At 36.1% G+C, this 288,358-nt stretch overlaps 1 protein-coding gene, 1 non-coding gene and 2 pseudogenes across 2 annotated transcripts; 2 read left to right on the forward strand and 2 right to left on the reverse strand.

Moving 5' to 3' along the window:
• The first annotated feature begins 12,153 nt into the window (after positions 1-12,153).
• LUZP2 (leucine zipper protein 2) lies at positions 12,154-240,271 on the forward strand. Its single transcript, XM_068555794.1, has 9 exons — positions 12,154-12,228; positions 18,615-18,677; positions 100,839-100,901; positions 121,027-121,089; positions 179,483-179,557; positions 190,590-190,757; positions 220,408-220,500; positions 239,335-239,412; positions 240,173-240,271. Exons 1-9 carry the CDS (start codon positions 12,154-12,156, stop codon positions 240,269-240,271), a joined length of 777 nt encoding a protein of 258 aa, XP_068411895.1.
• LOC137772793 (small nucleolar RNA SNORA70) lies at positions 86,390-86,512 on the reverse strand (annotated as a pseudogene).
• LOC137772725 (small nucleolar RNA SNORA15) lies at positions 164,814-164,927 on the forward strand. The gene has a single exon (XR_011075530.1). It is a non-coding gene; the product is annotated as a small nucleolar RNA SNORA15 (small nucleolar RNA).
• LOC137772052 (SUZ RNA-binding domain-containing pseudogene) lies at positions 209,571-210,024 on the reverse strand (annotated as a pseudogene).
• Positions 240,272-288,358: the final 48,087 nt, after the last annotated feature.

Consider the following 288,358-nt stretch of genomic DNA (forward strand, 5'->3'; position numbering starts at 1 on the left):
CTTTCCAAAACATGAAACTGACCATGTCACTCCCTGCTTAAAACCCTTCAATTACTTCCCCTTGATTCCTTTTTTTTTTTTTTTTTTATAGATAAGTTCATTTGTGTCATATTTTTTTTAACTTTTTATTTTATATTGGTGTATAGCCAATTAACAATGTTGTGATAGTTTCATGCGCACAGCAAAGCAACTCAGCCATGCATATACATGTATCCATTCTCCCCCAAACTCCCCTCCCATCCAGGCTGCCACATAACATTGAGCAGAGTTCCCTGTGCTATACAGTAGGCCCTTGTTGGTTATCCATTTTAAATACAGCAGTGTGTACATGTCGATTCCAAACTCCTTAACTATCCCTTCCCCCCACCCTTCCCCCCTGGTAACCATGAGTTCGTTCTCTAAGTCTGTGAGTCTGTTTCTGTTTTGTAAATAAGTTCGTTTGTATCATTTCTTTTTAGATTCCATATATAAGGCATATCATACGATACCCCTCTTTCTCTGTCTGACTTACTTCACTCAGTATGACAATCTCTAGGTCCGTCCAAGTTGCTGCAAATGGCATTATTTCATTCTTTTTAATGGCTGAGTAATGTTCCATTGTATATATGTACCACATCTTCTTTATCCAGCCCTCTGTTGATGGACATTTAGGTTGCTTCCATGTCTTCCCCTTGTTTTCTGAACAATGCCCACACTCCTAACCATCATTTAAGAGTTTTGCATACTTTTGCTCATGCTCTCCACATCCCCATTTCAGCAGCAAATCTCTCTACCCCCATTTTCTACTCCAAACCTTCTGACATTTATGCACTTATTTTTTAATTCAGTAAGCTCATTTTCATTAGTATTAACACATGCTCTCCCCCTTTCATATAGCTAAATTCTATTTATCTTTCAAAATGCGTATATTTTATATTACTTTTACCAGGAATTCTTCCCTGGATTCATGATTCTAATCTCTAATCACCTGTGTGTACCAATTAATCATTTTTAACCTTTCCCTATCAGGTATAGTTCTATGCTGCACTGACAACTGTTTCCTTGTCTACATTCTTCCCCCACACATGCACACTTGCTATAATATATATAAATACACACACACACAAATATACACACTACTTGTTCATTCATTCCTTAAGTAGGATCTTAGGGTAGTAACTTAATTTTTCTGAGCTCAGTCTTTTATATCGGCAAAATTAGAATTACAATACCTGTCTTATTATCTTGCAAAGTCCATATGAGAAAAATGGAAAAAAAAATGTACATATATATGTATGATCATGAGATAAGTCTTTCCTTCATTGTAATAGATAACAAGTCTGGTCAAATTTCACTGTAATTACTATAGTTATTGACTGATTTTTAGAGGTATTTTCTTTAATAGCAATAGAGATTTTGAAAGGGGTGCCTTTTCAGTGCACTTTATTCACTACAAACCAAGGGCGCAGCAAAGCCCCTCCATTCTGCTCTGGTTCCACCCCCAAGTTTGTCCCTGTCTACATCTCTGATCTGCATTGGTTCAAATCAAATCTCTTGCTGTAAAACTTCAAGGACCTTAGAAAAAAGTATGTAATGTCATGGAAAATATCTATTTTCCAAGAGGTATCTGATAAACTATGTTATACATGCAAAAGATGTGCAGTGTTGTTCTGGAAACTCTGTAGCCTGGATAGTCCTCAATGCAAAATGAAACATTTCTTTAAAAAACTGGTATTTCAATTTTCCCTTTTTAGATGAACTAATAAAAACAAAACATCCTAGTAATTAAGGTTTCAGTTTATCTAGATTTTGCTTAAAATGCAAGGGTCTGTGATTATGGCCAAAATGGCTAGAGCCAAGCGAAGGCATTTGGGGAGGCCCTCATGCCTTTTCTTTCTGTGTTAGACAGGACTATGAAAAGCTAGAAAAGCAGCTGAAGCAAGTCTTTAAGGAGCGAAGCACCATCCTCCGTCAGCTGACAAAAACATCAAGAGAACTTGATGGAATTAAAGTCAACCTTCAGGTGAGATGAAAACTAATTTTCTCAGCAGCAAAGGGTAAGGAGTCACCTGGTTTGTCTCAGTGGGTTAACATGTAAAGACTCCTGCATTTTTTACCAGTTTTGAATATATTTCTGGGCTTGAACATGGGAGTTATTATTTATTATTATATGAGCTTTGAAAAGAAATGTCATTTGAAATGCAGTCTGGGAATCTGTGGTTTGCAAATTCAGGAATGAGAAAACTGTGTGCTTGGCAAAGCCATCAATTTCTCACAGTTTCTAAGATCAGTTTGACCCCTGTGTTTCTTATATTACAAAATGATGAAAAGCAGTTATGGCTAAGAGTTATAAATGAATATAGAAATGATCTCTTGAAGAGAACTTTAAATTCCACAAAGGATAGTTCTGAAAATTCTTTAATAAACCTCATTACTAAAATGGGTAAATGCCTTACAAAGGAAAGTGTCATCTGTGAAAATGTATTAGCACTCAGTGAAATCTAAATCAAAAACCAAAGATAAGATCTATATCTGATAAGAAAAGTTTCTGAAATATCTGAGAATATATTTTAATATTTTCCTTTAACATTGTATTTATTGAATACATACTGTATACTAAAAGCTTTGCATGTATTATAGGATTTAATTCTCATAATATATCAGTGAGGGTAGGCACTATAAATGTGATTTTTCTTGTTACACATGAGGAATCATGCTTGAATGTCACAAAGGAAACCAGAGTTCAAATGCAGGCAGTCTGACTCCAGAGCCAGTCTGTTAGTTATGGCACTGAACCAAGTTTCTGAACCTTGTGTAATCACCATTGTTCTTAGCTTTTTAGTCCCATGATGATGGTTACGGTGTCAGTAACCACTACAGTTTATTGAATGTGGTCTCTTGTGTTTGGTCCTCTTTCTCCAATTTTTAATTAATTTTCACATGATAATTATGCTATGATTATTATTAGCCTCATTTTACAGGTGAGAAAACAGAGTTAGAAAAGGGCTCGGAATCTAAGAGCACAGAGAAAGTTAGGAGGTGGATCTGGTATTTTGAACCCAACACCCAAGCTCTTGTTCCAGAAGTTGTATTGCATCTTGAGAACATGAAAATAGCAGAAAAATTACTCACACTCCAGTAGGATACAGTGACAGGTAGCAAGATGGTAACAGTGCAGGAATAACAGTTCTGTGGTAGAAGTTTGCACAGAGCGTTAGGGACGCACTGACTAGGATGAAAATGGGTGCATATTGATTTCCATATAGGAAGTTGAGGCCAGAACGCCTCCTTTTCATTAAGTAGAAATTCACAAGTTTTATGAGACTTCAAAGAATATTTAAGACACCTGCACCTTCTTAGAGGCATGAAACACCTGGCACGTTGAGAATTTTTCAAGCTTATGGTGAAATAAATGCCCACGAGTGGTCAGTACTTCCAGCCAGGACACTCAGTATCTCTATACTAGCAGCCTAAGTTAAGTCAACCTAAGTGTCCATCGACAGATGAATGGATAAAGAAGATGTGGCACATATATACAATGGAATATTACTCAGCCATAACAAGAAACGAAATTGAGTTATTTGTAGTGAAATGGATGGACCAAGAGACTATCATACAGAGTGAAGTAAGTCAGAAAGAGAAAAACAAATACCGTAAATACCGTATGCTAACACATATATATGGAATCTAAAAAAAAAAGACATCGAATTACAGTCTAGGAAATTACTTGAAATAAATGTACAGTTTTGTGGAGTTCTTTGTGAAAGGGTAATACATCTATCACTAAAAGTAATTACAATCTTTTAAAATGCCTTTTATTTATTTTGTGACAGCCATTGTGCAAGGTGTTTTCTTTTTTAATTTTTATCTTATTAAATCCCCTCAACAAGCTTTTCACAAAATAAGATAATATTTTACTCATTGTACAGTGAGGAAACAAAATTCAAAGAGGCCACAGGAATCTCCCAAAGTCATACATCTAATAAATGTTGATTCCAGGTTTCAAACTCATAGTAAGTAAATAAATATATTGCCCATTGTACACATTTTTTTCATATTTTTTTCCAGTGGGGCTTCATAAAGACATGAGCTTTGAAAGCCTTGTTCATCTCTGTAACCATAGCACCTGGATGGCATCACAATATAGATCCATAAATAAACATTGATTAATTAAGTAGTAGGTATATTAATCTTTGGTATCCTTAAAGTCATCAAAATTATTTTCCAAGACGTATACCCCACTTCTCTGGACATTGCTGGGGAAATAATAATCAAATACTCATGAGTTCTTCTAATTGGATACATTTTTCAGACCCTCATCTGCATACCTACCCTTTTCACATTTTCATTTCTTCATTTCATGTTTTGTTTTGTTTTTAATTTCTTGAGGATGGTGCCATGCCCTTTTAATCTTGGTTTCCTTCAGAATGCCTGGAGTGTAGCAGATGGTAAAATGAATAAGCATATTTTTATTAAACTTTTCACCAAGTGCTTTCACACATCTATTATCCCCTTTGAGTTTTCCAGTAACTGTCTAATGTAGGCTCCTCAAAATTCTCATCCCTGTTTATCAGATAAGGAAGTCAAAGGGCAGATTTTGTGACCTGTCCCAGGTCATATGGCCATGATGCACTTTGAACTGTAAACCCCATGATTGGTGATTTTCTCCCCAACCTGCTTTTTTGTGTTTTATGTCAAGCTACTCTTTTCAAATAAACAGAACACCTTTTATTGGCTGCTTCCTAATAATGATATCAATCAGTCATTTTAGGGAAAAGGGTTCTCTTGTGACGTTCACCCCACCACATCCATATCAGAATGCTTAACTTACTACATGAAAATTATTTCTAGCATTAGGCTGAAAAATTGGTGAAGGCAGACACTATGGCTTTGTGGTTAAATAAACATTAATTAAGCAACATGTTTGCCATTCTTGTTATTGTCAGTTCCTTACCTGTCATAGCTGCTATTTTTACAAACAATATTATTGCCTCTGTTTCAACTTTTAATATCAAAAAGGATAGGTTACCCTGTTAAATACTTTACTAAGTATAAATAAGAAAGTTTTCAGGGAAGGATTAATGGGTCAGATTCTCTAATGAGAAAAGCTCAGTGAGCTTTTCTCTTTTAATTCACAGTCTGTCAATGCTGAATTTGCCAGAGTAAATAAACAGTAATGACTGAGGTGGTATTTTTTTTTTCTTTAATACACTATCTATACAGAACAGTTACAATTTTAAATGGCCCTAGTTTTTCTATGCATTCTAATGCATTACTCATAAATAATAGACAAGACCAAACAGGTGCATGCCATTTGACTGCTTTCATCCTGATGTATTATTACTTAGCTTATTTAGGGAGGCCTTTTATGTCCCCTTGTGTTTGTAGAAACTATGCCAGAACCAGCTTAACATGCCTGCAGAGAACATAGTAAAACTTCAAATGAAGAGCAGAAGATATGTTTTATATTCACTTATAAAGAGACCTAGATATTTGGAGAGTACTTTCTCCTCCACTGAACCTCTAAAGACTGAATCTCAGTTCATTCCCTTTCACTCACTGTGTAGCACTTGCACCACTTGGTGTCATAAATTGTGCATCCTGAGAGCCATGGGGACCATCATGGCCTCGTTTGCACATTCTTATTTCAGGGCCTAAGTGCAGCCACACCTTGTGCCATAAACACAAAAGTAAAGTAAGCTTCAATTTATCACCTGAATAAGACTTCCTTTTCCCACTTTTCTTATCAGAATTTGAAAAACGATGAGAAATCTACCAAAACTGATGTTCAGAAGCTTCTGGAAATAGGTCAGAAACAAAGGTAAGGCTGTGTTTTCCTTTTATTTTCTTAGTTCTTTTTCTCCATAGCCAAACTCCATTCAGAGACTTCACAAGAATAAGTTTATTCTAAATGCATTCATTTCTTTATATTCTTACTTACACTTTAATGTATAAGAATCTTGTTCAAATGTAGATCCTTGTAACATAAGTGTAGGGTGGCGCTTGAGATTCTGCATTTCTAACGCGTTCCCTGGTGATGGGTGATCCCGATACTGATGCTGCTTGTCTGCAGATCTCCATTCAACTGTTAAGGATCTGGAGTACTTTCCTTTATTGTCCCACTAAGATGGGCCCACATAAGTCTGCCCATCAATAGGTCCAATAACAATGACATCACTGGGCCGTTACTTGGTTTTTGTTTTTTTTTTCTTTTTCAGATTCTGTGATCTGAAGTTTATAACTTGTAGAGGATCTTGGCTGTTTTTAATAGTATCAAAACTTGATCGTGGCGATAGTGGTGGGGGGTGGTAAGAAATGGGGTAAACAACGCAGTAGAATTGGAACAGTTTTATTATTGTTGCCGTGTTTATTTTGGAAGGAAGTGAACTATGAGCTAGATTTCTATGCAGTATTAAAAAAAACTATATGACTTGAAATTGCTTCTCAAGAAAAAAAAAAAAAAAGCCAAGGTATTTTAAGGTAGAAACAAGCCAGCATTTGTTATTTGTTACACGTTTACTAGAGGCTCTACTAGATGCTTTATATATTTTTTTCTTGTTTCAACACCACAAGTATAGATTAAATATTATTGTCCCCATTTAGTAAATGGGAAATTGTTGCTCAAAATGCTTAAGTGAATTGATGAGAGTTGTGTTAATTGGAATTTGCTCTGCTGTGTCTTACCCATAGCCATACCCTTTCAAGATAGTTTACTGATCCAAAACAAAAAGCTGTTTAAAAAGTTGACAGATGTTACACTATGTAGTCCCTTCTCACCATCTTCTGTCTTCTCCACTGTCCTTGCCTCTTGACCCAGAAACCTCATGGCATTGAAGCGATGACATGTTAAAAATCAAATCAAGCATCTTATATTGACTCTTGTTATTATTTAAATGGAATCATTATTTATTGAACATGAAATTCTCTCCAAAGTCCAATATTAAAAAGATGTCATATAAAATATGGGTCTGAGCATGTTTCCAAAATTACATGATTTTAAGTTATTTTACTGGTTTGAAATAATCCACTTTTTAAAACACCTGTGCTCAATATCACACAAGTATTTGTGATTCACTGAGTTAGTGGAGAATTATAAACAACATTTTCAATAGAAATAACTAGTCAAAATGCTGCCAAGCCTAAGCTCGTACTGCTCCCTGCACAACAGGCCAGTAATCAAGAGATGAGTTCTTGAGGCAAGAAATAGTGACTTTATTCAGAAAGCCATAAAAACTGAGAAGATCGTGGGCTTCTGCCCCAAAGAACCATCTTGCCTGAGTTAGAATTCAGGCTCCTTTTTTTTTTTTTTTAAAAAAAAAACATCTTTATTGGAGTATAATTGCTTTACAATGGTGTGTTAGTTTCTGCTTTATAACAAAGTGAATCAGCTATACATACACATATATCCCCATATCTCCTCCCTCTTGCGTCTCCCTCCCACCCTCCCTATCCCACCCCTCTAGGTGGTCACAAAGCACCAAGCTGATCTCCCTGTGCTACGCGGCTGCTTCCCACTAGCTAGCTATTTTACATTTGGTAGTATATATAAGTCCATGCCACTCTCTCACTTCGTCCCAGCTTCCCCTTTTATACTAAAACGGCAGCCTCCGGAGGGGATGTGTTAATTTCTTCTTCCCTGCAGTCACTCACAGGTAGACCTGGTCAGGATGTTTCCTGTGAGCTAAACAAAGGTATTTTAGCTTAATGCTCATTACCTGGGATGCAGGGTTCCCAGAGATGGACCATTATGTATAATTTAAGCTTATAGGCAACATCCCTTTAGTGATCAACTTGTAATAGAATACAAAAGGTTCTTCCCTATTACAAAAACAGACCAAGAATCATTGAAAATTATCACTTTTTGTAGAGTCTTCCATGTTGGGAAAAGATAGTAAACAAAAACATAAAAATAGAAATGACTTCTGCATAATGCATGTGCAATACCAGTGAGAGGGTTGCAGTGACTGAAGAAGACAGATTGAGTCAGGAAAGATCAGAAAATAAAGCTGTTGTGCATAGACTGGGACCACTCTTAAAGGTTAGCTCAGAGTGGACTTCAGCATAAGCAACAGAAAACCCATTCATGTAGCTCTGTAAAAGAATGATATAATTAAAGAATTATATTAGGGGAATTATTCTGACAACATTGTTCAAGGCAAGAAGAAAGAGACATAGACCAGGTTGAGGAAAGGTCCCTTAGAGAAGAGGACAGAGAGATCTCATCAGTGAGGACCATGGAGTGAAAGAGCAACGAGATCAGCCTTTCTTTATTGCAGGAGAGACACAGATGAAGAGACAGGCTTATGCATGATGTGAATAAGGAAAAACCTATTCCTTTAGCTTACTGATATTTTCTTAAATTATCTATGGTTGTTTCTACATGACACACAAAATATCCAGGCAAATGAGGAAAAACATGGTTAGAGTTATTAAGAATTTCAGGCCATCATCTATACATTTGGCATGGTATACAGATAGCCAGATGATGGACCAAGTTTTTCAATGAATGTGTTAAATGGAGCATATATTTTGGTATTGTGATTTCAAAGTTTTATCCAAAATTATAAAATTTGTTAAAATGCATAACTTGTATAATGTACACAAAGTCAGCATGGAAAATTCAATAAATCCTAACAATAGGTGATTTCTCAAAAGTATAATACATTTGATATATTAGTTTTTGCTGTTTAGTTAGAAAGAGTTATAAAAATCATGGTTATCTGAATGTGAAGGAGGCTATGTATCTCATTTCCAAAATAAAAGAGATTAATAAACAGTAAAAGAGAAAAAAATTATCTCAGACTATAAAAAGTATTAACTGATGGCAAATTTAGAAGTATTATCAGAGCCTGAAAGACTAAAATGTATTGCTATTGCAGATGCCATTTGGCTATACACCCAGTTCTCAGTAACTCCATGTCCTCTGGGATCCTTGCCACCTGGCCCTTACCTGGCGAAGTGGTCCCTGGAAGTCATGCTGCTTTTATGTGTCTCTGACATCACTGGTTACAGTTAATTACCTCACAGGTGTCTACCAAAACAAAACTGAATCAGTTAGAATTTCCTTCTTGGAACTGTAACCAACAGGCAACTAATAAAGTCCCTCTGTGTAGCTGTACTAGATTGTAAGTAAGTAAACGCAGAGGATATGGCATGGTCGTAAACAACCAGGTAGTGAGAGCAGCATGTCTTTCTGCCAAAGAGGTACAGAGAAAGGAATGTGTATATGTGTGTTTGTGTGTGTAGTGTATGTGTGTGTGTGTGTGCACATGCACGCATACTTTTACATGAGAAGGAGAATATTTCATTGACTCTTGATTGTTACATTTCAGAAATATTTAGACAACTTAGGTAATATTCATAGACGAGTCCTCCAGTTGATGGAGAGACTTTTAAGTCATACTATGTGAGGAGTGAGGGTATGTAACCAAAAAATAGAGACCCTGGGAGATAGGAGAGTACCCTGAAGTTTCTGAAAAGCTGTCTTGAAAATAAAAAGGAATAAAACATTTTACTCTCTACAGTGGATGGTGGGTAGAGATTTTGAGAAGGCAGTTTTGGACTCTGTGTACTAATGGATTTTAGTATATCAAGTTCTCTGTAAAGGAAAAGAATGCCTGAGATAGTGGCAAGGTTTCTATCTGTGATGTTACTACAATACAATCTGGTAACCACATGAAAAGAATACCTTCCTGTAGGGTGAGGTATTTTTATATTTATAATTGGGGATGGAAGATGTGTGAAACAACTGCCTTTGAAAATCCCTTGTAACCATGGAATTCTATGCTAAAATGTACTCAACATCCAAGAAACCCTATCACAGTGTCGCTGGAGCCAACAGTTCCTTAGAATTCAAGCTTCAGTTCAGTGCCAAATAGGGCCCAAGAGTAGCTCTACATAGTTTGTGCAAATCCCATTTGGTGGAGGGGTGGTGGTCGGAGTAGAACTGAGCAAGTTGTGGGACAGGAGTTTGGGGCCACCTAAAGCATGTGAGCAGTGAGAATGTGCAGAAATAAGTCTGAAAAAGGAGATGGAGAGATTCAGAAGTTTCAAAAGTCCCGCTTTGCCATTCTGATAGCTTTCCTCGCCATGAAAATGAGAATTCTCTACCTTCTCCAGCTTTTAACAGCTTTTGCAACTTATTTTTTTCTTACTCCCTATTGCCTATAGATGTCAGTATGTGGGCATTTTTGAATATATATATACATATATAAACACTTATTTTAATTTTTATAAAATATATGAATTTTATCATTTAATTTTAAAATATATGTATCACTTTAAAATAAAAATGAGAATTTCAAAATCCAGAAATAATGAATAAGTATTACAAGATTTTATTGTAACTTTTTTCTAGTTGGAAATATAATAGTTCTATTGCATTTTTATTCAGTACTTGTTGAAGATTTGAGTGTTAGGAATAGAATGTAGATCCTTCTTTCTTTCTCTCTGTCTGTCTCCCTCAGTAGGGGTAGTATAATGACTCTAGAATTTGAGCACATAGACTGCAGAACACAATTATACCACCTCTTTATGTATCAGTTTTCCATTTTATGGAGTGCCTGGTATACTGTAAGCCTACAATATATGTAAATGTTACTATTATTTTGTTTTATATTATGCCACACATGCTCTTTGTGGAAAATATCAGGAGAAATAATGGAAGTCTACATGTGAATCAACTCTGATAAATAAAACCTGTTTGAGGCCGTAATAGAAGCTGAGAATTAAAATCCACTTTAAACAAAAGCATGTTAAAGCTTTACCCAAACAAGCATAAATCATCTAAAAACCAAAGTGACTAATTATTTTATAACTTGTTCCTGTTATACATTGCCTTGATAAACAAAATCCAGATTGATTCCAGCGATCCTATAGACTCTCATGGATATTCGTAAAATTGAAACTGGGACCTAATAGTTTCTAGAGTAAGAAATCTGGAGGCATCATTAAGTCCTTCTGGATGAAAGAGCAGCTTGTGGTTGTGCAGGATGTGGTGGTCAAAGAATGAACACGGGGACCTCAAGTGGTGCCAGTGGTTGTGATAATGGTCTCGTGTATTAAGTGATTATTTTCCAGGCATTTGCTAAGCATTTTGCCTATATTACATCTTCTAAACCTCACTATAAACCTATGAGGTAGTTCTATTATTGTGCCCATTAATAGGTAAAAAAAAAAAAATGAGTCTAAGAACGTGCTTGCCTATCCCATAGTCTCTTTATTGTGGTTACACACCAAGAAAATATTTTTGTTCCAGAAGTTGTCTTTTGGCTCTAGTCTGGGAATTTTAGTTTGTGTGCTGCTAAGACTAGAAAAGGTTTCTGTTTGGTTGTTGCTGTTGCTTTGAAGGAGTTTATTCCTCTAGCTGTTCTTAACACACACCTACACACACACTCACTCATATACTGTTATCTGCTATCTGAACTTTTTGAAGTGATAGCTTAGGTGATAAAATGAAGGCACAGAAATATAATAAAATTTGTCATAATTGAGAAAATCCTAAACCCTTGAGGGGAATTCATATTTATGAAAATATTTATATTTTTAATGTGAGACAGGGTCCATATGTCCTACTGAACTTGAGACACAATATGTATATATGTGCAGACATGTATTTTTTATTATCCCCAATAAATGAGGCAGCTTTCGCATTAAAAATAAGTCTTTTTTCTCTTTGTTTTTACAAAAAGTCTCAGACCTTATACAGGATGTCTAAAACACAATGCTTTAGAATTAGTTAATGTAGAGCATCCAAGGGAATGATAATTTTATCCCATCAGCAAGTCTATGGTAACTTTTTTTTCTAAACAGCATGTTCACACCCTGGCATGCTGTCACTAAAATTAGCTTTCTAACTCTAATTATTATATCAATTTGATTTAACACATTATGCAGCTCACAGATGATTCACACAGTAGCATTCTTATAAGACACAATAGCAAGGCAATTTCCCTTAAATACAGCTTGCTTTTAGTGCTTGCATGGGAGAGAAGACTCTTTATTACCAGAGTCCTGAGATACATCTTGTACGTTTAACTGTGGCTCTATATATTCTAGTTATGTTTCCTAAATGTATATATACAGCAAAACCTCTTTTCGTCATGTAAATAGGAAATAAGAGATTTATATCATGTCTCTCTTTTGCTCTCTATTTTCTACTAAACAAGAGAACAAATGAAGTCTCTCCAGGAGGCCCTGGAAAATCAGCTTAAAGAGACAACTGAGAAAGCAGAAAAACAGCAGGCTACTGTAAGTGTTTCTTTTCTGTGTCCTTTGCTTTGGGGCTGGAAAATTGTTAACTTTTTCCCCTAAAATCATTATGGAACAAATACACCTGTGACAAATATAAATGAAAGTACAATGAAAAAAACGCAATCAACAAGATTACAAAAATACTTAGCAGCAATCATTCCAAAAAAATATTTTCGTTGTATTTGATTTTTAGGGGTCTTCTGATTCCCAACCCTTATTTATGGATGAAAAACTCAGGGCGAGAGTGTTGGTGTCAGGCCCCCTATCAGTGGCTCTTGAATTTTGGGGTGTGACCTTGAACTAAGTTAAGCTATACAGATCCCTAAGCCATACCCTACATCCACTGAATAGACATCTCCCAAGGGTGGAGCCACACCATCTGCCTACTTAATCAACTACACAGGTTATCTGAGACACCCCAAAGTTTAAGAATCAAACTTCTCTCCAGATTTTCTCTCTCAAAATGATGTTCTATTGACCCTCACATTTCAATTCTTATAACTAATATTCACCATGGGCAGGAGAGATGGTGCTCTGGATAGTAATGCTAAAAACTAGATTTCTACCTCATTCCCCACGTGCACTTATGTACCATTTATGGAGATTGAACCTTTGATCTTGTTTGAGGACCTGAATCTATTTCAAAATATAGTATATTAATAGAAAATTTGGGGTATAGTAAGACCAATAGATCAAGAAACAACTACCTTTGGAAAGATAGTTTATTTCTTACAGTTCCCAAGAGGGGGGCATGCCACATGACCAGGGACCACGCAGGGAAGCACCAGGTCAGGCACAAGGCAAAGGAAGGTGGGGAAACTGTGAACAAGAGCCTTTACTGTGGTTTCTGTGGGAAGGAATGGGCTAGGCAGGGTAAGCAGGCCTAGGATTGGCCCATTTGAATGACTTCAGCAGGCTCTGGGGCACAGGGACTATTTGTCTCGTACCCGGCCCTGGGGTGATTAAGGCAGATGGATAGTCGCCTGAAGTGTGAGAACCCAGTACAAGGGGTGGCTGGAGTCCTAGGCTCTGTATTGGTTAGTGTGTATTTGAAAAGCATACCACCAGGAAGAGTGGGTGGGGAAGGAGCAGCGATGAGGAAGGCAGGAAGTCAAGATAGGATGACTCAAGCATATTATTGGGTTGTCCATAACAAGGCTAGTCTGCGTATATATGTAAGGTAGATGTTAAAGCATCAAGTTTACAGAAGCTAGAAACAGGACTAATACAAGGTCTCCATCCAGGTTGATTACCTGGGATCCCAGCCCCTTTAAGAATTGTCATCCTGCCTTTCTTTTGCAAGTCTTCCTTGAATAATCTGGATTAAGGTATAAAGTTTTGCTTCTGAAACTTAGCCCTGTCTGTCATCTGGGGTATCTGCTTCTTAGAGACAGTCTTTGTTATAATGGCTGTTGATTCTCCTGGGTGCAGAATTATTTCTTGTTAATAAATTCACTGTTATCTGTCCAGCCCACCTGTAAGGATTAGCATCTTTGTTCTTCTCTGTTATGCCATGGCAACACTCACTGCTAACCTACAAGGTGTCCTAGTGTCTGGCTCTTTGGACAGCGGGTGTTACATAAAAGAACAGACATATTTTTAGCACTATCATGTTGATTCCTCTCCTCAAAATCTGACCCAGCATAAGGAGCAACCCTAATTGCAATCCCGTTTCTTTCTTGACCTATCACATTTAATCTCAACTTCTTCATAGCCCAGTCACAAATAATGACAGTTAGAACAGAATAGAAGTATTCACACATACTGTTTTCTCAGATTCTCACAATAAAACTGCACACTACTGTTGTTGTTGTTGTTTTTTTTTTCTGAAAATGAATAACTCTTGCTTGTATTTATACAGCTAGCATTTGGAGAAGCCAAGGTATGAACCTGTGCTTATTCCAATATGTTATGCACACTGTGTCTAACATCCCAAAAGAAGAAAGCTCTAACATTTGAAAGAGCTCAACAAAAGTTAGAAGAGTCAAGTATGGCAAAAGTGGGGACAAAGGATGCATAGTTGGGAAGAAGGAGGAGACAGGACTGGCCGAGTCAGCTTTATCCTCACCTCAGAATCCTTGTAGTGCTTTTCTTAAAGTTCAGCATTGAATCTTGAGGGAGGATTTTCCTCTCCCACCCCAATATACTCTACTAAACCAGAAACACCCTATATGTATTCATAACCTAACATGTGCTACAGAATAAGAATATTCTGGGTTTAAATTCCTAGTGGACCATCTACTATCTGTAAATTTGAGTAAGTTCTTTAACTTCTGCAAGTTTCCTTATTTGAAGAATTTGGGGAATAATTAAAAGTAAAATAACATACATAATGTCCCTAAAATTATATCTGGCATATAGTAGATAGTAGAATCTAAACTAAATTTGATCTACTCAATAGAAATAAAAAAATAAAATAATAAAATAAATAAATTATCCAATTGAAAGAAAAATATAGGCAAAAGAATTACTGTTGGCAAAAGTTTCAATGTATTAGAAATAACAATAATTTAAATGGGTTAATTTTAATAATAATTTTTAAAAGACTCAGAATAACTACAATTAAGAAATTAGGACAATATATACAAATGTGCTAATTTTAACAACTGAGAAGACCACATACTTAAAATAAGCAATACAGGAAAATATATACAAAACAACATAAAAGAAGTAAATGATTGACAGCAATATTAATGCTGGCAAATAAAATTTAAAGCACAAATATAATGTAAGAGAAAGCATTATATGCTAGCAAAGAAAAATAAATAAATAAAATGAGGTGGTTATAGTTATAACCATCATAAACATAAATGTACTTAACAAATCAGCTTCCATATCTATCAATCTATAAGTGAAGGGAGAAATATGCAAATACAAAGATCTTAAAAATACAACTGGTATTAATAAATATTAGATAAATAGAGAAATCTCTAAAAAAGTGACTATATTCTTTTTAAGCACATGCAGAACATCTATAGAAATTTTATAGAAATATAATATGTATAATACAAAAAGTTATATATGTTCAAAAATATGACTAGCATATACACTATGTTATTCAATCCTTTTGTTATAAAATTTAAAATACATTTTTATAAATGGTTAAACAATTCTTTATGTTTGGAAAATATATAACACATTTTCTAATAACCCTTCGGTTAATAAGAAATAATAAAAGAAATAAAGAAATACTTAATAATAGTGAAGACACTACATGCCAATATAATAATTGAGGTGAATTGATAGCTTTTTAAATGCATTTTTCCAGAAAAATAAGATTAGCAACATAAATTCAAGAAGTTATTTAAAAAGCAAAGCATCAGTGCAATAAAGAGAGTATTATAAAGACTAGTGAAGACAATAATAAAATAGAAAACAAAAAAAGGTAAATTTAAGTTCTTTGAAAAGACTATGATAAAAGACTTTAAGATATGAGAAAGATTATGAATAGAAAGACAGACTCAAATTTTAAATTGTTGAATTAAAAAAAGAGCTAAGAGTCATAATTGTAATAGGAATTCAAACAAATAAGGTATTATGAGCAACAGTTCCCTAATGCATTTAAAAATGTACATGTAAATTTCTAGATAAATAAATATAAAATACTAAAATTTCTGCAAGAAGAAATTCAGCACTTGAATAGCTGAACACAGTAGGAATTTTATTATGCTAAAAGACCCCTTTTCCCAAGTATTTCAAAGGCAGAAGGTTTTCATGGTGACTTCTACTAATTTTTAAAGATCAGTTAACTTCAAATATAGGCAAATATTTTCTGGAAAATAGAAAAAATTTGAAAACTTTCATCTCATTTTACAAACTTCATCAGTTATGATTCCAAAATCAATTAATGGCTATATGTGTAAACTAATAGCTATTTTTCTACTAATGAATGTACATGTAAAAGGTCTATAAGAACAAATTCAAGACTATATTAACAAAATATATCATCATGATCAATAAATGCAAATACCTGCAGAAATAAATAATACTTATCTTTTGGAGGGAATGTGTTTATGTTTTGAATTGAACGATATTTTCTAAGTCAAAGTCCAGAAAGAGATGACAGAAAGCTTAACAAATATGGGAATAACATATATTTAGTAAAAGCATGATTTTTTTTTAATGTACATCTGGTGGAATCTAGGAAAAGATAGATTTCATACTACTGGGACTCATCACTTCCAAACTTCGGTAAAGACTCAAACTGTTTGTGCTTTTTCTCCCTATTTGAGGATTCTAGGTTAACTAAGGATTAAATAAGTATATATTTTAATTGTTGCAAATCATTCAACAATTATTCTTTCTGCTAGGAAGACTATAGTTGATGTAGTTGAAAGTTGGATAAGAAAGGGAGAATGAAGTAATTGTAATTGCTTACTCTCAAATAGAGGGAAAACATTTGGATTTGATTCGTAAATATTGTGCTATTTTAGATTTAAGAGCAGATACTCTTATGTGCTGCCCTTGATTATATATCTAATTACTAAATTGAACTATCTCCCTAATGGGACAATGAGTGTGACTCACATTTTCAGGTTGCTCCGAGGATCTTCATAATTCAAATGTAAGCTTGAAAATTGTTACGAACAAAATGATGGACATAGTGGTTCTCAGGCTTCTGCTTCTGTTTTACATGTAGTTGGACCATCAAAAATTGTTTGGTTTAGGTTTTGTTACCTTTTGAGGAAATGGTAATACAAGGACACCTACACAAGCCAGAAAAGACAAGGTGTTAATATGTGTTGTAAAGCTTTACAGACGCACAACAAATATAATGTACAGAAAGTGAACAAGACTACTACACATCAAATCCAGGATAGTGGTTACTTCTGGGGGGAGGGGAGGAAGAAAAATTAGGTGGGGCTTTAATAGTACTATAACATTTTCTTTACAAGGTCTGAAGAAAATTGGACATAGCATTTATATATATTTATTCTTAGGGTGGGCCCAGAAGCATTTTACATAGTATTACTCTTGTTTTTTTGTTTATGTTTAAAAGGTTTCAGAACTATTTTTTTAATGTGTATATATATATATGGTAAAAATTAACTTTACTCCTAAATTTGATTTCCACTGACTTAATCTATCTCTAGAGATAATCCACATTACCAGTCTCTTTTGCATCATTCCAGGAATCCTCTAAGACTATGTTATCCAATATATAACCACCAGATACATGAGGCTTTTGAGCATTATAAAATGGCTAGTCCAAATTGAGATATGCTGTACGTGTAAAACACACAGTGGATTCTAAAGATATATTGCAAAAAAAAAAGTCAATTTATCATCATTAATCCATTACATATCAAATGATACTATTTTGAATATATTGAATTAAATAAAATATATCAGTAAAATTAATTTTACCTGTTCCTTTTACTTTTTTAAAAAATGTGACTGGCAGAAAATTGAAAATTGGAGAAATTAAATGTTTCATCCACTGTCATACATTCACATAAATAGTGAACCCTCAGTGACCATAGAGTCTCATATTTTAGCTACTGTGCTATACTGACCTTTTTCAAAGTAGTCAGGCAGATAAAGATGCAATGTTTATACAGATACAGTTTGAATAACTGGCCTAAGGGTACAGATTCTGACAATATCATATTCAGCAGGAAACATCATGGTTTCTCTGGTACAGTATTTATAACGTTCCATGCTTTTGAGGTCAGGAGCATCGCTATGCAATTGCTCTCAAACCTGGCCTTATGTAAAAATTACCTGGAGCATGTTTTAAGAAAAGAGATTCCTAGGCCCAACCCTAGAATTTAGCTTTGTTTAAGAACCACATTTTTAAAAATTGAGGTTTAGACAAGTAAGCGAATCACAGTCATAACATGCATTTCTCAATTTTTAAAAATTTTTTTTAACTTTTTTATTATGGAGAATTTCAAACTTACATAAAAGTGGAAGGAGTAGTGTAATAAATCCCCATGAATCCATCAATTAGCTTCAAGAATTAGCAACACATGGCCAATCTCATCTCAAGCATATTCTCTTGTCCCCTCTTCATTTTTTTTAATACAGTGGGTCCTTGTTGGTTATTTTACATATAGCAGTGTGTACAAGTCAATCCCAAACTCCCTAACCATCTCTGCCCCCCAGATGAACTTATTTACAAAACAGAAACAGACTAAATTTTTTTTTTTAAAAAATAATCTTTTATTACATAAGAAAAAGTTATGTGATATAACTAGTGGATATATTTATGAATTGGGCAATAACAATTTGGTTAATGAAAATTTTAACCCTTTGTTCTTTTTCAGTATTTGTTGACAAAGAGATAATTTTATTATACTTCAAAAATTGTGAAAATAAATTTATAAAAGCTATAGAAATGAATTTGAAATATGTCTACATGATATTCTATTTATTTTCAGATTGCTTTTTTAAAGACTGAAATGGAGAGAAAGAACAAAATGATCCGAGATCTCCAAAATGAGGTAAGACATATTTCAGGAAAATTTCATAGAAGTCAAAGAATATACACAAATAAACATATTGATTTGCCATAAGCTCTGGGGTATGATCACATGCAAATATGTCCTTTAGTTAAGTACTAATGGAGAGGAACTATAAGGTTAAAACTTGAGTATATAATCCCTACTTTAACATATATTTGATAATGTTATTAGTTCATACATCTCCAGGTCATTTTCCCTTCTAATTTTATTTTGCTTGGGCAATGTTAAAAATTTATTTTTATTTTATAAATGTATTTGTCTACCAAATGACATCACAGGCACTGAAGAAGAGAGCTAGTTAGAAATGGACCTTATGTTAGGAAAAGTCAATCTAGAATGAAAAATTTATGTGAGGTAATCTTAGAGTGATGTAGATTTGAAATAAATAAGCTGTAACCACTTTCCTTACAGCCTTTAAAATGTAATGATCCTATAAAATGCTATATGGTTTTTCCTCCTTTTGACTTTTTGTCTACCCTGTTACATAACTACTTTATTTTCTAAAATTTCTCCATCACATTTGTATTTCCACCTTTTTATTTCTTTTTTTTCCTTGAATGAAATTAGTTAATTAGAACTATTAAACCATGATTAATTAATGATACATCTTCTTTTATCAATCCCAGTAAGGTGGATTTTAAATCCCAAATCAACTGCTTTAGCCATTTCTAGTCTCCTTTATTCCCCTTCCTTCCTCCCTCCCTCCCTCTCTCCCTTCCTTCCTCCAATTTTTTGAGACATTTCAAATACAGGTGAACTGCATTATTCCTATATCATTTCCACCTTGATGCCCAGGTTAAAAAATAGACTATACAAATGCCTTGGTATCAAGATTCAGCATTTGTACTCTGATTATGACATTAAAATGGTTTATCAAATATGCAAAAAGATGTTTAGAAAAAAGGAAAACAAGAAAAGTTTTAAGTGTCTTTCTTATGATTCTATTGTATTTTCATTTCTTTCTAATGATTTTTTCTTCTGAGTCTTCTTAAAAAAGTCTAATGAGATGGACTTGATAATGTTTTCCCTGACGCCTAAATCTTGGATTTACTGTTTATGGTGGAAAATGTCAGTAAACTAGAGTTACCGAAATACTGGTTGTACTAGATAATTTCTTGTTCACTGGGGCTCAGAGAGGGCCCGATTACTCAAGTCTAAAACTTTCCATGGATCATTTAAGACAAAGGGAACATTTAAAACAATGTTAAAGCCAGTATTAAAATAGGAAAGAAAGTACATTTGGACGTGTACACACACATCCATGCACACACACACACACGCACACAACAACAACATGAACCCCGTTGTATAAGAATGAAAGGATTATGGGCTAATTTATATCTCTGTGTATGTATTATCAGTTTTTTCATCTTACATAATTTTTTAAAAATCTAGAATTTAAGGAGGAAGCTCTTTTAAAACCAAGCTATAAATTATTCATATCAGGTACCTATGAGGATTAACAAAATATTTTATTTCCTTCCATGGGATCGTTTTTTAAGTTTAATATTAATTTTCTAAGTCTATAAGCTAGAATAATTAAAAAAACAATACAACTCTTCAGAATTAATGGCTGCCAAATGTAAGCTTTGTAATTAAATTTGCTACTATTTACTTTCATCATATTGAAAATCTGCAAGATGATACTTGATAACCAGAAAAGTCTTTGACTTCTCTAACAAAACCTAATGGTGAACATATATTATCAACTGAATACTTTCAATTTGGCTCCTTTTTAATAATTCCTTGAAATTTTAGATTTGTTATTTTGACAAATAATCAGTATGTAGAGGTTGAACAAAATACTTGGCCCATACTCTGCACAGTAGAATTGTATGGACACTGCCTGAAAGATTTTTGTTCAGGAGTAATAAAATAAAAAGGCAAATTGATTAAACAAAATACAGAGAGGTGAGGGAGATCATACAGGTATATGTACGGGAGAAGATCAAAATCTCCTGAATGACTTCTGAATGAGGATATTGGGGGAATCCCAATTTAAGAAGGGACTTTTGAAAAATTATTAAAGAACGATCGGTATTTTTTTCATATGTGAAGGTAAATATCTTAAAAGGCACTTTTATGTTAGCAGCTAGGCATTTAGTTTTTAAGATTTACCTCATCCCTTGGAGGGGGAAAATATTTAGATTTTATTTTTAGGCAAATACTGTGTAGGGTAGAAAGCATTTTGATTTTTCCATCCAGGCAGTCATATCTGGAATGGAATACATGGGACCCCGTGATTCAAAGACTGTGTTCATAACTGGGAAAGAACATCAGAGAATATTTGGAGAATATGGATAGCAAAGTGAGAATGCAAGAGAAAAAGAAATAGGAGATTTTTTTTTTTTTTTAACCAAGAAAGTGAAGAGTGAGACTGAAAAGAGTATAGCTATGAGTTAACCACAGTATTTCAAGCTCCTTTATTTTATCTGTCTCTATGGGTATCTATGTCTTCACATGGACATCACATTTAACCTGTGTCTGGGATTGCTTTTACTCACAGAAGTTTTTTGTTTTTTTTTTTTTTTAATTTATTTTATTATTTTATTTTTGGCTGCGTTAAGTCTTCGTTGTTGCACGCGGGCTTTCTCTAGTTGTGGCGAGCGGGGGCTACTCTTTGTTGCAGTGTGCAGGCTTATTGTGGTGGCTTCTCTTGTTGTGGAGCACGGGCTCTAGGCATGCGGGCTTCAGTAGTTGTGACACGTGGGCTCAGCAGTTGTGGCTCGCAGGCTCTAGAGCGCAGGCTCAGTAGTTGTGGCTCACGGGCTTAGTTGCTCCGTGGCATGTGGGATCTTCCTGGACCAGGGCTCGAACCCGTGTCCCCTGCATTGGCAGGCGGATTCTTAACCATTGCGCCACCAGGGAAGCCCTCACAGAAGCTTTATTGAATTTAGGGGGTCTCCAAATTTCAGGTCTAGGCCTTCTGCTTTTCTGCTTATATTCTCTTTCATGGAACATGCAAGTCAAATCTACTCTGCCATAGTGTGTATTTCTTGGTACCAAATCACCTTATTAGCAATTAATAAATGATGGAATGATGTCAGTAAAGTTTGAAAAATTGTGTTGGTTTATATGTAATTTTCCCCAACATGCTGAGGTTTGAAGCAATCAGGGGAAAGCCTTGTCAAATTTTAGGGAAAATTTTTATCATACAAAGACAAAAGAAAATATGCAAAAAGACCTCCCTCTAGTGCATGTAGTAGTGTTTTAGTGCCTTCAAAACATTTTAAAAAATGTTTCTCACTGCACCAAGATATCTGACTAAACTGTGAATATAGAGGACTCTAAGGCATTCCCCCATATTAAAATAAGAGATTAGTGAAAAATATGTATCAGAAATTAATTCTGATGATAATCTACTTTATTAGAAGTCAATTCCCTTTAGGGTCTACATCTCAAAAGAGAAAACAGTAAATTCTAATTGTAAGACTGGGCAAAGGATTGAGTATGATTTGGGGGATAAATGCTAGAAAATATTAAACTGTGGTTGTATTTTTATTACTATTGTCATTATTTTGTTAATATTATGATCACAAAATTACACAGTAAGTGGTCTTCCTCAATCACAATTTTCTCTTACATCCTGTATTTTTAGTGTACACATTTGCAGAATATGAGATTTCTCACAATGCAAAAATTGCTTTATAGTAGCTATCTCACCATTTTTTTAGTAACTTCCTAATCTGTCTCTAATTCTGATGTCTCTTATGTAATCCGTTTTATGCATTCAATTACTTATTTTGCATTTGGTATTTGGATATTGCATGGTTACAGCAAATGTAAAAAGTTGTACCAGAAGGCAAAACAAAGAAACAAAAACACTTAGCCTTTCTTCTCTGACTTCCATAGCTGCATCATCATGTGATATAGAGTATCTTATTGACTCCAAAGCTTAGAATTCTCTTTGACTTTGCACTTTTAAAACACCCTCTCTCTATTGTCATTTCTAATTTTCTTTAATTTTATCCATTGTTTCCCCTAGGATAAAATAAGTTTCTCTATAATGGTTCCAGATATAAGAAAAGGATGAGTAGGATAATACATAGGTATTGAAATATTAGATAAATTAGTCATTGAGACAAGCATCTCTGATTAGTTTGAAACTCCTTAATGAAATGTGAGAGTTTGATAATGTTCAGGACTTTTCAAAGGAGTACGTAGCTACAAATACTTGAATTAGATTAGTATTAAAACATAGTCTATATTAAATTAGTGAGTAGATAGAAATAACAAAGGGAGGGAAGAAAAGTGAAAGGAAGAGAGAGAGGGAAAAAGAAAGGAAGAAAGGAAGGAAGGGAGGAAGGAAAGAAAGAAGGGAAGGAAGGAAAGAAAGGAAATGAAGGAAGGGAGGGAGGAAGGAAGGAAGTAAAGAAGGAAAGAAGGAAGGAAAGAGGGAAGGAAGGAAGGGAAGGAGGAAGACAGGAAAGTTGGGGAAGTACCCCCACCCCAAATCTCTTCTGTGATGGTTTGTTTTAGTAGAGATTCTTATGATTGATTATTTTCCCGAGACTCATTCAAGATAGTTCGAGGTAAGGAAAAAATAAGAAATCACATTTCTAAAATGGTAATAATAAAGTCAGGAACCATAAAAGTGGACCTTACTCTGCCCAGTGATAGAAATCAGAAATTTGTCAAAACTACTCTCCATAGCAGGTTTTCCCTCTCACTATTTTCATGGCTCCATTTTCCTTTCTTTCTAGTCTCTCAGTTACTTAGCTCATCTATTTTTCGCATGGCTCGTATAGTTTAACCCAACTTTGAAATACTAATCTGCCTTCTCTATCTCCTACTAATAACCAATTTAATCTTCTTTAATGTTTTGTTTTATTGCTGTTGTTATAAGTGCCTGGGGGGAAAGTCTTGCTACAGGTCAAGTCACTGGCCAATCTGTGGGTTTCCAAAGGGTTCCAAATAATCATTGACACATATCCAGGTATATGAAGAATGAAACATGGGTTTTTAGGGGCAATGTGCCAGTTGTGACAAAAAGCAACCTCTGATAAGAAGAAAATGACTTATTAAGCCACGTAGAGGCCTCAACAAAATGTTAGGAGAGGTGCGTACGCATTTTGTAGGCTGAGCTTAGGAACAGCTCCACAAACAAACCCCAGAGCTGTTTGTCTCAAGGCAGGGCTACCTCTGCCAAGATCAGGAAGCTGCCAGCCACCTTTATGTTCCCATCACAGGGAGCTCCGGTATCACATAGCCATATCCCTTGTGCATCAGACCATGGATAACATGTAGCCTGTTTTCCCATGTAAGTAATTGCTGTATCTGCATTTTGCAGGGATCATATCTGATTAGCAAAGTCTAAGTCATGTCTGCCCTAGAGCTGCAATGCACTTTAGAAACAGAGAGGATTTGTTTTATTTCTAATTTGTTTGCTTTCATTTTTCCTTGGGAATACGGGTTTAACACTATGAAAAACTTTCACATCGTGGAAACAATGTTCCAAAATTTGGTGGCTAGTGTATTAACAACTTTTCTTAAAAAAAAAAAAAAAAGGGTTAGAGTGTGGTAACCAGCTTTAGTATATGTTATGTCATCACTGAAGGGTTCTGAGTGGTTGAGAGACATGCTCTAACACTGATAGAGTATCCAATTGTGCATGTGTGTATATTACAATATCTTGTGTGTATACATGGCCTCTTGCCTATCCTTTAACATGTGATTTTAGCTTTGCTTTTGTGTGAACTATTTCCTCAATTAGATGCTGACTCTTCAAAGTTAGAATCCTACCTTTACTAAAGTATTATAATTCAGATTTTTTTACACACAAACAAAACACAGGGCCGGGACTCTGTGTACAGTGAGGGTAAATGAAAACCATATTTAAGTCCGTTCTTAGCACCAGTGACTTCAATAAATTAAATAAACATTGGACACCGTGTCCAAATTTGGAGATTGAAGCTGGTTTCCCTAATTTGCTACTCTCTACAACAGGGATAGTTAGAGACCCAGCAAGATATCAGAGAATCTCTGACCATCCGGAAATTATTAAGATGACAGAAAAAAAGTATAGGTGCATATGTGTATTTTTCAAAGGTGAGGATGCAGATTCTCAGGGAGAGTCCATGACTGAAACAAAAAAAATAATAAAGTCAGTAACCTCTGATCTAGAGAAAACTCTAGTAAATTTTAAAAAGAAAACCCATTTTCGTTCAATTCTTGTGGCTATAAGTCTCTGTAAAATAAATTATTCCATCTTCTTGCCTCAATAAGGACACTCAAGTGAAGATGATGAGATATTTCATAATGTGACAGAGTGCTCCAGGGCCATCATTCTGAAATGGTGCCTGCAGATGAACCTTTATGAGAGTTTGAGTTGAATATGTACTGAGTCCAGGACATGCTTGAGATGTTTTCAAATAATTCCATCACAACTTTCTTACTTTATTCCTGCTGGTTTACCTTTTAAAATGATTATTTCTGAGAAATTTTGGCCAACTGTTTATTTTGGTTAATTGTGTATCCATTATCTAAAGTTTATTATAACCCATTTGTACTAGGTCCTAGGGCTACTGTAATAAAGTAACACAAACTGGGTGGCTTAAAACAATAAAAGTGTACTCTCTCACCATTCTGAAGGACAGAAGTCTAAAATCAAAGAAATGTCACAGGACCATGCTCCCTCTGAAGGTTGTAGAGAATAATTCTGCTTTGCCTCTTCCTACTTTCTAGTGCCTCCTGGCAATCCTTGACATTCTTTGGCTTGTCAAGAATCTCTGCTTTGTCTTCCTATGGCCTTCTCTATGTATCTCTTTGTTTTCTCCTCTTCTTTATGGACACCTCTTATGGGATTTAGGACCCACCCTAATCCAGTATAACCTGATTTTAGCTTAATTACATGTGCAAAAAACACTTTTTATTAATAGGGGCACAACTTAAGGTTCCAGGTAGATGTGAATTTTAGGGTGATACTATTCAAATGACTCTACCATCCATGCCATTTTGTATATTCCAGGTAAACAGCTTAGGCAATTTCTTTTTTTAAGCAGGCAAAGAGAGAGCATTTTATTAAGTATAAGTCTTAGCCAATGTTTCAATGGGGAAAGAGGAAAGATTTTTATTAGATATAAATCTGTCTATGGAAGTACTTTAATAGTGCTTATTTAGATGCATATATAAGGTTTCTTTATATATTAATTTGTAATAAACATATAACTTAATTCCCAAAATTATCTCAACATTTTGCTAGTTCCTAAGGTATATAAATATTATAAATTTCAATTAACACAAAACAATCTCTGATCATGAAGGATGTTAAAGAACAGAATTTAATAGTGTATAACAGGTAACATATTTTGCCAAGTAATATGTTATGATACAATAATAATTACACAAATTGCACAAAATATCTACAATAAAAACAGGTTGAAATAAGCATTTTACAATAACATATTGTAAAGGGGCCGATGAAGGCAATAACCTACTCAGGTGTGGTGGCCACTGAATGTGTCATTGAAGGGGTGGGTTTTGAAAGGAATGAAGTGATTAGAACTTATGGCTATTTATTCATAATCAAGAAAGCAAACATAAAAAAAAGTGAATACTTCAAAAGTTTCCTTGTAGGTGAAAAGATTGTTAGATGTTTATTGCTATGAAGAAAGTAGTTAATTTTGATGATTATAGCTGAATCCAATTTCAGGCCAGTTGACTTGCAAAGAGTAAGTAATGCTGTAAGTATGTGTTATAAAAATGGGTTGGAGCAACCAAACTGATTGACACAGCCAAAGAGTAATAAACAGAAAAATAAATCTGAAAATTACCACTATCAGATACAATTACATCAGTAAACTTTCTAGTTTGCAAGGACATAGAATTTTTACTCAGTGTTTCTGAAGTAAACCAGGACTGCTGTCTTATGGGAAATCATGGTCTACCTAAAATCTCATTTTCTTTACTGTTACAATCAATTAATTCCACCAAGTTCTAATTTCCTGCTTGAGAATGTTGGATAGATGCTGACATTGTACACAATTTTAGGAATAGTTTTCAGTTGAAATTGTGTCTTTAGCCCCTGGCTGCATCTGGATCACTATTTCTGTTCTGTGATAGAGGAATGTCTAGCATTCTCTGTCATGCTTCAGGTAAAGGGGAAAGTTTGATTTCTTAATTTTGCGTCTTCTGTAAACATTATTTTATAAGTTTTAAGCACCTCAGAATATTGTTAATTTAATAAATGAGAAAACAATGTGTGAGAGACGTTTAGCATATGTTTAGACATTTAGCTTGTAATAAATGGAAACTATTATCATCATCATAGTTATTATTGTCATTGGGTTCTGAGGTAAAATTTGTTCATCAATAAGCAATACTATGGACAACTATTTGCTTAGAAAATGGTCTTAAACAAACAAATACACTAAAACTCCATATTTCATTTAAATATAAATACCAAGGTAAGACAGGACTCTATCTCTCTAACTACTGGACAGTCTCATTCCATCTCTCATAGTGTCTCTCTCCACATGGCAGACAAGAAGTCCAAGAACTGTCTGATTAATATTCTACCAGCTTAGAAACAATAGCCAAGTGAGACCATTTTTTCAGATTACATGAGCAGAAGAACCCCAGGAAAGAGCCTATATTGCTTGCATGCCTGAGTCAATCACCATGCGCAGGAGAGTAGAGCATTTTGGCCAAGTCTGAGTCACATTTCCATCCTTTTGTTAGATGGGAGCAACCCAACTCAAAACTTGGATGAATTTCCCACAGGAAAGAAAGTTTCATTGCAAAAGATTGCCTAGATATTGGACCAATAACATAAAATGTATAAAGAAAACCATCAAACACTTCTATTACTCCCTCTTAGCCTCACCCATTTTCTAACCCTCAGATCAGAGCATGTACGTAATACTTTAATCATTTCAAGTCCCAAGTCATGCATGATGTATTTGCATCACCATATCTTTGTTAGTAATGCTCCCTTACATATAATTTCACCCTCATTCCAAACATATTAAGGATCTTTACTTCTCTCATTTTATATTTATTGCTACATTCAAATTCTTAGTAAAAATGACCCTAGGGAAGCTTTAGTCATATAGCATTAGGTAAATGATCTTCTCTGTTTGTAATAGCTTTGTACATTAATTGCCAAAACCTTGAAGCAACCTTCTTTCAGTAGGTTAATAGATAAATAAACTGTGATAATCCAGACAATGGAATATTATCCAACACTAAAAGGAAATATTACTAAAATATTACTAGTGCATATTACTAAATTAAAGAAACCAATTTGAAATGTCTACATGCTTCATGTGTGACTCCAACTATATGACATTCTGGAAAATACAAAACTATGGAGACAATAAAAAAAGCAAGTGGTTTTTGGGGACTTCACTGGCGGTTCAGCAGTTAAGACTCCACACCCCCAATGCAGGGGGCACAAGTTTGATCCCTGGTTGGGGAACTAAGATCCTGCATGTCACAAGGCATGGCCAAAAAGAAAAAAAAAAAAGATAAGTGATTGTCAAAGGATGGAAGAGAGGGAGAGATAAGTAGACAGAACAAAGAAAAATTTTACGCAAATGAAACTACTCTGTGTGCTACTATAATTGTGATACATGTCATTATACATTTGTCCAAACTATTAGAATATACAACACCAAGAGTGAAACTTGTAACAAATGTACCACTCTAGTGGGGGACTTATAATGGGAGAAGCTATGGCTGAGTTGGGGTAGGTAGAATATGGAAATCTCTGTACTTTCCTCTCAACTTTGCTATTTAACTGCTCTAAAAATGAAGTCTATTAAAAATAACACACACACATACAACATGTAGTTCACCCTATTAACAAAATTTTAAGTGTACAGAGTATTATTTACCATATATGTATTTGTTTTTTAAAGATATAAGAACAGAAAAGTTATCTTTACTTTTTAAATTATTTTGTTTATTTATTTATTTATTTTTATTTATTTATTATTGTCTCTTTTCTGGAAAATAGTAAGAACTTGATAAATATTTGTTGAGTGAATAATAAATATTGCTTCAACAGGCTATATTTATGTAAATTGTATGGGATAGGCCACTGCCCATAATTCATAGTAATGAGTCCCCAAACTTATGAGAGTTATTCCTTAAACCAACTTGAAATGACTTTGAAAGTCCTAGAGAATCGGAAAACCTCACATTGTCTAGAAGCTGCTAAAGCTTGCTATCCCAAGTCTTTTTCATATGGAGCTGGAAGGCAGGGTATTGTACTTTTGGTTCCCCACATGCTGCAATGAAAGAATAAAGGCATGGAAGAAGAAAACCACAAAATAAAAAAAAATTAAAAAAAGGAAAAAGAAAGGGAAGAAAGAAGGAAGGGAGAGAGGAAGGAAGCATGAGAAAAGTAACTTGACTTGGGCTGATTATTGAGAGAGTGGAGTTTTTACCAGCATCTGGTGATTTTGTCACCTTGGAGAAGTCACTACTTTTATGTGTGTCATTGGTAAAATAGGGGTTTTACATGAAATGATCCCCTTGATTCCTTAAACTCCAAAGTTTATAAATTCTTAATCTGTAGAAACAGTAACTCATAAGCTGTGAGTTAATATCTAAGTACTAAACTCAGGATAAATTCCAAGAAGATGGTCATTAGTATTTCAAACAAATCCCTAAATAGCTGTAAATTGTGTTTGGATTAACTTAGAGCTTTTTATTCTAGGAGTGTTTAAAAATATTGACCACCAAAGTAAGCAGTTATCTAGTACATGTCATAAATAAATGTAAAATGCATAGTTATCAGACCATCAAGCAAGAATTTTTTTTAAAAATGTTTTCATCATTTGACCTATATTTTTAGTGGTAAAATGTAACTTAAAAGAAAGTTGGTTTAGAAAATCATTATTTGAAGGTTTATTTCTAGTGAGTGTACAAGTTCACAGAATGTTGGAAATATTTTGAGACAATTACTTAGGCAATTATAAACTATTTTTCCCCCTCAGAGGTGTAGAAAAGACCAGTGCTTAGAAGGACAAAAATAGGTGTCACGGTACTAAAAAAGTTAGTGGTACTAACACACACCAGCTTCAAATCATATCTTTGACACTTACTATCTGTGATACTTAGATGTTATCATCATATAAGTAGAAACACTCACATCCACTCCCACAGTTGTTATAATGGTCCAATGAGATAATAGTTATGAGAACAGCTATAATTGTGTCCCTCCTTGTTCTTCCTAATAAATGTTATCTCTTAATATATGGCTTTCACAAATTAAACATTACTCACGGTATATTTTTTAATGAGTTGTTACATGGAAAATACACATAGTAGGCTGAAAAATGGCCCAAAGATAGCAGGTCCCAGTTCCTGGAACCTGTACCTATTTTACCTTATAAGGAAAAAGTGTCTTTGCATATGTGATTAAGGATTTTGAAGATACTGAAATTATCCTGAATTATCCTCGTGGACCCTAAATGCAATCACAGTTGTCCTTATTTGACACACACCGAGAGGAGGAGGCAGTACAAAGACAGAGCAGGGAGATATTTGAATATGCTGGCCTTGAAGATGGGAAAGATGCAGCCACAAGCCAATGGATGCCTACAGCCATGAGTTGACTGGAAGGGACAAGGAACAAGTTCTCTCCCAGGGCCTCTGGAGAGAGCTCAGCCCTGCTGACAGCAGGATTTCAGCCTGGTGACTTCTGACTTTTGGCTCCCAGAACTGATAGACAATGAATTTCTCGTGTTTTAAGTCACCCAATTTCTGGTAATTTCTTACAGTGGCCTCAGAAAACTAAGACGGTAGGGATTGGATGAAGCAAGTTTCCAGGTTATTATTAGCAATAATTTCTTAAGTGTATCATATGATGGCAGATTCTGTTTTCTTCTATTAATTTTGAAACTGAACTGAAGCTCTAGCAAGAATTCCATTCACCCATGTGATCCATTTTATAGGTGATGGTTAAATAGTCATCTGTTTTATCTTAAACCATTATTTATTACACACTTTGGTTCTGGGCACTGTACTCAGCAGGGAGGAAATAAAATCAGTAAGATTTTCCACGCCTTGATTTTTCCAAATTTTAGTCTTTTATGGGAAAGACTTCTCAAAACCCAATAAAATGATGTAATAGTAATAAAACCTGTACAGTCATACCTTGGAGTTACTGCATGTTCTGTTCCAGAACACTGCAATCAAGTAAATTTCACAATAGAGTCACATGAAATTTTTGGTTTCCCACTGTATATAAAAGTTATATCTATTAACTGTGCAATAGACTAACAGCTAAAAAAGAACAATGTACACACCTTAATTTTAAAATGCTGTATTGCTGAAAAGTGCTAAAAACGTCATCTGAGCCTTCAGCGGGGTATAATCTTTTTGCTGGTGGAGGGTCTTGCCTCGATGTTGATGGCTGCTGACTGATCGTGATGATGGGTTTAATAATATTTACTCCAAATTGTATTTGTAAATGCTAAATTAAATAAAGTTAAGTATTCAAGGTGAAATGGAAGGATTTATGAGGAACGAGTATTTCTTAATCACTGAGTATTTGAAACCATCAAGAGGTTGGAGAAAAATAGTGAGATATTGAAGCACACACAAGGCAGGTGCGAAAGAAGAGACAAAGAAGCAGGGCAAGTATTGGCAAAGTGAGGAGGCCTTGGGTACACAGGCTATTCAGAGAAAGCCTAAATTTCTAGTTAGTCCCCCAAAGATAGGAAGGTTTTAGGAAGCACCTCCTGACTTCATACTCTTTCCTTTGTCAACATCTCTTGGTTTTGTTCTCAGAAAGAATTAGCTCAGCAAATATTTATTAAGTGACCCACGTAGGCCAGGCACAGTGATAAAAGGGACTTGAGGCTTGTAGTCTGGAGATGTCAGAAAAAAATCTCTGGATGTTATCTTAATCTTTGAAAATTAGAGCCGAAGTGGTCGTGGAGATTTTCTAGCCCACCATTTTCTAAGCTGTGTGTCTTAGTCTGGATTTTTCCTGAAATGGACCCTGAGACAAAAATCCAAAACTAAGTATTTTAGAAAGAAACAGTCACAGGGGATGGAGAAGTAAGACAAAGAAGGGAAGGTAGACAATTAAAAGTGATGGGAAAAAAAAAAGTGACGGAATGTAATCATCCTAGAGAAAGTTTTGGAGGACATTGTAAAACTTCTCTTGGATATTGGCTGAGGCTAATTCCAGAGATTTCAATTCCATGATATTCATCTCTTGCAACATAAACAAGAAAAGGGTGCCTTGGCAGAAAGCCCCCCAGCAAAGAAATACAGGTAGTAGGATCCAGATGGTGGATTGACTTGCATGGAAAGACCTGGATGAGAAGATACAGATAGGCTGACGTTATGATCTGTAAACATGAGTTACATTGATACTAATTTATAAAGAGTATTTAAAGGTCAAAAATCTTTGAGAAAAATCTGGTTATACTCCAAGACTTTTATTTTTCTATCATTTGTGTTTGTGTAGCTTCAGCATAGGAACATTCAGTGATAAGCTGGAGCTGGCTCTTATCAGTTGATGAGAGCTGATTGTTAAATATTCAGGAATTTTTCGAGTCAGTTATTAAGCTGTTGGTAGCTTGAAATTGGGTATTGTGGAAATATTGACACCACAGGAATTGGCAAATGTCAGAAATCGGCCTTCATCACACCCAGCTGTGTTTATCAGCACATCACCAAAATCACGCAGATTATCTCAAACTATTTAGACCATCAACACTTAAATTACTGCAACATTGTATGGGATCAGTGTACTGTGTGGAATTCACTGACCAAATCCAATTGCTGCTTTTTACAAATGAGGAATATGTTGATAGTGACTTGTTCATTAAAAACAAAATTTCCATTGTACATAAAAAGAGATAAAGACATGTGGATCCAAATTATGTAGTCAGAAGATATTTATAACCCTGTTGACAATGTTCTTATGGTTTTTCTTTTTTTAATCAATTTAAATTACCCTAGTAGTTTTTATTTCTTTAGCTTTGTTTCCTGAAACAAGACTTTGGAATATAGAAGAAGTTGCCCAAGACAAACTTTATTAAAAAGCCTTAGTCCTCTCCTCGGAAGAGTCTCTCTGATAAGATAGGCTCCTTATACAGTCTTCTATGGAATCACATATGAGTTGTTTGAAGACTCAGGGTTGGCTTAATAATAAAACAATAAAAATTAAACAGACATTTCATTGATAATTTTATTAAACATATTGTAGTGTAAACAGACTGACTTACTACCCTTCAAAGAGCATAGACCAAAAAGAGGAGAGAGGTGATATGGATACTTCACACCAAGTCACTCCTTGGTTATAGCCCATTAAGATGTCCAGGTCGTTGACATTGACAGGAGATGATGGAGCCCAGTGGTTACAGGGTTTCCCCTGAAAAATGGAGCTGAGGTCAGAAGGGAAATAAAAACACTGTCATTAAATAGAATCCAAGTTACTCCTTAATTGTTTTGAAGTGTGAGTTTGCAGAAGCTTACACTTTGCATTGTCAACTTTGTAGGTTAGTTGTGAAACAGAACTTCATATACAAGCAATAGAAATAAAAACAATAATGGATCTTTTGAATTCTCTTAGATTTTATAAAGCACTTTCACTTATGTGATCACCACCAGTTGTAAATTAAAAAGTTAACCATGGAAACAGATGATACAGGTACAATTGTCATGTCCTTAAACCCAACTAGTTCAAATAATTTGGGGGGGCGGGTTTAGACAGTATAAATACCAATGATGTTTAGCTCATGCCTTTGTGAAGGTCACTAACATGTTATCTTGTATTTATTTAAGCTTCTGACTAATTTGCAGGGTACTCAGTTCTAAAGGTTGGCAAATTCCAATACTCACATAACCTTTCCTGTAGATATTATCTGATAAAATAAGGCTTAGAAAATTTAATTCTTTCTCTGCCAATCTATGGAATGGAAGAAGCAGGTTTCAAACCCAACTTCTGACTCCAAAAGCCCAATGTCACATTCTCTAGTGTAGATAAGCCTTAGGATGCGAAGCTAAAAAAAATCTAATACATTGATTTAATTAAAGTTCTTATATAGAATTACTCTATAGTGCAGGAATAAACCTGTCTGCAATGTAAAATTTAACTGTGTTTACTATATAAGATGTCCTCTACCACTCAACAGGAATTTGAATATCTACAATCCTTAAACCGTGATATATTTAACAGTCACATGTAACAAATCTTGGGTATCAATTCTAAAATTAAGAAAAAGATTTTCTGTTTAAATTCCATATGTGTGTATTTCAATATAGAGTAATCAATTATATAAAATAACAGCTATAATATAGCCAACTACATATAAGAACATATACTTGTTCAGTTAGCATTCAGTGTCATGTTCTACATTTAAGGAGTCCCTCTATTTGAAAAATATGCTGAGAAAGGTCTACACAAAAAGAAATCGTTTTACATGGGATCCTCCTTCTTATTAAAAAAAAGAAAAGCATCTCCACAATCAAGATTTGGAAAACATACATATAAGTTGAAAAATATAAGGGTGCAGAACCAGATCTGTATAGAAATTTCCATCAATAAAATTAAAGAAACAAAATGAACCCTGACATACTGAGTTATAGAAATGACCACTGAACAAACTGCCAATGGGCTAGAGAACTAAAAGATGACTTTAGTCATGATTTTCTTTATGAAGTTTTCCTAGAGATACTATTTAATTTAGAATTACTCTGGCTTAAATTAGAGATGAGATATTGTTTTAGTGATTTATAGTCATTTCATTTTATTTTGGCAAACAGGTGAAATCAGTCCTTTTGGAAAGAGAAAATACAAATCCTTAATCTATTACCTGGTCATTAGCAAGTTTTCGTATTAAGAAAGGATGGCATGGTTTAGATGGCAGAACAAAAGTTTGATATCCAAGAGAGCTGTGTTTCCATGTGAGCTCTATCACTTATTAAATGTATGATTCTAAAGCTGTTTCAAATCATTTTTTGACAAAATGCAAAATTAAAACAAACAAATAAATCAGTGAATAAATTTTTAAAATGCATGTTGCCTTGGAAAATTTTATAAACCTCAAGCTATTCAAATGTGGAGTCAGAAGGGGATAATCTGAACTTGCAGAATTGCTAAGGAAGCAAACTAGCAACTGGTTGACATGTCACAGGTGATCAGTGAGTTGGTTTTCTTTTCTAACTGTTCACTCTTTCAGCATCCCATTCCTGTTCCCATTTCAGCATCTCACCTGAACCTGCCATCTCACATTCCAAGGACACATTTTCTTCCCTCATCATTTTCCCTTAATTTGTGAATATTTAAGTGTGTGGAAGAAATAGACTGCATAAGAATAGTACAGTCAATTCTTAAGGTAGATAGGGAATGAATAATAGAGGAGGAACATGTGAGAATTAGCATTCTTAAAACGAGGGGTTTAAATAACTTTTTTTTCTTTATTTTCCTCTGTGAGAAGGGATAAAATAGAAATTTTTAAATTTTCCTCATGTGTGTCTTTGTATATGTGTGTGTGTATGTGTGTGTTTGTCACTGTGAAGTAGTTGGATTTGCTCAGGCGACCACTATATAAAAATGAATTATAATAATATAATACAAGAGTATAAATGAGAACTTGACTCACTATTTTAAGTATTAAGTGTTTCTTTTTACGTTCTTTACAGTGGGGAAAATAGCTATTAAATGCTGCAAAAGCACTGTGGAGTCCACACAAATTGTTTTCCCCACTAAAGTACTGAGTGCCAGCATTTAAACTGCATATAACTGCAGAGGGACAGCTAGTTTACACGGGGTTGTGTTCTGGGTCATTGACAGTCCTATTTTTTTGTTAATTTATTTTTGCTTATTATGAAGTTACTGGTATCCATTTGGTTGTAGATTTCAGAATTGGGACCTATATTTGTAACCTCAGGAAGTCAAAGGAGAAAATTAATTAGCACACATACATAGACACACACAACACACAACACAGATAAATTTTATTTATAGATTTATCTAAATTTCTGTGCATTTTTCCTGAGTGGTAGTTAGCATATTAGTAAAGCCATATGAAATTGCCATTTTTGTAGGTTAAAAATAACTTAAAATTTCATATGATTCAACCAAAAAGATAAAATAGACACAGTTGTTTTAAGGATGTACATCAAGATATGAGTCATTCTTTGTGTATGGAATTCCATAAAACCTGGTTAATATAATTTGAAAAATTTTAAGCCATTTCATTTAATTATAAAATTGGTTCTTCTTCGTTTAGTTCAACAAATATTATTCCTTGACTATCATGTGCCTGAATTACAAAACACTGTTTAACAGAATAGCCAATATACTTGCTCTCATGAAGTCCGTACTCCATAGGTTTTGCTTCTTTGATTGAATGCTAATTAAGACACTAATCAACCTTTAATATCTAATAGACCTCTCAACTGTAGCATATCCACAACTCACTTCCTGATTCCTTTTAGGACAGACTTGTCATCTTCACAGTCTTAGCAAACTTAATCCTTTCTGTTATTTAACCAAAAATCATGGAGCCATCTTTGATGTTTCTCTTTTATGTGTACCCCATAGTCTGTCATTCTGGAAATCTTGTTGGGTCTACCTTTACAATATACTCAGTATGCAGCCGTTTATTCTTCCCTTGTATGGCACTCCACTGTGGCCCAAGCCACCATCATGTCCTTCTAGAATTAGGTAAGATCATCCATAGGGAGTGAGTGTAGATAAAAGAGAGAAGGGATCCAAGGGGGTACTTCAAGTTTTTAAGGTCAGGCAATGCAGAGACTTGCCAAGGAAACCAAGAAGGAAGAGCCAGAACCATGGGAAGAAATTCGAGTGAGCAGGAGAACCTGAACAACAACATGAAACCAACCAAACAACAAAGAAAAAGGTGATTCAAGGAAAAGAAAGCTATCATTTGCCATTTCTCCCCAGGACTTATTAATTACTTCACTGGGAAAGTGGGCTACAGTGTTTTATCAGAGTTGCTTACCAGCCTATAATAAACAGTATGGCAGACCTGTCCTTATAACTTCATTTAGTGATAGAAATTTGTAAAATATATTTTCATGTTATTTTATTGGGATGGATTGCAAGATGATGTTTGTTGTAAAAAGATGATGCTGTATTATATAGTGAACATTTATCTCCACATTTCTATGGCTATTTCATTGATGTTGAATATCGCCTTGAAATTCTTATTTATTGAGTCCACAGGTCAGTGGAAAAGCTTACAAAGAATTAAGAAAAAAAAACTGCCTGTCTTAAAAAAGACATCTTCAATTTCTCTTTTGCTCCTGAGTTCATTGTTTACTAGTAACTAAAGACTCCAACAACTCAAGCCACATGAAATATCAATAATAATTTGCCAGTTGCTCTTACACATAATGAGCTGATTCCAGAGACTGAGCTATTATTTCCAGCTCCCCAGATGAGTCAACTAATCTCTCTTTACCCTTTAAAGATAGGGATATGTTTTTTCCATGGCACAGCTTACAGGGCTAATGTAAATATTGGTGAGATAACATCTGCAAAGCAATTTGAATGTCACACAAGGAAAGGTAAAATTAGATTCTTCCTGTGGGTTTGCATGGATTAGGGATGAAGGTAACTTTTTTTCAGGTAGCAAAAGGGAACAAAATGATATATTTTTGCCTAACGAAAAGATTAAGGAATGGGGCATGCATTCTCAGAGAAATATCTAGTGAATAGATGGTGCTTTCACTAGGCATATGCATATCTTAAAGATGCACATGAAATCCTGAATTGCAGTAAACCTAAACATCTGGATTTTGGAAAATAACTTTCATCCTTTTTGTTGTGGTTTGTAGTATACATTACACCATGCTACCTAGGAGTCTTTTCCTTCTTTTCTCTCCACAGTCAGTCCCTCTCCAAATCTTATCTACTCTTTCTCCTCGGCATTTTGCTAATCACCTATTGCCACATTGATGCCGTTTTATTTCAGACTGACTAGTCTTTCATGTTGGCTAATGTTGTCATCTCCCATCTGATCTGGCCTACAGTCTTTTATTTCTTTACTCCATCCTCAGTATGCATGGCATACACAGTCCTCCTTGCCTGGTCTCTGTTTTCTTTATCCCAGTCCTATGCCTGTCACTCCAGAAATAGAGCTTTTGCTCCACACATGCTGAATTACTCAGTGCTGTTTTGCATGTCTGGCTTTTGAATGATTATCATCTGAGACACCTCTTCTTCCTTCTACAGGTGGGACAGCAAAGTATAGTAGACAGGAGCAAAGGTTTGGGCTTGTGTTCAAATCCAGCTTCCCACTACATGACTTTGGCAAAGTTCTGAACTTTTCTATGGCTTTACAGTTTGTCACCTATAAAGTTGAGACAATAATAGCACCCACCGCAGTGGCTGTCATGAGGATTAACTGAGATAATTAGTCTTTGTAAAGCATTTAACACAGTGTTCAGCACCTAGCAAGCAATTGGTAGCACTATTATAATTATATTTTGCCAATCCCAATTTATACATCATGTGAATCAAAGTTTGCTTCTTTTCTGTGAAACTTTTCAAACATCTATATTCCCCTAACTTGAGGAGAATTAATTACTCCCTCTTTTGCCATAATCTTCTACATTGTAGATAATACTAATGATTAAAATTACTTGTTTTTGTATCTGTCTAGTGCATTGGACTGTGAAAACATTTATTTATCCAACCTTGTTTCTAGGTCTAGAGCCTCACACATAAGAGGTAATTCATAAATATGTATTGAAGGGATGAATGGCAAGTGAGATCAAGTGGTTTCTATCATAAAGGCCGAGAGAGGTAAGAGAGGAGTCCTCTTCTTCATTCCTGGAGAATATGTATGTGGTCCTCAAAGGCATCATGGAAAAAATGGACTTCTTTCTGACACATGTGGATATTCTCTTTTCTTTTGTTGTGAAATTAATTTTCTGTGGAGAGCAGCTCTTTTCCTTTCAGTTTATCCCTGGAGAAACTCCTCTCCTTCTTCCAACTTATTTTTTCATCAACCCACAGAGCTAAAATAGTTTCTTCGGTACATTGTCCCATGTAGCTTATGGTAGTTTCAGCTTACGTTTGCTCAAGGGGAAGTATTTAGGGTCTAGTATGTTGGGAATTTCTCAGCATTATTCAGGAATCAGTACGAGAGCAAAATCAATGATTATTTTTTAAGCTGCATTTCCTGAACCATATTGATTTCTTAGCTTGCGATGAGAGTAGGAGACAGAATCTTTGTTATTTAAACAGTGGAAAATGTATTTGATTCTCTACAGTTAAACCCCTCACACAGTTTTTTTAATAAAAGACATATCAATGGGTCTATAACATTATTTCTATAAATTAATTGCAAAATGCTGTTACTGCAAGTTTAAGTAAAAGAATTTCAAATCAATCACTCATCTATTCTTTTTTTCATCTATTTTTAATTCTTACACTCAGTATTGTTTTTACTGTTTCTATAAATATTTTCTCTATTGACTTTGATGCATGCTGAAAGAAATTGCAAAAAATATATCTCAGATTACAACCAGAAGTTTTAATCAAGAGTTTAGCTTTAGGCATTTTGAAGAATAGTGAATTAGACTTCCTAAGACACTAATACTTGCCTTCTGTGAGGAGTTTTAAAAAGCCATCAGTAATCAGTTTTATCTGATTCAATAATGTAACTCTCCAAGCATTGGGAACATATAAATAAGAGTTGAGGGTAGACTGTATCCAGAAGTTTCTTGCTTCTTTCTGATCACCCTTTACCATCTTAAAACAGCAACATTTCTCAAAGTAAAGACAGAAGATTTTGTTTTCATCTGCCAGACCCCTCAGCCTCCACTTAGCTCAGTGAACCATCCTCCTGGAGGGCTGACATAGCTCTTCATCATGAATTTTCAAATGCATAAAGCTTTGTGTATTATTAAAATAACTTGTCAAAATGTCCTTCATAAAAACATGGTAGTGATGCTCAGTTTCCATCCCAGGTAGAACAGTTAGAGCCACAGAGTGAAGTCCAGATGTACTTAAAATTTTAATAGCTAAATGCAGTATAATGGATTAGGTGCCAGGTGGGAATGCAGAGAGAGGTCTCTAACTCAGGGGTGAGGTTGGTTTGTATTGGTACATCTCCCTCCTCTTCTCCTTTTATTTCTAATAAAAGTGTTATGAGTTTTATGAGCCCAGTACTTCCATTTACAAATAAAGTGATTGGACCATGTCAGCTCTAAAATATTTTATCTTCTCAACTCTAACTTTTTTATCCCTCTGTTAGTGACATCAGTGAGGTAAAAATTTAGTTTCCAGCAGTGAATGGTGGGATTAAGTGGAAGTGAGTGCTTTTAAGCTCCTTAGAGCATGATTAAGATTTGAAACAATATAGTCATGGTAAATCAGGACAAGAACTTGTAAAATTTAGTGGCACTTCAAGTATTTTTATTTTTTGTACTGGAAAAATATGTTGATCTCATTTAATAATACTAATAAGTATACACACACACGCACACACACACACACATATGCTGTTAATATATTTCCACAAAATATGACAATATAGCAAAAATCTTGCCCCAATCAAAGATTGATTAAAAAAAATTGATGCTATGAAATCAAATGTCTGGATTCAGAGTTTACTTCATCATTCAGTAATTTGGTAAGCGCTGTGTTAAGTGCTTTACAAACATTAATGATCTCCCTTACTTCTCATGACAACCACAGTAGTAAGTACTCGTACTATTTTAACTTAGCAGGATGACAGGTGACAGTGCAGGCCATGTAACTGATATAGTTTCTGATAAAGAAAAGTTTGCTTTTCTTCCATGGTGGTATATTTAAAACTTTTTTTTTTTTAGTATTTTATAACAATTATATTAATATTTAAGCTAAAACTAAGAAAGAAAGAACTGATTTTTAACATCCTATCATATGCTTTAAGACAAATCCGTGCCCTCAGGGATTACATTTAGAAAGATAAATTCTTACCAAATCACTTGAGGACAATACAGCATGGTGGTTATGTACTATAAAGTCAGACCTCTGGATTCAGATTTGATCATTTGGTAATTTGGTAAGTAATAATACTCTCCTGATGATCATTTTCATTATCTGACTTATATTTTAATTTCACATATTTTGTTATAAGCAATAGATTAATGTTGTCATTAATAATAATAAACTTTATTTAAGATTCATCAAAGTGTAATAACTAAGAAGACAGAAATATCTTTAAAACTTGGATTTCAGATTCTAACTCTGCCACTTATACCTATGTAACTAGGGATATATGTGAAGACATATAATATCCCTAATTTACAAATGAGAAACAGTCTGAGAGAGGTTAAATAGGGCAATAAAAATTATAGATGAATAAGTACAGAGTTGAAATCTGAAATCCAAATTTCAAACGATATTTCTGTCCTCAAAGCCCCCAGACTTTTCAATTAAACTACAAAGATTGGGCATACAACATTTTGAAGAGCAAAGTGGATTCTCCAAAATCTCTGAGGATTTTGTGAGACTTCATCTTGCTGGAGAAAATGAAGTGAGGGATGGATACTTTTTCAAGTCTGCAGCACAGCATCCAGATCTCTGTCCTCAGCAAAAACAATACATGGCAGTTTTGTCCAATTGCAGAGTGAAAGGCAGTTAAAAAAAAAAAAAAAATCCTTGTTCAGGAAATGGAATTAGCAAGTACATCACAATTTCTTATTTTCCTCTTCCAAGTAGAGGCCTGTCATACACTGTGTAATATATTTTATGTATTATGGACACATCTCCCAAGTCATTTTTCCAAATGTTTAGATAATAAGATTTATTAGTATGTTTTTCTGGTCCCTCCTGGCAGATTACATATGCTTACTAAATTAGTGCTTTAGAAAAATGCCAGTCATGGGCCACATTATACTCAAATAAAGATATTAAGGCACTAGGCTAGAAAATTCCCCAAGGTCTTTGAATGGCAGCAACTTAGTTCCTTAAAACAACTTTAGCTCCATTCCTTTAAATAGATTGTCAAAATAGACTTAGCTATCAGTGGAAAAAAATTCAAAAATCTTTGCAGACAGATGACAAGATGGATGATGTGTTTTGCAGGTGGATGATATCAGGTTTTTGTGTCAAGAAGGCAGACAACAAAAGTGACTGCATCTTCAAGAAAATTCAGATAGAACAATTTTCTTTGCCTTTGTGAGAATGATTAAGTTTATTAGCTAAGCTGAAAAATACTGGACACCTTTTCTTTCTTTACCATAGCTAAAAAATGGGATTTTAGAAATTGACGTAGTGCTGGGAGTCGATATATCACATATTCTTCTGGCTTTAATAACCAGTATCCTAGAGGTGGGAGGTGGAAGACAAGAGGAGGCACAATTATTACAGGATTCTTCTCTCAGTTATTTGTATTAAGAAATATTTTTATATTTAAGAGGTAAAACCTGAGCCTTTAAACATTCAATTTCTTTAAAAAAAAAAGTGTGCGAAGTTTGCAGAAATTATGTGGAAAGTTTAGGAAAAGTTCTACTTTATCACTGACTTGTTCATTCAGCAAATATTTACTGTGAGCTGGCTACACATCATGCTATGTGTTCTTCTACTTATCCTTACTTCTTCAACTTAAACATCGCTTTCACAGAAAGCCTTCCTTGGCCCCTGTACTTGGTCTGACAACTGCAATATACTCTCATAAGCCCTTAATACTCAATCATACATTTTAATGTTATTGCTACATAATGTCCATCTTTCCCAGTTGTCTGTAATCTTGCAGAGATCAGGAGCTATATATGTTAATTATCTTAACTCCAGTGCTCATAGCAGGAGCTCAATATTTTTTTGAATATGTTAAAAAGGCATACATGCAAATAATGAAAACGTGAAATAATATTAAATGTAATGCCATTTTGTTAAGAAGTACAATGGGCATACAGGGCAGGCAAAACCTGAGTGTCTGAGAATGTCAAAAATCATTGGGGAGGTAACTCTGAGATAAGATTTGTTTGTTTCTGGGAATAAAAGGTGAGGTAGATGTAACAGCAAGTGAAAGAAAAGAAAGTCTGCTAGCACAGCATGTTTGGGAAACTACAACTGGAGCAGAGAGAGTGAGGTGTAGAGTGCCAGGAAATGATCCCAGATTCCAGGCAAGTGGTAGGAACCAGCTTTTGAAGGGCTCTTGATACCACCTATGGGATTTCCAGTGTTTTATAAATATAAAGACCATATATATATATATATATATATATATATATATATATATACACACACACACACATATATGTATATATATATGTATATATATATTGCCTTGAAAAAGTAAGTGGGGAAATGGTAAGATTCAATTTTTGTGTGAATGAAAACACTCCTGTGGAATAACTACTTCTGACCTCAAATATCCAAACACTATTTGCCTGGAACACAAAGACGGTTAGGTCACTTATATATCTCTGTTGACATCTGTGCCCAGAAACTCTCATGGGAATATGCATTTATAATAATGTCTGATGTTTCAAACTTTTCTGATTTTTTTGTGCTTTATCTAGAGTGCTTTGTCATTTCACCATCTTGAATTACTTTTCACATTTTATATTTTACAGCCCATAAAACAATTATGGTATATAGTGTGATTCTCTCTGTTAATCAAACTCATGTCACCTGCCTGGAAGCTAGATTTTCCCTTCACACAGTCATGGGAGTTTTTTTTTTTTTTTTTTTCTCACAATGACTTATGAGAGAATGGTTACTTTTTAGTAAGCAGCAATATACATCAGAAAGTTAAGTAATACAGTTGCTTAACATTGAGATGCTTCTACAGTAATAATTTTGCCACAAAGTGGCTTTTTCTTCCTCTAAAACAGAGTAACATACAAACAAAATACATTAAGTATAAAAAATGAGAATGACAATTCCACCTTAATTTAGGTGTGAAATTAAAATTATTCATACTTTATTAAGTGGACAGGAAGAGTGCATGAAGGAGTCATGGCAACTGCGAGGAGGAATGAAACGAATTCACTTATTTGGCATTTACTGAGTATTTAATATGCACAAGAAAAATCAAAGTTTGTGCCCTCAAGGAGCTTTCAACCTAGTGAGACAAAGAGGAGAAACCTTTGAAATAAAGTGTGGAAATTGTTATAATAGGTGAACGCAAACAGTGGCAAGAGAACTTGCCTGTGTACTTTCGAGAAAGTTTCACCAGGGAGGTGGCATCAGAGCTACATCCTGGGCAAGAATGTTATAATAAACTATATGTGATATTCCCATATAGGTTATTACAGAATATTGAATAGAGTTCCCTGTGCTATACAGTAGGTCCTTGTTGATTATCTGTTTTATATATAATAGTGTGTATAAGTTAATCCCAAACTCCTAATTTATCCCTCCCCCAACCTTTCCCCTTTGGTGACCATAAATTTGTGTTCTGTGTGTGTGAGTCTGTTTCTGTTTTGTAAATAAGTTCACTTGTACCATTTTTTTAAGTTCTGCATATAAGTGATATCATATATTTGTCTTTCTCTGACTTACTTCACTTAGTATAATAATCTCTAGGTCCATCCATGTTGCTGCAAATGGCATTATTTCATTCTTTTTTATGGCTGGGTAATACTCCATTGTATATATGTACCACATCTTCTTTATCCATTCATCTGTCGATGGACATTTAGGTTGCTTTCAGGTCTTGGCTATTATAAACAGTGCTGCAATGAACATTGGGGTGCATGTATCTTTTCAAATTATGGTTTTCTCTGGTTATATGCCCAGGAGTGGGATTGCTGGATCACATGGTAGCTCTATTTTTCATTTTTTAAGGAACCTCCATACTGTTTTCCATAGTGGCTGTATCAATTTACATTCCCACCAACAGTGCAAGAGGGTTCCCTTTTCTCCACACCTTCTCCAGCATTTATTGTTTGTAGACATTTTGATGATGGCCATTCTGACCTGTGTGGGATGATACCTCATAGTTTTGATTTGCATTTCTCTAATAATTAAGGATGTTAAGTATCATTTCATGTGCTTTTTGGTCTTTCCTTGCAGAGCTTGAAAGGAAAGTGCAGAAAACAGCACGTCTGATGTTATGGATAAGTGGAAATATATGTTAGGTTCAAGAAAGCATAGTGTGTCTTTGAGTGTATGTGTGTTAGCAGAAGAGGACAAGTTTAAGAAGTTTTAGGAAAGGAATAAGAGATGAAAATAAAAAGGTAGTTTAGAGCCAGAAGTAGTGTAAAGCCACCAGATAGTTTAACATAAGGAGGTACAGCATTTAGATTTGTTCTCAGAAGGGTAATTTCATACTTATGTGGGAAGTGAACTAGGCAGAAAGGGAACTAGGGTTAAACTTGACTGAAAATGAAAGTTAGGGAATTGGCAGTGAGATTAGCATAAAACAGGATTTGAAAATCATTTCCAGGGGAGACCTTCAAGATGGCGGAGGAGTAAGATGCAGAAATCACCTTCCTCCCAACAAATACATCAAAAATACATCTACATGTGGAACAAGTCCTATAGAACACCTACTGAACGCTGGCAGAAGACCTCAGACTTCCCAAAAGGCAAGAAACTACCCACGTACCTGGGTAGGGTAAAAGAAAAAACAGAGACAAAAGGATAGGGACAGGACCTGCACCTCTGGGAGGGAGCTGTGAAGGAGGAAAAGCTTCCACACACTAGGAAGCTACTTCACTGGCAGTGGGAGGGGAAGCTTCAGAGCCACAGAGGAGAGCGCAGCAACAGGGGTGCGGAGGGCAAAGCAGAGAGATTCCCGCACAGAGGATCGGTGCCGACCAGCACTCAGCAGCCCAAGAGGCTTATCTGCTTACCTGCCAGGGCGGGTGGGGGCTGGGAGCTGAGGCTCAGGCTTCGGAGGTCAGATCCCAGGGAGAAGACTGGGGTTGGCTGCTTGAACACAGCCTGAAGGGGGCTAGTGTGCCACAGCTAGCCGGGAGGGAGTCTGGGAAAAAGTCTGGAGCTGCTGAAAAGACATGAGACCATTGTTGTGGGGTGCGTGAGGAGAGGGAATTCAGAGCACTGCCTAAACGAGCTCCAGAGTCGGGCGAGAGCCACAGCTATCAGCGCAGACACCAGAGACGGGCATGAAACACTAAGGCTGCTGCTGCAGCCACCAAGAAGCCTGTGTGCAAGCACAGGTCACTATCCACACCTCCCCTCCTGGGAGCCTGTGCAGCCGGCCACTGCCAGGGTCCCGTGATCCAGAGACAGCTTCCCCGGGAGAACACACGGCGCGCCTCAGGCTGCTGCAACGTCACGCCGGCCTCTGCTGATGCAGGCTCACCCTGCATCTGTACCCCTCCCTTCCCCCGGCCTCAATGAACCAGAGGCCCCTAATCAGCTGCTACTTTAACGCCGCCCTGTCTGAGCAAAGAACAGATGCCCTCAGGCACCCTACACGCAGAGATGGGGCCATATCCAAAGCTAAACCCCAGGAGCTGCGTGAACAAAGAAGAAAAGGGAAATCTCTCCCAGCAGCCTCAGGAGCAGCGGATTAAATGTCCACAATCAGCTTGATGTACCTGCATCTGTGGAATACCTGAATAGACAACGAATCTTCCAAAAACTGAGGCAGTGGATGTTGGGAGCAAATGTAGACTTGGGGTTTGCTTTCTGCATCTAAGTTGTTTCTGGTTTTATGTTTATCTTAGTTTATTATTTAGAGCTTATTATCATTGGTAGATTTGTTTATTGATTTAGTTGCTCTCTTCCTTTTTTTAATATATATATTTACCCCTTTTTCTCCTTTTGTGGGCGTGTATGGTATGCTTCTTTGTGTGATTTTGTCTTTATAGCTTTGCTTTTACCATTTGTTTTAGGGTTCTGTCTGTCCATTTTTATTTATTTATATTTTTTACTATAGTTTTTAGTGCTTGTTATCACTGGTGGATTTGTTTTTTGGTTTGCTTACTCTCTTCCTTTCTTTCTTTCTTTCTTTTTATTTTTAATGTTTTTCTATTTTTTATTACTTTTTTATTTTTTTATTTTTAATAATTTTTAAACTTTCTTATTTTAATAACTTTATTTCAATTTATTTATTTATTTTTCTTTCTTCTTTTTTTTTTTCTCCCCGTTCTTCTGAGCCGTGTGGCTGGCTGACAGGGTCTTGGTGCTCTGGCTGGGTGTCAGGCCTGAGCCTCTTGAAGTGGGAGAGCCGAGTTCAGGACATTGGTCCACCAGAGACCTCCCGGCTCACCATAATATCAAACAGCGAAAGCTCTCCCAGAGATCTCCATCTCAACGCTAAGACCCAGCTCCACTCAACGACCAGCAAGCTCCAGTGCTGGACACCCTATGTGAAACAACTAGCAAGACAGGAACACAACACAACCCATTAGCAGAGGCTGCCTAAAATCATAATAAGGTCACAGATACCCCCAAACACACCACTGGACACGGTCCTGCCCACCAGAAAGACAAGATCCAGCCTCATCCACCAGAACACAGACACCAGTCCCCTCCACCAGGAAGCCTACACAACCCACTGAACCAACCTTAGCCACTGGGGGTAGACACCAAAAACAACGGGAACTACAAACCTGCACACTGTGAAAAGGAGGCCCCAAAAACAGTACGTTAAACAAAATGAGAAGATAGAGAAATATGCAGCAGATGAAGGAGCAAGGTGAAAACCCACCAGACCAAACAAATGAAGAGGAAATAGGCAGTCTACCTGAAAAAGAATTCAGAGTAATGACAGTAAAGATATCCAAAATCTTGGAAATAGAATGGAGAAAATACAAGAAACGTTTAACAAGGACCTAGAAGAACTAAAGAGCAAACAAACAATGATGAACAATAAATACATGAATCAAAAATTCTGTAGAAGGAATCAATAACAGAATAACTGAGGCAGAAGAACGGAAAAGTGACCTGGAAGATAAAATAGTGGAAATAACTACAACAGAGCAGAATAAAGAATGAAAAGAATTGAGAACAGTCTCAGTGACCTCTGGGACAACATTAAATGCACCAATATTGGAATTATAGGGGTCCCAGAAGAAGAAGAGAAGTAAAAGGGACTGGGAAAATATTTGAAGAGATTATAGTTGAAAACCTCCCTAATAAGGGAAAGGAAATAATGAATCAAGTTCAGGAAGCACAGAGAGTCCCATACAGGATAAATCCAGGAGAAACATGCAAAGACACATATTAATCAAACTATCAAAAATTAAATACAAGGAAAAAAATATTAAAAGCAGCGAGGGAAAAGCAACAAATAACATACAAGGGAATCCCCATAAGGTTAACAGCTGACCTTTCAGCAGAAACTCTGCAAGCCAGAAGGGAGTGACAGGACATATTTAGAGTGATGAAAGGGAAAAACCTACAACCAAGAGTACTCTAACCAGCAAGGATCTCATTCAGATTTAACGGAGAAATTAAAACCTTTACAGACAAGCAAAAGCTAAGAGAATTCAGCACCACGAAACCAGCTTTACAACAAATGCTAAAGGAACTTATCTAGGCCGGAAACACAAGAGAAGGAAAAGACCTACAAAAACAAACCCAGAACAGTTAAGAAAATGGTAATAAGAACATACATATCGATAATGACCTTAAATGTAAATGGATTAAATGCTCCAACCAAAAGACATAGACTGGCTGAATGGATGCAGAAACAAGACCCGTATATATGCTGTCTACAAGAGACCCTCTTCAGACCTAGGGACCCATACAGACTGAAAGTGAGGGGATGGAAAAAGATATTCCATGCAGATGGAAATCAAAAGAAAGCTGGAGTAGCAATTCTCATATCAGACAACATAGACTTTAAAACAAAGACTATTACAAGAGACAAAGAAGGACACTACATAATGATCAAGGGATCAATCCAAGAAGAAGATAGAACAATTGTAAATATTTATGCACCCAACATAGGAGCACCTCAATACATAAGGCAAATGCTAACAGCCATAAAAGGGGAAATCGACAGTAACACAATCATAGTAGGGGACTTGAACACCCCACTTTCACCAATGGACAGATCATCCAAAATGTAAATAAATAAAGAAGCACAGTTTTAAATGACACATTAAACAAGGTAGACTTAATTGATTTTTTTAGGACATTCCATCCAAAAACAAGAGAATACACTTTTTTCAAGTGCTCTTGGAATATTCTCCAGGATAGATCGTATCTTGGGTCACAAATCAAGCCTTGGTAAATTTAAGAAAATTGAAATCGTATCAAGTATCTTTTCCGTCTGCAATGCTGAAACTAGGTATCAGTTACAGGAAAAATCTGTAAAAAATATAAACACATGGAGGCTAAACAATACACTACTAAATAACCAAGAGATCACTGAAGAAATAAAAGAGGAAATCAAAAAATACCTACAAACAAATGACAATGAAAACTCTACAACCCACCACCTATGGGATGCAGCAAAAGTAGTTCTAAGAGAGAAGTTTATAGTAACACAATCCCACCTCAAGAAACAACATCTCAAATCAACAACCTGACATTACACGTAAAGCAATTAGAGAAAGAAGAACAAAAAAACCTCAAAGTTAGCAGAAGGAAAGAAATCATAAAAATCAGATCAGAAATAAATGAAAAAGAAATGAAGGAAACAATAGCTAAGATCAATAAAACTAAAAGCTGGTTCATTGAGAACATAAAATTGATAAACCACTAGCTAGACTCATCAAGACAAAAAGGGAGAAGACTCAAATCAATTGAATTAGAAATGAAAAAGGAGAAGTAACAACTGACACTGCAGAAATACAAGGGATCATGAGAGATTACTACAAGCAACTATATGCCAATGAAATGCACAACCTGGAAGAAATGGACAAATTCTTAGAAAAGAACAACCTTCTGCTACTGAACCAGGAAGAAATAGAAAATATAAACAGACCAATCACAAGCACTGAAATTGAAACTGAGATTAAAAATCTTCCAACAGACCAAAGCCCAGGACTAGATGGATTCATAGGCGAATTCTATCAAACACTTAGAGAAGATCTAACACCTCTCCTTCTCAATCTCTTTCAAAGTATAGCAGAGGGAGGAACACTCCCAAATTCATTCTATGAAGCCACCATCACCCTGATACCAAAAATCAGACAAAGATGTCACAAACAAAGAAAACTACAGACCAATATCACTGATGAACATAGATGCAAAAATCCTCAACAAAATACTTGAAAACAGAATCCAACAGCACATTAAAAGGATCACACACCATGATCAAGTGGAGTTTATCCCAGGAATGCAAGGATTCTTCAATATAGACAAATCAATCAATGTGATACACCATATTAACAAATTGAAGGATAAAAACCATATGATCATCTGAATAGATGCAGAAAAAGCTTTCAACAAAATTCAACACCCATTTATGATAAAAACCCACCAGAAAGTAGGCATAGAGGGAACTTACGTCAACATAATAAAGGCCACATATGAGAAACCGACAGCTAATATCATTCTCCATGGTGAAAAACTGAAAACATTTCCACTAAGATCAAGAACAAGACAAGGTTGCCGACTCTCACCGCTATTATTCAACATAGTCATGGAAGTTTTAGCCACAGCAGTCAGAGAAGAAAAAGAAATAAAAGGAATCCAAATCGGAAAAGAGGTAACACTGTCACTGTTTGCAGATGACATGATACTATACATAGAGATCCCAAAGATGCTAACAGAAAACTACTAGAGCTAATCAATGAATTTGGTAAAGTAGCAGGATACAAAATTAATGAACAGAAATCTCTTGCATTCCTATACACTAATGATGAAAAATCTGAAAGAGAAATTAAGGAAACACTCCCATTTACCAATGCAACAAAAAGAATAAAATACCTGGGAATAAACCTACTTAAGGAGAAAAAAGACCTGTATGCAGAAAACTATAAGACTGATGAAAGAAATTAAAGATGATACAAACAGATGGAGAGATATACCACGTTCTTGGATTGGAAGAATCAACACTGTGAAAATGACTATACTACCCGAAGTAATCTACAGATTCTATGGAATCCCTATCAAACTACCAATGGCATTTTTCACAGGACTAGGACAAAAAATTTCACAATTTTTATGGAAACACAAAAGACCCCAAATAGCCAAAGCAATCTTGAGAAAGAAAAACAGAGCTGGAGGTTCAGGCCCCCTGACTTCAAAGTATACTACAAAGCTACAGTCATCAAGACAGTATGATACTGGCACAAAAACAGAAATATAGATCAATGAAACAGAATAGAAAGCCCAGAGATAAACCCACACACATATGGTGCCCTTATCTTTGACAAAGTAGGTAGGAATTTACAATGGAGAAAAGACAATTGTTTCAATAAGTGGTGCTGGGAAAACTAGACAGCTACATGTTAAAGAATGAAATTAGAACACTCCCTAACACCATACACAAAAATAAACTCAAAATGGATTAAAGACCTAAATGTAAGGCCAGACACTATCAAACTCTTAGAGGAAAGCATAGGCAGAACATTCTATGACATACATCACAGCAAGATTCTTTTTGACCCACCTCCTATAGAAATGGAAATAAAAACAAAAACAAACAAATGGGGCCTAATGAAACGTCAAAGCTTTTGCACAACAAAGGAAACCATAAACAAGACGAAAAGATAACCCTCAGAATGGGAGAAAATATTTGCAAACGAATTAACTGACAAAGGATTAATCTCCAAAATATACAGGCAGCTCATGCAGCTCAATATCAAAAAAACAAACAACCTAATCCAAAAATGAGCAGAAAATCTTAATACACATTTCGCCAAAGAAGATATGCAGAACGCCAACAAACACATGATGTGATGCTCAACATCACTAATCATTAGAGAAATGCAAATCAAAATTACAATGAGGTATCACCTCACATCAGTCAGAATGGCCATCATCAAAAAATGTACAAACAATAAATGCCAGAGACGATGTGGAGAAAAGGGAACCCTCTTGCACTGTTGGTGGGAATGTAAATTGATACAGCTACTATAGAGAACAGTATGGAGGTTCCTTAGAAAACAAAAATAGAACTACTATACGACCCAGCAATCCCACTAATGGACATATACCCTGAGAAAACCATAATTCAAAAAGAGTTACGCACCACAATGTTCATTGCAGCTCTGTTTACAATAAGCAGGACATGGAAGCAACCTAAGTGTCCATCGACAGATGAATGGATAAAGAAGATGTCTCACATATATACAATGGAATGTTACTCCGCCGTAAATAGAAACGAAATTGAGTTATTTGTAGTGAGGTGGATGGACCTAGAGTCTGTCATACACAGTGAAGTAAGTCAGAAAGAGAAAAACAAATACCATATGCTAACACATATATATGGAATCTAAAAAAAAAAAAAAAAAGGTTCTGAAGAACCTAGGGGCAGTACAGGAATAAAGATGCAGACATAGAGAATGGACTTGAGGACACTGGTCGGGGAAAGGGTAAACTGGGACAAAGTGAGAGAGTGACATGGACATATATATACTACCAAATGTAAAATAGATAGCTAGTGGGAAGCAGCTGCATAGCACAGGGAGATCAGCTCAGTGCTTTGTGACCACCTGGAGAGATGGGATAGGGAGGGTGGGAGGGAGACGCAAGAGGGAGGAGATATGGGGATATATGTATATGTATAGCTGATTCACTTTGTTATAAAGCAGAAACTAACACACCATTGTAAAGCAATTATACTCCAATAAAGATGTTACAAAAAAAAAATGATGGAAACTACAGGTGAGTCACAGAGAAATGTAGCCAACTGTAGTCCTTCCAAAAGTGTTTCACTGCATGGCACATATTAAAAATAATGACATTATATGACAGCAATATCAATAAAGATATTTGGATTCTGGTGATTCAGTATTAATAACAAATATAATATAAATTGTGGAGTCACTCACTGCTGTTCACATCTTGGTTTAACTGTGAATTTTGTTGTGTGTCCATTGACAGATCATTTAATATCTCCCAGGATTTTGGGGGGTTTTGTTTTTCTTGTTTTCCTTTGGATGATTAGTATAAGGCGTGCCCTTTATAGAATTGTTATGAGGATTAAATACAAAAGCATTGTGTGGAGTGCCTCACACAATGTGGAATAGAGCAGACCCTCAATGGATATTATTTCTCTCTTGAAAATGACTTCCTCTACTACAGAAGTCAAATTATAATTTTTTTCTTTCTTTTTTATAATATTTCTATGGTCTCATAATATTTAAAACTGTCCTCCATTTTCCTCCTGTCCTAATCTGAATGGAGCCTAAGAGGCATTTTTTGCTGTTTTTAGCCTTCTCAACTACAAACATGGCACACATTTGTATACCATTCTTACTTAGGTTTCCTTTCTTTTATGTTTTTGTACGTATCCTTTTATGGCACAATCTTATCATAGGAGCGTGTGTGTGTGTATGTGTGTGCATATTAGGTGAAAGGCTTTTTTTTTTTTTGTTAAAGAGCTCCTGACTTATTTATTTATTTATTTACTTTATTTTTTTGGCTGTGTTGGGTCTTCGTTTCTATGCAAGGGCTTTCTCTAGTTGTGGCAAGGGGGGGCCACTCTTCATCGCGGTGTGTGGGCCTCTCAGTGTCGCAGCCTCTCTTGTTGTGGGGCACAGGCTCCAGACGCGCAGGCTCAGTAGTTGTGGCTCATGGGCCTAGTTGCTCCGCGGCATGTGGAATCTTCCCATACCAGGGCTCGAACCCGTGTCCCCTGCATTGGCAGGCAGATTCTCAACCACTGCGCCACCAGGGAAGCCCCTTTTCTGCTTTTTAAAGAGCTTTATTGAGGTATAACTGATCCACAGAGAACTGCACATATGTATTAAATACAATTTGATGAGTTTGAACGTACACATACACTCATGAAACCATCTCCACAGTCAAGGTTATACCACCTTCCAAAATTTCCAAGTGCTCCTTCCCCTTTTTTTATGGTAGGAACATTTAACATGAGGTCCACTCTCTAAAAGTTTTAAGTGCATTGTAAAATATTGTTGATTATAAGATTACGCTGTACAGCAGATTCCTAGAACTAATTCTTCTTGCCTAACTGAAACTTTATATTCACCCATTGAACAACAACTTATTTCTCCCTCGCTTCCCCAAGTGCCTGGTAACTGGTAACTACTGTTCTAGTCTCTGCTTCTATGAGTTTGAGTATTTTGGATTCCTCAAATAAGTGGAATCATCCAGTATTTGTCCTCTGTGACCAGCTTATTTCATTTAGCATAATGCTCTCAGGATTCATCCATGTTGTTGCAAATGGCAGGATTACCTTCTTTTTTAAGTCTAAATAATATTCTATTATGTGTATATAACACTTTTTCTTTATCCATTCATCTATCCATGGAATTTGTGTTGTTTCTACAACTTGGTAATCATGAATAATGCTGGGATGTATTGATATATGGGAATGCAGTTATCTGTTTGAGATCTTTATTTTAATTCTTTTGGATGTATATCCAGAAGTGGAGTTGTTGGATCATATGGTAGCTTTACTTTTAATATTTTGAGCAACATCCATACTATTTTTCATAGCAGCTACGTCAGTTTACATCCCCACCAACAATGTAGAAGAGTTCCAAATTTGCCACATTCTTGCCAACATTTGTTATCCTTTTTTTTATCCTTTTATCTTTTTAATCCTTGTTATCTCATTGTGGCTTTGATTTGCATTTCCCTAATGATTAATGATGTTGAGCAACTTTTCATGTACCCATTGGCCATTTGAATGTCTTGTTTGGAAAAAATGTCTATTAAGGTCCTTTGCCAGTTTTTAAATTGGATAATTTGCTTTCTGATGTTGAGCTGTATGAATTCTTTATGTATTTTGGATATTAAACCGTTGTCAGACATGGTTTGCAATTTCTTTTTTCTATTCCTTACATTGCTTTCTCATTCTGTTGATTATTTTCTTTCTATGTAGAAGCTACAGTAATTAAAACAGTATGGTACTGGCATGAAGACAGAAGTATAGACCAAGGGAATAGAATAGAGAGCCCAGAATTAAAGCCACATACATACAATCAATTGATATTTGACAAGGGACACAAGAATACACAATGGGGAAAAGATAGTATCTTCAACAAATGATGTTGGAAAACTAGATATCCACAGGCAAAAGAATGAAAGTGGATCCATATCCGAACCATACCAATAAATTTGAAATAGATTAAAGACTTAAACATAAGATGTGAAACCATAAAACTCCTTGAATAAATCATAGGGGAAAAGCTTCTTGACATTGGTCTTGAAAATGATTTGTTGGAAATTACATCAAAAGCATAAGTAACTGAAGCAAAATGGACAAGCTGGACTGTGTCAACGTGAAATCATAAAATGGACAAGTGGGACTATGTCAAAGTGAAAGGTTTTTGTTTTTTGTTTTTCTAAATGGCAATCATTTTACTCGAGTATTAGCTTTAAGTATTATTACCAAAGTATCTCTTTACACATTCCCCATGCTTTGTGTTGGTTATTGTTCTCTTAGGATCCTAAGTCCCAGGAAGTGGCTTCTCTTCACTAATGACTGTTATTCAATGGATGACACTTTTTGTCACGAGTCTCAGCATGTCCACCTCTCTGACTCATTATTACCTAGTGATTGATTTAAATCTAGGACAGTACTTCTCCATATTACTTCTTATCCCTTTTGAGGAATAAATCTATAAGCATGATTTAAAACATAAATCCCTATATTTAGGTGAATGGGGTTTCCAGTAGTTTTAATGATTATTGATATATCCTAAAATTATTATTTGCTTGTGTGTTAGCTTTAAAATTTGTATTGTAAAATCCTTTTGTTTCCTCCTGTTTCCTTTAAGTGAAGAAAAGTTAATATTAAATATTCTTTATTGGTTGTATAGATATGGTCACAATCATTTTTTATTCCGCAAACTTTTTTTTTAATACCTTTTCAATACATGTCAGGAACTCTTCTAGAGTTGGTAATACAGTGAAGAACTAGCCAGATAATATTTCTGTTCTCCTGGGGCTTATGTTGGAACAAGACAGTCAAGTAGAGATAAATGCTATGAGGTTAATACAGCCAGGTTACAGGATACAGGATAATCAGTGGGACAAGTTGTCATAGTAGGTTTCTGTAACAAGCAAGAAGATTTTACCTGAATCCTAAACAACGAAGAGGAGGCAGACATATGACAATTTGGGTGGGGCATGAGTGTCAGGAAGAATTGAAAGCAAATTCAAAGGCACTGAGATTGCAAGTCTTGGTGTGTTTTAGGAATACCTTAATAATGGAAGAGTAGTTGACAAAAAGATAATTGAAAGATGAGTTCAGAGAGGTGGGAAAGATTTGCATCATACGGGACCTTAGAGGACATAGAAAACTAAACATTTTGACTTATATTGAGTATAATTTTAAGCAGGCATTTATTATAGCCAGATATGCATTAACAAAATGATGATGCTTATTTGTGAAGTATAGTTTACCGTGGGATAGTAGCAGAAGCAATAGGTCCAATTCAGTGACCTCTGCAGTATTCCAGGTGAGGAGGACAATAACCTAGGCTATGCTAGCAACAGTGAAGTTTAAGAGAATTGACCATATTCTGGAGAAAGAATCTATAGTATGCAGTGAAGGCACAGGGGAGAGGTTTACATACAGATATAAATCAATGATTTTTTCCTAAGTTAGGGGACTGAGCAAATGAATGGTATCATTTACTGTGGTAGGGAAAACTTGGAGGTACTTTTCTTAGAAAAGACATGTAATATTTGAGAAAGAGCCCTGGAAGACAGCTCGGAAGACCTGAGTTACGGTTGTTACTTTTTCTTAATAAATAGTGTACTAAGCAATAAGTCACAAAATCACACTGATCTTAATCATGTAAATTCATTTAGGTGGTTGTAAAGTTTACTTCCAACTCTAAAGTCTTATACTATGATGAAATTAAATAAATTACAAACTCCAGTAGGTTTCCCCTTCAAATGCTCTAAATATATTTATTTTACATAATTATCTGATTCTTAGAAATTTTAGAAAATGCGTTCTATGATATTACAATATGAGTTATGTGCTTTCAAAAATCTCATTTTGTGTTCATGCACAGTACCATGATATTGAACAATAAATCCTTTTCAATTATGAATTATAACATTAGCAAAATAAATTATAGTGTTTTACATTTGCATGCAAAAATGAAAATTTACTCAGCCATAAACAGAAATGAAACTGGGTCATTTGTAAAGATATGGATGGACCTAGAGTCTGTCATACAGAGTGAAGTAAGTCAGAAAGAGAAAAACAAATATCGTATATTAACGCATATATGTGGAATCTAGAAAAATGGTACAGATGAACCTACTTGCAGGGCAGGAATAGAAAGTCAAACATAGAGAAAGGAGGTGTGGACACTGGGGGGAAGGGGTGGGTGGGATGAATTGGGAGATTAGGTTTGACATAAATACACTACCGTGTGTAAAATAGATAGCTAGTGGGAACCTGCTATATAGCACACGGAGCTCAGCTCAGTGCTCTCTGAAGCCCCAGATGGGTAGGATGGGGGGGGGGTCCACGAGGGAGGGGATATATGTATACATATAGCTGATTCACTTCACTGTACAGCAGAAACTAACACAACATTGTAAAGTAATTATACTCCAATAAAAAAAAAAGTCAGTATCTATCATTGGAACAGATATGTACAACTATGATATAGTAGAGAGATTTGTGATTTACAAACACTTTCCCATATGTTGTCTCCAGCTTTTAGAGCAGAATCAATATCTACAACACAACTTGTATGTACACAAGGCATTGTGTAGTGATTTGTGGTTTAAAAAACGTTTTCCCATATGCTATCTTGCATTTACAGCCAAAGCAACACAGTAGACTCACTTCAAAAATGCTAATAATTAGAACCTCTGGTCTTTTTTGTGGTTGTGGATAGTAAACATCTCCCCTTTCCGTATTTGCACAGGGAGTTTTAGGACATGAGTGCATCTTCGTTAAAAAGTTAACCGTGTTACATTTCATTTCACTAAGTTCTGATCATCTTTCGAACCTGTAAAGATTCTCATAGACGTCCCTTCCTCCAATCCTGCATGAATTTGAATCACGGGGAGACTATGGACTCCTACAATTAAGACTCTGGGCAATGGAATCAGAAAAACTGGGTCCAAATTTTGGCTCCAACCCTTTGTGATCTTGGGTATATTTTAGTTCTTTGCCTGTTAGTTTATGTAATAACAGATTCATCATAAGACCTCTCTCCTGCGGATATTAACTGAGATCATCCTGTGCAATTCTTAGCACAAAGCCTGGTACAATGTTAGCACTTACTCATTGTTACTTGTGTTTATTATCATTACCGGTAATGATACTTTGGACTTCATTGATTTCCATTCCCAGAGCATTTGGTGTCAATATTGAAGGCAAGCACTGAAGCTCATGGAGAGAAAATTTTCTCATGGAAACATGGATTCATCCATCATGTCATTTAACATAAAAACGAACTTTCCTAATCAAAAAAAAAAAAAAACACTGGATTGTAATTGACCATTTATTTGCTATAATAACTGTTTGCCTGAGGGTCAAAGCCAAGTTTACCTAACTGCTCTGGCTATAGGATTTGGTGCAGTGAATGACATATAACAGATACAGAAGATACTTAATAAATGGCAATAGCTAATATTAATAGAAAGCTTGTTACATGTCAGATATTGTTATGAGGTTTAAATACTTCAAATGTGTAGAACTCTAAAAATTGAGTACTATATTTACCCTCATTTTAGAAATGAATAAATTGGGATTTTGTGACCTCTTCAAAGTCTTGTTGTAAGAAAGCTGCAAGTCAGACTCAAGGGGTCTATTTCCAGACCCTGACTCTTAGCCATTATGTTGTATTTCCTCTCAAATAGACTGATAGTCAGTCAAAGGGCTGACTATCTAGCACTTACCATGTCATATTGACAATATTTCTTTATATATCATCTCTAGTGGTGGAAACTACTTAGGAGCAAAATAATATCTTATTCAAGTGGCACAATGTTTGGCTCTTGAACTCAAAAAGTAGAACAATTCTGTAAACATTGTAGAGGTTTGGTGCAGAAAAGTGCAGTGAATTCATGTGATCATTACGGAGTCACTTCTGTAAACATTGTTCTTGATAATAATTAGGATCTTGAATGAGACTAATATCTCTGAAGAAGGAAGTTTGGAAAAAGTCAGAAGCTTGCTTTAGTAAAATCAGAACAAGATGTTTTTCAGGGAACTTTGAAAGAAAGGACAGGCACTATAGTACATATCCTTGAAAAAAAAACAACAAAAGAAAATTTGGAAATATATTGTGCATGATCTTAAATATTCCAGAAGCTTGTACAGATTGCAATTGACTATCTCATAAGATTAGACATAAAGAAGAGTTTAGGAATAGGAGTCAAGTACAAACTTGATTACTATGAACACTGTAGCATTCCATTTAATAATATATAAATGCATTTCTGTTGCTTGTACCTATTATCTTTAAAACTAAGGGAATAAACCAGTTGTAGTGAGAAGAGAAAGTCTTTAAAAATGCTGGAAAAGCCAAAGTAAAACAGTTTCTTTTCCCTTTTTTTCTGTTTGCTAAAGAAGTGTTTGTAATGCTTAAATTTCTGCTGTGTAATAGTGTGTGTATTGTGTGTGTGCTGGCATTTAGGATTCTGGGAAGAGACCAAGATAGATGTCCAGTAGAAGGTAGTCTCAATGAGGACCATGGCACTATATTTACTGATACATCTCTAGTGCCTAGAGTATTAGAAGTTACATATTAGATGCAAAATAAATATGTGTAGAATTAATAAATTAATGTATGAGTGAAATATGAATGTATTCATTTCCTAGGAGCTTTGCTTTAATAGAATTGGATGCAATACAGCAGAGCACTTGCTATATGTAATAGAAGAAAAGAGAAATCAAATCTATCTATGGGGTAATGAAAGTCATTATTGAGAAAATGAACCTTGAGTAATGAATAGAACAAAATATGAGAGGAAATTTCACACTAGAAAATTTTGCTGTTATCATTTGACTTGGTGTAGATTTATTAAATGATCATATTATCCTCTGTAATAGCCCTGACCCTCAACCAAAAGTAAAATGAAATAATAAATAACATTATCATGCTATTCACAGGGAAATGTGCCATTAAGGTAATGGAACAGACTTTATAAAACAGCTCTTATTTTTCCAAGTGGGTGTTTTCCCTTTCAAAAAAATTTGCTTTGGAAATGCAAAATAGAATACTATATACCAGAACTTAGTTTTCTATAATATATTGTTAATGATCCATTCTATTTTCATTCAGAAAAAGTGAAACATAACTTGGAAAATATGCAAAAGTGACATATCATGCAAAGTCATTAGTATCCATAGCAACTGAGGGTGAGAAATACTTTGGTTTAAACAAAATTCTATATATAATTAGAAAGTAATGTAGTGAGGTGGATGGACCTAGAGTCTGTCATACAGAGTGTAGTGAGTCAGAAAGAGAAAAACAAATACTATATGCTAACACATATACATGGAATCTAAAAAAAAAGGGGGGGGGGTACTGATGAACCTAGTGGCAGGGCAGGAATAAAGACGTAAACATAGAGAATGGACTTGAGGACTCGGGGGGGCGGGATGGGGGGAAGTGAGAGCAGCATCGACATATATACACTACCGAATGTAAAATAGTTAGCTAGTGGGAAGCAGCAGCATAGCACAGGGACATCAGCTCAGTGCTTTGAGATGACCTAGAGAGGTGGGATAGGGAGGGTGGGAGTTAGGCTCAAGAGGGAGGGGATATGGGGATATATGTATGCATATGGCTGATTCACTTTGTTGTACAACAGAAACTAACACAGTATTGTAAAACAATTATACTCCAGTAAAGATCTATTAAAAAAAAAGTAATGAAGTTAGAATATGTTTGCATTTTATAAAGTGCCTTACTGTAAATTCTAAAAAAGAAGTTTCAAAGATATTGTCAGAGTAGAAAGAAGACACTGTTTAATTGGAAGTATGCCTTACCATATGTTTCTATTAAGTATAAATAAATAAAATACAGTGAATCCATTGTACTTTCGTACTTTGCGTAATGACCATGGTTTAACGGAAAGAACACTCAACTTGGAGGCCAGAGATCTGGATTCCAATTTCATATTTAGTTCTGACAAACTCCTTGGGTGATTTTTGGACTAATAAATTCAGCTCCTTGGGCTTCAGTGACCTTACTGTAAAATGAAGCAGTTGAGCCAGGGGAACCCTGAGTGATATACTGTAGCAATATTCTGTGATCTTCTGGGTACGGCCATTATTAGCAAGAAAGGAACAAATGCAATAGCATATATAAACACAAAACAGGAAAAAAAAATATAAAGGTGTCTTGGAATGATAATAACTGAACACTTTGTTGTAAACTACTCTCTCTCTCCCTTTGGTATCATATTTGCAAATCAGAGAACTGGGGAAAAAATGCATTAATGGTATAACAAGAGAGAGAATTTAATATATTCTGAAAGATATTATTAATCAGCCAATGAAAATTGCTCAAATCAAAACATCACTATTATTAATTTTGCTGAACAAAGTTCGTTTCCAGTAAGTGATATTTAGTTTGTTGAGAAAAATATTCTGCATTTCACTCTTAAGGCTATTCAATCTTAAGAGTTCTACAAAGGTTGAGTCTCATAATCTGGTTTCCTAGTTAGGTATTTCCAAGCAGAGATCCTTTCCTTCTATCACAGAGGTACTCAAACTTGGCTATCAATCAGAATCACTGGGACTCTTTTATGTAAACAAACAAGCATACAAAACAAAACAAAAACTTATTTCTGGGCTCTACTCTGGACCAACTAAATCAGATTTTGTGGATGATGGGACTCAGATACTGATATGTTTAAAAGCTCCCCCCACTTGATTCCATTGTGCAAATAGAAGAACCAGTGAAAGCTCACTGTCCCCCTCATATAGTCATTTAATTCATTCAGAGGAGAAGATTAAATTCAGGCTTAGACTGACCGTGCTCATATTTATCACTAACCCTAATAAGTGTGGAGACAGCTATTGTGCTCTACCTTAACATTTTCCTTGAGTTACTTATTCCATAAGAAAGGAAAGCAAATTATTTGCATTAATCACATGCATTTACAGTTCTTAAAAGTGCCACCACTTTTATAATTAGTGAAGTTTTACATTTTATTAAATGTTGAATTTTTAAAGCTACCATACACTTTCATAATCTACTTCAAACCTTTCAGTTCGCAGAAAATAAAATTAAGGCTTAGAGAGTGAAAATGGCTTGCTCACGGTAACAGAACCAAAAATTTGCAGAGCTAGATCAGGATCCAAGTTTCCAGATGCTCATTTCATTACACATTAAACCCTGTTGCCCCCTGACATTTCATATTCCTACCACAGAAAGGACTGAGAAATGTTGTAACTGTTAGGAAGTTTGTTTGGCATTAGCAGCCTCAGTGTTTTAAAGTCCTTAATACAGAATGTGTTTTTGCATATTTGATACCAAAGTAGTGTGTATTTTATTAACATTTATTAATCTCCTAAGTGAATGTTAACCTATTACAAAGTCTACTACTTTATGTCTGTCAAACACTTTCATGAATTATCAAGAAACTATTCATAAAATTTCACTTTGAAATTCTGAAGAAAGATAAAAAAGAAATCTTAATCAGGTCGTAGTACCCTGCAGATAAGTATGCAGATGTCATGAGGCACTCAGTATTGCAGTAGCTGATAACATGGGCTTTGCAGTCAGAGTTGGTTCAAATTCTGGCTGTTCAACTTTCAAAGTTAGGACTATGGTCCTAACTTTGAAACTACATGCTTCTGCTATTAGAAAACCTTTGCTGAAGCACTTCAACTTTGCTTCTTATAAAAATGAATATGGAGGTTTCAAGCATTCTTGTCAGCACATTGCCATTCACAACAACCTTCTAGATACTTATTTTCTACCTTTTCCTAAAAAGGTGATCATGTATGAGTAATGTGGCCTGAATATTCTGATTAGCATATGAACAATGATGATGTCAACAACAATGGCAGTATCTGATTTGAGCACTGGTGAGGATTAGATGAGAAAATGTATACCAAGGTTTAGTCCATTGTCAAGCATAGAGTAAGCACTCATTAAGTAGTCACTGTTCTTTGCATTATCAATAATTAGCAAGACCTTAAAATTTTTTATACCAAACAGTATGTAAAGGAGAATTAAACAGATTGAAAATGTAGTATTTAAAAACACTGATTTCCCAACTAGTGATGTTAAAAATTATATCAAGCTTGGTAGAGACCAAGGAGGTTGAAGTGGGTTATCCTAAAGTAGGGAGCATAGGGGATTGGAGCCTGAGCCAAGAAAAAGGAGTAAAAACATAGGAGGGGAGGAAGTGCAGGGAGTTGGAGCTTGCATGGAGTGAAGAGGGTTTACCTGTAGACAGGCAATAGCAATAACAGGAGATGTCTTATATACAGGGCATTGCTCAAACAGTTAAATATGTAAGTTAAAGGGAGGCAGGTTTCTTACTATCTGAGAAGGAGGTTATACAGATGGAAAAGGAGAAAACCTGTGAGGTAAGATTATTATTGGAGTATAACCATGTGTAAATGCATATGTATAAAATGTGTGTTTTCAAAGATGTTATATATAATGTATATAAGTAAGTGTATATATCCATATATTCCCCTAGCTCTACCATCAAAAGGGCCTGGGGTCACCTCAGTCCCTCTGTTGGGATCCTCAATAAATGATCACCTCTATGAGCCCATCTAGAACCCAGATCTCAGTTTCAAAATAGTATTTTCCACTATAAAGAACTAAGATTTCTTGGAGAAATAACTAATTTCAGTGCTGGTGTTAGGGGAAGTACAAGATGAACCTAGAAAATCTCATTGTATTAGAAAATAAGAAATTACTCAAATAATAATTGGAGCGTAGAAGAGGACACAGAAGCCAGTGTGAATAGGTCAACTGGCCAAATTTGGGGAAAATCTAGCAACACAATAAAGAGTGATAGTAATGGATTATAAACCATTAAAATAATAGGAAACTGTACTGGTATAGAAACTATACCACCATGAAACCATACTGGTGTAGAAGGATAGAAGGAGAGAAGGAAGGAAAGAAGGGAGGGAGGAAGGAAGGAAGGAGGGAAGGAAGGAAGGGAGGGAGGAAGGAAGGAAGGAGGGAAGGAAGGAAGGAAGGGAGGAAGGAAGGAAGGAGGGAAGGAAGGAAGGAAGGGAGGAAGGAAGGAAGGAGGGAAGGAAGGAAGGAAGGAAGGGAGGAAGGAAGGAAGGAGGGAAGGAAGGAAGGAAGGAAGGGAGGAAGGAAGGAAGGAGGGAAGGAAGGAAGGAAGGGAGGAAGGAAGGAAGGGAGGAAGGAAGGAAGGAAGGAAGGAAGGAAGGAAGGAAGGAAGGAAAAAACCAATAAGAAGTTTGAGAATTAGGATGCTTAACACAGTCCTGAAATACTTCTCCCCAGAATACCTATTGATTACAAAAGGAAAAAGAATAATTTTATAGCAGTGAAGTATGGCAGATACCACCTAAATCAAAACTAACATCACCAGTAAAAGGGCATGTCAAATTTATGTGCCATTTGATAGGCTGCAATGAGAAAAATACCATTATCTCTGTGATATTTCTCCCAAAATTCCATAGCTTTAATCTTATCAAGAGGAAATATCGAACAAGCACAAGATAAGGGACATTCTACAAAATAACTAGTTTGTAATCTTCAAAAATATAGAGGTCATGAAATCGACAAAAAAGGCTTAGGATGATTGAAGGACACTAAAGTAACCTGACAACCAAATGCGAAATGTACTTCTGGACTGGAAGTTTTTATGATAAAGGACGTTATTGGGACAAATAGAAGAAGTTGAATGGAATCTAAGGTTAGATGGTAGCAATGTATCAGTGCTGATTTTTTTTTTTTGATGCTTATGTTATATGAGGATATCTTTGTTAGTAGATAATGCACACAAAAATATCTGTGAGCATTATGTTGGCAACCGACTCTCAAATTGTTCAAGAAAAATCAACTTTTCTTTAACTCTACTTGGATTTGTGTTACTTTCAGAGTCTAAAAATATAAAAGTAATAATAGTAAAAATAATGACAGCATCAGCATTAACAAAAACACCAACTATTGTCAGCCTTTCAACTGATCAAGAATGGTGGGTAGAATTTAAATCCTTCAATGTCCATTCCATCTAGTTTGCCTCTGTGTCCTACCCTTCTCTCCCTGTCCCCTGCCATTTCTGACATACAGTAGAGCTCTTTTAATGTACCGTATTTATGTTTCTGTGCTTTTCTTTACGGGCATAAATACACAAAATTCTAGTTAATTGACTTATTAAACTATATTAAATAAGAGATTTTTGTCTGAATACACAGGAAAGGAGGTTTGTAGGTTTTGGACAAGAGGTGTTACTCAGGACGCATAGAGTGTTGGCTAAGGCTTCTGAACAGGAAGCATAGAACACACACCTTCAAATTGGTATTTACGGCTTGTCTGAGACCTGAGAAGCTGTTGAAAGGAGGCCATTATTAACCAAAGACATGTGGAATAGGGACAAAAGTAGGAATGTTATGAGATAATGATCTGGGCTGTGGATAAAATGTATCAGGATGACAGCTGCTTTACATTTTTAGAATGACTTGTGGGAAAATAATGGCTCAAACAGGGGAATCCAGGTACCTGGAAAAACACAGTTGTTTATTTTGCCGCAAGTAGATTCAGGCCTTGAGGACAGAGAGATACCATTTTGAACTCCAGATTTGCCGAATTGTTTCAATTATCATCACCTTGGTGTCTTTATCTGTAAAATGGATATAACTTGTGGGTTGTTTTGAAGCTAAATGACTTGGAGATTGAAATGATCTGCTTGGAATTTTGACTCCTCTGTGCTCAATGTGTGGCAATTCCTCGCACTGCTCCGCATCTTAGTACTGTGCTTTCTCCTTATCAGGGTACTTGATCTTCGTAACACCCCTGTGAGCAGTAATCTCATCTCTTCCAGATGAAGGAAGTAGACTGTAGATACAGTTGCAAGATAATTATGTAAAAGGGCGATAAAGATAATAACAGGTAATATATATTGAGCGTGTATGTATCAGGCACTACTGTAGTCACCTTGTATACCACAACCGTATTTATTATATGTTATTATTTTTGTCATTTAACATGTGATCTAAGGCTTAGAAGAAAATTTAAGTAATTTTCCCAAGATCACATTGCTAATATGTAGTAGAGCAAGATAAACTACATCTATCTGATGCCCAGAATTCAAGGGATTACTATACTCCACTGCCTTATTGTGAGAAATGGGTATATGTTGCCACTACTATTTATAGCAATAATCCTAATTTGCAATATTTAATATTTTATGAAATGTTCATATATATTCTAAGTTATTGTATTCTTGCAACCTTGTGAGGGAGAGGTGGCTCAGTTTATCCTATTTTTTTGTTTTTTAGAGATGAATTGAGACTCAGATAAATTGAATCACTCACTTGTCCAAGATTGTAGATTAGCGGAGACACAGTTCAGGTCTTCTGACTCTGACCATCCGACTCTTTCCCATGCACTCTTTTCTCTGCATATTAATGTCTTTATTACTAAGACCTCATTGTGTAGTTTGTGGGAGTAGTAGAAAAGCATTTGGCTGTTGTCCCTCGGAAACAAGATAAGAGCATTTCAATTCACTTTTGTGGCTGATAATTTTGATTTTGTATGACCATTCAGTTTTTTCCAAAGTAGTTTTCTCCCCAGGTTATTAAGTTAAGCAGCGTAAATGTATGTTTATTTTCCACTTTGCATTCATAAAGCATCATGAGATATTCAGTACATCAGGGATTTTTAAAAAATATTTAGGACCACTAACACTTAATGAATGAGGAAAGATTTGGACTCTCTCCTGGAAAAAAATATATACATTCAAAAAGGTTAACTACAGTTTTAGGAATTTTGTAGCTTGCATCAAGCCCATACTCGGACTCCGCATTAAGAACCACTTCCCTTTCACATTCCTACCACCACTGCTGCTACTTAACTGTTAGCATTTATGTTCCAGGCATTGTTCTAAATCTTTACACTTTATATCTAATTTTATCCTAATAACAGCTATATGGTATAGTTACAATTATCTTTAAAATCTTATATATGGGGAAATCAAATTGTAGCTTGCATTCTCATGAGTATTTATTTTCCAAAATTATCATATTAGAATTCCACCTGTAATTGTCTTTCATTTTTTGTGTACCTATTCTTCTAAATAGTTTATTAAAAGGCTGACTCAAACTCTGCTACAAATGATCCTTTAGGAACTCTATTTTGTGCATTTCTATATCCTTGGGGGAAAAAAATCTCCTTTATCACAAACCTGGTTTTTGATCACTAAGTTGGTTTCATTTATGGCGTACTGTTTTCTGAAATAAGGCCCATGTGAATGGATTAAACATTTTTGCTCTATTTTTTATCTTTTTGTTAAGAAACGATCTATTTTTAGGGAAGCTAAACCTTCTAGGCTGCGGAGACTGAGATACTATGAGAAATGGTGCTAAACGTAATCAAGTCAATTTATAGATTCATTAATATACCAAATTGCATGTGCTGCTGAATTTAGTACTATACTAAAATCCTCAGGCTTTTATTTTTATGGAATCCTTTGTCACGGCTAAATGATCATTGTAAATGTCCTGAAGACATCCCGATGACGTATCTGCTCATAGGCATCCTACTGTTAAAACACAATTTCTGGGACTTCCCTGTTAGTGCAGTGGTTAAGAATCCGCCTACTCTAATGCAGGGGACACGAGTTCGAGCCCTGGTCCGGGAAGATCCCACATGCCTCGGAGCAACTAAGCCCAAGCACCACAACTACTGAGCCTGCGCTCTAGAGCCCTCGAGCCACAACTACTGAGCCCATGTGCCACAACTACTGAAGCCCATGCACCTAGAGCCCATGCTCCGCAACAAGAGAAGCCACCACAATGAGAAACCCGCGCACCGCAACGAAGAATAGCCCCCTTCTCGCCGCAACTAGAGAAAGCCCGCGCGCAGGAACAAAGACCCAACTCAGCCAATAATAAATAAATTAATTATTTTTTTTAAAAACACACAATTTCTTCAAAGACTATGAACTCCTGTAAAACTAAGAAAGCATTGAAGACATTGTACATTCTAACTTTTGTATGACAGTCAAATTATGGCCATCTCAGTTTGTTGTGTGATCTTTCATGGTCCAGAGGAGGGAATCAAAATGATAGTGAGTTAGGTAAAATATAATGGGAATGAGGCTTAATCTTATTCTTGATACTGATGACACAGCCTAGTAATGTAATTAGAACATTTCTGGACATGACCCTTGCCATATATCTCTGTATTGATTGTTGGCTCAAAGATCATGGTGTCTAGCCCCTGCCATATTTTGCCACAGAGAGAGAAGAAAAGTGGTTTACTGTTCCTCTTTAATAATGTTGATAATAATTTAATGAAGATGACAAATATTTCTTAATTTCATGTAACAGCACCTTGAATATGTGTGGGGAAAAAAAGGAGTGATTTTTTTCTCTGATTGTATTTAAATAACAATCTTTTTAAGAAGGAAAATCTTAAGGGCCCCAGATCTGTACACTGTTGGCTTAATAAATAGTTGTTGTTGTTTTTTTTAATTCCATGGATACCCCTCATTCTTATCCTTCTCAACTTTTCCTTCTTATAATGTCTATACCTCCCACACTTGGGCTTAAATCAAAATAAGACTTATCCCAGTCCAGGATAAATGTCAGCATGCTCTGTAAGAGGAACCCACTATAAATGGGCATAGCCTCGTATAGGAAAGGTTTGAAAGAGACCCAATGTTTCTCTTATTCCGATCTTTGTTCAAATTATAAAGTTTCGTAAACATTGGGAAAAAATCATAATATACAAGAGTAGGAAATGATTTTAACAGTTATCTAAATCCACAATCCTCTTTTGCAGATGGTAAAGTCCTAGGTGGGTTGCTTAAATTAGTAGTAGTTTTTAGTCCTGTCTGACAATAGAATTACTCATGAAGCTTTTAAAAATTATCTACATTAGGCCTCTCTCTTAAATATTCTATTTCTGGGCTCTACTCCTGGAAAATCTACTCAGAATATTTGGAGATGAGGTTAACAATTGTATTTTATTTTTAAAAGACCAACAAGTGATTCGTATGTGCAGTCAAGGTTAAGACCATAGCATTAAGTAATTTTGCCAAGTCAACAAATGTATTAAATAAATGACAACAGAGAAAGCATATCTTTAAAGTCCTGATTTTTGGGTCAAGTCTCATCCCACATCTTTTTAATAAACTGAGTTAACGGCATCATTCTATCTACCGAGACCCATATATTTGCTAACCTAAATGTTAGTGCAACAGCAACCAAAAGTCTCAATGCTTCTGCAGCTTGAGAACAAATACAGTTATACCAGTTATTTATTGCAAAATTTGTCATTGGGTTTAATATGCCATTGTGTGTCCTTAATTCCTATGAGAACAATGCAGCATGCAGTAAGGTAATGACTTTGAGTTGGGAAGGGTCTTTGTATGGGGCAGATATGAGGGGTAAGAATTCAAAGGGAAGTGAAGCAGTAGCAGGAGGAATTCTGCTTCTGACCATGTGACAAATTATATATTCAGTAAAATTCTTCTTCTCAGTACATTTGAATTTTTCAAAAGTTAAAACGTGTATTATTGTAGATGCTTTTCAAACTCTCAAGAGAGAAAAATCAATTCCCAAGTGCAGATAAACAATTGAAACAAAATTATTAAATGAACCTGAAGTCAAGAGTATCCTAGGGCCAAATGCTACATACAAAATTAACTGGCACATAGATGTTCTAGGCCTTGAGCCCAGCAGCTAAACTTAAGCTGTTGAATAAAGCTGGGATACTCAAAGGGGCTATACCCACAGTCAACGCGTAGGCTGAGGGTAAGTAAAAGGGACATCTAAGGAAAACTTTCTGCCTCTGCAGTGTCTCTGGGTTACAAAAATGTAATGACAATGATGATAATAACAATAATATCTCCCCTGAGACTTTGAAGCCTATAAAGTAAATACTAGCATAGTATAAGTAAATCCAAACACATTATCACAATGAATGCAAATAGACTAAAACATCTAGAATAATGTCAATTATATTTAAAAGTACTAATATATGCTGTAAGTACTCAAAATATTTAAAGTAAAAAGATAGAAAAAAATGTAAATATACCAGAAAAGCACCAACTAAAATAAGGTCGAGGCAAGTAAATTAATACCAGACAAAATTATATTTAAGACAGAGATCATTATTAACAGAGAGAATCCTTATTTAATGTGAAAATATACATTCCAAGGATGATGTAATAATTCCAGATATATATGAATCTAATAAAACCGTTATAAATTATAAAGCAGAATGGCTATTAGAGTTTAAGATACTACTCATGAATTAAGTATCTGATAGGTCAATCAGAGAAAAGAGTCAATAAAGATGTATGCTATTTTAAAAACACAGTCAACAAGATTAATTCAATAAGCAAATGTTGACTTCTTTACCCAACAGTTAGAGAATACACACTATTTTCAACTATAAATTAAAACTGGTAACCTGCCAACTATAGTCTCTACCCTTATGCTACAAATCAATAACAAAAATACATATTTTTGTTGATAAATAAATACCTTTAAAACACTCATTGGTCAGAGAAGAAACAATGGTGACATTTTAAAAAATATTTAAACTGAAGTATAACGAAAATACAATATTAATATGGGTATAATTTAGCTATAATAATAGTCTAAGAGAAAGGTACATTTAAATTTTTATATTAATTTACCTTCCCACCAGCAGTACATGAGGGTTCCCTTTTCTCCACATCCTCACTTGTTATTTCTTGTCTTTTTGATGATAGCCATTCTGACAGATGTGAGGTGATGCATCATTTTGGTTTTGATTTTCATTTCCCTGGTGATTAGTGAAGTTGAGCATCTTTTCCTGTGCCTGTTAGCCATCGGTATGTCTTCCTTTGAAAAATGCCTGTTTAGGTCCTCGGCTTATTTTGTAATTGGGTTGTTTGGCTTTTTTATTTTTTGATACTGAGTTATATGAGTTCTGTATATATTTTGAATACTAAACCCTTATTGGACATAACAGCATTATTTACAATAGGCAAGATGTGGAAACGACCTAAGTTTCCATCAGCAGACGAATTGGTAAAGATGTGGTATGTATATACAATGGAATATTAGCCATAAAAAAGAATGAAAATTTGCCATCTGCAACAACATGGGCTGGTCCTGGAGGATGTTATGCCTAGTAAAATAAGTCAGACACAGAAAGGCAAATACTACGTGTTTCCACTTATAGGTGGAACCTAAAAATAAAACTAATGAACAAATATAACAAAATAGAAACAGACTCACAGATACAGAGTATAAAATGGGGTGGAAGAGGGGCAAAATAGGCGACGGGCAAGAGTTAAGAGTTACAAACTACTAGTTATAAAATAAATAAGTTACAGTGATGTAATGTACAGCACAGGGAATATAGTCAATATTTTATAGTAACTTTGTATGGAGTATATTTAATAAAAATATCAAATTACTATGTTGTATACCTGAAACTAATATAGTATTGTAAGCCCACTATACTTCAATTAAAAATTTTTAAATACAGTTTTATATTAAAAAGATCAGATAAAATCGTAATGAGCCAAGCATCCAACTTGAAAAGTTCGAAAAGCAAAAAATAAATTAAACCAAAGCAAGTGAATAAAAGACAAAAAGAAGACACTAGTGGAAAATAAACATTGATAAATTTAAAAATCTAATAAAATAGCTTCTAAAGCTTTGGTCAAGAAGAGGACTATAATAAATGACCTTATAATGTAACTACAAATGCCAAACGGTATTAAAAATATAAAACAAGAGAGTGCTCTGAAAAAAATTGTATATTGACAGTATATTTTAACACGAACACAAACATGTGCAGATGTATGTAATTATCAAAACGAACTCAAAAAATACAGGGAATTGACATAACCACTAAAGAAGCTGAGTTGTTAGATTTCTTCCCAAAGCAAAAAGAAGCACACACACAAAAAAAAGGCCCATTTGGTTTAGGAAATAAGTTTTAACAAAACTTATTAGAACAAATTTCCTTAATCTTGTACAATTATTCAGAAGATAGATAACGAGTGAATTCTTCCCAACAATTTTAGCATAATATTAGTATGACAAACATGACAGTGTTTGAAAAGAAAATTACGGCCAGACAGCTTAATTATAATCAAACATTTCTCTATACTGAGTCAAAATCTTGTTTCCCGTGCATTTTACTATTGAGACTGCACAGCAGAAGGAGGTGAAATCTTGGTCTTTCTAAACCAAATTTTCTTGGTAGAATCCTGCCATTGTACCCTTACGGATGTCAATTCTTAAAAATGTTATCTTTCTTTCTGTGCCTTATGGCACAGAACCTTGTCGAATCGTTGTAATGTAAAACAATGTTAATATATGTAGAGCACTTAGTATGGTACCTGGCAAAGTGTTAATATAAGCACTTGATAAATGTGAACTATGATTATTTTACTGTCTGGCGCTGCATTCAGGGGTGAACTCATGTAAAGTCCATGAAATAGTTCTCTTATAGTTTAAAGTCATTTAGCATGTTCCCAGCCACCGCCTCCTCATTCTCACCCCTTCAATATAAATCTTGTATTTTAAAGCTAAAACCCTTAATACCTTTATCAGATCTTCATATAACCTTGTTTAGACCCAGCAATCTTAACGCTTGTCTTCATTGGGGCATATCCTAGTTCAAGTATTTTGAATCCAAGATTCATGCATGGGATTCAGGTAGTCTGTCCAGAAGTATGCATACACTTTTTTTTTTTTTTTTTTTCCCAGAGAGAGGATCCGTAGTTTTCATCACATCTAGGAGGTTGTCTCTGGCATACAATATCTAGAATCGTGCCTTGAATGAAGCACAACCTTCCACATACCCTATATCTAAATTGTCTTCAGTAAATCCTCTGGGGACCCGTTTTTAAGTGACAGTTGTTGAGTATACTTTTAGGAGCCTATGCTTAGAGAAGCATCCTTTCCCTGTCTTTCTGAAACTGAATTTTGTCATCCAAGACTTGTTCCCTCCCCAGAATGGAAAATATAATTTTCCATTGTATCTTACTTTTTTCCTGAAAAATTATAACCACTATATTGAGAGATGCTCTCTTTAAAGATAAAATTATTCTTTTCAGACAGCACAATGGTTTCCAGGGCAGCTCAAGTAACTTACTAGGACAAAGTTGTTCTCATTTCTCACTGGGGGAGAAAGTTTCTAAGAAGTTGTTACCATCACATCTAGAGAAATTGGAATTTAAGATAATGTCTCATTGCTCTGTATTTCTACCTGTCTTGACTGTCTCACCAGGAGCATTTGGAAAAACCAAACAGCTGTTGCGAAATGCAAAGAACGTTAATGATCCGTATAAAGTGAGAAAATATTGCTACACCCTTTCCTTTTGAATGATAATAAGGCTGTGAACAATATAATCCTTAGGGATGTTCCGATGCAAAGTAGGATGAGGTGTAGTTTGAGTGTTGCTGAGCTTGCACTATTTGAGGGGAGGAGACAAACAGCAACAGCAGCAAGAAATATAAAAAAGAAGCAAAATCTTCTAAGATGGCCTCACGTCCATGTCTGCACGTCCATATTCAGGGCTTTACTCTGTGGCTCGTCTCACATCCATTTTGAAATGCAATGTTCCTGGGAGATATAGCACATTTATCACTCATCAGTCATAATACTGAACTCAATCACATGTATGTGGCTTGTTATACTCTACTGAGATATATTGTATCTACCTCCACTCTCAGCCCACTAATTAGCCAGGAACCCAGTGAGTACAAATGAGCTCCACGTGTGGTGGTCCTGTTGCACGTAGACACCTGTTTGGGCTCCCTATCCTCCCACATCTACCATGGCTTACTTTAACTCTTACTGTTATCACACTGCTTCCTCACTTCCAGCTAATAATCTTCATAAGTACATAGTGCAGAGTTGATCAAAATCTATTCTAAGAGATTATAATTGATTATAATTATATAATTATAATTCAAATGAAACAAAGTTCATAGAGGCCTAAATTAATATTGGAAGAGGAGGAAACGGAGTTAAACAGAAAGAATTACTCTTTGTTCCAGATCACTTTCTATGTGTATGCACGTTTACTATAGAGGTTGCCACATCTGACCATACATGTTAGACATTTTTGAAAGTGAATAAAAGGCAGGTTTTAAGTGGAAACACTGGGAGAAAAGGTCACTTGAGATTAAATAATGTGATTTTTTAAAGGTATTAATTATATTCCATAATAAATGATTTTAAAGAAAGTAATTTTAGTATGGATTTTAATGGTTTCCCACGTTCTAAGATTTGTGCAGTCGCAGGAAGACACTTGTTAAGTGTACCATGTTTGCGCTGGATCTAAATGAAACTTGGAGGACTTCGCACAGTGGGCCCATTGGAAGCATGTCTTCTGACTTAGCATGGTAGCACATCATTATTCATTAAAACTCTGATTTGGCATTCGTCTCACACTGAAAAGAACTACCCCATTCCTTGTGGCTAGATATCATATACACAAATTTTGTCAAAATGGATCGTAGATGTGTATATGAGCTAAAACTAAAAAAAAATTAGTAGAAAACCTGTGAGTAGATATCTGTGACCATGGTTTAGCTAATAGTTTCTTAGATATAGTACAAAGAATAAGTAAAAAAAGAAAAATAGATAAATTGGACTTCATCAAAATTGAAAATGTTTTTCCTCAGAAAACACAAGAAGACAAGAGTAAGAAGACAAGCTGCAGAATGAGATAAACTGTTTTAAATCATATCAAATAAAGGACTTGTATCCAGAATATATAAATAAATCTTCTTCAATAATAAAAATACAGCTAACTCTATTTGAAATGGGCAAAGAATAGGCATTTCCTCAAAGAAACTAAGCAAATTACAAATAAGGACATTAAAAATTTGCATTAAGGAAGTATAAATAAAAACCACATTGAAGGGACTTCCCTGGTGGCGCAGTGGTTAAGAATCCACCAGCCAACGCAGGGGACACGGGTTCAAGCCCTGGTCTGGGAAGATCCCACATGCTGCAGGGCAACTAAGCCCGTGCGTCACAACTACTGAAGCCTGCGCGCCTAGATCCCGTGGTCCAGAACAAGAGAAGCCACTGCAGTGAGAAGCCCGCACACCGCAACGAGGAGTAGCCCCCGCTCACCGCAACTAGAGAAAGCCTGCGTGCAGCAAGGAAGACCCAATGCATCCATAAGTAAATAAAACAAATTTTTAAAAAACCACACACATTGAGGAGGAGAATAATATTGTGGAATAAGTTTTCTATCATCTTCTTCCAGAAGAATGTGAATTTAAACAATCACCCATGGATGAAAGATTCTTTGTGAAAGTCCAGGAGTCCAGCAGAGAAATTCTGGCACACAATTGGAGCAAACATGTCTGAGATTGGACACATTGAAGAGGGTAAAAGGAACAAGAACAAGTTGAGTTTGACCAATAGCTTTGCCACATACCACTTTTGTGACCTAAAAACTATGGGTTAGGTGCTCTAAGATAATCTCACTGAAAGTCGCTGTTTGATGCTCAGCAGAATTTCAAGAACTTAGAAAGTTCTTACTAAATGTTAACTACTGTTTTTGTTTTTGTTAATACTTAACATTGTTCTCATTTCCAAAGTAGAATAATTTAATCTACCTTAAAATATTTGTTGAGAAGTTTTGATAATAGTGTACATATAAACACTTGGCCTGGTCAGTTCGCCCATGGCAAATATTGAGTAAATAATTTTTAAAGATTATAATCTAAAGGTCCAAACATTTTGCTGCTTCTTTCCTAGTACCCTTGAATGTCCCTGGCTTGCCCATCCAGCACAGGCTGTGGGGCACAGCAAGTGTAGCATAGTTCGACACTCAGGCTCTGGGATTATCCAAAGCCAACCCCGCCCTTCGCTGCCACCAGCACTCTCTTATTTCCCCCTCATTCACACTAAATGTCTTTACCATACATTTCTAGTAATTCCTCTTGCCCTGTGGAATGACATATTTTTTCGATTTATTTTTGGCAATGGGCTAAACCGTTGTTATCCATTTTCTCATCTAATCCTTATCAGTGCTCAAATCAGATACTGATTTATTTTTAATTGTCCCTTTTATTATTCTTCACAAATTGTCATGAACCTTCCTGAGTTCTTTTTTCTCCCCTAATGTCCTCATAAGGCTATAACTAAAGAGCTCCTCTCAATTCCTGGCTCACAAGAAGAACTGAAATAATCCCATGAGGGTAATTCTCTGTATAACCCCCCTATCAGGGAAGGGAATTAGACATATTTCTTGCTGAACCCTGCAGTGACTATTCCGTTGGCCATGACAACCAGCCTGGAACAAGATGTTCTAAGGGGAAACTGTTCAAAAGTTTCTTTTAGAAGCAAAGTGACATCTGCCAGATTTAATGATCCATTTAGTAACATACGTACAACTGCATTTTTCTGTAACGAATCCATTGGCAAGAGGAGATGTAGTAGATGAGGTTTATCAGACACTACTGTGTGCAAAGCACTGTGCTACATGCAGCGAGGAATAGAGCAAAAGGAATCTAGTATCCCACTTACAGCTGTGCAGTTGGGAAGCTAGGTGCATGTGTCAACATGATGTGTAAGGTGAAAAAAGGGAGAAGTTGTTTGGGGGTCTTTGGAAATCTCGCAAGGCTTCATAGGAATGGTGCTATTTTTGCTAAGCTTGGGGGACTTCCTAGGATTTCAATCAGTGCAGAAGTGTAGAATGTGAGGAAATGGCAGAAATACAACCACAATGCCTGAGAAATACTCAGATTAATTAGAAAATGAGATTCTCCAAACTCCCAGGAGTTTGGGGAGAGATGAGCCTGGAGCTAGACTGAGGTCATGCTGAGGTGGTCAGTTGCTGCTAATGGTATTAATTCCAGTCTTAAAACCTGTTTCGCAGGAAAGCAGCACACCAACAGAAGCTGAGTAACATCTCGTGGCTTCAAAAATTCTTTTGAAGAGTTAGTAGGCAACTCAGTTAAGAGACAGAGTATAAACTATGGACCATACTTTTTCTTCTTTTCCTTTAAGAGGATAAATTAATAAAATAATACATTTCCACCAAAGAAAGGAGGAAGGATTCCTTTTTTAGCCAATAGAAACCACTTGCATTCTCCTCTTATGATAAAACAAGGCTCCAGTCCAGACAGGGGGAGAACTTAGATTTGAAGTTCCCAGGAATGTCTGAGGTATAATTTTCATGATTGTCTGGGTTACTGGCTGTTCTTAGGTTTTGCTATATTCTTCCTTTTGGCAACATTTCAAAGAAGCACTGGGTTTTACATATATATATATATATATATATATATATATATATATATATATATATATATATATATATAATATAGATAATATATTATATAGATAATATATTATCTATATAACATATATAAAAGTCTTAAGGGGATTTCTGTTAGATAATATATTTTATTGAAAACAAAGCTTCATGTGATTGGAGTCTTTATCCTGATCATTTTCTTGGTAAGAAATCCAATAGCTGTTGTACTCCATTCGTGTCACAGATTACAATCTAAATGTAAAGGAAACAGTAAGGAGATAAATGGCCATGGGATGAATGTCTATTTATTCAGTTAACCATCTCTTCTGGAAAACATTTTTGTTACCTCTAGGTTTTATATTGTTATAAAATATTGGATAATGAACAACTTTTTGCCTTTTGCTTCTTTTTCCCCTATACTATTTTTAGGCTTATTCTTTAAAAAATGGTAATACTGAGTTACAGTGTAATAAGAATCATAAGACAGTTAAATATATTGTCAAATTATTTTGCAAAAGGGTTATACAAATTTATTATCTCTTTAGTAGTTTTTAAAACTACCTTTGCATTATACTTTCACTTTCTCTAAGTGTTTCATATTCTCTTCAGTTTTTATAAAACAAATTTGATGCATAAAAATGCTATCTTGGGATATGAATTACGTTGATTCTTAGTGAGGTTGTCAACCACCACAGTCTCCTCTGTGGAAATGGTTGGTTAATGACCTTAAACCACTAATACAGTGTTCCCTTTTATCGGGCTATAATTAGTCTCTTGAAATTTAGTCATCTCTCTCATCAGTCTGCTACCGTCAACCAGTTGTCATGGATACTTTGTTCCAGGAAGCACCCATTCTGTAAGTTGTGCTGTCAACCTGAATTTATGCCCTCTGGATACTTCACTCTTGAATTTAATTGCCAGAAAGGCCTGAGTTCCACTAGAAGTATCATGACCTCTACACTGCCCCTGAAGACTCACCAGACTCTCTTTAAATCAGATTCTGGGCTGTCCTTCAGTAAAGAGAAATATTTCTCAAATTTATTTCGTCATAGAATTGTTTGTGATATTATCACAGTTATTATTCCATAGGGCCAGTATTCTATAGAACCCACATTAAGAATTGTTTAATAGCGTCTGGAAAAACTAATTCAGAACTTTATGAAGTCAATGTAAGCGTTTGTTTGAGAATGACTGACCCACATTTTGGGTGAACTTTTTTTTTTTTTTTTTTTTAATGGAGAGGTATCTTTATTTATTTATTTTTGGCTGTGTTGGGTCTTCGTTTCTGTGCGAGGGCTTTCTCTAGTTGCGGCAAGCGGGGGCCACTCTTCATCACGGTTCGTGGGCCTCTCACTATCGTGGCCTCTCTTGTTGCGGAGCACAGGCACCAGACGCGCAGGCTCAGTAGTTGTGGCTCACAGGCCTAGTTGCTCCGCAGCATGTGGGATACTCCCAGACCAGGGCTTGAACCCGTGTCCCCTGTATTAGCAGGCAGATTCTCAACCACTGTGCCACCAGGGAAGCCCTGGGTGAACTTTATGTGTAATGTGTAATTACTTTAGGAAGTAATTTTCCCAAACTGTAATGATACACAGGTACTTGTACAATTATCTCTTCATTCCTTATCCTGCCTTACTAAGGAAGTGATGGAAACCTGGACTTCCATTAGTTACATCTGATTCTGGTCTTCTACGGTTTCCTCCTCTTCCTGCTTCTCTTCCTCTTCCACTTCCTCCCCCCTTCCCGTCCCCTCTTCCCTCTCTTCTACCTTCTTCCTCCTTGTTATAATGAATATCAAAGATGTTCTGATTCCCTTTCATGTGTCCAGACACTATTTTCCCCCACATCACTCTGAACTGGGCTATTGATTTCTTATCTCTGAGTATTATTGTTTGCAGACTTTTCTCAGTCTTTACTTAAAATTCACCTTATATACCAGTGCTAGTCTAATTCAGTAGCATTCTGAAGGAGGTTTGTTCCCTCTAACATGCCTTGCACAATGTTTGGTACTAATTATGGGTACTTATTTCCATCTGGAATGATTTCACACTGTATTTGCTTGCTCTACTTGCTTCAGTCTCAGCTGTACTCCCTAATCTAAGCACTTTGTTCCCTGCCCTGGCTGCAGCAGCTCAGTAGTGCACCTATTAAACTATTTTAGGATATTAAAACATTTTGGAGGATTAAAAGGCATATTTAAAATGTTAATTACATATCAATTCTTCAACACTCCTCTCTTCCTGCTCTGATCCCCCATTTTATACTCATGAAAATGGAGAGTAATTTCAGCATTAGGAAGCAGTAGAAGAACATACGGATTTTTTTAATTAACCAGCAAACTCTGTATTTGAGAAGAATCTTACACCTTGTTTTAGTTTATGCTTCAGTCTCAATGATATATGAATATATGGCATAAGCAAAATTGCATTTTTTATATTTACAAAGCACTTGTACCTTTATTATTTCCTTTTATTCTCACACTAACATAGTGACGAGGCAGACATAATTGTAGATGGAGAAACAGAGGTTCAGAAATGTCACAGTACAGATATGTCCACGGTGACAGCTTATAAACGGGAGACCCAGGACTAAAACACATGCATTGTGAATTCCATTCCATGTTCTTTTTTCCTCTCCAACACTCCATCAAATAAAAAGTGAAAAATTTTGGTTTCGACTCTAAGGCAAACCATATTAGAAGACTATTTTCCCTTGTTCTAGTCTAATCAGCCAAGCACAGGTGCACACCACATGAGCAGATGGAAATGCAATTAAGACAGATGTGATGACAGTTTATCCACAGCCTCTAATGCTTTAAAACCCCAGTGCTGGTCTAAAAGCACGGAGCACAGCAGGCATACTACAAGAAGAATCAAATGTGGGCACAAGATTTGTACAAGCTATAGGTCTTTCCAAATTTTGAAAGTGCAGTGGCATTTAGTGATTTTGAAATTCTACATCTATTCATAACTTCCTTAAGTAGTGAATATCTTTTACATTGTTGAATATAATTTTAAAAAAATAAAGGTAAATGCAGGCTCATTGATTATTTATCCACTATAAGCCCAGCATGAGATAAGTCAGAATGGTAGAGTGACAAAAGCTTTGGTCTTCAGAGTGCGAACTGTTATATCTGTATTATGTGAAGAGCCTAGATTAGTGCTTGGGGCAGGCATTCAGTATTACTTTATTCCTTCTTCCCTCAGGAAAACCATTAGACCTTAGATATTATTTTCAACATTAAAAATTGCTACTTAGGACTTCTGGTTGGGATAAAGTACAGGCACTGAGGAAAGAGGTGTCAAGGTGAACATCTTCATGGGTCCAATGTGGCAAAGCTGAAGCCAACTGGTGGTTATGCCCTCAACCTTCTTATTACTTGGGAGACAGCTGTAAGAAGGTGCAGAATAGCAAGAACCTACAGCCAGATAAAGATCTCCATCCACTTCTGTGTGGCATTGTGCAAATCTCTTGACCTCTCTGAATGTCAGTTTAGTTTACTTGTCTGTTGAATAGTAATCCTGCATTTTGCTAGCTACCTCACATCATTAAGAACCTTGTATAAAATAATAACTGTGAAGGTCTGACTGTTTTTAGTGAGTCTATATAATTTCCTACCATAATATTTGAGCTCTAACACCTGCCAGGAATTAATAAGCATAGGAAGACCAACCTGCAGATACTGCAGAAGGACAGTAATAGGAGGTCATAAGAGAGAGCTAGAAAGAATTTAAATCTGTCTATTTCTACTAACAAGGACCTACTGTATAGCACAGGGAACTCTACTCAATAATCTGTAATGGCCTATATGGAAAAAGAATATGAAAAACAGTGGATATATGAATATGTATAACAGATTCACTTTGCTGTACATCTGAAACTAACACAATATTGTAAATCAACTATACACCAATAAAATTTTTTTTTAAATCTATCTATTTCTTCCTCTCACTCTGCAGTGGTTTTAAAGTTTGGTGTGCATAAGACTCTCCTGGGAGTAATGCTAAAATGTAGGTTCCTGGGCCACATTATCAGAGATTCTGATTCACCCAGTTTAGGCAGGAACCAGGATTGATTTATTATTAAATACCCTATGTGGTTCTGAAGGTGACTTGAGGACCCTAATGTGAGAAATATTGACTAAACCCTTCACCTATCATGCTTTCTCACCAGATGGATAATAAGTGGCTTAGGAGAAAAATTCATAATTAATTGATTTTTGCAGACTCATAGAGCATGAGGCAGTAGGTGGACTAATGTTTTCAGCTGAAAAAAGTGCTTCTCATGTGTTCTGCTAATTAACTTTAGTGCTAAAGATTTATTATTTACCAGTTTTCACTTCCTATTTTAAGAGTTAAGATCCAGGTTCTAAATTAAGGTGAGAGAAGGGTGATCAAATGTGGCAAAGATTGATAGTTCTTCCCCAAAGCTGTCCTCTCTGTTCTAAGAAGATACTCTACTTTAATCTGAGCAAATTGACACCCAGAATAAACATTTCCCAACCTCCTTTTCAACTGTCTGGGCCATGTACCAGCCCCATGTTCTGGCCACTGTTCTATAAACAAAGGAGATATATGATAGCTTCCAGGTTGTATCCATTAAAGGAAATGAGTTTACTCTTCTCTTTTTTCCCCCTCCTTTGATGGTAAAATGTAAATATAGAGGTGAAGACGTCATGGACCAAACAGTCAAGGGCACCATCAGAGAAGTGGCAACACATCAAGTGAGAGGAGTCTAGCCCTTAACACCGTCAAGGGATAGAATCACATGGCTTTGACTTATGCATCAGAAAGGCAGAGAAAAGAAACTTCTGTCTTGTTTAAGATTGTGCTATTATGAGTCTCTATCACACAGAGCGAAACCCAGTTTGTTCTAACTAATAAATGCATCAAATAAGCACGCAGGATTAGGACAATGCAGTATCATAGTGTGAAATGCACAGTCTTAGTTATCTAACTTGCAAAATGAATATTCTAGCACCTCCTAAGGCTATTAGAAGAACCACAAGATAAAAATATGCGTGCAAATTGCATGATAAAATGCCTGTGACTTTCTAAATGAACAGTCTTATATTGATTTTTATTACTAATGAGTAATTTATAAATCATTATTTATGACTATAAGTCATCGACTCTATGATAAAGATACTATACTGTGGTTAGTAGAGTAACTGAGATAGAAAAAAACTACCTTCAGCTCTAAGCTTAAGTGAGACTTGAGTGAACTCCAGGCCAAAAGACCTTGAGTGGAAAACACTAGCCCAGTCTACATTTGATGTCAGACCCCTGATGAGTTTGCTGGAAAACATAACTGCAAGTCAAGCAGGGGCAATGTTGAGGTCCAAGGCCCTTACAAAATACAAAGGGAATGTCTGCCAAAGTGGACACTAGAAAGGTTATTTGGATGGCTGATTTACTATTCATGGAGAGTATACAGTGCAAGGTTTATGTTAAAGGCTTTTTGAATCATATTCCCATCATCATGAAAAATAACCCCATCACAGTACTGCAGCCAGAAAGATTTATGTGTGTGCTTCTACCATATTTGAGCAGGCTGCTTAGTAACAATGCTAGAGTAGCATTTGAAGGTAGCCAAGTGTCACTCAGATAATCTGTATTATTTAAAATCATTCAAGGTGGGGTGGTGAAGGTGAAAGAATGGGAGTAGTCAACTTAAAATATTTCTACATGATATGAATGAGAGGGATTTAGCTGTGAGCACAAAACCAGAAATGGAATGCCCACTAGATTGTGTCTGTATAAATTGGGGGTAAGTTATTACATTTGCTTTCAGCAGTGCTTCTCAAACTTGAGTGAGTGGCAGAGTCACCTGACGTGCTTATTAAAATGCAGATAGCCAAACCCCACTCTCAGAGTTTCTGATTCTGTGAGTTTGGGTCAATTTGGGCCCAGTAAGTATCCAGGTGCTGCTGCTGCAGGTGAAAACATATTTTGAGACACGCTGGCTTATAGGAAGTCCCTAGTAAAGTCTGGTAGGTAAGCAAACTGTGTTGATATCTTTCAAGGTCGTAGGCTTCCCCTCATTCTCTACCCACATAGGGGTTAGATTGTAAAATCCTAGATGGTGAAGACTGCATCTCGTTTGTTATCGTAACTCAGGCTTTGCCTAGCACTGGACATTTCTTAGCTGCTTTGAGTTTTGTTTTTTTTTTTTTTTAAGAGGAAGACTCCCTGCCTTCTTTCTTCTCCTTTACCGTGGCAACCCTCCAGGCAGCAGTACGTTCTTTCAAAGGTGTCTGCGTTGTGGAAAGTGCTCTGTATAGCATGACAGTAATTGCTTCACAGGAGAGAATCCCTCACGCTATGTACATAGCTGCATTTTGGGGTCGGAGGCAAGGATAAGGCTTTTATGAGCCTGGACCATGGAGACAGGGGATCTGCTGGAGGTCAAAACCTGGGTTTGAATCTTGGCTTTGTTTTTTATTTGTCCTGTGACTTAAGAGATTCACTTATTCTATGTGTCCTTACTTCACTGTTACATGGGTTTTATTATTTGGAATATTCGTAACTTACCTTATGAATGACACATCAATACTTAATGAGTTAATGCATTTAAAGTTCAACTATATTAATTTTCATTCAGCTGAAAGATTTTTGGTTCTAGTTTAAGGGAAACAAAAGTTATTCTTGGTAAAGATATTTAGCAATAATGGAAAGAATGACTGGGTACTTGCAAAAAAAATAGAGGTGGAACAGATGTCTTATCAAGATAGGTTTGTACAATGGAACAGAGATGAAGCTAGATCTGACTGTCTCTCTGTGTCTATAAGGTGGGCAGGATGAGTGAGTAATGTGTAGGGGGGCTGTTGGTATGTGTATAACGACCAGAGAAGATAAATACAATCGACTGTAAAATTTTACTTGCTTAAAATTGTACATTTGTAAAAATATCTCAATTTGAAAAACTATTAATATTTTCTTTAGTGTGCTTATTCATTATTTTTAATAAACAACAAAAATGGTATTTATAGTTTAATTTGTGATCTCTGTTATACTGTCCATTATTTCAATAGATCTTAAGTTCTTAACTATTAATCTGCTACTTTAGGAACTTTCAAAGAGCTCTCTATGGTATAAGACCACTTTATGAATATTAATGTAGTTTTATTATAAAGTTTAAAAAATATTTGTATTAATAACCATCCAGTTATACAATCATGCTGATATTCCTCAAGGAATATATATTTTATATGGAAGATCCAATATACTTGGTTTAAGTGGTGAATATACCGATTATTTGTCTATTGCTTTGTTGATTGTGAGGTCAGATATTGTTTTGTTTTTAATAAAGTTCAACAGATTTGTTTCCTCATTTTCATAGATTTTATATTTTATAGTAGTTTCAGTTTCACAGCAAAATTGAGCGGAAAGTACAGATACCCATATATACCCTATATCTCCATACACCTGAGGCCTCCTCCACTATCAACATCCCACACAAGAGTGGCACATTTGTTGTAATCAATGAACCCACGTTGAAACATCATTGTCGCCCAAAGTTCAGAGCTTACATTAGGGTTTACTCATGGTGTTGTACATTCTATGGGTCTTGACAAATGTATAATTACATAATCCATCCCTGCAGTCTCATAGAGAATAATTTCACTCCCCTAAAAAGTTTCTGTGTTCTCCCTATTCATCCCTGCCTCCCTGAAACCCTTAGCAAATAAAAATCTTTTCACTGTCTCCATAATTTTACCTTTTCAGAATGTCATATTGTTGGAATATTATAAAATGTATACTTTTCAGATTGACATGTAATGTTCATTTAAGTTTACTCCATGTCTTTTCATGGTTTGACAGCTCATTTCTTTTTAGTGCTGAATAATATTCCATTGTCTGGATATACCACAGTTAATTTATCCTTTCATCTACTGAAAAATATCTCGGTTGCTTCCAAGTTTTGGAAATTATGAATAAAGCTGCTATAAACATCCTTGCGAAGGTTTTATGTGAACCTAAGTTTTTAACTCCTTTGGGTAAACATTGAGAAACACAATTGCTGGATCATATGTTAGAGAATATATATAGTTTTATAAGAAACTGCCAACTGTCTTCCAAAGTCATTGTATCATTTTATATTCTAACAACAGTGAATGAGAGTTCCTGCTGTTCCAAATCCTTGGCAGCATTCGGTGTACTCAGTGTTTTGAATTTTTGCCATTCTAATAGATATGCGGTGGAATTTCACTGCTGTTTTAATTTGCAATTCCCTAATGATATATGATGTAGAACATTGATACATATATTAATGCCTTTTTTTACCTACCATACATGGGTTACAGGAGCACTTATTTAATATTTAAAGAATAAATAGATGAATGATTAAATGAATAAAATCAAAACCAAGGTTCTGACTTTAATGGTGAAATTTCTGACACCACTAGAGGCCAAAACTGAGACGGAGAGAAGTAAATTTGACATGAAATCCTTCAGCAGCATCATGTGAGCAGCTGCCTTGTCCACAGCATTCAGAGTGCACTCTGAACATAGACGTTTCCTCCAAGAGCAAAATACTCATTCACCTGCACTCTATAAATAGTTTTGATAATCATAAGTAGGGGAGCTTTTGTATGAGCTGTCCCTCTGTGAACACCCTTAACATGTTTGATCTAAGCCACAAGATCATGAGTTCAAAGCATACTTTCTTTTAGTATTATAAATATTAGAGAACCTGAAGAGCAGGTAGAGCCAACTGGACAACTACTAGGCAAGTACTGATGAGCAGAAATAAAGAAAATTAAAACATAAATAAACAAATAAATACTCCATCACAAAATGTATCTGCATACCAAATTCCAAAATACTTAAAAATCCTAGTGCTAAGAACGACAGTAAATAAAATTAACAAATAGAATTCAGTGTAGATAATTCTATAGAAGAATCTGACAAAAATTTTATTTCATTTTATTTTTACATGAAGAGGATTTATTGGTGGCTGTGAGTAAGAAGGGGGCAGTGTCAAAGCCCTTACTAGTGCAGAGCTTGCTATTTGTCCAAGGGGTCACAACTGGGGATATGTGTGACTCGAGGTCCTTCCTGGAAGAGCCACTTTTCAGACACCATCTCTTCAAATGCATTCACATTAAACTGGTAAAGCCCTGCTTCTTGATGATGTGGAATTTATGGCAGCCAGGGGACCTGAAGTTAGCCCTGCACAGAGCCTCAGTCACATCGTTCTTGTTATGCACGTTGGTGTGGATGGACACGATGTCTTAGTCAATGTGAATCCCAGCCACTGTGCCCTGGTGGTTTCCAAAGGCATCCTGCATACCTGTCTAAAGCCTAGATTGGGAACAGCATGAGGTCACATATGGATGTCCACTGGAAAGAGCTATTTCCATTGTCCCTTAGGGCAACCTGTATAAGCAACAGGCTACATACACTACTATTTGTAGCCTTTGCACCCAGGCCTCTATGGGGAAAAAAAGTACAATTGCCTTAATCGGCTGCACAGATAAAAATGCTAAAATAAGTGTTTCAGGTAAATCTAAAAGATAAATGCAAGAATACGAAAAATATCAATTCTTTGTAAAATGTTAAAAGAGAAAATAAAGGAGGGGGTGGATATAAAATTTAAAAGTTATTAACCTTGAAAAAAATGTGCTTATAAACATAGGAATAATTTAAAATAAAAATAAAACTATTTTAGAAACAAATACTATTGTCTGGACAAGCTTGAAAAGAGAAATAGTAACTCAGAGCATAATTTGAGGAATTAGAATTTCACACAAATAAAAAGGTATGTTTGTGTGTGTGTGTGTGTCTGTGTATAAGTGACATGGATAAAAGATTGAGAGTCTGTAATATGTCTCTAACAGGAGTTCTTGAAAAAGAGACTGGAGAGAATGATGCAGATGCAATATTTAATTCTGTATATGTATCTTATCATGAAGCCAATTATATGTGTTGAGTAACTTATGTACATAGTGACAAAATGGGAAGAGTCAAGAATGCTCCAAGATTTTTAGCAGGAAAAATCAGAAAGTTGGTACCATCCTTAACTGAGAGAGAGAAGACTATAGTTGAAGAAGCCTTGGGGAAAAGATGATACTAATTTTGGATAACTCAAATTTGAGATGACTACATATGATAGATGAGTTAGCCGTTGGATTTGAGAAGAGATTGTATTTAAAACCATGATCATGGATGAAATCAATGAGGTAGTGAAGATAAAGAAAGAAAATGTCCTAGTACTCAGCCATGAGTTACTCCAGATTTGAGATGTGTGAGAAGTGTTGGAGATTGACAAAAGACCATTGAGGATCTTAAAAAGAAAGATAGAACACAAAACAAAGAATAAGGTATTCCATAAGACAAGTTGAAAAAAGAATATCTCAAGGAGGGGGAATGTGTCAAATCCTTTTTTTTTAAAATTATTTTCTATTGGAGTATAGTAGCTTTACAATGTTGTGTTAGCTTCTACTGCACAGCAAAATGAATCAGCCATACCTATACATATAACCCCTCCCTTTTGGATTTTCCTCCCATTTAGGACACCACAGTGCATTAAGTAGAGTTCCCTGTGCTATACAGTATGTTCCCATCAGTCGTCTATTTTATACATAGTATCAATAGCGTATATGTGTCAATCCCAATCTCCCATTTTCTCCCACCCCACCCCTTTCCCCCTTGGTATCCATGCATTTATTCTCTATGTCTGTGTCTCAGAAATTTCTGCTTGTACCATTTTTCTAGATTCCACATATATACGTTAATATATGATACTTGTTTTACTCTTTGTGACTTACCTCACTCTGTATGACACTCTCTAGATCCTGATAATAAAACAAAAAAGACAAAAACCAGGAATTGCCCCATGAATTTAGCAGCAGTGAGATCAAACATTTTTAAAAAGTGCAAATATTGCTTATGGATATATATACATATTGAATTGTATACCAAATTCAGGCTAAAATATATGAAAAAAAACTTGGTCTCTTTTTCACTTTAATAAGACACATCCCTTATTAGTGGAGTCAGATTTATGGTAATACTAAAACAAAATATTATTCTATCAATGCCCCTATCACTTCAATGTGTAAAACCATCAACAGGACTAATTTATGTCAGCTTGGAGCATAAAAGCAAATGGTAATCCTATTCTTCTTCCTGCCACACCTCACAGGAATTTTCCAGTGATCCTGGGAGGAAAACAGAAACCCCAAGTATTAAATAAATTATCTTCCTTTGAAATTTTAACAGTTAAACTTTATTGTCTGGCTTGAACTATAACATCAGATCTTTGCTAGTACTAACTTTAAAAGGAATTGCTCACAACAGTCAATATTTGGCAAGCTTCAATTAAATCATAAATAATAAACTGGGTCCAAATTTATTCTTGTAAGTAAGATTTGATGACCTTTAGTCATTACAAATGCAATGGTGACTGATTAACAAAGATGGAACAAAACAATTTTTAAAGTTAATGACATTAGCTTTAAATGTCATAGTGTTGATATGTCTTATGCAGTTGTACCACTTGTATTTGAAGGTGGAAATAATGTTCCAGCACTATTTCTTTTAAATCCCGGGGCTGAGGAAATAGTAAAGTAAATTTTGGTAAAACTCCAAAAAAAGAGTTTTACTCAATTGCTGTAAGTCTCTCAGGTGGATTCCTAGGATGAACTGGCTTTTTTGGGCTGGGAATTCCCAGAATTGCAAAGAGAAGGTGGCAGGTGTTCAAGTCTTAACTGGGCAAATCAGGAAGAGAATATTCTCAGGAGTAATTGCAAGTGAATTAGCTGATCTTTCCTAATGATTTCACAACAAATTTACTTTGCCTTGTTACTGCTCTAGGGGCAAAGTTAGTTTATAAACCATAATTTATTTTATTGCCTGGAGGGGTTTTATTGGCTGGTGAAAGTGCATGTGTCTGGAATTAAAAACTCAAAGACTAATTCCATGTTTATGTACATTTTGGTTATTGCCCATGCATTATTCAGTAGAAATCCAGGACTTGTCTTTATTGTTTTTTGCTTGTTTGTTTGTTTTTCCACAAGCAGAGAATTAGTAAAAACTATACATCATGATGAAGATCATGGGTTCTGGCAGAGGTTAAACCTGGACAAATCCCAGCTCTACCACTTAGTAGCTGCTTGACCATAGGCAGGTTAAATAACATAATTAAGCCTCAGGTTGGTCATTTCTAACATGGAAATGATTAAGAATGTTTGTTTTTGTAGGGCTGCTGCAAAGATTCAATGAAATAATATATGTAAAGCACTTTGTACAATACCTGGCACAAAATAAGCATTTAACAAATGCTGGTTTAAATACACACACTCAACACTCAGTGATTTTTTCCAGTTTTATTGAGTAATAATTGTAACATTGTCTAAGTTTAAGGTGTGCAGCATGTTGACTTGATACATTTATATATTGCAGTATAATTACTACCTCAGCATTAGCTAACACCCCCATCACCTCACATAATTACCATTTCTTTTTTTTTGTGGTGGGAACATTTAAGATCTACTCTCTTAGCAACTTTCAATTATATAATACAGTATCATTAACCATAGACCACAATATTGTGCATTAAATCCCCAGAACTTATTCATCTTCTAACTAGAAGTTTGTATCTTTTGACCAATATCTCTCCACTTTCCCAACTGTCCAGTTCCTGGTATCACTATTCTACTCTCTTTTCCTGCAAGTTCAGCTTTTTTGGATTCCACATATGCGATATTATGCAGTATTTGTCTTACTCTATATGACTTATCTTACTTAGCATAATGCCTTCAAGGTCCATCTATGTTGTTGCAAAAGGCAGGATTTCCTTCTTTCTCATGAATGAATAATATTCCAAAATGTATGTGTGTATATATGGGTTGGCCAGAAAGTTCATTTGGGTTTTTCTGTAAGGTCTAATGGAAAAAACCCAAATGAACCTTTTGGCCAACCCAACATCTAGATCTATACTCAATATGATATCTTCTTTATCCATTCATCCATTGACAGACACTTAGATTGTTTCCATATCTTGGCTATTGTAAATAATGCTGCAGTAAACCTGGGAGTATCTTCTCTATGTCCTGTTTTCATTTCCTTTGGATATATACCAGAAATGGGATTGCTAGATCATAGGGTAATTCTATTTAAACTCCATACTGTTTTCCATAGTGGCTGCACTAATTTCCATTCCCAGCTTTAGTGCACTAGTATTCCCTTTTCTCCACATCCTCAAAAACGCGTGCTACCTCTTATCTTTTTGATAACGGCCATTCTAACAAGTGTGAAATGATATCTCATTGTGGTTTGTGGTTTTGTTTTGCATTTCCCTGATAATTAGTGATGTTGAGCACCTTTTCATGTACCTGTTGGTCATTTATATGTTTCTTTGGAAAAATGTCTATTCAGTTCCTCACTCTTTTTTTTAAATTCTTTTTTTTAAATTTTTATTGGAATGTAGTTGCTTTACAATATTGTGTTAGTTTATACTGTACAGCAAAGTGAATCAGCTATACATAAACATATATCCCCTCTTTTTGGGATTTCCTTCTCATTTAGGTCACCACAGAGCAATGAATAGAGTTCCCTGTGCAATACCATAGGTTCTTATTAGTTATCTATTTTATACGTACCATCAATAGTGGGTATATGTCAATCCCAATCTCCCAATTCATTCTACCCCCTCCTTTCCCCCTTGGTATCCATATGTTTGTTTTCTACGTCTGTGTCTCTATTTCTGCTTTGTAAATAAGATCATATACAAATTTTTTCAGATTTCCACATACATGCATTAATATACAATATTTGTTTTTCTCTTTCTGACTTACTTCACTTTGTATAACACTCTCTGGATCCATCCATGTCTCTACAAATGACCCAATTTCATTCCTTTTATGGCTGAGTAATATTCCATTGTATATATGTACCACATCTTCTTTATCCATTCCTCTATCGATGGACATTTAGGTTGCTTCCATGTCCTGTAAATAGAACTGCAATGAACATTTTGGTACATGACTCTTTTTGAATTATGGTTTTCTCAGGGTATATGCCCAGTAGTGGGATTGCTGGGTCGTATGGTAGTTCTATTTTTAGTTTTTAAGGAACCTCCATACTGTTCTCCATAGTGGCTGTATCAATTTACATTCCCACCAACAGTGCAAGAGGGTTCCCTTTTCTACACACCCTCTCTGATGTTTATTGTTTGTAGATTTTTTGATGATGGCCATTCTGACCGGTGTGAGGTGATATCTCATTGTAGTTTTGATTTGCATTTCTCTAATGATTAATGATGTTGGTCATTCTTTCATGTGTTTGTTGGCCATCTGTATATCTTCTTTGGAGAAATGTCTATTTAGGTCTTCTGCCCATTTTTGGATTAGGTTGTTTGTTTTTTTGATATTGAGCTGCATGAGCTGCTTGTAAATTTTGGAGATTAATCCTTTGTCAGTTGCTTCATTTGCAAATATTTTCTCCCATTCTGAGGGTTGTCTTTTCCTCTTGTTTATGGTTTCCTTTGCTGTGCAAAAGCTTTTAAGTTTCATTAGGTCCCATTTGTTTATTTTTGTTTTTATTTCCATTTCTCTAGGAGGTGGGTCAAAAAGGATCTTGCTGTGATTTATGTCATAGAGCGTTCTGCCTATGTTTTCCTCTAAGAGTTTGATAGCGTCTGGCCTTACATTTAGGTCTTTAATCCATTTTGAGTTTATTTTTGTGTATGGTGTTAGGGAGTGTTCTAATTTCATTCTTTTACTTGTAGCTGTCCAGTTTTCCCAGCACCACTTATTGAAGAGACTGTCTTTTCTCCATTGTATGTTCTTGCTTCCTTTGTCATAGATTAGTTAACCATATCAGAACTCACTCATTTTTAATCAGATTTTTTCTTTTGTTACTGAGTTGTATGAGTTTTTAATTCTCTGTACAAAATATTGCCTAAAACTTAACTGCTAAGTAAACCTATATGGGGACAATCTTTAGATGTTACTGAATTTGAAATCCCAAATTCTTCCTACTTTATTTTTCTAAAAAGTAAATCTGATCATGTGACTTTCATGCTAAACATTCAGTGCCATGGCTTCAATGGCATACAGGGCCCTGTTTGACTAACCCCAAGGCACCTCTCCCATCTTATCTCTCAACTCTTTTGAGCATCCTGTGGTCTAGCACACATACTTTTCTCTCCCTCTTGCCATTTCTTATTATTTGGCTGCTCCTTTACACTTTTAAAGACAGTTCCATATCATTCCCTGAGTAGGTGCCTCTCCAGAGACTTTGAATGCCACTGTCAGACTCCTTCATGGATTGTGAACTCCTTGAAGAGAGGGATTGTTTTAGCTCCATTACTAGTATATGAAAGGTTTGTATAACTGTTGACAAGAATATTAATTCTGGGCTTCCCTGGTGGTGCAGTGGTTAAGAATCTGCCTGCCAATGCAGGGGACACGGGTTTAAGCCCTGGTCCGGGAAGATCCCACATGCCGCAGAGCAACTAAGCCAGTGTGCCACAACTACTGAGCCTGCGCTCTAGAGCCCGTGAGCCACAAGTACTGAGCCTGCATGCCACAGCTACTGAAGCCCATGCCTAGAGCCTGTGCTCTGCAGCAGGAGAAGCCACCACAATGAGAAGCCTGCGCACCACAGCAAAGAGTAGCCCCCGCTCGCCACAACTAGAGAAATCCCGCGTGCAGCAATGAAGACCCAATGCAGCCAAAAATAAATAAATAAATAAATTTATTAAAAACAAAGAATATTTATGCTTTCTTTCATGAAGTTATTTCTGGAATGAATGACATCTCATATATTTAGCAAAATTTTTTAACCCATTAGAATGAGAACTCTCTGATAAGGGAAGGGGGTTTCAATGGCAGCAGAAGCAGGTTCTATTTCCAAGAGAATTGTCTATTTTAAAGGAAGACCAAATCAGACATAAAGAGAAATACTACTGAGAGCAGTGACTTCCACAATAAACTTTTATCTGTACGAGAAATTAGAGGGCTCAAGAGCTAGAATCTTATCTGTCATCTTCTAAAATAATAGTACATATAAAAATTGAGATGCCAAAACTCTGAACCTTCTTGGAATGCTGTCATAATCATCAAAAAGAGTATTCTCTATTTTTGCAAGACAAACTGAATTTTATTGAAATAATAAGAGCTAATATTTATTGAGCACTTACCATGTGACAGTCATGTTATAAATGTTTTGTTTATATCGTCTCACTTAATACAACAACCCCATTGGTCATGATAGTTACCTCATTTTATGAGTGGAAAAACAGAGGCACCAGAGGTTACGAGGTGCATCAGAAATCACAGAGCTTATGAAAAAGTGGGATTTAAATACAGGTGTTCTGTCCTAAGAGCCCAGCCACTGTGCCATATTATATCCATACTATTTGAAAAGTGATCTTCTAGGTATGGGATATTCTCTGTGCTGACTGGCACAGAGAATATCTAATTACTATACTTGGTAAATTGGAATGTATTATAACTATATTTTAACTGACATCAGAAAAAATCATCATCTCACGTCCCTCATGTCCCCTCTCAGTAGTCCTGAAGCTGCAAGAAATCTGAGATATTCTTCATTATTTCACACATGTTGACACTGAGTGTCTAGGGGTTAAATGACTTACACTAGATATTAGAGCTAGTTTTGTGCTAAGAATAAAACTCTCATGAATCACTCTTAAATTTTCTAATGAATTAGAGCCAAGTTCAGTATCTCAACCTGTTCCTGAGATGACCTCAATGACGAAATCTTTGAGCACTTGTAAAACTTTTGTTACACCTGCAACAAATTGAGAATTCAAGTTGGCAAGGCCAACACTCATCTGGGGTATCTGCCATCACTTGGATAATTGCATGGCTGTAGGGTGGTTTTAAGTGTTTATAGGATGATCCTATCACTCATGTCTACTCAATTCTAAATCTTTCTGTAAAAATGTAAATCTTAATTAAAGTAGCAATGAGTCCACATATAGATTTTAAATCATAACATTATATTTAAACAAAGGAATGATTTTAAAAACGTAGTGTAAATATTTGGTTTTCAACGAAGTATCTTTCTTGCTGCCTACATTATATTTTACTATAATCTAAAAGAGAACATCTAAGGAGTTTTTTTGACCAAAGATCTAAAGCTCTGTATTTTTATTTTAATATATATAGGTGGCTGATTCCCTCTGGCCTTTTTCTGCATTATCAATTTGAAACCATTTTATAGACAATTTTATCTTTATCCATTTTGAAATTCTACTTTTTTCTTCTGTGTGGCTTAGAATAAATAAAAAGACCTTATACAAATTTCTTATTTTCCTTAGTTCCTATGCAGCTGAGTGTTTCCCCTTTATTGATCTCTTCACCCCTTATTTTAAAACAGAAATAATCTTTAAATTTTAAGGAGTCATCAATCGTTAAAGTGGATTGTGACTTAACAACTTCTTGGGGTAGAGGGAACCATAAATACTAAATGAAAAGTGCATAATGTTGTAGATCATGTCCTGATTTCAGAAACATTAAAAAGAGAAAAAAATTGTGCATCCCAAGAATTGATGAAATACGCATTCATTGTTTAGATCTCGGTCCAGTAACCCATCCATTTCCTGAGATGTTCTCAGAAAGAGACTGTTAGGGAATTTATAAAATATTATAACATCTGCCAATATTTTAGAAGCAAAGTATTTAAGTCACATCTTACCCCTAAACTCTATTGCTTTTCTTTATATGGGTTATAAGTTTTCCAGTTGCAACCATATTTGAAAGGACATGTCCATTTTTCAGGCATTTTAAAAACACATTTAAATTGAAACAAATGTGGCTCTCAAGCATTCATATATAGTGGTTTATGCACAGTTTTAGGAAGTTTTAAAATAGGAGATGCTTCCTGCAGTGAGACGCAGAAATCTCTGGTTTTAGTTTGAATACCACTGCAGGTGCTTTTACTTTTGGTTTATACTTAATTGCACTTTGGAGACATTAACACATGCTTTCAGCTGCCTGGCAGCAGTCATATATTTTATTTAAATCCAGAAAATAATGTGACGAACACATTTACATAATTTATTATATTTGACAATCCTAAGTGTCCCCAGATTTTGACTTTTACCATGAAAATTCATTGAGACCTCATCAACCCACCTTGTAATTAAGTACACTGATTTACAGCTTCTCATTCAACTGTCACAGTAACTCTATTCCTGTCTTATAATTATGGATACCTCCTCCTACTTGGTTCTTGCCTATTTTCTGAACCTTATTCCCTAAGTTTTCTCTTTATCCTACATGAAATCTTCACAATAAATTCATACTTTGCTTGATTTAGCCATTATTGGTTTCTATTATTTGCAAGCAAAAATCCTGATTAATACCTAATTTCATTTGAAAGAACAATGTAAAATGGAAACTCATAGTAATTTTGGAATTTTTACATTTACGTAGTGCTAGGTAATAGAGATTTATATCTCTTTCTGTTTTGTAACCCAGAATGTCTGTTGGGTTTGAGCTACGATGTAAGCTATACTGAAAATGTGATGTTTTAAGTTCCCAGGCAAAAATCAAAACTAGATTAGCAGATCTAACTATTAAAAATATTTTGTTACTATCAGATTTGAGTTTGAGATTTATCATATAGATAAGGGGAGATATTAAATGGCATTTTAGGTAGATTCCCAAGAAGCTGGGTTCCTAAGAAGGCTGTAGGGACATTTGTTTTAAGCCACCCCAAATTTGTACAGAATCCAGTTGGGAGACATTCCTTTAGTGGGTAGTAAGCAGAGTCTGCCTTTCATTTAGAGAAGCCAAAATAGGTGGATATGTTCTCTGCCCACATCCTGATAAGCATGAGCATCAGCTATAAGCTTGGATGTTTGTTTTTTTTGTTGGAGGGAGTGGCTACTCTGAATCTTAGGGCAGTGACAGAATTAACGATTATGTGCGATAGGTGGAAAAAAAGATTTAAGTACGGTGTCAAGAGAACAGAGCAACTGGTGCTAGAAGCATGTAGCTGAAAAACCCAGGAGTATACATACTAGCTTCAGGCAAGTGTAAAACAGAGGAGAGGGGCCAAGAACATCAGCAGAATTAGTATTTCTCCATACTCGTGTGTTCTTTTTCTGTTATATTCAGTCTCAGGTGAGTTCTGACATAGTGATGACCCTCAGCACATTTTCCTCAATAATTCTTGAAAATGAAAGTTTTATATTTGAGTCTTACCAGCAACTTTTATGTTACTTTACCAAATCTGGATCAAGCCTTTGATTGGCTGAGCTTGAGTTTCATCCTTTCCCTTGATAGAGTGGGTAAAGTTAGTGTCACACAAGCCACGTGGAATTAGCATGGAAAAATATTTCTCACAAGAAAAAGCAAGGTACAGTTATTAGAAGAAGGGATAGTAGAAGCATGACAGGCAAGAAAAACAGACATCTAAACATTTTATAATTCTTTTAATCTACTTTTTCTTATTTCCCCTCAAGCGAGGCATAATCATTATTGGATCCTAGCATTTTGGGCATAATTACATGTGTACGTTGTTATTTTAGACCTTGTAAAAGCACCATTAAGTTTGAGAGGGATGAGATCCATTGTTTAGAGGGTAGATAAAATGATACAAGTCTGATTACAAAACTGTAAAGACTATGTTCTTAATGCCTAAATGATAACAAGTCAATTCTTTCTGGGATTAAAGAAGAATATGATCACTAACATTGAGTGGAAAGGTTAAATCAGTGAATTGTCTGAGAATCAGCATTCCCTCTCCAATGTTCTGTGCCATCCATGTTTCTGAAGAACATGCCAGTTAAGAACTATCTCAATACGGGCCTTGACAAGTCTTCCTTGTATCCCACAATTGGCCCCATTATGCGTGATTATAATTAATTATCCTCATTTCTGGATTTATTTCAAAATAGTGAAATAGTCTAATTCTTAAGCTCTGGAAATGACATTTATCTTAATGGAAACATATTGTTTACACAGTTGCCCAGAATTATCAACTGCCACAGCAGACTGTGGACACACAACATAATCACTGCTCATTTTTGTTGTGGCCACAGGATATCCATGTAGGACAATCTTCCTTGTGCTAATCCAGTTGCATTGTCCAAATCTATCACACATATTTGAAGAGAAATATTCACTGCTTTATCTGTCACTTCAGCATTGAACAGAATGAACAAAAGGAAAAGAAAAAAAGAAAAATAAATTAAAGGAAGGAAGGAAGAAAGAAGGAAAAAGAAAAAAGGGAATAAAAAACTTTAAATGAAGATGCAATTTTTAAGTAGTATAGATTACATACACTAATTCTGAGATATGTTATTAACTTTATTATCATTTCTAATAAATTTATTCATGTATGGATGGTTTGTGTTAACACATAAGGCCTCATATTAGATGTACTTCACTAAACTTGTCTCAATTTTATTTATTTATTTTAATTCTATTTTTTAGCTATTTTCACTTTCTATTTTGAGATAACTGTTCCCAGTTTTATTGAGAAATAATTGACATACATCGCTGTATAATTTAAGGAGTACATCATGATGGTTTGATTTACATATATTGTGAAATGATGACCATGGTAGGTTTAGCCCATCCATCTTCTCATACAGATACAGTAAAAAGCAAAGAAAGAAAGAAGGAAAAGTATTTTCTTTGTGATCAGAGCTCTTAGGATTTTCTCTCTTAACAATTTTTCTATATGTCATACATCAGTGTTAGCTATAGTTATCATGTTGGACATTACGTCCCTAGAACATATTTACCTTATAACTGGAAATTTGTACCTCTTGACCACCTTCCTCCAATTACCCCTCCTTGTACCTTTCACCTTGGTAATCATAAGTCTGTGAGTTTGGTTCTTTTTATTTAGTTTCTCTATCTGACTTATCTTCCTTCAAATTTCATCCATGTTGTCACTAATGGTAGTATTTCCTCATTTTAATGGCTGTTTTACATACATATATATCACAACGTCTCTGTTCATTCATCCATCAGTGGACACTTAGGTTGTTTCCATGTCTTGGCTACTGTAAATATCGCTGCTATGAACGCGGGGTGGGACGGGGGTGGTGTACAGATATCTTTTCAAGTTAATGTTTTCTTTTTCTTTGGTTATATTCCAAGAAGTGGAATTGCTGGATCATATGGTAGTTCTATTTTTAATTTTTTGAGGATCCTCCATACTGTTTTCATAGTGGCTGTAGCAATTTACAATCCCACCAGCAGTGCACAGAGATTCCCTTTTCTCTGCATTCACGCCAGCATTTATCTCTTGTCTTTTTGATGATGGCCATTCTAACAGGCATGAAGTGATATTTTATTGTTTCAATCTGCTTTTCCCTAATGACTAGTGATGTTGAGGATTTTTTCATGTACCTGTTGACCTTTTCTATATCTTCTTTGGAGAAATGTCTATTCAGGTCCTTTGTCCATTTTTTAATTAGGTTTTTTTTTTTTTTTTTTTTTTTGCTATTGAGTTGTATGAGTTCTTTACATGTTTTAGATATTAACCCCTTATCATCAGATATATGGTTTGCAACTTTTTTTTTTTTTTACCATTTCGTACATTTTCTTTTTACTTGTTGATGGTTTCTTTGGCTATGCAGAAGTTATTTAGTTTGATGCAGTCCCACTTGCTATTTTTTTGCTTGTGCTTTAACTGTCAGATCCAGAAAGACATTACAAACATTGGAGTAGCAAATTAATACAGAATGTTCTCATGTACCTTTACCCCAAACCTCTAATGTAACAGCATACAGTGATACTACAATTATTGAGCCAGAAAATTAACATTAATACAATACTAGTAAACAAACTATAGACCTTATTTGAATTTCACCCGTCTTTCCACTAAAAAACTATAGCCATAAAAATGATGAAAATCAAAGTGAATAACAGATCTCTAGAGATAGTAAAGATATATCCCTTATGTACAAAAACAATAAATCAAAAAAGAAAAATAGACAATTTTAATAGAAAAAAAATTAAGATTACACATGTCAAAAATATCATAAATAGACATGTACAGAAGGAAAACTAGGGTATGTTTTTTAACCTACAAACTGAGCAACACTGCAGAGTTAGAACATCAGTGTGTATCTCTTTATTATAGTTTATGAGCTTTTAAATACAGGACCACTGTATATTAAATACTCTTTAAAAACCTTAATCTTGTGTTTTGTTGTATAATGAGTACAAATATTTGCAAAAAAACCATTACTAAGTGAGTCAAGATAACTCCTCATTTGTGTAAAACATTTCAAGGTATTAAAATTCTAAGTAAGTTTTTTACAATTTCAACTCTTAGCTAAAGAGGAAAAGTTAGACAAAGGATTCTTTCAAACTGAGGCAGCTGTACCCACTGTCTGCATGACAGGAAAATAAAATAGGAAATGGTGTTCATAATCAGGTGAGAATTGTGTGTGAAGAAGTCTTTTTTTTGTACATTTTATTTATTTATTTTTAATGTATCTTTATTGAAGTATAACTGCTTCACAATACTATGCTAGCCTCTGTCACACAACAAAATGAATCAGCCATATGCATACATACATCCTCATAACCCCTCCCTCTTGAGCCTCCCTCCCACCCTCCCTATCCCACCCCTATAAGTCGTTGCAAAGCACCAAGCTGATCTCCCTGTGCTAGGCTGCTGCTTCCCATTAGCTAACTATTTTACATGTATAAAATGTATATATGTCGATGCCACTCTCACTTCACCCCACCTTCTCCCTCCCCTCTGTGTCCTCAAGTCCATTCTCTATGTCTATGTCTTTACTCCTGTCCTGCCGCTAGGTTCATCAGTAACAGTGCAGTAAGTCAGAAGGAGATAAACAAATACCGTATGCTAACGCATGTATATGGAACCTAAAAAAAAAAAAAAGGTACTGATGAAGAAGTCTTAAATTTGATGTATTCATTCATTCAGTTATTCATTCACGCTGCATAAATTTAGTTCAATTTGCTTACGATGCTCATCAAATTGACTCTCTTTAGAGCCATTATGTATGAGATGTACTTTCCATTACATTGTTTGCTCCTGTAGAGACAGTACAAAGTCTAAATCCTGTGGGTTTTACAAAGTTTTCTGCTCTCCTTTAGCCTGCCTGCCTAAAAGAAGAGTAGGTGCTCAGTTATGGGACAAAGAAAAGCCTGAGTGTAATGAGGGAGATATAACTGACTCACTGTAAGGGTTTAGATTCAGATGGCTAACACTTTGCTTCCATTTCTAAAGTAACATTCTTTCTGTGAAAGAATGTTTCTACGTCAAGTCCAGCAGATAGAGTACACTTTTCAGGCCTGGAAGAAGAAATGGTTTCTGAGCATCAAGAAGCACTTTGAGTGCATGCACAGGTGTCAGGAATATGAGTGGACTCTAAAACCATAATGTTTAAAGGAAATTCAGACCCTAGAGTGTCTGTGACTATATTAGACTAGATTCCAAGGAGACCAGCATCCAGATGATGATAGAAATAAATGTTTGCTGTTTAGAGGGGTGCTTTAAGAAACTAGTATCAATTACAAATTTGAAACTAAAATTATTTTATAAGACAACATACGTAAATGTAATAAAACAGAGTTAAATGTAAGACCAAAGAAAGTTCCATATTTTCTAATAAATGTGTTAATGCTAATACGTCAGATTTTTTATTAAATAAAAGAAACATTCTTTTACACTACAGATTCTACTCAATTTATTGCAAATCCACTACATCTCATATCATGAAGGACTTATCTGTGAACAAAACATAGAGAAATGCTGCTGACATATTTAAGGAAATTTTTAATATTTTATAACTTCTTAGCAATAAAACTATGTTTCTTTCTTCAGAATAAAAGCTTGAAACACAAACTCTTGTCAGGAAACAAGCTGTGTGGAATACATGCAGAAGAGGTAAGTTTTCCCTTCTTATAGTTTCAACTGAATAGAAACAATATTAGTGCCAAATTTTTTTTTTAAACCCAGACATCTGGTGACTTTTTTCCCCTAAAACATAAATGCAAACATTGGAATAAGAAAATAAAAACACATTTTAAACTTCTAGGTATTTTGGGATGTTTTAACAGTTCATCTCCAAAACGAAAAAGAAAAATTTTAAGCCAGTTAAGTGTTACTTTCCTAAATGATATTCTGGATTCCTTCCTTAACTGGATTATCAGGATTTCCTCACTAGCAAACACCTGGAAGTCCATGAAATTTTCACTTTTGGTACCTTCTATGTGATATCTACACAGTTTTGCAGTGACAATTGAGTGTCAAAATGAGGATCTAGGACTGACCATAAAACTTAAGAAACAAATAGAGTCATTGGTTCTATTTGCTGGACAAGAATATCATCTCAAACATTTCTTAGGGGGAAAAAAAGTCATTCTGTTTAGTCCAGGTTTAATTAAAATCAATTTTTTGTCCTCTTGATCTTCCAAATCAATCTGTACTTTATTTAATGTTGTAGAAATATAGCTCATAGTCAGCAATTCTTAGTAATAGTAAAGACGTAGTAGAAATAGTGCCATAGTTAAGTGATTCTTTATACCTCAAGGAGAGGAGACAGCAGTCAGTGTATTAGCTGGAGCCTCAAAGAAGCATACACAAAGAAAAGATTAGTCCTGCAAATTTTTTTTGGTGGAAAAGCCTGTGAATGATAAGGAACAGGCATGTTAGCCTTCATACCTCAATGAAGACCTGATGCCTGTGAAGGAAGGGGAAAGGAAAGAGCTGTAGGTAGAACAAGAACAGTGTCTTACACAAGTTTACCCCTTTTCCCATAGCAGACTAGAAGCAAGGTACAGTGCTGGTGAACTACTTCTACCATCTCCTAAATGTGGAGCTGCCTCTCATTCAAAAAGCCTTTTCCTGTTATTATCACCTTCTAGCAGGAGGAACAGGGAAGATTACCCGGTGACTCACAGGCATTGCTCTTTAGGAGTTTATCTAGGAAGTAATGGCACCTATGTCATTGTATCCTATTTGCCAGAACTAGGTCACATGCCTAGCTAAGTTGTAGGGAGGCAGGAAAAGGCCATTTAGGTTGGTGGCCATGTGCTCATCCAGACTTTGTTTGTTTGTTTGTTTCTGTTAAAGAAGGTGACGAAACTTGCTTGGTGGACATATAAAAGTCATTATTACGAGTGCTGGAGTTAGAGTCAACATGCAATATCATAATCCATTTATAATGTCTTTACAATAATATTATACATGAAATGAATAGAACTTTTTAATACATGGAAACTAAATGTTGATGCCCCATAAATGAATAATCAAACTGAATGGCATATAGATATGAGCCTGTGCAGTTTTTTTTTTCATTGTATTTTTCTATTTGGATATAAATAAACTCTTTCTATTGTTGATATTTTCTAGGTTTCTAGAAATATTGCGTATATAGCATGCAGTTTCTGAATGTTACTTGTAAGAGCGTAAAGCAAGTGGATATGAGTTTTGAATAAGGACCATCTGGATTGAAGCTGTATTCTGAGATGGTTGACATGTTCCCAGGTCCCCACAGCACCCATGTACAGGAAAAAGAGGTGGCTCCTAGGAGAAGGTGTCTGTGGTGTTTACAAACAAACAGAAGAATGAAAAAACAAACAACAGCCACAACCTGGGTCTACCTATATTTTTTAGCCCCTTAATTCAAGAAAGATTCATATTTCTTTCTCATCTCAATTCCTCAGAGGACATATTATTTCTGCACTCTTATTTATGAATTCCTAGAGGTTTCATAGATCAGTAATGTATAAGGTTAAAATAAATTGAAATATGTTCATTATAATTTATTCATTTGCTCTATCTCCTTATTTATTTATTTCAACTTCTTGATTTAGTAGGCCAATGCAGTTGACTCCTGACAGGAATATCTGTGAAAAACAGTATTTCTAATGTTTGAACCTCTCAGGGGTGTATCATTTACAACACTTTCAAGAATCTACTCTAATTGATGATAATTCCAGCATTAGATGATGATTTAGTAATTATAACACCATCATAACACAGTCCCCCACTTTGCAAAATCCACTACCTTGCATGGTTGGAAACATTTTGAATGTAGTAAGAAACTGAATCACAGTTGCAGTTTATTCACTGGGAAGACTCATAAACATTCCATCTAGGCTTGGAAAAGTACAATATTTTAAACATATGAGAGGGCTTTATTTATCAAAGAGGAGTTTTGTACCAGTACAGTTTACTAGGATATAATAATCCCATGAGGATCCTGTAGTTTATTAGGTACTATGGCCAGCTACTTTTATTTATTTATTTATTTTTTAACATCTTTATTGTAGTATAATTGCTTTACAATGGTGTGTTAGTTTCTGCTTTATAACAAAGTGAATCAGTTATACATATACATATGTCCCCATACCTCTTCCCTCTTGCAACTCCCTCCCTCCCACCCTCCCTATCTAACCCCTCTAGGTGGTCACAAAGCACCAACCTGATTTCCCTATGCTATGCAGTTGCTTCCCACTAGCTATCTATTTTACATTTGGTAGTGTATATATGTCCATGCCACTATCTCACTTTGTCCCAGCTTACCCTTCCCCCTCCCCGTTACCTCAAGTCCATTCTCTAGCAGGTCTGTGTCTTTATTCCCGTCTTACCCCTAGGTTCTTCATGACCTTTTTTTTTTTTTTAGATTCCATATATACGTGTTAGCATATGGTATTTGTTTTTCTCTTTCTGACTTACTTCACTCTGTATGACAGACTCTAGGTCCGTCCACCTCACTACAAATGACTCAATTTCGTTTCTTTTTATGGCTGAGTAATATTCCGTTGTATATATGTGCCAAATCTTCTTTATCCATTCATCTGTTGATGGACACTTAGGTTGCTTCCATGTCCTGGCTATTGTAAATAGAGCTGCAATGAACATTTTGGTACATGACTCTTTTTGAATTATGGTTTTCTCAGGGTATATGCCCAGTAGTGGGATTGCTGGGTCGTATGGTAGTTCTATTTTTAGTTTTTAAGGAACCTCCATACTGTTCTCCATAGTGGCTGTATCAATTTACATTCCCACCAACAGTGCAAGAGGGTTCCCTTTTCTCCACACCCTCTCTGGCATTTATTGTTTGTAGATTTTTTGATGACGGCCATTCTGACTGGTGTGAGATGATATCTCATTGTAGTTTTGATTTGCATTTCTCTAATGATTAATGATGTTGAGCATTCTTTCATGTGTTTGTTGGCAATCTGTATATCTTCTTTGGAGAAATATCTATTTAGGTCTTCTGCCCGTTTTTGGATTGGGTTGTTTGTTTTTTTGATATTGAGCTGCATGAGCTGCTTGTAAATTTTGGAGATTAATCCTTTGTCAGATGTTTCATTTGCAAATATTTTCTCCCATTCTGAGGGTTGTCCTTTCATCTTGTTTATGGTTTCCTTTGCTGTGCAAAAACTTTTAAGTTTCATTAGGTCCCATTTGTTTATTTTTGTTTTTATTTCCATTTCTCTAGGAGGTGGGTCAAAAAGGATCTTGCTGTGATTTATGTCATAGAGTGTTCGGCCTATGTTTTCCTCTAAGAGTTTGATAGCGTCTGGCCTTACATTTAGGTCTTTAATCCATTTTGAGTTTATTTTTGTGTATGGTGTTAGGGAGTGTTCTAATTTCATTCTTTTACTTGTAGCTGTCCAGTTTTCCCAGCACCACTAATTGAAGAGGCTGTCTTTTCTCCACTGTATATTCTTGCCTCCTTTATCAAAGATGAGGTGACCATATGTGCATGGGTTTATCTCTGGGCTTTCTATCCTGTTCCATTGATCTCTATTTCTGTTTTTGTGCCAGTACCATACTGTCTTTGATTACTGTAGCTTTGTAGTATAGTCTGTAGTCAGGGAGCCTGATTCCTCCAGCTCCGTTTTTCTTTCTCAGGATTGGTTTGGCTATTCAGGGTCTTTTGTATTTGCATACAAATTGTGAAATTTTTTGTTCTAGTTCTGTGAAAAATGCCAGTGGTAGTTTGATAGAGATTGCATTCAATCAGTAGATTGCTATGTGTAGTATAGTCATTTTCACAATGTTGATTCTTCCAATCCAAGAACATGGTATATCTCTACATCTATTGGTATCATCTTTAATTTCTTTCATCAGTGTCTTATAATTTTCTGCATACAGGTCTTTTGTCTCCTTAGGTAGGTTTATTCCTAGATGTTTTATTCTTTTTGTTGCAATGGTAAATGGGAGTGTTTTCTTAATTTCACTTTCAGATTTTTCATCATTAGTATATAGGAATGCAAGAGATTTCTGTGCATTAATTTTGTATCCTGCTACTTTACCAAATTCATTGATTAGCTCTAGTAGTTTTCCGGTAGCATCTTTAGGATTCTCTATGTATAGTATCATGTCATCTGCAAACAGTGACAGCTTTACTTCTTCTTTTCCTATTTGGATTCCTTTTATTTCTTTTCCTCTTCAGATTGCTGTGGCTAAAACTTCCAAAACTATGTTGAATACTAGTGGTGAGAGTGAGCAACCTTGTCTTGTTCCAGATCTTAGTGGAAATGGTTTCAGTTTTTCACCATTGAGGACGATGTTAGCTGTGGCTTTGTCATATATGGCCTTTATTATGTTGAGGAAAGTTTCCTCTATGCCTACTTTCTGGAAGGTTTTTATCATAAATCGGTGTTGAATTTTCTTGAAAGCTTCCTCTGCATCTATTGAGATGATCATATGGTTTTTCTCCTTCAATTTGTTAATATGGTGTATCACATTGATTGATTTGCGTATACTGAAGAATCCTTGCATTCCTGGGATAAACCCCACTTGATCGTGGTGTATGATCCTTTTAATGTGCTGTTGGATTCTGTTTGCTAGTATTTTGTTGAGGATTTTTGCATCTATGTTCATCATTGATATTGGCCAGTAGTTTTCTTTCTTTGTGACATCTTTGTCTGGTTTTGGTATCAGGGTGATGGTGGCCTCGTAGAATGAGTTTGGGAGTGTTCCTCCCTCTGCTATATTTTGGAAGAGTTTGAGAAGGATGGGTGTTAGCTCTATTCTAAATGTTTGATAGAATTTGCCTGTGATGTCATCTGGTCCTGGGCTTTTGTTGTTTGGAAGATTTTTAATCACAGTTTCAATTTCAGTTCCTGTGATTGGTGTGTTCATATTTTGTATTTCTTCCTCGTTCAGTCTTGGAAGGTTGTGAATTTCTAAGAATTTGTCCATTTCTTCCAGGTTGTCCATTTTATTGGCATATAGTTGCTTGTAGTAATCTCTCATGATCCTTTGTATTTCTGCAGTGTCAGTTGTTACTTCCCCTTTTTCATTTCTAATTCTATTGATTTGAGTTTTCTCCCTTTTTTTCTTGATGAGTCTGGCTAATGGTTTATCAATTTTGTTTATCTTCTCAGAGAGCCAGCTTTTAGTTTTACTGATCTTTGCTATCGTTTCCTTCATTTCTTTTTCATTTGTTTCTGACATGGTCTTTATGATTTCTTTCCTTCTGCTAACTTTGGGGTTTTCTTGTTCTTCTTTCTCTAATTGCTTTAGGTGTAAGGTTATGTTGTTTATTTGAGATGTTTCTTGTTTCTTAAGGTGGGATTGTATTGCTATAAACTTACCTCTTAGAACTGCTTTTGCTGCATCCCATAGGTTTTGGGTCATCGTGTTTTCATTGTTATTTGTTTCTAGGTATTTTTTGATTTCCTCTTTGATTTCTTCAGTGATATCTTGGTTATTAAGTAGTGTATTGTTTAGCCTCCATGTGTTTGTATTTTTTACAGATTTTTTTCATGTAACTGATATCTAGTCTCATAGCATTGTGGTTGGAAAAGACGCTTGATATGATTTCAGTTTTCATAAATTTACCAAGGCTTGATTTGTGACCCAAGATATGATCTGTCCTGGAGAATGTTCCATGAGCACTTGAGAAGAGTGTGTATTCTGTTGTTTTTGGATGGAATGTCCTGTAAATATCAATTAAGTCCATCTTGTTTAATGTATCATTTAAAGCTTGTGTTGCCTTATTTATTTTCATTTTGGAAGATCTGTCCATTGGTAAAAGTGGGGTGTTAAAGTCCCCTACTGTGATTGTGTTACTGTCGCTTTCCCCTTTTATGGCTGTTAGTATTTGCCTTATGTATTGAGGTGCTCCTATGTTGGGTGCATAAATATTTACAATTGTTATATCTTCTTCTTGGATTGATCCCTTGATCATTATGTAGTGTCCTTCTTTGTCTCTTGTAATAGTCTTTGTTTTAAAGTCTATGTTGTCTGATGAGAATTGCTACTGCAGCTTTCTTTTGATTTCCATCTGCATGGAATATCTTTTTCCATCCCCTCACTTTCAGTCTGTATGTGTCCCTAGGTCTGAAATGGGTCTCTTGTAGACAGCATATATACGGATCTTGTTTTTGTGTCCATTCAGTCAGTCTATGTCTTTTGGTTGGAGCATTTAATCCACTTACATTTAAGGTAATTATCGATATGTATGTTCCTATTACCATTTTCTTAATTGTTCTGTGTTTGTTATTGTAGGTCTTTTCCTTCTCTTGTGTTTCCTGCCTAGAGAAGTTCCTTTAGCGTTTGTTGTAAAGCTGGTTTGGTGGTGCTGAATTCTCTTAGCTTTTGCTTGTCTGTAAAGTTTTTAATTTCTCCGTCAATCTGAATGAGATCTTTGCTGGGTAGAGTAATCCTGGTTGTAGGTTTTTCTCCTTCATCACTTTAAATATGTCCTGCCAGTCCCTTCTGGCTTGCAGAGTTTCTGCTGGAAGATCAGCTGTTAACCTTATGGGGATTCCCTTGTGTGTTATTTGTTGTTTTTCCCTTGCTGCTTTTAATATTTTTTCTTTGTATTTAATTTTTGAGTTTGATTAATATGTGTCTTGGCGTGTTTCTCCTTGGATTTATCCTGTATAAGACTCTCTGTGCTTCCTGGATTGATTAAATATTTCCTTTCCCGTATTAGGGAAGTTTTCAACTATAATCTCTTCAAATATTTTCTCAGTCCCTTTCTCTTTCTCTTCTTCTGGGACCCCTATAATTTGAATGTTCGTGTGTATAATGTTGTCCCAGGTGTCTCTGAGACTGTCCTCAATTCTTTTCATTCTTTTTTCTTTATTGTGCTCTGTGGTAGTTTTTTCCACTACTTTATCTTCCAGGTCACTTATCCATTCTTCTGCCTCAGTTATTCTGCTATTGATCCCTTCTAGAGAATTTTTTTTTAAATTAATTTATTTATTTATTATTTATTTTTGTCTGTGTTGAGTCTTTGTTTCTGTGCGAGGGCTTTCTCCAGTTGCGGTGAGCGGGGGCCACTCTTCATCGCGGTGCGCAGGCCTCTCACTATCGCGGCCTCTCTTGTTGTGGAGCACAGGCTCCAGACGCGCAGGCTCAGCAATGTGGCTCACGGGCCTAGTTGCTCCGCGGCATGTGGGATCTTCCCAGACCAGGGCTCTAACCCGTGTCCCCTGCATTGGCAGGCAGACTCTCAACCACTGCACCACCAGGGAAGCCCTAGAGAATTTTTAATTTCATTTATCGTGTTGTTCATCACTGTTTGTTTGCTCTTTAGTTCTGCTAGGTCCTTGTTAAACGTTTCTTGTATTTTCTCCATTCTGTTTCCAAGATTTTGGATCATCTTTACTATCATTATTCTAATTCTTTTTCAGGTAGACTGCCTATTTCCTCTTCATCTGTTAGGTCTGGTGTGTTTTTACCTTGCTCCTTCATCTGCCATGTGTTTTTCTGTCTTCTCATTTTGCTGAACTTACTGTGTTTGGCGTCTCCTTTTCGCAGACTGCTGGTTCGTAATTCCCGTTGTCTTTGGTGTCTGTCCCCAGTGGCTAAGGTTGGTTCAGTGGGTTGTGTAGGCTTCCTGGTGGATGGGACTAGTGCCTGTGTTCTGGTGGATGAGGCTGGATCTTGTCTTTCTTGTGGGCAGGTCCACGTTTGGTGGTGTGTTTTAGGGTGCCTGTGGCCTTATTATGATTTTAGGCAGCCTCTCTGCTAATGGATGGGGTTGTGTTCCTGTCTTGCTAGTTGTTTGGCATAGGGTGTCCAACACTGTAGCTTTCTTGTCGTTGAGTGGAGCTGGGTCTTGGCATTGAGATGGAGATCTCTGGGAGATTTTTGCTGTTTGATATTACGTGGAGATGGGAGGTTTCTTGGGGACCAGTGTCCTGAACTTAGCTCTCCCACCTTAGAGGCACAGCCCTGATGCCTGGCTGGAGCACCAAGAGTCTTTCATCCACATGGCTCAGAATAAAAGAGAGAAAAAGAAAGAAAGAAAGAAAGAAAGAAGATGATAAAATAAAATAAAATAAAGTAAAATAAAAGTTATTAAAATAAAAAATAATTATTAAAAAAAATTTTTAAGTAATAAAATTAAAGAAAGAAAGAAAGAAAAAAGAGAGCAACCAAACCAAAAAACAAATCCACCAATGATAACAAGTGCTAAAAACTATACTAAAAAAAAACAAGAAAAAAACGGACAGACAGAACCCTAGAACAAATGGTAAACAAAATCACACAGAGAAGCATACACATACACACTCCCAAAAAAAAGAAAAAGGGAAAAATATATATTGTTGCTCCCAAAGTCCACCTCCTCAATTTGGGATGATTCGTTGTCTATTCAGGTATTCCACAGATGCAGGTACATCAAGCTGATTGTGGAGATTTAATCCGCTGCTCCTGAGGCTGCTGGGGGAAATTTCCGTTTATCTTCTTTGATTGACAGCTCCCGGGGTTCAGCTTTGGATTTGGCCCCGCCTCTGCGTGTAGGTCGCCTGAGGGCGTCTGTTCTTCGCTCAGACAGAACGGGGTTAAAGGAGCAGCTGCTTCCGGGGCTCTGGCTCACTCAGGCCGGGGGAGGGAGGGGTACGGAGGAGGCGGGGCGAGCCTGCGGCGGCAGAGGCCAGCATGACGTTGCAGCAGCCTGAGGCGCGCCGTGTGTTCTCCCGGGGAAGTTGTCCCTGGATCACGGGGCCCTGGCAGTGGCGGGCTGCACAGGCTCCCAGGAGGGGAGATGTGGAGAGTGACCTGTGCTCGCACACAGGCTTCTTGGTGGCAGCAGCAGCAGCCTCAGCGCTTCATGCCTGTCTCTGGGGTCCGCGCTGATAGCCGCGGCTCGCGCCCGTCTCTGGAGCTCCTTTAAGCGGCGCTCTGAATCCCCTATCCTCGCGCACCAGGAAACAAAGAGGCAAGGAAAAGTCTTTTGCCTCTTCGGCAGCTGCAGACTTTTTCCCAGGCTACCTCCCGGCTAGCTGTGGTGCGCTAACCCCTTCAGGCTGTGTTCACGCCGCCAACCCCAGTCCTCTCCCTGGGATCCAACCTCTGAAGCCCGAGCCTCAGCTCCCAGCCCCGCCCGCCCCGGCGGGGGAGCAGACAAGCCTCTCGGGCTGGTGAGTGCTGCTCGGCGCCGAGCCTCTTGCAGGAATCTCTCCGCTTTTCCCTCCGCACCCCTGTTGCTGCGCTCTCCTCCGTGGCTCCGAAGCTCCCCCCTTGCCACCCGCAGTCTCTGCCCACGAAGGGGCTTCCTAGTGTGTGGAAACCTTTCCTCCTTCACAGCTCCCTCCCAGAGGTGCAGGTCCCATCCCTATTCTTTAGTCTCTGTTTTTTCTTTTTTCTTTTGCCCTACCCAAGTACGTGGGGAGTTTTCTTGCCTTTTGGGAGGTCTGAGGTCTTCTGCCAGCGTTCAGTAGGTGTTCTGTAGGAGTTGTTCCACATGCAGATGTATTTTTGATGTATTTGTTGGGAGGAAGGTGATCTCCACGTCTTACTCTACTGCCATCTTGAAGCTCCTCCTCTATTTTTTCTTTTTTAAATAGATTTTATGTTTTTAGAGAAGCTTTAGGTTCACAGCAAAATTGAGCAGAAAGTTCGGAGAGCTCCCAGGTACTCCCTGCCCCCACACAGTCCCCCATTAGCAGCATCCTCCACCAGAGCGGTAAATCTGCTATAATCGATGAAGCTGCATTGACACATCTTTATCACCCACAGTCCCTAGTTGAGTTTAGGTTTCATTCTTAGTTGTTTACATTCTATAGAGTTTGACAAACATATAACATATAACCACCCTTACAGTATCGTATAGAATAGTTTCACTGACTTATTCTGTGTTTTAAGAAGCCCTCCAGGTGATTCTCGTGCACATTAAAGTCTGGCAACCATTTCATTACAGGATAGAATTTTTTAAAGCTAAAAGTTCAAAAAATAGCCAAGAAATTAAGACTGCATTAAATCCTACATCTAAACTGAAGGTGTCCTTGATTTATCCTACTCTCCTCTTTTGTTTTTTATTGAGGTATAGTTGATTTCCAATATTATATTAGTTTCAGGTGTGCAATGTAGGGATTCAATATTTTTATAGATTATACTCCATTTAAAATTATTACAAAAATAATGGTTATATTTGCCTGTTCTGTGCAATATATCCTTGTTGCTTATTTATTTTATGCATGGTAGTTGGTAACTCTTAATCCCATACACCTGTCTTGCCCCTCCCTACCTCCCCCTCCCCATTGGTAACCACTAGTTTATTCTCTATATCAATGAGTCTGTTTCTGTTTTTTTATTTAGATTTATTTGTTTTGTTTTTTAGATTCCACATATAAGTGATAACATAGAGTATTTGTCTTTCTCTGTCTGACTTATTTCACTAAGCATAATACCCTCTAGGTCCATCCAGCATATTGCAAATGGCAAAATTTAATTCTTTTTATGGCCAAATGATGTTTCATTGTATATATTTATACCACATTCTTTTTATCCGTTCATCTGTTGATAGACACTTAAGTTGCTTCCATATCTTGGCTATTGAAGTAATGCTGCTATGAACATTGGAGTGCATGTATCTTTTTGAATTAGTGTTTTTATTTTCTTCAAATATATACCCAACAGTGGGATTGCTGGGTCATATGGTAGTTCTGTTTTTAGTTGTTTGAGTAAGCGCCACATTATTTTCCATAGTAGCCGCACCAACTTAAAATACCAGCAACAGTGTACTAGGGTTCTCTTTTCTCCACATCCTTGCCAACATTTGTTATTTGTAGACTTTTTGATGATGGCCATTCGGACAGGTGTGAGGTGATATCTCTTTCTGGTTTTGATTTGCATGTCCTTGATGATTAGCAGTGTTGAGCATCTTTTCATGTGCCTGTTGGCCATCTGCATTTCCTCTTTGGAAAAGGGTCTATTCAGTTCTTCTGCCCTTTTTTAAAAAAATTTTTATTGGAGTATAGTTGCTTTACAATGTTGTGTTATTTTCTGCTCTACAGCAAAGTGAATCAGTTATACACATATCCCTGCTTTTTTAGATTTCCTTCCCATTAGGTCACCACAGAGCATTGAGTAGAGTTCCCTGTGCTATACAGTAGGTTCTCATTAGTCTTCTGCCCATTTTTTAACAAGGTTGTTGTTCTTGTTGTTTGATGTTGAGTTGTATGAGCTATTTGTAAATGTTGGATATTAACCCCTTATCAGTCATATCATTCACAAATATCTTCTCCCATTCAATAGGTTGTCTTATCGTTTTGTGGATGGTTTCCTTTGCTGTGCAAAAGCTTTTAAGTTTAATTAGGTCCTATTTGTTTATTTTTGCTTTTGTTTCCTTTGCTTTAGGAAATGGATCCAAAAAATTATTGCAATGATTTATGTCCTGCCTATGTTTTGCTCTAGGAGTTTTATAGTATCCAGTCTTACATTTATGTCTTTAATCTATCTTGAGTTTACTTTTGTATATGGTGCTGGAGAATGTTCAGTTTCATTTTTTACATGTAACTGTTATGGCCAGCAACTTTTAAAATTAAATTTTATGGAGATATAATTTACATAGAATTTTATTGAGATGTAATTTACATAGAATTCACCATACATACTTTATTTATTTTTTTTTTCACACACACACACTGTATTTTATTTTTACAAGAGATAAAGAGACTGACACCAAGCATTGTACATGGATGACCACAACAAAAGCAACAATGATTGCAATTACCAAACATGAAACACACTCGTACTGTGTCATAATATTGACATTCAGTCCAGTAATCCTCCACTGTAACAGCTCCTTTACTTTGCAGTGAAAATTGATTTGTATATTCTTTGCCTCTGAGTCCTTGTGGGTTTTTTTTTTTTTTAATTCAGACAGAAAGTCACAAAAATTATACTCATCCTCATCAGTTCACTCAGTCCCATGTAATTGATTTTCTTTTTCATCTTGATCTTTTGTTAGCACTTTTAAGAGTTCATCCGTTTTTCATTAGAGTTCTGAAAATGCTTATTCATTCAGTTCAGCAGTACAGTCAGTTACCAGAAACCTGTACTTGTCAGAGTCTTTTCCATGAATTTCTTGAAGATGAAAGCCTTTTATAGGAACATATTTGCAAAAGCATCAGAGTACACCCAGAACTGTCTGTAAATGACAAAAGACTTAAAAATGACCACTGTTAAAGATTTGATGAAACTTCATAATAATGCAGTTGACAAGAAAATTAGTTATTTCTGAGATATACATTTTAAAGTAATAACTAGGATTATTACTTACAACATTATACCGGAACATATAAGATTTTTAGAAATTTCATGTAATGTCTGAAACATTTATATTAACATATTTCCATACATATTTCCATACAAATACAAATATAAGATTTTTAGAAATTTCATATAATGTCTGAAACATTTATATTAACAGATTTCCATACATATTTCCATACAAATACAAATATAAGATTTTTAGAAATTTCATGTAATGTCTGAAACATTTATATTAACATATTTCCATACAAATAACCCAATGAAAGTTTAGTATTAGTTGTTTTGTTTGTTTGTTGTTTTATACTGCAGGTTCTTATTAGGCATCAATTTTATACACATCAGTGTATACATGTCAATCCCAATCGCCCAATTCAGCACACCACCATCCCCACCCCACCGCAGTTTTCCCCCCTTGGTGTCCATATGTCCATTCTCTACATCTGTGTCCCAACTTCTGCCCTGCAAACCGGCTCATCTGTACCATTTTTCTAGGTTCCACATACATGCATTAATATACGATATTTGTTTTTCTCTTTCTGACTTACTTCACTCTGTATGACAGTCTCTAGATCCACCCACTTCTCAACAAATGACTCAATTTCGTTCCTTTTTATGGCTGAGTAATATTCCATTGTATATATGTACCACATCTTCTTTATCCATTCGTCTGTTGATGGGCATTTAGGTTGCTTCCATGACCTGGCTATTGTAAATAGTGCTGCAATGAACATTCGGGTGCATGTGTCTTTTTGAATTACGGTTTTCTCTGGGTATAGGCCCAGTAGTGGGATTGCTGGGTCATATGGTAATTCTATTTTTAGTTTTCTAAGGAACCTCCATATTGTTCTCCATAGTGGCCGTACCAATTTACATTCCCACCAAAGGTGCAAGAGGGTTCCCTTTTCTCCACACCCTCTCCAGCATTTGTTGTTTGTAGATTTTCTGATGATGCCCATTCTAACAGGAGTGAGGTGATACCTCATTGTAGTTTTGATTTGCATTTCTCTAATAATTAGTGATGTTGAGCATCTTTTCATGTGCTTCGTGGCCCTCTGTATGTCTTCTTTGGAGAAATGTCTATTTAGGTCTTCTGCCCATTTTTGGATTGGGGTGTTTGTTTCTTTAATATTGAGCTGAATGAGCTGTTTATATATTTTGGAGATTAATCCTTTGTCCGTTGATTCGTTTGCAAATATTTTCTCCCATTCTGAGGGTTGTCTTTTCCTCTTGTTTATGGTTTCCTTTGCTGTGCAAAAGCTTTGAAGTTTCATTAGGTCCCACTTGTTTGTTTTTGTTTTTATTTCCATTACTCTAGGAGGTGGATCAAAAAAGATCTTGCTGTGATTTATGTCAAAGAGTGTTCTTCCTATGTTTTCCTCTAAGAGTTTTATAGTGTCCAGTCTTATATTTAGGTCTCTAATCCATTTTGAGTTTATTTTTGTGTATGGTGTTAGGGAGTATTCTAATTTCATTCTTTTACATGTAGCTGTCCAGTTTTTCCAGCACCACTTACTGAAGAGACTGTCTTTTCTCCATTGTATATCTTTGCCTCCTTTGTCATAGATTAGTTGACCATAGGTGTGTGGGTTAATCTCTGGGCTTTCTATCTTGTTCCATTGATCTATGTTTCTGTTTTTGTGCCAGTACCATATTGTCTTGATTACTGTAGCTTTGTAGTATAGTCTGAAGTCAGGGAGTCTGATTCCTCCAGCTCCGTTTTTTTGCCTCAAGACTGCTTTGGCTATTCGGGGTCTTTTGTGTCTCCATACAAATTTTAAGATGATTTGTTCTAGTTCTGTAAAAAATGCCATTGGTAATTTGATAGGGATTGCATTGAATCTGTAGATTGCTTTGGGTAGTATACTCATTTTCACAATGTTGATTCTTCCAATCCAAGAACATGGTATATCTCTCCATCTGTTGGTATCATCTTTCATTTCTTTCATCAGTGTCTTATCGTTCTCTGCATACAGGTCTTTTGTCTCCCTAGGTAGGTTTATTCCTAGATATTTTATTCTTTTTGTTGCAGTGGTAAATGGGAGTGTTTCCATAATTTCTCTTTCAGATTTTTCATCATTAGTGTATAGGAATGCAAGAGATTTCTGTGCATTCATTTTGTATCCTGCAACTTTACCATATTCATTAATTAGCTCTAGCAGTTTTCTGGTGGCAGTTTTAGGATTCTCTATGTATAGTATCATGTCATCCGCAAACAGTGACAGTTTTACTTCTTCTTTTCCAATTTGTATTCCTTTTATTTCTTTTTCTTCTCTGATTGCCGTGGCTAGGACTTCCAGAACTATGTTGAGTAATAGTGGTGAGAGTGGACATCCTTGTCTCGTTCCTGACCTTAGAGGAAATGCTTTCAGTTTTTCACCATTGAGAATGATGTTTGCTGTGGGTTTGTCATATATGGCCTTTATTATGTTGAGATAGGTTCCCTCTACGCCCACTTTCTGGAGAGTTTTTATCAGAAATGGGTGTTGAATTTTGTCAAAAGCTTTTTCTGCATCTATTGAGATGATCATATGGTTTTTATTCTTCAATTTGTTAATATGGTGTATCACATTGATTGATTTGCGTATATTGAAGAATCCTTGCATCCCTGGGATACATCCCACTTGATCGTGGTGTATGATCCTTTTAATGTGTTGTTGGATTCTGTTTGCAAGTATTTTGTTGAGGATTTTTGCATCTATATTCATCAGTGATATTGGTCTGTAATTTTCTTTTTTTTGTAGTGTCTTTGTCTGGTTTTGGTATCAGGGTGATGGTGGCCTCATAGAATGAGTTTGGGAGTGTTCCTTCCTCTGCAATTTTTTGGAAGAGTTTGAGAAGGATAGGTGTTAGCTCTTCTCTAAATGTTTGATAGAATTCACCTGTGAAGCCATCTGGTCCTGGACTTTTGTTTGTTGGAAGATTTTTAATCACAGTTTCAATTTCATTACTTGTGATTGGTCTGTTCCTATTTTCTGTTTCTTCCTGGTTCAGTCTTGGAAGGTTATACCTTTCTAAAAATGTGTCCATTTCTTCCAGGTTGTCCATTTTATTGGCATAAAGTTGCTTGTAGTAGTCTCTTAGGATGCTTTGTATTTCTGCGGTGTCTGTTGGAACTTCTCCTTTTTCATTTCTGATTTTATTGATTTGAGTCCTCTCCCTCTTTTTCTTGATGAGTCTGGCTAATGGCTTATCAATTTTGTTTATCTTCTCAAAGAACCAACTTTTAGTTTTATTGATCTTTGCTATTGTTTTCTTTGTTTCTATTTCATTTATTTCTGCTCTGATCTTTATGATTTCTTTCCTTCTGCTAACTTTGGGTTTTGTTTGTTCTTCTTTCTCTAGTTTCTTTAGGTGTAAGGTTAGATTGTTTACTTGAGATTTTTCTTGTTTCTTTAGGTAGGCTTGTATAGCTATAAACTTCCCTCTTAGAACTGCTTTCGCTGCATCCCATAGGTTTTGGGTCGTTGTGTTTTCATTGTCATTTGTCTCTAGGTATTTTTTTATTTCCTCTTTGATTTCTTCAGCGATCTCTTGGTTGTTTAGTAACGTATTGTTTAGCCTCCATGTGTTTGTCTTTTTTACGTTTTTTTCCCTGTAATTCATTTCTAATCTCATAGCGTTGTGGTCAGAAAAGATGCTTGATATGATTTCAATTTTCTTAAATTTACTGAGGCTTGACTTGTGACCCAAGATGTGATCTATCCTGGAGAATGTTCCGTGCGCACTTGAGAAGAACGTGTAATCTGCTGTTTTTGGATGGAATGTCCTATATATATCAATTAAATCTATCTGGTCTATTGTGTCATTTAAAGCTTCTGTTTCCTTATTTATTTTCATTTTGGATGATCTGTCCATTGGTGTAAGTGAGGTGTTAAAGTCCCCCACTATGATTGTGTTACTGTCAATTTCCTCTTTTATAGCTGTTAGCCGTTCCCTTATGTATTGAGGTGCTCCTATGTTGGGTGCATATATATTTATAATTGTTATATCTTCTTCTTGGATTGATCCCTGGATCATTATGTAGTGTCCTTCCTTGTCTCTTGTAACATTCTTTATTTTAAAGTCTATTTTATCTGATATGAGTATAGCTACTCCAGCTTTCTTTTGATTTCCATTTGCATGGAATATCTTTTTCCATCCCCTCACTTTCAGTCTGTATGTGTCCCTAGGTCTAAAGTGGGTCTCTTGTAGACAGCATATATATATGGGTCTTGTTTTTGTATCCATTCAGCCAGTCTGTGTCTTTTGGTTGGGGCATTTAATCCATTCACGTTTAAGGGAATTATCGATATGTATGTTCCTATGACCATTTTCTTAATTGTTTTGGGTTTGTTTTTGTAGGTCCTTTTCTTCTCTTGTGTTTCCCACTTAGAGAAGTTCCTTTAGCATTTGTTGTAGAGCTGGTTTGGTGGTGCTGAGTTCTCTTAGCTTTTGCTTGTCTGTAAAGCTTTTGATTTCTCCATCAAATCTAAATGAGATCCTTGCCGGGTAGAGTAATCTTGGTTGTGGGTTCTTCCCTTTCATTACTTTAAGTATATCATGCCACTCCCTTCTGGCTTGCAGAGTTTCTGCTGAGAAATCAGCTGTTAACCTTATGGGAGTTCCCTTGTATGTTATTTGTCGTTTTTCCCTTGCTGCTTTCAATAATTTTTCTTTGTCTTTAATTTTTGCCACTTTGATTACTATGTGTCTCGGCGTGTTTCTCCTTGGGTTTATCCTGTATGGGACTCTCTGCGCTTCCTGGACTTGGGTGGCTATTTCCTTTCCCATGTTAGGGAAGTTTTCGACTATAATCTCTTCAAATATTTTCTCTGGTCCTTTCTCTCTCTCTTCTCCTTCTGGGACCCCTATAATGCGAATGTTGTTGCGTTTAATGTTGTCCCAGAGGTCTCTTAGGCTGTCTTCATTTCTTTTCATTCTTTTTTCTTTAGTCTGTTCCGCAGCAGTGAATTCCACCATTCTGTCTTCCAGGTCACTTATCCGTTCTTCTGCCTCAGTTATTCTGCTATTGATTCCTTCTAGTGTAGTTTTCATTTCAGTTATTGTATTGGTCATCTCTGTTTGTTTGTTCTTTAATTCTTCTAGGTCTTTGTTAATCATTTCTTGCATCTTCTCAATCTTTGCCTCCATTCTTATTCCGAGGTCCTGGATCATCTTCACTATCATTATTCTGAATTCTTTCTCTGGAAGGTTGCCTATCTCCACTTCATTTAGTTGTTTCTCTGGGGTTTTTTCTTGTTCCTTCATCTGGTACATAGCCCTCTGCCTTTTCATCTTGTCTATCTTTCTGTAACTGTGGTTTTTGGTCCACAGGCTGCAGGATTGTAGTTTTTCTTGCTTCTGCTGTCTGCCCTCTGGTGGTTGAGGCTATCTAAGAGGCTTGATGGGAGGCTCTGGTGGTGGGTAGAGCTGACTGTTGCTGTGGTGGTCAGAGCTCAGTAAAACTTTAATCCACTTGACTGTTGATGGGTGGGGCTGGGTTCCCTCCCTGTTGGTTGTTTTGCCTGAGGCAACCCAACACTGGAGCCTACCTGGGCTCTTTGGTGGGGTTAATGGCAGACTCTGGGAGGGCTCACGCCAAAGAGCACTTCCCAGAACCTCCGCTGCCAGAGTCCTTGTCCCCACAGTGAAACAGAGCCACCCGCCGCCTCTGCAGGAGACCCCCCAACACCAGCAGGTAGGTCTGGTTCAGTCTCCCCCAGGGTCACTGCTCCTTCCCCTGGGTCCCGATGCACACACTACTTTGTGTGTGCCCTCCAAGAGTGGGATCTCTGTTTCCCCCAGTCCTGTCGGAGTCCTGCAATCAATTCCCACTAGGCTTCAAAGTCTGATTCTCTAGGAATTCCTCGTCCCATTGCCGGACCCCCAGGTTGGGAAGCCTGACGTGGGGCTCAGAACCTTCACTCCAGTGGGTGGACTTCTGTGGTATAAGTGTTCGCCAGTCTGTGAGTCACCCACCCAGCAGTTATGGGATTAGATTTTACTCTGATTGCGCCCCGCCTACCATCTCACTGTGGCTTCTCCTCTGTCCTTGGACGTGGGGTATCCTCCTTGGTGAAGTCCAGGGTCTTCCTGTCAATGATTGTCCAGCAGCCAGTTGTGATTCTGGTGCTCTCGCAAGAGGGAGTGAGAGCACACCCATCATATATACTTTAATGGGTTTAATCAGTATTCAGGATAGAGGATATTTTCATCACCTCCACAGTTCCCACTTCATATTTTATAATCTCTACCACCAACCCCCAGTCCACGTCAGCTACTAACCTGATTTATGTCCCTAGTCTTTTGTCTTTTCTAGAATATCATATATATGGTATTATATAAAATATAGCTTTTTGTGACTGGATTCTTTCACATAGTCTAATACATTTGAAATACATCTATATTGTTACGTTTCAGACTTAATTTATTTTAAAAAATGCCTAACCGTATTTTAGTATTTCATTTCATGGATGTACCATAATTTGTTTACTATTCATCAGTTAATGGACATGTGGGATATTTCCAGCTTTTGACTATTATGAATAAATATACTATAAACATTTATGTATATATTATAATTTCTCTTAGGTAGATACCTAGAAAGAATTTCTGTATAATTTATATTTATAAGAAACTGCCAAACAGTTTCCCAAAATGACTAAACCATTTGGCATTCCCACTTAACTGTTTTTTCAAATATCATTTTCATGTGACTATGATAATCTATTTGCATGTGTTCTTTTTATCCTACTGAAGAATTAGAACCTATAGTCTTACATGTAGAAAGACAAATAATTGAGGTCATAATTTAGAATGTTTGAAATTGGGTCTGCTTTGGAAAAATAGGAATGCTAGATCAGCATCTGTGGCTCACCAGAACGTATTCCAAACTGTAGACAAACATGTCTCCTGGGAAAGATTTCTTTGTTATAAGCACTTTTATGTTTGTAATGGTCCTCTTAACAAGTGCATTATTCTAAAGGGCAAACACTGTTCACCTTAGCATCTTAGCATTGTAGCTACTTCCCTCACCTCATGTCACGTTTGCTTGCTACCTTCCCTTTGTACGTACATCAAATTTAAAGTTGGTTGCCAACTGAATCTTATGCATATTTAATCTTAAAAAAAATCATGTAATTGAAAATAAGTAGTGAAAACTGAGGCATACATATCCATAGATATATTTAGCATCTAAAGTTTAATTGTTGGATATGTTTAGGTGACTCAAATTCTGTGTGTGTTTGTTTTTTGGCAGGGAGAGTGGTAGAGGCTGAAGAGAGGAACAATAAGCCACTTTTCTAAAATATTACCTTTTAAACAATATGCTTCCTTTGAACAGGTTTTGGTTTTCTCTTCCTGCCTAGAATAGCTGGATGTCTGACTCCCAAAGCAAAGATTAAGCTTTTCTGTTTCACTTCCAAACTAGTTGAGCTCTTTTTCCTTTGGCTGCAAAATTCATTCTTATGCAGTTTAAAAGAATTTTAATCTTCCAGTTTGAAAACATAAATGAAATTAAGTCACTAATCCTTTTTTTTTCTTTTTTTTTTTAAAGTCAAAAAAAATCCAAGCCCAGCTGAAGGAGCTTCGTTATGGGAAGAAGGATTTATTATTTAAGGTAAGCGTCTTCCTCCCTACCCCCTCCAACTGGCTAGCTCAATACCTAAACTATCTAAAATATCATTTAGCTTAAATTTAATTTCCAGATTCTCACAAGAATTAAAGTTGTATTTGACTGAATTGAAGGTGTTTTCATTTTATTGCCTACTTAATTAATGGAGATAAATACAGATATGGTTTCCTAGGTACATTCTTAATCAAAGGCAGGCTTCATTCCAAAGTGTTTAAAGTCCCTTTGTGAGCTTCAATTACTTTAATTCAACATTGAGGAATGTCTTTCAGAATATTTACATTAAGGAGAGCATGTACTGAACAAGTTTCCACAGATGAGGTCCACTGGTGACTTACATTCTTGACTTCCAGAGATGCCTATATAAATCTTCTTATTATAGTCTCCATGTTTAATCATGGTTGATTGATTTGGGTTATTGATACTTTATAAGACTATCAATGCCTATGTATAGGTAGACATCTATCACAAACTATGGTTATGGTTGACTGACTAATGGCCTCCCAAATATATCCACTTGCTAATCCCTGGAACCCGTGAATGTTATGTTTTATGGCAAAGGAGACTTTGCAGAGGTGATTCAGTTAAGGATCTTGAGATGGGAAGATTATCCCAAGTTATCTAGTATAATCACACAAGTTTTTAATAGGAGTAAGACAGGACTGCCTAAGCAAAAAGAAGATTATGTAACCACAGAAGCTGGGGGAGGAAAGACAATGTAAAGGATTTTCCCCCTATAGCCTCCAGAAAAAACAGCCCTTTCAACACCTTGATTTTGTTCCATAAAATTCATTTCAAACTTCTGACCTTCAGAACAAAAAGAGAATAAACTGTGTTGTTGTTTAAGCCACTTAGTTCATGGTAGTTTGTTATAGTAGCAAGAAGAAACTAATAGAGATATTTCCTTTTATCTCCATTGAGCAGAGGAGATAGAAGCAGGTGCCTTTAATTGTGCCATCTGCATTCCCAAATGCGGTAGAGTGATAGAGTATTAGGCTCTTAGTGGTAGGAATAATAATTTGTTTAATAAATAAGTGCAAATTACTTTGTGCATAATATCTATTTTTCAAAAATGTGTTCACTACAATGATCATCCCAATCTATGAGTATCAGGTTTAAAGTACAGAAAATTCTTCACATTATCTAATGGTTGGAAAATCCTTTAATTTTTCTGATTAAAACAGTAAGAAATGACTTCTCACTCTTCTCCGACACATTTATTTTTGGCTTAGAATCATGGGAAGGTGTTCCTGTTATGTAAACCAATATCTATTAAATCCTTATTCCATGCAAGTCATGAGTCTGGGCACATTTTGCCATTTAGTCTTTCATAAATATGCTTCCTGCCATTCCTTTAACCTCATCTATAACAAGATATTCTCCAGCACACCAAGAAAACTTTGAATTAATTCTCATTAATGCTTACTGACTCTCAGCACTGCTCATTGCATGTGATAAATAGATAAGATAAAAGTATAAAATCCAAGGTATTTGCCTGTGTACCTTCAATCTTTCATACTGAGACTCTTAAGCTCAGGGTATCTTAACTTTTACATTCAGCTTGGCCTTAGCTTTTTGCAGTCATCAATAACAAATAATTGAAATTGGCAAAAAAAAAAAAAAACCCAGTGTGTGTGTGTGTGTGTGTGTGTGTGTGTGTGTGTGTGTTCACATTTGCAAAGAAACATCTAGTTATCTGATTTGGTTAACTTAATAAGATCAAGAATATAATAAGAGAATTCCAAGCTCCCTAGAGCTGATAAGTTTTAGGTATTAGGCTGGGAGATTTATGTAAAGATAGAAAATCATATGAGGCTTTTTAATTTTTTTGAATTTCATTTCTCAAATTGAAGAGTTATAGAAAGAAAAGTTGGGAGAAAAGAATGAGGAGATCCAATAATTTTCCATGATTTACTTCTTTGTAATATGACAGTTGTTAAATATAGATTAGTAATTTATCAACTTTCAGAAATTACCAAAATCAAGATTTGTTGAAAATCTGTATTACTTGAAAAAATGAAACATTATTCGTAAGCCTTGTTATTTTAGGCCACTTTGAGAAGAGCAGTTTTATATGAAATCAAATGAATTGTGTATGAATAGACCATGAAGTTGCATAAATTAGGATGTCTTCCCATATTCTCTCCCCAAAACACTGTTTAATTTTTATTAACTCCAATAACAAGAGATCTGGAAGCATGGCAATTTTAGTAGCTAAATTAACTTATTCAGTAGCTAAACAATGTCAACAAGGACCCAGAGTTTTTTGTTTGTTTCTGTTTCAGACTTTTTCATATCATGATCCTCACATAACTGACTTGTTCTAAGCTTTGATTGCTCATTATATAGTGATAGTGTCTAAAGCGCTATATACCTGTGTACAAAGTCAAAGAAGAAAAGGGTGCGCGGGAAGATGTTTGTCCTTGAGTGTCATAATTTTTGTAAAGGAGGAATATTTTTTGAGAAGTCTCCCTAAACTTGGGCATGCCCCCATGCAAAAGTGAGACTTTAGTGTTTTCAGCTTCTACTGTGAAAGGTTGCTTCTTTTTAGAAGTAAAGAAATCTAATTGTTAATGGAGAGGCAACCAAACAGTTTCTGCTATAAGGTACTCATCCACTCATCTTGATGACAACTTACATTTATATCATCTCATTTGCTTAGTTTTATATCAACAGTGCACATTTTAGGTATTGTATAAACATATATTAAATAAATGAATGAATACATACATACATACATACGTATGTACATGGATACACAAGTAGATAGGTCAGGGCAGTAGAGAGTAGAAACTAATGTCTGTGACCACAGGAATCCATCCATGCACCTATTAAAATGAGTCCACAAATATTTTTGGCAATAACTTGCTGAATCCTGAGATAAGTAGCAAAATATTTTATTTCCCTGGAAGTAGTTTCCTGAGAAAATAGTCAGTTTTGAATAGATTTGATGGTTTTTAGTGAAGATAATCTTTGAAGGAGCAATGCCTGTCGCTAAAGCACGTGAATTTTATCTTAAAAATAATGGCATGTGCTGACAATTGCAAGACATGTTGATAAATTCAGTGTCCTTATTAATGTTTGAGAGCTGGCTTTTGATTAGGGAAGGCTGCCAGCAGCAGTAAACATTCTCTACTAACGAAAGAATTGAGGCCCTGTGGACTGTTATTTGCCCAGGACTTGAGTTACTTCTTATCTTCCTTGATTCAATTTGGAGTTGATATTCTCTGGAATACCTACCCTCCATTTTGCACCTCTATTTTACTTTTACATATACTTATTTTTTTAATTTCAGAAGAATTCTTTTCTCAGTATAGAACAATTTCAAAACATGTCTAAATGTATAAGGCCAAAAAAAGTAAACAAAACACTTAAAATCCCATCAGTTGGAGCACACTCAATATTTTGAAATATTTTGTATTTCTGTTTAGTTCCTTTTCTATTAGGCATAATCTGCTTTGTGATTAACATATGTATGTTAATATAGATTATATATTATACATATTCTGCTTTTTTTAAACATAAAAGTATCCTTTAGTTATAATTTCTCCATAAAAATTTAAAAGTGTAATTTTATGATATGTGTGCCAAAAGTGACTTTTTTCCTTATAAATATATGTGAATAGAGAAGATGTGGCACATATATACAATGGAATATTACTCAGCCATTAAAAAGAATGAAATAATGCCATTTGCAGCAACATGGATGGACCTAGAGATTGTCATACTGAGTGAAGTAAGTCATATAGAGAAAGACAAATATTGTATGTTATCGCTTATATGTGGAATCTAAAAAAAGTGATACAAATGAACTTATTTACAAAACAGAAATAGACTCACGGACTTAGAGAACAAATGTATGGTTACCAGGGGCAAGGGTGGCAGGGGAGAGATAGGGGGTTTGAGATTGACATGTACACACTGCTGTATTTAAAACGGATAACCAACAAGGACCTACTGTATAGCACAGGGAATGCTGCTCAATATTATGTAACAACCTAAATGGGAAAAGAACTTGAAAAAGAATAGATCCACGTATATGTATAACTGTATCACTTTGCTGTACACCTGAAACTAGCACAACATTTTTAATCAACTATACTCCAGTATAAAATAAAAAGTTTAAAAAGTGTGTGTATGATGATTTTAATTTATGCTCTGATGAAAAACGTGTTCTTATTTTTATCTCAAAGTGTAGTTTTTATTGAATGTGTATCTAACTATAAAGTAATTCACTAAAATTATTGAAAACTTTTAATGTTATTGAAACCTAATACACATTATTTTCGGAGTTTGGATTTTTTAACTTGAATGAGGAATAACTGACAAATATGATCATATATATTTAAAGTGTACAGCATGACGATTTGATGTACAAATACATTGTGGAATGATTACCAAGATCTAAATAATGAACACATCCCTCACCTCACATAGTTAACTATTTTCCGTGTGTGTAGTGAGAAGGATTTAGATCTACTCTCAGCAATTTTGAATGATAAATACCCCGTTATTAACCACAGTCACCATGCTATACATTTGATCCTCAGCACTTATTCTTCTTATAAATGCACATTTGTACACTTTGACATCCATCACATCATTTCCCTCCTCTCTGCTCCTTGCAACCACCATTCAATTCTTTGTTCCTATAAAATCAGCCTTTTTTTTTTTTTGAAGATTCCACATATAAGTGACAACATACAGTATTTTCTTTCTCTGTCTGGCTTATTTCACTTAGGTTGTCACAAATGGCCTGGCTTTGGTAAGGAAAGACTTTCCCCAAATGTGGTTGTGAGGGTATCTTTTATTCCTGAAAGAGCACAGCAGAATAGTCTCCATGCAGCTCCATCAGCTGAGGTCAATGTTAGCACAGACTGTAGGGGTCCACTGTGCTCAAGACGGCCGAGGTCCTGTGGTTGGTGGTGGTGGCTAAGGTTATTGACTTCCTGAGTGGCAAAGACTGCTGAGATTCTCCTATTCTCCTTTTTCACTTGTGGGAAGATGTTCTAGCCAAGGGATCCCTCTTATTGGCTGGTCTGGTGTGCTGGCACTCAGAGCAGTAGTGGAGCCAGAGTCCTAGGATCAGATGCATGTGGAACTACAACAGTTCCAGGATCCTGAGGCGCAGGTACACTTGTGCAGCAATGGCATTGGTGTCCGTTGTGTGAGTATCTGCAGATCTCTGGGGAACTGTAGTCTGTGTCTCTGGGACTCTCCACAGTGACTCAGATTGGGAGCAGGCAGGGAGGATACAGCAGCAGCATGGACCCTGGGATGATAGGGTGCACAATGGCTTGGGGTCAGGGTACAGTAGCAGCACAGTCTTGGGATGATGGAACAAAGTCCCAACTTTGGCCCCAGGGGGCAGTCACAGAAGAGCAGTAACATATCCCTGGTGGTGGTCCATTAAATCTGTGTTGGACCTAGAGAATGGGGCTCAGACCAGCAGCAGCATAGCCCTGGCACTAACAGGTCAGAGCTATGACCTGGGACCCTGGGGTGGGACTCAGAGCATCAGTCAGCTGGTCCCCAGAAATGATGAGTCAGAGCTGGGAACTGAGAACCCAGCGAGGCAGATCTCAGAACAGTATAGCAGCTCCGGTCTCATATGAGGCAACATGCTGGGGCATCCCAATCCCAGAGAATGGCTACTGGGGGCCCTTGAGGGCAGGTCTCATGCAACAATAGCTCCAGCCCTGGGGAGGAGATTCAGCAGCAGAGGCTCTGAGATGCTCCATCATCAGGATCAGTGTTGGTGAAAACTATAGGAATCCACAGTGGTGAGGCTTGCAGGGGTTCTCCTGCTCTCCTTTTACCTGTGCAGTGAAGTTCTTCTGTGGGGACCCCTCCTGGCACTAAGCTGCTCTAGACTGGGAGATGGAGTGATGAAGGTAAAATGCTTCCTATGCTTTTCTATGGGACCATCATCAGTTTTTGAGCTCTACGGTGTTTTTGCTACTTCTTCATTGTAGTCTAGAGCTTTTCCTGAGATATTTTCATCAGTTTATAGTTCCTTTACTATTTTTGCTGGGTTTTTTGAGAGGAGGAGAAAAGTGTTGGGGTCTCCTAGCCCTTCATCTTGCTGAGGTCAACTTTCTTAAGAAAATTATAACAGTTGACTATCCCATCAGTGTAGTAAGAAAAAAAAAAAATGTTGTGTTTAATTAAGACTTCTTTAGGAATACCCAGAGAACTGGGTATTCTCATTAAAGAAACAAGAATAAATGAATAGGTAAATAAATATGTTAGTCTGCTCAGGCTGACATAAAAAATTACCGTGGACTCAGTGGCTTAAACAACAGAAATTTATTTTCTCACAGTCTGGAGGCTGGAAAGTCTGAGATCAAGTCTGGCAGGGTTTGGTTTCTAGTGAGAGCCCTCTTCCTGGTTAGCAGAAACCACCTTCCCACTGTGTCCTCACACGGAGGAGAACTAGCGAGCTCGCTGATGTCTCTCCTTATAAGGACACTAATCCTACAGTATCAGGGTCCCACCCTTAGGACCTCATTTAACCTTAATTACCTCCTTATAGGCCCCATCTTCTAGTAAAGTCACATTAGGGGGTAGGCTTTCAACATATGAGTTTGGAGGGAGACACAATTCAGTTCATCGCAGTAATTGACTAAATAATACATGCAGTAAAGCAGTAACAAACTTTGTTGTTTGAGAAATTATAAAATGAAAATTAAATGTTTTAATTTGCCCGAAATATGATTACTGGGCAGCTTAAACATTTATTTTAAAATGTAAGCCACTCAATTTCACTTACGTACTTTTTTTGTTGCTGTTTTGGTCACTTCAAAACAATTTACATAATGCTCCCTAGTCACCAAAAATTAAATTTATCAACTTGCCTATTGAGGTAGGGAATGCGAGACTGTTTGAGTTTTGATACCAGATTTTTCAGAAGGAGACGCTGCTGAGTTTAATTGTAAATTATCTCTGAACTCACTTTCATGTTCTATAGGCTAAAGATTAGATACATTCTGGGTGGGAAGCCTTTTGAACGTATATTTTGGCCATGACAACTTCCTGGACTGACTTCTCCTGTGTGGAGACCGATATATTTATGCCTCTGGTGAAGGTTCTGTTCCACATGTCATGTTGCTAACATTTGGTCTCTTTAAAGAAGCTCATAAGCATCATGTCAATCCTCATTTAATATTGTGTTTATAGTACGTATACATTTATAGAAAATAATACATGATATGTTGATGGCAAATATGCCCAAAGAATGTGTTTCTTTAAAAAATTTTTATTGCTTCATTCTAGATGTGTAACCTTGAATCTGTAGAATTAAAAAATGTCTAGTAATGATAACAACTGATATATATTGAGCACTAAACATGCTTACTCCTCAAAACAACTTAGGTATATACGTATGATGCATTGAGTATTTGTGTGTGTATATGTATATACACACATGATGTGTGTATTGGGGTGGGACGGGTGTGTGTGTAAAGTGAGGCCTAAAAAGTTAATGGTCCAAGATCATCAATAGAGTGGATATTGTGTATAACTGAAAAAGGATTTACATCTATCATATACATTCATGTTCACAGTCTGTGTCTAATCCTCTTCCCTGCCTTTTTTTTTTCTTTCTTTATCTTTCTTTCTCTTGCTTCCTGTGGTCTCCCTGGTGACTGGCTCCTCATTTTGTTATTTGTCTGTTCTTCACTCTCTAAACTCCTGACCATCTTTCTATTGCTTACTAGTTGTAGCACATATTGAATAATCCATCTTGCTTTGTCCTCTGGTACTTGCAAAATCTTTGCCGATGTCCCGACCTTCAAATGCATAGACGTTTTTGGTCCCAGTATCCATCTTTTTCCCTACATTCCAATCTTCTGAGACATTCTATTTGGATGCATCTAGCTGTTTTATGAAAAGAACTATGACATATTAGACTTCCAGCGAGGGATACCAATTTTGCGACTATTTCTATTAGTTATTCAATAAAACCAACTTCATAAAAACTATGTGTTATTCAGTGTTTGAAACACAATAATGAATTATTTAAGTTACTGCCTACATGAAGTTTATAGCCTATCAATAAAAATAGTGCCTTATATGTATTTAGCATTTTATACTCTACCCAGTGCTGTGATGTACATTATTTCATTTGATCCTCACTACAATCTCCATGAGACAGAGAGGAGAAGTTGTAGAATCCATTTTACCATAAGGGTATTGAGGTCTTGAAAAGTTTGACAATTACTCCAGGCTACCAAAACATTTATTTGCAAAGCTAATTTATTAACAGATTGAAACCGTCACTATTTTATGTATTTATTTTAATATTTATTTAGTTATTTATTTAAAATTGAACTGACTTAGAGTTTCTTGGCTCAAGTATATTTGACAGAAATTTATAGTTGTTCCTTTGATAACTATTTCTATCGCATAGTTATACCATTGTATCAAAATTCTGACAATTATTCTGCCGTGTTTGGTGACAGATCAGATAACACTCATTTTGAAACTCTGACATCAAAATGGCATGTGTTCTCATTGGTATTTTCTCTAGAAACCAGATGTGTTCAACTGGTATCTGCTTCTGAAAATAGGAATATTGCCACATGAATTCCCAAGTGTGGATCCAACAAGTGTCAGATTATTTTCTGATGATTTGAGTCTTCTATAAGGGAATTTCGTGAAGCAGTTGTCCCTTAATTTTTAAACCCTTGTATAAATTAAGATAATTTTTGTGCATCTGTCTTTCATTAACTTACATTTATCTCATCCACATGTTAAACCATTTTTTAATGAGCAAAAGCATTTTCAGTGCCACTCATTTGTTATGTGTCAATTTATCTCCAGTTAAGTGAGTTTTGGCCCTAAAAATATAGGCACCTTACAGAAGAGGTTAAAGGGGTTACTGATTTTATTTTCTTCCATGATTTAACAAACTTTAATTTTCAAAACACATTCATTTGTGCCTCAAAATAATTTTATGAGTCAGTCAGGGCACCTGATACTGTCCCCTTAGCATGTATCAGAAAAACAAGGCCTAGAGAAGGTAAAAGACTTATCTAAAATCATAGAACTAGTAAGTGGCAGAGTTTTATTCTAATCTAAGTCCTGTGACTCCACTATATCACATTTTTCAGTTATATTTCTACTTTGCTTCTTAGGGGGACCTATAGATTATACTTTTCAGAAATATTTTCTACTATACTAATTCAAAGATTAAAAGGGCAAATATGCGTAGCTGGAAATAGAACTTGTTGATATAAAAAATAATCTGTTGGTAACTAATATTCAATGTATTTGCTTAAAAAACATAAGCATTTTCAGTACAAAAATAGGCTGTTTTCAGTTTAGAATTTTCAACTGCTTGAAAGAGAGGGTTTTTTTTCTGACTCCCTATATTATTATTATCCAACCTACTCATTTTTAAAACTATAGTATAGAGGTATGTTCTGTGGTAAGAAACAGGAGAAATTTAACTGACCTTGTCCAAATCAACCCAACTTTTCAGGCTCGCTCCTTCCATGTTTTAAAGCACAAAAGCCAACTAGCCTCGCTTATTTTCTTATTATTCACCAGATAATGGAGTATATATGCAGGTTTTAAAAGGACATGCTTCTTATCAGAAGTCATAGCAAATTTAAATTTATTAAACATTAATTTTTCTCTGAAAATGTTGAGAATATTCCAAATACTGAAAATCACTAAAAGTACAAGATTTCTTAAGAAACCAAGCCTAGAGCTTTAAAGTGACTTATCTATGATAACACAACTTCAATCTAAGTTTCCTGACTTCATGTTTATTCATTTCTCAAAAATTATTGATTGAGCACACGTTATCTGTCAGGCACTGAGCAAAGTGTTGTTTTATTTGTTTTTTGTTTTTGTTTTTTCCATTTCAGCAGGATTTCTTCACACTTTAGCAAGGGATTTGAAGTCAATGGATGAATTTCAGGAAGATATTGACTCCTCAGAATTTTTTCATATTTTTATGGGTTTACATATGGCATTTTTCTTGGAGAGGAGCTTATAGAATTTATCAGATTATCAAATGGTCTATACCTAGCCAAAGTTTAACAGTTTAGGAATCATTGCTTTACCTATTGGCCCTCACCTTCTACCATGCTAAGCACTTTTAGGCAATGGTAAGCAGAGTTTTCTCTGGTTGTTATTGAGAATACTGTGCCTGTTTCAAGTTTCTGGTTTTTTCTTTCCTACTCTGTTCACTTATTAGAAAACTGAGGTGTATTCTATAACTGCCAGGCTGATGATTATGTTAGAAATTATTTTTAGAAAATGTTTATAACTTTAAATATGTTTTTAAATTTTACCATTTTAATGAAATTTTATCATTAATTTGAGATTTGAAAAAAAAGTTATGACCTATCCCATAGGAAAATAAAACATGTTAAGTGACTTAAGCCAGGTATTGTAAATACATTTGAAAAAGTGAATATCTCTGTGTGTCCCTGTCCCATACCCTGTGCCTGCCTATCTAATACCTTGCTAAAGGGTCATGGGGTTATTTTCCACTGAGCTTGGGTCTAGTCTTGACATCATCCTCATTCCAAGCAGCTCCTAAAAGTCAGTCACGGTTGGTACCTATCTGCCATCCCTGATCCCTGAATGAGCTCTAAATATTTTGCCTATAGCCAGCCTTCAGTCTCTAGAGGGACATTCGGCAGTATTTGCTCACCAACGTCTTACCATTGTAGCAAATGACAAATGTTATATATTTGCAAAGTCTTTGTAGAGAAATGGTCTAAAGGCTAAAGAATGTTAGGGAATAAGGCGTAAGTGTGAATTTTTCTGCAGAGAATCAAAATGAAGACAATTAACTTTATTTTTTTTTAACGTCTTTATTGGAGTATAATTGCTTAACAATGTTGTGTTGGTTTCTGCTGTATAATAAAGTGAATCAGCTATACGTATACATATATCCCCATATCCCCTCCCTCTGGCACCTCCCTCCCACCCTCCCTATCCCACCCCTCTAGGTGGTCACAAAGCACCGAGCTGATCTCCCTGTGCTATGCAGCTGCTTCCCACTAGCTATCTATTTTACATTTGGTAGTGTATATATGTCCATGCCACTCTCTCACTTTGTCCCAGCTTGCCCTTCCCCCTCCCCGTGTCCTCCAGTCCATTCTCTACGTCTGCATCTTTATTCCTGTCCTGCCCCTAGGTTCTTCAGAACCACTTTTTTTTTTTTTTTTTTAGATTCCATATATATGTGTTAGCATATGGTATTTGTTTTTCTCTTTCTGACTTACTTCACTCTGTATGACAGACTCTATTTGTTGTTTTTCCCTTGCTGCTTTTAATAGTTTTTCTTTGTATTTAATTTTTGATAGTTTGATTAATATGTGTCTTGGCGTGTTTCTCCTTGGATTTTTCCTGTATGGGATTCTCTGCGCTTCCTAGACTTGATTGACTATTTCCTTTCCCATGTTAGGGAAATTTTCAACTATAATCTTTTCAAATATTTTCTCAGACCCTTCCTTTTTCTCTTCTTCTTCTGGGACCCCTATAATTCGAATGTTGGTGCATTTAATATTGTCCCAGAGGTCTCTGAGACTGCCCTCAATTCTTTTCATTCTTTTCTCTTTATTCTGCTCTGTGGCAGTTATTTCCACTATTTTATCTTCCAGGTCACTTTTCCGTTCTTCTGCCTCAGTTATTCTGCTATTGATTCCTTCTAGAGAATTTTTAATTTCATGTATTTGTGTTGTTTATCATTGTTTGTTTGCTCTTTAGTTCTTCTAGCCCCTTGTTAAGCGTTTCTTGTATTTTCTCCATTCTATTTCCAAGATTTTAGATCATCTTTACTATCATTACTTTGAATTCTTTTTCAGGTAAACTGCCTATTTCCTCTTCATTTGTTTGGTCTGGTGGGTTTTTACCTTGCTGCTTCATCTGCTGCATATTTCTCTTTTGTTTAACTTACTGTGTTTGGGGTCTTGTTTTCACAGTGTGCATGTTCATAGCTCCCGTTGTTTTTGGTGTCTACCCCCAGTTGGTGAGGTTGTTTCCATGGCTTGTGTAGGCTTCCTGGTGGAGGGGACTGGTGCCTGTGTTCTGGGGTGAGACTGGATCTTTTCTTTCTGGTGGGCAGGGCCATGTCTGGTGGTGTGTTTTGGGGTGTCTGTGAGCTTAGAATGATTTTAGGCAGCCTCTCTGCTAGTGGGTTGGGTTGTGCTCCTGTCTTGCTAGTTGTTTGGCATAGGGAGTCCAACACTGGAGCTTGCTAGCCGTTGGGTGGAGCTGGGTGTTAGTGTTGAGATGGAGACCTCTGGCAGAGCTCTTGCCGATTGATATTCTGTGGAGCCGGGAGGTCTCTGGTGGTCCAGTGTCCTGGACTCGGCTCTCCTACCTCGGAGGCTCAGGCCTGGACACCCAGCTGGAGCACCAAGACCCTGTCAACCACACAGCTAAGAATAAAAGGAAGAAACAAAAGGAAGAAAAAAAATAAAATAAAGTAAAATAAAATAATAATAAAATTAAAAATAAAATTTTAAAAAGATAAAAAAATAAAAAAAGAAGAGAGCAACCAAACCAATAAACAAATCCACCAATGATAACAAGCACTAAAAACTAAACTAAGATAAACATAAAAATCAGAAAAAAATCAGTCTCAGACAGCTAACCCCAAGTCTACTTTTGCTCCCAAAGTCCACTGCCTCAATTTTTGGAACATTTGTTGTCTATTCAGGTATTCCACAGATGCAGGGTACATCAAGTTGATTATGGGGATTTAATCTACTGCTCCTGAGGCTGCACGGAGAAATTTCCCTTTCTCTTCTTTGTTTGCACAGCTCCTGGGGTTCAGCTTTGGTTTTGGCCCTGCCTCTACATGTAGGTCACCTGAGGGTGTCTGTTCCTGCCCAGACAGTAGGGGGTTAAAGCAGCGGCTGATTAGGGCTCTCTTGCTCTCTCAGGCTGGGGGGAGGGAGGGGTACGGTAGTCATAATTGGAATGCGGGGCAAGCCTGCAGCGGCAGAGGCCAGCATGACATTGCAACAGCCTGAGGCACCTTATGTGTTCTCCCGGGGGAGTTGTCCCTGGATCACAGGACCCTGGCAGTGGTGGGCTGCACAGGCTCCTGGAGGTTATGGATAGTGACCTGTGCTTGCACTCAGGATTCTTGGTGGCTGCAGCAGCAGCATTACTGTTTCATGCCCATCTCTAGGGTCCAAGCTGACTGCTGCGGCTCACGCCCGTCTCTGAAGCTCACTTAGGCAGTGCTCTGCTTTCTGTGGGCACACAGGGAAGGAATACACTCTCCTCGCGCACCCCGAAACAATGGTCTCTTGCCTCTTTGGCAGGTCCAGACTTTTTCCCTGACTCCCTTCGGCTACTTGTGGTGCACTAACCCCCTTCAGGCTGTGTTCACGCAGCCAACCCCAGTCCTCTCCCTGGGATCGGACCTCCGAAGCCCGAGCTTCAGCTCCCAGCCCCATCCTGCCCCAGCGGGTGAGCCAACAAGCCTCTCAGGCTGGTGAGTGCTGGTCGGCACCGCTCCTCTGTGCGGGAATCTCTCCACTTTGCCCTCTGCACCCCTGTTGCTGCGCTCTCCTCCGTGGCTCTGAAGCTTCCCTCCCGCCCACCCCCCATCTCCACCAGTGAAGGGGCTTCCTAGTGTGTGGAAACCTTTCCTCCTTCACAGTTCCCTCCCAGAGATGCAGGTCCTATCCCTATTCTTTTGTCTCTGTTTTTTCAGTTTTCTTTTGCCCTACCCAGGTACCTGGGGAGTTTCTTGCCTTTTGGGAAGTCTGAGGTCTTCTGCCAGCATTCAGTAGGTGTTCTGTAGGAGTTGTTCCACGTGTAGATGTATTTTTGATGTATTTGTTGGGAGGAAGGTGATCTCCACATCTTACTCCTCCACCATCTTCCAAACAGCTTGACAATTAACTTTAGACCAGCCCTAGACTGTTTCTCCTTGTGTCTGAGATGCTGGGGTGAGCCTTGAGTTGCTGACCTTTTCTACCTATTCTTCTCCTGTCCATCATATTGCATGTATGTTTTGGCTTAGCCAGCTGTCCTCCCACTCTGAGGGGCCCTCAGCCTTTCCTAAGTTCAGCTGACTTTGCACAGGTCCTTGCTTGGAGCATATATAGAGCAGTGGCGCCATCATGAGACCTTTGGGGAAAGTCACTCTTTTCGTGGGACTTGCCTGGTACACTGCTATTTCAGTTCTAGGCACAACAGCCACTAATTGATGCACTGGTTTCTTTAGGTCCTAAATGCTTCTATTTTTTAGTACATTAAAACTTTTTTTTTTTTTTCAGTGAGAAACATCTGTTTCTTCTGGGCACACTTAAAGTTCAACATGTGCTTCTGAGCAGAAATTGTCTTAGGTTCTGAAATTATAGATTAGAAATTATGACCTTTTGTAGAGTCAAATTTGAGCACCTAGAAGCACTGCTCAGTGACATGTGACATCCTCAGATAGCTTTTCATCTCTAATTAAAATAGAAAGCAATTACAGTAAGATCTCTGTTCTAAGCATAATTCTTTATTTTGAATATAAAATTAAAAGAACAGTGAAGAAAACACACAGCAGTTTCACTCATTATACATTTTTTAAATGCTTTGTTTTCTATATCCTTTATCTTAATGGTGATGCCAACCATAATTTCAGAAAACAAGGGCAAGTTTTTTTTCTCCTTTGAGTACTTCTTCTTTTGGTAACACATTTAGATGTTCTCCTTTGTCTTGGCAGGAGACATTTGAGAAGCATATTTGTGAATTTACTTGACTTTTCATTTCATTTCATTGCTGTTACTCAGTTACTAGGGTGTTTGTTGACCTACACATAATAAAAGAGAAGAAAGCAATTACCACTGAAGGTAATTGCATGGAAAGCTGCTGCAACCGACACAATTTAGAGGAATTTTAAATAGGACAGTTCTCCATAAATTTCATAGTTTATAAAAAGGAATGTACAGCTTATGACGGCAAGAGCAGAATCCATAAGTAGTATACACTGGGAGTCTTTTACCATGGCAACACTATCACTTCAATCATTGACCCTGATATGTCTCTAAAGATTTCTTCTTTATCTTCTTCCCTACCATTATAATTTGAATTTAACAAACCCCATTTGAGAAACAAGTCAGATCAACTTGTTACATAAGTTTTCAACAATGTAGAACCTTCACATTAGAAGGATCTTGTAATACCTCCAACTCCAGTCTCTTGCACAATATTGGCTAATCTCCCTGACCACATTGTCTCTGATTGTAAATGTTCAGTGATTAAGATTCACAACATTCCAAAGCAGGTTTTTTCCTTCTTACAAAATTCTGATGAAGAATCCCCTTCTCACGCTCAATTATAGTTGATTTTTTGTGTATCTATCTGATTCCCATAGAGATGCCAAGCTCATTCTATAAAGTAATGTGTTTTTCCCCACAGTCTCTTCTTTTGGTTCCCTCTTTATTCTTTGTATTCTTTGCCCTTTCTATTCTTCATGCCCACACCACTGAGACCCTTTCAGAAGGAGAATTTAACATGATGTAATTGTTTTTCAGTCCCAGGAACATTTGTGGTTTCTTAGCCAAGAGTAGAACTCAGTTTACCCCTAATGATGAAATAACCTGGGAAGGCAAAGTGGAGTGCATTATTTGAGTAGGCAATGAAAATCATTTCAATGCTTGCAATTCATGCTACTTAGCCAGACACCAAAATTTACAGTCACCAGCACACATTTTTCAGTTTTCTTCCCAATCACATAAATCTCTTCTTTTTTTTTAATTGAGGTGTAATTGACAAATAACATTACATTGGTTTCAGGTGTACAGCATAATGATTTGATATTTGTATATGTTGCAGAGTGATCACCAGAGTAAGTCTAGTTACATCCATCACCATAAATATTTACAATTGGATGTGTGTGACAAGATCTTTTAAGAAAGATAATTCTCTTAATAACTTTCAAATATGCAATATAGTATTACTAACTATAATCACCATGATGTACCTTACATCCCCATGACTTATTTATTTTATAACTGGGAGTTTGTATCGTTTGGCCCCCTTTACCTATTTCATCCACCTCCCACCCACTGCCTCTGGCAACCACCAATAATCTTTTCTTTTGTGAAAGTCACAACTAGCATATCCTCCCACCCTGCTCCAACCATTGCTACTCCAACTCTTCTAGAAGCAGAAGTATGAAAATTCCCCATGGCTGGGAAAATCCATATGGGATATATTATATGATGTGCAGAAACTCTATGATCATATTTTGGGCAAAATCTTTTAGCGTAATCATTGCTTCTTGCAGCAAGTCAGATAAAACTTATAGCACAATTACGAAGCACCTACTATGGGACCTAAGAGTGCTTTGCATGCTGCAAGAGAAAGGGAAAAGCACTTCTATTTTACAGCTTTGACTAATCTATATGTAAAAAGTCTTACTTATATCAACCCTAAGCCATCACCTACTGAATATTTCGTCCATTTCTTCTTCCTTAGTGAATGTAGCTTGATGTGGCAAAAAGAATGTGTGGTTGCAGTCAGGGAATTGGGTTCTTTATTATCTCTTTCTCTTACCTGCAAACTGAGGTTAAGTAGTCACTTAGCCTTGTTGGGTATCAATTCCTCTTTTAGTAAACTATGGATAATATCAATACACACACTTCAAAGTTATTTAACAGAATCAAATGAGATTATATATGCAAATGAATTTTGCGAAATATTTTACACACATTCCATTATCAATGAATTGTTTTGTTTTTGTGTTTCCAGAGGGAAGTATGCTTCTTAGAATAATACCAGGTCACTTTTTCAGAGTCTAAACAAATGTTGTTCTTAGTCTCATTCAAGAAATGTGTCACATCTTTTCAACTCAGGCCTTCATACTTTGCAGTCTCTGGGATGTACAAAACTGTATTCCAGGCCCTTTTATTTCTCCTTTAAGATATAGAGTTGACTTGGAAGCCTGGCGCAGATCAGTTCATCTCCTTCATTTTAAGCAAATATATACTTTAAAATTTTATCTATAAACAAAGGCAAAAGGATCTTCAGAACATTCTAGAGAGAAAACAGCTCATGCTTTTTAGTATTTATACAGCAATCAAGGACTAAAGGCATAATAGCTTTTCAGAAATGAAATTGTTGGGGTATATATATTTTTTCTTAATAAAGTTTTACATGGGTCTTTTTATTAAAGAAATGGATATAGAGGCCAAGAACTAGATGCAATTTCTTAATATAATTGCAGTTGACCATTGTCTGGTGTCAGAGATGTGAAAGATTACATTCTCTTTTCCAACTGCCTTTAACATATTGTTTGCAGGAATAACAAATGGAAATTGTCTCTAATCTAATCTAATTAGTTGTGTAAGAAGCCTTTGCTATAATAATTTGGTTTCATGCTTGGGTTTATCTTGGACAAATTTGATATGCCGATATACTGATAATTTATTCATTAAAATCTGTAAAATCTTCTAAAATAATAATATTGAAAATAGCCCTCTGGATTTTTTTTGTTTCAAGCTGTGCAGAACCTATGTTAACTTAATATTACAATTCTCCCCCTTTCTTCAGGTATTGAATTTGTTTTTACTTTAGATACATTGTGGATAACAGCTATCTTATATTTAATGTTTTCACTTATTTGAGCCCTTTTATTTGCATACTGCTTAGATTTTAATGTTATCTTAACGTGTAAGAGTTTGGTAGCAATCAAGCACAGTCTTATAAACTGCCTATTCAATTTTGGCTGTTTTGATAATAATACCCAGCTTTACTGAATGAGGATGGTCTATTGGTGTTTCATACATTTTAACATGTGTAGGGATCACACGTGTGTCTTGTTAAAAGGATATTCTGATTCAGTAAGTCTGGGATGGGGCTTGAGATTCTGCATTTCAAACAAGACCCTAGGCAGTGCTGACTGTATTGGTCTATGAGCCACACTTTAAATTACAAGGCCCTAGGGCATTTAATTAATGATGTGAAAGGGTTTTACTTTTCTTTTTCTTAATTTAAAAATTCTATAGACATTGGTGTTGTGGAAAGGAGCATTTGAAATGAGGTGATTTGAGTTTCCTTTCAGACTTTTCACTTAGCTTACTAATGTTTCTTTTGTATATGGACCTCTGAAAGAGGGTATTTGCATTTGTTATTTCACATCTTCCCCCCACCCCCGCCCCGCCCCGCCCCGCCCCGCCCTCTTTTTCGCTCATCACAGCTGACATTTTGTAGCAGGCACGGAAAAAAAATTGGATGGTAAGTTGTCTTGCCCTCAGTCAGTAAGGGTGATAGGGTAGTTTACAATTAATTTTAATACATTATGATAAGTGTTGTATAAGCACTTTACCTACCACTCTTGGGGGAGGGGTCGTGAAGGAGGGTCAAAGATCAATAGAACAATTACTACATTGGGACCAGCTTCCTGGAAGAGTGACACTGGGTTAGATCTTGAGGGCATTGCATCAAAGTTTACACTTGGTAGTTAGTAAATATTTGTAGAAATGAAGGAAAGAAGGGAAGAGTCAATGAGTAAGTGAGGAATGCTGTCTTTCTTGAGAAAACAGTCTAACATGCATTACTGTTTAATAAGTTGTCAGAGGAACTTGCTGAAATGTATGGTAAAGGTGGAAAGAGGCCAGAAGAGTTTGGGGAAAGAAAAAATGGTGCCAAATCATGAGGGGCATTGACGGTGATGTTAATAATTTCGAGAGAAAAGTGTCAATAATTTTATGAATAGTTTCTTCTCTTTGTTAGTGGGAAAAATGTTCAAGTTCCTGCTGACTTGTGTTTGGAAATCAGCTTCCCTCTCTGATTCGTTCTTCTCCGTGGGGCCTGGGCATGGCTTACCTTTCCAGTCAGCAAGGTATATGTCAGTAACTACTCGGCACCATGTAGGTGCTTCTGACTGATCAGCAGGCCCACAGGTTCTGGTTCTGTTTTTGTTTTCATTTTTGTTTTTTTCTTTTACTAGTTGCCGACTTAAATGTCTTTTGACTTTAAAGTGAATATAGGACAAAAGGAGAGAGGAAAGGAGGCTGATGATATAGAAACATTATTCTCAGTACACCAAAAAAAACCCCACATTACAATCTAATATTTTCATATTTCTTTTTAATAAGCAATTTAATGAAAATGGAAACTGTATTGCTACTTAATGGGGTATAAACATTTTCTCATTTAAAATTATCTACTAGGCTGTGAAAAGAGAAGTGGAATCAAATATTCTGAGTAATGGGAAAAAAATGGGAGCATTTGGATTGGTCTTACCTATTTTAGGCATTTATTAAGCCTGTGTTTTATTCACAACTGTTCTTACTATCTTCATTTCCAACCCATGTAAGAGGCAGGATTGTGCATCAATTAAAAGCAGAGACTCTGGATCCAGGCCTCTGTGTTTAATACTGTCAATTTCAGTATGGATTTGAACAAGAGAAGAAACATATGTCTCTTTTTTTCTCACCTGTAAAATGAGATTAATGAGATAGTTTCTGTATAATACAGTTATTTTGAGAATCTAGTGAACTGATACAAGTAAATGATCAACTTACAATAGTGTCTGGCACATATTAAATGCACAATAAATATTATCTATTGTTAAAACAAAAAGGATCATTCTTTTTTTTTTTAATAATTCTTTCTTTCTTTATTTATTTTTGGCTGTGTTGGGTCTTCGTTTCTGCGCGAGGGCTTTCTCCAGTTGCGGCAAGCGGGGGCCACTCTTCATTGCAATGCGCGGGCCTCTCACTATCGCGGCCTCTCTTGTTGCGGAGTACAGGCTCCAGACACGCAGGCTCAGTAGTTGTGGCTCACGGGCCTAGTTGCTCCACGGCATGTGGGATCTTCCCAGACCAGGGCTCGAACCCGTGTCCCCTGCATTGGCAGGCAGATTCTCAACCACTGCGCCACCAGGGAAGCCCCAGGATCATTCTTTTTGATCATAATATTGATAACCAAGTGTTTATAGTTCTAACACTAACTTGGATAGAATCCAGGCTCTTTCTACTCTTGAGTTGAATAAACTCTTTGAGCTATTTTCCCAGCTGCAAAATGGTAATCATTACTACACTATAGAAGTGGTGGTTGTATAGATAGTGTGTGTGAATCAGCAAGTGCTGATTGCCTTCATCTTCCCTTCTAGTATTTTGTTTTAATATATGCAGACAGAAATATAAAGATAAACTTTTTGTCCCCGTTTTTGATGTTGCTCATAAGCAAGCCTGAGAGAAGATTGAGAGGTACCGTTGTGTTTAGGTGGGAGGGACATAAATGGAATCCTCAGGGTATCACACCGGGCACAGCCTCATGAATTCTCTCGTCACCTCAAGGGAAACGTGGAAAGTCAATTTTTTTTCCCTAGCATCCATATATGACAGCACTGTGGCACCCTGAGGTGTCAGCAATCAATGCATTATACTTCCTAATTCTACCAAGCTTTTTCTCATATCACATTTGGGTTTTGCTTTGCTAATTATGATTTTCCAAAAGAGTGCTAAGATTTTCATTCAAAATTTTATACAATAAATTATAATAGTTCTTATTTTGAAGTTTGCCTCTTTAATCTCTCTGTTGAGTAAAAAGTATATTAATCTCAATCTCTAATTGCACAGGTGTGACAAAGAAAAACCAGTCTCTAAGTTAGAGCTAATCCACTAGAGCCAAGCAGAAATTAAAGAATTCAACAGATGTTTCTCAAATAAATTCTATGTGTCAGACATTGTATTAGATGCAGTTTATGTAGCAGGAAACAATCCAAATATAGTACTTTCTATAGGGAGTTTATGTCTATTTCAGATAAGTGGAGGCTTTGGGTAATGCCCGGCATTCCAAAGCAGCATCATTTGTACTCTGTTTTTGTGATAGAACCTCACACCTCTAACCATGAATTCCCACAAAAAAGAAAATTTGTTATTATTTATTTATTTATTCATAATTAGCTCTATTGAAGTATAACTTGCATTCAACAAAAGTCATCATTTTTATTGGACAATTCATTGACTTTTGAAATATATACTGTGTAACTGTCAACATAATCAAGACATATTCCATTGCCATAATCTCAAAAATAAAAGTTACCTTAGGCCCCTTTAGTGTCAGTCCTCTCCCCCACCTCCAAACTATTGTTTGTGCCGTTTCTAACATGTCATAGAAATAAAAACAGTATAATGCTTTTGAATTTATCCATGTTGTTGCATCAGTCAATCATTTGTTCCTTTTTAGTTTCATTTCATCTAATTTAATTTTCCTAGATGGATACACCACATTTTTAAAAAATTCACCAGCTAATTATTACTTTGGTTGTTTCCAGTTTGGGGCTATTGTGAATAATGCTGCTATGAACACTCAAACGGAACTCTTTGAGTGCACATATATTTTCACTGTTCATGGGTAAATTTTGAAGTAGAATAGTTAGGTCACATGGTATGTTTAATTTTGTAAGAAACTGCCATACTGTTTCTAAATTAAATGTACAATTGCATTCCCACCAGCAAAGTATAAGATATCAATGCACTCTACTTTCCTGCCAGTACTTGGCTTGGTCAGTCTTTTAAATTTTACCTTTTCTAATCATGTATAATGGTCAAGCATGTATTTATAATTTGCACTTCCCTAAGGTTAATGATGCTGAATACTTTTCATATGCTTACTTTACATTTGTGTATCTTCCTGGTTGAAATGTCTATTTAAATGTTTTATTCTTTTTAAAAGAGTGTTTTATTTTTGTATTGGATTGTTATCTAATAATTGAATCATAATGGCTATTTATAGATTCTAGGTATAAGTTCTTTATTAGATGTATATTTTGCAAATGATGTCTCCCACTAGGTGGTTTGGTTTTCATTTTCTTATCTGTGACTTTCATAGAGAAAAAAATGTTTTCTTTTTTATTAAATCAGAGTTATAAATGTTTCCTTGATATTAGAACTTTTTGTGTCTATCTAAGAAATATTTGCCTAATCTAAGGTCCTAAAGTGTTGCCTCTTTTGACAAGGTTTGTGGTTTCTTTTAGACGTTTTATATTTTTTGGCCCTTATAATTAATGTCTATGGTCCACCTCATTAAGCTTTGTATAAAGTATGAATTAGTGGATTGGGAAGATTTCTTTTTTCTTTGTTGATATTCAGTCGTTTCAGTTTCACCCTAATTTATTTTTAACATAGTAATGATTGATCTGAGAATTGACCAGCTGATGGTGTAGAAGCATACCCAGAGTCGTGCACAAACTCTTAACACCACTTAATCCATGGGGTTCCTACATGGGAAGTCCATATACAACTTCTTGATTAGAGGTGTGTGGTGACTCCTTGCTCTTACACTGCAGCACAACGCTTAAGTACTCTGAAGCTAGAGCATCACTGACTAGAGTGATTTTAGTCAAATTATTTCAACTCCTGGGTCTTAATTTCTTCATCTGTAAAACTGGGAAAGTTCATAGTTTTGTGCAATGCCGAATAAATGTAAGTTCCTCTTTTCCTCCTCGTCTTCCTCCTTCATCTCTTTCATTAGCATCTTGTTCAAATCAGGGAAAATTTATTTGCCCAATTCTCCTCTACACTACTACAATGTAGTGCTCTGAGCTCAGTTGTCGCCTGCTGGGTTTTACTGTAGTTACCTGTGTGTCTGCCACCTTTCTTTATAGAACTGAAAGTTCCTTTGTTTTTGTGAGGCGAATTCATCTAATACTGATTTATTCTAATTTACCTAGTAAAGAAATTGAGTGCCACTATCCCTGTACTAAGTAATTCACCTATGTGCCATGGGCAAAAAAATAAGGTATGGTTTTCAATCAAAAATTCCACAGATAATAATAGCAATTACTATTTTAAATGTCGAATATTGACCAATATGCTGCTAACACACATGCATGACTGTATATAATCCTCCCTTTAAGGCAGTGGTTTCCAAACTTATATATGCCCATTAGAATCAGATGAAAATTTAAAAAAAAATTCTAAAGCCCAGGCATCGCTCCATACCAATTAAATAAAATGTCTGGAGATGAAACAAAGACATAAGTAGTTTTTGAAGGTTCCCAGTTACCTTCAATAAGCAGACAAGTTTGGGAACCACTACTTTAAGGTTAGTCCTGCTATTATCAACCACAGATTTCAGATGAGGTAATTGTGTGTCTCTAAGAGATTAAGGCATTCTGACTCCAGGACCCCATGCCCTCAAACATTATATTACATAAATTGCGATTTAATTAAAAACTCTAAATATATACATATGACTTATGCATATGTAAGATCATATATTCACAGAAATATACTTATAAAATATGTATATGTGCAAATATAAAAACAGATTAGAAGTATATGAGAATTGATATAGAGTGGAGAATAGGAAAATTGGAAAACCTAATATCGCTTTTGGGGATGGTTGGTCCTGTTGTGGTTGGAGCATTTAAGAAACATTTTGAAGACAAAGTTGAGGTTTCATCTGAGTTTGGAAAGAGAAGTAGTTATACAGGTATAAAATTGGAGAAGTTCCTTTGAGGGCATACGGAGCAGCGCGGCTAAATGGCCTGAGGTATGAGAGAGCATGGGAAGTTTGAAATTGGCAAATAGTAAAAGGAGCTAGAAATGACCTGGGAAAAGCTGAGACATTGAGTCAGAGCTGAAAGAGGTACCTAAGTCAGGTATTGGAGTGTCTTGTATTCCAGGTTAAAGGCTTTAAACTTTACCATTCATTAGCTTTGCTGAATTTAATTGAAGATTAATATGGGTAGAGTCACCATTAATGCACATCATATGCTCATATCTACACTTATGCAGTTTTGATTTTGAGTACATTGCTATAGACAGCAGTGAGTACCAATTATTCTCTTTAAATCTTGCAGTGAAATCCTAAGTTCTTTGTAGGCTGGAAACCACATTTTAGCATTAATTGCCAGATGCCACTGGCAAGAAACACATTTCCCTGAATAGACTCCTATTTGCCAGTTCCAGAGATTAACAATATAATTGGATGTCAAAATGCATCCTTTCCACGTCTTTCTCCACTCCTCACTGCTGTTTTCATAATAGGAAAACCTAAAAGGAATGAAGCAGGTGATCTTGCTTACCCGATTCTGGAACTCAGAAGCCTACAAGAATAGGCAGAGAGATGTTTCCAGCATGACTACACATTTACTTATAACCACACAGAAAAGTAATGGTAAAGTTTTCCTTCTAAATATTTTTCTTCCTTTTCACATTCTTTGTGTTGGTTCAGACTTTCTTCACCTCTCTAGAATCACTGGCAGAGTTCCCTGACTTCAACATTTTACTCTTTCAATCTATCTTCCACACTGTCAAAAGAAGGGTTGTCTGTTTAAAGTTTAAATTTTCCCATTATTCCACTTCTAAATCCATCATTGTCTGTCTAGTCATTATAGGATTAAGTCCAACCTCCTTAGACGGTTTGCAAGGCTCATCCCTACCTATCTATCTCTTCAGTCTCATCAACATCAAACCCTGAATCATGAAAGTCTTGCATTTCTTGTAGTTTTCCATTTCTTATCTCTGTTTTTCTTAACAATGTGTAAAAGTTTTATTGAGATATACTTCCTATAGCACAAAATTCATCTATTTGAATTGAAAAATTCAGTGGTTTTATAATATATTCACATACTTCTGCAACTCTCCAATTTTAAAACATTTTCATCACTACAAAATATACTTATGCTCATTAATAGTCACTGTATATTCCCCTTCCCCCCAGCCCATGGCAACTGCTAGTCTAATTTTTGTCTCTGTTGATTTTCACATTTTGAACACTTCATATAATACTTGGTATTTTGTGCCTGGCTTCTTTGACTTAGCATAATGTTTTCAAGGTTCATTCATGTTAATAGGCGTTAGCTGCACACCTATTCATCAAACTGTAGACATTAGGTTGCTTCCCCTTTTTTGATATTATGAATAATGCTGAGACAAAACAGATTTGGTTCTTCCTTTTTATCCGCTCTGACAATCTCTGCACTCTGATTGAATTGTTTTATCCATTCACATTTAGTATTATTATTTATATGGTTGAATTTAAGTGTGTGTCACCTTTCTTTTTGTTTTCTGTGTGTCTCATGACTACTTTGTTACTCTGATACTATTTTATTGTCTTCTTTTATATAATGCAATGTCTTCTAATGTAACATTTTAATTCCTTTTTATTATTTAACTATATTTTGATCTATGTTTCTAAAGCTTCTTCTAGGGCTTACAATATACATCAAATTATCAGTATCTACTTTAGATTTATATTAACTTATTTCCAGTGAGGGATAGAAATCTTATACCTACACAGCTTCACTCCCTCCACAAACACCCTTTTCTTTTCTATTATTTTTATTCATATCATGACTATACATGTTATCTTTTGTCTTTTAAAGAAGTTGAGAGAAGAAAGTAGAGCAATTAAAGAATTTATTAGCCTTCTTATATGAGATTTCTGCTTCTCTTTATTCTCATTATTTCTTCCTGTGAATTCAAGTTACCAAAGTTGTCATTTTATTACTACAGTTCAGCTTTGTTTCCACTCCTTTTGTATGCTATTATTGCCAAATGTATTATATTTCTATGTGTTACAGGAGGAACAATACAATTTATATATATAATATGTATATATGGACACATATACATATATATATATGATGTATATATGTTTGTGTGTGCCTGTGTATACAGGTTTCCTCTGCTGTTTGAAAGTAGAGCATTCCTATGAAACCTGTTCTAAGCAAAGAAACAATTACCTTAGGACACATCTTGCCAATGGATGCACAAAATTAATTGAGATAAAGCATTCACATTTCTTTCAGTTAGGAAAAGCAGGTACTAATGCAGTTCTTTGGTAAAAGTGAAGTAGCATAAAGTGAACTTTTGAAAAGTGAGGGATACCTGTATAGTTTAAGCAATTGTTTATAATTAGTTAAAAGAAGAAAAAAGAGAGATGCAAATATATTCTTTTATAATCACTAATTACCTTTACCAGTGCTCTTTTTTTTTCCCATGTGTATTTAAATCTTTCATCACTTGCTCTCAGTCTAAAAATCTACCGTTAGTATTTCTTGTAAGGCAGACCTGCCGACTCAGATTCTTCAGATTCTTTTTTTTCCCTTTATCTAGAAATGTGCATATTTTGCCTTCATTTTTGAAAGTTAGGTTTACCGTGTATAAGATTTCTGGGTGACTTTTTCTCCTTCACTCCTTTGGATATGTCATCACACTGCCTTCTGGCCCTCGTTATTTCCTTTTTTTTTTTTTTTAACATCTTTATTGGAGTATAATTGCTTTACAATGGTGTGTTAGTTTCTTCTTTATAACAAAGTGAATCAGCTATACATATACATATATCCCCATATCTCCTCCCTCTTGCATCTCAGTGGTTAGTCTTTTTGGGGTGGTCTCTGGTACTTGATGAGTTGTCCTCCTCTTGGTGCTTTTGATAAGTTCTTGTTATGTTTGCCTCTCCAGATTTTGACAGTGATATGTCTGAACTTAGATCTCTTTGAGTTTATTGTATGTGAAGTTTGTTGAGCTTATGGATGTGTTGATTAATTTTGTCTTCCAATTTGGGAGATTTTCAACTATCATTTCTTCGAATATTTTTTCTTCTCCTTTCTTGCTTCTCCTTTCTCTCCTTCCAGTATTTCATTTATGTATATGTCAGTGGGCCTAATTATTTCCCACATTTCTTTAAGTCTCTGTTCATTTTTATTCATTTTTTTCTCTCTGTTCTTAAATTGTATAACTGCTATCAATCTATCTATCTATCAATTTTTCTGATTTTTTTCTTCCTCCAGGTCAAATACAATATTGGGCCCGTTAGTAATTTTTTTTTTTCCATTTGGTTATTGTACTTTTGACTCCATAATTTTCATTTTGTTCTTTTGAATAATTCCAATCTCATTATTGCTATTCTCTATTTGATAAGGCATTGTCATCATACTTTCATTTAATTATTTAAGCATTGTTTCCTTTAGTTCTTTTCACATATTTATAATACCTCTTCTGAATTTTTTGTTTGCTATGTCCACTGTCTGGGCTGCCTCAAAGGCAATCCCTATTGCCTTTTTTTTTTTTTTAACCTATGTATGAGTTATACATTCCTGTTTCTTTGAATGTCTTACAGTTTTATTGTTGAAAATTAGACATTTTAGATAATATATTGTACCAAATCTCAGTTGATTCCCTTCCTCTCCTGTGGCTTGCTGCTATTGTTTGCTTGTTCATTTACTTCTTTGTTTAGTGATTTTGCTAAACTAAATCTATGAAGCCTATTTCCTCCCTCACTGTGCAGCCTTGGATGTTCCTGCTCAGATTTTTCTTTTAGATTGATTACCCAGGGGCCACTCCTGGTTTAGCATAATGAACTTATTGGTTAAAGATGTTCACCCTTTACTGTTGAACCTGTAAAATGTGTAACTTGTAAACTGTGTTCATAATTCAAGGAATTTCAAAGTTTGTCTCATGTTCATCCAGGAACTAGTACCTTGGAAGTTTCCTTTTTACTTCGTCTGGAGAGGGTATAGCCTTTAGCATGGACAGTCTTCCATTCTTCCAGATCATCAGTGATGATTATGATTTATTCATAAACATTGCTTCCTCGGAGTTGCCCCCGGGTCAGAGTAGCTTGTCATTTTTTTTTTAGTGTTTGGTCAGAAGTTGTACCTAAGCCCTTTGTGCCGTTGAGGATTCTGTGCTTGGCTGATGAATCTGCTTGTGGCTTAGGGAATGCTTCCAATCTTCTATATCCCACTCTAATTGTTCCTGAGTCAGTGTAACCTAATACATGCTTATATAGTCTTGACATCCAGATTTGTTTGCAATCCCAGGAGGACTCTTTCAGACTGTTTTTTTCCCTGGTTTTCTTCTGGCAGCTCTGCTGTTTCCCTTTTTCTTAGGAGTATCAGGAGGCTACCAATTCCTTTTTAAACCTCTTCATCATTTTCTTCAATGGCTTTGTGCATGAAATTATTTTAGCTCCCTTCTGAAATCAGCACTTTCAGGTATATTTGCACAGCTCATGATCCTTAAGGCCTGCCTCTCCCCTTGGGTAGAAGCTGTGTACCACTACACCTGGGCTGGAGGTGAAGACAACTGCCCTTTTCTCCCTGAGTGACATCCCAGCTCTACAAGTGGGTGTGACTGAGAGTAGTAGCATTTGGTCCTCTTGGCTTGTCCCTCCCTGTCTAGAACCTCTGTGTTACAAGTGAGCTAAGGTGGAGGGGTTGGGGAAGGTCAAGCCCCAGCATTCTTGCTTTGTCATACTCAAAATAGAGCTTTCACCACACAGTCCTACAGGGTAATGAGAAACACTGCTTGCCTGCCCCTGACGGGGTGAAACCGTAGTCATAGACTGGAAGCTTAGAGGAGAGGGAACTCTGTCTTCTTGGATTTACTCTTCTGAATTAGCACACTTAAAGTTTCCATTACACAGAGCTGGGGAGGATTAGAAGAGGGTGGTTCAACTGCCACAGACCTAGCTATTCTGAACAAGATTTAGCCAATTTTTAAAATATATGTTTATTAGTTTTCTATATGCCCTTAGGATGATTTCCAGTAACTTTAAATGGCTTTTCTAAAAATAATTTTCACCTGTCAGATAACTACTTCATTGAAGATGTCACAGAAGTCATCACACCACTATTCTGGAAAATTTGCTCAATTCTTACTCATTGTTAAAACTAGAACTCAGTTGTTATCTTTTCCCAGAAACCTTTCTTTATTCCCTAGGTTGAGGTATGGGGCCATTCTCTCTTCCTACATTATATTGAATGTGTTTGTTTTTTTTTTTTTTTAATGTTTCTATTCTCAAGTTCTAAGTTCCTCAATTTTTTTCCTAGTCACCTAGCTCACAAACCCTTACTTAGCCTTCCAAATGCAATCAAGGTCCATACTCATTAGCACTCTCTCCTCTGTCTTGGCTCTCAGGTCTGTCTGGAGATACTCCTCTATTTTTCATGAGCCATATAAATATAAACATATACACATATGTATATTTCAGTGCTTACTACATTACATTTAAATTATATATTTCTTTCACCTCACTAGTGCCTGTAAGCTTTTCAACTACATTTTATTTTCTTTGTGTGTCTAGTATCTAGGCAAGCACCAGACACATAGTAAATACTGATGAGTTAATTCAACACATGCCTTTTTTTAAATTTAATTAATTAATTAATTTATTTTTATTTTTGGCTCTGTTGGGTCTTCGTTTCTGTGCGAGGGCTTTCTCTAGTTGCGGCAAGTGGGGGCCACTCTTCATCGCGGTGCGCGGGCCTCTCACTATCGCGGCCTCTCTTGTTGCGGAGCACAGGCTCCAGACGCGCAGGCTCAGTAGTTGTGGCTCACGGGCCTAGTTGCTCCACGGCATGTGGGATCTTCCCAGATCAGGGCTCAAACCCGTGTCCCCTGCATTAGCAGGCAGATTCTCAACCACTGCACCACCAGGGAAGCCCAACACATGCCTTTTGAGAGAAAACTATGTGCCAAATACTGTACAAAGTATTGGAAAGACAAAGGTACACGCTAACAGATGTTATACCTACCTTCATGTAGCAGATGACCTAACAGGTGAAACAGGTATTGAGTAAACAGTTAAACAAATGAATTTTAAAAATGAGAAGTACTGAGGTGAACCTGCACCCAATGTTCAGAGAGTTAATAATATCATCTGATGTCCTTGGAGTTGTGATGAGGAAGTGATGACTAACATGAAATAAAAAAGCAAATGCTATTTAACTAGGGAAATAGGATCAATGGGGGAAGAGTTCAAAGCAGAGAGTTGCACATGTCAACCACCCAGTGGTAGAGTGAGCACAGAACTCTAGGATATGAGAGTTTACTATGGCTGGAACAGGCACTGTGAAGGAGGGATAGAGTGAGAGATAGAGTGATAGGTAGCACAGCTGACCCTTGAACAGCATGGGGCTTGGGGGTATCAACCCTGCACAGTCAAAAATCCACCTGTAGCTTTATAGTCAGCCCTCCACATCCGCAGTTCTGTATTCACTGATTCAGTCAACTGCAGACCCTGTAGTTCTGTAGTACATATTTATTGAAAAAAATTCGAGAATATTTTTTTTGTTTTGTTTTCTTTTGTTTTTGGGTGCACCACTCGCAGCTTGTGGGATTCTAGTACACCAACCAAGGATTGAACCCAGGTCCCCTGTAGTGGAAGTGCGGAGTTCTAACCATTGGACTGCCAGGGAATTCCCTAGCCAATTCTAAACCATTACATATTTTTGTATAGCCTGTGTGTTAGAAATGGAATTCACGTTTTTAAATGATTTTTTAAAAATCAAATGAATAATATTTCAGGATGGGTAAAAATTATATGAAATTCAATTCCAGTGTTCAAAAGGACCCCTGGTATTAGAATACAGCTATACTCATTTGTTTATGTACTGTCTATGACTGCTTTTGCTACCAGGACAGAGTTAAGTAGTTATGATAGAGACCATATGGCCCTCCAAACAATCTGGCCCTTTACAAAAATAAGTTTGGCAACCCTAGTCCTATAGTAGTAGCATATACTGAAATGTTTGAATCAAAACATTTAAAGGGCATATAATCACATAGCCATGTTTTGTTTTTGGAGGGAGGACAACTTAGAGGAAGGAAGACCAGTTCAAAGATGAGTCAGGAGTCCCCAGGACCGTCCAAGGGTTGCATGATTTGCCAGGAAGACTCATGAGACTCAGCATCTAGTCATACTCATGACTATGGTTTTATTACAGCCAAAAGATACAGAGCAAAATAAGCAAAGGGGGAAAAGGCATGAGGCAAAACCCAGAGGATACAAAGCACTGGATTCCAAGAGTCCTCTTTCAGTGAAGTCACATAGACATGCTTAATTCCTGTATCAACAGGTGTGACAATACATGTGAAATGTTTTCTATTAGAAATGCTTGACTGAGCCTGGGAGTCCTAGGTTTTTATTGGGGGCTGGACACATAGGCATGTGCACCTCTGCCTAGTACATACAGTAATTCCAAACTCCCAGAAGGAAAGCGGGTTTTCAGCATAATCCATATTGTTTGCACAAAGAGTTTAGTAACTCTGAGCCATTCTTATCAGTGAGTGGTGGGAAACTTACCAAAATCCAGGTTCCCAGATGGAAGTCAGGAGCCAACCTAGCAAGGCAGCGTTTGTAAGTATAGCAGTTTCAGTCCTGCCATTGTAACTATTTTTCTGCACATGAGGTTATTGCAGCAATTGAAGTAGAAATTTCTATTGCAGTAGAAATTGCCCTTCTACTGCCCCTCCCCTGAGCAACTCAAACAAATAGTCTAAAAACAGTACTCACCATAGCCCTGCTCTTACTTTCATTATTGGCAATTAGCCTGGCCTATGAATGAACTCAAAAAGGACTAGAATGAATTGAATATCGTATTTAGTTTAAAACAAAACAAATGATTTCAACTCATTAGATTTTTTATGACTAAATTCATAATTACCAAGTGCCTTTACTATATATAAATATTATTATAGCTTTTACAGTATCTCTTGTAGGGCTGCTAATATATCGATCCCACTTAATATCCTAACTATTATTTCTAGAAGGCATAATATTATCACTATTCGTAATGGCAACCCTAATGATCCTAAATTCACACTTCACTTTAGCCAGCATAATACCAATCATCCTATTAGTGTTTGTAGCCTGCGAGGCCGCACTCGGATTATCCTTGCTAGTGATAGTATCGAACACATATGGCACCAACTACGTACAAAATCTTAACCTCCTCCAATGCTAAAATTTATTGTCCCTACGATTATATTAATACCCCTGACTTGGTTATCAAAAAATAATATGGCTTGAATTAATGCTACAGCCCATAGCCTGCTAACTAGCCTCACAAGCCTGCTCCTCCTTAATCAGTTTAATGATAATAGCCTTAATTTCTTAGCTATGTTCTTTTCCGACTCCTTATCTACACTGCTATTGATCTTAACAATATGACTCCTACCATTAATATTAATGGCCAGCCAATCTCACCTGCTCAAAGAGTCACTGACCCAAAAAAAACTATACATCACTATACTAATCATATTACAAACATTTGTAATTATAACATTTAGTGCCACAGAACTAATTTCATTTTACATTATATTCAAGGCCACACTAGTTCCTACACTCATTATCGTCACTTGATGAGTTAACCAGACAGAACGCCTTAATGCAGGACTCTGTTTTTTATTCTACACACCAGTCGGGTCACTCCCACTTCTAGTAGCACTAGTATATATTCAAAACACCACGGGCTCTCTACATTTCTTAATACTGCAATATTGAACCAAAGCATTACCGAATTCTTGATCCAACATTTTCTTATGACTAGCCTGCATAATAGCTTTTATGGTAAAAATACCCCTCTATTATCTCCACCTTTGATTACCCAGAGCACATGTAGAAGCCTCCATCACAGGCTCTATAGTCCTTGCAGCCATATTACTAAAACTCGGAGGCTATGGCATACTACGAATCACAGAGATACTTAGCCCACTAACAGAATTCATAGCATACCCCTTTCTTATGCTTTCCCTATGAGGAATAATCATAACCAGTTCAATCTGTCTGCACCAAACAGACCTAAAATCACTTATCGCATATTCTTCCGTTAGTCATATAGCACTTGTCATTGTCGCTATTCTTATCCAAATGCCTCTTATCCAAATGCCTTGAAGTTATATAGGAGCCACCGCTTTAATAATTGCCCATGGCCTCACATCACCCATACTATTCTGCCTAGCAAACTCAAATTATGAGTGAGTCCATAGCCTAACAACAATCTTAGCCTGACGCTTACAGACCTTCCTCCCACTAATAGCCACTTGATGACTGCTAGCAAGCCTAAGAAACTTGGCCTTACCCCCAACCATTAATCTGGTCGGAGAGTTGTTTGTAGTTATATCGTCCTTCTCATGATCAAATATTACCATTATGTTAATAGGAGCCAACATTGTAATTACAGCCTTATACTCTCTGTATATACTAATTACAACAAACGCGGTAAATACACACACCATATTAATAATATTACACCCTCCTTCCCATGAGAAAATGCCCTTATAACCCTTCACATCTTACCCCTCCTACTATTGTCACTAAATCCCAAAATCATCTTAGGCCCCCTGTATTGTAAATATAGTTTAAAAAAAAACACTAGATTGTGACTCTAGTAACAGAAGGTTGAAACTTCTTATTTACCGAGAAAGTATGCAAGAACTGCTAATTCATGCTCCCATGCCTAACAGTGTGGCTTTTTCAAGCTTTTAAAGGATAGTAGTTATCCGTTGGTCTTAGGAACCAAAAAATTGGTGCAACTCCAAATAAAAGTAATAAACCTATTTTCCTCTTTCGCTCTAGTCACACTACTTGTATTAACAATCCCAATTATAATAATTAACACAGATCTTTACAAAAGCGATAAAAATCCATCATATGTAAAAAACACTGTTTCATGTGCTTTCATTACCAGCCTAATTCCAACCACAATATTTGTCCACACAGGCCAAGAAATAATTATTTCAAACTGACATTGGATCACTGTTCAAACCCTTAAATTAACACTTAGCTTCAAAATAGATTACTTCTCAATAAAATTCGTACCAGTAGCATTATTTGTCACATGGTCTACTATGGAGTTCTCAATATGATACATACACTTGGATCCCTATATTAATCGGTTCTTCAAATATCTACTCCTCTTCCTTATCACTATGTTAATTCTTGTTACCGCCAACAACCTCTTCCAACTTTTTATTGGGTGAGTGGGGGTCGGAATTATATCTTTCCTACTCATTGGGTGGTGGTGATACGGGAGAACAGATGCAAACACAGCCGTTCTCCAGGCAATCCTATATAACCGCATCAGGGATATTGGATTTATTATGTCAATAGCATGATTCCTATTTAACCTAAACACATGAGACCTGCAACAAATTTTTACATTCAACTTACATCACTCAAATCTCCCCCTCATAGGGCCTGTACTAGCTGTAGGCAGGAAATAGCTCAATTTGGACTTCACCCTTGACTCCCCTCAGCAATAGAAGGCCCTTCTCCTCTATCAGCCTTACTCCACTCAGGCACATTAGTCGTGGCAGGAATCTTCTTGCTTATTCGATTTTACCCTTTAACAGAAAACAACAAACATTCAAACAATAGCACTATGCTTAGGAGCCCTCACCACCCTATTCACAGCAATATGTGCCCTCACCCAAAACGACATTAAAAAAATTGTCGCTTTCTCCACTTCAAGCCAATTAGGCCTAATAATAGTAACAATTGACATCAACCAACCCTATCTAGCATTCTTGCACATCTGCACACATGCTTTTTTTAAGGCCATACTATTCATATACTCCGGATCTATTATTCACAGCCTGAACGACAAACAAGATATTCAAAAAATAGGAGGCCAATTCAAAGCTATACCTTTCACCACAACAGCCCTTATTATTGGAAGTTTAGCACTGACGGGAATGCCTTTCCTCACCAGCTTCTATTCTAAAGACCTGATCACTGAAGCTGCTAACATGTCTTATACCAACACCTGAGCCCTGCTAATAACCCTAGTTGCCACCACCCTCACAGCTGTCTATAGTGCTGGCGTTATCTTCTTCGCACTACTAGGACAGCCTCGCTTCTCTCCCTTAACCTCAATCAATGAAAACAACCCATTCTTAGTTAACTCCGTCAAATGCCTACTAATTGGAAGTGTTTTTGCCGGATTCATTATCTCCAACAACATCCCCCCAACAACGGTCCCCCTAATAACCGTGCCCGCATACCTAAATTAACTGCCCTTACAGTGACCATCCTAGGCTTTGTACCAGCACTTGAAATTAACCTTAACGCAGAAAACTTAAAACTTATTTACCCCTCAAATACCCTCAAGTTTTCTAGTCTTTTAGGATATTTCCCCACTATCATGCACCACTTACCTCCCTACTTAAATCTATCAATAAGCCAAAACTCAGCATCCTCCCTCTTAGACTTAATCTGACTAGAAAATATTTTACCAAAAACCACGTCCCTTATTCAATTAAAGCTCTCTACGCTAGTCTCAAGCCAAAAAAGCCTTATCAAACTATATTTCCTGTCGTTCCTTATTACCCTTATCCTTAGCGTGCTTTTATTTAATTACCACGAGTAATCTCAATGATAACCACAGCACCAATAAACAGCGATCAGCCAGTAACAATTACCAACCAAGTACCATAACTACATAATGCTGCAGTCCCCATAGCTTCCTCACTTAAAAAACCAGAATGAATGACCAGTGTCATAAATAACCCAGTCCCCCAGCCCATTAAACTTAGACACAACTTCCACCTCTTCATCCTTTAAAACGTACAGCGCCATTAAAAACTCTATTATCAATCCTGAAAGAAACGCCCCCAAAACAGTCTTATTAGAAACCCAAACTTCAGTGTACTGCTCAGTAGCCATAGCTGTCGTGTAACCAGATGCGACCAGTATCCCCCTTAAATAAATCAAAAACACCATCAAGACTAAAAATGAGCCACCAAAATTCAACACAGTCCCGCACCCAACACCACTACCCACAGTCAACCCAAAGCCCCCATAAATAGGCGAAGGTTTTGAAGAAAAACCCACAAAACTAATCACAAAAGTAACACTTAAAATAAATACAACATGTCATCATCATTCCCACGTGGATTCTAACCATGACTAATGGCATGAAAAATCATCGTTGTCATTCAGCTATAAGAACACCAATGACCAATATCAGAAATTCACGCCCACTAATAAAAATCATCAACAATGCATTTGTTGACCTCCCAGCCCCATCAAATATCTCGTCATGATGAAACTTTGGTTCTCTATTAGGTATTTGTTTAATTCTACAAATCCTAACAGGCTTGTTCCTAGCAATACATTACACACCAGACACAATAACTGCCTTCTCATCAGTAACACTCATCTGCCGTGACGTTAACTACAGGTGAATCATTCGATACCTACATGCAAATGGAGCTTACATATTCTTTATCTGCCTTTACATTCATGTAGGATGTGGCCTATATTATGGATCCTACACCTTTCTAGAAACATGAAGCATTGGAATTCTGCTATTTCCAGTTACAGCCACTGCATTCATAGGCTATGTATTACCAGGAGGACAAATATCATTTTGAGGAGCAACAGACATTACAACCTTCTCTCAGCAGTCCCATACATTGGCACTACTCTTGTCGAATGGATCTGAGGCGGCTTTTCTGTAGATAAAGCAACACTTACGTGATTTTTTGCCTTCCATTTTATTCTCCCTTTCATCATTACAGATGGAAATGGTAGTAACTTGGACTGAATTTCTGAAGTGTAAATGGAGAGAATGGACAGAGTTGAAAGATACCTAGAAGGTAACATATAGATGATTTAGCCATGACCTGGATATGATAGGTGAAGGGTAAGAAGATACCAAGGATTATGCAGGAATCTGGCTTATGAGTAGATGTTGGTAAACTGATCTCTTCTACAGTTCCATAGTAATTCCAGTTGAAGAATAAACAGATGATGGAGCAAGTATCTCATATGATCAATTTGGTCATGTCACATTTCAAGAAGTGCTGAAATTTTATCTATGTATATGAATATATATTTAGTTTGGATATGCATATATATATACATATACCTATGCGTATGTATACAAATATAACTTGGAGGTTTCCCTGAAGATACTATTAAAATGATACTTTTCATCTTTATGTTCTGAACCAGTTGAAAAATAGCACAGCTATCAGAAGAATGGAAATCTAATAGCATGCTTATTCCAGGATTAGAGGGTGGGATTATGATTACCAATAGCCAAATATGAGACCTTTAATACTGTCCTCACCCCAGGCCACTCCCTAAAGTCACACTTGCATAAGAGAAATTGATGTGTGAGGCAGATATTAGGCTAGCTACAATGCAAACCACATCTTCATGTATAAAATCCCAAGAGCAGGGCAGGGTTGGCTCCACAATTGGTTGCAAAAACCAGGCCCTGGGCCTTACATTTCCTAAAGCATAGCAGTCACAGGGTAGAAAGGTTTATAAAAGGCTATAACAAGACAACAGGAAACAGATCTTAATCCTGCTGAGTATAGAAAAGTGAATTTTTAGAAATTTCGCAGTTCACCACTCATAAAATGCACACCTCCCCCACTCCCTGAATGAGAAACAGTGGAGAGAAAATCCAGGAAACTACTCCCTCTGTGTTACTGACTCTTGGAGATTAAAGGGGAAGCTTCCTTCTGAAATCACACACACACACACACACACACACACGCGCACACACACGCGCACACATGCAGATTTGGTTTATTTTCAATTGACAAACACAGAGTAAGGCAGTTCCAAAATATATTGTTTTTCTCTTCACTGACACCAGTGGTTGTACTGGTTTAATTTAAGCAGCTGCATTTATGAAACATGTGGAGTATACTGATGTTGAGGTTACCTCTGTCTTGGGAACATATGGGATTTATACTACTGTTAAGCATAAGTAAGAATGTGCGTGTTCTACTGGGACATGCCAAGGGAATCATGATCCTCAGTGAAAGCCACAGTGTGTACCGCCTCAGAGGCAGTGCTTCTTAATGATGGATTTGAATTGAAATTTATGTGTAGATATTCAAAACACTGAAGCCCATGCTAAGCTACTTGAGATTCTGCCTCAGATGATTTGGGCTGGAGCACAGTTATTTTCATACACAGTCACATTACTCTAAGGATTCCTGATTTAAATGTGTAGAAATAAGAAATGATTAGATCTTCGGAAATAATCTGAATATCCTTTTCGATTCTCTAACTGAAAGAGATTAAGTTTCTTTTCTTTTCTTCTCTGAGATGAGCTTAATGTAACTCTTCTTTGTGTCTCAAATGTCCACCCTGAGCTGTTTGGATAGATTACTGGATTGAGTAAGTGAATGGGTGGATGCATAATGGATGGATAGATGAGCGGAGACATGGATGAATGGGGAGATAGATAAGTGGATGGATGTATGAGTAGGTAAATGGAGGAATGCATGGATAATAGGATAGGGGGTGTGCAAGTGGAAGGATAAATGGTGAGTGGATGAGGTGACTAGTAGCTGAATTGATGAATGAGAAGATGAGTGAATGAATGCCACACAAGGGGACACCTAAGGAAGAGGAACAGTAAACCTTATAACAACTCCTTGCAAAGTTTAATTTACCAAATTGCCCAGAAAAAAAATTTTCCCATGTTCCATAAAACGTGTTATTTAGAAGAGATTTATTCATTCATTCATTATCCAGATATGAGTTTCCCAGAATTAGATGGTGATCACTGACACAGGAATACACTAAGCCCTCTGGAGGCTAAGTAGATAAAGCTAAGTGATAGCTGCAAGACATGTGAAATACACATTTTGACCCCCATTTTGACAGCTACAATTTCAAGTCATGTAACCTCTCTAACTGTAAGGATAGACCAGTGACATATCAAGAAGGCCAACAGAAAATTTGAGTTTTTTTAATTGTGTTTAGAGAAGCTGTATAGCTAATGAATTGGGCTACAAAGCCCAATTTTGCTGAAGCCAAAGTGACAGCTCTACAAGATAATTATTCCAAAGACCCCTCAAAAAAGTTGTGCATCAATTTTTTGCATTCATTACCTCATGTAAGCTTTAGAAGAACCCTTTGACGTTGTTAAACATCTTAGTACTATTTTACTAGAAAGGAAATCCCACAGAGGGATAAAGTTAATTATCTTTGTCAGGTTCTTTGTAGCTCAAAAATTTTAAGACTATGCTATCCTTCACAAGAAAATTTGATTAATCAAGACATTGATTGGAAAGTTTCTTGTTTTCTTTCTGTGTTATATGTTGTGGTTTCATGAAACATTTCTCACATGAAAAATCCAGTTTGTATTTCAGCATTTTTGTTCTTAGTCAAATAGAGGGAAGGAGCAAGTTTAATGTCCCATTACAGTTTACTATCATTTGGGATACAATGAAGCCCTGAACAGCATAATTATTGTGGGAAAAGCTGTGCATTATCTTATATAACCTCAGATCAATAGTCTTAATTAGATGAAGGTTTTGGAATCAGGCATATGAATACCTACTGCCAAATTCTAGTAAGGTACTTTTGGGCCATAAAGGTAAAGCCTTTTTAAGGTTTTCTTGCCTCCTTTGCTGAATGGCTGTAACAATAATACTTAAAGAGCTTTGCAAAGTTTAACAAAATAACATGTAAGTATCAGCACAATTCTTAGCACATGGTAAATGTTCCGTAAATTTTCACTGGTATTATTATTACCATTTTACAGATGAAAAAACTGAAGATTTGAGAAAATAAGGGTATTGGTGATAATCTTAGTGCTAGTAAGTAGAAAAGGAAAAATGAAACCCAAGTATTTTAAATTATATCTCAGAAAGGTTATCAATACCCTTAATTATAAACATTTAATAGTAAAGATTGGATAAAGGAGTTTATGTGACTGTTCATGTAGATTTGTGCTTAGGAGCCAATTGTATTTTATCTTCACTGGTGATTTTAGTCATTATCCTAATTAGCTCAGTAAAATATATTTAAACATTAGGAAAATAAAATTTGTGTTGTTAGATTACAGAAAATTTTCAGTCACCTTTTTTCACCCAGTAGTACAGTTTGGAAGCTAGTTTTTTTGTAGCATGGAAAGAAACTCTACATCCTTCTTGCCATTCATAATAAAAGTAATTCAAAATTGAAAACCGCCACCAGAACCTTATACCATCCTCTGTTGTAGCACATACCCTGTTTCACATGGGAAGTAATTGCTAGTTTATGCATGATATCCCCCCTACAGTACCCATTCTTGGAGGGCATAGTCTGTATCTAATGCATCTTCATAATCCTCATAATTTGCATATTGACTGGTACAGGGTGAATGATAAATACTTGTGGAATCAAATTGAATTGATTTGAGTAAAAGTCATCATTTTGTTAACAATTTGGCATTTGTAGTGGCAACTGAGACTGGGGAGAATTTTAGATCTGCTAATAAGAAAACTAAATATTAAATAATGTGGCAGTAGCTTGACTAAAAAATGATAATATCTCTCTTTAATCATAATATAAATTATTATTGTTATCATCATTATCTTTCTCTTTTGTTGGACACCAACTATGTGCCTTGATCACATTTAAAAGTGTTTCCGGGGGCTTCCCTGGTGGCGCAGTGGTTGAGAGTCTGCCTGCCGATGCAGGGGACACGGGTTCGAGCCCTGGTCTGGGAAGGTCCCACATGCCGCGGAGCAGATAGGCCCGTGAACCACAACTACTGAGCCTGCGCGTCTGGAGCCTGTGCTCCGCAACAAGAGAGGCCGCGATAGTGAGAGGCCCGCGCACCGCGATGAAGAGTGGCCCCCGCTCGCCGCAACCGGAGAAAGCCCTTGCACAGAAACGAAGACCCAACACAGCCAAAAATAAATAAATAAATTAAAAAAAAAAAAAAAAAAGTGTTTCCAATCCTTACAAAGACCTTCTAAGTCATGTTGTAGTATAAAGATAATGCATTCGATTAACAAGTTTTTTTGAGAGGTTAATATTACCAGGCACTTTTCCAGGTGCTTATGAGATTCATCAGTAGACAAAAGTTTTCTACTTGGTTAGAGCTTATGTTCAAGTAGGTGTGACAGGCAATACTCAATAAATAGAAAAATACTTTATGTAGTATATTGGAAAGTTAAGTGCTAGGGGAAAAAGGAAAAGTAGAGAGAAATAGAGGATGGGGAATTTCAGGCGGGAAGTAAGGTAGTTTGCGGTGCTAAAAGTCTAGAAAAACTCTTTAAGCAGGTGACACTTGAGCCAAGAATTAAAAGAGGTGAAGAATTTGAGAGAGATAAGAGTGGGCTTTGGAATCATCAAAATCTGAGTTTGAATTTATTTCTTCTACATATTATCTATATAGTTTGCTGGACCTCCACAAACTTGTTTGCACATCTAGTAAAACCAGAAAAGAACACTTACTTTGTTTAGCTTTTTACCTATTAAATATAGGTGTAAATTGTTTAGAACTTGACCTGCATGTATAAGCACTATTTAATGTATGTTTTAAAAACAGAAGGTGCTGAAAAATGTGGATCATGTTATATATAATTGCATGAGGGCTGAGATGTTGCCATAGGTTGCGAAGCTGTTTGTTCCCTTTCTGGATGAATACCACACATCTAGGACTTCGGGTATTCCCTAGAGTGCAGCTTACCCTGTAAATGCCAAGTCCTGTGTCTTTTGTTCCACTTTTAAATTCAAGTGAAAAGAACAAAATAGGTCTGTTGGGAAAGAGGCCTTGGAAATATATTAAAAATCCCTACTAAAATGCATTAAAATGAGTTTAAAGGGGGAAAAAAAGTACACATCTAGAATAGCAGGGAATTTGACAAGCTGGTATGTAGGCATTTCAATACCTGCTGCTTTCAACAAAATTCACTTAGTGGAATAAAAATTTTGAAAGGATGTTTGGAACAAGTATCCAGAGCAGCTGCTGTACTTCGGCAGTGACAACATTAAACAACTGGCTTCATCCAAGCTTCAGATGGCAGGAAGATTTACACAAATAGGGGGGACTATGACATTCAGGCAGATTCACGTAGAAGAAAAAAAAAAAAAACTATTCAAAATATTTACCACTGACTTAATCCTGACACCTACAAAATTTTGTGCTGGATTTAATCCACTGTCCCTTCAGCACCCCTGTCAGTAATGTTAATAAACCATCAATTCCTGTGCCTGTTAGAAGGAAGTGCAGCCATTGTCTGTCATGTCCATTAACTGCCAGAGAAAAGAGATTTACATGATGGCCTGAATGGGCTCCTGGAGGAGCACTCTTTGGGCGGTTAAAGTGAGGGCTAGAAATCCTCAAAATGTTCAACTCGATAGTGAGTTTTTGTAAACACTGAGGCTCTTCAGACACACATCAGGAAAAAAAAATAATAAGTGCTTGGAGAAAGATAAGAAACCTGTTATTTTAGTACAGTATGTGGTGTTAGCATCAAATTTACTCATTTGCCCATTTGTCGATCCAATATTTATTACACATCCACCAGGTACCTAGCACAATTTTAACAATTATCTCTTCAGTGGTTGGCAAAATGGAAGCAGTCCCTATTGTGAACAAGACTATTGTCTAGTGAGGGTATGAGACATTAACAATCAGATAAATGGATGGGTGACAACTATAATAAGTAGGGATTAAATTTAACCGGTATACATTCATATAGGTGTGTAAATTGTTTAAATATTAAAGCACTTATGTACCAACTGGAAGATTACCTTTGTCTCCTTCATCCTGGTCCTTCTCCTGGAATCCTGTACCTCCCCCCCCCCCACACTAAGCTGTCATTCATTGATAAATGGCTAACACTTATTGTAGCAAAATGGCTCTGCCATGACGACCTGATAGCCTTGCATATCTCCACATAAGTCACAAAAGCAAGGCTAATCTGAAGTGTAACCCAAGTCTTGGCGGAATGCCCTGTGATCCTCCATGGAACACAGAAGTATAGGCAGTCTTGTTAGAAGCTGTTGAAAGACTGCTTCTCATTTCCCTCTGTACCTTGCAGGAGGCTGCGATGGAGTAACTTCCTGTCTTCCTAATGCCAGTGAGGCATGGAACTTTCCATATCACACCACTCCCCCTTCTTTGGGTAAAACTGTAAGCTATAACACTGCTTTCCTGTAGTTTAGAGTTGAATCACAGTGGCAGAGAGAACCACCACCTGTGTTGTCTGTCACGTGGCACCCCATGTTTGAGGTCATCCACTGATACTAGAGATGTGGATTGCCAATGCCACGCTGATCTTCCTTATGCTTTAAGTATGCGTAATAAACTGTCCAAATTGATTTTGGCTCATGTCTCTTTCCTGGCTGAATCTATGAGAGTGTGGCAAGTCTCTTAGGAGCTGTCACAGTGCTGCTGCTTAGAGACTACGTGACTGCTTGACACCTGTCAAGCAGAAAATTCCCAGGGCCCTGCCCCAGCATTGAGAGTAGAGTCACATTTATTGGTTCATATCCGTACCATATCAATCATTTTATATTTTGAATATCACAACTGGTGAAAGTACTAGAAAGGAAAATATAGCATCTCACAAGACAATATAAAAAAGATGCTAAAATTATGTTTGCAATTCAGAAATGGATCTTGGTGAGAATTAGCATTTCAACTGTAATCTAAGGGGTGAGTAATAACTGACCGGGGAAACAAAGTAGTGGGAAATTTTCCATGATTCCAGGCAAAAAGAACAGGTACACGTGATGACCCTGAGGTGTACAAGAATATGCTTCATTCAGTAAACTATAAAGAAGGCCAGTGAGACGTTACATAATCCATTAGGTCAAGGTATCTCTTCTCTTCTGACAGCCTAGTAAAATACATGCTATTCTACTAGTAAAGTTGGAGTTCCTGAGACACTGCATAGAATGCCAATATGATTTTGTTGTCTCACTATGTGGAAGACACATTGATAGCTTTAGTGGTGAATACAGAAATGTTTAAGAAGCCCTTTAGACTGTGAGCTTCATAAAGTTAGAGATGTTGCCTTGTGTTGTATTTGTAACTGATCTCATATCAGAGCACAGAAAATAATATCTGGTAAATGAAAATGTAAGAAAGGGAAGGAAGGAAGGAATGAAGTTGGGGAGGAAAGGAGGAAGGGTGAGAAGTCCTCTACTTAGAGGGGTATAAAGATTATAAAATGTCTGGGATTGAGATCTACAGCAAATATCTATTGGAAGATTGAATGGGCGAGGAGAAAGATATGATGAAGAATTTACATTACTGAAACATAATAAAAAATGATTTCCCTTTAAAATGGCTATGATGGTATGCTAAGTTTCTTCATAGTATGCCATTATTAAAAGGGAATACAAATTTTAAAAAATAAAATGAATTAATTATAATCTGAAATAATTAACCTGACAATAATATAAATTCCAAATTAATAGCATACATTTGTGATGTACTTCACACCAGCCTCCCTGAAGAATTCCTATTTGTTGACTTGTTCAGGGCAATTTTAATAAAGAAGATGGACACATTCTAGACTAGTCCCATGTCCAGGGGTATAGGGCAGTAGTATTATTGGCCTAGCTTGGGTGGGGTGAATTGTCTAGTCAAACAAAAATAACAACCTCTAAAGATAGTATAGGCACAAACCACAAAGCCTCAAACTGAGTATGAAGGAATTTGAATTTTATTGTAAAGGCAATAAAGAAAAACTAAAGTTGGTTTGTTCTTTTTTTTTTTTTTTTTTTGATCAAGGAAAGCAGGCTAAAAGAAAGTTTAAAAAAAATCAAATATGGTGGAGTATGCTGGATGACTTTTTGTAGGAAAGACCAGAGAAAAGTAGAGTCTAAAGGCAGAGAACATGATGAGACAGTTGCAGCCATCTAGTAAAGAATGGAAATGAGACAATACCCTCAGTATCATAATAAAAACAGCAGAGAGGGAACAAATAGAATTTATGACTCACTGGACATAGGCAGAAAACTAGTTTTGAGATTGAGGCAGAGATAAAATGTGTGAGACTCACAAGAATGATCCCCTAAAGGTATCTACATCCTAATTCCCAGAACCTGTGAATATGTTCTCTTATATGGCAAATGAGAATTAGTAGAGGTGTATAAATTAAGGATCTTGACATGGAAAGATTATCCTGGATTATCTGAGTGGTTTCAATGTAATTACAGAAGTCTTTATAAAAAGGAGTCAGGAGAGTCAGAGTCAGAGAAAGTGATTGTCATTGAAAGTAGGAGTTGATGTGTCCACAAGCCAAGGAATACAGGAAGCCTCTAGAAGCTGGGAAGACAAGGAATAGACTTTCCCCTAGGGTTTCCACAAGAAATCAGGCTTGTCAACAACTTGACTTTGGCCTAGTGAGATTTAGTTTGGATTTCTGACCTCCAAAACTGTAAATTTGTGCTAAGCTACAAAGCTTGTGCTGATTAGGTACAGCGGAAACTAATAGGAAACCAGTGCAACTTGCCATAGACAATAACATAAAGAAAGAGAAGGTTGTGACTTTCCTTTTATACAGGCTGATTTTGAGGAATCAGAAGCACATGATGATTTGACACATATTTCAAGGAACTTAAAAAATGGTATGGAAAGCCATGGGCATAGGACTGTTTGATGAGTCATAGGTGTAATAGGATCTAGGCTTTTCATAAACTCTCAACTTCAGGTAGAGACAAGAGGAAGAAGAAGCAGAATATAAAGCAGAGAAGTATCAAGCAAAAGATGAACAGAGTTGGAATAAGTGGAAGATGATTCAAGTTTTTCAAGAGGTCAAAGTGGGCAATTTTCTAGAAGAGGAGATAGTCAACTATTACAGATAATACAGAAGGGTCTGGGACAGTGAGGACTGTGGTAAGCCAGAGGTGTCTCAGTCCTTGAAGAACCTTTGGTTTAATGTGCTTGCCCATTTGTGGAATAAAAAAATATGTTTTAGAATATAAATACAAAACATTTTACTGAGAGTAATAGTAATATTCTACAGGATTAAAAATAAAAATAAGAAAGTTGTTTCTTGGGAGCTAAGTGGCATTACAAGGACAGAGCAAGGTAAAGAGGAAGTTAAAACTGTGCCATGGACTAAAATTGTCTATCTTGCAGGTGTACCATAGGGCCTGTGTTGTTAAATTAGGTTTTAAATTGTTAGAGCAAAAGCAGCCCAGTCCAGTATGTTTGGAGTCAGACAGTTTGGTGCTAAAACTTCATTCTAGTTCTTTGTTTATTCTATTTCCTCTTTTGTGAAATGTGGGTAATACTATTTATGTCTTACGGTTAATGATAAAATTTGGGAGGTAATGTGTGGGAATGGACATGCATCTGCCACGATGTAGTAATTATAAAAAGATATTTTTACTAGGTGATAACAAAGAAAGAGAGAATAAGAAGAAAAAACATAGACTAATATTAGATAAGAGAATATATGTGAATACAAAAAATACCCATAAATATAGTAAAAAAAACCCCAAATATTTTCTACTTATTCTCATTTCACAATTATTTGAGGTGTCTATTAATTTCTGTGGTTAATCAGCAAGCTATCTGTGTAGTTTCAAGGGCTATCTCTCATCCAGGATTTCAACTGATACAAGTATACATTGAGTTGATGATATCTGCCTAACAAAGGCACAGTTCAGATAACCTTCATTTCTTCTCAGTCTCTTTCAAATTGATAATTACATAGTATAATATCATCTGGGTCCATCACTCCTAGCAGTTATCATCTCCTAAAAAAATTAGTATATACAAAGACAAAATAGATTCATAGTAACATAGGAAAGGTTTTTACCTTTATGAAATCAATAAATTCCACAGTAAAGAAAAATGAGATCCTTCTAGATCATATCTCAAAGCAGTGTATTCAATCCAGGTTTACATAGATCACAGAAATTCCTCAATGAACATTATGAAAGGAAGCATCTGACATCCTTCTTTCATGAAGGCAAATGTTTTTATTTTTAATGACAGCCATGGTGAATAAAACTTCCAGATATGTTTCACCATGTTTTAGAACTTCTAGATATGTAGTTTAGAGTTTAGGACTTGTTAGTTAAGATCTAAAAAGCTAAATGGAGTATCAAGAAAGTAGCTAGAAAGTCTTATCATGCTTCCCAAGACTAATATAAGAAACAAAAATCTATAAGAAGATATTTGGGCATTAAAGATGATTTGTCTATGGCAAATGTCTAATCAGTGATAGAAAATAGTGAATGGGTGGAAAATCACTCCTCTCTGCCTCCATCTTTTCCTCTATCTTTCTTTGATACCAATTCTATATGCATAATACTAGTTCCATTGTATATTTAAGACGTTATTTTTTAGTAATATGAATGGCATAGTGAGTTATCTGTGAAATTCATCTGGCATAAAAGTAAATTTTAAAGGACTCGTTTTCTGCTGAACGCTTCATTTCTTCAGCATTATCCTCAGGCCTGCATTCAAATTTCTGAGGATGCAACCTGTCAACTTTGTTGATTCACATCAAAGTTTCTTTGGAATATCTCTGCCCACAAATAAAGGATACTGATAAAATTTGCTAACTGTTGAAAACAACATGTTCATGGTTCAATAACCCACAAAAAGGCTGAATGAATTCCAAAAGGTTTTTGAAATAATAATTTCTGAGTGAAAGATAAAACATGAGATTATAAAATTTTAAAGCAATTTGAGAAAAAACATAGATTACTAATATTTAACAGGTGTCTTTCCACTTACTGAAATCTTTAATGTAATAGTACCATAATTTTACATATGTTGAATTACACCCCTACCAATTTGAAAAGATATTTAGGAATCAAATTTAAGAAAGGAGTAACACAAAATGTATGTAGAATATTAAAAATGGCTCATTTTGTAAAAGTTAGGAAATATAATCAGATGTTATTTTGTCTACTCTAGTACATTAACTGGAAAGCACCCAAGGAATCATAAATTCCATCATCTTGAAAAGACATTAAAAGTAGTCTACTCCAAAATTCTTATTTTATTTACAGGGAATCTGAGATCAAACAGTTAGTGGCAAAGGTTACGCAACAACTCTGACTCAGAGATCATTAATCTCTCATGAAGTAATTTTTTAGAGAGTTTTAGTGATTAGCCAAAATATTATGGTTAAGTTTTCTAGTGAAGGAAATGGCATTTTATTGTGGTTTTAATTGCTTTGCTTGATAATTAATGATGTTGAACATGTTCTCATAAGCTTATTTGTCATTTGTATATCAACTTATTCAATTCTTTGACCCTTTGTAAAAAATTGGCTGTTCATACTCTTATAATTGAGTTTGTTTCATTTATATACCTTGGATTCAGTTTCTCTGTCTGATATATATTTTGCAAATACTTTCTCTCAGTTATGACTTGAGTTTTTATTCTCTTAACAGTCCGTCTGTATTGAAGAGCAAAATGTTTAAATTGATAAAGTCTAATTCATCAATTTTTTCTTTTATGTTTGGATTTTTTTAGTCTTATCTAAGAAAATTTTGCCTATCTCAAGGTCATAAAAATTATCTTCCAGAAGTTCTATACTTTTATCTTTTACATTTAGGTTATGATTCATTTTAAATTAGCACTTGTGAATGGTGTAAATAAAAGGTCAAGCTTGGGACTTCCCTGGAGGTCCAGTGGTTAAGACTCTGCCCTTCCAACGCAGGGAGCACGGGTTCCATACCTGGTCGGGGAACTGGGATTCGGCATGCTGTGCGGTGCTGCCAAAAAGAAAAAAAAAAAAGAAATTAGCACAACATTGTAAATCAACTATACTTGAGTAAAATAAATTTTAAAAAAAAGGTCAAGTTTGATTTTACACACACATATACATAATCTTCAATTCCTTTATCACCATTTATTGAAGTTATTATTTTTTACACATTGAATTATTTACATTTTTATCTTTTTCAAAAGTCAAATGACTATGTATGTTTTCAATTGACTATATTTGTATGAGTAGATTTCTGGATTCTCTTATAATTTATTTCAGTATACGTCTATTTTTGTGCTAATGCTACACTGTCCTTATTAATGTAGCTTCAGAGTTAGTCTTGAAATCAGACAGCGTTAAGTCCTACACTCCAGTGTTTTTTAAAATATTATTTTAGATACAAGTTTTAGGGACAGTTTAGTAAATTTATAGGAAAAAAAAAGAAATCCTACCGGAATGCTAACCTGGTTTGCATTTTATCTATAGATTAATATGGGGAGAACAGGTATCATAAGAATATTGAATATTTCAGTTCAACAGGATTTAATGCTTCAATACATAGACATGGTATATCTTTCCACTAATTTAGAATTTCTGCCATTTCTGCCAGTAATGTTGCGTAATTTACAACATACAGGTTTTTCACATCTTTCATTAAATTTTTCTAATAATTTTAAATGTTTTTTTCCATTTTTTTTCACACTCTTCTTCCATTATTCCAATACACATGTTAGTGTTTTTAACATTGTTCTAAAGATCTCTGAGGCCCCCGCCATTCATGTTTTTTCAAGCTTTTTTTTCCCTTACAGCTTTTCAGAATGAATAATTTCTGTTGATATCATTTCATATTTAGTAGCTCTTTCTTCTCTCATCTGCATTTTTTTGATAAGTCTATCCAGTGAAATTTTTCTTTCTAGAATTTCCATTTGGTTCTTTTTTTTAAAATTTATTTTATTTATTTTTGGCTGCATTGGGCCTTCGTTGCTGCACGTGGGCTTTCTCTAGTTGCAGCGAGCGGGGCTACTCTTCGTTGTGGTGTGCGGGCTTCTCATTGCAGTGGCTTCTCTTGTTGTGGAGCACGGGCTCTAGGTGCGCAGCCTTCAGTAGTTGTGGCTCACGGGCTCTAGAGTGGAGGCTCAGTAGCTGTGACGCACGGGCTTAGTTGCTCCCGGCATGTGGGATCTTCCCGGACCAGGGCTTGAACCCATGTTCCCTGCATCGGCAGGCGGATTCTTAACCACTGCGCCACCAGGGAAGCCCTGGTTCTTTTTCATAATACAGTTTTTCTGCTAAAATTACCTATCTCGTCACTAATTAAGAACATGTTACCTTTAATTTTTTGATAGTATTTTTAATAGCTGCCTTACAATATTATATCCAACATATGAGCCATCTAGATATTGGCTACCATTGTCTGTCTACTCTTTTAACTTCAGGTCATACATTTCATTTCTTTGCATACCGGTAAGATTTTATTTTGTGCTAGACACTGTCACTTATATATTACAGAGATTCTGGATTTTATCTTCAGAAGAAGATAATTAATTTTTGTCCAATAATACAGTTAAACACTGATATTTACCTTGATGTAGAGTTGACTTTATATTTTGTCAGTGCAGATATGTGAAAAGTCCATGATAAAGCTTAAGCTTCTCTCACTTGACTGAGCTAAATCTCCAAAAATCTTCCCCTAGCCCCATGTCCCAGAATCGTATCTAGGTTTTGATTTAGACTTTCTTAAGGCAAGCTTAAAAGTGGACTTTATACTAGGGCAAGACTCAGCAAACTTTTTCTGTAAATTATCACACAGTAAATATTTTAGTCTTTGCAAACTTATATGGTCTCTATCGCAACTACTCAATTCCACCAAGGTAGAACAAAAACAACAAGACAATACATAAATAAATAAAGGTGGCTGTGTTCCAATAAAATTCTATTTATGAAAACAGGCAGGGACTTCCCTGGTGGCCTAGTGGTTAAGAATCTGCCTGCCAATGCAGGGGACACAGGTTCAAGTCCTGGTCCGGGAAGACCCCACATGCTGCAGAGCAACTAAGCCCATGAGCCACAACTACTGAGCCTGTGCTCTAGAGCCTGCAAGCCACAACTACCGAGCCTGCGTGCCATAACTACTGAAGCCTGCATGCCTAGAGCCCGTGCTCCCCAACAAGAGAAGCCACCGCAGTGAGAAGCCTGTGCACCGCAACGAAGAGAAGCCCCCGCTTGACGCAACTAGAGAAAGCCTATGCGCAGCAGCAAAGACCCAACCCAGCCAAAAAAATAATTAATTAATTAATTAATTTAAAAAAAAAACATGCACATGTTAAAAAAAAAAAAGGCAGTAGGCCAGATTTGGAATTTGGGCTGTAGTTTGCCAACCACTGCTCTTATGCAAGGCTATTAACCTAAAGGCTGTCGCTTTGATGCCTGTGGTGTTGATAACGTTTGTGAATGTCTGTAGAATGCTAGCATCCTTTTGCAGTGCTCAACCTCTAGGGTTTCTGTTCTGCTGTGAGTCATATAACAGTTTCTTTGTGATTAGCCTTGTGTAATGTATTGCTTTGTGTATGTGCAGTCCAACTCTCAGCCAAGGACTTGCAGGAACATCTCCCAACAACCTGACTTTTGGAGGCCCTGCCCTGCTCACCTCACTTTTCTCTGCTGCTCTGCCCCATATACCCCAGCCATTTAATCTGCCGCAAACTCTGATCTCTGTCTCCACAGTTCAGTCCAACTACAGTGATCTGCTTGGACCACAGCCCTTTGCACTTAGGTCAGGAAATTGTCCTCAGGTAGAAAGCTGGAGTAGTCATGAGTCTTACCTAGTGAGGTTCCAATATTTCAAGGTTCACAGCTGGGCATGATTAGCTCATAATTGTTTACGAGAGGAGGACTAGTCCAAAACCAGTTACTGTGTCATGTCAAGAATCTTGAATCTTTTTATTCTTAAATAACAAAAATATAAATATCTAACAATAATTTAATTAATAAAAATGAATTTTATTTACTCACAATAACCAAAAATACAAATTCATTTGACTTAAGGTGTGGTTTGATTGTGAAGTTTTCTAAGTCACCAGATCCTATCCTATCTATTTTATATGCTTTGCTTTCGTCTATAGGACAAGTTTAACCTCATGTTGTCCTCTTTTATTTTATAAATAATGCCGATTCGAGCCTAGACGTAAACATCCTCATACTATACTACCAAGAAAAAGAGAATATACTTTTTATTCACTCGGATGAAGAGAGGCAGCTTTCATTGCAAGAAGCCACCAGTAAATATCTTCTTGTCTCTGACCTGACATTAATTAGATGTCCAAACCCAATATAATCGTTTGACTAGGGAGTTGATATAGAGCAATTACTTTAAGAAACTGCATCCTCATCTCTGGTACTGAGTGTTGAGATAATGTCTCCTAAAATAATATGGCTGAGAAAGAGTGTGAAGCAGTCACCTCCAAAGTCTAGGCATTTTTGAGGGGAGAAAGGGAATCGATATCGAGAACATAATAAAAAATTATTTGCGATAAGTTTTCTTTAGTGACCATAATCACTACAATGCATGTACACATACACATAATGGCAATAAGATACTTATAAGAATTTAACTTTGAGAAAAAAATATGTATATCTGCTCTTATTTCCCAATGAAAAGCCTTGCTGAACTTTATAATTTTTACATATTAACATTGACTTTTAATAGCACTTATAACCAGACGTTATGTAAGTTATTCCTGTGCAATTTGAGATCTTTGTTCCTTTTACATATATTAGTCATTCAATTCCAAGTCTCTCAGAATTATAACCAAGTTATTAATGTTGAAATGAACAGGTGCTGCATCAAACAATCCGATGACCAAATATAATCTTGGTGCTACAACTTTATACTTTTATGGGAGTGAGTAGAAGCAGGAAGGAGTTTTTGACTTTCTGCCTCCTTAACTCAGTGGTAAAGTGGAACGTAGAGATGACGGTGGTGGTGTTTTGTTCTGTGTTATATCTCTTGAGTATTATCCACAGCTTCTAGGTTAGTGCTGCCGATCAGGGAGCACGTGCTTCATAAATACTAATAGATGCATTGAATCATGCACTTAAGAAAAGCAATCCTATTATTATCCTTTCACCAAATACCTAGTACACCCTACTGAGTATTTGAAAACATCTCTGTTATGAACTTATTATCCTCATTGGATGAATAATCTTAAACACCCAAAATTCCACCAATCTTCTAAGTGGTCTCCAAACATTTCTAACCATAAAGCATATTAATAAATTTTAAGCACATATCATTCGATATATGTATATGTATTGGTAATAAATTATATACACTCACATCTTTAGTGGTTAGGAGGACCAGCTTTGGATCCAAACTGCCTAGGTTTGAGTTCCAGATCTGTCATTCCCCAGCTGTGTGACCTTGAGCAAGATATTTGATAAATCTGTGTCTCAGCTTCCTCATTTAAAAAGGATGAAAGACATACTATGAACCAAATAGAGTTGTTATGAGGAATATATATATATCTCACAAGTTTAGGCTGTTGTTGTTATCTTTTATTATCATCTTATTATTTTACTTCTATATTATGTACATTATAAACATAAACAAAATGAAAGGAAAGCAGTGGTGAAACTTAAAAAATATGTAAAAATAAGTTCTGATATTTTTATATTAGAACAACCACGGAATATTTTAGAATAAAAATGTAGACTACAGAGTGTTTTATAATGCCACCTATTTTACATTTTTAAAATCTAAATTAAAATTTAGAATTTCTAATGTTTTCTTCCCACACTCCAATGGACTTCTCTTGTACTCACTATCCCTATTTCTGCAAAATTTGCTGCAACAAGCTTGATTGAGGGTTCTTATTGGTACCAAAATGTACAGCAAGTATCATCTTATTAATAACAAAGTAGCAAACATATTGTTAGAAAACTTGTAAAGATTTCTGACCTTGTTTTGCTGATGCCACCTAAAAGCTTATTGTAATGTTGGCTGTTACTTCCAGGCCCCTCAATGACCCCCCTCCTAATCTAGTTCTCTACTGAGTTATATCCTCAACAAATGAGTCACGGTAGTCTTGTAAGATTGCTTATTATAACTCCGTAGTGGCTAAAACACTAGGAGATGGCTCTGTTCTGAATTCCGTATTCAGGGTCTGTATAAACACTTCCCTGATCTGGCCCTAGCTGGGACCATGTCCAGGTTAGTCTTTCCAAGCAAGAAGCCCATGCCAGAGAAGAGTGTGGCTTGACATCATTATGCTGATACCCCTGTGGTGCTTCTTCTTCCTATGTTTTATCAGAAGATTAAAGAGCTGAGACCTTAATTAGCATTCAGAAGTCTGTACTGTCCCTCATCTCTTCTCAATTTAACCCAATATAGTCAGGGATTTAATTCTTTTAATGTTGTTGACTCATTATGTCTAAGGCATTGCTAATTGGTAAGACTCAATGGTGACAAAAAAAAAAAGTTTAATTTCTTTATCTTGGCATCTAAGCTATTTATCAGCCAATTGTATTTCAATCAATCTTATAGAGTGTGTGAGAAAGAGAAGAATTATTGTGCATATCCTAAGAGGAAAGTCAATATTTTTCTTTTTTTAAAATTTATTTTATTCAAGTATAGTTCATTTACAATATCATGTTAATTTCTGCTGTACAGCAAAGTGATTCAGTTATACATATATATATATATACATTATTTTTCATATTCTTTTCCATTATGGTTTATCACAGGATATTGACAATAGTTCCCTGTGCTATACAGTAGGACCTTGTTGTTTATCTATTCTCTATGTAATAATTTGCATCTGCTAACTCTAAACTCCCAATCCATCCCTCCCCCCATCCATCTTCCCCCTTGGCAACCACGAATCTGTTTGCTATGTCATAGTCTGTTTCTGTTTCGTAGATAAGTTCATCTGTGTCATGTTTTAGACTCCACATATAAGTGATATCATATGGCGTTTGTCTTTCTCTTTCTGGGAAAGCCAATATTTTGACTTGCTCCTACTGCTTTCTGTGTCTCGGTGGAAAAACACACACACACACACACACACACACACACACACATCAGTGTAGCCTAGGTGTTATACTTAGTTTAAAATGAACTGTGATTTTGTGCCACATTTTCTTGGCTCCTGAAAAACAAATTGATTCTCCAAGTTGAATTATAAAATCCGTTTGTTATAATTTTATATTAGAACCTGTTGCTTGGAAAAACCCTGCCCCATGTGTGTCTCTGGTGTGTTTACTCTCTTTGGTGATGACAGTTTTGGAGCCAACAATTTTTTTTTTTTTTTTTAATACCTGGCTGCCAGAAGTCTTGGAACAAATTTGCAGCACAGTCAAGACAAATGGATAGAACTTCATGACCCCATCATCAGTGCCTTCTTCTTCTGTCGCTACCCATAATCTACCTTCACATCCCATTCACAAGACATATATGCTTTCCGTAGATCTCATGTGTTTAATTTATGTTTAATATTCTAATACATTTAGTGTTAAACTCGTTTCAGGTCCTTTTTAGGTATAAATATTTTCATATTCTACAAATCTCGGGGAAATTCACCAGAAAATTAGAAAGAAGATACCTGGATATTCTCACCTAGAGGGAAGGAAGTGGAAAAGGATTAAGATAATCCCTGTCCCAGTGAGTTTTCAGAAATATTGAATTACACACCTAATGTATAAATAATGAATTAGAGCCTTGCAGATGTATGCATTTGCCAAAATTTTGTAAAATGGTTCATTAAAATTTCAGATAAAATTTAACTGTCTATATTATGTCCTTTCTGTTTGCTTCATGCTACGACTATACATTTAGGTTTCTTAGGAAAAAAAGACAGTTTTTGCATTAAATACAGCATTGATTTCATCCTTCATAATCTAGCCCAATTTAAGGTGGATCCTTGAGAAAAAGAGCAAGGAAGAGCAGCTCCAGAATTGATAGACCGGACGGCAGAGCCAAGCCAGGCTCCAGTGTTTTGTGGTCTATAAAAACTTGGAGCTGTGGAGCTTCACAATTTTTTGAGTAAATTAAAAATTATTATATGGACTCTAGCCTCTCATGTTATAAATCTCAAATGAGAAAATATACTTACATAAAGATTAAATGTTATGTTTTTTTGGTGTTATTCTTATTAGGAAGAATACTCTGACTTCTCAGGCCTCCTCTGTTCTCTATTGCAGCTTACACACGCTCTCAGCTTAGCAGTTAGAGTCTCATATGGTGATTTTCACTTTACATGCTTGCTGCCTCATGTGTATTTTCAACCTATGTACACAGATGATGTTTCCTTCTTAGTCTGAACAAAACTAATCACTTTATAGATACTTATTCAAAGACTGGATGTGAGTGAAAGCTACTCTAGATTCACGACTACCTCCCCAGAACTAACCCTACCCTTTTTTTTCATGGGAATTAAATTGACAAAGCACATAAATGACTTAAAACAGACAAAATTCACAATCTGGTAAACTCTCCTGTCTTTCATAGGTTTTCTGATGCTTTAAAACCCACAGACCTGTTTTTATTTTCTATAATTATATAAATACGATATATGATTTAATCCAATGGCTGATCCTTTCAAAACTAAGACCAAAGTATGATAATATGAGTCCAAATCTGCAATTCCTGTGATTGCTTTTCATACTGTTTTTGTAACCTTTTGTATCCCAAGATCTCTTGGCTAGATTTTAGAGCTCATTCCAAGTTCAATGAGTTCTTAGAAGAGGTAAATACTTGAAATCCTGGGAACTAATGGCAATGAGCTTTCAAAGGCATATTTGCTATTTCTGTTGGAATTCATTCAACCTGTCCTGATACAGGCTTTCTGGGTGGCTGCACACCCTGAAGTCATCTTTTAGTGGGAGTCCCTTGGTGTGGATGACAGGATTTAGGCTGAAACCCACACAAGGAGGGAGAGGGATGGAGGCAGGAGGACTTGTAACTATGCAGACCCCGCCCTCTGGACTGCGGATAATGAATGACAGCATCTTGAGGAGAGAGGCTGCCCACCTAAAGGACCCTGAGGATGAAGATATCATGAGGTGCTTTGTGGGGGTAGAAAGGTGTTCAAGACATAGGCGATTTCGGGGCAGCACTAACTCCCTTCCAGCGGGTGACCGAGAATGTTGATTGGCACTGAGGCTGGTGCTGGCACTCTTGCCCTCTTCCCACACGAGTTCCCAGGAGCTTGCCTACAGCCACCAGGGGCGTGGGGATGGCCACTATCCCACTAAGGCCCACGCGCTGCCCCTCCCTGTCTTCCCTAACTCCTGTCCTCGGCCTAGAAGCTGGGGACAGACAGAAGGACCACTCTTCTTCCTTCTTTTGGGCCTCAGTCCTATGGACAGAAGCTGGCTCTGGCAGGGCCTTCAGTAGCAGGGATTGTCACAAGGGAAGTCTTGAGTGCTCTGTGGTTGAGGAATGCAGCTGGACCCGGGGCAGCCGCAATGCAGGGCCAGCAGAGTGGCCCAAGCCCGGGCCAGGAATGCGAGACTGAGGCCTATGGTCCTGAAGCCCTCCTGATGTGCGGGCAGGTGGCCAGAAAGACAGAGACAGACAGGCCAAGGGGGGCCCACAGTTCAGAGCTTATGAGTGTTCAGAGCACTTGGAGGTGCCCTCAAATTGGAAACAACCCTCTTCATCAGTCCTCTCTCTCTCTCTCCCTCATTCAGAATGATTTTATTTTTAAACATTATTGTGTATTTAGAAGTGCACATATATATTTCATGTACATGATTAGGTTACTGTTTAAGGGCAACAATTGCCTACTGGAAAATTATTGTCCACAAGAGTCAAGTGTGGAAAGTAGCACAGATCGATTTAGGGGATGAAAACTATGCATGGACACAAAGAATGGATATAGGTTTTCATAATCAAGAAAAATATCCTCACCTTCTCCTCCTGCCTAGGTGCTTACCATAAGGCAAAAAAAAAAAAAAAAAAAAAAAAAAGGTTATTCAAGGACAGTGGTGCAGGGTGCTATTTTCCAGACCGTGAGGGAGAGAAGGGAAGAGCAAAAGACAAGTAGGCACTTTGGTGGTTGGCTACAGCCTTGCTACAAACCCACAGCATTGTAACACCCAGGATGGAGATCCAGAGTGGGAACATCCTGGTCACTGCAGAAGTGATGGGCCCCCTCTGCTGACTCCTCCCAGGCGAACTCAATCCCCTTGCCTCACAAGACCATCAGAAAGAGCCTCTGTTCCTTCCAGATTGAAATTCTTTTCATCGGCTAAATGTAGGAGACTGGCAAAAGCCAGAGGTGTAGAGAGGCTCTGAGGCATGAGGGGAGGCCGCCCCTTCTGCAGATCCTGTGTGAGCCTGCAGAGCATCTCTTTGTCAGTATATAAGTGTAGTATATACAGTAGCTAGGCATTGGTGGAGGCAGGACTTTAAAACACATCTTCCAAATCTGAGGCTCTTTTCTTTAGCAGTACAGTTGTGACATTTGCAAAGATACAGAGATACGGTGGGATAGAGTTATACTGGTTTAAAAATAAAAATAGAAAAAGAGTGAATACTATTGTATTAGGCTTCTCAGGGTGCCTTAACAAAATACAACAGAATGGGTGGCTTAAATAACAGAATCTATTTGCTCATGGTTCTGGGATCAAGGTGCTGGCAGATTCAGTTTCTAGTGAGAGCTCTTTCTGGCTTGCAGATGGTGACTTCTCACTGTATCTTCCCTCTGTGTGAGGGTGGAGAGAGGTCTCTGGTGTCTCTTCCTCTTCTTATAAGGACACCAATTCTGTGGGATCAGGACCTCACCTTTATGACCTCATTGAACCTTAATTACCTCCCTAAAGGCCTTATCCCCAAATACAGTTACATGGTGTGTGGGAGAGGTGTAGAGCTTCAACACATGAGTTTTAGTGGGGGACAAAATTTAGTCCATAGCAACTAGAAACATGACTGATGGATTTATACCACAAATATTTTCTGGGACATGAGCTGGAACTTTGCAACTAGACATTTTGACCCAGTGAAACATTTAGTGTATATTCATCCAGAACAACATTTTCTGCAGCTTAACCAAATGAGCATGTAATAGAGTATTTTTAACCTGCATTCTAAATGAATTTCACAAGGTTTTTGTTTTTGTTTTTGTTTTTCTAATTCTTTGGCAATGAATGACAGATACTTAAAGTGGAGCGGAAAGGTTGTAGAATTTACTAAAAAGATTTACCTCTCTTTCATTTTACAGGCCCAACAGCTTACTGATCTGGAACGAAAATTAGCTGTGGCGAAAAATGAACTGGAGAAAGCAGCTCTTGACCGGGTAAGTTGACATCCATGAGCCATCAGACTTTAGTTGCAGCAGACGAAGCTAGATGTACTCATTGCTACTCTTGATTTATCAGTGCAATTCCAGATGCTGTGCATGTAATATGGTCATAGAATTCATGAGCGTTTGATACTTTCTTTGGAACCCAATTCTTTTCTTGTTTTTGCTGCTATTGTGAATCTACTCAAGGTTGAGGCTTTGTGATTGCATGGCTTTATTTTTCACCTTACTGGTACACTTGCTCTATAATACAGTGAATAAACGTACTTTAAAGCATCAACAAAGATGTCATGTATTAACTTTGTATGAATGAGTTGTAAAGCAAATGGAAGTAGTCATTGACACTTTTTATTTTGGAAATCTTAAAGTTCTGGAAGAAAAGGCATAAAAAGAAGAAAGTAGCTCTCTTAAGCAACTCTGTTTATACAAAGATAATGCAAGAGTGGCTGACATTCCATCTTTATAACAGCTTTATTGAAATAAAGTTCACATGCCATAAAAGTCACACTTTTAAAGTTCACAAAGTTGTACTATCATCAATATTAATTCCAAAAGGTTTTCTTTGCCTCTTTCTACCTCATTTCATCTGCTTCATTTTATTTTTGTTAATGCCTCATTGTGTTACAATTGTACATGCTCAGAATAAACCACAACTCCCATCTGATGCCTACCTTTGCCTATCAATGCTCTTCATATGAGACATGCATGGAGAATAAAGAGTTGGTATATGGAAAGGGAAATATAATGTGGAGGAAGGAATTAGTCATAAAATTTAGAATTATGGTTCTGCTGCTTTATAGTTACAGTATTTGGCAAAAATTCTTAATGCCTCCTTTCATTTTGAAATCAACTATATAAAACTGTGGGAAGTAAATATTCCTTTTTTCTTTAGTTCACTCAGAACAAAAGGGTAAAATGATTTTAAAATTATTTCTTTGTTCACTCAACAACCATTTATTGAATCCAATGTAGTTTTCTCTAATTCCTAGAACATTTATCTAGAAAATATTAATACAGAAAACTCTAAATCTGAAAATGAAATCATAGTATTTCAGACTTGAGAATACGAACAACACCCACATCGCTCTCAATCAGACACGTGAAAAGTCTATGATGTAGCAACAGGGCCAATCCAAGAGTAATCTGCGTTTTAACAAACATTCAATCCATCTCCTGCCTGAGATTAATTCTTGATTAGATTGGAGTTAGCCATCATTCTGTCTAACAATGGAAAAATAAACCTTCTCTATATATCATCTGGAGAATTTTTGGTTCATTTATACACAATATTTGGCGTGTAATAAAAATATTTCTAGACATGTAGAGAGAGATATTGGAATAAGAAAATAAGTACTCAAAAATTTAACAACTATTATATACATATCTACATATATATGCGTAATATTTCTATGGGCATGTATATAGCATTACATATATTACAATAGAAGAAATATAAAACAGGTAAAAAGACAAAATTTTTCACTAGACTTGGAATCTATAAAAAAATCAACTAGCTATTCTAGAATTAGAACAATATAATTCATGTAATTAAGAATTTAACTCATGTGTTTAATAGCAGAATGGATGATTGGACATAGTAGAACTGAAAACTAGTGAAATGAAAGGAAAATTAATATCAAATACCTATACTAATGTATAGAAAGTACAAATAAATGGAAAGTAAGCAGAAAAAGGATAAGAAATGCATAAGACAATTTCAAAATTTCTAAATTATATAATTGTTGTGCCAGAAGAAGTGACAAACAGAGCAATATTCGTAGACATAATGGCTAAGTATTTTCAATAACTTTGAAAGATATCAACCACAGATTCAAAAATATAAATAATGCACAATCAGATTAAACACAAAGATAACCCACTTCATAGTCAAATTGTTGGATATAAAAAGATGAGCTAAAATAGAAAGTGAATAGTAAAATGGTAGATATCAACTTAAGTATGTTAGTAATTAAATTTTTAAATGGTTAACATATTCCAAGTACAAGGCTAAAATTATAAGACTACACTAAACAAAAACTTTATGATTCATACAAAAGACACCTTTAAATATAAAGAAACAAAAGATCTACAAGTAGGAGAATAGGGAAAAAAAGATGAACTCTGTATACAGTAATACAAAGAAAGCTTGTGTATCAACGTGAACATCATTAAAAGTAGACCTGAAGTAAAGACTTTTTAGTGATAAGAAGAGAGTATCATATGGATCAGTCCAGGAGAAGAATACTGCAATCCTAAATCAGTATGCATACAGCAATATTTCTTTAAAATGTATATAAATGTTTAAAAGTACACTTAAGACCCATATATTTTTTCATTATCTGCTATCTTTCAATAGTTTATTTAAAAAGAAATACTTAACCTCACCAGAAAAGTGGAAATGTGAATAAAAACAATGAGATAGCATCTCAACACTATCAAATTGATAAAAATTTAAAAGTCTGGTGATACCAAATTCTGATACATTAGTAATGGGAGTGTAATTATTAAAATCAGTTTTTAAAAGTGTGTACCTTAGAATTTTCACTTATCCATATGTACTTGGAAACGTGCATAAGGACATTAAATACACCAGAGTTTGTATTAGTAATAAAAGGAAATAATTTAAATATTTGCTCTTAAAATTAATATATATACTCCATATATTTTCTATACTCATGTTTTCAAATGGTAATCAAAATTTAATATTAATAAATATAAAGATACCTGTATCAATATTGATATATCGATAACATACAGTGTGGAATGAAAAAAGTCAGAATTATTATGTACAGTATTTAACAATTGTTCAAATACAGGAAACATATTTTGTTTTGATTACATATCATAAATAAAGTAGAAAGATACTCATATCAAATTCATGGACGCAATCGCCTTTGGGGAAAGATGGAGTGAAATAACACTAGGGATGCTTACAGATATATCCACTGTTTCTCAAATGTTCTATCCTTTTAAAGCTGTATAGACACAGTCTTTAATTTACACATACACATATGTATATTTCATGCATTATATACATACATTGTATCACATATGTTTTGTATATATACATTAGTTACATGTAATAAATGTGTACATGCATATTAAAATATCCATATGCATATATTATCATATAAATGTATTTAATATAATTATGTAAGTATTATATATAACATAGATAATTAAAATGATGCTTTTTAACATTTAATTCAGGTTGCTATTTACCTGATATTTGTTATGTCTTTCTCTATATGCCCCTATATTTTTCAAAATAAGCAGTTTTAAAAAAAGGAGAGGTTCCGTCTGCTGTCAAGGGCTTTCCATTTTTGTGATCAAAACTTAGCAATCGTTTTATTTGGAATAATAAGCAAGTAAGATGATCACATTCATAACTTATTTTGCAATAATATCTGTATACATTTAGCAACTTTGTAAAGAAAGGAGGTTGCCTTCTAATCACCACTTAGAACCTACAGAATAGAAGAGATGGAACATTTAAGGTGGATTCATTTTGGAGGTCTCGTTGCCTCCTTCTCACTATGCAGTGGTTGTGAAAGACCACAACTTCCTTAAGACTTGGATCTCACATAGGCATTTTCTTCATTTATATGCGGCCAAAACCTCTTCATAGCTAGCATAGGTAACATTTCAAACAGGATATCTAGAAAGTGTTGCAGTAGGGGAACCGTAAGCACATTTTGTGAATTATAAATATTTTCCTTCTTAAGATTTACATCTTTGGGATAAATATGGCTTTTGAATGAATAAGATATTTTAACAACTTCGCTCCTTTGTGATTGTCTCATTTTATATTTATCCAAGTAATTAATATAATATTTAAGAATTTTAGGGAAACCTGCCTGCTTTTTTGTAGACTAGGTCAAATATAATTCATCTTACCAAGATTCCACTTTATGAGATTTCTTTAATTTATAAAAGAAGTTTATACCAATTAGTTTTTAAAAAGGAAACGAGTCTTTATAGAATTGGTAGAATCAGACAATCAGAGGTATGTATAATCCTGAAGTTCAACTAGATCATGTTTTTATTTTTCCTTTCTTTGCTATCCCTGTTTTAAGTTCTAGAAAGATGTTGAATTTCCAAGATTCTGAGGCAGGCTCTCCCACTCTGAGTTTTTAACAACTGTGACGGTTGGAATGTTCTTCCTTACATTAAATATTTTCCCTTACTTAACTTCAAATAATCCATTTAGTCAGTGAATGACTATATGGGTTTGAAATGCTTTTTGTGTGACCACTGTGAGCCAGGTGCTATGAGAAACAGGAAACACTTATGATACACAATCTTGGGTCCCACATCTCTCACAATTCTGTTGGGCACCAAAAATTAGGAAATAACTATACATTGAACCAGGAGTTCAGAGAAACACAAAGAGTGAGTATGTGTATTTTAAGTACATGTGAGTTATAAAAACTGGTTTTGTCACATGACGTTTCATGGGCAAATTGTAGTTTGTCCTGAGTCACAGAACTTGAAGATAATGTAGTTTTTTCTCCTTTGTCTTATCCATCCTATGCCTTCCTCCTCCCCACTTCTACCAAGAGCTCTATGTGCTTAGCCCTCACAATGCCAGACTGGATTCAGGATGAGAGATTATATGTTGTAGTGTTTAAACAAAGGTCCCCACAGTCTGTCTGTGTTCAGATCATAACTCTGTCACTGAATGACCATATTCAAATCACTCAAACTCCATACTTCACTGTAAAATGGAATAATAATAAAAATTCACTTTATAAGGGTGATGAGAAAATGATACTCATCAAAAAAAGTAAAGTACTGAGAATTCTTGGCATGTGAAAAACACTCAGTAAGCATAGTAATTATTATTATTAGTGAATGAGATCATAGAGAGACTGCTTCTCTGTGATAATTTTTCTCTTTAACCTTCAGGATCTTGTCACTCCTTTTGCTACAGTGAACTATAAAAGCATTGCATGTTACTGGAGGTTGATTTCAACAAATCTCATGTAAGGTATGTTTGAGGCTCGTAAACTGCAATCATAAAGTCAGGTAGAAATGCTAGCTCACTTCAAAATGGATAAAAACTACAGTTTAATGAAATTGCTCTTCACCTCTCCCCATCATTTTTATATGAGACTTTAATTCTCTTCAGGTGTCTAGCTCCAAAGAATGTTATATCTGGGCTTCAAATAGCCTTAAATACTTAATAAATATTATGAAAACAATATCTTCACACTCTAACTTGGTTCTCATTTCATATTTCTCGTGAAAGAAGTCTCGGTTTACTCTCCCAATAAAAGCAATAATAATCTCAAGATCTAAGAATCAATCTTGGTTTTCCAAACAATCAATTATTTATTTGGCAATATCTTAGGAATTATAGTTAGCCTCAGCTACTGGAATGTAAAAACAACTTTATGGTTTGGAAACTATCTCTCAAATTCTTATGTTAAAAGTTTCTATTGCATCTGACCCTCACAAAATTTCACCCAGGACAGCATGCATTATTACATTGTATTACAGATGACACAAGTTAGGTGATCTGCACAGACTCCCAGGACAAAGTAGTAAAAGAACAAGAACTGTTCTTGCCACAGTGTGTCTGGCACACAGCAAGAGCATAATAAATAGTTATTGATTGAATAGATAGATGAAGATAATATAACTTCATAAGTTAACACACATGCTATTCATCCTACATACAAGGGACATAGAGATCACCTAGAGCAGAGAAAATAAAACTGCTGAATGACTTTATAGGATTCATAGAGCTAATTTCATGGTGAAATAAAGGTAAGGGGAAAGGCTTTGGATTCACAGTCCTTCACGATCTTTCCAAAGCCAGCTGTCATTGGTGCACCCAGATCTCTCTGAGGACTTCATATCTTCATGTAAATAAATGAAGGTAGGCATGAATATTACCTTGTGAACTTTTATTTGTCAGGAGGTGAGAAATTAGGGACACTGTTGTCTTTGCAATATATATCTTCTTGTTCCCCCCAAAATGCATTTTTCTGAGAAGAGTACTCACATACAGACACACACAAAAAGTTGCCTTCTAAATCTCCCACCATCTCACGCAAAAAGTTGCCTTCTAGGGCTTCCCTGGTGGCGCAGTGGTTGAGAATCTGCCTGCCAATGCAGGGGACACGGGTTCGAGCCCTGGTCTGGGAAGATCCCACATGCCGCGGAGCAACTGGGCCCGTGAGCCACAGTTACTGAGCCTGCGCGTCTGGAGCCTGTGCTCCGCAACAAGAGAGGCCACGATAGTGAGAGGCCCGCGCACCGCGATGAAGAGTGGCCCCCGCTTGCCGCAACTAGAGAAAGCCCTCGCACAGAAATGAAGACCCAACACAGCCATAAAAATAAATAAAAAATAAAAAAAATAAAAAAATAAAAAAAGTTGCCTTCTAAATCTCCCACCATCTCAAGATCATATATATAAACAAAAATTTCTTATAAGCTTTACATATTATACAGCATAAGCAGTAGTATTTTAATGTCTAAAATAATACTTTGTGTTATATAATCAGGATAACATGAGAAATATTTCATTATTTTCTCACATAAAACATATCCTCTGGAGGGTTTGCTTTATTTATTCATTTAACAAATATTTGTTGAGTTAGAAACCAGTGATTCTCCAAAATAATACTGGCCCTACTGTATAGCACAGGGAACGCTGCTCAATATTGTGTAATAACCTAAATGGGAAAGGAATTTGATAAAGAATAGATACATGTATATGTCTAACTGAATCACTTTGCTGTACACATGAAACTAACACAACATTGTAAATCAACTATACTCTAATATAAAATAAAAATTTTAAAAAAAGAAAAAAATGCCAGCCCTCAAAGAAATTACATTGTAACAGAAATAGATATAACGATAAGATAATATGCATTTATGACAAGGGCTTCATAGGACATAATTTAAGAAATGTGACAGAGACTTTGAAGAAGATAATATGTGAGCTGAAACATACATTTCAAGTGGAAGTTTCCTATGTAGATGTTTGGAAAGAGGGTTCTGCAGGCAGAAGAAACAGCAAGTGTCAAGGCTCTAAGATGGGAATGAACTTGGAATGTTCAGTGGGCTATAAATAAAGGACATTGTGACAAGCAGGATCTTCATAAAGACTTTGCATTTTACTAACATGTGGCAAAGGAAGTGGGAAAAGTGTTTTGGTGTGGGGAGAAGATCAAGGGCAAAAATAAGGCTGATCTCAAGAGGGAATAGGTTGTAAGATCTAGAGCAAAGTATACTTTATATGGTTTACATTGTATTTCATTAGGTGACATCTTGTTCCAGTGAACTTCAAAGTGAACAGTGACCTTACCTGCAATTTTAAAACAGACTACAGCTAGCAGTACAAATTAAAATGTAGTGCCATTTTGGTGTAAAAATCATTATCTGGGTCCTGCTCATGGGATGGGTCAAGCCAAACCTGAGTAGTGTCAGTAACAGGCTCTATTAAGTTAGAGGGACTAACTAGAAAGACATGGGCTTTTTTTTTTTTTTTTTTTTGGTAGAAAGATGACCAAACTGGAGCAGAATTGCTCACAGAAACCTGTGATCTCTAGCAGGAAAAATCTACAATATAATGAAGGACAGGAGCCAGAATCTAATATAGGAGGCCAAGTCATAGGCTTGTGATCCCAAAAAAAGAAATGAAATCAAAAGCTAAGAGATTAAGAATAGGTTGAAACATAAGAGTAAAGATAACTTACTACAATGGATATGAAAGGTGAGGAGTTGGAGGTTATATCTATGTGTTGTTGATACTACCATCCAAGGTGACCCTGAGAATGTCAGGAGGCCTGTAGGAGCAGAAGAGATGATTGCACCAAGTTCAGATGATTAAAATTGTAGCATATATGCCTATCCCATTGACTGTTCCATTGGAAAATTTGTCTTGCCTAAACAATGTTTACTGAAAATGAACTATTAACTTGATGCTGGTCATTATTTATTTTCGGCATCCGAGTTCAGCCATTACTCATGAATTTGTCTATTATGTCAACATATACTTCATGACTGTTATAGATCCAACTTTTACATATATACTGTAAGAGGAGCCATGATATGAATGCAGTGAATAAAATAACTATTGTTACCTCCTGCATTATTTAAGCATTGAAAATCTACATTTCAAAGCCATGTTAGCTTTGAGTGCTGGCCACGACCTCCCTGACCTTGTCACATTAGCTCTATTTCCATTGTCTAGTGATAATATAAGAAAACGAAAATATATTTAAATTGTTCAATGCCCTCTGGAATATTTCACTCCTGACACAGCACCCAGTGCCATGATCTCTTATTCTGTAGTGAGAGAAGGGAAGGGGCATCCAAGATTATAACAAAGAATCAATAGGAAGGGAAATCTGAACCATTACTTCATTTCTTTTTATTGATATAGCTTGTCAATTTCTTTCCCTGACAAAAGAGAAACAACATTTTCACCTAAGTCATTTATTCAAAAAACTTTTTTGTGTGTGGGGATTGTGTTATGTGCTAGCTATACAGTGTGTTCTAATGTGTCAGGGATTGTGTTATGTGCTAGCTCTACAGTTCTGAACAAAATAGGCAACTTATACATATGTATATACATATAAATTAAAATTAATGATAACTTATATGAGGGAAACAAACAGGATCAATCATAGAAAGTAATTAAGTGGGGAAAGGACAAGAATCTAGCGACTCAGGCAAGCAAGTAAAAGGGACCATTTTGAATATAAGGTTACCATTCAGCTTAGCTCCCTCTCATCCACTTAACAAAGCCCCTCCATTCTAGTTCTTATCAGATTTTTATTTTGTCTTGGACAACTTGACAGGGCAAGATTAATGAGAAAGAGGTACTTGTTTGTCATATTGCTTATATATTGCCAGTTGCTGCTCTTACTGTTGCCTTTTAAAAAATCTCTTGATATGACCAGAGAGAGATTTCTTTAACTGCTATTCTAGCAATAGACAATCTCATCTTAAGGATAAATTTTATACCACATATGAGTAGAAGACACAGAGGTGGGCGTTGGGAAGGATCAAAGTCATAGTCACTACTCTCAAGAAATTGACCACAAGGGCTTTATAGGAGACAAGAAATAGGATGGGATGTAATATGCAGGTGTATTCCTGATATCATATATAAAAGGCAGTAGTTTTGTTGGGAGTATACTAGTTTGACAGGAAGAGACAACAGACTTTGCTGCTTCATTGATCCATGGGTACACTGAAAGGGTGAACTCCACATATGCCAGTTTGTCCAGGGATATGGCTTTAGCACCTAATCTCTGTCTTCATCTCTCTCACCCCAAAGACCATATTTCATATCTTGAAGTGGATGTTTATGTGTTATTGTCTTACTAGGGTCTATGCATGCCCCCAGTTACCACTGGGTTACCATGAGATTTTCCCAAGGTTGTATGTCTCTCTTCATTTTTGTACCTGGGGATGTCTCTGTCATTTTTACTCAATTTTGTATCATTTTTAAACCTTGTCAGCAATTAAAAATATTTTTAGCAGTGGGATTTGGGGGTTAGATGGGAGTTAGAGATGGTTGTCTGCCTTGGGATGTAAACCTAAAGAAAAAATAGTCTGCAATAAATGCTGGAGAGGGTGTGGAGAAAAGGGAACCCCCCTACACTGTTGGTAGGAATGTAAATTGGTACAAACGCTATGGAGAACAGTATGGAGGTTCCTTTAAAAACTAAACACAGAACTACCATATGATCCAGATATATGCCCACTCCTGGGCATATATCTGGAGAAAACCATAATTCGAAAAGATGCATGCACCCCAGTGTTCATTATGGCACTATTTACAATACCCAAGACGCGGAAGCAACCTAAAAGTCCATCGACAGAGGAATGGATAAAGAGATGTGGTACATATATACAATGAAATATTACTCAGCCAAAAAAATATGAAATGATGCCATTTGCAGCAACATGGATGGACCTAGAGATTATCATACTAAGTGAAGTAAATCAGAGAGAGAAAGACAAATACCATATGATATTACTTATATGTGAAATCTAAAAAAATGACACAAATGAACTTATTTACAAAATAAAAACAGACTCACAAACTTAGAAAACAAACTTATGGTTACCAAAGGGGAAAGGTGGGGGAAGGGATAAATTAGGAGGTTGGAATTAACATATATACACTACTGTATATAAAGTAGATAATCAGCAAGGGTCTCCTGTATAGCACAGGGAACACTACTCAATACTCTGTAATGACCTATATGGGGAAAGAATCTAAAAAAGAATGGATATATGTATATGTATAACTGAATCACTTTGCTGTACACCTGAAACTAAAACAACATTGTAAGTCAACTATACTCCAATATAAAATTTTTTAAAAAATTAAAAAGAGAAAAAAAAATTCCTTTATAGTGAAATAGAAATAATAATGCCAGTTTCACAGATGTTTGAAAGCATAAAGTTATTTTTTGCATGTGAAAGTGCTTAGAATATTATGATATACTATGTTAATAGAAAATGTTGATATTGTCACTTACAATCATATCCAAATAACTCCTACCACTTAACAGGGCCCAGAGGAAATAAGAGTTGTATCAGAAATTGAGTGGAGGTACAGGCCTATCTGAGAAACACAGAGGCCTACATCACAAGAGGAGTGATTTGTAATAAAGAAGGTTGTTGCTAATAGAAAGATGGCAGGTTTCTAAGAAGGACATGTTCCACTTTAGAGTGACCCTAGAGTATATTTCCTTGCCAGCAAATTATCATGATTGAAATCATGTCAATTCAAGGGGAAAATGTAAGCTATGTCTCTGAATTCCAGTGTTCAAAACATATCATGAAACACAGTAGCTCCTAAAAAACAGACTGAGTGCGTATTAAATGGCACGTCATAATGGAATTTATGTTAGGCAGTTGTGTTTGAAAACTAATATGTGTTTGTGTAGGGAACGAGTGTAGGCTAGGAGGAAAGGGAGAATCTAATCAGGTAAAATGATGACCAGAACCGCATGTAAACATTGTGTTGTGATCTCTCTTGTTTTCATAGGCGTCGCAGCTGAAAGCAATGAAAGAGACGGTACAACTCTGCCTCTCAACTGTTTTCCATGATCAACCTCCTCCCCCTTTGAATCTCTTCAAGCCGAGTCCAACTCGGATATCAATTCCATCCATGCCAAATGACACTAAGATTGCAGATGCAAGGACAAGAAGCAAGGTACACTTTATTTGTGCTTTGAAAAGTAAAATCGAGTAAGGTACTCACTTTACTTCATTCTGTATTATCATCAAAGTGAATCCAAGTAAGATAGCAAATTCATTGAAAAATCAGGAAGTAAGTGGGAGATAGGAACCCAGTTTGTAAAGTCTTCATAGTCACTTGGAGAATGTTGGAAAACAACTTTTCTTTAGTAGAGAGCCAGCTGTTTCTTAGGCAGGATTATTATTATTATTATCATTATTTTACAATAGTTAAAAGAAAAGATCTTGTATTACATTCCAGTATACACCAGAGGTCTAATATGGAAAATACTTTCTCCTAAGGTATAACCACCATCCTTACAAAAGTGAATACGTTTTTCAGGAATTAAGTCTGTAGTTCTCAACATTGCCTGTACATTAGAATCACTTGGGATACGTCTTTAAGAAAAATCCTGATACTTGGGACTCACCCTGGACCTGTTAAAACAACTTCTTTCTGGTTTGGTTCCAGTCATCATTAGTTTTTAAGAGCTCCTTAGGGGATTTTGAGATCAACTGACTTAAGCAAATCTTCCTTCGCAAATCCCTACCACCACCCTACTTTAGACAGGACAAAGGGGGCATTTCAGTTCTGCTTTTGTTTCAATCATCAGAACCTTCAATCTGCAGGCTCTACATTTAAGTAAATCTTGGTAAACTGAAATAGTTATGGCAGAAAGGAGTTTAGTTTCAGGCAGTATACTTGAAAGTGCTGGTTCTCTTATTACATGCCTCAGGATTACTTGCTATTAAAATAAATGTTATAGATACCAGTCCAACTTCTAAAGCAAATCTCCAGTGGACTGGGGGAGGGTGGGCAAAAAGCCCTGAGAACCACTGTTACAAGTACCTAATGATGCATTACATCTGGGGCTTTCTTACTGCTTGTTTCTGTGATTCCTTATATTTGGATGAAAGGGGATATGGACAAATTGATTAGGGAAATACTATTTTCAGGATGAAGAGTCAAAGTTAAGTAAAGCAAAATAAATCTTCTAATGTTCTGTTTTTGTCTGTAACTGGTCGATTTCTCGATGACACATTAATCTGTATAACCTTGTTTTTCTGTCAAAATCATTTTAGAATATGTATTTCCATTTCATATTATTCTCTTGGTTTTTATTACGTCCTGAAGGATCTCAAAAAATTTTAGACCAATATTTTTCTCCTTTATGTCTTTCTGAACCTCCTTTGAAAACTCTAGGTCTACAGAATTTTTTTAGTTCAACCAAACTCAGGGAAGAAAGTTGCATAATAATGTATTTTATTTATGTTTAGGAAAAATCCTGGGTAAATTTATTGAAACGGGTCATTGGTTGAATGCACAGCTACCCACACAATCTCCCCCACCTGCCAGGAAGCCACATACTGCCTCCACTTCATGTTAGTCTAAGGGAGGAGCAAAGATTCAGCCTTATTAAGTCCAGTGACTTTGGGAAAAGCAGCTTTGTAATTTTATGGGCACATTACACTTGTCTCCAACTCAAAATACATTTATTTAAGCCCATTATTAAAACTGGGCTCTTTACGACCCTGAATGTGTAGAGGAAATTACTGTTACTTTAACTGATTTACTATTAATAAACATATGTCCTGTCATTGAGATAAATAATAAATATTTATTATTTCTCTTGGCTTATCACAGGAAAACATAGGAAGCATTTAGATGCACGTGTCTTAGAGATTGCTCATTTTTCAAAAAATAATAACAGAAATCCAAAATGTTTAAGGTAAAGTTCAATAAATCTAAGTTGATGTACTGTAGAGCATTTCATTTTACAGATTAGCATTAAAAGCTTCTCTGGCATTTATGTTTTGCTCATAGTCTTTATCTTTTCAGTAGTGGTGGAAATTGTATTTTATGTATACTTGGGTTTTGAATCTCTATGCAGGCACCTCACAGATAATATTTGAAAAATCCTGAATAACAAAATGTGATAAGGGTGTATGTAAAAGAAACAAACTTTTCAGTCATGAAACAATTTTTCTCTGAATACAAAAACATAACTTTTAAATGAGGACATTTAACTGCTAAGTCTTCAGAGTTGGCTAATTATAGACACAGTGATATTATGTACCTGACTGGGAGCTGACTGGGAGTGTGTGTGAGTACATCACTTAAGCTCTCTGTGACTCAGTTTCCTCAGTGCCTATCTCAGAGCATTGTGACATGACCATTACAAATCATAGTTTTTCTTATTTTCCATGATATATGTGATATATGGCTATTCTCATCTACATTCCTTTAAAATCTTCACCTCTTCTTTGAAAGGAGAAGGGTATTTGAATGGTTTTTCCTGAAATCTGTGAAACACATCCAAGTAAGCAATTTTCAACCTACATTTGGAAAAAAGCAATATAGCCCCAAAAATGTCATTTTATTTTTATTTTCTCTTCCAGAAGATTGGATAATGCAGACAGATTTTTTTATTGCATCATGCATGTGTGTGTATATGTCTATACATGAATACAGATATACATACACATGTATACATATAAATTATATATATATATTCACTGTGGATTTTAAAAGTCACAAATTTCATTAGGTGGGCAGTTCAGTATTATGAGAATTTATTGATGAAAACTTAAAAAATAATTTACATGTTGGTACTTTTTTAAAATTCTGGAGCATGTCTGCTACATAATCTTTTAGTCCTACAGCTTAAGTTTCTGCTGAGGAAACTCAATCAGGTTTTTCAGCCTCCTTTCCTTCACTGCATTCTCCATTGCTGTCATGCCTACTCTATGATTCAAGTGAATTTTTTCTTGCCCTCCTAGTTAGAATTATTTTTTCTATTCTCAGTGTTCTAAGAGCACAGTGTTTATTCTGCATGGCTCTTGGTCATACCTTGAATACAGTGATGGCTGCATACTTCTCTCCCCTTAAGGGAATGGCTGTGCTTAGCTCATGGATTTGCTCTATGTTATTGAGTATCCAAAGCAACGTTGCCAGAGAATTCATTTGAAATGTCACTTGCTGCATTTCTGTTTTAGTCAGCTCAGGTTGCTATAACAAAATGTGATGGACTAGGTGACTTCAACAACATACATTCATTTCTCACAGTTTTGGAGGCTGTGAAGGCCAAGATCAGGGTGCCGCCTTGTTCATTTCTTTATGAGGGCCCTCTTCCTGGATTGTAAACAGCTGCCTTCTAGCTGTGTGCTCATATGGTCTTCTCTAGGAGTGTTTGCACAGAAGGAAAGATGGATCTCTATCTCTCTCTTCTTTATAAGGGAACTAATCCCACCATGAGGGCCCTACCTTCATGACTTAATCTAATTACCTCCAGAAGGCCCCATCTCCCAATACCATTACACTGGAGGTCAGGGCTTCAACATAAGGTTTTGGAGGACACATTCAATCCACATCAGTGTCCCTCTTCTCACTGGACATTTTCCTTATAAGTTAGAAAATAAATATCATTGATTGATCATTAAGTGCCAAGTATTCAGCTAAATTGTTTTCCATCTGTGTGTAAGGACTATGCTCATCACTGGAGACACAAATTTGAAAGGACACAACCCTGACCTCTTGGAAATTGTAGCCTAATTTTCTGTAAAGAGAAAACAAGGAAAATATGCAAAGGGTGTGTAGCAGATCAGGACTTTTTTTTGTATTTGTTTTTTATTTAACTTTTTATTTTAATTTTTCATTTTATATGGTGCACGGTTAACAATGTTAATATTGAGCAGAGTTCCCTGTGCTATACAGTAGGTACTTGTTGGTTATCCATTTTAAACATAGCGGTGTGTACATCTCAATCCCAAACTCCATAACTATCCCTCCCCCGCCATCCTTCCCCCCTGGTAACCATAAATTCATTCTCTAAGTCTGTGAGTCTGTTTCTGTTTTTCTTTATTGTATATTTGAGCTGAGAACCATGACTTTTCCCTGCTTGTTTTACCAGTACAAAAAAACAGAATATGCATGTCATTGTATATATTTAGAATGGTGAATACTCCAGTGGTCTGCTGGAGGTGGCTCATACACACCTACAAAAGCTAGCTGTTACATTTTCAGAATTTGTACTAGTCAGCTCTTAAAGTTACTATTAAATATTCATTATATACACTTAAAATTAAGGAAATCATACTAAAAACAAATGTAAATATCAAATATACTATATCATGCTATTATCTCTGAAGATTCTATGTCTTGAAGATATTATGTCTTTGGGATCCATGTAGTGGAAATACCGTATAATGGTATTCTACTGATATCTCTGTCCATCTTCATGTTCATTGATATCACATTGGTAGATTGAAGTTGGTAGTATTTATACTATAGAAATTGGCAAACACTGCAAATCAAGGTCCTCCTAACCCCCAGAGTTAGTGAATAACATGCTCTTGTGTGTGTGTGTGTGTGTGTGTGTGTGTGTGTGTGTTAAGCCTTTAAGATGGGCCTACTGGGCATCACTGATAATATACAAATAATACTTGATCAACATATTAATTTATCTTTGACTTGTACTGTTTGTGTAGTAGAGCTAAATGCATAGTAAGTGCCCAGAACAGGGAAAATAATTATTAAAAAATGTTGTTCAATTAATGGCACATTCTGGAAAACTAATAATTTTTATATATCCATTGTACTGTTTTACTTAATTATATTCATTTTATTTTAAAATATTAAATGTGACTTTATATAACTTAGAAATTATATAAATGTAAGAGGAAGAACAGGAAATATATTACTGAGAGGTCTACCCTTTTAGGTGAAAACTATGAATTATTAATACAGCAATGTTGTTGGTGTTTATAGCTGCATGATAGAGGGTTTAAGAGCTAGGATTCACTCTATACACCAGTGTGATGATATTTACTGCTCATATTTACTGGGAGGATTAAACAAGATGCGAAAAATGCTGGACAAAGCCAGTTGCCAGGCTCCTCCCTTCCTCTCTCCTCTTCCCCCCAGGGCTGGTATCTCTGCAGGACAGGATGCAGAGGAACCTAAGCTCAGCTGGCTGGGTCTCTGCTCCTCCCCGCCTTGGTCCCTCTACTGGGACAGGGGCCTCAGGAGAGAGGGTGTGGCTGCTGCCTGCACCAGGCTCCTTATGGCTTAGGGAGATGGCTGAGTTGTTCTCCCCTCCCACCGCGGGGTCATCTGCTTCCTGGGCTGAAACTCACCCATCACCACATCAGGGCAGGGAACTATAAAAATAGAAAAGGCTTGTGTTTCTGTCCCAAGTGTTCCAGCCAAGACTCTTGAGGGCCCAGAGGGACTTCTGCCTATGTAATTAGGCTGTGCTTTTCATTTACATCCAAGAAATCATGTATAATGAACATAAATACAAGGAAAAAAAATTTAGAGAGAGAGATAAGATTCACTAGTCAGACTAAGTAAATATATTTTTTCTACAACTTTCTAATTTTGAAATCTTGATCAACTCAACTTCTCTGAGACTAAGCTTCCATATGTATAAAATGAAGACAATAACAGCACCAACCTTACAGAACCGTTGTGAAGATTAAATAAGAAAATTAACATACAGCATTTAGCATATGTAGTAGAGTCTGACACTGAGAAACAGTCAATAAGTATATGAAATAAGTACTGTATCTGGAGATGAGGATAACACTTTGAGAAGATTTAAAGAAGGTTTTTGGTAGGATATTAATTAAAACAAAAACTATTTACCTTGTTTTATTGTGCAGATGTAAGAACACATTTATTCAAATAAGTACACCTACAGCTTTTTTAGCATAAAAGTATGGATGAATCCTCACAGTACATTTAATGTCAGTGATCACAATTGTAAATGCTGTAAAGAAAGGAGAAAATTGAAAGAGAGCAGAAATGAGAAGCAATTCAGAAAAGTAGTGTAGATTAAAAAAATGATGAAATTGTGTTATGAAAGCTCATTATTTCATCCCCACCCCAGGCAGTCACCATCTTCTATCTTTGTTTTTCTTTCCATGCAACTCACTGCCTTGGATTTAGCTGCAGTTGACATTGGTAAAGGTCACAACCATGGCATCAACTTAATTGGACAAGGATGATTTGTTAATTTTTTTTTTCCAGTTTGGTAGAAATGCCAAAGTCATTTTAGGGCAGCAGCCAACAGTGGCCCTATTCAGGAGCTTAAAGGCATCCAAGCGAAAATTGCATTTTGCTTGGTGCCTGGAGATTTAGAGCAAGGTGGATTTGTATTTCACTTTTTCTGCCAAAAATCTGTTGCAAAGTAATTTCTAAGAACTCTCAAAGCAGTGCACCTGAAATCATCATAGACCAAAGGGTCTCAACCTAGGCTGTATTTTTTTTAATCATTGGAGGCATCATTTACATCTGATGTCAATACTTACATTTTAATATAATCCAGCAGAAGTACAGGCTAGTTTGGGGGATTATTCAAAGCTCCCAGATTATTTATATTTACAGCCAAGGTTGGGAACTATTAAAATCCTTACTCTAGGAATAGGAAAGGAAGCGAAGAAGTAAGCCTGCCCTTTTTCTCCACTTTCCTGCTTCTAGAAGAGATTTCCCAACGAGCCTAAAGGTTTTCAGTTTTAGACAGATCTGTTTCTCTGTCAGCTCTCTGTCCTTAGCTAACCATTTAGTTATCTATAACACCAACCAGTTGTTTGTGTTCTTTCCATGCTAAAAAAATATACTTTATATCTTTGTATGCCCAGGATTATTGTGAGAATAAAAATGAAAACATGAGTCTAAAACATTTGTATAAAATATAACATTACATCTAAAGAATTTTGTTTGGGTTTCATTTTTGGTCCTAGGAGGTCATAATTGCTTGCTTAATTACTTCCCAGCAGATATGGTATATATGTGGCAAGGAAGTTAAGTCTAAGTTAAAATTATATCATATTTCACATGTTACTATGTAAACATACATATTATATGTGCATATAAATATTTTCAACTAACATTATAAATTATGATATATATTTATCTAGTAAATATAAAAATTGAAGCAACAAGGGCCCTTTGATGCTTTCTTTCTATTACTGGTGTGCATATTTGTACCCTGGCATGGTCTGAAACCAGATTTTCATTTATTCTTCATCCTTGGTACATGTATAATAAGAATATTACTTGTAGAAATTGATTAGTTGGATATCTCTATGAACTTCTTTTAAAGACATATGTTAGCAAATGATATAATTCATTTAATCCTTCTGAAATTAAAATAAGAACAAAACATTTTTGGTAGAAATGTTAATTTACATAAGTCTAGGAAGACATATTGATATTCAGAGAAAACACTACTGAATACCTTTTATGTTAAGAATGACCACCAGTTTCCATTTTCCTTTTTTTTCTTTTATAATTGATATTTTATTGGTTATACACATTTCTTAATGTTTGTAATGAAATTTTAAAAGGCATGTAGTTGTAATTCTTTTTTAAACAGTTACTCCAGTGACTTTCCGGCCTGAAATTTGGAAATTTTTCTTAAGAGTATATCAAGTACCAATATCTTCAAATGTTGATATACTGTTATATCGTAATTCTCACTAATTTACAGTTTAATATCATATACACTACAGACTCAAATTTTCAATCTTTCATAGCACATTAACAACAAGTTACTAGGGAAATTGGACTACCACTACCAAAGATGTTACAGAGTACATGTAAGTCTGACTGGAAGAGCCAAGATCAAAGAGTGGTTTTCTTTAGGAAACAAGTATCCTAAAAAACATGAGAATAGAAGTAATTTAAAATGTTCAAAACATATTCAATGCACAACTGTGACTCCAAATTGTCATTTAGTATGCTGAGTATTATAGGATATAAAAACTACTGCCCCATTTATGGATGTTAAACTAACACTCAAGACAATCAAAACCTCCCGTATTCAATATGCTGCTCTTTTCTGGTTGTACCAAAACAAACAAATAAAAACATCACCACCACCACCACCAACAACAACACCAGCAAATAATTTCACCTCTTAAAAACAAAACATTTACACTTAAAAAAAATGTAATAAGGTGAGATTCCTTCCTTCTTAAACACGTTTCTAGAGCCACTAAAAAACTTGCATTTAAAAAATAATTGATAAAAATATTCTCCTGGATTGTACAAGAAGGGAGACAGGAACCACTGACATGATATGGTATACATGCTATTAATCAGACTTGGCGTCTTTCTCCCTGCTTCATCAGAGGAGATGGACTCTCCTATTTAGTTTCTCCGTTTTCTGCGGCTAAATATTCTTTATTATCGTGATTAGCTACTTGAGCCTCTTTACCTTTTTTTTTGCGCTTTTTTTTGGTGAAGATTCATCCATTCCAGCCGCCTTTTTTGGCTTCATCTACACTTTTGCATTAGAAGGTTAAATGACACCATCACCACTCTCCTCTTGCAATGCTTGATCACCACTCCCTTTGACAGACCAGACCTTCCTCTTGGGCATCCTGGTGAAGAGGGCTCCTGCTGGATGCCTGGGGCCTGGATGCACCGGGGGCCTTCGTGTGCTGGTTGGCTGGACCACTGCCACTCCTCTGGCTGAGTGGCTGGTTTACGCGGCAGGAATGGTGGAAGAACCAACGGATGACTTGTTCCATTTTCTTTTCCTGTATTTTCATTAGAATTTCTTGAATGCTCATCAAATAGTAATGACTTTCGTGGTGACTTCAACCCAACAAAGATTAAGTTATTTTAAAGGTGTTTAGCTTCTCATCACCAGTTGGCTGTTCATAAGTAAGACAGATCCCAATATCCCCTCCCTTGATTATCAATCCAAGGGACATTTTTTCTTTAACACTAGAAATTCTCATCTAACCTTTCTTTTGTCTCTTTAGATGCACTAAAATCTTAATCCTAAAAAAAAAAAAAAAAAAAAAAAAAACTATAAGAGATATTTCCTTATAACTCTTGCAGAAGAAAAGGACATCTATATGGAATTTAATCAACTTGCTATGATCATTTTGTTGACAGTACTTTTTTCCTCTCTGGTAATCATTCATTTAATTATATATCTTGCAGTAACTGGGAATCTACTAGAAGATTTTTAACAAGGGAAACCTGATGAGATTACAATTTTAAGAAGATAATTCCAGTAGTAACACAGAGAGAAAGATTAGGAGGACAAGATAATAGAAGCAAACAAAATTATTGGGAGAATAATATTCTTGGTAAGAGCCATGAGACAGTAGCAGTGGGAAAGGAGGTGGGGGATGGATCTGAGAAATGCAAAGGACATGAAATTTGAATGAATTTGTGAGGAAGTGAAGGTGGGAAGACTAGATGATTATGTTAAGGAACTTAGCTGAGAAGAAGAGGAGAGTGGACAAATGGATGGGGCGCTCCTTAGTAGGAGGACAGGGGATTGTGTACTTTTTTAGTAAGAGAGAAAGGGAAGAATGGAAAAAGGTAATGAAGACAAAAGTTAGAGATATGTAATAAGGATTTAAAATTCCAGAAGAAGCATCAAGGAATATAAATATGATCACAAGGTGAAGAGTTGGACATGGAGAGGAGTAGGGACATACCAACTTATGAGTGGGGAGATAAGTTGGTGACAATGAATGAAGGTGTGGATAAATTTTGATTTATGGAGGGGAGTTCAAAAACGGTGTTATACCCCATGGCGTGCAGTTTACCAGTGAAAATTAGGTCCTTACTGACTCTGGAGGAGCCTTTTGTCCCAAATGCCTTGGAAAACCTTATCCGCCTCCTCTCACATGCATGCTAGCTCCAATTTCTAAATTCCCTCTGTAACACTCCTGTTAGTGTCCTGCTATGTTTTCCAATCTTGGTGGGCAGAGGAGGACTTCCTTAAGAGAGATGAAGTTAGAAAACAGGAGAGCCAATGAAACGAAGTGCTGCTTCAAACAAAATATAGCAAAATAAAAGTAATCATTATACTGAAAATGATAGAGTAAAATTAAAAATAAACTCTAAAGAAAGGTAGAAAATTTATGTATATTCAAGTCAATTTAATTTACTATGGGATTAAACTCACCTAGAATTTACTAATTTCCAGTGTGCTGAGGCTAACTAGGGTTACATTCTAATCTGTTCTGTCTAAATAGCATCATAGTGCATGTAGAGAGAAGCTAAACAAGCTTTTTCAGAGGCAGGCTTATGCTTCTTTCCAATGGTCCTTTTCAGGCATTAACAAGCTCTATTAGGTGGGCACCCTGAATTTGCTAGCTTCTCTCTTTAACATCACTGTCCTGGAAACCTGTGTTGCAATCTGTGGCTAAATGTCAGATACCCAGTGCCAAGAATCATGTGTGTGAGAGCACAGAATTTGGAATTCAATAGACCAATGCACAGAATTTGGAATTCAACAGGCCAATTGTAAATCCTGGCTTTTGCGAATTATTTGTGAGATGTTGAGAAATTGAACCAAAGACTATGATTAGTCTTTTGTGAAATAGAGCTAACAATATAAAACAATGAGCCTAATAAACTTAAATGCTGAATTTATAGCATGTAGTATATCTAGTGTTTAACAGCATGGACATTAAAGGCAAACTGCCTGGATTTGAATTTGTACTCTGCCACTAATCAGCCGTGTAACAGAGGCAACTTTTTAGACCAACTCGTCACCAGTAACATGGGAATAATAGTACCATTTTCTTCAAAAGCTTGTTATAAGAATAAGTTAAATATTATTATTTTCAGACTTATTTGGTATAAAAAGATATTGTTGTTGTCCATTTCTGCAGAAGTGTCTATCACACGATTCTACGTGGAGTTTGACAATAAGAAAATAATTTGAGCATTCATCAAAAGAATTCCCACAAAACAATTTCCAAAAGCAATAGGAAACATAATGTCTTTATATTTGCTAAAAGTGATTATATTCTTTGTGCCAGAACTGACGAAAGATCAGAGAATTATTTTTCATCTTGATCTACCCTCAGTGCACTGTGAATTAGATTCAAATGTTTCAAAGAAAAGTAGAAGTAGTAGCCTTGCTTTTCATTACTATATGAAACATATTGATATTCAGGATTTTGGGAGATCATAGACAGTGTTTTTGGGTCCCCTAGAGTGCTGATGTTAGGCTTTCCTATGGCATATATGACCCTCTTTGGTCTCCTCTTTATGAAAGCAAGAATATTTCCTGAGTGTTTGTAGCTACCTAACCTAGGAAGTTATTCACATCAATTATAATCTAAGAGCAAACTTTTCCCTTTTGTAGGCTATTGCATGGATTCCAATTTATGTTTCCAATTGTTCAATAACAATAATGATGATAGTGAGAAATTTAATTTGCAAAGTTCTTTATGGCTATTGCCATAAGGTGTTTTATTAGATCATCACAATATGTAGAGCAGATCTTACTATAACCATTTTACTTAAAAAGGATCTTAAACATGAACCCAGGTTTCTTATGCCAAGTCTACTGCACCAAACCGCTCTCTCAAAACGTACATTACTTAGAATCTTAGAGATATGCTAACAAAAATGGATGAACATTTAAATATGCACTGCTTCTTATGTTACCACAACACAAAGTTTATAGAGCATTCATTCTGTGACTGACTTACTGCCAAGGGCTTTGCACAAGTTTTCTCAGTTAAAGTCAAGAAGAACATTGTGAGGTGGTACAGTATTCCGATGTTATAAGTGAGAAAACTAAGGCTCATGGAGGCTAGTAACCCATCTTAGGTCTCAAAACTAGGTCATTGGCAACAGAGGATTTTGGTTTGCTTTTAATTAATTGAGGTAAAATTAGTATATAACATATTAGTTTCAGGTGTAAACATAATAATTTGTATATAGTGTATGTAGTGTATATACTACAAAATGATCAGTACAATAAATCTAGTTACCATTTGTTACCATGCAATTAACTTCCTATACCCAGTTCTCCCATCCCACCCCCTTCCACTGGCAACCACCAGTCTGTTCTCTGTATCTATAAGCATGTTTGTTTTTATTTTGTTTGTTTGTTTGTTTTTAGACTCCACATATAAGAGAGATCATGTGGTATTTGTCTTTCTTTGTCTGACTTATTTCACTTAGTATATTGTCCTCAAGGTCCGTCCGTGTTGTTTCAAATAGTAAGATTTTATTTGTTTTTTATGGCCAAATAAAATTCCACTGTATATGTACCACATTTTCTTTATCCATTCATCTGTCAATGGTCACTTAGGTAGTTTCCATATCTTGGCTATTGTAAATAAATAATGCTGTTAACAAATATAGGGGTGCATATATCTATATATCTTTTCAAATTAGTGGGTTTTTTAAATTTTTTTGGATTAATAGCCAAAAGTGGAATCACTGCACCATATGATAGTTCTACTCTTAATATTTTGAGGAATTTCCATACCATTTTCATAATGGCTGCACCACTTTATATTCCCACCAACAGTGTATGAGGGTTCCCTTTTGCCCATGTGCTCTCCAACAGTTGTTATTCCTTGGCTTTTTGTTAATAGCCTTTCTAATACTTGTGAGGTGGTATCTTATCATGGTTTTGATTATTTGCATTTCCCTTATAGTTATGCTGAACATCTTCTCTTGTGCCTGTTGCCCATCAGTATGTCTTCTTTGGAGGAATGTCTGTTTAGAATCTCTGAACTTTTTTTTTTCGTATTGAATTGTTGGGTTTTCTTGCTGCTGAGTTGTTTGAGGTCTTTTTATATTTTGGATACTAACCTCTTATATGATATACGGTAATGCATGTACAGCACACTCACAGGTACTCAGGTAGTGTTAGCTTCTTATGGTAGGTAAGAGATTATCAGCTGAGCCTATATTTCCATTATATAAAAAAACTAAAATCACTGATGCTTCTGGAAATTTACTAATGATGCCACTAAATGTCACATAATGGTTGATGTTTTAATTCAGAACAGCAAACTCCTAGGGGGTGCTGGGGCATATCTTCATTATTAGAGTTCCTCTAATGCTCATCATAATACATTGTGACTAATAGCAAATGTTAGATGAATGAACAAACAAATGAATAAATTAATAAATGAGGAATCTGGGAGACAGAATGAGCCCACATTAGCCAAATTGCAATGTGTTCATGAGCAACCATATCTGTCTCTAAGGCTGTTCACATCCATAAAATAATTCTGTCATGGAGAGTAAACATATTCATTTTAATGACAGCAGTGGCTGTGAATTTTCATGTTAGACACATGTGCTTTTCATATTTCATCATTAGTCATGAGTATGCCATGAATTTCAGTACCCATGATGGAAACAGCTTTGCCTTAATTCATCCTCCGACTTTTGTTAGTTATCCCATTTGAGGCTACACTAGAATCAATGAAAAGTGAGCATGGGGTTCCAGTCCTTTGTTTCCAATAGACTTTGTAAGATATTCTAATTTTATTTTTTAAATAAAACATAAAAGCCGTGGATGCCTATGAATGTCCTTTTTATGGATGGTGATACAACTGCCATATTTAAGTTATCTGAGACACACCAAATAGTTTTTGTTTTTGTTTTTACAAAACAGTTTTTAATTTTTTTAAAAAAATAACCTTATACTTATTTTCCAGACCTTGATTAAAATACAGAATGTGGCTAGTGAGTCCATTGAATCCCTGGGAACCTTTAATTTTGCCACTGCTCATTCTCCATGGCTAAATTTACTACTGGATTCTAATCTATTCCAGAATCATTCCTGATACAGGTAAAACATATGTAGGAGAACCCTCTATATCACCTGTGGCACCATGGTATCAATGGATGTAGATAACAGAGACGTTCCCTGGTTGCTTTTATAAAGACACAAGGGGCAACATTCCCTACTCCCTCTCTACAAAACTGACCATTTCTAAAACCGGTATTCACCTTATTTTCATAGATTAGGAATTCAGTTTCCCACTAATACTAGAATCGGGATCCTTCCATGAATGCCAACCTGCTTTACTGAGCACTTAAGAAATCCTGATTGACATTTCCCAGGTTTCTCACTTGGGCAAAATACAATATCCTCCCATTCCCTACGTCTCCTTGAGTCCCTGACCTGAATAAGATCGTGTAATGATAATGGTGCTTTCATTATTACCTGCTCCCAGTAATATTGTTTCATCTGACTGATGTAAACCCCTTCCTACCAACTTCCCCACACAGTTACCCAGCTATGCCTAAAATTGTCACACACATCTGACATTATAAACATTGGACCCCCATCTAGAGCCATTCTTCACCACTGAGAAGGTGTCCCTGTCTCCCTGAAGTGTTAGTCCTCACTTCCTCCTCCTTCCTCCCGCTGATGCTGCTGAACGCCAGCAATGGCCCAGTAAAATTCCAGCTTGCATTACATCACTACTGAGACAATCAGAAACACGGCCTTAGCTTCATTAAGCTTTTACTTCCACGATGTTCAAAACAGGCCTCCTCTAGCTTCTCCATATGCTTAATATTTCTTTGGCACAAAATAGATAAAATGTTTTAATTTTCAACTTTAAAATATGTGAAGAAACATTCAATAAGACTATGCCTGATTTCCTAGGGTTTTTTTTTTTTCTTTCACTTTTAGCCATTTGCTTGTGCTTTGAGATAAACTCATATTTTGAACGTATGTATGGTATCAATACTTTGTCGTATTTACATGCTCACAGACATAAGGTCACCCAACAGTAATCATTTATAATAATATATTAATTATTTTATTATGAAACTAATGCATATTTGTCATGGACAATTTTAGCAAATAATGTTAATAGTAGTAGCTGGCATTTTTATTGAGTTGTGCTATACCCATATGAACTTATTTAATCCTCACAAGTCTCTAGAAGGAAGACTTTTTATTATCCTCATTAAAATGTTTTTTTTTCTTTTGAAATAACTTTAGACTTAGAAAAACATTAAGAAAATAGTACAGAGAGTTCCTGTATATCCTTTACATCCCTTAATGTTAACATCTTAACATAGCTGTGACGTATTTATCAAAACTAAGAAACTGGCAATGGTATAATACTGTTACCAAACTACAGACCTAACTTGGGTTTCACCAGCTTTTCTACTAACATCTTGTTCTGTTTCAGGATCCAATTCAGGGCAACACATTGCATTCAGTCATCATGTCTCGGTCTCCTCTTGTCTGACAGTTTTTCATTCCTTGTATTTCATGTCCTTGACACTTTTGAGGACTAGTGGTCAGATATTTTATAGAATGTCCCCCAATGTGGGTCTGTCTGATGTGTTTTTGTACTTAGACTGGGGTTATGGATTTTTGTGAATAATATCACAGAGGCACGCTGTTCTTATCATCATACCAGGGATATATGACATTATTGGTGATGTTAACCCTCATCGCTTGGTTAAGATGGTGCCTGCCAGATTTCTCCACAACACTAGTATTTGTCCTTTTCCATACCTTATTCTTTGGAAGTGAATCACTAATTTCAGCCTACACTCAAGGGAAGCATATTCTCCACCTACTGAAGAGGAGAGTGTCTAATATGTTACTGAGAATTCTTCTGTAAAAAATATTTGTCCTTTCTATTTATTTGTCCATCTACTTATTGATTCAGTCATTTATTTATATCAGCATGGACTCGTGGATATTTATTTTAGATTTTAGGTTATAATTCAATACTATAATTTTTTTTTCATTTTAAATAGACTTTGTTTTTCAGAGCAGTTTTAGGTTCACAGCAAATTTAAGCAGAAAGTATAAGAGTCCCCACTTATCCTCTCTCCTAATGCCCACAGCCTCCTCCATTATTAACATCCCCCACCAGAGTGGTACGTTTGTAACAGCTGATGAACCTGCATTAACACATCTTAATCACCCAAAGTCCACAGTGTACCTTAGGGTTTAGTCTTGGTATTATAAATTCTATTTGTTCTGAAAGTTGTATCATGACATGGATCCACCATCATACAGAATTATCCTCATTTTTCATATGAGTAAACTGAAGAACAGAGATATTAAGTTGTTCAGGGAAGGTGACACAGTTGGTTAACATTTTATGAGGGATGTAATGCCTTTCTTTAAAATTCATTGCAAAATTCATTTGAATTATTTTATACATTATTTCCTTGTAGATATACACTGCAGTTGATCCATGTATCTCCTTATTTCTGATTTTTTCCATTTTTTTCCAACATACAAGTGACATTTAGATAAAAATCTGTTTTATACTCCACCATAATAATAGATTCTGTAAAGACAGAGATCCTGTTTGTTCATTTTTATGTCCTCCTTCCTTCCTCATTCACGCCTTCCACTAACCAATAGAGTAGGTGATAAATGATTGCGGAGCAAATGATTATCCAACAAGTTATTGAGCTTAAAGTTTTATCAGGCGTACCTTTGAAGCTGACATTATGGAGGCCTGATTTCTGAGGTTTCTTGAGGCTACTGTCAGAGGAAGAAATGTGAGCAGAATGGTATATTTTGGTGTCACATACTTTACCTTCTTAGAAATGACTTCAGAGTTTCACATCTTGGAATGTGGTTTTGTAGAATAATATTTAAAGCCTCATAAGGTTTGAGGGTATTTATAGCTTCCATCTATGTTAACAGCCATCTGTGAACTGCAGCAATCATGTGATCAAGGCTCCAGACCCTTTTGAAGATCCAATGTGTTTTCTGAAGTCTAACATTTTTATGTATAAAAATGGGAATGGCTCAACAGTAACCTTACAATGATGGGCACAGAAAGGAGCAACCACCACAAAAGGTTCTTTACTAAGGAGACAATTACTTTCTTTAATACCATATGCTCTGTCTAATATGATTAGTCATTTTCTGAGAATTTTTAAACAGAAAGGTCCAAAAATATTTCTCCATTTGTGATTTCCTAATAAAATATAATCATTCATCTCCCCATTTTGAATTGATCATATTTTCCTCCAGTGAAACCAGCTATACTCAGTCTATTTTCAGACACTCCATTTTCTGAAGCTGAATATGAGGTTTTTAGAACAAAACTCCATTCTTCTTTTTCTCTTTTTTTTTTGACAAGTTTAAAGCATATATTTAAAGTACAATTTATAAAATGCTTAATCTGCCAACTCAGGAGCCCGCGGTGCGGGGTGGTAGGGTGGGCAGCTGCCCGCTAGACCAGCGGAGCAGGACTGCCAGGGTGCGGCCCTCCCTCCCATGCCCTTCTCTTCAGATACCCAAGGGGCCCATGTGCACCCCTGGGATCACATGGCCAAAAACAGGACCCCAGAGTTTTCCAGAGTCTTTGCCTACCAGTGAGGCTGGGGCAGCCCTGCTGGCCCATCCCTGAGCAGAGCATCCCCAGATGGGGCAGAGCAGGGTATGGCTGGGCTAGCCAGGGCGGAGTGAGGCAGTGGGCTCTGGAAGGGGCTGATGGTAGCAGATAGGGTGTTGCCTCCTGCCTGCAGGTGGGGAGCACCCTGATTGAGCGGGCGGAGAAGGGTTGGTGACCAGGCCCAGACCCCCAGCTCCTTTGGTTATAGGCTGACATCAGAGTAGCGGCTCATGGGAAGCGGTTAGCTGGAAGGTCTGAGGCCTGGCTCACGGGGTCAGGGAGGAGCTGGGGGAAGGGGACAGTACCATGAAGGCAGATAAAGGGGCAGCAGCCTCAGGTTTCTGCCCCCCACTCCCCTGGGGGAACCAGTCTGTCATTACCAATCATCTTTGCAATGCACAGCTTGTCTTTCCCCAAATGTCATTCAGAATGGTCTGCTCCCAAGGTATTGATTTCACAAGGGAAATGTACCGGGTGGAGTTACCGAGCTGATGCCATCAACAGAGATGGCGATCCACAGACCCCTGAGAGTTCTAAGCCTTGCTGGAGTGGGAAGACGCACCTGCCTTCTGACCACACTCGGCAGAGGGCTCAGTGTCCTGGAGTCAGACTCTCTCCTGGCTTTCTTTGCGCTGACAGCAAAATACTGAGCAAGGCTCGCAGCCTTACTGCTAAAGCCCGGGAGTGCAGCCTCACTCCCTGCCCTCTTCTAGAAGTAGTAAGCCGGGCTGGTAGGGAACCACCCTGAGGGGTTTTGGAAGGGGAAGTCTGTTCACTTTCCCTATCATCTCCCGAAATACCAGAGGTGAGGGGTTGGCACCCTCCCCAGGCTCTCTGAGCCTATAGAGCTAGCCCAGTCTCCAGGTAGGGCCCAGATGCTCTGGGACTTAGCTGGGGGGAGGGAGGTATAGGCATGAGGTGCTCATCTGTCCTGGGGGCTGCAGAGCCCTGCCCCTTTTCTGGGCGGCAGTAGGAATACAGAAGCTAAGCTCACCAAAATCCTATCGGTTAATGTTTCTAGTGAATTGCCCAGAAACCTTTTTAAGTAGACTACCAAACTACCCTTTCTCAATTAAAAATTCATTAAACTGCAAAAACCCCTCCCATGTACTTTGTTTTGCAAATCAAATATTTGTATAAACAAACAAAAATAGGAAGGAAAGAAAAAAAAAAGGATATTTTCAAATGGAACTTGCTTGTAAGTGATGAAGACATGCACTTGAGGGTGGGTGGACGGGAGTTCTCATTTGTGTTTTGAAATCCCAAATTAATAAGCATGATAAACTGTTATTGCTGGCACTGGCTTCACGCCTAGCAGCCAAGTGGCACTCTGACTCTACTCTGAGTCCTCGGTGGGTCCCCCCAACCCTCCTCTAACCCCCACCCCTTTCCCTTTCCATTGACTTGGGACAGTCCTTGTAGACATGCCAATCACAGTGGGAAGGGGGGGAAGGGAGGTCACAGTGCACGGGGTTCAAGGTCACAGTGGGCGGAGCAAAGGGGATCACAGTGCAAGTGAGTCAGGTCGTTCCCCCTTCTCAAGTCAAGCCGTCTGCCACGGCAGTGCGACCCGCAGCGGACGACCCAGGAGGTGGTGACGGCGGCAGCGGACGACCTAGGAGGTGGTGACGGCGGCAGCGGCATCCTTTCCTGCCCGCATTTATCTGCGCTGTGTGAAGCCTTGCGGCCCATCAGGACCCAAAGGCTGTCTGGTCACACTGTTAGCTGCCTGCTGTCTCCGGGTTGGGAGATCCTGGTTGGCCTGTCGAGGATGGGCTGCTCTGGCTCCTCCTCCGGGCTGGCGCCGCCCGGAATCCGCTTTGGGGCCTCCGCGAACTCTGCCTCCCGCGGCGCTAGGGACTGGACGAGAAGGGCTGGCCTGCTGGTGGAGGTGGGGCAGCTGACCACACCGTTGCTGGTGGGCCTCTTGAGGATGCGAATCTGTGGAGGGGCCCCGTGGGAAGGCTATCGTGCTGAATCACAATGGGCACTTTGGGAGGAGATCTGGATCTCCTCCCCTTTTGTGTGATCTTCAGTCTTTTGTCCAACCGTCTGTCGATTTCCCCGCTGTCTGCCGCCTCCTCCCACCTCTCAGCGACCTCCTCATCTTCCATCTTGCCGCTTTAACCTCCTCCCCGCAAAACTCCATTCTTCTTGATTAGAAGAATCACTCTTTGTTGCATCCTTTCATGTTTCACTAATCACATCTTTCTGTTGTCATCTCTGTAGAGATATTTTCCTGGTAATGGTGTATATACCAACGAATGGATTCTGCTATTATCAAATGCTTCAGTTTTGATTCTACGTTTAATCACCTGCAAACATTATTTACTTCTCCACTTCTTTAGCACAAACATTATATCTTCATATGAATACTGGGAATTTTTGAAGCCTTGCATATCCCTATCATATTTTAGGACTTTATGAATAAATGATTTCTCTTGTGGTCTAATTCAATACTTTTAAGATTATTCTATTGATTGGACTTCTACCATCTACAATAGGTAAAATATGTAATAGGCATATGGTAGTATATAGCCAAAAAGATAATTTGGAAAGTTATTAAATTAGAACTTCTCTAACCATTTTGTAATTATACGAGGGCATTCTGAAAACAGCACAGCAGAAAGAGGAAAAGCTACTGGATCATGGTGACATTACTGAATTACAGAATTAACCAAATTAGAAATCCTCTACTTTGGGATTTCTTATGCTAGATAATAAGCCCTTAGAGTTTAAGCTATTTTTGGTTTAGGATTATGTAACTCACAACTAAATGATTTCTAACTGATATGGAGTTCTCAGCATAATAAGGGAGACAGATAATTAAATGCGTCAAAAATCAAAACGAAAATACATCCATGGAAAAAATCTTTTGGAAGGACGGAGGGTGAAGAAAATTTTTATCTTCCATGAGAGATTTTGGGAAGACTCTTTAGTGCAGGTTATATTCAAATTATGTTTTCAAAAATAAGTGGGAATTTATAATGAAAATGATTTGGGGGAAAGTAGAAGAAATAACCATGGCAGAGGGACAGAGCCAGGAGAGGAACTGTTATGAATAATGGAAAACATGAAAACACTGTCTGTGAACCCATGCGTGTGTGTGTGTGGTGTGTGTGCACGCACATACACATGTGAGAGGGAAGAGAAAGAGAACGGATGGAGAAAGAGACACACATACTCAGAAGGAGAGACATACACACACATACTCAGAGAGAGAGAAGGAGAGAGAGAGAGAAGAAGGGAGGGAGGGAAGGAGAGAGAGAGAGAAAATGGGCATGTATAGAAAGAGGTTAAAGGGTTAAAGAGCAGATTTTGAAGGAGCTTCTATTTCCAGACCCAGGAATTTTCATGTTAACCTGAACATAGAAGGGAGCCAACCGAGGAAGGTCAGCATGATCTGTTTCAGCTTTGTCCTTTATTACTTTGCTCTGTCAGCATTTTGGAGGATGCAACATAGGGGAATATAGGGAATCTGTGTGGAATGGAGGCGGGGAGAAAAGAGGTAACTATATATAATGTAGATGACTTTGTGGGTAGAGCTGAAAATCAAAGTTGAGAGGTAGAATTAGGCAGACATTGAGACATCCATGCCCTGTACTCTAACCGGATGTTTCACTATTTTCACCTTTCCCCAGGCATACTGCTTCCTTTTGGTTCCTTAAAGTTAGAAAGTGTCCTCCTTCCTCAGTCCCGTGCCAATTCTGATCCTTTCATCTGGAAGGCACCCTGGCCTCTTTACCTGGGGAGGCACTGCTCATCCTCCAGGTCTCATTTACAAGAACACTCCTTCAGGAAAACTTACCTGACCCTCCAGGTGGGTCAGCTCACCCTATTGTGTGCTATTCCCTCAAAGCAATCTAAAATCTCCTCTCATAATCATTATCCACATTGTATTTAATTAAAGTTTCCTGGAAGTACTTGTTTTACACGCGGTTCTTCCACCAGACTGGGTGTTCCATGAGCGCAGGAACCACATCTGTTTTGTGGTCTGCCATGTTCTGGCCACGTCATGGTCACCCAATAAGTAGTTTTTGAATAAATGAATGACATACTTTTTACTAGCTTAAAAAGGAAGAGAGTGTGTATAAGTGTTGTGGCAAATGCTTATTTTATGAAGGAATGTACTTTACATCAGTTGTCCTTAATCATTGGGATTTTGCAGACTTTTTAATAATTTTATAAAAGCAATGGACTCTGTCCACAGAAAACAATACCTATAATTTAATATCAGTGGACATCAGTTTAAGAAGCCTGTTCTAAAGGTTATTTTTAGAAAGTTACAAAATTGAGTTTAGACTGAGAAGTTGAGGGTTATCTGGGCATTTTTAGCTTCTTTTTGTTTCCATTAAAATGAGATGAAAGGGAATACATTTAACAGGAAAGTCTCAGTATACTCAGGGGAATTGATTGATTAAAGTTTAGTAATTACAAACCATTTAATCTCTGGAGATGAACTGTTGCATTGTGAATACTGTTCTTTCTAATATGTTTCAGAGATGCTTTATTTAGAAAGCAGTTTATAAGAATGTAGGTTAAAAAATTGAGCTTATTGACCCCAAATATCGATTTTTTCCCCTAATCTTTAAAGTGGCCTTATATTAGAATTCACTATCATTAAGGAGTGAATATTTGAGTGACGTCTACCATTTGCTTGCTTGTTGTATTTGGGCAAGTTTCTTAAACTGTGAATTGTAGTTTCTTCATTCTTAAAAGGTAACATGGTTAGTTATTGAGACACAATGCATATACTTAGATTTTTCTGACACGTGGCAAGGACTCTATAAATATAAACTGATTTTTCTGACACATGGCAAGGACTCTATAAATATAAACTATTATTGTCATGCACCTCCCCCACAAAGAAAGAAAGAAAGGAAAAAAGCAAACAGGACTTTTTTCTTACTTTAGTTATTTCAACTTTTTAAACCAGTAAGTGTTTACTCTCACCTAAATTAACTTCCTTGTTCCAAATTTTAATCACACCATATCCATTCACTCTTCCAACCCATTTTCAAATCGTCCTCCTTGTGCATATGGACCACATACATCCATATATGTGATAATCAGGTTCCTGACTTATTCTAGGATCTGAAAGTTGTCAGCAATACCACAGGGCATAAGCAACATATTTACTGATTGTTCTTTGAAATTATTCAGAAAATAAATTATTGTTAAATGATTTTTCTGATATAAACAAAGATTTGTGTCATTCTGAAATATTAATAGACATTTATTACTTGTTAAGTAATTAGTAATTCAGTTTAGTAGAGCAGTATTCATATTCAAAACACTTTGGAAACACTAATATTCTATTTCTCATGATTAATTTAGAATAATTCTCTTGAATAAACAACATTTGCTATTATTTACATTACATTTACTTCATAATTCATTACCAACTGTGTTATTCAGAAATTAAGTTTAGAAATACCCATGAAAACTTTTTCTTCTCAATCTCCATAGGTGTTATTTTATAGTATATAAAAATGTGTGTGTATGTATGTACACAGACTTAACTGAATCGTGTGGCAATGACTGAAGTTAACAAGCACCAACCCTATGAGTAATTATGTCTAAGGTTGTCAAGGTGTTAAGTATTATTGTTTATATCCCACCTAAGTTCTCCGTTACTTAGTGGATAAAGTCTAAACTCCTCAATCTGGAGGTCAAATCCATCAACTACTTGACATAACTTATTTTTCCACTTTTGAAAGTTTCGCCTTGAAGCACGTTCATGTACTATTTTTAATTCTCACAAACCTCATTTTGTTTTAGAACTCTCTCCTTTTTACCTTTTCTGAGGTCTAAATCCTCTTCCCCAATTCCTCTTTTCCTTATGTCAAAATCTGATTCTATAAGACCGTCCTCAAGTCTAGTTTCTAGCCTCAATTCCTCCATCATATTGCTTAAAATTCCTTTGACTAGGATAAATCTTGCTCTTACATATAATATTTTATGTTTTTTAGCATTTTATTCTTATTTTAGAAACAGTCTATGCTATTTCAGGAAAATATAAACAGAAAACAGCAAAAGATTTAAAAACAGCATAGAACAACCCCATAATTCCTCCAAGTAGGAAAAAAAAATATCTCACATACTTTCTCTCATAAACTTTGCTTAGTACATACTCATTTTAATACACTTTCGCAGAACAGAATGATACTGTGCATAATGTTGTGTAAACCATGATATGTTAACAAAGTATGAAGGATTTCCATGTCAACAGATATATTTCGTAACTGACATAACATTTAATTATTTTATGTGTTTACCTAAGTTGTGTACATAATAATAAAACAAACACACATAAGTCCACCAACCAACATAAAAACATGTTTGGGGCATTATCAATATTACTGATATTAGGTGTGTATTCATGCACAATTCCTATGCTAGATTTTTACTGTTTTTAAATTTCTAAGCTCTGTCTGTGTGGGTATATGTATTGTACCATATTATCTTACCTTCAGGATAGAGAGGGAGATAGAGCAAGGAGAAAGCATTGTCCTTTCAACATTTCTGTTCGTTTGTTTAACACTCGGGGCCTTCTTCTCCCAAAATATGTTTAATTATCATTACAGACAATTTTTCTGGTCACTAACTTTGTCTCATTCTATGTACATGAATTAAAGTTAAAGAAGGAATGACTCTGGGAAGATCATGATTGGATGATAAGCACACCACCCCTCCTGATGATTTGATCTGTCAACAACCTGTAAATACATAAAACCATCAGAGATTTTTAGTAGGCCAAAATTAAAGAAGATGTAGGGAAATAAAATGATGTATTTAGCAGATTTAATTTAATTAACACATATGGGTATTTGTATTCTTCAAGTAGAGCATAACTTTTATATCCATTATTTTTTTTTAATTTTCTTAAAGCAATTACTTACTTGGTCAAAAAGCACGCTTTAATGAAGTTAAAGCATATTTTAGAAAACTAGACCCTAAGGCCAAGAATACTCTATAGATGTCCTCTTTCTTTTCACCAGTATCTCATAATACAGAAACGAGAGCCCCTGCGGAAAGTTATTATATATTTTGAGAGTGAAGTGGGGGCTTGTAGTAAATGGTGACAAATCCTGTCACACCTAGTAGAGAGGTATCACACCTAGTAGAGAGGTATCAAGATGGAGTTGGATGAACAAAGAAATCGGAATCTGACAGCTTGGGTTAAATCACTGGCTCTACCTATTTGATTTTGGTGACTCGGGGGACCTCTCAGAGTCTTAGTTTCTTTATTCCAAAGTCTTAGTTTCTTTATTCTTTATTCCAGAGCCTCACAGAGTTCAGATGAGACCTCATCTGAAGAGTTCTGTGATGTTTCTAATCTTTTAGATAATATCAAACATCTTCCTTTAGTCCACCTTGATGCTAGTTGTGAGAAGTTATAGAGATGAAAAAGGTATTGTTCTTGCCTTTAAAATGCTCATGATCTCATTTACTGGTCAGGACCCCTGAGAATTAAATTAAGTCAACAAAAGAAAATAACAATTTCAATCACTTCATTCATCTTTTTGGTCCTCATTACTAGGGAGATATGGCCCGCTTCATCCATTTCACCCACTACGCCCCAAACCCTACCTCTGGCAACCACCAATCTCTTCTCTGTAATTATAAGCTTATTTTCTTTTTCTGTATATTTTTAAAGTGAGATAATACAGTATTTGTCTTTCTCTGCCTGCTTGTTTCACTTAGCATAATACCCTCAAGGTCCATTCATGTTATTCCAAATGGCAAACTTTCATTTTTTTTGTGGCTGAATAATAGTCCATAGTGTATATACATATATACCATACTTTCTTTATCAGTGCATCCATTGATGTACACTTAGGTTGATGGGGCTGCATATATCTTTTCAAGTTAGTGTTTTTATCTTCTTTGGATAAATACCCAGAGGTGGAATTGCTGTATCATATTGCAGTTCTATTTTTAAATTTTTTAGAAACATCCATATTGTTTTCCATAGTGGCTGCACCATTTTACATTCCCATCAACAGCACACAAGAGTCCCCTTTTCCCACATCTTCGCCAGCACTTGTTATTTCTTGTCTTTTTGATAATAGCCATTCTAACAGGTATAAGGTAACATCTCATTGTGGTTTTGCTTTGCATTTCCCTGATAATTAGTGATGTTGAGCATCTTTTCATGTACCTGTTGGCCACAAGTATGTCTTCTTTGGGAAAATGTCTGTTCAAATCTTTGGCCCATCTTTTTTTTTTTTTTTTTTTTGGCCCATCTTTTAATTAGATTGTTTGTTTTGTTTTGTTTTGGTGTTTTGCTATTGAGTTGTATGAGTTCTTTATATATTTTGTTTATTAACACCTTATCAGATATGTGATTTGCAAATACTTTCTCCCATTCAGTGGGCTGCATTTTCATTTTGTCCATGGTTTCCTTTGCTGTGCAGAAGCCTTTTTGTTTGATGTAGTCCCACTTATTTATTTTTGCCTTTGTTGCCTTTGCTTTGGTGTCAGATCCAAAATATCTTCACCAAGATCTAAGTCAAGGAGTCTACCACCTAAGTTTTCTTTTAGGAGTTTTATGGTCTCAGCTCTTGCATTCAAGTCTTTCACCCATTTTGAATTAATTTTTGTGTATGATGTAAGATAGTGGTACAGTTTCATTCTTTCCTTAAAAATACCTTAGAATTTTCACATGGATTGCACTGAATCTGTAGATTGATTTAGGTAGTATAAGCATTTTAACAATTAATTCCTCCAATCCATGGGCACAGAATATCTTTCTATTTAATTATGTCTTCTGCAGTTTTATTATTATTGTCTTACATTTCAGGGTACAGGCCTTTTAACTCCTTGTTTACATTTATTCCTAGGCATTTTATTATTTTTGATGCAATTGTAAATAGGATTTTTTCTTAATTTCTGTTTCTAATTATTTGTTATTAGTGTATAGAAACAAAAGATTTTTGTACATTGTTTTTGCATCCTTCAACTTTACTGAATTTGTTTATTAGTTCTAATGGTTTTTTGAGTTTAGGGTTTTCTGTATATAATATTACATCATCTACAAATAGTGACAGTTTTATGTCTTCCTTTCCAATTTGGATAACTTTTATTTCTTTTTTCTGCCTAATTGCTCTGGCTAGGACTTCCAATACTGTGTTGAATAAAAGTGAAGAGAGTTGACATCCTTGTCTGTTCTTGATCTCTGAGGAAACATTTTCAACTTTTCACAATTGAGTATGACGTTAGCTGTGGGCTTGTCACATATGACCTTCATTATGTTGAGGTATATTCCCTCTATATCCACATTAAGAATTTTTATCATAAATGCATATTGAATTTTTTCATGTGCTGTTCCTGTCCGCTGAAATGATTGTGTGATTTTATCCTTCATTTTGTTAATATTGTGTATCACATTGATTGTTTTCTGAATGTTGAACCGTCCTTGCATCCCTGGAAGAAATCCTACTTGTTCATGGTGCCTGAAACATTTAGTGTCTTGTTGAATTTGGTTTGCTAAGATTTGTTGAGAATTTTTGCACCCATGTCCACGAAGAGTATTGGCCTACAATTTTCTTTTCTCATGGTATCCTTCTCTGGTTTTAGTATTAGGGTAATGCTAGACTCATAAAATGAGTTTGGAAGTGTTCTCTCCTCTTCTATTTCTTGGAAGAGTTTGAGAAGATAGATATTAATTAATTCCACTTTAATTGTTGGATAGAATTCACCAGTAAATCCATCTATTCCTGGACTGTGATACGTCAAGACAATGGAATATTAATCAACAATAAAGAGCTATGAGCTATCAAGCCATAGAAAGACATGCAGGGACCTTAAATGCACATTACTACATGAAAGAAGCCTATCTGAAATGGCTACATACTGTATGATTCCAACTGTGGATATTTTAGAAAAGGAAAAACTATGGAGAAAATTAAAAGACCAGTGGTTGCCAGGGGTGGGAAGGGTAGGGATGAATAGGCAGATCACAGAGGATTTTTAGGGCAATGAAAATACTATGTATGATAACATAAAGATGGATATATGTTATTATACATTTGTCCAAACCTATAGAATTTCGCCCAAGAGTGAATCCTAACATAAACCATGTACACTGGGTGATTATGATGTGTTAATGTAGGTTCATCCTTGATAACATTTGTACCACGCTGGTGAGTGATGTTGATAATGGGGGAGGCTATGCTTGTGTGAGAGGTGGGGCTTTATGGACAATCTCTGTACCTTCCTATCGATTTTGCTGTGAACCTAAAACTACCCTAAACAACAAACAAACAAATTTAAAAAACTGACAAAAAACATACTGCAGTTTAGGGGTTCTTGACCTAATTTAGCAGGGCAGCAGAAAACTGAGGCCCTCCAAAGTTGTATACATTGTCTAAGGCCCTTATTTATTTATGTGCTAATCCAGAACCAGAATTCACATTTCTTTAACTCCAAAATATGTTATCGTTCCCCAAAATCAGTTCCCATTCTTTGTTAATTCATCAGACTCAATAAGGCTTCTTTCTAAAAGGAGCCATTGGGGCTTCCCTGGTGGCGCAGTGGTTAACAATCCACCTGCCAATGCAGGGGACACAGGTTCAAGCCCTGATCTGGGAAGATCCCACATGCCGCAGAGCAGCTAAGCTCGTGTGCCACAACTACTGAGCCTTTACTCTAGAGCCCAGGAGCCACAACTGCTGAAGCCCATGTGCCTGGAGCCTGTGCTCAGCAACAAGAGAAACCACCGCAAGGCGAAGCCCGCACACCGCAAGGAAGAGTAGCCCCCGCTCGCCACAACTAGAGAAAGCCCGCACACAGCAATGAAGACCCAACGCAGCCAAAAATAAATTTAAAAAAATTAAAATAAAATAAAAGGAGCCATTTCACTGATAGCAAATGCTTACATTAAGGATTGCATGTATTACGCTTAATGCAACCAGTTCTGCAATTAAATACTAAGGTTTTGTATTTAAAGTAATTTAACTTTTTCATGCGTTGTTGCTCACATTGGTGAAGTGATGTATAATTTCCTCCAGTTGTTAAAAGTAATTAATATATGTAATTTTTTTTCCTGAAGCAGAGTTGAGATAACTTTCGTAAATAGATATAGAAATGGACAAACCAGGCACCCCAGTCGCTTAATATATGAGCACAAGGGTAGCCTTTGGCAAACTTATGGAGGAGTAAAGTTTCACTGTCATTCTTTTCCCCCTGCTCTTTCTGAACTTAATTGTAAATGAAGTCCCTTTTATATTTTGTCCAAAATAGCAAACGCCTACAAAAATAGATAGATGATAGGTAGATAGATAGATAGATAGATAGATAGATAGATAGATAGATGATAGATAAACAGAGAGATAAAACCTTTTATTCTGCACATATTTCTTACCTAAGTCTCACCACCAAAATCTGGGAGCATTTTCATAAATACACAATATTTGCATTAGAAAATATAATTAAGCAAACATTAACATTTATCAATATGGGCATATTTATATTTTAAGGAAGATATTGAATACCTACTCTAAAATGTAATCTCCATCATTGGTGAACTTGGTGTTATTTTTTACAGCTTACCTAGCTGGGTTAAGTTTCCCTCCTGTTGGTTTCAATGGCAAACCTCTATCTCAGCCCTTACGTTGTACTGTCAGTTTTATTTTATTGATTGACTCCCAGTATCATTCAAGTCTCTGTGATTACAAGCAATCAACATTGACCCTTACCAAATTAAATGAAGGAGCTTTAATGATAGAATATCAGGAGCTCATACTATCCAGGAGAAGACAGAAGTAACAAAGCTGGGAATGGGCAGAAACAGAGGGTGCTTCAGAAGACTGGGAATGTGAACCATAAGAAGTGTCTCATTGTAGAAACAACTTGGACAAGTCACCCTACTGGAACTAATGTACCTATTTAAGGCCTCTTTTTAATCTAGTCAGTATTTAATTTCAAGAATGAAGGTTCCAAAGACCTAACTTGGATCGTGTGCATTGGCATTTCTGTGTAGAAAGTAGCACAGAGAAATGTATAATAATATTTACGGTTTCTGGAGATATAAAACAGTACTTGGTTAGTGAAGCATTGGAGTGAATATAATTCTCTTTTGTAAATTACAGTGAGATGTTAGAAAACATCTTATTTCCTATTAAAAAAACAAGATGTGTGCTTATTATTTCCCAGATATACTGGGGTTTAAAATAAAGAGAAACGATAGGATTCCTGTTTTTATGAGGAACCAGGATCCTTAAAATAAAAGCTTATTATGCAAGAAATAAATGTTTCCAGTGGGAAAATAATCCCATTGGACAGCACTAATATAAAATTGAATAGAAATTATTTAATTTTACAGTTAATATTTAAGGTACAGTTTTTAAGATCTCTGATATATATAAATTTTCATTTTATTCTTTTTCTTTGAGTGTGATGTTGCCATTGTATCATGTTTTACAATAGTCCTAGGATCTCTCTGTTGAATCTATTTCTCTCTTTTTTAATGTTCTCTCTCTTTCTCTCTCAAGGCTCAACAAACCACTTCTGAAGCCCATGAGAGCTCTCAAGTTGAGACTACAAAGGAAGAATATCTGAGTACCCCTGAGTGCGATACTCAAATTGTAAGATTAATTTAAAATGTTTTTAACAACATTCAACATGAAAACAAGGACATAAGCATTTTAACAACCCTAGTTTATGCCACCATGAAACTTTCTATTTATATGTAATATCTACTATCTAAACAGTGTACTTTTAAATTTGAAAATACAGATAGATATGAATCATGTAGGTGTTCCACTAGGAAATGTAATCAGACAATTAGGGGTACTATGAACTTGACTTGCTAGAGAGGTAAGGGGGTCATTCCCACAATCACATGACAGAAAGCTATTAAAATGTTAAAAACAAACACAAACAAACAGAACTCCAAACAAAGAATGTGATTCAATAATATTCTCCCCAAGAAGCAAATAAACCCTGCATTATAGAGACATTACATTAGAGGAAGGGAGATTCTTACCCTTCAAATGATAATAGGAAATATGGAACTTGTACTCTGTGCTTTCACTTGTAATAAGTGAAATGAAATTTTATTTCTGGAACTTTGACACGATAACAGATCTATCATGTCTGGGCTTGAGGAACAGCAAATGACAACAGCTGTATTTAATAGATTCAAAGCTAGGCTTCAATCTAGTTGACAAAATGGAAATTATCTGCTGAAACTATTCATGATGGAAAAGAAATCAGGTGATTGATAGCAAAGGAAATAAGGCAGAATAGAAACATAAGTTAAACAAGTCAATCTCTTTTTCCTCTATTGACTGCCAAAGTAAATTTAGAAATATAAATTTCTCAACAATTTTGCCTTCACATCTTTGTATATTGAAGCATGTTCCAAAGCCATACAATTTAGAATATAAGGTTAGTGAGAAGTAGAAATAAAATATTCTGCAATTTACTTCCAAGGAAGGAAGAAGTCAAGAAGGTTTGGGGCAGGAAGGAACATTTTTGCTGTAGTTTGAAGAACAGATAGGTTTCTGACAGTGTGAGTGAATGTGCAGAGACAAGAAAACATCTGAATAATATAAGTAGAGAGTAGCATACAGAAAATGGTGGGATGTTGCCTAAGAAGATAATTTCGGACTTAAGTGGGAGGGGCACTGGATTCCCAAGCTAAGGAGTTTGGTTTGAATTAGGGATATAGTTAAGATTTTCAAATGTTTATGTCCAGTTAAATGATAAGACCATTGGGTTAATTTTAAGGAGAGTGCCCTTGTTTCTTGATATACTTTCCTAAAACTACCAAAAAATCATTTTGCAGTATATATGTATATCAAATCATTATGTTGTACACCTAAAACTAATACAATGTTACATGTCAATTATATCTCAATTTTTAAAAATTAAAAATAAATAAGAATCTTGGAAGCTTCTGGCCTGCACCCTTATGGGTAATGCTCAGGCTTGATCCTTCAATGTCCTGCTTTGAGCCCTTGGATTAGGAGGAATTCAGTTGCTTTTTTCCTGCCCTTGTACTGGTGTATCAGTGCCTTGAGCAAATCATTCACGTCATGAGGTGGCCAAAACATCTGAAAGGACAAAGAACCAGGACTTCATCAAACTTAACAAACAAACAAAATAGTCCCACTGAAGGCAAACCTGAAAAGTTCTATACGTTTTGCTAAGATTCCCCAAAGCAATATTTTGGTCTACTTTTCTTGTCAAGAGAGAGGCATAAATTATTTTTTTGTTGTTTGTTTGTTGCACTCTCTTTCTACTTTTGTTGTCCTTCCTTGTCACTAGCTGCTCCTCTCCCTTCAATAAGTCCCATAAGCATCTGCTACCTTGGTGGAGGCCCCGATCTGGGTCCCTTCAAAAAGCTGCCTCCACCTGTACCAGCATGAACGCTCTCTCTCTAACCTGATTTCAGTTCCCTAGGTTTTAGTCTTTGAAATCTCTACTTCCAAGCAGCTACACTTTCTAGTGCAGAGAGTGCTCAATATTTATAGGCTGTAGACTCAGTTACATGTAAAGGCCAAGAGAGTAATAAAAGTGAATGAGATAAGCCAGGTGTAAGCAGTAGGAATTAATCAGATTGCTGTGAACATCAGTTTTCCAATTCTACATCAGTAGTTGTTAGCCCTGTCCTCACTGTAGTATCACATGGAGGGCTTTTATAAAATACTGATGACCAGGACCAACCTCAGAAAAACTGACTCAAAAAGAAAGGAATTAGAACACTCCCTAACACCACACACAAAAATAAACTAAAAATGGATTAAAGACCTAAATGTAAGACCAGACACTATAAAATTCTTAGAGGAAAACATAGAACACTCTTTGACATAAATCACAGCAAGATCTTTTTTGACCCACCTCCTAGAGTAATGAAAATAAAAACAAAAATAAACAAATGGAACCTAAATAAACTTAAAAGCCTTTGCACAGCAAAGGAAACCATAAACAAGACGAAAAGACAACCCTCAGAATGGAAGAAAATATTTGCAAATGAAGCAACTGACAAAGGATTAATCTCCAAAATATACAAACAGCTTATGCAACTCAACATCAAAAAAACAAACGACCCAATCAAAAAATGGGCTGAAGACCTAAATAGACATTTCTCCAAAGAAGATATACAGATTGCCAACAAACACATGAAAGGATGCCAACATCACTAATTAGAGAAATGCAAATCAAAACTACAATGAGGTATCACTTCACACTGGTTAGAATGGCCATCATCAAAAAATCTACAAACAGGCTTCCCTGGTGGTGCAGTGGTTGAGAGTCTGCCTGCTAATGCAGGGGACACGGGTTCGAGCCCTGGTCTGGGAGGATCCCACATGCCGCGGAGCAACTAGGCCCGTGAGCCACAACTACTGAGCCTGCGCGTCTGGAGCCTGTGCTCCGCAACAAGAGAGGCCACGATAGTGAGAGGCCCACGCACCGTGATGAAGAGTGGCCCCCGCTTGCCACAACTAGAGAAGGCCCTAGCACAGAAACGAAGACCCAACATAGCAATCAATCAATCAATCAATCAATCAATAAAATCTTTAAAAAAAAAATCTACAAACAGTAAATGCTGGAGAGGGTGTGTAGAAAAGGGAACCCTCTTGCACTGTTGGTGGGAATGTAAATTGATACAGCCACTATGGAGAACAGTATGGAGGTTCCTTAAAAAACTAAAAATAGAGTTACCATATGACCCAGCAATCCCACTACTGGGCATATACCCAGAGAAAACCATAATTCAAAAAGTCATGTACCACAATGTTCATTGCAGCTCTATTTACAATAGCCAGGACATGGAAGCAACCTAAATGTCCATCAGGAGAGGAAGAGATAAGGAAGATGTGGTACATATATACAGTGGAATATTACTCAGCCATAAAAAGGAAAGAAATTGAGTCATTTGTAGAGATATGGATGGACCTAGAGAGTGTCATACAGAGTGAAGTAAGTCAGAAAGAGAAAAACAAATATTGTATGTTAACACATATGTAGAATGTAGAAAAATGGTATAGATGATCTTATTTGCAAAGCAGAAATAGAGACACAGACGTAGAGAACAAACATATGGTTACCAAGGGGGGAAGGGGGGGTGGGATGAATTGGGAGATTGGGGTTGACATATATACACTATTAATACTATGTATAAAATAGATAACTATTGAGAACCTACTATATAGCACAGGGAACTCTACTCAGTGCTCTGTGGTGACCTAAATGGGAAGGAAATCCAAAAAAGAGGGGATATATGTATACATATAGCTGATTCACTTTGCTGTACAGTAGAAACTAACACAACATTGTAAAGCAACTATAATCCAATAAAAATTAATTTAAAAAAAAAGAAAAATTGACTCAGCATCTTGGTATGTGGAGTCTAGACATTGGTTGTATTTATTTTTTAACTTCTCCAGGTGATTCTAATGTGCAGGCCAGTTTTACTAAAAAAATGTGTTTCACATGTACATGATTATTAAAATCATGTAAGGAGCTTTTAAAAATTAAGAATTTGAGAAGTTCTTCAGTAAGTTCTAAATAAATAGGACTAAGGGTAACCATTTTTTTTTTCTTTTTTTAAAAAAAATTAATTAATTTATTTTTGGCTGCGTTGGGTCTTTGTTTCTGTGCGAGGGCTTTCTCTAGTTGTGGCAAGTGGGGGGCCACTCTACATCGCGGTGCACGGGCCTCTCACCGTCGCGGCCTCTCTTGTTGGGGAGCACAGGCTCCAGACGCGCAGGCTCAGCAGTTGTGGCTCATGGGCCCAGTTGCTCCGCGGCATCTGGGATCTTCCCAGACCAGGGCTCGAACCCGCATCCCCTGCATTGGCAGGCAGATTCTCAACCACTGCGCCACCAGGGAAGCCCAGGGTAACCATTTTTTAACGTGGACTTGACAACACTCTTCCCAACCCAGGTGATTCTTAATTTGAAAAACATTGGTTTAGATAACACATAATACCTTTAGAGTGTTGTTTAGTAATAGAGTTTCTGCTTCTCAAACTCTGTTATATTTGCATTTAAAGACAGCAATGCCTAAATAAGGCTCTGTAATGGTAGTACGATGTGACTTTTGCTAGTAGGTAGAGGGGGTCCATCCCAGAACCCTTTGTTTATTATGCAGCCATATATAAGAGAAGCACGGATGTAGGACTGTGAAATTGATCAGGAAGCTAATGTGTGATTTTATCCATAACTAAGCCTTCCCTTGAGAGAGCTAGTGGACCATTATCTCCCCAAGCTATAGTTCTCAGAGTGTAATTAACCTTAAGCATGGAGAGCTCTATAGTTCCTTTCTAGCATTCCCCAATAATAAGAGAATAAGAGAATAATTCTGATGACTTCCTCCACCTTACAGGAAAAAGTGGGAGGATCTTTGGATTTATGAGAACTACTGTTACTCAGCTTGTCTAAATTCACCCAAAATATTCTGATTTGTGTTAAATAGCATGAAATGCATTGCTTCCGTTTCAATACAGCAATGTGAAAATAGCTTCAACTTGACTCTAACAAACTGGAGACTCAAGCTTCAGTTTGGGTTGCTTTAATCGAATATCCAAATAAGATATCAAAACATAATTTCATAAAGAAAAAACAAAATAAATGTACCTCCTCTTCTGATAAAGGGATTGGTGCATTTTCTGTTGTAGGAAGGATAGTTTTATCATGTTAGGCAGAAGTATAGTCTTATTGTCTTTATTTGGAGATTGAGTATGGTTAAAAGATGCATAGAAGTGCCAAGTTGATAAGAGGTGGATTTGTGATGATTAACTTTATGTGTCAAAATGACTGAGCTAAGGGATGCCCAGAGAGCTGGTAAAACATTTTTTCTGAGTATGTCTGACAGGGTGTTTCCAGAAGAGATTAGCATTTGAATCATTAGACTAAGAAAAGATCTTCCCTCATAAATATGGCAGGCATCATCTAATCCCATGAAGGTCCAAATAGAACGAAAAGATTGAGGAAGTACAAATTCTCTCTCTCTTTGAGCTGGGATATATACCTTCTTCTGCCCTCAGACATCAGAGGTCTTGCTTCTGGGGCCTTCCAACTCCAGGACTTAGCACCAGCAGACCACCCACCCCAGTTCTCAGGCCTTTGGCCTCAGGTTGGGAGTTACACCATCAGCTCCCCTGATTCGCAGCCCTTTGGACTTGGACTGAATTATGCCACCAGCTTTCCTGGTTCTCCAGATTACAGAGGGCATATCATGGCATGTCTCATCTTCCATAATCACATGAGCAAATTCCCATAAAAAAATCTCCTCTTAAATATCTATGTATATATTCTATTAGTTCTGTTTCCCTGGACAAACTAATACAATCATTTTTCCATATTTATATTTTATGTATTTTGAAATATTGGCATCAGGTTTTTTATAAAAGACTTTTTTCTTTAATCAGAGATTAATCAGTGTTACTTAGTTTTCTACAGAGAGAAAGTAGATGGTAGTTGTTGAGTTAAATTTTTACTTTAGTGCCCTTACTTGACAAAATTAATAGTTGGCAAATTTATTCCCATTTCTTTTTTTTAAAATGTTTTTCTGCTCTATGAAATTCAAAAATGTAGAAACTACTAAATGAGAAAATGTTTTAAATAATAAAAGCAAGATAAAATAGGGACCTGAATGAAGCCAATAACAAATAATTGAGAGCATGATATAAACAGAATATCAAAAAGAGAAATCCACAGGACTTTGTGTTCAAGCAAAGACGCAGGAATAAGGATGAAGTCTAATATGAACCCCAATTTTCATGTTGGCTGACTGGAGCAATTATATTGTTATTCTCAAACAAAATTAACTACTACAGGAGAAATTTTAAGTTAATTTTTGTTTATTTACTTCTGAACAGAAGAGGTTCATGCTCTCTTAAAAACTAGAATGGACAAAAATGCACGTTGGAGCTAATTATTTGTGAAAAATATGACAGTTTTTAAAAGCATGTCATTTGCATGCTGTAAAAATCACACATTTTAACTATATATTTCAATTATTCATTTAATTTACTGAGTTGTGTAACCATTACCACAGTCCAGTTTTAGAACATTTCTATCTTTCTAATAAGATCCCCCATGCCTTTTTTTACAGTTAATCTCTATAAAGACAGTCACTAACCTAGCTTCTATCAGTATAGATTTGCCTTTTCTGTAAATTTTATATAAATTGATCATATAGTGTGTGATATTTTGCATCTTGCTTCTTTCATATAGCATAATGACTTTAAGGTTCATCCATATTATAATATGTATCAGTAGTGTGTTCCTTTTTATTCTGAATAGAATCCATTGTATGGTTTTACCACATTTTCTTTATCCATTCACCAGCTGATAACTTTTTGATTTTTTCTACTTTTTGGCTATTATGAATAATGATACCATGAACATTTACATAAACATCTTTGTGTGGACATATGTTTTATTTTTCTTGAGTAGATACCCAGAAGTAGCATGGGATATGGTAAATTATTCCTTAACTGGTTAAGAAGCAGACAAACTTTTCCAAAGTGGCTGCACCATTTTACATCCTAATTGGGAGTGTATGAGAGTTTTATTTTCTCTACATCTTTGACACCACTTGTTACTGTCTGAATTTTTGCTTAAAAAGCAAATTCTAGTGAGTGTGAAGTCAAATTTCATTGCAGGCTTAATTGTTAATTCCCTAATGGTTAATAATTTGAGCATATTTGTATATACTTATTAGCAAGTCATATATTTTCTTTGGTGAAATTTCTATTCTAATAGTTTCCCCATGCTCTGCTGGGTTGTTTGTCTTCTCAGTGTTGAGTAGTAAGATTCCTTATATATTCTGGATGTAAATCCTTTACCAAATATATGATTTGAAAACATTTCTCTCCATATATTTCTTGTCTTTTCATTTTCTTAATGGTGTCTTTTAAAAAGTAATTAAGGTTTTTTAGTACAGTTTTAGATTTACAGAGTAATTGAGCAATAGTTCAGAGAGTTCCATATAGCAACCAGCCATCTTTCTGTAATTTATTTCTAGTTTAGTTCCATTGCAGTCTGATGGCATACTCTACACTTGTTCAAATGTATTTTATGGCCCAGAATGCAGTCTATCTTGGTAAATGTTCCATGTGACTTTGAGAAGAATGTGTATTCTCCTCTTCTTTGATGAAGTGTTCTATAAATGTCAATTAGATCCGTTTTATCTGCACTGTTGTTCAGATCAACTATATTCTTAGAGGTTTTCTCCCTGCTTGATATGTCCACTATTGATATAGAGTGTTGAAGCCTCTATAATAGTGGTTTGGTCTATTTCTCCTTGCAGTTCTATCAGTTTTTGACTCATGTATCTTGACATTCTGTTGTTAGGTGCATTCATGTTAAGAATTGTTATATATTTTTGTAGAATTCGCCCCTGTATTATTATACAAATGTCCCTCTTTATCCCTGATATTTTTCTTGGTCTGAAGTTGGCTTTGTCTAAAATTAATATGGCTACTCCAACTTTCTTTTGATTAGCATGGACTATCTTTCTGAGTCCCTTAACAACTTTTAATCAACCTGTGTCCTTATATTTAAAGTTGGTTTCTTATATACAACATCTAGTTGTGTGCTCTTCTCTTATCCCCTCTTACAATCCCTGTCTTTTATTGATATACTTAGACCCTTCACATTTAAAGTGAATATTGATATAGTTGGATTGATGTCTGCCATAATTTGTAACTGTTTTGGATTTATCACATCTTTCATGGGTTGTGAAAGAACCTTTTATAGAGAGTATATATAGAGTATTTCCAGTTCCTCTATTATAACATTGCTGTCATTCATTTCACTTAACCATAAGCTGTAATTACAAATACATTGTTGCTATTGTCATTTTGAATAGACTGTTATCCGTTTCATCAGTTAAGAACAAGATAAATAAAAACATTATTTTACCTCCACTTATTCCTTCTAGAACACTCTTCCTCTCTTTTTGTAGATCAGGGTTTCTGAACTATATCATTTCCTCCTGTCTGAAGGACTTTTAACTTTTCTTGAAAGGCAGGTATACTGGTGACAAATTCCCTCAGTTTTTGTTTTTCTGAGATCTTTATTTTTTCTTCACATTTGAAGGATAATTTTACTGGATAATATTTCAATTTCTTTAACACTAAATATTTCACTTCAATCTTTTCTTGCTTAAATTGTTTTTAAGTAGAAGTCTGAAGTAATTCCTATCCTTATTTCTCTGTCGTTAAGTTTTCACCTTTTGATTCTTTCAATATGTCTCTGTGGTTTTCTGCAGTTTGATGACATGCCTAGATGTAATTTTGTTTTTCTAATCTTCCAGGATTTGTGATTGAGTTCTGTCATTACCTTTGGGGGACTCTCATCATTCTTACTTCAAATATGTCCTCTGTTATTTTCTTATCCTTCTAGTATTTCCATTACCTCTACATTGCAGGTTTTCTAATTGTTTTACAGTTCTGGACATTCTGTCCATTGTTTAAACCCTTTTATCTTTGCATCTGTTTGGTACCTTTCTATCAACCTGTCTTCAAGTTCACTGATTTTTTTCAGTGGGCAATGTCCAGAATATTGATGAGCTCATCAAAGGCAGTCTTCATTTCTGTTACAGTGGGGTGTTTTTTTTTTTTGCTTTATTTTTAGCATTTCCATTTGATCCTTAGATTTTTCCATCTTATGCTTATATTACCCATTTGTTCATGCATTTTGTCCACTTTTCCCCTTAGAGCCCTTAGCATATCAGCCACAGTTATTTTTAAACTCCCAGTCTGATACTTCCAAAACATTTGCCATTTCTGAGTCTGGCTTTATTGCTTTTTTATCTCCTCAGACTGTGTATTTTTCTTGCTTTTATAATACTTCTAATTTCTTCCCAGTTTATTAAAATATAATTGACACATTACACTATGTAAGGTTAAGGTACACAAAGTAGTGATATTCTATATCTATATATTGTGAAATGATAACCATAATAAGGTTAGTTAACACATCCATCATCTTACACAGTTAATTTGTGTGTGTGTGGTGAGAACATTTAAAATCTACTCTCTCAGCAACTTTCAAATATACAATACAGTATTGTTAACTATAGTCACCAAGGTGTACATTATATTCCCAGAACTTATCCATCTTATAATTGGAAGTTTGTACCCTTTGACCACCTTCACCTACTTTCCCAATCCCCCCTCATGCCCCCGACAACTACCCATCTGCTCTGTTTCTATGGGTTTATTTTGTTTTGTTAGATTTCATATATGTAAGTAAGATTTCATATATGCTAGATTTCATATATGTGTTTTTGTTAGATTTCATATAAGTAAGTTAGATTTCATATATATAAGTAGATTTCATATATGTACGTATCTTAGCATAATCCCCTCAGTGTTTATCCATGTTGTCCCAAATGGCAGGATTTCCTTCCTTTTTTATGTCTGAATAATATTCATATACATATATATTCCTCTACTTATAACACTTTATTCACCTGGAATCTTAGGTTGTTTCCATGTCTCGGATATTATAAATAAGGCTGTATAACCCTCCCAGACTTCAGACAATGCTACAAAGGTACTGTAATCAAAACAGCATGGCATTGTCACAAAAACAGACATTTGGATCAACGGAACAGAATAGAGAGCTCAGAAATAAACCCACACATCTACAGTCAATTAATCATCTACAAAGTAGGTAAGAAAATACAGGAGAAAAGACAGTCTCTTCAGCAAGTGGTGCTGGGAGAGCTGGACAGCCGCATGTAAATCAGTGAAGTTAGAACACACCCTCACACCACACGCAAAAATAAACTCAAAATGGCTTAAAGACTTACATATAAAACATGATACCATAAAACTCTTAGAAGAGAACATAGGCAAAACATTCTCTGACATAAATCGTACCAATATTTTCTTAGGTCAGTCTCCCAAGACAATAGAAATAAAAGCAGAAATAAACAAATGTGACCTAATCAAACTTACAGGCTTTTGTACAGTAAAGGAAATCATAAACAAAACAAAAAGACAACCTCCTGACTGGGAGAAAACATTTGCAAACGATGCAATCAACAGGGGCTTAATTTCCAAAGTGTACCAACAAGTCATATAACTCAATAACAAAAACAAACAAACAAATAACCCAATTGAAAAATGGGCAGAAGACCTAAATAGACATTTCTCCAAAGAAGACATACAGATGGCCAACGGACACATGAAAAATGCTCAACACAGCTAATTATTAGAGAAATGAAAATCAAAGCCACAATGAAGAACCACCTCACACCAGTTAGAACGGCCATCATTAAAAAAATCTAGTCTTATTCACTCTTACTATCCAGGACAGAAACAGATGCAACTGGTGGAAACAACTATAAGGAGGAGAATATTTCAGTCAAATATAAAAGTGAACTCAGTGAAAAGCATCTGAAAATGGAATTAGCCTAGAATAGAGAATATAGTATATGATTGAATAATGAAAAATAACCATTCTGGGATGTAGTCAGGAAATGAAGCATTAGAGTAGAGGAAAAGAACTATCATGAGATCTTCCCATTCTGTTGCAGGATTCTGTGATCATCAGCAACCTCACTGAGTGCTGATGGGAACACATGCAATCTCTTAGTAAATAAATACCAAAGGTGATTCATTTTCATTCCTGTTGGTCATACCCTAGACTAAATAACATAGTAGAGAAAGCCTGGAAATTACCACTTTGCTGTTTCCTAGCACGTCACTATGGCAAGTGATTTTGTTATTCAGATCCCTTTTCTATAAAATAGATGTCAATGATTTTCAAACTCTTGCCTGCCTATGACTCATCAGGTCAGCCTGTAAAACTGCTTGTGGTAAGGCTCCACTCCCACCAATTATTCATCAGTAGATCTGGGACAGAGCCCAGGAATGTGTATCGTTTGAATAAACCCAGCTAGATTTTCTTCCATCTATATTTCCTGTTAAATATTTTGAGAATCTTTAATGTTGATTTCTTACAGGTTTATCATGATGATTGTATATCATAGATATTAAATTCACAGTGTTCAGTTTTATCATGGATGTCCTTATTAGTTCAGTCTAAAAAAGCTGCTCTGCAATTTTCATACTCAAGGTCTCAATATCTTGTATGGACAAGGTCCTAAACTTGGAATTAGAGACCATGCATATTCTTAGATAGCTTTGTGGGTTTGTTCCACTTCCTGCCCTACGCAGCCAGGCAGGGTCACCTAGGAAAATGGCCACTGGATTTCTTGACCCTTTTCTTAGTAGACATAGAAAACTTGAAATGGATCACCAAAAGCTTAACAGCATATTGGACTATCAGTTTTGGGGATGTTTAAATTCCTTTGAAAGCAGCTTTGCTTCAATGGTAATTTTGGAGTCACAGGGAGAAAGCAAAGGATGTACCTGCTTCACCCCATTTTCCTGCAGTTTGCAAATGTGCCTCATATTGTTTAATAGCATATCAAGGATTAAAGACATTGAACATTTTATTTTAATTTCCACATAGGTATTGAGACTTACTACTCAATGTAGATGTGCTTTACAGTGTTTCTGACTCCTCTAGGTAGCACACACTTAACTTTTCTTAATGTGCTGAGGAACCAAAAGGCAGCAATGGCTTATGTTTAGCATTGGAAGCACTCCTCGCTCAGATTCTTGCCATCACACCTGCTTACAAGTCCCTGACCAAAGGGAGTTTATTCAACAGCAAAGCACTGTCCAGGGAACTGAGAGGAGAAAATGTGCAGGAAATAAATCTAGAGCTGCGAGTAGAAAATTATGCCAGCATTTTCATGCTAAAACAATTTTGGCAGAGATTTTAAAAGTCCTAGTTTGCAATTATATCCAGTATTCACTGTGTGGCATTTGATGCCCTGATGAGTCGTTGGCAGACATTAGCTTAACAAAATTTTCTAGGCAAGTCATGCCCTGCTGTAATTGGGCTGAGAGACCATATACCATTGTCATTCTGGGCTACGTTCCATCAGACCATCTGAAGAGGTTGGCTTCGTACAAGGCATTCTTCATTGTGCTACTGTGGTATTTTTTTTTTTAAGAAGGAAAAGGCATGCCTCCAGATTACATGGGAAGTATAGATAGTTTCCTAAGGGCTTTAGAACAAATTTCTGCTTTTTACATTAGATAAGAAATTTCCATGTTTACCCTCCTATAACGTCTTAATTTAAAGCATGCAAAATGTTAACTTAATTATTATTTCTTACCAGGAATCATATAGAAACCATAAGAATAATGATTAACTTATAATTTGGAAAATACAAATAACCCAGTAAGCATGTTAATAATTATTATAAGGAAATTCGCCAAACAGTGATGTGCAAATACAAAGGTTAAATTGGTCAATAACTCTTTGACCCCTCCTACCTTCCCTGAGACATAATGGTTTTCACCTCTGGGTCCCCATAGTACTTGGTTTATACACATATTTTATCCTGTATCACGGTCCATCTTGCATGTTGATTATTTGTATAAGGTTCTCATTCTGCATTAGATAATAAGCAATTTGGGGACAGAGACTATAAAAGTATTGACATTTCCTTCAGCACCAAACAAAATACTCATCTTAACAGATGCTTGTAAATATTTTTCCAAAATATCTAAAATTATGAAGTTTCATAAGTTATGAAATTATGAAGTTACTTTTTCCAAAATATCTAAAATTATGAAATTATGAATATCTAAAATTATGTGCCACTGGTGGCACAGTGGTTAAGAATGTGCCTGCCAATGCAGGGGACACGGGTTCAAGCCCTCATCCGGGAAGATCCTACATGCTGCGGAGCAACTAAGCCTGTGCTCCACAACTACTGAGCCTGTGCTCTAGAACCTGCGAGCCACAACTACTGAGACCGCGTGCTATAACTACTGAAGCCCGTGTGCCTAGAGCCTGTGCTCTGCAACAACAGAAGCCACTGCAATGAGAAGCCCACGCACCATAACGAAGAGCAGCCTCCACTCACCACAACTAGAGAAAGCCCGCACGCAGCAACGAAGACCCAATGCAGCTAAAAATTTTTTAAAAATAAAATAAAATAAATTAATTTAAAAATAGGAAAAAGAATCCACCTGCCAATGCAGGGGACACGGGTTCAAGCCCTCATCCGGGAAGATCCTACATGCTGCGGAGCAACTAAGCCTGTGCTCCACAACTACTGAGCCTGTGCTCTAGAACCTGCGAGCCACAACTACTGAGACCGCGTGCTATAACTACTGAAGCCCGTGTGCCTAGAGCCTGTGCTCTGCAACAACAGAAGCCACTGCAATGAGAAGCCCATGCACCATAACGAAGAGCAGCCTCCACTCACCACAACTAGAGAAAGCCCGCACGCAGCAACGAAGACCCAATGCAGCTAAAATTTTTTTAAAAATAAAATAAAATAAATTAATTTAAAAATAGGAAAAAGAATCCACCTGCCAATGCAGGGGACACGGGTTCGAGCCCTGGTCTGGGAAGATCCCACATGCTGCGGAGCAAATAAGCCCGTGCGCCACAACTACTGAGTCTGCACTCTAGAGCCAATGAGCCACAACTACTGAGCCCACGTGCCACAGCTACTGAAGCCTGCGTGCCTAGAGCCGGTGCTCTGCAACAAGAGAAGCCACCGCAATGAGAAGCCCGTGCACTGCAACGATGTGTAGCCCCCAGCTTGCCACAACTAGAGAAAGCCTGCACGCAGCAACAAAGACCCAACGCAGCCAAAAATAAATAAATAAATACATTAATTAATTAAAAATAAATAAATGAATAAAACTATGAAGTTAGACAGGGCTTCACGTTTCAAATTTGTAACTATTTTGTGTGAAGGATGAAGCATTATGGTTCAGGGAGGTAGTGTGACTCGCCTAGAGGAGGCTGGTTAGGGAGCATCAGTGTCAGATGCTGTCTCCCTCCCACTCCTCTGTCCCTCCATTAACTGAATTCAGAGCCATCACTTTGATTCAGCATTACATTTTTACTCTTTGAACTTCTTTTCTAGTTTCTGCCCTTCTTAATATTAAAACAGTACTAAAGTATCATTCTGTAATAAACATTAAAAATCTCATTTCATACACAAGAGTGACATGAGAGAAAAATTTAGCCAAAATGTATTTATCTTTCTAAAAACCTTGGTACTTAATTCCATTTTTTCTCCTTTACAGTATTTTTTCTCCTTTACAGTTTGTTTTTAGCCTCCAGCTTGTCCCAGATATTAATTAAATATGAAGAATGAGTTGGACTTTTTAACTGTCAGAGATATTTTTTCTTGGTAAAATTTCAGGTTGCCCAGTTACGCATTTGCATTAAGTATTTTGAGTTCTTTTAAAGTTTTAGAGAAAGGTCATAAGAGGAGCACCTAATATGTGCAAAATACTCCTTTAGGAACCATTCTATAGTTTTATTTAATCTAAATCTTCCAAAAATCATGTCAAGTAGCGATCATTTTGCCTTCCCTACAGATAAGGAGTCAGAACCTCCTTAAGATGAAGTAACTTTCCCAAGTGTATACAGCAAATAAGGGCTAAAGCAATTCTAACCTGAAATGGGCTCTTTACTCCATTCACCTAGCCGTGTTACCTACATTGTATCATGTCACTTGATGTCAAAATTTTGAATTATCCCCATTTTACAGATGAGGGAAATTGAGGTTAAATTGGTATTTCCTACCATCATTCCACCAACAAGTACTGCCCCGTCATGAAGTTTTCAACAGTATAGGAATGTAGAAAATAGACATTTAATAGTCAAATAACAAAATATTAGCAGATTTTCCATGAACCAATCTCTCTCTCTTTCTCGCTCTCTCTCTCTGCCTCTCAAGAACAATTTCTTTTGACATTGGATCCTTTATATAATTTTAGTATTAAAATGTTACTTCTTTTCTGAAATATTGTTGAAAAATAGCAGTGTGTTTTGCTTGTTGGTTTATTTGTTCTAATGTTGAAATTTGTCTGTCACTGGTGTTTAATTTTATTCTTCTGTAAAATACCAAAGTTTGGAACCTTAATGTTCATTATCAGAGATAGTGGGAGATGGAGTTGGGACTCAAATTCATTTGCACGTGACTCCTGATAATTATTAAGGAAACCCCAGTATTAGAGTCTGCCCCACCATGGTAGGATTATGTATTTTTTCCTACAGGGGTAAATAATTAAAAGGGCTGGTCTCAACTAAATTTGTTGTTACTTTGCCTACTTTTGTGGCCATAATATAACATTTTGTCAGATGGTAGTTTGTTGCCCAAAGCACAGAAACAAACTGGTTATTCTGGTGGTGTTGGGGAAGATGTATATGTGAGAAAGAGCATGTAATCACTTTAATAAAGATACGTTCATGGCTCATCCCATTTCATAATTTACAGACCCAGCTGTGGTCCTCCCGAGGTCACCTGTATAATTAATAGGTGAGCTGCATACTGAAGTAGCTGAATCTGTGCAGACTTTCCTGATCATTCTTCATATTTTATTACTTGAGTTTCTAGAAATAGGTACTATACTCATCCGGTTGAATTTTATCTAATTGAGAGAGTGTTTTGAAGGCTTGTACCTGCAGGAGTGCTTATATCTGTTGCCTTTCTGAGAAACACTAGGAATTTTATGAACCCCATCTCATGAAGTTTCCACAATGCCTGCGAGGCACACAAAAAATAAATTTAAAGGTTGTGTTCATTATAAGATCAAAATATCAAAAAAGGTTGGAGCTGTCTTCCAGCCACGTAGTATTTTCTTTACTGTTGAAATTTAATAAGTATTCATTGTTCAGATGATCAAAGGCTTGTCTCAAATAGCCAGCTGTGCTTGCATTAATGAAAGAACATACTCTGCCATAAATCCCACGGTATCTTTCTTATGACAGTGACCTCAAGTAGTAATTCATACACAAAAAATGGTTTTGGGGTCACATAGATTTGGCAAATGGTTATATCATATCGCCTAAGAGATTTATAATGCATTTGTACACTACAAAGAAGTGGATTTCAAATTTCATTGTGCATTTGAATTGCTGGATTGCTGATTAAAAATGCAAGCCCTATATTCGTAGGACTGAATTATCACCCAGGAGTATTATTTTTTAACCAGCACCTTATATGATTATGCGAGCAGATCATTCAAGACAAAAGCTTTAAGAAATTGTGTGTTAAAGGCTCTGAGAAGAACTACCTTAAATACCACTGTTTAATGTTCAAATAAACTTTTTCTCCAAACTTAATGTGATTTATGAACTCCATTATTCCAAAATATATATTGGGAAACTTTACACTCTGCAGGTTACTTTCTGCATTCTGAGCTTGATTTAGTACATTTATTTTAGTTTTGTTTTTTTTTTTCCCCAAGGCTGAAAGCAAGTATAATAAAAACAAAGGTCAGTTGTATTATTACAGTAAAAACAAAACAATTATAATATTCCAGGGAAATTTTAGTTTCTAGGTCTAACTCAAACCCATACAACATAAAAAGAAAAAAAATTCTTAGGTAGTGTAGAAGATTCCTCTGTGTAGATGCCTAAAATTCTTTGGACTAAGGCACTCAAGGTTTTGACTACTGGTTTCTATTATTATAGTTATAATCTTACTTTTCCACTATACTCTAGGCTTATTTTGAAGAAGGGGCTATTGCAACCATTTTGGAGCTTTTATCAAATATAACTAAATCTCATATGAAAAACTCAGGCATTTATGAAAATTCTAAAGGACTGAAATATTTTCATAGCCAATGTTTGTTTTATTCATTTATTATTTATTTAGTGATTAGATATTGACCACTTGCTATCTAAAAGGCATCTAGCTGGGATCTAGCGCTGATACATGTAGCCTCTATCTTCAAGGAACTTACAATATATCGAAGAGTCAGACATGCATATACATATAAAAATGTTAAGTGTGCTAATGTTCCTAATGCATTGTACCTTTAGAGCAGGAGAGTGTGATGAGCCTACCTAGTGGTGAAAATGATGTGCTAGGGAGGGAACACGTAGCCGGTCTTCAGGATCTCCCAGTGAAGAGAGACCTTTATGAAGGTGGAGGGGAAGAGCATATTACACAGACACAGAAGGGTAAAGTAACATGAGTGTTCAGTTAAGAGCCATGTAGAGCAAGAATAGGGAGAATGTGACAATGGCTTTGCTCTCAGATTTGAATTGGAGTAGGTTAAATCTCATATACAACTTCTTTAGTTATCATCCACTCCTAGAATTTATGGAAAGTTAGAGTTCAAAGCCAGCTTAGGTATCCTCCTTGATTGACTTCAAAGAAAGAAACTGACTTGCTCAAGGTTAGAGTTACACAGTGGCCATGAACTATTAAACTCCCAGTCTCCATTTTATATGTTTTATAAAGGGAAAGGATTACAGAAAAATCACTAAAAAAAGTACATATTCTTACATTAAACAATTTTTAGTTACTTTAAAATGTGTTTAAAATAAAAAAGATGAAAATAAAAAGGAAGAGATGAAGGGAGAATGAGAGGCAGTAAGGAAAGGAGGAGGGAGGCGAGACAGACTAAGGAAGAAGGAAGAAAGAAAGGGAGGGATGGAGGGAAGGAAAATTCAATATTTTAACCTTGGTTAAAATGAAAAATGAAGGGCAACTGGAATATGCTGCCAGTAATTCATTTCCTTCAAGACTATTGAGGCTAATAAGTAAGATGAGATTTCCTGGTTAGTAAAATATATGATCTTCTTCCCAGAAATATAATCTTTTTTAAGATGTTGAAGTTTTTTGCTAGACAGATTGATGATGTTGACCAAAAACAAATAGACTGACAGACATTTCTTCAGCAATGATGGGTTGGTTTGGGATCAGCAGAGAATTACAATTTTGGGTCTGCAACCATGGTGAGCAAGGTACAAGTGCCCACAAGACAAAGGAAAAAGAATTCTTTCATAGAGGGGAAAAGAAAGTTGGAAGGGCTACAGTAAACAAAGAGTTCATGGCTTTTCATGGGCTGAGTTGTTGCCAGGAAAGAAGAGGAGTCTTTCTTCGTCTTGTTGGGCTCTGCTATTGCTGCAAGGTGTGAGAGCGCCCCCTTCTGGTCTCCTGACTCTATTTAATCGTGATTCCAGGTTATTAATTTTTTACAACGATCATATTGTTTAAGTTGTTTCCTGGCTTGCAATATTGATGTCCGGCAGGCATAAAGACCATGGATCCTAGAGTCTAGACACATCACGAATATAGAATATAGTAGTTTTGTAACTCTTTACTTTTTAAAAATTTTTGCAAAGAAAGAACTTTCCATTGGAATTGAGCTTTTGTTGTAGTAGCCGACTGTCATAAGCATCACTAAGATTCCCAAATGGACTATGAATGCTTGCCCATTCCCTGGGATCCCACTAATGTTGTGATAAATTTGTCCCTAGCTTGACCTTTCAGTTTGTCTCAAAGTGAAGGAAGTTTTCAATGGGAAGATTTCAAAGGAGATTTTCTATTCCCTCCCTTCATTTAATTTAACTTCATTGACCTATTTTCAATCGCAGCTTTTACAGGGGAGCACGACCTGTTCGATGAAGCACGAAGAAAATCCTGCAAGCAATGACACTGCAGAATCAGAACCTGTCCCACAGGTATTTGGTTTGGTTTGTTTGCTTGTTTTGATTGTCAGAAAGCACTTTTTGAAGCTATTGGGTTCCATGATTTTCTCTCTTGCTTTAGCTAAAGCAGGGATGCTGTATTACCTAATACAAGACACATCTTTCACCTATTGCCTCTGGACCTTTCCATGACTACTGTGCCTGCCACTAAACTTTTGGTTTGATTAGCTGAGGTCCTAGAAGAACAAGGGCAAGGGAGGGGTCTCACCCCTCCCCAGCAACCAAGAAGCAAAACAAAAGTAAACAGAGAACAAAAATTATACATATATTCCTTATAGGACAAAGAAGATAAAAAGAAGACTTGGGAAAGCAGAGAAGGAAGGAAGAAGTACACATCCCCCACAAAAACAAGTAACAAAGAAACAACTCAGGAGCTTAATTCTGAACTTCTATCTGGACTGTTCTATATTTGACCAAACATATTACATCATAGCAATTATTAGGATTCATTTTACTTAACACATTTTTAATTTGGGGGTTAGATTCATCAGAGTTGGATGGTTTGACCAAAGTTTTCTCAAAATAGTTTTTGAAATATTGCCATTTGTGGAAAATATTTTATGTGCTTTCAAGAAGTAGCAGTGTTAACATATTTACACTTATTTTCTGCCTGACATTGGTTTTCTGTAAGATATTTGTTGAGGTACATGAGTTATTCTGTTAGGATTTTAATTTTTACATTCAACATTTTTATTTTGACTCTCCTAATTGTCTTTTCCGTATTGTTTGACAGAATGTGCCGGTGCCTCCTTGTACTGAATGCGAAGAGGAAAAACACCCGGGAAAACAATTGACCAGCACTGAAGGGAAGGCAAATAGAGAAAAAAAATGACTGTAAATACCAAGAAACTGTGTTAAAAACATCCATTTGCTATTGTCGTCATACTCTTTTTAGACCACAAGCTTGATGGAAATACTAAGTTTTTAAAGCTTGCAACTTTTTCACAATTTTATGTAACTTTATACAGTAGTCTACAAATTTTCCAAAAGATTCCAGGCCAATTATGATCCTTAAGCAATAACCTAATTAAAATGGATATCCACAGTCATACATCGTCACTGTCATCAGTAAATTGCCCAGTATAAATTGGTCTTTTTTGAACTCAAATGCAATATAACATTTAATTCTTCTGGTTCATTTGGGTATCCAGTACTTCCAGATCTAGTTTTTTAAATCAGCTGGAGAATGATTAAATGTGGATCCTCAGCATTCTTAGAATCCAAATTGAAACCATATCATAAAGATTTTGGTCCATGCTGGTTAATTGCAGTCACTCTCCTCAAGGTTGGAATCTGTACTGACCCGAATATATTATTTATTTGAGTGTGTTCATTGCTTTTCTCATTACTATTTAGAACCATGTCTAAATAATATCAAGGCATTTCCGTCAGGGGTTTAGTCAATTAACAAAATTCTTTAAATATGTTTAGTATAATGTAGACAAAATATCAAGGAAGAATGACTAAATTTCTGGCACAATTGATTAGATTTTTGGCATTCTATAGACACACCCCTATGGTTGTCTGCTGGAATTACTCCAAGCTATAAATCAAGCTGTTTGAAATGCTCAGTGTGATTTTTGGTGTGGAATTGGGTAATGGGATGTGGGATGGGAAGAGAGGTCCAAAATACAAATATTGCAAGCAGATAATATACATTTTAAAATGAGGATTTGATGAAAGTAAAATAGCCATGTAGAACTAATGAACCCCAATTTGTATATTTTGAAAACAAATGTATTATTAAAATAAGTCAGTGGCTGTGGGAACCTTTGACGTTGGGACTCTATATAGGAATACCACTGATCAAATAAATTCACTCTTGGATACTCTGAACATACCTCATAAGCAAGAGTAATTGACACTGACTGAAATGATACGTATAGCATCAAACTTATAGACTAAAATTAATTGGTTAAATGATGTAGTTAGGTTGTCTGCACCAAATCTATTCACTTCTGCTGGTTAGACCCATTTTGTAGAAAGCGTATAAAACCATTGTTTTATAGACTGGATCTGTCAAGCCACAATTAATTTGGAGCACAGTATCCTGGCATGATCTGTAATCAATAGATGAACTTAAATTCTGGGATATGATGGCACAACTTTGACCACAGTGACATATTCAAAGAAATTTAGTGATCTGGAGAAATGCCAAACTATCATTAACAGTAAAAGTGATACTGTGATATATTCATGTAGCAATTGTACTTGCTGAGTAATTCTGTGTCACTTAATCAGTATTTTTCAGATTACAGGCTACCTAAGAAAGAGAACTAGTTTTATAGATGATTTATAGAGTTTTCGGGTGAAATGACCAGGACAAAAGAAAAGATCAAGGTCTGAAGCTCCTGCTGACTCCTCAGCTCTAAAATCATTTAATTCGATGAGATGGAATATTGCTAATTTCCCAGGTCCTATTCCTTGTAATTTCCATATTGTACCCAGAAACCCTAACCATCTCTAAAGATTTATGAAAAGGAAGCAGATAATTTAGTTTAATTTAGGTTTACTTTCCTACCTCCACCCATGGCTCCAACTTCCCTCCCAGACCATATGGATCCTATGGAAAGTTAATCACCATTCCACCTTAGCAAAGTATGTCTTGAGGAATCTTTGGAAATAATAAAAATATAGTCAGGCTGATATTTTTCCGAAAATTTTAGAGGGTAACATGATGAAAGAGAAGTTGGCTTAATATTAATCAAATTTGAACAGCTTCATCTATAAATTATTTTTTCTATGCTCTAAATTCCTATTCTACTACATGATAATATAATCAATTTTCTTCTCTTAAATACTGGCATGATCAAGTGGGCTTTGAATGAATATAATGTACACATTTTTCTTTAACAATAGGTAGCATTATGCATCCTGCAGAGTTTACCGTGGTATATTCACTGCATTATTTGTTTAAAAACAAAAATAATTTGTAATAGAAGAGTTTTATAAATATTTTTAAGAAATATTCTGGGAGTTCCTTTTAACAGTTAATCACAGAATTCTTTTTAGTATGTACTATGACTTGAGTTTAATGAATGCATTTTATTTCTCTCAATCCATTAATTGCTGAGGTTTAAAATGCTTTACAAACGTGTGGCTTTTGTCCATAAGAAAGGTGCCATTTCTTATTATTTCTTTTAATTAGCTCCTATATAAATAGATGTTGTTTTTGAGGAGTTAACATTCATAGCCTAACTATCCTCATGTGGAAAAAAAAACATTAAGCAAAATGTTGAATGTAGATAGTACAATTCTATTATGTACTTGTAATAGTAAGCAGTGAAGAATTACTTATGCTTTGTAGAATATGAATGGATTCCTGTTGAGAAACAAACACACTTTCCAGTGGAATAACTTATTTTAATATGAGTACTACCAGAACTAACAATTTATTTCTCTCTATTATTTTGAAGTACTGATATATTCATTCTAAGTTGGGAATTGGTTTTGGACTTTGTGTCTCCTTTTATATGCATTAACTATGTAAACTAGTGCCTAAAATGTGTAAGACCTAAATGAAAGCTGACTGTGTCTATCCCATGCCAACATTCTCAGATGAAAAGTGAAAAAGTGAGTAACTCATCTGGATGTGGTTTTCTGTGTGATCTCAAATCTCTGAATACTGAATATCTATGGCTAACTAATTTTTTTTTCATTCTTTAATCATATATTTAGCATTGAAGTGCGATTTGGGAGGCATTTCTGTTTCATAAAGTATACTGGATTAGAAGTCTGAGACAGTTATATGTGAAGGAGACATTTACTGTTTTAGATGGACAGTGTGAATAGCTGGATTAAAATAATATTTGTGAACTTTGCTATAATGGAATCTTTTAATTTTGTAGCTCAGGTACTGTAATTAGCGCTACTTGAAGTAGAGGTTGAAATTATCAGTGACACCAGAGAGTAGGGTAAACTGTTCAGACATAGAGAGTAATGACAACATACACTTGTTTACTTAGGGGACATTTTCTTAGTCATGTATACAGTCTTAAGTTTCCCCAAACTATATGTTCATCTGGGTTACGTTATATAATATCGATGGTCAAGTGGTGAAGAATAAAAGGTACTGAAGAATGGCCTATTTTTGCTCAATAAAGGTTTGTTTCCAAGACTACTATGTATATGATCTACCTAAACTAATTGAAAAACACACATTAACTTTTAAAATAGTACTCGCTTCTGTGTTTCATGATCTAAGAACTTTTTTGAAATGTCATCCTGGAAATTTCTTCAATCTCTCTTTGCCACTGTCCCAGAAAACCCTTATTTTATTTAGTGTTGTTTTTTTTTTTTAATAGAGTTCCATGTTGGCAGAGATTTTTGTCTATTTGTTTGCAAATGAGTCTCACGTGCTTAGAACTAGCTGCCCCCTAGCAGGTGCTTAAATGAATTCAGAACCTGAAGCATCAATGGAAGAAGTAAAGAAAGCAACAAGGTAACATATTCTAGTATGATAACAGGAAATCATAAGACATAGTCTTTTAGGAAAAGAAAATAAATATCATGTTTTTGTTTTTGTTTGTTTTGATTTTAGGTTATTTTTCCTTTGCATTTTTCTATTGGGCCTGTGTCTGTGACTAAACAGAGTAGATATGGCACTCCTGGATGAATTTTGGAATGCAGCTCAATGTTATAGACATAATTCACATGGCACATATGTGTCTTTAATTGGAACCCAGATTAGGCATTCTCCTGAACCTGTACAAGTCACTCGATTTCTTTTAGTATAAGTTTCTAAGCTCTTAGACTTTAGGTAGTTGGGCTAAGATTTTCCTCTCCATTCTGTTGAGCCCTAGTTTTTTAGCAGACATAAGCCAAGGGCTGCTGAGAAGGTAAATGAATATCTAGAGGATGGGGCTCACTACTAGAGGATCTATTCTTTTATATAATTTATTTGTTGGGCTTACACGTTCTGCATATACTTTTAGTGGAGAAAGGAAGTCCAAGTCTAAAGTGATTTGAAAATCACTGAATAACATAATCTTGATGATCTCCTTTCTTCCTTTGTTCATTTAGTCAGCCAGTCATTCAGTCATTCAATAAATTTTCTTTGAGATTCTACAATGTGCCTGCCATTCCACTTCTTTTGAAGATCCAATAGTAAACAAAAATAGTAATTATGAATATTAATGCTGTGCTTAATATATACCAGCCACTGTTTTAATATTTTATTATTAGTTAAGTATTCTGAGGATTATTTAAGACAGATATTACGGTTATCCTCATTTCACAGACGAGGCAATTGAGGTAGAAAATGTTAATTGAATTGCCCAAGATCATACAGCCTGTAAGAGGAAGAAGTAGGATATAGATCTGGCAGTGAGTTTCTTGAATCCATGTGCTTAACCATTTCACCACACTGTCTCTCCTGTGAATGCCAGAGTCCTGCTTTCATGGAGCTTACAGTTTAGAGAAAGACAACCATTAATGAGGGAAGTACACAGAAAAGTGTATGACTGCTACACAGGGTTCTCTTTACAGCATACCACGGGGCAGAGGTGGGGGTGTGAATGTATCGTACCTGTGTGAAGTTCTCACTTCGAAAACGGTATTAAACTAATATTAATGAATATATTTTGCATGACTGTCCAAACCTTCAAAAATAAATTTTATAGTATTTTCAGATATTAGCTAACGATATTTGAAACGGAATGCTTGAATTCAAATAAATGGTTGTGAATTAGTGCTGTTCAAAAAAAGAAAGCATCATATGGAAAAAGTACCATTGCTTTCTATTCCCTGAATGCCAGGATATATGAGTCTATGAGGTATAGATGACAGTGAAATGTGGGTTTCTTTCATAAAAATAAAAATTTTATTTCTCTGTCTCTCTTTCTCTCAGAAAAGCCATGCATTCAATGTCATGATGATTGACCAGGATTAGCTTGTACCATTACAGCATTTGCATCAGAAATAAAGCAAATGTGCTGTGTGTGTGTGTGTGTGTGTCCCCCTTTCCCCCCTTCTTGGTACCTCCCACTTCTAAATTCCTTAATTCCTTTGAGAACACCATTTCACCTCATATCATGTAGACACAGTGGCATCTTGGGAAGGTCATATAATGCAATATATTTGTTCCCAGAAAATCAGGCACTATTTGAGGCCCCTGGAAGAAGCAGTTGGCCTCTGCACCTGATTAACTGCTGAATGGGCATACTTCCTTGGGCAGCATCTCTACCAAGGGTGAGAAAAAGAGCGAGCATCCTGTGGTGAGTCTTGTCCTCTCTCTGACTATGGCTCATCTTTACCACTTTTTTCATGATAAAGTGCCCAGTAAAAGTAAATCAAGAGATAGATACTAAGCAGAAGCTTCCAGCTCAAGTTTGGTGGATGCAGCACAATGGAGCAGAGGATGAACATCCCTGTTAAGTTCCTGTTAAAGTAGCAGCATACTCACGGTGACATATTGGTTGTTTTTCCCCTGCAAGTTTCAGTTGGACCCCTTTAGGCTTCTTCAATCTTGGTCCCAAAACTTAAAGATCATCTGGGCTGGAAATCTCCGAAGCTACCCTTCATGCCTTTCTTTGGAATAACACACTAAGTATGTAAATCTTAGGGTACACTTAGCAGAGAGTCTACATATTTAAATGGTCATGTTTCCAACATGAGTAAAATGTGCTGCTGAGACTTCGCTCATGAAACCCACTGAGAATGACTTCACCAGGTGATTTTGACATAGTGGAAGAGGACCAGTGCAATATGGGTAAGAGATAGGGACATTGTGGGTAAGAGGAACAGGTAATGTAGAGCGTATTTTAAGTCCACTCATTTAATCTGTGAAATAAATCCCTCTGAAGTAGATGCATAGATGAGGCATAAATAAAATTGAATGTATTTACTAGATGTGTTTCCAGTCATTTGTTACACAGTGAATATGTAGATGCTTGATTGCATATTAGCCCACTTAATGTTTGAAACTTTGGAAAGGTGTGAGATAGAGAATAAGCTTTCTCTGAATCCGGAGAATGGTGGACCAGGTAGGTATGTTCAAAAAAGTAAATTAGATAGTACCAAGTTGATGAAATGAACTCTATGGTCTTTGAAAAAGAAAACACCTTCTCACATTTTATCCTCCTGGTCATAATTAAAGAGATAAAAAGGTGGAGAAATATGAATCCTTGAAAAAATATCCTCATTCATCTCATAATGGAGACATAGACTAGTTTTTCGAATGAAAATTTAGGGCAGATTTTTCTCCTTTGCAATGTTAATCTCACTTTCTATTTCCCCTTTCATGATCATCTTATTCGGGGGCTACGCATTTAAGGTTTTGGGGTACTGGAGTTCACAAATAAATTTTAGATATTTCTAGGATGCGTTTGTTTTATTCATCATCAACTGAACCCTAACAGTTGCTCACGTATCTTCTCACACACATGTACGTTCACTGTATGCATTTGTGCATGCTCCTGTCTGCATTGGCTCATTGTAAGCATTAATATAGTAGTTTCTATATATATTTGTGTTTTCTGGCACTTGTGAACATTTTAATTTGTGGATGCGTAAATTTAGTTTATGAATACCTTCATATGTTTGCATCTCTATCCATGTACATACATGCCTTGATGCATGTATGTATAGTAAAGTGAACGTCCAATGCAGTTGCAATAAGCACACTGTGCTGATCTAGGTTGTGCAAATGGACACACCAAATCAGCATCTCAAATCAGCCATTTGATATGGACAATCATCCCCATCCCTCAAATACAAAGGCTTGCCTCATGTACCTCTTTATGTCTTTTCATTTGTCTATAGTTAGACCTAGAGTAGGGAATTACATTTGGAGTTATTCACTGGATGTTCTAAAAAGGGGAACTTCTTTCAGCATGGTTTCCTATGTATGAAGCCTCAAAAAAAATCTACCAACTGTCCTTATATTAACCAAAGTATTTTTTATTTGGGGAAAAGGAGGCGAGTAATTATACTATTAATTATACCGCATGCCCTGACTGTACTAGAGCATAGGTACACTACACTGTTAGAGACATAAGATGAAATCATAAGATCAAGGAAAGGGAGGTGTTTCATTTATCTTAAATGTTAATGAGAGAATGTGCTTATGACAGGCATTTGGTGTAAAAGTTTCCAGCTGTGGATTACTTTGAAATCACTACACTTTTTAAAACCAGTGTCTGTTTATGAGGAAATACTTTGCTTAGGTTTGTCTTTTTCTCTCTCTCTCTTTAAGTAAAGTGATGAATTGTTACTTTGTTATCTATGTGTTTAATTTGAAATTTGGGTAAAATACAATTAAATGTATGTCTGTAACTTGCAGAATGAAATACTAATTACTCCATGGTACAGCTGCCAAGGTTAATTGGCTTTTACTTAAGATCTGGGGTGCTTTGCATAGTTTATTTTTTTCTCAGATAATCTGAAGGTAGATTTGTCTGCTGGATTCATACTGCACAGTTTCTAGAAACTCCTCCTTCACCAGGTGACCTGACAGGTAACTATTGTTCTTTAACACATCAGAGATTTAAATGTCGCCTGTTCTTTTCTTAGAGATTAATAATGCAAACTCACTGCTCTCTTCTCTGAAAGTTAACCTGTGTGCTTTGCTTAGGTCAAGCATGGTGGTGGTGGCAGATTTTTTTTTTTTTTTAGGAAATCCTCAGAAGCCTTTCTGAGGTTGGGTCTCAATTTTGTGACTTAAAATATACTACTTTCAGGTCAAATTCCCAAAACTTACTTCATTGTGTGCATATATATAAACCTTTAGGAGTGTACACATAACTACACTAGAAGTGTTACAACGTGATTCTGAGCAAAGACTTGCAGTCAGACTGCTTGCATTAGATTCTTTGTTCAGCTTCTTAACTGTGAGACCTCAATTAGCTAACCTCTGTGTGTTTTAGTATCTTCACCAGTAAATTGAGAATAATAAGATGACATACCTCATGATAACAATAGCTATTTCCTTTAAATATTGAATGGAGTCATACAAACAGGACAAACAGTAACCGCTTAATAAACACTACCTACTTCTATTTTAAAGGTATCCGTAACTGCATGAATACATTCACAAATGCCCAATAGGAAAATTATTATGCATTTGGAATTGGACACCTGTACAGTATATTTCTCTTTCTGTGTGTGTGTGTGTGTGACTGAACAGGAGGTATGATTTGCCTTGCTTAAAAAGAAACTCTCCTAATTTTGATTATCTGAAGAAAAAGACTGGGTTTTTCTAGATAATGCTATGTTGAACTCATATTTCTTAAGATGGGTAAGTCAAAATATGATTATCCTTTTAAAAATCCCAGGGTGGTGGCATGAAGTATCTCTCCATTTATTCACACAATATCATCAAATAATTTTTCTCCTAAAAACATCTAATTTCTGTCTCTTTTTGAGAGTCAAAAATACTAATTAAAGGATTCTGTTTGTTTCCTAAGAATTTTATAAAGAATGTAATTATATCTTTTACCCTTCTTGTGTAAATTATTTTCCAGATTGCTTTTTACTATTTATCTTAATAGGTAATGAATAACATTTGTGGAAAAATCAGTTTATTTACCCCAACCTGCAACCATAATAATTTCAGTAAGATGTATGGTAGGCTATAATCCAAGTAGATGTTAGACAGTTCTTTTCAAAAATTAAGTGAGTAGGTATATGAATAAAAGTATTTACATGCTTCAATGATATTTTTATAGAAAAAGAAGAAAAATATATGTGTTCCAGATTGTTCTTTGCCTTTGCCAGTTTTAAACTTGCATAGGCCCAGTGGTATCGTAGTTTTTTCTGGGGCCTTTAAAGCACCAATAAAACATTAATCAAAACCAAGCCTCATTTCAAATTTTACGGTAGAAATGAGTCTACACACATTCATTACTTTTTTGAAATTAGATTTTTATTCTCTTTTGGGAAATAGAAGCATCACATTTCCTTTCCAATCTTTCCTCATCACCACTTCAAAGCTTCAAAGCCTAGTGGACTTCTTCATGCCCTCCTTTTTCCCATTCTCCCTTTATTAAAGGAAAGTATGTGAACAAACTCCTTCCTGGTGTGCCCTGAAATTTCTTTTGAGGAAGTAAATGAGATAAGGTCTCTGTGGACCTAAAAGGCCCTTGAAAAGTCTGGAATTCTTATAACCAACACGCTCATTAAAGACAAAGTTTTTACACTTTACCCTACAATCTATTCACTATATAGTGTCCATACTGATTCTTTTTTAAAAAGTTACATCATGACATTCCTCTCTTTAAAGCTATCCAAGGGTTTCTAAGATCACTGAGAATTATATTAAAAAAAAAACTACTATCATGGGCTACCAGACCCTTCAGTGCTGGGCCTCCCTTTCTTGGCCTCACTTCTCACCACTTCCCCACAGCTCACTTGATTTCCTTTAGACTGGCCTCTGCTGTGCCTTGAACCTGCTGAGAAGCTCCTGTCCAGTGTCTTAGTACCTGTTGGTGCCTCTGACTGGGATGTTTTTCCTCTAAATATTTATTCACCTCACTTGGCTCTATTCTCTCTTTAAATTTCACCATAGCAGAAGGATTATCCTTGATTCTCCTATCTAAAATGCTACCCCTGTCCCCACCATTCTGCTATCATCACCATCTATTCCCTTGTTTGTCTTCTCTGCATAAAATGCATCAATAAATGACATTATATTACACATGTGTTTGTATATTTGTTGTCTCAGTCTCCCGCTTCTAAAATGTAATCTCCTGGAGAGCAGGGCTTTGTCTGTTTCCTTCATTGTCATACCCCCAGAGTCTGACACAATTAGGTGCTCAATGAACACAAGTTGAATAAATAAATGTAAAATGCACTGTCTCCGATGGCTTCAATGTCTCCCTGTCATCGAAGTGAAATGAGAGTCACTCTGAAAGTTGAAAGAAAATTCTCAGTCCACACCATGGCTCTGTGTCTTGGAGGAAAATCAGCCTGTCAGCCTTAGGTAAGTCACTTAAAACAGGAGAAAGGTGGTTTAGGCATTTACGTTTTATGGAGTGATGGGCACTGGCACTTATTCTCTCCCATCCAAATATCCCTAAAATCTCTGATAGAGCTACTTACTAAAATAGGAGCAGAGTTTAAAAAGTTTGACTCTAAAAAGAATAGCCATCGCTTTCCCTCTAATAGCGCAGAATGCTTTAAATACAAGAGTACTGAGAAGGTCAATGCTGAGAGTTAACTTCACTGTTCTTATCTATGAATAAAAAGATTCTTACCTCTCTCAGCCTTAGGCCTTTTTTCATTTTCATAAATCAAAAATAGCATAGTTAACATTTGCTACCTCTAGCTTTAAACCTCACTTTAACACCAGTTACTTAAAATATGTAAAATGAGATCTGACCCAAGCAGCACAAATTAAATACCCACTGAGGAAGTGTGGATGAGGGCACAATGAAAATGTTTGAAAAGGACTCTAATAAAGCATCATTATAACCAGAAGTGTTATTATGTAGTGTGATATGACAGTCCAAAGTTTCTGATGCCTAGCTGGGCAAATTAGTTAACCTCTCTATGGCTATTTCTTATCTACAAAATCAAGCAACTGGATGAGATGACATACACGTTTGCTTTCAGTTCTGGAATGCTGTGACTGTTAAGACAATCTAATTTATTACTGGAGAGAAGTAGTCAGGCAAAAATCCTTCTTATTTATCACAAAAGATTTTAAGATTGTACTTCTTGAATTTGGCGCAAGCACTTTATCCTTATAAAGATCATGTTCAGCCCCCTTTAGAGCACAAAGCGTTTTCTATTTCAATGTTTTTACTAGTAGTTTTAAAATTAATTGTATTACTCCTTAGGAGAACACTGTGCGTGCCAACTAATTCATCTTAAATAAAAGTTTCATTGTGCCAACTGTTCTTAAAGAATATGAAAATCTTGTAAAGAATCTATTTGCCCAGTGGCTCTATCATCCCCACATACCACAGACCATTAATAATTACATGTCATCAACAAAATATTTGTATTTAGCAAATGTAACATTTAACAGGTATTGCTATTACTAGGAAAATAGAATATTTTTCCTATCAAATATTTATAAAAATGACTCCTTATATAATCTGAAATGACTTATACATCTCTGATGAACATGTTAGTGGTTTGATCATATTAGTGGTGGGGTCATTGCAAAAAGCAATATATTTATATATGGTTTATTAGGCTTTCTTGATTTTCAGTAGATTTCTTCTAATTCTTCCCTGAGAGTAAATTACATTATACCTGGAAACTCTCTTGCAATCAGAAAGAAGTATTTGGTGTAGTTTAGTTGACTTACTTGAGATAAGATTTTTGAGATTACCTTGGCTAGAAAGAAGTGGAGAAGACAAAATAGACAATTCCACTATAGCAAAATATGTGAATGATATTTTTAGAGACACACACAAGAATAACTTAATATACAAATACTGCATTATGCAGCAAATTCTAACACTTTTTAAAGTATATATTTTGTTCATTTTTTAATTTTGTTAAACAATTAGACACGCACTATTTTGATTTTATCTGTCTTCCTATAAATATATGCACATGTGCATGTCTATTAAATTAGTATTTGAATTCATAGCTTAAATTAATAGTATATATTATAAATCTGTGTGCTATCATTCATCTCTAAAAACTAGAAAGACCCTCAAAATGACAAATAATTTTTTAAAATAATTCAAACGTACCAACAAGTTTCAAAAAAAAGTACAAAGCTCTTGTCTGCCATTCACTCATCTTCCCAGATATTACATCTTACATAACCATTGAATAAGTAGCAAAACCAGAGAAGTAACATTGATACAATGTTACTAACTCATCTACAGACTTAATCAAATTTTACCAATTTTGGACTCCTGTCTTTTTTTTCTGGTCTAGGATCCAATCCAGGGTCCCACATCTTGAGTATAGTTTTCTGTCTCTTTAGTCTCTTCTTATCAAGGAAAGTTTTTGCATCTTCTTTGTCTATCAATCATGACTACGGCATTTTTTAAAAATACTATTTTTTATTATTATTATTTCTTAGAATATCTCTTAGTTTAGGTATGTATGATGCTTACTCATGCTTGAATGTACATTTGGCAAAAATACCACAGAAATGATAGCATGTAGCTTTCTTATTTCATCATATTAAGAAATACGTAATGTTAGGATATCTGACTATAGATCATGCTACCTTTGATCAAGTGGCTAAGGTGGAGGTTCTAGGGTTTTGAATTGTAAAGTTAGCTAGTTTCCATTAACGATTTAAAAAGCACTTTACTGAAAGATACTTTAAGAATATTTGTTGGAGGGCTTCCAGGGCTTCCCTGGTGGCGCAGTGGTTGACAATCTGCCTGCTAATGCAGGGGACACGGGTTCAAGCCCTGGTCTGGGAAGATCACACATGCCGCGGAGCAACTGGGCCCGTGAGCCATGACTACTGAGCCTGCGCGTCTGGAGCCTGTACTCCGCAACAAGAGAGGCCGCGATAGTGAAGAGGCCCGCGCACAGCGATGAAGAGTGGCCCCCACTTGCCGCAACTAGAGAAAGCCATCGCACAGAAACGAAGACCCAACACAGCCAAAAATAAATATAAAAATAAATTAAAAAAAAAAAAAGAATATTTGTTAATCCTGTTTATTGTGATAATTTTATAATTCAATACTTTGGTGTTTGCTAAATGGTGAATATCTATTTTTATTAGTCCTTCTACCTTTTTTAATTAGAAAAAAAAGCTATTGGTTTTCCCCCATTTAATTAATTAATTAACATATATAGCAGTCTGATCTGGAGGATATTTATTTTTCCTATGACTCATAATCCATTATTATCATTATTATTATTTTATTGTGATAAGAACAAACATGAAATCTACTCTCTTAACAAATTGTTAAGTACACAGTACAACACAATATTTTTAACCGTAAGCAAAATGCTGTACAGCTGATCTCTAGAACTTATTAATCTTGCATAACTGCAGCACTATATCCATTGAGTCGCAGCTCTCCATTTCCCCTTCCACCCAACCTCTGGAAACCACCATTCTACTCTCTGCTTCTGTGAGTTTGACTATTTTAGGTACCACATATAGATGGAATCATGCAGTATTTGTCCTTCCGTGACCGGCTTATTACATTAGCATGATGTTCTCACAGTCCATCCATGTTGTCACATATGTCAGGATTTCCTTCTTTTTAAAGGACGAGTAATATATCATTGTATCTATATACATTTTCTTCATGCATTCATCTGTCAGTGGACATTTAGGTTGCTTCCATATTTTGGCTATTGTGAATAATGCTGCAATAAGCATGGTTGTGCATATATTTTTCAAGACCCTGATTTCAGTTCTTTTGTATATATACCCAAGAGTGGGATTGTTGGATCATATGGTAATTACTCATATGGAACCTCAAAAGATCCTGAATAGCCAAAGTAACCTTGAGAAAGAACAAAACTGGAAACATCTCAATTCCTGATTTCAAAATATACTACAAAGTCACAGTAATTAAAACAAAATGGTGGGCTTCCCTTGTGGCGCAGTGGTTGAGAATCTGCCTGCCAATGCAGGGGACGCGGGTTCGAGCCCTGGTCTGGGAAGATCCCACATGCCGCGGAGCAACTAGGCCCGTGAGCCACAATTACTGAGCCTGCACGTCTGGAGCCTGTGCTCCACAATGAGAGACCGTGATAGTGAGAGGCCCGCGCACCGCGCTGAAGAGTGGCCCCCACTTGCCACAACTAGAGAAAGCCCTCGCACAGAAACGAAGACCCACACAGCCATAAATAAATAAATAAATAAAAATTAAAAACAAAACAAAAAAACAAAATGGCACTAGCATAAAGACAGACATATAGACCAATGGAACAGAATAGAGAGCCCAGAAATAAGCCCATGCATATACAGTCAAATGATCTTCAAAAAGAGTGTCAAGAATGCACAATGGGGAAAGGATAGTCTCTTCAGCAAATGGTGTTGTGATAATTGGATTTCCTCATGCAAAATAATGAAACTGTACCCTTATGTTACACCATACACAAAAATCAACTCAAAACTATTTAAAGATTTAAACTGAAACTATAAAACTCCTAAAATAAAACATGGGGGAAAAGCTTCATGACATTGGTCTAGGCCATAATTTATTGAAGATGATACCAAAAACACAAGAAACAAAAGGAAAATAACCAAGAGGCAGGTGGGACTACAACAAAGTTAAAAGTGTCTGATCAAAAGAGGAAACAACAGAGTGTAAAGGTAACTTATGGAATGGAGAAAATATCGGCAAACCATATATGTGATAAGAAAAAGTTACACTTAAATCCAGAAAACAAAGCATTAAAGGACCAACAATGTTTCAAACAAAAGTCATTAGAAATTATAATTGTTCTTATTGATTCATTCACTCCCATGTAATGAATTCTTGTTCTACTTGATATCGGGTTGGCAGTTTTATGATTCTACCAATTTTTCCATTAGCTCTGGAAATTCTTACTCAGTCTGGTAGCATGATCTCAAAATTATTCAAGAGACATCATCATGGAGCATTCTTACCTGTAGACACTTTCAGAGAAGAATCAGAGTAAAACAATAATTGTCTGCAAATGATAAAAGATTTAAAATGACATAAAGATCTGATAAGAGTTCAATTTGATAATAAAATTTAGTTATTTCTGTGGCATACAGCACTTTAACGTAATAATGGGACAATGAGGGTGTTGACAAATTTGTATAAACTTTACACAGTTTCTGGGATACCCATATTAGTAACATATATCCGTAATCTGAGAAGGTTTATCATCATTTCTTATTTGATAATGCTTTCCACATAATTTAATATACCAAATAAACCTAATTAGTTTAACATCTCTCCTTTACAAGATGAGAGACAAATCCTTTGAGATATCCCAGAGACCCTCTGGGAAATTTCAAAGTTTGTTCAAGGACAAAAAGATTCCATTCAGATTTTTAAAATATTTGATTAAATAGGACCACTGATCATTATAAAAAAATATTATTATCTATTTAACCAAAGTGACAGTACAAAAATTTAAAGGCAAATACTGATGGTTAAATGGTTGTGAACAAAACTTAGGTTTTTTAATACTGAGAAGACCCAGTTGTCTTAAGTAATCAGAAACCTAATATAACAGGGAGCACAGGAAATTATTTTGATAAAATGCAGAGTATTTTTTTTCTAGGCAGATTAACTCAAAAGGTAAAGAGAAATCTTTTATTATCTCTTATTTAGAAGATACCAATAATGCAATAAAACCCTGTAATTTTAACAGAGAAATAAAACAAAATTATGGTCTTGCATCAGTGTACGATTAACACTAAAGCTAATTTTTAAAGAACCAAATCTTTATAAATAAACCCATCCAATCTTAGCAGCTTGATCATGCAAAATAAGATTCCCTTTCTCTTTTCAACTTTCTATACCCATTTAGTTTTTGTTTTTTATTCCTCCCTTTATTTTTTGAAACAACCTGTAAGTAACCTCTAAACTAGGACAAAATTACTTTCATTTCCTTTAACAAAAATGTATTTTCATATTTTATAACTTTTCTTATCAAAAACACATTCTACTTTCCTTGTATACTTTGCATATGGAGTTTTTTTCCTTCATCCTTGCGGTTTCTACTGGTTTCATTTACATAAGTAAATGAAATTTTTAATTCTTAGTAATCTTAATTTTCAGTGAAAACTAGGAAGCATGCAATTGTGAATTACAGAAGACATTATTAATAGGCCAAAATATCTTCAGTTCCTCTGTACTAAAAAGCCAAAAGTAGATAAACTTAAATTCATATTCAGAAATTAATGTTGCAGTATTTTGTCTTATTTAGAAATGATCTAGATATTCAGTGAATATTCATTATTTAACTTAATTTTGTATATATAGCTTTAAGGTTTCAAGTTATCAAAAAGATTTTGAAATGACTTTTAAGTAGACATATTATAAAACATAATTATTGTTGAAAAGCTCATTTATAAACTGTTAACCTACTTATATCTATTTAATTCACTTGTTCTTAACAATTATGCTTGAATTACTCATGAAAATTTCATGAGACATTAAACAAAGCTAGTCATCATCCTTAGTTACCTTTCTTGTTGACAAACCAGGCAAGTATCAAAAATATCACAGAAGCGAAGAGCCTAGAAAGTTAAACATATAGTTCTTCCTATTTTTTTAACTGCTGTTTTTGACATGCATGAAGCAATTTATTTTTATTGTACACTTTGCTTTTAGGTTGGATTTATAGTTTTTGACATCTCGTAGAGGTATCATAAACTTGTTTGATTAGTTTACCTGGGTAGAAAAAAAATATGTCTTCATTATACTTAATGCTAACAAATTTGGAGACATGCCTGTTTTTTTATTTTACTGACAATTTTAAAACTGCTTTATTCATCACAGATTATCTCAGACCATGTGAACTTAAAAAAATGGCGGGTAGTTTCTACATTTCCAAGTGTTCTAGAAATAATTTATATAAGTGCTCATTTATTTTTTAGCCAATTAAATGAAACTCCTTTAATGGATTTCATAACTTAATTTGGTGATACCATTTGCAGATAGAAAAATACCACTCATCTATAACATACATATATAGAGACATACATAAACATACAGACAGATGCAGAGATCTTATGGTTTTCATTTTTAAAATGTAACCATGAGTCAATAAAACATAATAATACAAACTCACTGGTTTATAACCAGTTTACATTGTTATCTGAATTGTGTTCCTAGTAAATGGGACAAGTTAAAATTGCCTACTCAGTAGCAGGGCTAATGTTTTTTACCAATATTTGTAGAGAAGGCTTTTAAGATTTTTTTGCCCTGATATGTAATCTATAGAGGCTGTGGACAACCTTCTAGGCAAGTGACCGAGGTGACACCTAGCAGCTGTCTGAATATCTCTAAAGCTATCTAAGTAAGTAAAATATCCAATCTATTTCCAATTAGCCTTTTTCTTTTTCAGCTTCAGGTAGCTGTGTTCAGAGGTTTCTTAAAAACCCCTGATGGAGGGTATGGGTTAAAGTGACTGTAGAGAGCTGAGGGACTGAAGTGGGAAGGAAAAGATATGGCAGGGATAGACTGAAGGATGAAGGAGGCAGGGATTTGAAGGGGGACATATCAAAGGATTCAAGAGAACTGAATGGAAGATCTACGGTGGCAAAAGGGAGAAGGAAGAGAAGAAGCAATGAGAAGGAAGAGGTCTTAGGGTAGTCAGTTTGGGGGGATCTTAAGTTTCTCAAAGAAGGCATTGAAGTTCAAAATTACCCTCAGTGAAATCATGCCAACAAGAAATAGGTGGATAAAATTGCCAGAAAGAACATAGAGTCAGCAGGGGTTTGAGAAGGGGGTTTGAGTCAACTGAGAATTTCCCATGGGAAGAGCAGAATCAAATAAAGAGGACAGAGATTCCTTTAAAAAATAACTCCTGTTAGTCTCTGAATATCAACTTCCAATTAGGCCAACTTCTGACCATAGAACTCATATGTATATATACACACATACATACATACACATTCTTTCAAAAATCTTATAATCGGGATTTAGGACAAACAGTAAATATTCCTGGCAGTATTGAACTCTTTTTCTAAAACCAAGGTATATGTATTGAGTGACTCAAAACCAAAGCTAATAAGCATTTTATTATTTGACAATTGATGCAAGAACTTCCCCAAAGAGGGTACAAAAGAAGCAATCCTCCTAGGATTCAAAACCACTCCCAAAGGTAGCATAAAGAAAGACTTAGAAAATCCCCCTTGAGAGCTGGCAATGGTCAGTAGTATATTAGCTGCTATTGAGGTGCACCCCAAATCTCTGTCTGACCATATTCTTGGGGTCCCCAACCTGATGGCTGATCTCTTAAACACAAGAACTGACAAACTGTCTGCTCTGAGAGGCAGAAAGCCATGCCGAGCTTTCAGGACACACACACACAAAAACAAACAGGAAAGCAATAGTTGTCCTTGAGAGGGAAAAAAAAAAAATCAATAACCAGTGGGTACCCCAAGGCCAAATTTAACCAAAGTCACAATTCAAAGAACTAATTTTTACAAATGTTTTTCTCCTTCTAGTCTAAATTTGAAAGGAAGTGACAACATATAATTTTTACCTTTCCCTCTCACTGGGTACTACGGGCAGAGATCCAGGAGAGATGACCTTGAGGTAAGAATTCTTACCATTCACAGCCTTTTGCTAGTTTTCCCAGGATCCCATCTGGAGGCCCCAGAGCAAGTGGGCTGTCCTGGTCATCCCTCTGTGGTCACCAGAAACTCTAAGGGAGGAAAAATATCTTTCCCTCTACTCTTTTCAATTCTTTACTGGGACCCCTGGAACAAAAGAATAATTAACAAGAGAAAAGCATACAAATCTATTTAATGTAATTTTTATGGAACACGGGAACCTTCATGAGGAGATGAAGATCCAAAGACACAGTTAAACCTGAATGCTTTTATGAGAGTTTTGATGAGGAGGGAACATCCTGGAGAGACGTGATAGAACAAGAGTAGGTGCTAAGTGTGGTCAACTGGGGCTGACTTAGCAGGGCTGCTCATCAGACTCCTCTCTGTATCCATCTTCAGAGATAAGAATGCTCCTTTCCTTCAGGTATAGGAAGGTCACCTCTCACGTGAAGCTTCTATGACTGCTTCAAAAGATTATCAGAAAGTCCTTCCTAGCTTTTATGACCTGACTTTTGGGAAGGTCAGAAAGTCCTTCCTTCACCTGCCATTTGTCAAATTCCTTTAGCTTGAAGTTTCAATATGCCAAAGAGCCATATTTTGAAGTAACATGTCCTGAACCACATCACAAGCAACATTTCTCAACAGTAATCTGTACACTCCAGATTCCTTGGCAGTTTTTGGTTATAATGGTGTTTAATTAGCTTGTTCTTGCTTTTCGTTCCTTGCTTTGTTGGTTTCTTACTTAATAAAGTGATTTCTAGTACCAATTATGGTCATTTTAGTTGGCCATCTTAATTATATTTTTGAGGGATAAAATATAATTAACTGGAAAAGGGCTAATGTCTTCCCATTGTCAGTGCCAGAAGTTTGAGATGCAAGGACAAAGCTGGAGGGAATGTCTAACTGCTGCATAAACTGAGTACAGTCCAAGGAAGACAAAACAAAGACATGTCCCTGAGAACTTACCCTGCAGATGGATCCTTGTTCATAGAGTGAAAGTAGATATGCTCATTCCACAGGCACTATTGGAAAGGGAAGAGTGAGTGTGTGTGTGTGTGTGTGTGTGTGTGTGTGTGTGTGTGTGTTTCTTGGGAGGATTGTCAGAGGTTATACTATGTATGCATATATGGGGTAGAAGAAAGTTTTTGCTTTTTTCTGTAGAGAAGGAGGGATATATCCTGAAAGGACTTCCTTAGTTTGAAATCTGTGTGGGAGGCCTTGACTATGAATAATGGAGCTGTTAAACTGCTCCTGGGAGGCCCTGGGCCAACTGGTTTAAGCATAATTTGAACCCTCCAGACCCTTGTTACAAATCTAAACATTACACAAAATCTGTCTTTCAGAGAAGTAGTTGATTGCTCTTTCTTCTGTAAAGTCGCTGATGATTATATCGGTCTAAAGAGCTTGCTTAGAGAAAAGAATTATAAAAAACTGTGTAATATTGCAATTTACAATAAAAAAATATATATTTGGTCACTGTCTTTGTTTCTGGCACAGAGCTCCTAAAGCTCTTGGCATTTCCTGAATATTGAGAGCATTAAAGATTTTTTTTTTTATGTGAACGAGGTGACTTTTGGACCACACTTAAGGATGGCGGCTGGTTGCCAGGAGAAACAACCATGTGATTGGAAGGTTGGAACCAATTGCCAAAGGCAGATGAATTAATCAATTATGCCTATGTAATGAAGCCTTCTGAAAAACCCAAAATGTGTTTGGAAAACCTCCAGCTTGGTGGACACATGGAGATTTGGGGAGAGTGGCATGCACAGAGAGGGCATAGAAACTCTGTACCCTTTCACCATGAAGGAAAGTCAAGCTTACCACCCCAAAATAGGTCCCTTTGGCCTAAGAACTATATTGCGGTGAAAGCAATCAAGACCCCGCAAACTCAAGAAAAATTTTACCTCTCTCTTAACTACCTTAAATAATTTAGATAGGGAGATTGGACCAGGAAGAGAGCTATTTTACCAGAGATAATTTTTCCTTTAATGTGAATGACTTATTTGTATGTTAGAGCAATCATCTAATTACCAAACATCTGCTCCTCTTATTATCCTGTGAATTATCCTCTTCCCCTCTGAAGCCCCAGGCCCCTATCCCATTCCTTAGCTCAAGATGGCATATAAGCCTCAATGCCTGACCTGTCCTTAAGTCTCATTGTCTTTGTGGCACTCTCTTGTGTACGTAATTAAATTTATTTTTCTCCTGTTAATCCGTCTTATGTTGATTTGATTATTAGACTAGCCAAAGACCCTAGAAAGGTAGAGGGGAAATTTTTCCTCCCCAACACCCCATGCCTTGCCCTATGCATCTCTTCCATCTGGTTGTTCCTGAGTTATATCCTTTCATAATAAACTGGTAAATCTAGTAAGCAAAATGTTCTCTGAGTGCTATGAGCTGCTCTAGCAAATTAATCAAAACCAAGGAGGTGGTTATTGAAATCTCCTATCTGTAGCTGGTCAGTCAGAAGCCCAGGTGACAGCTTGGACTTGTGACGGGACCCTGAAGTGTGGGGAGCAGGCAGTCTTGTTGGACTGAGCCCTTAACCTGAAGGATCTGATTCTATTGCCAGGTAGATAATGTCAGAGTTGAATTGAATTGTAAGACACTCACCTTGTGTCAGAAAATTGCTTGTTGATGGTGGACACAAGTTGGAAATTGGGTTACCAGAACCTTTACTGTAGAATTCTGCGTATTTGGATTTTACTGATTGGTACATAGAGATTATTTGTTATTAAAAACAAGCAAACAAAAACCTCTTTATAGGAATGATAGATGGAAAACTTAGAGATGAATTTGCAATCGCACAATTAGCAAAAAGCATTATAATATAGTCCTTAGCACATGAGATTCCATTTATATATTTTCTTATCTTTTTCACTAATTCATATAATGTGTTCTAAATGCATCACCATTTTAATGCAAGTTGGAAATAATTGTGAATAAGCCCTTCAGTGCACAAATAAGTTACAGGTTCTTGATTCTTGAAACGCAATTGAAATAAAATAAAACTAGGCACTTAAGATATTTTTCTTTCAAATGTATCTAAATCAATCCCCAAATAAATATAATGCTACATTTATATTTCTTTAGTTAGGCTTTAAATGTACCATTTACAACTAGCATGGAGGCAGTATAGTACAGAGAAAAGAATATCGAATTTGGAGTCAGAAATGGATTTAAGAACCATCTCTACAACTTAATTCCTTAGGATAAGTTACTTAACCTCCCTGGGTGTCAGAGTCCTCTTTTGTAAAACGGTAATACTACATTTTGCACAGGGTTATTTTAGCAATTAATGACAGTGCACCTGAAAGCATATTATACAAAATTTTAATGCTGTGGCACAGTTTAAATAGGTCTTCATTTTTTCCAGTATATGCTCTTTAGGAAAGCGTAACAGAGATACTTTCTAAGGTTCTTAGGCACAGAGGGTGAGAAAGAATTAGCAGGACTGCCACTGACTGCCTTCGTTTTGGGGAATATCAAGAAAGAAAAAATAATCTGGTCAATTGCTCTTGAATATGCAAATGGCAGATTTCTTGGTAAAGACACAAATGCTATGCACTACCAGAAGGGTCCACATCTATGGAATATTTTTAGCAGGCTATATGTGGTTCCTCTAGGATTGCTTATAGCTATACAAACAAATAAAAACAAAAACGAAGTCTTGGAATCTGGGCCATGCATGCTATTTAAATATCAGAGTGAGATAGCATACATTTTTAAAATAAATTTATTTATTTATTTATTTATTTATTTATTTGTTTGTTTTGGGCTGCTTTGGGTCTTCATTGCTGTGTGGGCTTTCTCTAGTTGCAGCGAGCGGGGGCTACTCTTCATTGCAGTGTGCGTACTTCTCTTTTTGCGGAGCACGGGCTCTAGGCCCCCAGGCTTCAGCAGTTGCAGCATGCAGCCTCAGTAGTTGTGGCTCACGGGCTCTAGAGCACAGGCTCAATAGTTGTGGCACACGGGCTTAGTTGCTCCGCGGCATGTGGGATCTTCCCGGACCAGGGATCGAACCCATGTGCCTTGCATTGGCAGGCGGATTCTTAACCACTGTACCACCAGGGAAGTCCGAGATGGCACGATGGCATATTTCATTATTTCATAACCAAAATGTTTTCCTTTTCGTGTGAGACACACCCACATACACACACACACACACACACACACACACACACACACGCACGGAGCCTTCTTTTGTTAAATAAGCATCAGAGAACGTCTTAATTTGCCAAGACATAAAGTATAAACAGTGCTGATATCCTATCTCTTCTCTGCTTCACCTGCGCCTCTCCATTAGTGGTATCTTTGAAATTGGAATAAATATTGCTCTAGGATCTTTAATTCTTATGAGTCTGCTTTGGCAATTCAATTATTTGTCTCTCACAGCTTTAAAAATTTGTTTTTAACATGATCATGATCCACTCATTTGCTCAAGCTAGAAACCTGGAAATTGTCCCTGATATTATTATTCTTTTTTTACATTCTGACCACCCTCTCTAGTCAATGATCATATCCTAGCATTTATATTTGTAATTATGTCTTGAATGTATTTATGTATCTCAGCTATTGCCTAAAGGCTAAGATATCATCATCTCATTTAGAGATGAACAGATAGCCTACAAACTTGTCTCACTGCTTCTACTGCGTCCTCCTACTATCTGCTCTCAACATCAGACTCTCTGCTTAAATCCTCTCTGTGGTTTCCAATTGCTTTCCTTCTAAAGGCCAGTCTTTACCAGTTTTTCTGCTACAGCCGTCCCTCACTTAATTCTCTGTGATCAGATTACTCCAATTTTAATATTGTCCTTCAATCCTCTCAAGATTTTCTCACCCCAGGGCCTGAACATAGGCTTTTTTCTCTGACTGCAACACTTTTCCCAACTAATTCATCTTATGTCTTACCTTAAATTTGACTTTATTCTGTAAGATTCTCCTGAACCAGAAACTTTATCATATAATCCGTATGACTTTCTTTTCCTCATTAGAGAGCTCACCAAAGCTACTAATAATTGGCTGGTGACTTGTGTAACATCTAATTTTTTCTCAGTTCCCTTTGTACTGCAAGCTCTGAGAGGGTAAGAATAGTATTCTCCTGTTCATTGTTATAACTCCAGGGTTCAACACAGAAATTAACAGAAGGACATTCTCAAAAAGGTTCACTGAATGAATGTAACAGTTTGATTCCGGGTGATGAAAGGACAATTAATAGTTACTGTATCTTTCTAGATATTTAAGATAGAATTATCCCCAGTTCTTTCCTAGATGATTGCTGTTTTGATTTAAAAAGTACTATGGTACAATTCTGCTTTCATGATGAATTAATGAATGTAGTGATCTTACAAGGTGAATGTCCAGGTTCCAATAAAGAGGCAAGTCCTCTGGGTATTCAGTAAAGGAATTTGTTGAGCATGAAGACTATGAAGTATTTTCTTTTTCCTGAGAAAGAAATATGAAACATTCAGAGAGCAATGACTCTCTTAGGAGTTAAACAGGAAACACAAAATTGCAGATGGATGAAGGGTGGCCAGCACTATACTTTCACAAGTTGATAAGGGGGAACTTGTCATTTAAATCAAGTATATTCTAAATAATACTCCTATCAGAGTCCATTGTTCTTCAATTCAGAATTCCATTTTAGAATTCTTACTTCCTACTCTGCATAGTTTTAGAATCTGTAGGTTGATGCTAATATTTCAGGCCATAATTTATTCAAGGATAAAAGGAAGGTATCTGAAGAAAATGTCAATATATAAGAGCAATCAATTTCTAGCAGAAGAGGTAAACATCTGCTTGTTCTTAAAGAGGCTCCTGGATTTTAACAAGCTTCGAAGTATGGCATAAACACTTGTAAACAAGACAAAGGAGCTATTACATCTGGCTTTAGCTTCCATTTCACTGCCTGGAAAGACTGGTGGATTTTGAGTTTGACCTATGACTTATGTCACTTACGGAAAGGTTTCAATAGGTTGATAGCCATGCTGTTTGCATAAGTCATCCAGAAAACTTTTGGTTTTATAAACGGATATACTCATATTAATCACACACAGCCTTTTTCCTTTTATTGTAGTTGAGTACGCATAGCATTAACTATATAATATTTGAAAGCTTTTTTTGTGTGTTATAGAAAACCTTATAATAGGATTGCACTTATACTAAATACTTTCATACACAAATAAGCAATAAGTAACATATTAGGTGAAAACACATATGTGCGTTTGCTAACCACTACATTAGTTATCCAAATATTATTACATTGTAATTTCATCTTAAATGTTTAATCACTAAAACATTTAATTACTTTGGTTTTGAAAGTTCCTTTTTAATTGTAACTGTATGCTTCATCTTTCTAAGAAAAACACATTGATAAAAGTTGTCCCTTGATTACTTGACATAGACCCATCAGGAGCTTCAGTATATTCTACAACAACTGACAATGTTCACAGGAATCACTGAGCTGCCAAATGAAAGGGTCCAGAATTTGCCACAATGGCATAAGAATTATTTTGAGCTGAAGACACCTGATTATCAACAAATGCAGGATGATGCTTTCTCTGAAGTTCCCTTATCCACCTAAAAACAGATTTTCCCCAAAAAAGAACTCAGTTGTCCTAAATTCCCACCCCTAGGGTTTTATTCCCCAGGGAAGATTGCCTCTTATCACAGGAGAGGAGAGAAGAAGGCATCACGCCCAGTGAGATATGGACACAAATGTCATAGCTCCCATCTATTCTCCTAAGGATTCATTTCTCTTTCCTAAATTTCACTTACTCTCCTTTAAGTGGCCTTTTCCCCCCTTTTCTTTCTCTTAAGATGTATATATGCTCTCAAATCTCACTGCTCCTTTGGGTAGTCAGTTTTATCTGTGATGTCCCTGGGCATGTAAAATTAAAAATTAATATATGGGGCTTCCCTGGTGGCACAGTGGTTGGGAATCTGCCTGCCAATGCAGGGGACACGGGTTCGAGTCCTGGTCTGGGAAGATCCCACATGCCGCGGAGCAACTGGGCCCGTGAGCCACAACTACTGAGCCTGCGCGTCTGGAGCCCGTGCTCCGCAACAAGAGAGGCCACGATAGTGAGAGGCCCACGCACCGCGATGAAGAGTGGCCCCTGCTTGCCGCAACTAGAGAAAGCCCTTGCACAGAAATGAAGACCCAACACAGCCAAAAATAAATGAATGAATAAATAAATAATAAAAATAAAGGAATTCCTTTAAAAAAGTTAATATATGTGCATGTCTCTTCTCCTGTTAATTTGGCTGTTACCAGTTTAATTCACAGGACCCCAGAAACTAAACCTAGGAGGAGCAAGGAAAAGTTTTTCCTCCCCTACACCAGCATTATTGGCCATTCTCTACATGGTCCAAACTGCTTTACTTTTCATTTAAGACCTTATTCTGCTGATTCCTTAAATATTTCTTTTCTTTTTCCCTTCCTTGCCTCCTTCCTTCCTTCCTTCTATTTCTCCCTCCCTCGCTTCCTTTCTGCCTTCCTTTTTTTCTATTCCTCAGCTCTCTGTCACTGTCACTGCTCTATCTCTGTCTCTGTCTCTCTCTCTACTTCTCTCACATTAAGGTTTTTCAGATGTTTTTGTTTGCTTTTTTCGGCTTGAGGGATCTCAGTTCCCAGACCAAGGATTGAGCCCCGGGCCACGGCAGTGAAAGCGCTGAATCCTAACCACTAGACCACCAGGGAACTCCCAAGGTTCTGTTCTGTCTTCTACAGTCAATTTTCACTTCTTGCCATTAACAGTAGAATTGCCTACATTTTAGTCTTCCCTGGGCTGAGAAAACAAATGGCCATATGTTTTAGAATTATTTCTAGAAAAAGGCTAAACAGGTTTTACCTGAAGAGTCTTAATAAATTCTTCTATAAGTAAAGTGCATGGATTTTAGTGTAGAGTCCTCATAACTCTTCAGAAGATATTTTTCTTTCCTTCTGAATTCGATATCTGTTTCAGGTAACTTATGTGGCTGCAAATGTTTTCTAGATAAGTGAGGCAATGTAAATAAAACATATATGTGCATTTTCTAGATAATTTTGTCATTTTTATGTAATTATAAATATATACACATACATATTATGTATATATGTATGCATGCATGTGTATATGTATGAGTTTGTAGTGAATTGCACACTTAAACAAATTAGTTCACCAGTTTCTTTTGGTACTGCTATTTTGAATCTAATCACATGTCTGAGTCTAGTTCTTTAATAATAGTTCATAGTTCATGATAGCTCTGTTTTAGAGTGACAAGAAACCTTTTGTATCAGTTTAGTAATCATAAAATTGACTATCAATGAAACAAACACTAACATATTCAATTTCACCCTAAAACTAAATTATTTTATTGACAATATGTAGCTCGATTTATATAAAGTACTTTTCAATTAGAAAAGATTTTTGTTATCTACTAGGTTCTAGGCATGGTGCTAACTAGTAGCTGTAGGGAGACAAGATTAATTGGTAAGGTTTCGTAAATTCAGGTGTTTATTGGGGGTTAAGAGTGAGGAAAGCTACACAGAGGAAGTAACTTTTAAGCATCAGTGATAGATCAGATAGGAAAACTGCATTGTTAACCACTCATTCAAACAAGGATGAGTAGCAATGGAAACAGTATGTACCAAGGACTCAGGTAAGATACACATGGAACGTTTTTGGAATTGTGAATAATTCTCTAAAATTCACAATTGTCTCTCCCTGTGTCTCTGTCTCTGTCTCTCTCTCTCTTTTTTTTGGTGAGTAAATGTATGGAGGCAGATTGTCTTTGCTTATCTGTGTATTTGGTTATATTTTTGGGAATAACTATTATTACTGTTATTGTTATTATTATGTGTCTATATAAAGAGTGTTAGTCATGTAAAGGACATTCATGAATAAAAATGACCCTAATTATGTGACAACATGAAGCAGGGGAGTATCCATGGAGTTTGTGCAGCTAATTCTCCACTCAAAATATTTCCACACGTGAAAAAGTTTGGTTTTTGTTTTATTCCTGTTTTATACATTTAGTGTATTTATTTGTTAGCCCTCTACTTTTTTTTTTTTTTTTAAACTATAGCTTTTACTGCAAAGAAGTTATCATCTGGTATATGTTTGAGTATTTAGTTTTAAAAAAATCACACCACGTGCATCCCAGATACTGCTACTCAAATCCTCCTGCCTTTATAGCTAACTAGCTGTGAGACACCAGGCAATTCCCTCAGATTTGCTGGGTTTCAGTGTCCTCATTTGTATAAATAGAGGCCTTGATCTTCCTATCACTGCCTGAGTCAAAGTGATTATTACCTCTGTTTCTTTGCAGTCCAAATTGATGTTCAAGTAAATATTTTCTCATCTACCAGTCCCTGTACTTTAAAACAGTGGAATTTAGAAAGACATGTGACAGCTTTGCGTATTTTCCTTTATGTCTGTTTTAGCATCTTCTTTGAGTGTGAATAAAAATACGAGTTCATGTTGAGACAGCTTGTTATATTTGTTTGTGTAGTGATTTCCATTAAAACATTCTTGAAAAGTAGAAAAGAATTATCATTTATTGCAAACATTGAATTGAATACCATGCATCTTATCCAGCTTTTAATTAAGCAAGGTAGATAGTTTTGTTTTCATCTTGCAAATGAGAAAAATGGTTTCCAAGAGTCATTAGGTTTATGTCGTGTATTTTAACACAATAAAAAGATATTTTTTAAAAGAATTGTTAGATGTCTAAGAAATCAAACTATTTGAATATACATATGACTTCAACACAGATCTGCATGGAGGGCAAGTCTATATGGTATCATAATATTTCTCTATTAAGAAACAGGGGTCAATCACATATCCTTTAAACTCTTGACTGTATCAGATTTTGGGGAGCACTTCCATTCCATCTATCTCTTTTGCTTTTAAGTTCTCTATTTTTCATCATTTATTACTCTTTTCATCTTACAGGAACCTTTTTTCAGCCTTGTACTATCTAACAGAAAAGGCAAAAGTATTATTGATCCTAAACCACTGAAATCATTAAAACATAGTTAAACATGAATTAGCAGAGTGGTTAAGTGCACACACTAGGGAGCTGGCATTTTTGCATTTGAATCCAGATTCCAAGCCTTTATTAGGTTTGTAATCTTTGCAAGTTAGGTGGACTCTCTATGCCTTAATTTCCTGGCTGGTAGAGTGGGAATAATGAAAATAGTATCTAAATTGAAGGATTAATGGTTGGATGAAATGAGCTAATTTTATGAGGAGAAAGTATTAAATACAGAAGATTAAGTAGTAGTCCTAAGCATTCTCTTTACACCAAGGGAAGCCTATACTTTTGGAGTTTTTAAGCTACACCATTTAATTTGAGCTTCTTGTACTCATTTTAAAAACAATTCATGTGTTTGGGAGATTTATGTGATTGCAAAATTCTGACCCCCAACTTTCTTTACCTCATACTTCTGTTATCCCAGAGCATTACTTCAGACTCTGATGTCAACATCTTTGATTCCAAATTGTAATCAAACCTATACCTGCATTGAATCACTTTATAACATGGGTCTGAAGTTCTTGATGCCTGGGGTGTGCTCCAGTATCTTAGTAACCCAGCCTTGATTGCTCTGAAGAAAATGCCTGAGCCATCTCCTCTATCCCAGACAGCTTTATCATATTGGCTACATTGATAACTAGAGAGGGGAACTCTGAAAAACTGGGGCCTGCAAGCTTACATCTGGGTGAGAAGTAGATGGTAAGGTCCAGGATATAGGTTACTTCTCAGTAGAGACAGCCTGATCCTTTGTTCAAAATGTGGGGGGATGGAGGTGCAACCGGCTGTGTTCATGGAAAATTCATCCACACGATGGTGCATACTGCTTATCTTTGTTTATAGATTTTCCATCTTGAACAAAAACGTTAGATATCGTATTTTCGCATAATGGATAGAATAATAGATTTTGTTTTTACGGATAGATTATATGTCCTGAGTTATAATCTGCCATGTGCTTGGACATGTACTGGATGTGTGTGTAGGCATGTGTGTATTTGTTTTTATAATATAAGACTTGATTCATATTACGCTTGTCTTTACTAAATAATGTAGACCTAGAAAATTTTGGAGGCTGGTGGGAAAGACAGACACTACAAGAAGGGATGACTGCTATTTTTTGTGAGTGTTTTGCTGAAAATAGAACAATAAAAATATATTGACTATTTTGAAACACCAGTTCCGTGTAAAGGAAAGTGCATGTATTTGTATATTCTTATCTTTTTAATTGTATAGGTCTTTATAAATGCAAAGTGGGTGCCTTTGGCTTCCTTTGTAGTTCTCTCACAAGCTTTGTGTAAGTGCTCTAAGCAGTTATCACTCATATGTGATTGATAATTTAGGTTAGACGAGCAATAGCTACAGCTGAAAATAGGGAAGAAATATAGGTTTTATAGAAACCGATTACAAAAGAAGATATAGCAGAAACAGCAGCCACAGAAATGAATCCAGTTGCTAATGCATTTAAGACCTGCTTGAGCCTGATCTGAAATATTCCACTCCCACTAGACGGAGTGTTGCTGGGCATGCCCCACATTACACCTTGGGCATCAGGTTACCTGGGTAGGGAGGTCAGGTCACATGATAATTTAATAGACCATGGAAAGCTTTCCACCTTTCCTAAGACCATGTAAGTCAGAAACTGCTTCTCTATAGTGTAGTTATATAGAGAGGATGGAATAGCATTGCTCCAAATCCTAAAGCCCTGTGTTATGATCACCACACAGGGGCCCACCAAAGGCTCCAGACAACATTCCTATTCAGTATATAGACTTCAAAAATTATCATCATCTCCAGAGTCCATATGGCCCGTGTATCATAATAGCTTGTCCAGAAGCCAAGACCCATTAATAAGACTTTTCTTGCTTGGCGTCCCACTTAGAAGTGGCAGCTTTTTGGGTTTCTTGGTAAATGGGCTGGAATAGCATGCCCAATAAGGGTGTATAGTCCTCCAAAATTCAAAGAGGTTCACTAAGTATTGTGCTGCCCTTCACCTTAGAAGAGATATATTTATAATATAATAAACATATAACTATATATATGTGTGCATATATATATTTAGAAACTTTATGGATGTGAAAGGCCATTGAATTTCTCTAATTTATTTCCTACTTTTAAGTACACATCTTATAAAGGTATTTAGGCTTGTTATTACTTCAGGCTCACCTACTACAATCTGCATGACATCATCAATACGATGAATACACATGACATATGGAATAGAGAAGGGATCAATGCCCCCATGGCTTATTTTATGGTATAACTGGTACAGCTCTGGGTAAGAGAATGAAGCTATGGTATTGGATCTGCTAGCTCTATGCAAACTGTCTCTGGTGTCCCTACTCACAGGCAGAGAAAGAAAGCATTCACCAGATCAATACTTGAATATCAGGTGCTAGGATGTGTTGATTTTCTCCAGAAAAGAAATTACATCTGGAGCAGCAGCTGAAATTGAAGTCACCACCCAATTAAGTTTACAACAACTCACTCACTTCCTCCAAGATCCATTTGTCTTTGGCGCAGGAAAAGAAGCAAGTGGAATTGGAATGTGATTGGAATCACCAACCCTGAATAATTCAAGTTACTGATGGTGAAATTAATCACCTAATCTTTCTAGGAAGGCAGCATTGCTTTTGGTTTGCTATTTTGGTAGAGACAAATCTAAGGGCTTCCATACATCCTTTTCTACCATAGTGGCCCTTACTCCACAGGTCAGGTAACCAAAGAGGGGTTTCTGCTAATTGCTAGGCATATGTGTTCCAACTGTTCACACTGGAATTGAAAAATTAACTATGGCGTGAGTTTGGGGTCCTACTATATCCAGTATGCGATGGTCCTGAGGCAACTCCATTACTCACGCGACTCCTGTAACACCCTACACTGGCTGGTGTACCACAGTGGCACATTTTAATTTCAGGAATTAGTGTTAGTTCAAAGCCAATGCCTGATAATCTCTGAAACCTTGTTATTTGTCCTTCCCCAATACACAACCACCCTGATAAATGATGAAGATTCACTGGGGAAAGACTAGAAGAAAGATTTATAGAATACCTTTTTTTTGGCAGGACAGCACTTCTTCCTCAATGGTACTCATCCTCCCTTTCTTTATGACTTTGTAAACTGATTCAAGCATGGAAAATGGTACAGGAGTCAGAAGTCTCTACTCTGATCATTTGAAATAGGACTTATGTTCACCAGACTTCAGACTTTCAAGTAAAAGTGTAGTAGACTGACCAACCATGTCGGTTCCAGGGATACCATGAAAAATTAGCCAGAATCAAAGAGCTTTTTGAGTTTCTGCTGCCCATTACATTAATCATTACACAATTTACCATCATTCTTCTTCCTTGCACATCTTGTATATGCAGCTACCACCTTTTGGTTCAAGAGGGCAATGCAAGCTTTAGTCGTGGCTTCCACATTTCGGCAAACAGGAATTAAAGTCACAAAGAAGGACACACTTCTGCTGTATTTGTGTTCTAGGGCTTTCATAACAAAGTACCACAGCCTGTGTGGCTTAAACAACAGAAATTTATTTTCTCACAGTCGTAGAGGTTAAAAGTCCAAGATCAAGGTGTTGGCACGGTTGATTTCATTCTAGGGTCTCTCTTCTTGGCCTGTAGATGGCTATCTTTTTTCCTTTGCCTTCAGATGCTTTTTTTGTGTTCTAATCCCTTCTTATAAGGACACTAATCATATTTATTTAGGGCCTACCCTAAAGACCTCATTTTATCTTAATTACCTCTTTAAAGACCTATCTTCAAATATGGTTACATTTTGAGATACTAGGGCTAAGGACTTCAAAATATAAATTTTGGGGGATGCAATTTAGCCCATAATAACTTCCCTTTAAGGACATTTCTCTATAGCACATACTAGTGCTACTTGAATACTATTGACCAAAACAGTCATATGACAGTACATGTGAGGGCATATGACTAAAGATTCAGATGTAAACAGTTGTTAGGGCATAAATAGGAATCTTGGTCACAATGTGAAAAAAAATCACAGCTGAAACAGAACTAAAAACATGATCACCAATCCATGAAGAGTTTATACCTTACGTGCCTATGAGAATTATTTCGTTGCAGGCCAAAAAAAAAAAAAAAGACTAATTACTTGGAAAAAGGAGGGGGTTTCTTGGAAGGAAATTAAGTGAGGATAGCCCAACAATAAAGGAGAAGCTGAAGATCCTGGCATCAGAGAGATATGATATTGGAACAGGATCAGAAATCTAGAAGGACATAACTAATGAGAGCATCTTCAAAGTGCGCCAAGTGCAATGGATATGATCTCTCAGTTTCCAATCTAATTTTATCCATAAAAGCTCAAATTTCTAAGTTAAAGATTGTATGGCCTATGACACATCTATATCTAAGTGAAGAGATGGCTAGAGTCTTTGAGAGAAGCAACACAACCGAATGCAATAGTGGGTTAGGGCAGGGAAGGTGGATACATAGAAGAAAGTCAATGTGCTAAAGAAGCTTTTACCAGAGAGAGATGAAATGAGTGCTGGACAGAAGAAAACAAGCAAACAAACAAACAAACACTACCCAAAGCTAGAGTTTCCAAAATATACATTTCTTAAAAACATGAAGATAATCTAAATACTAAATCCAAATGCATAAGAAGATCATAAGAATTAAAACTGAGAGTTGACAGGAAAAGGAGCTTAAACTCTGTGCCTGAGAATAATGAATGAGAATTAACTGCAATAAATGATAATTACATTAAATGCACTTAGAATTAAACTATTTCATTTACATGAAAAAATGCAAACATAGTGTGTTAATCAAATACCTAAAATTAAAACCGTCTTATAAAATAATGTGTATAACAGTGTAGTCTTGAGGCAAAGATGGTATTCCAAAAAGAGACACTAACCTCATAAAAGAAAAATAAGTGGATTTGACAGCATAAAAATTGCAAAAGCCTATGCAGTCAACAAACCATGTACTCTGATGTCATTGAAATCTTTTGTGACAACTCTGCATATTTTAAGGGGAGAATAAAAAAATAACAGAAATGAGTCATATGAAATTGGAATCAGCCTATATTTTACCCTATAGAAAATTCTAAAATGCATATTTCTGAAGATCTTCAGTATAGATCTTCAACTTGTATTTGGTACCAATGCCAAATCAAGTAATGTGTAACAGTCCTCAAGAGCTGGGTCAAAGGAGGATTTGCTGTTAGCACTGAGCATTAGGGATAATTCCAAGTAAGCCATCCTGCTTCCTGGGTATCACCCTTTTAATAACAGTTCTTCCTCTTTAGTTGGTCTTAAGCAGTAGAAATAGAGATTAACCAGACTGTACAATGGATGTTATCTTCAGTAAAGTGAATTAATTACAAGCTAATGCTGAATCTGAAGTATTTTCTAGATAACATTTTTTTTAAAAGTAGAGACTCTTTAGAATAAAATTGATTTTTCAGTGTGCCACTGTTATCTTTGATCCCAGTACAAATAATTTTAAAACATGAGTTGTGCTGTCCCTGAGTAATTCTGGTGGCATATGGTACTTGGTGTTTGCCTGATAGTTACATTGTGCTTTTTGAAATTTTTAGTTAAAAATTTTAAATTAAAATGTCTGCTATAGCCACACACACAGATATATATATATGTAAATATGTATGAACACACATGGTGATATATATATATATATATATATATATATACACATATACATGTATACATATGCATATAAACACACCAGAAGTATGCATGCTAATATGTAGGTATATATGTACATACGCAGTACATATACATATACACATGTGTGTACACATAGGTATATGTGTATAAATGTATACATTGTATAATATATAAATACATAATTATATATTTTAATGTATAAATATAATTTATGATAGGAAGATTGTCTTATTTATTTTCCAAAATCTCTTTTGCCCACTTGTTTCTGTGAGAAATATTTTCCCAGCCCTAAATGCTTAAATCTCTTTTGATTCAGAATCTGTTTGAGAGAGACTATTGTGTGCTTCTGATTCACAAGCCTGCACCACAATTGATCTTCCACAATGGTTTTGTGACAGCCTCCTTCTGAAGCAGGCAAAGAATAAATGACATAACATAACCCTATTTATTTATAAGGATTGTATTTTCATTGATTGACATCTGAACCCAGAGGAAATATGGTTTTATTTTCCACCAACAAAGTGAATCAAGTTTAACAGTCACTTGAATTCTCCCAAGTCAAATATCCTTTTTATCATTCTAAAAACAGTAGAATGGTTACACTAGCTTAAACACAAAGCCTGAAGCTTAGTTCCTTACTCCAATTTATCATGATTTGTATATAATTGAGAGGAAGCCAATTAATGTACTTTTTATTTTTGCTATTAGTTAGTAGTCTGGAAACCTCTGTCAGAACTAGAACCTTTCTTAGATTTTTTGGAGCTTTTCTTTTTAGTTTTCTGGAAATGATGGTACAGATTTTTTCTTTGAAGATAACTGGAATTCTTAGCTTGGATAATATCATGCATATTTGAAAACTGTACTATCGAAATAATAACATTTTCCCCACTATTGTTTGAAGCCTTAGAATAGAGAAAGGAAGAATAATTGGTTGTTATGTCTATTCTATGACAGGTTTTGAACACTATTTTGAAGTGTTTACTCTTTTATTCCTTGATGTTCCTTATGTGAAGTTAAAATAAATAACCAAGATTAATCACACTGAGGAAAAACACTCACTGCCTTGAGGGAACTGAAAGATTTAATTATGGTCAAACTAAATAATGTTCAGAATCTTCTATGTTTAAAGGAAGGGATTGTGCTCAGACAGTCTTGTTTAGAAGATTTATACAAGTCATTAGCCATCCATAGCCAAGTGGCCAAAGCTTTAATTGGTCTTTAATACAGCTGGACCATAAAAGGAAAAAAAATTCCAACTAAAGACTTTGGATGTTAAAAGTATTTGAGCATTTCAGCTGCTACATGCAATTTGCCAAAATCCATATACACATTCAGCATGTCTCTAATGCAAATATCTCAGTAAAATGTACTTCCAACAATATTAAGGAAGACAACGGAGGACTAACAAAAAATGAAAGAATATCACTAAAAGATTACAGGAAAAAGACCTATCTTAACCTTTTTCTTTGGTCATAAACGTCAATATAGGAGGCAGAAATTATGTAGCATGTGTGTTAACACACAGTGCGCTCGGGATTTCCTCCTCTTTAGACAAAGTGATTCACTTACCCTGGCTGATTCCTCAAAAGATTTTCTGCTATTGTCGGGGTGAAGGAGAGAATTCCTAACCAGACAGCAGCTTTGCTTATAGCATGCTCAGCAATGCCTAATAAAGTTTCAGGACTGAAAAAAAATTTAGATCACCTATTTCAAGCTACAAAAGAAGTGTATTTAATTGCTCTACATGTTTGCTACTCGAAGTGTGAGCAGTTGACCAGAAGCATGGGTGTCACCTAGAAGCTTGTTAGGAATGTAAAATCACACCCCTACTTTCCCAAAATCTTCATTTAAACAAAATTCCCAGGTGATGCATGTGCATATTAGTTTGAGAAACCCTGCCTAACAATATTTCTTCCAAATGTTTATTGATATCTAATATCTTCAGTTACTAGGTAATCAATACCTTCGCTACCCTACTTCATTATTGGATAACTCCAGTGATTATAAAGATTTTCCTTATATTAAGGCAAAAATCTGCTTCTTTATTACTTACACTGGATTAGCCCAAATTCTTCTAGGGCCAGTCAAAATAAGATTTATTTATTTATTTATTTTCACTCTTTCAGGACAGCTTTTTAGATAATTAAACATATCACTTGTTCTATTTTCTTAATCTTCTCCAATTCCTTTAGTCAGGCCTTACATTACAGAGTAGTTATTTCCCCAGCCATGTTGGGTGCTCTATATGAACTCCATCTTGATGATTTGAAACTGAGGAGTGATCTCTCATTCTGAGATGCAGTCCTCCAGTGATCAATGCAGAGTTAAGCAAAAGTGTTGCATCCTACATTCTGCACATTCTTCCTCTGTGAATGCAGCCTAAAGATTGTGTTGCCTTTACTTGGGAAACTGGGGACACTTCATTAACTATAGACTCATTACATTAACCTGAGAGTCTGTAGCAGTGCTCGGCATGTCTCCATGTGCTACCGTTTTTTATCTGGTATATGTCAGATTAATTCTTTGGACCCCAACAGGGAGCTCTAAAAAAGGCAAACATACATTGCTACACACAATTGTCTGCATTCTTATCTGAAGCAATTTTCCTATAAATTTACCATGTTAGACTGAGTACATCATCTCAATTTTGAATCATGATTTTTCTAAATTATGAGTTTGCTATTTCTTTGATTGAAATCCTTTTAAAAATGGGTGAAATTTTCTGCTATTATCATGCACATCTAACATGTTAAGATTGTGGTTTACTTTCTTATGCCACTGTCTATGTCTCTATATCTATCTATTTACTTATCTATCTATCATCATCTATGTTTTTTTCCTGGCCAGAATAAATATGCTTTTATTGAAAAAAATATAATTTTCACTCACAATCAATTAACTAATTTTATTTGAGGAATAAAATCAATATAATGGCATAATGGCCTAAAGAACACTACATGAACTGATTCCATTACCTTTTTTTTAATATGATTTTTAAAAATTAATTAATTAATTATTTTTGGTTGCATTGGGCCTTCGTTGCTGTGCGCAGGCTTTCTCTAGCTCTGGCGAGCAGGGGCTACTCTTCATTGCGGTGCGCGGGCTTCTCATTGTGGTGACTTCTCTTGTGCAGCACCAGCTCTAGGTGTGCGGGCTTCAGTAGTTGTGGCTCACGGGCTCTAGAGCGCAGGCTCAGTAGTTGTGGAGCACCAGCTTAGTTGCTCTGCGACATGTGGGATCTCCCCCAACCAGGGCTCGAACATGTGTCCCCTGCAATGGCAGGCGGGTTCTTAACCACTGTGCCACCAGGGAAGCTCTCTAAACTAAAAGAAAACCTTTTAGTTTTCTCTCTTCTTACTCTTTCTCTCACATCCTCCTTCATTCCCTTACTCAAAATCTTAAAATCATTTCTACCCTAAACATTCTGATACTTCCTGACTATTTTCTTATGCATTTCTTTTTCACAGCTCCTAACATCACCTAAATACTAAATTTTGCATACTTATTTCATTTATTGTATTCTCCATCACCACCACCACACACATACCCTCACATGCTTGCTTGTGTGTTTTGTTCACAATTTTATCCCCAGAAACTACACTGATGCATGGCACTCGTAAGTACTCAAAACTATATGTTGGATGAATAAACACATAACTCTTTTTCTCCTTTAACCCCATCTGAGCTTCAGTTTGTTCATTTACAGATCGAGGAAAAACAGCATTTACTTTACAGGGTGTGTGAGAATTTAAAGCATCAATAGAATTCCTAGCCCATAGTAGACTCTGCAGTTAATCTTACGTTTTAGAAGTTAACTTTCCGACTTCCAGTATAGCAAAATTGTGTATATTGATAGATAAATCTGTAATCTTTTTTCCTGTTTCTTTTTAATTGCACCATTGCCAATAGTTATAAAAGTTCTTAGAATTATTCTAACCTATATAGATAATTTCTGTTCAATTTCTCCCTTCTGCTTGTTTTTGCTGGAAGTCATCTTTTTCCTGTTCCTCCTGGTTCATAAATTAATGATATGGAGGCGATGAGAAGCAATGCCCAGCTCTGTCCTGGAGGAGTAATGGACCTCGGAAGAGCATGCAGACATGAGTGCAACAGCTTTGATAGCACTTCTGCTCATTAGCTTTCTCTGTATACTTAATGATTTCCTCTGTCATGACTTTGCCTGTCATGTACAAGAAGAAAAAAAAAGCTGCTGTCTCTATATGTGAACCTAGACCTAGGAAATACAGCTAGGAAAAAAAAAAGCAAACTTTTCTGGGGTATCTTGCATCAAAATTGGATCTTCTATGTATCATTCGGAGTAGATTTTCTCTCCCTTAACCCTATCTGAACTTCAGTTTGTTCACTTATGGATTGAGGAAAAACAACATTTACTTTACTGGGTGGTTGTGAGAATTCAAAGCAGCAATAGAGTTCCTAGCCCCTGGTAGACACCATAATGTAATGATGAGAATAGTACATATGTTTGTTCATGTTTCTTTTGCATGGAATGGCCTTCTGTCCTAATCTTCCTGTTAAACACCTGTTTTCTTTTCAAATGTTACCTCTTCTTTGAAAAATTTCCTGAATATCCATTTTCTGGTAGAAATAATTATCTCTGACCCTTATTCCCGGATCACTTTATATACACTTCAGAAAACATACTATAAACATTTCATATTATTTTGTAAGTAATTGTGCCTTCATATCTTTTTCAAAACACTAAGCAAACTCAGATTATATTGATGGGAACTCCTTGAGAAAGGATATGGGTCTTACTTTTCATTCTTACTACCTGTTATAATGTCTTATATTATCTTAATAATAACGACTTTCCAATTGTTTTGTCCTACTTTGATTCATAGAGGTAAAATCACATACATACAGAGAGAATATTGGCAAGAGTGGAGATTCTGAGTCAAGGATCAACCTTACCTCACTAGTTACATGACCTTCAATGAGTCATAAGCCTATCTGGACTTTATATGCCTCATCTGTAAAAGAAGGTACTAGAATCCACTAATTTTCAGTCATTTTTTAAAATACGGATTTTTTTCTTCATTAAAGGAAATCTTACTTGGACCTTACTTGGAACTCTAACACATAAAATGATAAAAGCTAAGCTACTCCAATTGAAGAGGGAGATTGAGGAGGAAAGTAAGAACTTCCTGGAAGATGAGAAGGAATGTACTCTAAGTTAATATATATTTGATTATTTCAAGTAAATATTATGAGAGGCAAGAGCTCCAATATGTGTTCTAGACTCAGGATTAAGCTTTACGCTTCTACCAAGAATATCTTTCACTGGTATATCATCTTACATTTTGGATATCCTCATTATATATACCTACTGTATAGCACAGACAACTATATTCAATATCTTGTAATAACCTATAACGGAAAAGAATCTGAGAAAGTGATTCACCACTTTGCTGTGCACCTGAAACTAACACAACACTGTAAATCAACTATACTTCAATTAAAAAAAAATTTTTTTTAGGAACTGTTTTCCATAGCAGCTACACCATTTTACAATCCCACCAGTAGTGCACAAGGGTTCCAATTTCCTCACACTCTTGCCAACATGTGTTATTTTTTGTGTGTGTTTTGTTTGTTTTTCATAATAGCCATCTTAATAGGTGTGAGGTGAAAGTTCATTGTATTTTTTATTTGTATTTCCCTTATTATTAGTGATGTTGAACACTTTTCCACATACCTGTTGGCCATTTGTATATCTTCTTTGGAGATATGTCTATTCCAGCCCTTTGTCCATTTAAAAAATCAAGTTGTATTCTTTTATATAGAGTTGTATGAGTTCCTCATATATTTTGGATATTAACTCCTTATCATATATATGGTTTACAAATATTTTCCCATTCTATATGTTGCCTTTTTACTCCGTTGATTGTCTCCTTTGATATGTAGAAATGCTTCAGCTTGATGTACTCCCACTTGCCTATTTTTGCTTTTATTGTCTGTGCTCTTGGTTTCATAACCAATAAATTATTACCAAGATCAATGTCATGAAGTTTTACCCATCTTTTCTGCTAGGAATTTATAGTTTCAAGTCTTACATTCAAATCTTTAATCCATTTTGAATTGATTTTTTTGTATAGTGTTATATAAAGGTTTAATTTTATTCTTTTACATATGGATATACAGTTTTTCCAGCACCACATTGGGATTTGGCTAGAGATTGCATTGAACCTGTAGATGTTTTGGGTAGAATGGCTGTTTTAACAATGTTAACTTTTCCAATCCATGAACATAAAATGTCTTTCTATCTGTTTGTCTTCCTTAATTCTTGAAGCAATGTTTTATAGTTTTTAGTGTACAAGTCTTTTGTCTCCTTTAAGTTTATTCCTAAGTATTTCATTCTTTTTGTTTCTATTGTAAACGAGAAGGTTTTCTTAATTTCCTCTCAGATTGTTCTGACCTGTTCTGAACCTTATTCAACTGACTTCTTCTATTAACTGCCACACTACTCATCCTGATGTTATTGAATAAAATCCTCTGTGGTTTATTATATGAAAAACATCTTTAAAGACACTGAAATTTCATAATTGTGCGCAAAAATTATAGCTCCCTTTCATTCATTATGTAACAAAGTCAGAGGAGAAAAGAAACCAATATTACTTGTTTCACATAGTAGTGACATTTAAGGATGTCAGAGAAATCATATATATGGGTGTATTTTAACGCCATACAATTTTTCAAATTAATGTTAATTACATAGTGATTTAAATTTGGCTAACAGTCAACTTTAAGTGTTTTGAATTTTCCTGAGCATATCTTTGCCAAAGTTTCTTATTGATGCTTCCTTGGAGATGCAAAGATAGCAATTTGTATTCCAAAAACAAAGAGAGCACTTAATTTAACCAGATCCATGAATATTAGAAGAAAATATAAGCAGTTCCTTAAAAAAATAATTTAAATGATATCTAGCTCATTTTTATCTTATTTCACAAGTAGCAGGGCTAATGAAATAGGAAAATCATTTGAAAAATAGGTTCTTGTCATATTACCTATTTAAATTTGTTAAAAACCTGAAAATAATTACTTAGATGTAATCCAAAAGCAGGCTTTAAAATTTTTGATACTTGTATGCTTCATGATTTGTTTTCTTCTTTCTGGCCACTGATGGAAATCTGGTTTCTCTAGGAAATTATTATTTAGTTAAAATGCAAAAACAGTTGAGAAACATTTCAGAATGCTTTTCCACAGCTGAGACTTTAATTTATGGACTTATCTCTACCACAAATTCAAATAATGTCATGTTTAATTAAATCTCGTGTTTTAGGTGGAACCAGTCTGACCTCGGTGTCTCTCTACAGAACCTACCATATTCCTTACGTATGAAAACTGAGGTAATATATCTGAAATGCACAGGATTTTGGATAGCATTCAGTACGTTTCAGTCCATTATGAGCCACTTTCTTTTCACACACCCATGCACCCAAAGTGAAAATACTCACACTTAAATAGTTCTTTAATTCTTGTCGCCATGATGAGAATAATGTGGACTCCGTGTGTATGTGTGTGTGTGTGTGTGTGTGTGTTTGATTTTAATAATGATGGATGAAGCATGAACATATGAATGTATGTCTATGTCTCCTACTTTTTACTGCCCTGACAGAAACAGCCGGTCACCTGGTAAGACTTTGACGACAGGTTCTTATTTTTTAAAATTATGTCAAAATTTCTATGGTGGTTCTTGCATTTAGCAAGCAGGATCATTAACATTTTATAGAAAATTAATGACTTTTATTTTCAAAAATTTATTTATTTACTTTTTTCCTTGGGCTCCCCTCTGTACTTAATTCTCAACCAAATGTCGTTAGAGGGATGAGATTTCTGACGTTCCTCTTTTCACAAGGGTGGCATCTCCTCTGCATTCTCTTAATGATAATTATTTAAGTTTCATATATTGTTGACTTTCTAAAAGAAATTCTTCATAAATGATCTTCCAACTGTTCTGAAAGGGAACCATGGTCTCTCTTGGGCAGGCAAGGACACTTTAGATCCACACGAATCACTCCAAGTTCTTCAATGTCTGAGATGGAAATGCAAGCAAGGTTTATTTATTTGCTTATGCCTGAACTCCTTCATCATAAGAGCGCTTTTCTTAAAATCTCCTGACATATAAAATATAAACACAAGACAAAAATATATGCATTCTATTTAGTCATCCAATTCTTTAGTAAAGCTTTAAAGTAACTTCTTGCTGTTAAAGAATGGGCATTGTTAGAGGATAATATAAAATTCATAACACTAACATTTTCTCTCCCTTATTCTTGTTCTACTGCTAAACAGCAGTTTGGTGCAAATTTAATGCTTTAGAGAAGTCTTCCTTGAGGATTGGGATGCTTTCTATATTTCCACGTCCTGATCACTTCTAGTTTGCCCTTGAGAACCAGAACTACTCTGGAGGTGCTACAAAAGTTTTATGTCCAAACTTTGAAGGACTCTGGGACAGACTATGGATTACAATGAATTTATCACAATGATATCATTGAAGTGAACATCTCTCCTCCATACTTCAGTTTTGCTTTGAAATTTAATCCTTGAAATCGTGAAATTTAATCCTTAATTTAAACCACATTTAATTATCACCTTGTATCATCTTCACCCAGACTCTAATGCAGCTGTACACATAGTAGTTGCTTAGAAAATATGATTTTATTTGACTCTATTTGTAACTGCATTTTAGAGAAGTTTTTGGTAGCCTTTCTTGGATGAAAGACTTGTTAACATATAAGTCTCATGGATAACGTATCCACGTTGCGTGTCGGTATGGCTTGGATAAATGCTGTCCTTCATAGACTGCAAATCAGAATGGGAACACTCAAGCTTTGTAAGAAGACCTAGACTTGAATCATTGCTCTGTCATGTATCAGTGGTAGATCTTTCAGAATTCGCTTTCGTGAGCTTTTTTCTTCTCACCATTAAATGGAGATACTACTCATCTCAGAGAGTTACTGTAAAGATTAAATAATGTAGAAATAACAACAGTTATGAATTACTTATGGAACACATTTAAATCTCACAACTCTATGCAGCGAATATTGCTTTTATTCCCAATTTATATTAAGAAAATTGAAAGAATATTTAAATTGCCCAAGATGGCACAGTGGTTACTGATAGAACTAGGCTTTGAATCCAGGCAGTCTGGCTTTGGATTCTGTGCTCTTACACTCTATGCTATGAAAAACGCCTGGCACAGAATTCATGATTAACTATTTGATGTTGTCTTTTCCACTGACTCCACTCTCATACCAGGCAATAGATTAATTTTAGAATGCATATAAAATTTCTTTTCACTGCATTTTAATAATCCATGGTCGCTTCTTGCTGGTTGGATGTTGAAGGTGTTCAGCTTTCTGGCTACAGTATAAATTCTCTTCTTTAGTATCTTCCATCTCTAGAAGCTCCCCCTCCCCGGGTGATGTTAAACCTTTTAGACTCCCCCCGCCCTCTTGTTTGAATGCTTTAAGAAAGTATACCTTTAATTTAAATCTTTTTTATTTTAAGAAAATATTTTTCTCTTGGCTTTTATAACACATTTTTATCTCTGTGACTGTTTATTTTCAGTCTTTCCTGCTGATCCCTCCTCGCTGCACTAGCTGTCTAAATGTTGGAATTCTCCCTCCTGGATTGGACTTGCACATCTTTAAACATTTATTCACATTAGAGCAGGGAAGCCTACATTTATCCTGATAAAAGCACATGTCAATTAGAATTGGCACTACAAATATTAAAGGACACAGGGTAGATTTAGGGACTGACTACTAACTCTATCTCCTTCTTGTGTCACAAGCCTTCTGTTTGATGGTATCTTTCATTCTCAATGTTGTCTATGCATTCACTTTCCTGTGGTGACTAGACCTAGCTACTATTCTATTTGGTTGTTTCTTTTTTTTTTTTTTTTTTAGTTTATTTATTTATGGCTGTGTTGGGTCTTCGTTTCTGCACGAGGGCTTTCTCTAGTTGTGGCAAGCGGGGGCCACGCTCCATCGCGGTGTGCGGGCCTCTCACTATCGCGGCCTCTCTTGTTGAGGAGCACAGGCTCCAGACGCGCAGGCTCAGTAGTTGTGGCTCACGGGCCTAGTTGCTCCGCGGCATGTGGGATCGTCCCAGACCAGGACTCGAACCCGTGTCCCCTGCATTGGCAGGCAGACTCTCAACCACTGCGCCACCAGGAAAGCCCCCTTGGTTGTTTCTTAATATCACTTTTGTACTGCCCCACCACAAAGGGATCCATTCTTTTAGTTACCTAGTCAAATTTCCAAGACAGTAAATACTTTTTCATGACTTATGACACTCTCTATGACCTGGCAGCTATTTTCAACTCTAACCTCATTTTGAGTCATGTACTGCCATGTGCCCAGAACTATCCATCATGAACTGCATCCTCTTAGACCCACCAAATCATAAGGTTTTGTAGCTGGGCAACAAACCACTGTAAGATAGAAGTGATACATCTGAGATTGAGCATGAATAGGCCCAGAGGATTCCCAGCAAACTATGTGAGCAGGCAGCCCAGACCCCCATGGGACTCACTACTCTGTTACTAATACCCTTCATCAACCTATGCCTATAACTTATGGGGGATCCCATGTATCTACCTGGAGGAGGAAAAAGCCTGAGTTTATTTTACGAATAAATCATCTTTCTTCATACACATGCTAGCTGAAAAAAATATATCCACAATTAGAACGGCCTTGAAAGACAGTGGTGAGGAAAAAGCTTCCCAATGAGCAGTGCATCTGTTTGTCTACCTTATGAGGAAAGAGAACTGGCCCAAGTTTAGAGTATGCTCATGGAAAGGCAAATAGCTTGTCTGGCTGGTCAGGGAGCTAAGCAAAAAAGACTTGAAGGTCATAGACAAGGAAGTATAGAAAATTATCATATGGGTAGACATATGGACATGAGCATAAAGATCTTTGTATCATATGGCAATGCCCATCAGAGAGCATGCCTCTACCATGAAAGAGGCACTAAATATCTCTGTAAACACAATCACCTGGCTGAGTGACTTCAACCACAAGATCAGTGGGCAGTCAGGTGACAGCACAATGGAAAAAGGAACCAATTGAACAGTGCTGTAGAGATTGAGGCTGTGCACTGGCCTATCAGCATGGACCGCTATTACTGAAGCCGATTTAGCTACTGATGCTGTCAAATGTCTTACCTACTAGCCACAGAGCCAACATTGAACCTCTATTACGGAACTTTTCCTTGATGTGACTGATCAGTCACTTGGTGCCAAGTTGATTACATAGGTCCTTATCAGCTCTGGAAGAGCCAGAGGTTTTCTTTCCTAGGAGTAGATACAATTGCTCATGAGTCTTTAGGGTTTTTAGATAACACTAATATCTGAGGGTTTATTAGGTATTTGATCCATTAGCATGAGATTCCAAATAGTATTGCTTCAGATCAGGCAGGTATTTTGAAGCAAAGGAGATATGTGAGAGAACCCATGATGGTGAGATCCACTGGTTATATGCCATCACACATTGCATCACCCCAAATCAGCTGACCTGACAGAAGATTGCAATAGCCTATTGAAGTCACAGCTGAACTACCAGCTCAGAGGTAGTACTTAACAAGAGTGGTATGACACTGCACACTATACTAAAGACCTTTGTTATGTCATTGTTTCCCCAATAGAGAGAATATATTGATCCTGGAAGCAACAGGTGTAGGAAATAGTGTCCTACAGTCCATAATTCTCAAATGAGCCATTTGGGAACATTATGCTTCCCATCCCTGAAACCCCACTTTCCATAATGCTAGAAGTTCCAATTCCCTACTGGGAGAACAATTTTTCTAGAGGTAATCATAAGTGTTACCTTAAATTATGAGTTATAGCTGTCACCTGAGCATTTTGTATCAAAAAACTAGCACGCAAAAATAACAAACATTTCATAGCAAGAGTCATTGATCTTGATAATCAGGAGGAGGCAGGACTGTAATTCACAGTAGAGGAAAACAGGAATGCATGTGAAACCCAGCTGATTCACTTGGCTGCCTCTTGGTATGTCTACATCCAGTTTTGAATATAAATAAAGAGGTGTAACCATTTCAGGCTGGGAAGGATGTGGTGGACAGGGGTTTAAATCCCTTGGGGATAAGGAACTGAAAATGTCGTGGCTGACTGTGAGAATGACCTAGAATAGAGAGTAGAGGAGGGAAAAGGTAAGTGTCAGTTGAAGCACTGAGAACAACTCTAGTCACAGGTATAATAGTACTTTCTGTAACTTTCCTGTTTTCCCTTAGGAAAAGAGGATCACTAGAATCCTGAAGAATCAGCTGTTCAATGTACAGAGAAAAATGGATCTCAATGGCACAAAGAGTAAACTGACCACATCCCTCTTCAAGAAAGTAGTTGTTGTCCGAAAGTGGGGAGTGTAATGAGAAGACAGTAGCTACGTGTCAGCTCCTCAGGATCATTCACTTCACTTGACGTTATGTACTTCTCAGGGCAACTTGCACACAGCGATTGAAAGAGACAGAGGCATAACGTCCCAGCCATTGTGGTCTGTCTCAGGACCTCCCTAACAGGTAATATTCACTCCAGAGATATTTTCTTGGTTGCCCAAGGCTTGATTGATTATGCCTCACAGTTCGACTTCTGTTTGATCCTGCTTCCATACTCTTTATGCAATAAACACCTAATGAGCATCTTACACCCAAACACCATTGTTAGCTTCTGGAGGACACAAATTACAACAGATTGCTATTTCTTTTAAATAAACTAGATGTCTAGCCTTCTGCTAAAAGAAATAGAAACATAAATGTCTCCCTATATGAGAGGTTGTAAAAGTTGGGTCTATGGTTGCATCTTAGGGGGTCAGGAATTACCAAGATTCTTCATGTAGATGGTATATGTATGGGTTTATGTGATAGAATGTGTATGTGTATTGCTACTTATTCTTTCCCCAAGGAGAAAATGCACATATATTCACAAGAGAGGATCCGTAATTTTCATTCAATTGCCAAAGCAGTATGCAATGAAGAAGTTTGACTCAGTGGCATGTATGCTAAAAGCATAGTTACTTTTTTCATGATCTGGAATATACAACCACTTCAAAATTAGCAAAGTAATACTTTAAACAGTTGAACTACTGTTCTATATATGTTCAAATCAATTAATAATATGCTTATTAATAGTAATGTAAATATGGAGTTGAGGATGAAATGGTCATTGGCTGAGGCAAATGTAAGAATGAAAAATGAATAAGCCTCCTTCAGGAATGTCCATTATAAATGTTTACTCTATGGATATTACTCATATTATTTTTATCCATGGGAAAACTTAGTATTTTTTAATAGATCAAGAAAATTCTCTACTTTGTGGGTGGCTATGAAGCACTTTGGAAGCATTTCTGGGTTATCAAATGAAAACCAAATATACTTTCATATGTTCGAGATTACCAGAGGCTAATTTCTTCATAATTTTATTTACAAGTTATGGAAACAAATATGCAAATTTTATCCATTATATTATTGAAGCTATCCCAGAAATATCCCGGAGTCTGAGTCACCTCAATGCCCTGTGACCTCCTGGACTCAGTAATTAATCAGCTTTGACTGCTCCAGCAGTGACTGACTTTAAACCAGGATCCCAACAAAAGATCACATGCACACAAATGCATTAATTGTTTTGTATTATTGCTTTTAAGATTTAAATAAGCTTATTCAAAATCTTTATTTGAAAGCAATTAAAACTAGGATATCTATATTACATATATGGATATATATTGTATATACATAGAGAGAGATAGAGAGAGATATATAGAGAGATATATATTGAATAGAATTTATATAAGGATAAGAGTATCTTTGTCCAGTCCACTATTTTCCTTAAGGAAATAATAGTCACTCTATACCAACATGAATTGAGCTTTAATCAACATGCAAAGAATGTTAACATATTCAGAATTTATTTCAATGATGCAACACTGTAAAGATACGTATTAAAAGAAGCAAACAAAGCACAATATGAAAGGTTGGAGAGAAATACCTTCTAATTATTCTGACCATTTTTTTAAATTCTTTCACTTCTCTGAAATATTAATCCTGTAAATAAAAAAGAAGTGTGCTTC

This window comes from Eschrichtius robustus, chromosome 11, assembly GCF_028021215.1.
Source record: "Eschrichtius robustus isolate mEscRob2 chromosome 11, mEscRob2.pri, whole genome shotgun sequence".
NCBI classification, from domain to species: domain Eukaryota; kingdom Metazoa; phylum Chordata; class Mammalia; order Artiodactyla; family Eschrichtiidae; genus Eschrichtius; species Eschrichtius robustus.

Bases quoted from the DNA above. Each gene is read 5' to 3' on its own strand.
- LUZP2 (XM_068555794.1), top strand. From the start codon at position 12,154: ATGAAGTCTCTCCAGGAGGCCCTGGAAAATCAGCTTAAAGAGACAACT. The intron at 121,090-179,482 runs GTAAGCGTCTTC...TTCATTTTACAG, and splicing joins AGAAGGATTTATTATTTAAG to GCCCAACAGCTTACTGATCT. The intron at 239,413-240,172 runs GTATTTGGTTTG...ATTGTTTGACAG, and splicing joins AATCAGAACCTGTCCCACAG to AATGTGCCGGTGCCTCCTTG.